This window comes from Tasmannia lanceolata, unplaced genomic scaffold (genome assembly GCF_043159265.1).
Source record: "Tasmannia lanceolata isolate RefF3 unplaced genomic scaffold, GAP_Taslan_0.1 ptg000037l, whole genome shotgun sequence".
NCBI lineage: Eukaryota > Viridiplantae > Streptophyta > Magnoliopsida > Canellales > Winteraceae > Tasmannia > Tasmannia lanceolata.
In genome coordinates this window covers 12,232,400-12,461,416 of record NW_027518714.1, presented here as the reverse complement: position 1 = coordinate 12,461,416, position 229,017 = coordinate 12,232,400, and the positions used below count along the sequence as shown (strand labels likewise).

At 38.9% G+C, this 229,017-nt stretch overlaps 13 protein-coding genes and 1 long non-coding RNA gene across 31 annotated transcripts; 7 read left to right on the top strand and 7 right to left on the bottom strand.

Annotated features, from left to right (window-relative positions):
- Window positions 1–8,948: 8,948 nt before the first annotated feature.
- On the bottom strand, window positions 8,949–14,321 carry LOC143861903 (protein neprosin-like). Its single transcript, XM_077372867.1, has 7 exons — window positions 13,511–14,321; window positions 13,327–13,413; window positions 12,902–13,162; window positions 12,101–12,271; window positions 11,820–11,873; window positions 10,220–10,366; window positions 8,949–9,534 (listed from the first exon to the last, which is right to left on the bottom strand). The coding sequence occupies exons 1-7, from the start codon at window positions 13,730–13,732 to the stop codon at window positions 9,157–9,159; spliced, it is 1,320 nt and encodes a 439-aa protein (XP_077228982.1). The 5' UTR covers window positions 13,733–14,321; the 3' UTR covers window positions 8,949–9,156.
- A 15,085-nt stretch (window positions 14,322–29,406) lies between these two features.
- Window positions 29,407–34,692, top strand: LOC143860879 (uncharacterized). 2 transcript variants are annotated; one of them, XM_077371723.1, is made up of 4 exons: window positions 29,407–29,583; window positions 32,013–32,132; window positions 32,512–33,069; window positions 33,676–34,692. In XM_077371723.1, the coding sequence occupies exons 2-3, from the start codon at window positions 32,023–32,025 to the stop codon at window positions 32,840–32,842; spliced, it is 441 nt and encodes a 146-aa protein (XP_077227838.1). In that variant the 5' UTR covers window positions 29,407–29,583; window positions 32,013–32,022; the 3' UTR covers window positions 32,843–33,069; window positions 33,676–34,692. The 2 variants fall into 2 exon arrangements, with proteins under 2 accessions (XP_077227838.1, XP_077227837.1); XM_077371722.1 differs by having other exon boundaries at window positions 33,681–34,687.
- Window positions 34,693–40,309: 5,617 nt separating this feature from the next.
- Window positions 40,310–42,584, top strand: LOC143861233 (uncharacterized). The gene is made up of 2 exons (XM_077372165.1): window positions 40,310–40,597; window positions 42,531–42,584. The coding sequence occupies exons 1-2, from the start codon at window positions 40,310–40,312 to the stop codon at window positions 42,582–42,584; spliced, it is 342 nt and encodes a 113-aa protein (XP_077228280.1).
- A 17,496-nt stretch (window positions 42,585–60,080) lies between these two features.
- On the bottom strand, window positions 60,081–64,266 carry LOC143862214 (beta-amylase 1, chloroplastic-like). 2 transcript variants are annotated; one of them, XM_077373221.1, is made up of 5 exons: window positions 64,114–64,266; window positions 63,440–64,035; window positions 61,900–62,110; window positions 61,707–61,817; window positions 60,081–61,095 (listed from the first exon to the last, which is right to left on the bottom strand). In XM_077373221.1, the coding sequence occupies exons 2-5, from the start codon at window positions 63,817–63,819 to the stop codon at window positions 60,319–60,321; spliced, it is 1,479 nt and encodes a 492-aa protein (XP_077229336.1). In that variant the 5' UTR covers window positions 63,820–64,035; window positions 64,114–64,266; the 3' UTR covers window positions 60,081–60,318. The 2 variants fall into 2 exon arrangements, with proteins under 2 accessions (XP_077229336.1, XP_077229335.1); XM_077373220.1 differs by having other exon boundaries at window positions 63,440–64,198.
- A 9,754-nt stretch (window positions 64,267–74,020) lies between these two features.
- Window positions 74,021–79,578, bottom strand: LOC143861867 (uncharacterized). Of its 6 annotated transcripts, XR_013240042.1 has the most exons (9): window positions 78,926–79,505; window positions 78,725–78,784; window positions 78,388–78,469; window positions 78,010–78,260; window positions 77,830–77,891; window positions 77,461–77,711; window positions 75,910–75,968; window positions 74,669–74,768; window positions 74,021–74,248 (listed from the first exon to the last, which is right to left on the bottom strand). It is a non-coding gene; the product is annotated as an uncharacterized LOC143861867 (long non-coding RNA). The 6 variants fall into 6 exon arrangements; XR_013240041.1 differs by having other exon boundaries at window positions 78,010–78,784; window positions 78,926–79,121; window positions 79,457–79,578; XR_013240040.1 differs by having other exon boundaries at window positions 78,010–78,489.
- Window positions 79,579–86,538: 6,960 nt separating this feature from the next.
- LOC143860614 (transducin family protein / WD-40 repeat family protein) lies at window positions 86,539–99,080 on the top strand. Of its 2 annotated transcripts, none has more exons than XM_077371350.1 (4): window positions 86,539–87,395; window positions 93,175–93,276; window positions 97,412–98,050; window positions 98,413–99,080. In XM_077371350.1, the coding sequence occupies exons 1-4, from the start codon at window positions 86,751–86,753 to the stop codon at window positions 98,575–98,577; spliced, it is 1,551 nt and encodes a 516-aa protein (XP_077227465.1). In that variant the 5' UTR covers window positions 86,539–86,750; the 3' UTR covers window positions 98,578–99,080. The 2 variants fall into 2 exon arrangements, with proteins under 2 accessions (XP_077227465.1, XP_077227463.1); XM_077371348.1 differs by having other exon boundaries at window positions 98,410–99,080.
- A 2,490-nt stretch (window positions 99,081–101,570) lies between these two features.
- Window positions 101,571–102,745, bottom strand: UNE15 (Late embryogenesis abundant protein (LEA) family protein). Its single transcript, XM_077372910.1, has 3 exons — window positions 102,620–102,745; window positions 102,371–102,505; window positions 101,571–102,061 (listed from the first exon to the last, which is right to left on the bottom strand). The coding sequence occupies exons 1-3, from the start codon at window positions 102,671–102,673 to the stop codon at window positions 101,972–101,974; spliced, it is 279 nt and encodes a 92-aa protein (XP_077229025.1). The 5' UTR covers window positions 102,674–102,745; the 3' UTR covers window positions 101,571–101,971.
- Window positions 102,746–141,905: 39,160 nt separating this feature from the next.
- LOC143861688 (uncharacterized) lies at window positions 141,906–143,288 on the bottom strand. The gene is made up of 3 exons (XM_077372563.1): window positions 143,080–143,288; window positions 142,829–142,958; window positions 141,906–142,468 (listed from the first exon to the last, which is right to left on the bottom strand). The coding sequence occupies exons 1-3, from the start codon at window positions 143,216–143,218 to the stop codon at window positions 142,030–142,032; spliced, it is 708 nt and encodes a 235-aa protein (XP_077228678.1). The 5' UTR covers window positions 143,219–143,288; the 3' UTR covers window positions 141,906–142,029.
- A 6,564-nt stretch (window positions 143,289–149,852) lies between these two features.
- Window positions 149,853–166,475, bottom strand: LOC143860239 (nucleolar-like protein). Its single transcript, XM_077370802.1, has 15 exons — window positions 166,121–166,475; window positions 163,941–164,075; window positions 159,496–159,631; window positions 157,709–157,791; window positions 157,204–157,263; window positions 156,542–156,754; window positions 155,650–155,778; window positions 154,835–155,485; window positions 154,450–154,642; window positions 154,114–154,307; window positions 152,620–152,730; window positions 152,237–152,376; window positions 151,853–152,131; window positions 150,732–151,071; window positions 149,853–150,104 (listed from the first exon to the last, which is right to left on the bottom strand). The coding sequence occupies exons 1-14, from the start codon at window positions 166,349–166,351 to the stop codon at window positions 150,807–150,809; spliced, it is 2,820 nt and encodes a 939-aa protein (XP_077226917.1). The 5' UTR covers window positions 166,352–166,475; the 3' UTR covers window positions 149,853–150,104; window positions 150,732–150,806.
- A 1,326-nt stretch (window positions 166,476–167,801) lies between these two features.
- On the top strand, window positions 167,802–169,168 carry LOC143861232 (uncharacterized). Its single transcript, XM_077372164.1, has 3 exons — window positions 167,802–168,329; window positions 168,402–168,627; window positions 168,711–169,168. The coding sequence occupies exons 1-3, from the start codon at window positions 167,802–167,804 to the stop codon at window positions 169,166–169,168; spliced, it is 1,212 nt and encodes a 403-aa protein (XP_077228279.1).
- Window positions 169,169–173,351: 4,183 nt separating this feature from the next.
- Window positions 173,352–174,837, top strand: LOC143861094 (AWPM-19-like family protein). Its single transcript, XM_077371989.1, has 3 exons — window positions 173,352–173,574; window positions 173,749–173,926; window positions 174,477–174,837. The coding sequence occupies exons 1-3, from the start codon at window positions 173,445–173,447 to the stop codon at window positions 174,721–174,723; spliced, it is 555 nt and encodes a 184-aa protein (XP_077228104.1). The 5' UTR covers window positions 173,352–173,444; the 3' UTR covers window positions 174,724–174,837.
- A 14,678-nt stretch (window positions 174,838–189,515) lies between these two features.
- Window positions 189,516–208,050, top strand: ABCC5 (multidrug resistance-associated protein 5). The gene is made up of 11 exons (XM_077370461.1): window positions 189,516–192,307; window positions 193,163–193,483; window positions 193,567–193,653; window positions 200,677–201,357; window positions 201,757–201,921; window positions 203,307–203,601; window positions 203,768–203,982; window positions 205,636–205,941; window positions 206,036–206,099; window positions 206,560–206,799; window positions 207,497–208,050. The coding sequence occupies exons 1-11, from the start codon at window positions 190,256–190,258 to the stop codon at window positions 207,610–207,612; spliced, it is 4,542 nt and encodes a 1,513-aa protein (XP_077226576.1). The 5' UTR covers window positions 189,516–190,255; the 3' UTR covers window positions 207,613–208,050.
- Window positions 208,051–212,741: 4,691 nt separating this feature from the next.
- LOC143860398 (Transducin/WD40 repeat-like superfamily protein) lies at window positions 212,742–219,902 on the top strand. Of its 9 annotated transcripts, none has more exons than XR_013239702.1 (10): window positions 212,742–213,471; window positions 215,177–215,389; window positions 215,516–215,716; window positions 216,549–216,656; window positions 216,839–216,976; window positions 217,071–217,322; window positions 217,511–217,831; window positions 217,933–218,107; window positions 218,378–218,439; window positions 219,604–219,902. XR_013239702.1 is itself a non-coding variant. In XM_077371001.1 (9 exons), exons 1-8 carry the CDS (start codon window positions 212,866–212,868, stop codon window positions 218,098–218,100), a joined length of 2,007 nt encoding a protein of 668 aa, XP_077227116.1. In that variant the 5' UTR covers window positions 212,742–212,865; the 3' UTR covers window positions 218,101–218,107; window positions 219,604–219,902. The 9 variants fall into 9 exon arrangements, 3 of the variants coding, with proteins under 3 accessions (XP_077227116.1, XP_077227117.1, XP_077227114.1); XR_013239703.1 differs by having other exon boundaries at window positions 219,601–219,902; XR_013239700.1 differs by lacking the exon at window positions 218,378–218,439 and adding an exon at window positions 218,279–218,354.
- A 2,463-nt stretch (window positions 219,903–222,365) lies between these two features.
- LOC143861119 (putative folate-biopterin transporter 9, chloroplastic) lies at window positions 222,366–226,215 on the bottom strand. 2 transcript variants are annotated; one of them, XM_077372033.1, is made up of 2 exons: window positions 225,477–226,215; window positions 222,366–223,754 (listed from the first exon to the last, which is right to left on the bottom strand). In XM_077372033.1, the coding sequence occupies exons 1-2, from the start codon at window positions 225,991–225,993 to the stop codon at window positions 222,616–222,618; spliced, it is 1,656 nt and encodes a 551-aa protein (XP_077228148.1). In that variant the 5' UTR covers window positions 225,994–226,215; the 3' UTR covers window positions 222,366–222,615. The 2 variants fall into 2 exon arrangements, with proteins under 2 accessions (XP_077228148.1, XP_077228150.1); XM_077372035.1 differs by having other exon boundaries at window positions 222,366–223,743; window positions 225,477–225,675.
- Window positions 226,216–229,017: the final 2,802 nt, after the last annotated feature.

Genomic DNA, 229,017 nt, shown 5'->3' with positions numbered 1-229,017 from the left:
ATTGATTTATGTTCACCTCTAGATCAACAATCATCTTCTTAAGATGGGAACTTTGTGGAGTTTGTAGATGTACGAGGTTGAATCTTCTTGTCAACAGAGACATGCAACGAATGCAGTTTGTTCATGTCAAAACAGTTCTTCCATCTACCAAGTACATTATGCGGCTATGGTAATCTTCAAAAGGGTATTGCTTAAATGATTTCCATGATGTTTTAATTAACCGTTAAGTGGAGCCTTAGTTGTTATTGGTATTAAAATTAGCGAGTAGCTCAACACATGTATAATCCGCTTGATTTTGGGATTGACACTTAATTAGGTAAATCTATTGATTTTGATTAAACTCACCATGATGGTCACCCCAATTATATGTATGAGCAGATGTAAGGAATTATATGGTATCCATCTCCCTTTATACAGAAAAAAATAAGGTTTAGATAAAAACCTTACCCTCTTTCACCATTTGGAGAAACTAATTTATCTTTGAAAAAATTCATGGTTGCTAGGAATGGCCTAAGATATATTGTTGCGATTTAGGAATCGAAATAAAAAAAAATGTCCACAACAAGAACATCGGTTTCTTCAAATATCATCTAATAAACCCCCCTCAAAAAATCAAATGCTAGTCTTCTATATCCATTAAAAACAACTACTTTCAAAAGATATTTTCATGAAGAGAATAGATCTGAGATATTGTTTTCGGGACAAAACGGATTTGGTTTGCAGCTTTGGTGTGGCTTTTTTGCTCGATGGATCGCTACTATTTCTCTGTCGAGGTGCTTCTGTTTGATCCTTCGTGATTTGCAGCTTTATTCGCCCCTATTTTATTCGTTTTTGTCGTAGTGCTGCTTTAGAGGGAGGAGTTCATTTTTTTTGGTGACCGTTATCTTTTGTTATGCTTTTCATTATGTATTCACCACCGGCTTGAGGAGTTTTACCAAGCTGTGTGCATGAGCTTATTCTACTTTTGTTGTATGGTCTCCTTTTGTTGTACCTTTTTAGTTGTTGTTGTAGTCTCCTTTGTAGCAAGCTGAAGTTTTATAGTACATACACTCGAGCTTGAGGGGGAGTGTTGAATAAAATGTATTAGGGTAGTTTAGTCATTTCTTGTAAACTTAGGGGTATTGTAGTCATTCTACACATGATGCCCTGTTTGGGCTATATATATACATCATTTACATGAGGATCTCCCTAGTGGAGACTCTCCATCCTTCACTCCTCTTCTTTTTCTCTTTCTAACCCTAATCTCATTTCTGACACCATGTATTGATGGAATGAATAATGATTTGAAGTTTTCTCTCTCTCTCTCTCTCTCTCTCTCTTGTGGATGTGATGCATTTTCTGAAGTGTGATGCTTCGTATCAGATCAACTTCTACCTCTAAACAGTTATCTTTCTTTTTTTCCCCTTTTATCTTTTTCTCTCGTCTCCCTCACATCCCCTCTCGGTTGTGATTATAAGCGACACCCCCTATCCTGGTTACTTCTTACCTCATTTTCTTCGTCTCTCGTTCTTTTTATGTTTTTCTTTCTAATCTCATTTCACGATTATAAGTGACACCCCCCTTATCCTTCTAACTTCGTACCTCATTTTCTCCATCTATCCTCTTTCTTTTCATGTCTTTTTCATTCTTGTCTTATTTCTCTTTTCCATTCTTTTCACCATTTCCTTTTCACCCTTCCATGTTGGGTTCATAAACCGTTCCCCTTCTCTACTCCTGTCACCCATCTTTCTTGATCTGGATTATCTACTCTCTCTCTCTCGCGGCTGTCATGGATTCACATCAAAATGGAAGGGGTTGAAAATTTAAGAAAGCGAAGCACATCTAAAATTGTTTATGCTTGAAAAGTAAGTACCGAAAATGTCAAAATCTAATTTGGAAAACAAATGAAGATTATTGTACTTACAATGGAATTTAAATCGACTAGTGTGAGAGTGATGCAGAGGGTTATCTTGAAGTGGAATTGAGCATATTTGGCTGCAAGTGTTTTGAGAGGACCACACTCTTGTGGTTGAGGTGGCTGATATAATCAAATCTTGAACTATAAATCTGGTGATGATCCACGAGTAGCCAGGATATGAAATCTCTTTCCACAGGAAAGGAAAAGATCTGATTCAACTTTTAGATCATGGTTGTGACACCTTTCAAGGACACAACTGCTCTCAACTCACCCCTAATTAGTTCAACATATTTTTTTGGTCCATGGGGCCCTAATGTTTAGAAACTCAAAGCTAATTTTGAATTGATGGTTTAAGGGAATATCATGAATCAATACTGAGCGATAGATTAATAGGACTGGCTTGTTAAGACACTTGACCAATGCTTGACGATTTCGTGATTAAATAGGAGTCGGTCGTTTCATCTTTACTAGAATGCCCGTTGTAAAAGTTAAGAGAGGGAAAACAAGAAGGGAAGAAGAAGACAAGTAGAAGGAAAAGAAGAGAAGAAGTTGGGAGGAGAGAGTTTTCATGTGTTAAAAGAAACCCTACTCACGAATTCTATTTTTGTTGTGAGTGGGCCACGAGAATGGGTTTCACTCACATAATTTTTTTTTTCGAGAAAGATAGTCTCACTGACATATAGTCATATAGACAAGTATACTTAAGTGACTTACTTGTATTAGTACAACACTCCATTTAAACAGAAAAGGCATAAAACCATTAAACTAACAAACATGTGGGCCCTACTCAAACAGAAATACTACTCAACATATCTGCACCACCACCCTCCAGTTATAGCACATATATCGTATATGCCTAACTTGAATTGGTTCTTCTCGAGTTTAGCTATATTGAGAGCTTTGGTAAACATATCAGCAAGTTGACCAGAGGATCTTACGAATGGAGTATAGATGATCTTGGAAGCAACCTTCTCTATGATACAATGGAATTCTATTTCATTGTGTTTTCTCCTTTCATGAAAAACTGTGGTGTTGGCCGTGTGCAATGTGGCTTGGTTATCACAAATTAACTACATAAGTTCTTTGACGGGATATCCCAATTCACCCATTAAGTACTTGCGCCGTATTAATTCACATGTGGTAAACTCCATTTCCTTGTATTTGGCTTTGACAATTGTATCTCACAACAACACTTTGCTCCTTCATGGTGCTCCCTCTTGATATATTTTAGGATATGAGTTGCCATTTTCATATGAGGGACTTGAGGAGCTTGTATGAATCAACAAACACTACCAACGACAGAAGATATGCTGGGCCTCGTAATAGTGGGTTATGAGTTTTTACCAACTAGTTGTTTATAACTAGTTTGCTGTTGACAATCAACTAGTCGACAATCAAAAAGTTCACCTTGATCATCTAGTTTGTTGTTGGGAGCCTTGGTGAGTCAACTGGTTTGTTGTTTCTCACAAGATCTAGGACATACTTTGAGATTAATTTACTCTAACTTTAGACCGTGCAACTTCAATACCTAGTGTCCCAAATGAAGAAGTTTTCCTTTAAAAAAATGTTGAAATTGTCAATTCCAAACGTATCACTCCATGTGAAAACAATGTCATCGTCATCAACAATAAGGATGATGCGGTCATCTTTAAGATGTCGAAAAAACGCAGAAAGGTCAGCTTCATTTGACACAGCCCATACGAAATAACAACCTAATGAAACTTGTAGCTTTGAGAAGTCTACAAACTTTATCAGCTTTAATATCCCTCTTGGTTTGATCTTTATGACAGCTATTAGTGCATATAATGTGACCACTCAAAACCATGCAAGGCGTAGTTCAAGACCTGTTGTTTAGTCAACTTCATTTTATATGCGGCTGACAAGCAACACACAGTCTGCCATGTGCTATCATGTTTGTAGTGATCCAGATCATTATCTGGGGGCCTCTACTTGGATGGACCATTAACTAAAATCTACACTAGTTGAGCAATCAAATAATTAGACTTGTGCCGGTTACTGATTGGATGGTTAGGCCATTCAACTGATGTATCTTTAGTTAGTATCCTTTTACAGGATCTGCTGGATGGATGTTCCACGTCACTGCATAAGGTTTCTTTGGTAAATCAATGGACCAATATCTGGAAAAAAAGCTCTTGCGGGATTGAAGGTTTTATTGTCGATGACTTGCCACTTTAAGAGGGTAGATGGGAATAGGTTTATTATTGTTCTTCCCTTATGCTACATTTAAATTAAACAGTTTTGGAGGCATTTTTTTTCAAGAGTAACAGACTTTTCCCAATTCTTCTGTGAGTTAGCATGAAAATTTCTTTCACTACTTTGCTGTCTATCCTCCCTTCAATTACATGCTCACCTATATCTTGTAATAAACTTCATGAAAGTCTTCTGTGGGTTGATACGGAAATTTTCCTTTACTACTGTTGTGTGTTTCTATCCTCTCCCTTCAATACCATGCTCTCCTACATCTTGAACTCTTTATCTTGGCACTCAAAACAAGGTTGGTTTGTTTTGAATTTATGTTGAGATGGAGAGGCAATTGTCAAGGTTGTCTCACAATTGCACAGCCAAAACCCGCTGCTCTAAAGAATTCGTTGTGTTCGATTTGGAGCGATTATCAGTGTAACTTGGGATGAATCAAAATGAAACCGAAAGAAAGCATGAAATACTTCCACTCTGTTGCCTTTTTAGCCCCCCTCTTTAGCTTTTTGGGGAGCCTGTGCTTTACTCTCTGAAGATGATGTTTTCTGTGATCCCTCACCCAATTTCACCCAGCATAGATATAACATATGTCTTTCAATCTTAATGCTTATAGCCAAATTTCAATTCATTTGATGAAAAATCTGATATATGCCACTGATATTAGGGCTAGTTGGGGACTGCATAGTCATTTGATATCTGCCAGCAGCAAATATTGTGTGTTGGGTATGTTACTCCCCTTTGCTTTTCAGCATAATGTTCTTCTCCACTTGTTTTGTGGCAGCCAACATGCAATTCAGTGGGGCCAACAATAGACACTCCAAATTTTCAGAGCTAATCTCCAGAAACTAGGCCTAGACTTCGTGCCGTATTAATGTTTTGAATCCGTTGGTATTAAAACCCATTCCTCTAACAGGGATCTCTAGTCTCAAACTAGGCTCTAAGATGGTCTTCATGTAGTGGAGATATGGTGGCCCAAGAGTAGTTTTCCCTGCATGAGAATGACAAGTATTCTGTCTAGTAATATCTTTCCCCTTCTCTCAGTAAAGTTGTGGGTAACTCATGAACTTTCCTTAACTACACTTTCCACCACTAGTGGGTCTTTCAATCTGTGAAATATACGTGTCACATAAATCAACGCTTCCAAAGGCATCTGATCGCCTGTACAAGGGAAAAGTGGGGCCTACTAAGTTTCTTTTAGTTAGAAATTATATGGTGTAATGCCTTACAACAATAAGGCCTTTGTACGGTGCAGGTACTACGCTTGGTATTTGATCCAGCAGTAGCTTCTCAAAAAGTGACTATTTTTTTTTAGTATTCGGGATCAAGATCACGTAAATGAGGGAAAAGTGAGGCATTCAGTGTATTTTAGGAAGGAGCATTAGCATAAGAGTGACTTTCTTTTTAGCATTTACCATGTTAGGAAAGACGAGATAAAAAGTAAAAAAAAAAGAGTAAGGTAAATGAAAATAAAACTGCTCTAAAGTTGCCATCTACTTCCAATGGATTTCATTATGTGCTTATATAACTAAGTTATCTACTAAGTTAAAATAAAACCGATCTCCACCTACATTAAATTTTGTAAAATACTTGTGTGGGGTATATTTTCGATTTTATTCTCTTAATTGGTGGTTCTAATTTTGTCATTTTCATGCACCTATAATTTCACTCTTAAGAAGTGATTTATGTTTAATCAGTCACATAAAAGGTTTTTGCGTAGTTTATCGGTAACAGGTTATAGGGTTATAAAGGTTTTTGGGTAGTGATTAGGTTCTTACTGATAGATACAGATTAGGTAAAATGATAGTTCAACACATCAGAGGATTAAGTACAACCAAGTGAGAGAATTGATAAGTATACTCCAAAGTATAGTGTTAATGCTGAGTTTTTAAGTGTTTGGCTGATTCATTTTTTCATGGATTTTTTTTAAGTTGAATATTTTCCCTATTTCTTAGGAAAATTGCAACCCCACTGGACCCTATTCTTCACATAAATTACAATATCCCAACCATAGTCTGCAAAACTTTGTTTTAAACGGCGTTTTGCCGTATTGTAGGTTCGCTGTTAATTACTGTTTAAAACTTTTTACGACAGAAAACATTTTAAACGCGTTTTAAGCACCTTTTACACATTATGCTCTATGCTCTTTTTTTATGATAAATTACATTGGCCAAGTGGTGAGGGCAGTGCGGATGGGAGAAGGAGAGAGTTGAGAGGGCACGAATGAGCGAAGGGCGAGAAACGGCTTAAAAACAAGGAAAAAGTCGATCATGTTTGGGGTTGAGTCTTTTGTTTCCTTGTTTTTCAGGCTTTTCTTACCCTCTCATTGCTCAATCCCTCTCAACCTCCTGAGGGAAAAAAAAAAAATTAATTCATTGCTTCGCTGTTCTACTTGTGGCTATGGATGAGAAGCTGCTTCAATTAAAATCAATTAATGAAGGCAGGTGAATATCCCAAGCTCTCATCATAATCTATACGGTTTTTGGTCACAATCAGCTACTGACCAACATATTTATTGGATAAAAGATTTCAATTATCCCCGTCTTTTCTAAGATTGCCACATATAAGTCCGCCCTATTGCCCCTTGGTCCCACCCTCATAGGATGATTCTAGACCTTTAATCAAGCATGATAAATAATATGTCCTTTAATAGCTCACAAGATCAACGGTTCGGATCAAAAAGCACATACCCTATGTATCGATTTCTTTTAAGATAATACGATTCTTGGCCAACCCTGACTGGTGAGGTATGTTCCCAGATGCTTGTGTCCGGAGATTGCCATGCATTGCCTCGGACCACAACCCTTGTCCTGGAATCAAACGAATCTTTGAGGAGACTCCCTTCAGATTTGAAAGGCCTGGTTTAAACAAAGCATTTACAGCCAAAAACACGCATGTGAGCATAGTTGAGGCCTTGAGGGAGGCTGCCCGGTGAGGAATTTGAACGGGGTAAGGAGTGCTATCGCGCGTGGCTGGAAAGGGCTAAAAAGAAATATTGAGTAATTGCAAATTGCTTAGAGTGATCCATTCATAAGATAGTAGGGGCCCACCTCTTGAATTATATCTTTGTAGGGTGAGTCACAAATTTAATGTGGTCCCATGTTCTGAACATTCATTTCTCAAGTGACAAGATATTGATGGCTCATCTCCCAACTTCCCCACCCATTTACTTCCTTCACATCAGTTGGGCCCTTTTTAAAAATTTTCCATTCTCTCTGACTCTCTCAATTCTCTTATGTCTATGTGAAACGTTACATTCAATTAATTAGTGCACAGAGAGCAAAGCAATGCAGATCTAGAAATTCATACAACGTCTTGAATGCTTCTCTTTGAATGGATTTTGGGCAAAAATATTTTTTTTTTATTGTTTTAAACAAACACATGCCTACTTTCCAAGAACAAGGCTCTTGACTTTTCTATTTAAATTCTTATTTCTATTCTTCCAAGTTTCTTAGCTTCTTCCATCCAAAAATGGGCAGAAATCACAAGCAAATGTTGAAAACCATGTGTCCTTTTCTCTTCTTTATTTTGAAGGAACATAGAAAATGAAAGTTTTTGAATACTTTGAAAAAAGGGCTAGATAGATTATTGGATTAAAATAATGATTAAGATGTCTATTAAGATTAGGTAAAATATGAAGGATTGGAAAAATGGAGAACTTTCATGGAATTTTTAAAGTATTAAGTTTCTTAGGATTAAGGAACCTTATATTAGAGGTGAGAAATCCTTCACATGCAAAGATTATTTGTAAGTGAAATTTCCACCTCCATTTTAAGCATTTCCTTTGCCTTTTCATGAAAATGACACTATTTTCAAGAAAAAGACAAGTGGGTGGAAATGCTGTCATTTTTAAGAAAACAAATGAAATTGATAAATCACAAGCCGTATTGATATTTGTCGCCCCCTAAGCTATAAACAGCCGATCAGAAAAGTGTTAGATAAAGTGAGTGTCATTATCAAAACAAGAGTGACATTTTTTTTACCTTTATTTTATTTTTCTCGTTTTTCTTAAACCGGAGTTCATTACTAAGGCCCTGTTTGGATTGCAAGAAAAACATTTCTGATGTAGAGAAAATCAATATGATTATGTTTTACTTAGTGGGATATCAACACAAATTGTTGGTCCCTCTAAATAAAAATTGAAGAGAGTTGGTTCAAGTTCTGTTTTTTCATGTGTAAAAAAAGGAGGAAATTTTAGAAATATTTTCCCTTTCCAGACATTTCTAGAAAAATTCTATCCAAACAAACCCTTAGGCCATGTTTGGCTGACATGAAAATTTTTTTCCATGAAATTTTAGTTTATCAAGTTGTGAGAGAAGGGGAGGAATGGTGTGAGAAGGGGAGAGAGAGTATAAAGTGCATGAGTGAGGTGGGGCTGAGAAATGGCTGAAAAACAAGAAATAGAAAAACTCTAATCAAATATAATCTATTTAGGGAAATCATATCACCACTGCAATGATTTGATATATCCGCTGGAGTTTCTTGTCTTTTTAGTATTTAAAGGGCTATCAAAAGGTTATTACAGTTCCCAAAAAGCTCTCACATGCCTTTTAAATACTAAGAGACAACAAACTTGAGCGGAATTATAAAAAATTGCAGTGCTGATATCATTTCCCTTTATTTATTCCCTACTTTTTAGCCATTTCTTACCCTCTCCTCGGTCATAAGACGATCTCAAGTCTCATCTTCCACCCTCCCTAGCCCTCTCTCACCACTTGATAAACTAATATTCCATAGAAAAAGCTTTCAAGGCTACCAAACATTGCCTTAAATGCCACAACCTATCTTGAAATTAGCTGAAATTCTAGCTTCATACTTCCATAGAAGACCAGCTCAATGAAAGAATAAAATGGTGTAAACTACAAACCACAATACCTCTCTTAAGGCCAACAAAACATTGAGGAACTGACATTTGATATTACAACAGTACAATAAATATTTGCTATGATGCACACTGGAAGATGACATATTTCATATAAAGAATTGTAATTAGAAACTAAGAGGGCTTAATCACCAAAATAAGATCCACCCCTTGATCTTCATCTTCACCGACACTCAGGATTATTCCCGGGCCCACCATAGTAGAAGTAGGTCCCCCACTCATTGTTGTAGGAGTTCTTGATGTTGTAACAATTGGTGTTCTCTGCCAATGTGGAGATGGACTCTACAGAGCTAAGGCTGTTGTCTGAGTCCACGATCTCTAGGTTGCGAAAATAACTTGATTGGCCGAACCCCGCCTCGGCAAAGTGGCCTGAGCCCATCTGGGTCGATGTGTGCTCGCCATTAGACCGCGTGTTAACTACCTCGCCGCCCCATTCTACCATGCTAGCATGGTCTCCTAGGTGTGTGAAAATTTCCGTGGGCCAGTAACCGATAAGTGTGTTGTCCCCAAAGCCCAGCCACCAATTGCCTAGCTTGGGATCCTGAGTAATCTTGAAAATTAGAGCTGAAATAACTTATCACCACTTACTAATCCAACCACACATTCATACACGGTAAAACTACAGTATAACATATAAACTTAAAATATGTCAAAAACAAAAATTTATGTCATAAAATGGCACCGAAAAGTAAAATTATTTTTAAATAGAATTTATCTGTTAAGGTTACATTTTAAATTGAAATTATAAAAATAAAAGAGTTATGAAAATTGAGAAAAAAAGTTAATATTTTTGAGAGGCAACTGATAGACCTTTGCATTACAAATTAATCTTGTCTTTTCTTTTGTTAATAGGTTGTTGGGCACTTTTTTGGGAATTCTAATAAATAGAACAGCTTTTTTGGGAAAAGACAAGGTGAATTCGTCCCATTATCAAAACATGGTAGTGCCAACGATGTTTTCATAATTGCACGGTCCTAGCATTGCACTACAATTTTTGAGTACAATGATAAGTTTTGGGCTCGAGAATGGTTATTTTATTACTTCAAATTTTTTGAAGAGAATTACTTAACCTCATATGGTAATTTTTTTTCAGAAAATACTGAGATTTTTCCTATTTTAAATGGTGGGCAAGTTGGGATTGAATATAATGAAAACAACACACTAGCGGAATTATAATCAGCTATACACAATTCCAAAAAATAATACCATGTTTAGTTGTATTTTACCTTCCAAATGAGTAAGGTAATGTCAAATTGGTTTCCAGAGAAGGAGGAAACTGGAGAGATAGCAGCTCCAATGGCTATCCTGTTATGCGTCTGTACAAATCCGGCACAAAGAAGGTTGTAGCAACCCGTTGCTTCATAAGCATCGCTCTGTAACATAATCACCAACTAATTATTATTATGTGAAACAACCAATATTTACTCCAAAAGCTTAAGCTGTTGGAGATGGCATCAGTTAATCTTTTATACTTTAACATTGTTGTTGTTGTTGTTGTTGTTGTAGGTCATGTTTGGCAACCATAAGGCCACGTTTTGGATACCACAAGATTAAGATTTGGATTTAGTTCATATTTTGAACTGGATCAGATCCTTTAGATTTCCAAATCAGCTACGGCAGTGAAAAAAATTCCGACGAGACATTATTTGGAAATCAATATTTGTGGCAACTTCCTTCACCGTCGCTGCTCCTAGACGTTGCTCCGAAAGCAACCATCCATCTCTCTCTCTCTCTCTCTCTCTCTCTCTCTCCCTCAAAACATGATCATGAAGATGATTGATGTAGTTTGTATCCAAAACTCAAATCCAAATCAAAATACAAATGCATGAGGTATCCAAACGGGCCCTAAAAGTTTTTCCATGGAATGTTGGTTTATCAAGTGGTGGGAGAGAAGGAAGGAGGGTGGGAGACAGAGAATTGAGAGGGCATGAGTTAGGAGAGGAAAGATAAAACTCTATTTTTAATTAATAGAGTTTTTCTTTTCCCAAATTTTCCGCCACTTCGCAGCATCTCTCATGCCCTCGCAATTCTCTCCTTTCCCACTCTCCCTGCCCCTCTCTCAACACTTTGAATGCTAATATTCCACGAAAAAAAATTTCACGGTTGCTGTACGGTGGGATGTATAAAAAATAGAAAACCGCTGGGAAGAGGAAAACCATTTTCCTTAAAAAAAAACAAGGGCTTAGAATGGTTTCAATTTGAATCCAATAATCATTTTTGGACTCACAATCGGTTCTAAAAATCCCAAACAAACAGGCCTTGATTGCTAGTTAGGATTGTATGGTTCTTGTGATTTTTGGGCTTTTCAAGATCCACTAGAAGAAGTACCAGGTGGACAATCTGCATCAACCAAAGGTGGAGTCCAAAGTACTAGTATAATGAGGTCTCACCCTGCTCTAGCATTCCTCTTACTCCAAGCATTCTCTTTGGTTTGGTAGATTGAGATGTGTTTGGCTAATAATCCATGGGTCTGGTGCCGTCTATTAAGTGGGACCAACATGGATTTAGACTTAAGAGCAGGCCAAAAAACAGACTAATTAGATGGGGTTATAGTTTGATCAAAATCATCAGATCGGTGTGATTTTCAGATCATGGCCAATCTCCAATGATGTAGTACATGAGATGGACGGTCCTTGATCATTGTGCCCACCAACCAAGTGTACGGTGGCGATGGAAGCTAGACCTTGCCAAATCACACACTCTTAAACCACTGTACCCTTAACCAAGTTGACCCAAAAAAAAGAGAGCTAGTAGGGAGAAACACATGCAATTTAAGTGAAAATTATATATAGAGATATGAGAGGAATTTCTAGGAAGAGATCTGACCGTCCAATACGTGAATAACCTCGGCCTGCTGTCTCCGTAAAGCTCAGGGCTGACCTGACTACAAAAATCCAAGCTTCAGAAAATATTTTATTCTGCTCAATGCATTTCTTCCCTCTTCCTAAAAACATCTTCGTTTGCACCACTTTTTGTTCGTGTCTTACTGAAAATGAAGCCAGTTTCAGTTAAAGACAAACAAAAGGGGGGCGAAATACTAGGAAAGGGGGTATCATTTCCTTCATTTTTTCACGTCTTTTTTTTAATATATAGTAGTGGAAGAATACCTGCCAACCAGCTTCTATACTGTTGAGATCAGAACCGTCGAATGACCCAGAAAGGATCCAAATCTGAGATAGGCTAAACTCGTTCACCACTTGAATGGAAGGGTCCCACACGTTTATTGTAGCCTTGGCTCCATACACTTCTTGCGATGCTCCTGTGTATGCGATTGCATGCTACACAATTTAAAATAAAATAAAAATTAACAGCAATGTATCAAACAATTCGGTATATCACTATATATACACCAGAATTGAGTGTATAATCTAACATGTCTACTCCCAATAGATGCACATCCCATTGATCCCAGAGATCTTCCTGATTGTTTGATCAATACCTCACTTGTAGAGGGTCCATAGAGGATATTGACAAGGGCCCACAAAAAGTTTCATTAATTAGACGGTTAGGATCATTTCAATAACCTAGATCCATGAGCAGGTGCACAGATTGAAAGGTAGGGTGGGGATGGTGTCTGTATACTGCAACTCTGTGTATTCATTTAAAGTATTGGGTAAAATAATTTTTTTTTTCTTTGGTTAATATTGACTAACATGAACATAAAAAAAATGTCTATACTTGTTTTCATTAGACTTTTTTCTATGGAAGTCTGCTGAGTTTTAAGTCAATCTACTCTAAAATTCTAAATCTCACTTCCCATCAGACCCCACAGATTCTAGGCAAGTATAGAAGATTCCAAAAACCAATTACAACTCAACCGAGCTTTTAAAAAGAAAAGCAAATTCATGGGCTCTTTCCCCCATTTTTAAAAGAAAAAATAGCTAATTCAAGAAGAATAAGAAGAATACCTCATGGCCATTGCCACTGACTACATCTGGTGCTTCACTAGACCTAGCAAGAGGGAGACTACGCTGCTTCTTTCCATAATGATACAAAGATTTGGCTCTCAAAACATCATTCAAAGAGCTTCTCCTCACTGGAATGGTGCCTTTTGGGCAGCCCCCGCTTTGATGCCATGTTTGCCATGCACCTCTTAATCCTTGATCAGTTTTGTTGTAATTTCTTAGCTCCTGAGTTTTACCCAACCGAGGCCTCCTTGGTGGTACTCTCTGATATATAGCACACAAAAAATAAGAGTGTGAATAAGAAAAAAGAGAAGCTTATAAATAAGTACGTAAAAAGTGCTGTAAGAAAAAAGTAGTGAAAACGCTTAAATATATGGTTTTTATATGGAAAAAGTGGTGAAAAGAAGGCAAAACTCAGGTTATTTTACCTGGATCTTATGATGCTTCAACAAAGGGTGATCTAGAGCCGGTTGTCTGTGCCTAGGAACACAATCTATGATATCCCCATCTGGGCTCTGCTCAAATCAATCAAAAGAGCTAATAGCATGAAAAAAACACAACAAAAAGAAACACAAAATGAACTTCTTTGTCTCTTATTTTCTTTCATTCTACCTCTATGGTCTTTACACCAGGCTTGTTGATGTTGTCCAAATGGCTCTGGATTCTGGCTAACCTCAAGCTCCCCACTTGCCTTTGATTCGTGTAATTCAACGCTGTAGATCTATCGAAGAAGATCGCAAGGACAAGAAGAAGAACACTTAGAAGAAAAGGAGACATAGAACAACCTAAAGAACAAGCACCTAACTTTCCTTTCCTTCTCCTTCCCATTTCCATCTCTTTCAGTGCCAAAGAAAAACTAAAGCTGTTAGATCTCCATTACTAGTAAGAAACAACACAAATGATTCAGAGCCCTCTTAATAGTTTAACATACAAGAGGAAAGAAAACGATGGATAAAGGACCCCTCTTTTACTGCACATATGGTGGGTACAAGTTAATTAACATGCGCACCCCTCCACCATTTTCACCACCACCCCACCGAAAGAAAGCTTCTTCAAAGCATTATAAAAACTCGACCTACCCATCTTTCAACTCCTTAATTACACCTTGAATTTGCATCTGCCACCTCACAATTTGCCATAAATACAATTAAATTTGCAGACTTTGGAACGGATACTTGTATTTTTCTATACTGTAATTCATTTATTTCTTGGGTTCGGATGATGGAAAGCTAGGAAAGACGAGCTTTTGATTTTTTTTCTTCTTCTTTATATTGTTGCAGAGGCTTCTATTCTTGTTTTAAATGTCTAACTCCCTTGTTCTGTGCTGTGAAATACTCTTCTCCCCGTATAAATGCAATAAAAAAACAAATTGGAGAATAAAAAATGAGAAAAAAACAATAAATTTTGATAATTTAAATGTAAGTTTCCATTCTCGATTCTCGAATTGGTCTTTACTCATGAAAGAGATATTAACAATTAGTGGCAACCAACACCTGAAACTCAGAAGTTGACCAGAGATGAAGGCAAATGACCAAAATGCCCTCAAATAATTTAAAGTAGCGTGGGTAAATGAAGCAGCAATAAAACGCGTCCGATTGTCTGTCTTTGTTAATCATGGAAAAGGAAGTTGGTATTTATGATTCACAACCCCTTCTTTTGGTAATACCACGCCTTCTCTTAATTTTCAGTTTTCAGTTTTATGATTATTTGTTACAATTCCCAATGAAATGTTATAAATTCATCAATAAGGAGAGGGGTGTATGGTGGTAAAAGGAGGGAGTTGAAATATGTATTATCATTGATTGCAACCAATCAGAGTAGGTGGTCTGAATTGAAGACTATTGAACTGACTCTCTCATTACCGGGATTTTCTAAGGACCATTGCTTAAGGTATTTCTCGGGCGGGCTGTTGCATGAGAGAGCAGACACATTGGCTCACTTTTCCACAGATTTTGTCATATTCATGAGGTGGCTGCTCTCGCATGCAACAAGCCGCTCGTGAAATGCCTTCAGCGATGGTCGCTAGCAAATCCCCTATCTATCATATCATTTCAAACTCATTCAAATTGTCATTTGAAAGGAGGAAAAAAATTACGGCTGCAACTCGAGCCGGGTTTTGCCCGACCCGAAAATAGCCTGGGTTGGGTTCAGGTTTCCTGAGTTTCGGGTCGAGCTGGGTTGAGCATTCAAAAGCCCGCATGAATCTCTGGTCGAGCCGGGTTTGAAGGGGCCCGACCCGGCCCGACCCGACCCGAGTTACATAAGTTATAGTATGTACATTTTTTGCTATTGTTAGTTAAAAGTTAAAAGTGAAAACCCACGCACCCACTGTTATTGTATGTGAGTGTAATTTCTGCTTCTATGAGTTGAGTTGATTCAAGTGTTTGATTCAGCATTGTTTGATTGTAATTACAACATTCTTTGATTACAGCATTGTTTGATTCAAGTGTAATTTCTACTTCTATGAGTTGAGTTGCCTTGCCAAACAAGAATTTTCCTTAAAAAATTGCGTCAAAGTGAAAAAACCCGACCCGAGATTTATCATGGGTAGGGCCGGGTTTGGGAATCGTGGGTTTTCCAAAAAAAAATCCAACCCGACCCGCCCGACCCGAGTTGTAGCCCTAGAAAAAATGTAGTAATATCTTCTGTTGAGGAATGCTAAAGTGAAGAGCGCCCTTGCCAAAAAAAACACATCAGCTACAAGGGTGCCCCATTGGACCAACTCACCAAAGTACATTTACTACTGGAAGTGATATATTTGCCATTACTTACTTGGGAGAGCATTCTCTAATTTATTTATTACTACTCTTTTACACTTAGAGGGGATGTCCAGGTAAAAACGGTGGGCAAATATATATTTCCTTTTCTTCTTCTTCTTCTGTTTTGTGTGGAGGGGAGCTAGGGTTAGATCATCCCCTGTATAGAATAAATGAGATTACAATCTTGCACTTTGTGAAGATGGTCCAATATATTGTAGCTGGTTTTTGAAAGTGTGTCCTTCAGTTTAGCATGCCTGGCTTTAGTTTGATCTATATCTCTTAATTTCATCCTTCTTTCTAGTATTATTTTCTTCACTAAATTGGTACCCTGCTTGAATAGTAAATCATACCTGATGTGCCAGCTTAAGCTGTGAGCTAATGTTCTTTACGATGTGAGCAAGGATAACAAGCCTATACTCAACTCAACTAAGCCTTTGTGCCAAACTAGTTGAGGTCGACTAATGAATCCTTTAGAAAATTTTCATGAAGATAACAAGCCTATCCAAACATAAAATAAAACTCGGCGTTTCATCCATACAGAGAACAACCCAATGGAATGGGTATACTATATAAGCAGGCTGCCTAATATATCCCCAGGGTTTATTCAAGATAAAATTATCCATGTAGATATTCAATCCTAGGAATAGCTGATCCAAGAATTTCTATCCGGGTCATCAAGTACATATGTCAAGGGTGCATTGGATCAAGCTGATCCAAAAATGTTATTGGCAGCCCTCCTCTTTTTCTTTTCTTTTTTTTGTTTTAAAACACTTAAAAACGTGTCGGGTGCGTCGGGGTGCGCACCCCAAGCGCACCCGACACACACCTGACCGTCAAAATTTTTTTTAAAAAAAGGGTTTTTGAATCGGGTGCGCACCCGACACGCACCCGGGACGCACCCGAGCGCACCCCTGTCGGATATGCACCTGATATGGGTACGCGGGCCATTTTGAAGCACCCGTGCTTCATAGGCTACAACTACTCCAAAAAGAACATTAGCTTAATAAAGTGATAGATGAGTGCCATTATCAAAACAAGGAATGGGGCTTTGTGTCCCATTATCTGTTTTCGACTCACAATCGGTTCTCAAAATCCAAAACAACAGGGCTAAAAACGATTCTACCAAAAAATAAACATTTGAGGTTATAATATCAAGAACACGTCAATAAAACGCGTTCCTTTGCTAAGGGTAATTTCGTCAACATGATAATTCGTCTACTGTCAAGGATTAGCTTAAAAGGCAAGGGGAGTTTGGCGTGAATCGCGACGTCTCTTGAACCGAAAAGTCACTCATACGCACGAGTTTACGAAAGTACCCTTAAAGATGATGAAAATATCATCCTAACGAAGAAAGGGCGTTATTGTCATAAGAGAGACTGCGGATTCTTAAAGTCAGGGAAAAGGAGGGTGTGATTAGAGTTTAAGCGTCCCCTTCTCCTGTTGTCACCTCGTTGGTCATGGGGTGTTGTTCTTGTTAAGAACTTGACGACTAAGGGAAGTTTAGGTCGTGTTTGCCAACCATGAAAAATTATTCCATGGAATACTCATGGGCCAATTGTATGAGAAAAGTGGGAAAGGAGGGAGAGGGATAAAAATCAGCCTACTGAAATAAAATTACCTATTTAAAGTTGGGTTTTTGATTTTTAGGAGATTTTACTAGGTTTTTTTTTGTTTTTGTGCTCCCATAACTCCCCCTCTTAGGTCTCTCCTGTCCCACCCATCGCTCACAAGTCACAACTACCCTCACAAATGTTTCATGGAATATTTTTCATGATCGCTAAACATGGCCTTAGGGTATTCATTGACTGTGAATTTGAAATCTACTCTTACAACGTTTTAAATATCTAATATATTTAACCCAATTAATTTATTTTTGCTTTATTTTGGAGATAATTAATGGCCACACATGGGCATGCCATGATTAGAGGTGCAACTCAGGTCGGGTTGGGTCGGGTTGAGGCCAACCCAACCCAACCTCCAACCCCCAACCCAACCCGACTTTCAACCCGGGATGGCTAACCCAACGCAATCCAATTTGATCTTTCCCTAACCCGAACCCAACCCGAATTCCCAAGTTGGGTCGGGTTTAGACATTTCAGATGAGATATTTAGTAAGGGAAATGGCACCGAAGTTCAAAACAAAAGGAAAAAAAACAGTAAAACACTACTAGAACACATGCTCATATTAAATAACTGCAAATGATGCGAGGAAAACATGACAATTACAAGGATATGCAGGTGTTTAGTCCAGAAACAAGAAGGTTGAGATCATCCAATCAATCGAGTTTTGCATGCTTCAATCTTGCGGTTGAGATCTCTTCTAGGTTAGGGATTTTACTTTAGTGACTTTAGCCCTTTACGTTTTATTTTTGATAAGTGTCTATTATTATATTTACAAATGATGGAAAGAAACAATAAAATGTCACAAGCTACAAAGTACAAAAAGTAAAAAACGTGTATTACTCTTTGTCGGGTTACGGGTTGGGTCGGGTTGCTTGATACCCAACCCGAATTTTGGTCGGGTTGCCAAATCCCAACCCAGACCCGAACCCAACTCGAATTTGGTCAACCCAACCCGCCCAAAAATCGGGTTCAACCCGACCCAAGTTGCACCCATAGCCATGATAATCTCTCTCTCTCTCTCTCTCTCTCTCTCTCTCTCTCAAGGTCCTGTTCGTTTCAAATTGTGACAACCAATGGTGGGGGCCCCAACCGATAAAATCAATAATCGGTTAGGGCCCTCACCATCTGTTGTCACAACCTGAAACGAACAGGGCATAGATTATAAGTGATTCCATAATCTATTTTATAAGAATTTTATAAGTTGCTGGATACAGGTGTAAGCTCTCTCTCTCTATCTCTCTCTCTAGATTATAAGTGATTCTAAAAACTATATTATAAGAATTTTATAAGTTGCTGGACATAGATGTAAGCTTTCTCCCTCTCTCTCTCCCTCGAGATCATAAGTGATTCCACAAGCTATTTTATAAGAATTTTGTAAGTTGCTGGACATAGAAGTAATCTCTCTCTCTCTCTCCAAGTGATTCCATATGCTATCATTAGTGATATCTGACATTGACATTATCATACCTTAATTTACATGTCTATTTGACTGATCTAACTAGGCCTTTAATAATCAGTTCAAGAATTCAAAACTTTCTTAAATCAAATCAATATGTAGGCTTAAGATTCTTAAGGATCCTTAAATCTTTCTTAACCAAGGATGATTATACAAACCCCCAGGATTCTTAAATCTTAATTACACGAGGAAGTCTACATATTGATTAATTTGATTTAAGAAAGGTTTAAATTCTTGAGCTGATTATTAAAAGCCCAGTTACATAAGTCAACAAGACATCGTAAGTGATGATCGATAATGTCAATGTCAGACACCGCTAATTAATTTCCCTTGTAGGCTATTCCCCCCCCCCCCCCCCCCTTGACGGCTGGCTAACGTTAAACGTTAGACGTATGTTTTAGATTTTGAGAAATCAATTTTGAGTCCAAAACTGATTCTTGGGCACACATTTTGACTGAATACATTATCATGCAAAACTCACTCTTCGTCGCACCAAAATCTTTCATTTAATTCAAATTACATATTAAGTTGTCTTCAAATTGATTTCTTACATGTTGATCGTGGCAATCAATATGTCATCAACATACAATAGAAAATGCTTTTCTAAAGTATACACAATCACCATACTTGCTTCTTAATGTCTCATGTATCGTTGCTTTATATCATAAATGTATCAAAAAATTGTACTATTGTCATGGACCTCATGGTAACCATATTAACCTGTGTAATGACTTTTAAGCTTGCAAACACCTCTTTTCTTACATTAGACAATGAATTCTTTTGGATATTTGATGCATGCAAGTTTGCTACCCTAATCCCTCATATGTGGAAGTCGGAGCAAATCCAACTCTAAGTTAAAAGTCAACAAGAGCAAAGAGAAACACACAAATACGAGTATCTCTAATAGCAAGAGAAGACACTTTCGAAGTTTGTAAACAGTATATTTAACTTCTGTTAAAGAATCCAATTTAATAGGTTAGAGCCTTGGCACAATGAGTTACGGAAGCAGCCTCTCTGCAAAGAATGGGTAAAGCTGCGTACATCTAGCTCTCCCAAGACCCTGCAATGGCGGGAGCCTTGTGCACTGGGCCGGCCTTTCTTTCTTTCCTTTTTTAAAGAATCCAATTTAGAAGTATATTTAATTTTCCCTACTTTACATTCATCACATTCACCATTGTCATTGACGTAAACTAAACTCCCCTCTCACTTGAACAACATTTGTGGAACTACTCCCTATAGGGTGTCATATGGAAAGATGCACCAGAGTCAAGAATCTAATGATTCAACATAAGAATCCAATGATTCAACATACTCCATCCTTTTTTCTAATAGGCAATGCATCACAATCTTCAAAAGATTTAGTACTATTACCTTCTATTGAATTTACTTGGAAAATGGTAGAATCCAATTTAGGCCTTTGATTAATCTAAAATTATTCTTTACATAGCTTGACTTATAGCAATCATAACACTAGTTTTTCTCACTCTCGACTTAGATATACTCTTTGCCTTTCTCATTAAATTCCCTCACAAAAGAAAAGTTTTTCTGCTAGTAATGGGATTCAATACTTACAAAATCATATTATATCTCAAGTACAATAAAATCTAAGGAGATTCTAATGGATCAAGCACATTGTTGATTAATGGATCAAACGGTGTGTCTTCACTACTTGACATGATCTTGATGGATCAAGCGCCGAAGGTTATCCAATAAAGTGGGGGTGAACGAAATTGGGCTGGACTTTTGGCTGTTAAGAAAAAACCCTTGCCACCATCTTTATGAAAAGTATATCATAAAGATGTCTTTAAGCAATTGTTGATTTTTGCGCGCCTCAATCTTGTGAATGAGATCTCTATTCGATCTCAAAGCTTGATCCGCTGGGTTGTCATTTGATGACCATCAGATCAATGGTCCCAATCCACATATGCATTTATGAAAGTGGTATATTCGGCTCCTTTTCTTCCCCAGGTCAACCCTCTAGTGCACCTATGACTCCTCTTTTTACACTGCACCTATGACTCCTCTTTTTACACTACAGGGAGGTGACCCCGAGGAAGAAGAGGGAGCAAATATCTCATTTCCATTGAGTTGGGAGAGGGGCATAGGGTGCGTGGGAGGAAAGACTTGAGAGGGCACGTATATGTAGAGAGTGAGAAGTGGCTAATAAGCAAGGAAAAATTCAATCATTTTTTGTTTCTTTGTTTTTAAGACCTTTTTTTACCCTCTCCTCACTCAGTCCCTCTAGTGTCTACCCCTTTCCCATCCTCTCTCACCATTTTGGGAATTGTAGCCAAACATGCCCTAAATGATCTGTCTTTTATACATACATATTATGGGGTAAATGATGTAATTACAAAGTAGTTATTATAGGATTATACATTTTAAATTAAATTATTGGGTGTTAGTTACTTATTTCGTGGCATGTAAGTGGGTAAATGATGATTTGTATTTAAAGAGTTGTCTCTCAATGAAAATGGAGAGAATTTGCAACCAAAATATAAACTTATGTTTCATAAGAGTTAACTTATGTTTAAGAAGAGTTGAGGTTCCACTCAAATTGAATTGTTAGGAGGTCCACTGGCCTCGCAACCCCTTCCCCCTTCTTTTTGTCTTTTCTTTGTTAATTAATGTAAGCTCTCTCTCTCTCTCTCTCTCTCTAGATTATAAGGGGCCTTCTGGATACGTTGATTTTAGAATCCAAGTTTTAGTTTGAAAATGGTGTAAAATTTTGGATTTTACAATCCATTATCCTAGATTTTAAGGTTATAGAAATCTCTCCCCCATCTTGACATTTTTAAAACCTGGAAACAGAGGACAATCTCCTACTCTCTCGTTGACGGAGAAAAGAGCAAGAAATCAGAAAACAACGGATGGTCTCCTCTCTCTTGTCTCCTAAAACTTCACCCAAACCAGTGTGTTAGAAACTCTTTCTTTGATCGTCAGCATCTTTGATTTTCATATTTTGCTGATGAATTCTAGCATATATGTCAGTTAATCAAGAACAAAAATTAGGTATAATAAATTTTGAATCAAAACCATAAAAAATTCATAAAATTTCTAACATATGAATCATATAATTTCTTTAATATATAAGCATGTTATTCTTTTAAGTTTAATTGTTATATTTTTATGAGAAGCAGTTAAAATTGATTGATTTATCATCAATGAGAACGCTGATAATTGTTTCCATATGAATCTTTGCTGCATTTTATTTTATTTCCCATAACAAAATTTATTTGGGTTCTGAAATGTTTGTGTTTTCTATTACCAAGGTTAAAATGGCAGGGAAGTCTAACAAATAAAGAAACAAAGGAAAAGTGTTGAATGGTACAAATTCTTCTGGACATGTCAATTCATGTGAATCAAACCCTGTTGATTCTTCTTTACCCTTGGAAGATAGTGGTGGCGCTGTTACGAGGCGTAGATGCATATTCGAAATTCGATTACCGTCTGCAGCATCCGAATCCGTTTAAAGCGGATATTATCTGAATCCGTTTCAAGTGGATATTATCCGAATCCGTCTAGGAGGTATCCGGCTCTTAGAGGATGCGAATCTGGTTAAAGGTACATCCGATCCGTTTAACATCCGAATCCGAAGGTACATCCGTTTATTCCGAATATCCGCATCCGTGTCAGTATATCCGAATTCGTGTCCGTATCCGGATATCCGGATCCATATAAGTAGGGTACATGTAGTTGAAGATCCAAACCGTTAATCTTGGCCATTGAGGGTTTCACACTTTCACCCAAATGAATGGCTTAGATCATTTCCCTCATTTAGGATTGTATGAAAGTTAAAACCCTCATTTCCCTCATCCGTATATCCAAACCGTTATATGGTGTAAGCCATTATAGTCCCGTATTTTTCAAAAAGTACTGTACGGACCACATCATAAGATGATCCAAACCGTCCATGCGATGGAACACAACATAAATAGATTGTTACCCAAAAATCATTTCCATAGGATGATCATAGCCCTTCAATCTATAGAGGTTTCCATAATATGCATTCATGTATAGATTAGAGGGTTGGGATCATGCTATGGAAATGATTTTTTGGGCAAAACCTATATACTTCGTGGCCCCTCACATGGACGGTTTGGAATTTTGGATCATCGGCCTGTACGGTACTTTTTGAAAAAAATAAGGGACTATAACACCATATAATTTCTTAAAATCCTATTGTTTATTGTGGAGTGTGGACAGCCCCATTTACATAGTGTAAAATACAAAAGAGGAGTCGTAGATACACACTGAATGGGGGGCTGCATGAAGTAAAAGTGGGGGGTAATTGGGTAAATATCACTACCCTATATAATATACACTAGTGGGACAACCCGTGCGATGCACGGGGTGAAAGTAATTCCTCATCCAAAAGAAATTGATTAAAAAATTAAAGTTGACTGAAGAAAAGAATTGCATGTGATACCAGAGAAATTATATGTAGGCCGACCGTCAAAATCATAAGGGCAGAGTGTCAAAACTTTGCCCCTTGATTTTTTATCTAAGTGGGAAGTCAAAAAAGGGGGTTTGACCAGATAAAAATCAAAGGGCAGAGTTTTGACACTCTGCCCTTGTGATTTTCACGGTCGGCCACCATATAAATTCTCGTGATACCAAACGGTGAAAATCTTAAGTCGTTAGCAGGCTTAGGCTTGGTGACTCGTGCCAAAGTCCTATAAAGCAACAACAACAACAATTAGGAATGGAAGAAAAGTAGAGGAAGTGAGAACCCATTACTGAAAGAAAGACTGTTGAAAATGAAAAACTTCAGGGTCGAACAAAGAGAGAATAAATATTAGAAAGGAGATATAAGTAAGAGGTAGTTCAAGAAATTAGAGCTCACCTTCTTTAGCCACACATTTTAGCAGCTCTAATATACTGTGATTCAAAAATGATTATGGATTTAATTATTTGAAACCCATTTCATCACCATAGTAGCTTTAAAATCAATAACAAACGTGAGGCATCTTTCAAACAACAAAGAAAGCCACATTGTCAATCCAAGCCATAAATAATTACATCGTAAGAAAAATTGAGAAAGAGTCAAGTCATTACACTTGCTTAGGAGCATAAACTGCTTGGCATGTAAAGAATAAGATCCGTCTTTATAAGCTTCTTCTGCCAGTAATAGTTTCCAAAATGTGCCAAAAAACAGAATTAATTGAGAATGTTGCAAATAAAAGCATGCAAATGATTAATCAAAGAGAATGAAAATATGTGTGGGTTCATAAAATAAGAGGTAGCTCAAGAAATTAGAGCTCACATTGAGCACCACATTTTTTGCGACTATGTTAACTGACCAACTTCTCCAAAAGCTTAAGCTGTTGGAGAAAGGCGTTGTAGATCTTGGCTCAGATACCATGTTAATTAACCAACTTCTCCAAAAGCTTAAGCTGTTGGAAAACAGCGTTGTTTATCTTTTATACTTGAACAGACTCTAAAATCAACAACAACAACGAGGCATTTCTTTAAAAAAAAAAAAAAACATGGGACAGTATTTTCAGCAACATAGCAGTAAAAGAAGATGCCTTGATTAATTGATATTTTCTATTCAATTTCAATTATAAATAATTGGGTCATATAAGAACAGTTGAGAGAGTCATTATGCTTGTCTGGAAGCATCAAATGATTGGCATGTAAAGACTAAGATCCCTTAGGCCCTGTTTGGATTGCAAAAATTTTGTGGAAAAGTTTGAAAAGGAGAAATATTTCTAAAATTTCCTACTTTTTACGCGCAATAAAAGATGAATTAAACAAGTTTTATTTAATTTCTAATGAGTTGGACTTTCAATTTATGATAATATCACTCTAAATTAACCATAATCATATCATTTTCCTAAGAAAAAAATTGTCATAAATGTTTTTCTTGCAATCCAAACATGGCCTTAGTATACGCAAAAAAAAAGAATTAATTGAGAATAATGCAAAAAATTAAGTAAACGCTTCTTCCGCCGATACTAGTTTCTAAAATCTAAAAAAAAACAATTAATTAAAAATACTGCAAAAATTAAGTATACGCTTCTTCGGCAGATAAAATCTGATTAGAGAAAATGAAGCAGGCTAGTCTCCATGACAAAAAATCTGCAGTTGGGTATCGAAATAAATCCTTATACTATATATAAAGCGTGAATCAAGGGTTAAAGTCATCCTCACTTTTTCCTTATTTTCGTTCATGTCCCACAGCCCAGCACGATACCTTTTGCATTGACATTTCTGATTTTCTTTAGGGATATTCTCGGCATTCATGTTGGGCAATAAATACCCTCGCACAAGCATCCAAAATGCCACCTCAAACTCAATCCTTAACTTTTTCTTTTACCATTAACCCCTTTGCTAATATCTGACATCTATCTCTATGAGAAATTATTTTAGGGTAAAATCGTAATCTACATACAAAAAGTACCGAAACAAGGTACCTGTCTATGACAATTACAAGCAAAAAACTACCAAGAAGAGGTAAAGACATGACAATGACGAAAGAACTACTTTTTATTATTCATGCATGACACTTGCAAAATATTGACGGATTCCGGGCACCTGAAGAGGAACAACAATTATGGAAACCTCTATCGATTGGAGGGCTAGGATCAGCCTGTATCGTTGGAGGGCTAGAATCAACCTATGGAAATGATTTTATGGGCACAACCGATTGATATTGTGTTCCATCACATGGACGGTTTGGATCAACCTATAACCCTCTATAGATCGGAGGGTTCCGATCAACCTATGAAAATTATTTTTGGGGCACAACCTATGTAGGCAGTGGCCCATCTAATGGACGGTTTGGATCATCCTATGGTACGGGCCATACCGTACATTTGTCTCCGCCATGCTCAATTTTGCAGGGGTATATTTGTCATCCCGGTCACTTACTTTGCCCCTGGAGAACATCCAAAAGTTATCGCTTTTGTTCCCAACTTTTGCTTAAATTCTTTCTACATCCCATTGTATTTTAGGAAAAGTTTCCTGTGTATCCAATTTCTGATGGCTACTTTTGTCAATTCCAATGCCAAGGACCCTTACATGTCCATCCAAAGACTCCAAACGAAACCCTGTTATCTGCCCGTTTGGCATTCGCTGGATTCCCTTCCTGAAAACTCCATTGCTCTCAACCGCCTCCTTCTCACTGCCTCTCCTCTCAAAGTCTCCTCACATGCTTTTGTTTTTGCTTCTCTTCTATGTCCTGCTCTGGGTATCATTTTCTCTTTGAACATAAATATATTTTATTTTTATTTTTCATTCATTGATGAAGGAGACTGGTAAGAACTATATATGAATTCCGAACCGGGCTATTCTCCCTCCGACAAACGAACCAAAGATGAGTTTTCTTGCTTCTTTTTGTTTTCCATTTTTTCCTTTAAATTGATGGATTTTAATTAGGGATCATGAGTTTTATTTTGGTTTTTAAGATGACCAAATTTTAGAGGATTTCTTCAAACAGGGATTATTAATTCTTTTTTTTGTAGGAGGATTTTGATTGTGCGTTTTTCTCTTCTAAAAGAGGATTTTGATTTTTCGGTTCTTTTTGGCTTTTTTCTATCACAAATTTTGGTTCTGGATGTTCTTTTCTTCAGTTTCCCCAAATAAGGCATTTTATTTAAATAGATCTCTGGAGTCTTTCATCAATTTCTTCGCTATGCCCTGCCAGTTGTTACTAAGCAAAACCTAAAAAAGCATACTGCAACCCTTCATCTCCTTCCCAAACCCATTTCAAGGTCATGTGAGTTAGTGTTTTATGAAATCCCTCATCGGATTCCTGTCAGTGTTTTATGAAATCCCTCATTGAAATGTAAACACTTGGACAACGATGATTTCAGGTTATACACCGAATCCATAGGTTGATTTTTCACGAAAGCTCATTGTTGAGGCTTTTGGATTATTGGAGATTTTTTGGAAATGAAAAATATTTATAAAAGTTATGACTTCTTTGTATGCACAGAAAAGAAAACTCGAACCGATCCTAATTTTTAATTAGAAAGAGTTTCAATGTATGATGATTTCTTCTAGATCAACTATAATCATATCATTTTCCTAAAAATTGTGGGAAGAAAAAAGTTCTCAAAAAAAAAAATCATGTCGACAATGTCTTTCTTGTAATCCAAACAGGGCCAAAATTCTCTAAGATTGACCAATTGCTGAACATTATGCATGTGTACTGATATGCTTGGCCGAACCGATCATATCCGTGAGACAATGGATTTAATGCTATGTTTTCTTCTCTTATGAAATTCAATATTAATACGTCTCACATCAAAATTAGTTGAAAGTTTCGATATGGAAACTAAGTGTTTGAACAAAATTTATCATTTTATAGAGTGCTTAAATGATATGTTTATCCTTTTTCTTTGATTATACCTTATGCTTACGTAGTAGCATCTAGGAATTAACTTACTGGAAACAATTTTCAATAAGCAAAGGGCGTGTTCGCAGCCATAATTTAAATGGTTTCTGCCCATTTTGTAGGTGCTCGAATGCAACGCAATAAAATCCAAAAAAGATAGTTTTGCAATTTGCAAACTAGACCCGCCAAGCCCATTTCTCCGAACTCTATGTTTAACATGTATAGGATGACATTCAAGCCATTTTTTTCCAAAAAAGGAAGAGCATCTAAGGCATGACTAGGAGTCGCTTACTTACTTCGATTATCATAGATCCATTTCTACCCGATTCTATAGGAGAGGATGAAAAGTGTTGCCCTACACACCCAAAATCTTTTTTGCAAAGGTGATTCTTCAAAAAATGGGTGGGGAAAAGACCCCAATACCCTTCTGACATGATGACAGTAATGTCAATCACTATCTTAAAGTTAGATTAATGCATTTGATCTTAGCTGTCATTGTTTTCGTTCGTTTTAATATTTATTTGAACCTAAAAAAGTGTTGGGTTCGTTTTAATCTTTGTCATCTACAATAAGCAGATACTGTTAAATCCTTGACAAATGAAAGTATTTTTATGTACTTAAGATTCCGGCGGCGTACTCAGAATTCGGCTTACTCAATATGTTTGGAACACATATTTGAACCTAATAAATCTGACAATGTACTTGATATTTCGGCGTCGTTCTCGATATTCCATCGGCTTACTCGATACGTTTGGAACACATGTTTGAACCCGGAATATCCGACAGCGTACTTGATATTCCGACGGCGTACTCGATATTCCGGCAGTGTTCTCGATATTCCAGCGGCGTACTCAATACATTTGGAACACATGTTTGAACTCAGAAAATTTGACAGTGTACTTGATATTCCGACGGCGTACTCTAAAATCCGGTGGCGTTCTCAGCCAAAAGAGACGTGAGAAATAATGAAATATTCAATAACGTAGCCGTTCTGAGCCAAAAGAAATGTGAGAAATAATAAAATATTCAATAACGTCGTCGTTGCATAAACTTGTATTTTTTGTGACTAATTACTCTGTCTATTTCTTCTACATGAGCAGCTATTTTTGTTCTTAAATTATTTCATCACCTAAACTTAACTTACATTGTACTCTTTCTTATTTTTTGAATGCACATATTTTAGATGTAGGCTTTAATAGCACTACCTTATGTTTGTTTTGTTTGTTCTCACAATAAGCTTTATTTCACTTATCCGGAAAAGATCAAAGAGGAATGCTAGCGTCAAGCAGAAGCTTCTCCCAAAGGCGTTTTAAGTGCAGTTTTCTCGATGAGTTTATTTCATCAATAATATTGCAGAAATCAGAAGCTTTGACGACAGACAAAGATGCTTCATGAGTAGAAAAAACTCACAATAATAGAAATGGGTGATTCTCAGACCAATTTCAAACCAACATAAAGATTCTATAATAAATCTTCAATTCTCCTTGAAAAAATGGAATCCTATTAGGGCCCGTTTGGATGCCGAGAAGATTTTGATTTGGATTTCTCACATTTACAGCCCTTTTTGCATTGTAATTTGAATTTCTCACATTTCTAATTCAGCATCTGATAGTGAAAAAAATCAGATTTCTTTGCAGTGGAAATATATTGTTTTTTAAAAAACACATTGTCCAATAAAATTCAGTGGGTTGTCTTAATCAACTCTTTTTTCGCTGAACACCTCAAGCAGTGAATATATTGTTTTTTAAAAAACACATTGTCCAATAAAATTCTGACTATTTTGAAGCGGCTCACAACTAATTGATGTACCATTCCTCAAACTTGATATATTTATACGAATATGAAATCACCGCTGCAATCTTTTGATATTCCGCGAAAGCTTCTTGTCTTTTAGTATTTACTATTTAAATGGCTGTCAAAAGGTTACTACCGTTCCCAAAAAGCTCTAACAAGCCCTTTAAATACTAAATGACAATCTAAATGGCTCCCACGTGCAACGGCTTGCACATGTATTTTTACTTGTAGAGGAAAAAGAAAAGATGATGTTCATGGAAACAGCCGAGCAGCCGAGCATAGGCATGTATCTCTTAATTTTTCGACAAAGAGAGAATCCCAGTATCATCGTCCAACGTACACCCCCAAAATTTAATATCGTTGCTTTTCCGAATGCTGACGTGGCTGCCATACAAAGAGGTGTATGATAACGTTTTGAAGGTTTTGTGCCACGTATGATGTGGAAGCTGACTTGGCAAAAAGAAGGACGGTCTACATCAGCAAAAACGGTTAGAAGCCCATATCTTTAATATATAATATATAATATAATAGATAATAGATAGATATCCAAATGAAATGAAACCTGAAACCCTAAAATCGATTCATCTAATGGCTCTCCACACGAACCCTAATCAGCGGCGCCTCTCTCCAACCGACCGCACCAAACCGGCAAACCCTAATCGGTGGTCTTCCCCAATCCATATCACCGACGTTTCTCGCCTCTCGCTCGGTACTCTCTCCTTCTCTCTCTCTCTCTCTAACATGTTTTTCTTCTTCTTCCATTTTTTTTATTTTTCAGAATAGGGTGGTTTAGGGTTTTCATAAAAAAGAGAGACTAGAGGTGTCAATGGACCGACAATCTGATGTATTCAAAGGATCTTAATGTTAATGGATGTATTAGAGAATAAAATCCGATTTGGGGTTTTGGGTTTTAATTTTATCACTATTTAACTTTTGATTCTACAGATTTGGATTTTAGGGTTATCGTCTTTTGATTTTACCCATTTTACATATTTGAGGTTTAGGGTTTTCGGTTTTGATTTTTTAAATATTTTTGTGTTTTGGGCTTTGATTTTACTGAGCTAAGCCTTTTATTAAGGCTTTGATGTTACTAATTTACAGATTACGGTTTTGAGTTAGGGCTTTTTTATTTACCAAATTCGAATTCGGATATGAATTATTCAAATTCGGATGTAAAATTTTCGAATTCGGATATGAATTCGGACATTCGGTAATTGGTCGTTTAGATTAGATTTTACTAGTATATAGATCCATGTGCGTGTGTAGTTCCTAAGGGATACAATTTTGTCCTAATCAACCGACTTCATCCAGAAAAATTTCTTTTTTTAGGACATGAAGTTGATAGCGAATCTCGAATCAACTTGTTGGTTTCATGGTATATCTCAGTACAGAGGATGATGCTAGACATACGGGAAGCTGTAACGATCCATTGAACAGAGAAATTGAAGGATTCAAACTGAACCTGAATGTCCAATAGATGAAGCTCACCATTATACTCGTGGCATGAGACTCATGTGTGACAATGTGGCTCTCTGTTCTGCTGACAGTGTTAATGGATCTCATGCTTGATATTTGATGTAAATAGTGTCTCTGGCAATTGGCTATGATTCAGAATGGGTTATGCCCTTTTTTTCTTTTCAACTGTTAATTTCGACTTATAAGCTGTTCTGGTTAATAGCATCAGCTTATATATCTCATATGCATTTATATATACTCGAGCTATATGCCAAGTCGGTTTATTACCAGGATGGACCAAAAACAGTAAGTTGATATGTTTGAGTTCTTCACCGGTCATAGTGCTTTACTTCCAATGCCCTATCTTGGGCTGTTCTGTTTCTTTTAGGCTTTGTTCGTTTATGATTATGACAACTGATTGTGAGCCCAAAACCAATTATTGTACTGAAAATTATATTTAGCTTTAGGGCAGCCCAGTGCACGAGGCTCCCGCGATTGCGGGGTCTGGGGAGGGCAAGATGTACGCAGCCTTACCCCTGCTTTGCAGAGAGGCTGTTTCCGTGACTCTAACCTGTGACCACCAGGTCACAATGGAGCAAACCTTACCGTTGCACCAAGGCCCGCCCTCGCAAAACTAATTATTGGACTCAGAGCTAAATATATATAAAATTATATTTCGCTTTGAGTAAAATAATTGGTTTTGGGCTCACAATCGGTTGGCATAATCTTAAACGAACATGGCATTAGTTGCTTGCAGATGCTTTTTTGTTATAGAAGGGCTCATCTGTGTTTGTTATCCAAATGGAAGTTCACTCCTTCCCATTTGGCAAACTATGGGACCATACAAATACATGGGACACTCGGTATCATTTTTTGTAGGTTCCCTTGCTCCCACCCGGGCATGGATCCAGGAATTTACACTGGAGTGTGGGGGGGGGGGGGGTGTGGCAAGAGGGGCAACACACTATATGTCCCTGTGCCCTTGCTCCCACCAATGTATGGAGGTGAACGACACTCTGAGAGAACAAGCATGTGCAAACATCCTTTTCCTGTTTATGTTTTTTTTTGAATAGGTGAAGAGTTTATTAGAAAGCTCGACCAAGATGATCGTAGCAAAACAAGAAGATACAAAGAAATTACAAAAAAGAAAAGCAGAACAATACTAACGGAGAGCAAACCCAAAAATGAAAAAAGGAAAAACTGTTTATATTCTGTTTATATAAGAGTGATTGGGGTTCTGTTTATGTTAAGCATGTTCCTGTTTATGTTAAGCATTTAAGAATGATTTGGTTTCTCTTATATGAACTGGCATCAGTTATTTGGATGCCTTGCCTAATTAGAACAAATTCTAGAGCAGAAAAGGATTTTATCAACTGAAAAAACAATGGAGGGCTCGTCCATTGTGTTCAACCATGTCCGTAGATCTGCTAATAGTGAGGCAGACTCTTTGGCTAGATCTGGGGTTGAAAGAATGGAGTTGGAGTTTTTTTATTTTTTGCCTCCTCGTGGTCTTTGTAATGTTTTTTCTTTCTTCTTTCTCTGTAATCTTCGCGTGACTTTCTCGGTCTTCCCCTTATTTCTAATACATTTGACTTACCATTTCAAAAAAAATCAACTGAAAAAACTGTTTATATTCTCTTGACATCGAAACTTAAATTTGTCCACGGTGTTCTCAATTTTCAGGTATCTTGCCATGGTTCTATATCGTGCAGGAGACATGGCGGGAGCTATAACACAGCAGCATAAAGAGCTTATTATAAATGAGCGCTGCCTTGGTTTGGATCACCCCGATACTGCTCACAGGTAGAAACTCGTTCCTGATTTTTTCTCTCACATCATTCATCATGAACAAGTTTTAAAATTTCGGTTTCACAGAGCCGAAACAGGAATTTCGGCTTCGGTGAAAAAAAAAATAAAAAAATTTCATCATTATGCCGAAATTTCAGCCAATTCTTTTTTGAAAAAACGTTAATTTTTAAAAAAAAATTAAAATTATATTTTCCCTAAATTTCAGAAATTCTGAAATTTTGGCCTAAATTCTGGAGTTTGGCTGAAATTTCGGAGTTAATGTACTTTCGGTGTCGGTCCCAACCGAAATCCGAAATTTCAAACGGAATTTAAAACCATGATTGTGAACTCGTACATTTACTTCATGGCTTACTCTCTGATTGTGCTCTTGCAGCTATGGAAATATGGCTCTTTTCTACCATGGCCTAAACCAAACAGGACTTGCACTACGGCATATGTCACGGAAATTGCTCCTGCTGAGTTTATCTTGTGGGCCAGATGGCCCAGATCATCCTGATGTTGCTGCAACTTATATAAATGTAGCAATGATGTATCAGGATATAGGAAGGAGGAATATTGCTCTGCGTTATTTACAAGAAGCCTTGAAAAAGAATGAGCGGCTTCTTGGTGTGGAGCACATTCAAACTGCAGTATGCTACCATGCTCTGGCCATTGCCTTCAACCGTATGGGCGCATACAAGCTTTCTCTCCAGGCATGTATCTAGTTCTTGGATAAATCTGTTTATTTTATTTTATTTTTGAATGATATCTTGGAAAAATCTATTATAGGTTTACCCACGGATTTGTGTTTAATGGGGTGATGCCTAAAACTTGTGTTTGGCAGCATGAAAAGAAAACATATGATATACTAGTCAAGCAACTCGTGGAGGAGGATTCAACGACGCTTGACTCTCAGAACTGGATAAAGACATTCAAAATGCGTGATATTCAGGTAAATGCTTGTCACATTAGTCGTGGTTTTTAAATAAGAGTTTTTCCACTTGTTTTATTGGGTTAGCATCTTTTTTTTTATAATGTTTAATGGCTTAGTTTCCAGCCAATTGACCAGAGCAGCGTCTGAGCTTTTAGTGGCCTTATCCATACACACAGAAATTACCTTATTTAGAGTGTTTGCATGTATTACCTTTGAGAAAATATACCTTGTTTTGGTCTAACGAAAAACTGGAGTATGAATAAAAAAATGAAAACCTAGAGTATGCTATTTTCTGGTGTGTGTTCCAGTTCATGCTCCAATCCTTTTGCTCAGAATCATTTTTTCCAATTTTGTTCAAGAATCCCCTCTTTGCTTGGTATATTTGTATTGGATATTTTTCTAACACAACAGAACACATTGTGTGGAGTGTAATATAAGTCATAAGTGATTCAGTTCCACTTTAGGTTTGTTTTTGTGTTGTTGAGCACTGCTGCGAGTACCACTTTGGTCCTGTGCATCAGTTTCACTCTTGCCTTCCTCTTCATTTATTTTAATAATTGCGAGAAATTTCAACAAGCAGGATCTTGTAATAAAGATGGACTTCTGACATGAATTTTGTTTTAGGGCAGGTAAATGCGCAGAAGCTGAAAGGTGAAGCAGTGAGTGCAGCTTCTGCCCAGAAGGCCATTGACATGAAGAGCTAAGCTTTAAGGGCCTCTTTGTATATCCACCAAAACTGGTCCTTAGTTGCAAATGGGACATTGATGCCTCTTTTGGAAGCCATTAATTATTTCATTGCTAAAAGACTAATACTATTATAATCTTTTGGTCCTTAGTTGAAAAATTAATTTCTGCAATTTCGGTTGGAATCTTAAAATTTTGGCTGAAGTCTTGTAAATTTACGTGGAAATCTTGTAAATAACCCGAAATTTTGGAATTTTTGACAATTTCACCGATGTCTTTGAAAACATGAATCAATGTACTTTCGTTGTTGGTTTGGACCGAAACCGAATTTCATTTCCCGAGCAGCAGCCAAAGTCAGAAAGAAAGCGGCCACAATGGGCCTCCTTGTATGTACACATGGTATCCCTGTCCAAGCTTTGCCACCACCACTCACTCTTCTTCTTAACATCATCAACTCTGGGGTGACCCCAGGCTCTCCAACCAATATGCAAGCAATTGAACCAGAGAAAGAGGGTGACAGCCCCGCCGCAAATGGTGCAGAAAATTTTAAGGAAGATGGACTTGTTGGGACCCAAGATCATGCTCCTGTTGGCTTGTGCACTGGGTTAGGTTCCTTGGATTCGAAAAAAGCCAAACTACTGGGTTAGGTTCCTTGTATTCGAAAAAAAACGAAACTAAAACCAAAGATTACAGATTGAATGATATGGCAATAAATCGACCCAGAAAACAACTTTGACTGAGATTTTGTTGCTGGGGAGATGGGTTTTGCTGCATTTTGAAGGAGGAACTGCATTGACAGTTTAGCTTTTCCTTAATATCTTTACTTGTAATCTGAGAACAATAAGCTAAAATGCTGACTATTTAGGTGTTCTTATGGGGGCCATGAAGATGAGATAGACTCCAAAGAGGTTGCATTTTTTTAATTAGGGTTGCCCTCTTTTCTTTGTTTATGTCAAAGCTGTTTATGTAACTGTAGTTAGGTCTGCAAACGGTTTGGTCCGGTTCGGTTTTGGGAGTTTTTTTTAACCGAACCAATCACATCGGTTTGGAGAAAATCCAAACCGTAACCAAACTGATCGAGGGTATAACTGAACCAAACCAAACCGATTTTGACCGGTTCGGTTCGGTTCACGGTTTATCCGGAACAAATCCAAATCAAGTAGTTAAATCCATTTATCTATAAAAAAAAGAAAAAGGCTTAAATATATGTTGACCTGTGGTTAAGGAAATGCGACTCAGCGAATCAGCGATAGCTAATAAAATCATATGATGGGCCCTAGCAAAATGGATGATCTAGATCACAGAATAGTTATTCAATCCAAGTGGAATGCTTAAGAAGGATGCGACCTCATGGTATCAAAATGTGACAAGGCCACTACGGCATAGTGGATCCCACCACTAATTGATCCAGACCATCCATTTCACAGGCCTTCCTTTGGATCCCTCTTAGCTCAAAATCTGACCCCAATTCAATCTAAAATCAAATCATATGTAATTTTTTTCGATGAACACGGACGGTCAGAACTACATACAAGCAACGAGAGAAATAACAAACATTATTGGATGTTATAATTGTGTAATCATTTTAACTAACTCTTGCCCCTAAGATTTAAATCATTAACTAGTTTTAATTAGAGACTGATATCGGTATAATGACACTCCTCTCTTCATTTTACTGAAAAGCTATTATAATTCCCAAAAGAACTATCGACCACTAATTTTGATGGGGTCCGGACTCAGCACTGATGGAATCCGGACTCAGCACTGATGGGTCCGAACTCAGCATCCAATTGGCTGCTGGCACGTGGCCCTCACAAGGACCGTTGGAAGGCCAACACCTGTCCCTACTAGGTATGACACCTGGACCAATTAGGGACTTCCACCTGCCCTCCTTAGGTATGAGACCTGGTCCATACAGAGGCCACCACCTGTCTTGGACAGGTGGCTCAGAACTACCACCTGTCCTAGACAGGTGGCTCAGAATCACTATAAATAGCCTTCACTTGTACTAAGGTGAGGGTCCTGAAATCTGAGAATCAAAACTCTAAGCTTTTGCTCTGACATTGCTCTGCACTCCTGCTCATACTGACTTGAGTGTCGAAGCGCCCGTCCGGAGTACCACTCCGGGTTGGTCCTCTGACCCTTTTCTTTCTTGTCTGTACCCTTGTGCAGCGCAGGACTCCACCGGCCCTTCAGTCGTGACTTGTTAGCTCGGACCATCCAGCCCTACCATAACCTGTTACCAATTTTAGACCTAACAGATTTGGCGCCATCCGTGGGACGGCCGCAACAAAAAGCTGTTCGACATCTTATTTCAAGAAACAATGGTAGGACAGACGGCAAGCGAGCGCCTCCGACTTCTCGGGCTACCCGGGCTACGGCCCCCCGTGAAGGACGAAGTGAGCGACTGGCCTCGCAGGTAGAGGTCGGGGCGGCCGTGGAGCGAACTTCGCCTCGCTCGGACCGCTCAGACCCTACCCCGACCCCAAGGGAGATGCGGGTTCTTTTTCAGGAAATGACTGCTGTGGTTGCGCAGTTCAAGAATGCGGCCCCCGCACTCCAGCAACCCCCAGTCGAAGTTTCTCGACCCGTCCAGAGGGGAGAGAGCTCTCGCAGAGAACGCACGCCTCCACCCCGGGACCAGACTCGTCACTCCACAAGAAGAGACCATCGCTCGCGGGACAGGAACGTGCGCCCTGAGCCTCGTCAGCATCACCGGTCACGATCTCCCTCCGTGCAGAAGCGTGGCAGCAAGAGAGACCCCATGCACGGAGAGGGATCGCGGCACCGGCGAAGGAGTCCGCTCAGCCAGTCCGGTTCTGCAATGAGCCCATCAGCCATAAGGAGCAGACCTGCCCGTCAGGCCGAACAGAGGGATGATCCAATGTTACTGAGGATCCAGAAGATCGACAATAGAATCGAAGAGCTGGCCAGAGATCATGGCCGCCCTGCTTCGAGGATCTTCAGTAGCAATCCTCCTTTCACAGACAGAGTACTCGGTGCGGCAGTCCCCGTGGGCTTCAAGATGCCGCAGATCCCGCAATACGATGGGACCACCGACCCCGTGGATCATCTGCAGACTTTCAGAACCACAATGCTTCTCCACGGGGCGTCGGACAGATTCCTTTGCAGGGCACTCCCCACCACATTAACTGGAGCCGCGAGAGACTGGTACTCGCGGCTGAAGCCCAAGTCTGTGGACAATTTCGACGACTTCGGGGATGACCTGGCCCGATATTTCATGAGCAGCAGAAGACCTCGAAAGACAACAGCTTCACTGATGGCCCTGAGACAGGAAGACGGTGAGGCCTTGAAAGCATTCGTTGGCCGGTTCAACAGGGAGGCCCTGCAGGTACCCAACCTGGATCCCTCCGCGGCAACGAATGCCCTTCTGGCCGGAGCCCGGTCAACTGATTTCAGACGAGCAGTTGCCCGGCGCAATCCGCAGTCCCTGGCAGATCTGATGACCGGGGCGGAAGAGTACATCTCCGTCGAGGAAACTCTCGCCGCCCTGGATTCCGTCAGCAAGAGAAGACCCGAGGAGAAGAACCCTGCCAAGCAACGTAGGGATGACAGATCTCAGAGGAAGGAGAGCAGCCCGCCCCGGAAGGAGAGGAGCTCCCCCCCGCTCCGGAAGGAGAGGAGCCCCCCGCCGAGGGAGCGCTACACCCCGATCACCGCATCCAGGGCCCAAATCTTGGCAGCCATTCGGAAGGAGGACTTTATCCGATGGCCGAAGAAGCAGACATCAGAGGCGGGCACGCAAGATATGTCCAGGTATTGCCGGTTTCATAAGAGTCACGGCCATGACACCAATGCATGCATTCATCTGAAGGAGGAGATCGAGCAGCTGATAAGCAGAGGGTACCTCGGAAGGTACTTAAAAAATAATGACAACAGAAGGGAGCGCCAGGACAACCCGAGGCCCAGAGATAGAAGCCCCCGAGACGCCCAACCTCTGGGCGACCGCATCCAAGCTCCTGCCCCGGCCATCCCCCCTCCTCAGGTACCTCAACCTCAACCTCAACCTCATGGTGTTATTGGTACCATTTCAGGAGGGCCGACCGCGGGAGGGACCTCTTCATCGGCCCGCAGGACTTATGCCCGGCAGGTCAACGCCGTCCATGCCTGCAGCAAGAAGGCCAAGCCGGAAAACGAGATATCCTTTTCAGAAGCAGATCTTGACGGTCTGATCCTCCCGCATGATGATGCCCTGGTCGTCACCATGCTAGTGGCGAACTGGGAAATGAAGAAGATCTTGGTCGACAACGGGAGCTCCGCAGACATCCTCTACTACCACGCCTTCGAGCAGATGCTGATCGGAACTGACCGTCTGAAGCCGGCCAACTCTGATCTGTTCGGGTTCTCAGGAGAAGTTGTCAAGGTTGAAGGGCAGATTGAGCTTCCAGTTCTTATCGGGGAGCCGCCCTGCCAGTCCTTCGCCATGGTGACCTTCCTGGTGGTGAAGGCCAAGTCGGCCTATAATGCCATTCTAGGACGCCCTGGCCAGAACCTCCTCCGAGCTATTCCCTCCGCTTATCATCAGAAGATGAAGTTCATTTCGCCAGGAGGCGTAGGTGAAGTCAGAGGGGATCAGCCCCAATCAAGACGGTGCTATGCGGCGGCACTGAGAGGGAAGAACGCATCTGAGTCTTTGCCAATCGAGCTGTATGATCTGAGAGATGAAGCGCAGATCACAGTCAACGTGCCGGCCGAGGACCTCATTTCTATCCAATTGAGCAACGATGACGAACAGAGGGTTGTCCAGATCGGCTCTGCCCTGCCAGAGGCCGCGCAGCAGGATCTTGCTCAGTTCCTCAGAGCCAATGCAGATGTCTTTGCCTGGACTCCTTCAGACATGCCCGGCATCGACCCGTCAATTAGCACCCATGAGCTCGGTGTCGATCAGACCTGCAAGCCCGTGAAGCAAAAGCGGAGGCACTTTGCACCAGAAAGGCGGAGAGCCATCAGAGAAGAGGTGGAGAGGCTTTTGAAGGCCGATTTCGTCCGCGAGATCCAGTACCCGGACTGGCTCGCGAATGTGGTGATGGTAAAAAAGTCCAATGGGAAGTGGAGGACCTGTATAGACTTCACAGACCTGAATAAGGCCTGCTCAAAGGACAGCTACCCACTCCCAAAAATAGATCAGGTCATTGACGCTACTGCAGGTCACGAGCTGCTCAGTTTCATGGATGCTTTCTCAGGATACAATCAGATCAGAATGTACGAGTCAGACATCCCGAAGACATCGTTTGTGACTGACCAGGGGACCTATTGCTATCGGGTGATGCCTTTCGGACTGAAGAATGCAGGAGCCACTTACCAGCGGCTCGTCAACAAGCTGTTCAGAAATCAGATCGGCCGGAACATGGAGGTCTACGTTGATGATATGCTAGTGAAGAGCAGAAGTGCTTCCGACCACGTCACGGACCTCAAAGAGGCCTTCCAAGTCTTGAGGGAACACAACATGAAGCTTAATCCGACTAAGTGTACGTTTGGCGTCGGGGCAGGCAAATTCCTGGGCTTCATGGTAAGTCAGAGAGGAATAGAGGCAAATCCAGAGAAGATCAAGGCAGTAATGGAGCTGAGTCCTCCCAATACTATCAGAGAAGTGCAGCGGCTGACCGGGCTGGTGGCAGCCCTGGGGCGGTTTATTTCCAAGTCCGCTGAAAGATGCCTCCCGTTCTTCAACGCGGTCATTGGTATAAAAACCGCGCCTTGGACTCCGGAATGTCAAGCAGCGTTCGAGGAGCTGAAGCAGTACTTATCCTCTCCCCCTTTGTTGTCCATGCCAGAGCCAGGAGAAGAGCTGATTCTGTATCTCTCAGCGGGACCCTTGGCAGTTGCAGTAGTGCTGATCAGAGAAGAGTCTAACCAGCAAAAGCCGATCTACTATGTCAGCAAGGTCCTCCACGATGCAGAGACCAGATATCAGCGAGTAGAGAAGCTCGTATACGCCCTCATTATGGCGGCCAGGAAGCTAAGGCCGTACTTCCAGGCGCACACGATCAGGGTCTTGACAGGACAGCCCCTCAGACAGATCCTCCACCGGCCAGACACTTCAGGCCGACTTGTCAAGTGGGCCGTGGAGCTCAGCGAGTTTGATATCAAGTATCTGCCAAGGCCGGCAATCAAAGCTCAGATTCTCGCAGACTTCATAGCTGAGTGTACAGTTCCAGATCCAGACCCCGGGTTGGTAGCAGTTCCTTCTCCAGAAGCAGAGCTGGCTGTATTCGAGCCGCGAATCGAGTGCAGAGCAGCCCCGCCCCACGGGACTGAGTCCGTCAGCGCGCATCCGGATTTGGAAGAGCCGCTCTGGGAAGTGTATGTGGACGGGTCATCGAACAAGACAGGGTGTGGTGCAGGACTAGTTCTCACTGGACCAGAGGACTTCGTCCTGAATTATGCCCTGAGGTTTGGTTTCCGTGCGTCCAACAATGAAGCAGAATATGAAGCGCTCATAGCCGGAATGAATCTCGCTGTGCAGACCCGTGCTCAGAGGTTGAAGGCGTACTGCGATTCACAGCTGGTCGTCTGTCAGATCCAGGGGGTATATGAAGCCCGTGAAGAACGAATGATCAAGTACTTGGGAAGGGTTCGCAGTCTGGCTGATAAGTTCAAGAGCTTTGAGGTCGTCAGAGTCCCCCGAACAGAGAATGTAAAGGCGGATGTGCTATCGAAGCTTGCAGCATCAGGTTACACCGCTCTCAGAGAAATTCGCATGGAATTTCTGAAGAGGTCCAGTATCGATGGCCAGTCCGCCGTAGTGATGCAGATCGACGATGAGCCGTGCTGGATGGATGAGATCATCAGGTATCTACGCAGCGGAGAGCTCCCGGGAGAGAAAAAGGAGGCACGTAAGGTCATGCAGCGGGCAGCAAGGTTTTCACTGGATGGCGAGACTCTGTACAAGAGGTCGTATACCCTCCCGTATCTAAAGTGTCTCCGCCCCAGTGATGCCTTGTTAGCCCTGCAGGAAACCCATGAAGGAATCTGCGGAGAGCACCTCGGGGGCAAGGCCCTCGCCATTAAAGTCCTCCTGAGAGGTCTGTACTGGCCTACATTGAGGAAGGACGCTCTGAGCCTTGTGAAAAAGTGTGAGAAGTGCCAGAAGTTCTCTCCGGCCGTCCACCAGCCTCCCGTTCCGATGGCCCCGATCATCAGTCCTCTTCCCTTTGCAGTCTGGGGAATGGATATTCTGGGCCCCTTCCCGCCGGCCTCTGGAGGCCGTGAGTTCGTCATTGTCACCATCGATTATTTCATCAAGTGGGTAGAAGCCGAGCCTCTGGCCAAGATCACAGAGCAGAATGTACAGAACTTCTTCTGGAAATCAGTAGTGTGCAGGTTCGGAATCCCCCGGGTCCTCATAACGGACAATGGCAAGCAGTTCGACTCAAGGAACTTCCGAAAGTTTTGTTCAGACCTGCAGATAGAGCAGAGGTTCACATCTGTGGCACATCCTCAGACGAATGGGCAGACAGAGGTGACGAACAGGACCCTATTGCAGGGGATAAAGAAGAGACTGGATGGCAAGGCCGGGCGTTGGGCTGACGAACTGTATCATGTGCTCTGGGCGTATCGGACCACTCTGCGCACTGCTACAGGCGAGTCGCCCTTCAATCTCTCCTTCGGAACAGAAGCAGTGATCCCGGTTGACATCGGCGTCCCCTCCCCAAGGATCGTCCATTTCAATGAGCAGCTCAACGGGGATGGACTCCGTGCCAACCTTGACTTGCTTGAAGAAGTTCGTGAGGAATCTCAGATCAGGGCTGCGGCCTATAACCAGAAAGTATCTAGATATCATGACGTCAAGATCCGACCAAGAGAATTCCGTGCCGGCCACCTAGTCCTGAGGAAGGCCTCCGTCTCCCAACCAAGAAGAGTAGGCAAGCTCTCTCCGACCTGGGAAGGGCCGTACCGAGTCAAAGAAGTCGTCCGCCCAGGAAGCTATCGATTAGAGTCCCTTGACGAACAGATGCTACCGCACGCCTGGAATTCTAGAAATCTTCGGATCTACTATCAGTAATTTTGTTTGCCTTCGTAGACTTGTAAAGAACTGCTGTAATTATTCAAGTTCCGAAATGAATAAAATAAGCTTCCCAAACAAGTGTCCCTCTTTGAGTCACTTATATAAACGCCAACATACAGCACTGGACCACTCCGGCTCATCCTAGTGGCTTGGAGATCAGTTCCAGCCGAGGACGCCCGCAGTGGAAACCACCTTCAAAGATTCTAAGTGTTTGCATATCGAGCTCCCAACTCGGTGCTCGCAGACTTAGGACGAGCAGTAGTGGTGCACTCCGGCTCATCCTAGTGGCTTGGAGATCAGTTCCAGCCGAGGACGCCCGCAGTGGAAACCACCTTCAAAGATTCTAAGTGTTTGCATATCGAGCTCCCAACTCGGTGCTCGCAGACTTAGGACGAGCGGTAGTGGTGCACTCCGGCTCATCCTAGTGGCTTGGAGATCAGTTCCAGCCGAGGACGCCCGCAGTGGAAACCACCTTCAAATATTCTAAGTGTTTGCATATCGAGCTCCCACCTCGGTGCTCGCAGACTTAGGACGAGCAGTAGTGGTGCACTCCGGCTCATCCTAGTGGCTTGGAGATCAGTTCCAGCCGAGGACGCCCGCAGTGGAAACCACCTTCAAAGATTCTAAGTGTTTGCATACTTAGCTCCCAGCTCGGTGGTGCACTCCGGCTCATCCTAGTGGCTTGGAGATCAGTTCCAGCCGAGGACGCCCGTAGTGGAAACCACCTAAGTGTTTGCATACTTAGCTCCCAGCTCGGTGCTTGCAGGCCTTCTCGGTCTTAGCTCCCAGCTCGGTGCTTGCAGACCTTCTCGGTCATTGAAGTGGGGTTGAAGTGGTTCACTCCGGCTCGTTGTAAATGGCTCACAGACCTTCTCGGTCAACGACAGACAACCACTCCGGCTCGACAGAAAGAGAAGGAAGCAGCACAGAAATTATGCGTACAAAAAACAAGAGGGCCGTACAGACAGTTTAACAAAAGTGTATTTGTATTCATCGTATTCATATTACAAAATTGCTCTCTTCGCCGAGCTGGCTTACAAAGAATGGGCCTTACGAACCGTGCAAAGAAACATGCCACCAAAAAGAAAGATAGGAGCAAGAGGGCTGTTACTCAGGCCTCCTCGTCGGCCACTCCCTCGGTGACAACCTCTGTAGGAGTGAGGGTTGCAAGCTCGCCGACCTCAGTAGAGGAGACTGCGGCCACAGTCACCTCCGCATCAATCTCAACAGGCCGGGAGGAGTCCGGTTCGTCTTCCTCTTCATCATCCTCCCCCTCCGGAGGTGCATACGGAACGGTCAGTCCGTCCAGGGAAACGCCGGGGTGAAGCCTCTTCACTTGCTCGGAGCAGAGAAGGAAACCCGCCCTATAGGCCTGGAGGCCCAAGTCGAAGTGCTGAGCCTCCTTCCTCTCCTCCGTCTCCTTCACGGCCTTCTCCACGGCCGCCTTCTCCTTCTTTCCGGCCCTCTCCGTCGAAATTAGGAGATCCTGCACGGCCTGGTTCTTAACCCTCTGCAGTTCGTCCTGTAAGCTGTTGAGTTCGGCTTCTTTGATCTGGACGGCTTCGGTAAGCTCGCTGTTCTCTTTCTGGAGCTGGGCCTTCTCGGACTCGATCTTTGTGATCGTCTCAGAGAAGAGATATCGTTTCTTGGCCATGTCCCTCGAGTAGACTTGGAGTTGATAGAGGGCGGAGCTGATTGCCGCTTCGCAGGTCTCCGGCACCTCTTTCTCGACTTCTAACCGGTCGCGTGGAAGGACGCCCTTGTACATCAACTCTGTGGCCACCCGGGTATCCCCCAGACCGGTGTCCGTTTTCTGCACGGCCCAGTTCGGGCGGAAGACGTTGTCGCCTCCAACCGTCGTGGTGGCAGCAATGCCCAGAATTGCCCCGCCATGTTGCGGCCCTGTCATCCCTCCAGACCTGGAGCTCTGACCCGTGGTATCTGCCCGGCTCGATAGGGCAAGCTTATGCGTCGCCCGGCTGCTTTTCAGAGGCTTAGCCAGTGCGACCATCGGCGGAGTCGACTCCGGCGCCTTCCTCTTCTTGCCCTTGGCTTGGGGCTGCTCCTGCGCTGAGGACGCTTGGGAGGTCTGCTTGATTTTGTCCAACAGGGACATCTGCTTCACCATTTCTGAGAGAGAGAACAGAAGGCAGTCAGAACTATGAAAAATTGAAGAGCAGTTCAAACAAAAAAATAATAATAAAATGCTGGCCTAAAAAGTCTACGTACGTGCCGGCGTCGCACGGCTGACCCCGAGCGCTACCAGCTCGGCCTCCTCTTCGAATTCTGAGCAGTGTATTTGACCTCGCTTGAGCTCTTCTTTGATCAGAGCGAAGGTCATGTGGTCATAGTCCTCAAGGGTTGGTTTCTTACTAAGGAGAAGAGTGTCCGGCGTTCTCCATTGTAATGAGAACGGCCAGTGGGAGCCCGGCTCGGTGTCCTTTACGTAGAAAAACCTGTTCTTCCATGTGTGAATGGAAGTAGGTATCCTAGTGATCATTCTCACTTCGGGCCTCTGGCTGATGTAGATCCAGCCGCCGTCCTTATGCCTCTTCAGGTGCGCACACATCCTGAAGACAGGCACGGTGGGGTTCCTACGGAGCCGGACTCCTAGAAGGTACAAGAAGTCGACCAGCGTTCTCCAAGAGTTTGGGACGACCTGTGTAACCGTCAGCCCGTAATAATTCAGTACGTCAACAAAAAAGGGGTGGAATGGGAGCCTAAGTCCGGCCCGTAAGGCCTCTTCATATAGGCAGAGGTCTGCACTATCGTTGCTGGCCCGGTCCCCTTCAACGGCCGCCCTCAAAAGGTACCGACTAGGAATACAGTATTTGTCCCTGACGGTCTGAAGTTTGCCCGGCCACAAATGGTTCACCTCGTACAGGGCCCCGATGTTATACTGTGGGTTGGCTTCCATCCGTGCCTCCGCTATCACCTCGACAGGCATGCGCGGCGAGCGAGGAACTACCGTTTCAACGTCTTCTTCATCGTCGCTGGTTTCTACCCGGTCCGGTCCGTCCCCACGGACCGGGATTGTGTCTAAGTCCACAATCACTTCCTCACCGCTCTCCTCGTCTAGTACGATTACTATCTCTTCGTCCTCAACACCGGCCTCCATAGGTGAGGCCGGCATCGCCCTCTCTGACGCCCCGGACCCCGTAGTGGTACTGGTCGAACCAGACTCCTTTGAGCTAGAGTCCGAGTCCGAACTAGTGCTAGACATTAAAAGGGAAGAAAAGAAAAGCTAAAAAGATTACCGAACTGCAGTGTTGGACGAAGATCCCCGGGCTCACTGATCCGAAGCGGGCAGAAAGCTTGAATAGCCGAGCAGAAGAGGAGGAGAGTAAAAGATGAAAAGTAAATAATGAAGAGTAAACTTCGGTATATATAGAGAGGCTGAGAAGAGCGGGAAAAATCCCGCCCTTTTCCCGCCAGCCGGAGTGCGCCACGTCACCTGCCGCATTAAATGCGCCGTTCGCATTAAATGCGCCGTCCGCATTAAATACGAGGCACAGGTTCCAAAGCGCTAGAAGACAAGAGACCTGCCCGGCTGGCCGTCCACAGCCTTAGCCGGACAGGATATGGCGCATTCGCTAGACGACAAAGCGCTAGAAGGCAAAAGACCTGCCCGGCTAGCCGGACAGGATATGGCGCAATCGCTAGACGACAAAAGCGCTAGAAGGCAAGAGACCTGCCCGGCTGGCCGTCCACAGCCTTAGCCGGACAGGATATGGCGCAATCGCTAGACGACAAAAGACCTGCCCGGCTGGCCGTCCACAGCCTTAGCCGGACAGGATATGGCGCATTCGCTAGACGACAAAAGCGCTAGAAGGCAAGAGACCTGCCCGGCTGGCCGTCCACAGCCTTAGCCGGACAGGATATGGCGCATTCGCTAGACGACAAAAGTGCTAGACGACAAAAGACCTGCCCGGCTGGCCGTCCACAGCCTTAGCCGGACAGGATATGGCGCAATCGCTAGACGACAATGCGCTAGACGACAAGAGACCTGCCCGGCTGGCCGTCCACAGCCTTAGCCGGACAGGATATGGCGCATTCGCTAGACGACAAAAGCGCTAGAAGGCAAGAGACCTGCCCGGCTGGCCGTCCACAGCCTTAGCCGAACAGGATATGGCGCAATCGCTAGACGACAACGCGCTAGACGACAAAAGACCTGCCCGGCTGGCCGTCCACAGCCTTAGCCGGACAGGATATGGCGCAATCGCTAGACGACAACGCGCTAGACGACAAAAGACCTGCCCGGCTGGCCGTCCACAGCCTTAGCCGGACAGGATATGGCGCAATCGCTAGACGACAACGCGCTAGACGACAAGAGACCTGCCCGGCTGGCCGTCCACAGCCTTAGCCGGACAGGATATGGCGCAATCGCTAGACGACAAAGCGCTAGAAGACAAAAGACCTGCCCGGCTAGCCGTCCACAGCCTTAGCCGGACAAGATATGGCGCAATCGCTAGACGACAACGCGCTCGAAGACAAAAGACCTGCCCGGCTGGCCGTCCACAGCCTTAGCCGGACAGGATCGCGCGAACCGCATGAACCAATTACGCCCGGCTATGACGCCCAGGAAGCCTGGCCGGCCAGACTTCTGGTCCAAAATTTGGCCGTACTGGATAACCGAAAGCCTTCTGCCCGGCCGTGCTCCTTCAGGCCAAACTTCAAGGCCAGGCCAGGGCGCCCGGAGGCTCCTGTCCGGCCACGATTCCTCCTAGCTGAATCCGAGTCCGGCCTGAGCTGCTCAGAGGCCTTAAGGCCGGTCAGACGCTGTCTTTACCTTCTCTTTGCTTCTTCTAGCCACTCTCATGGCTCGAAGAACCAGGGGGCAACTGATGGGTCCGGACTCAGCACTGATGGAATCCGGACTCAGCACTGATGGGTCCGAACTCAGCATCCAATTGGCTGCTGGCACGTGGCCCTCACAAGGACCGTTGGAAGGCCAACACCTGTCCCTACTAGGTATGACACCTGGACCAATCAGGGACTTCCACATGCCCTCCTTAGGTATGAGACCTGGTCCATACAGAGGCCACCACCTGTCTTGGACAGGTGGCTCAGAACTACCACCTGTCCTAGACAGGTGGCTCAGAATCACTATAAATAGCCTTCACTTGTACTAAGGTGAGGGTCCTGAAATCTGAGAATCAAAACTCTAAGCTTTTGCTCTGACATTGCTCTGCACTCCTGCTCATACTGACTTGAGTGTCGAAGCGCCCGTCCGGAGTACCACTCCGGGTTGGTCCTCTGACCCTTTTCTTTCTTGTCTGTACCCTTGTGCAGCGCAGGACTCCACCGGCCCTTCAGTCGTGACTTGTTAGCTCGGACCATCCAGCCCTACCATAACCTGTTACCAATTTTAGACCTAACAAATTTAAAATGTGTTTAATTAAAATGAGGCCTGTCATTTATGAAAATAAGGAGTGTGAATTTTAAAACCCTCTTATTTTCAGCCATGTTCAAGGTATCATCGGCGTTCACATATGAAGTTGATTCGGAATGAAGGCCGGTAAATCGCAAGTTGATTGGCTTTGGCAGCATTCAAGGCCGCCGGTAAATCTCAAGCAGATTCGGCGAAAAGTTTATTTTTAGGTAAATGTCAATTTCAGATGTCATACATGCTCCTCAAAACATCCTTAAATCAAGTATTTGTAATGTATTAGAGGTTTTGGTTGGGGTTTTTGTTCTTTTGCGGTGGCGTGACATACGGGACTCACTTTCGAATTCATTTCTTTCTTTTCAAGTTGTTAAGGTTAAATGTTTTGGTATTCTTAATTTTTTGATGTGTTTGACTACTACATATTAGGGCTGCAACTCGGGTCGGGTTTTGGAGAACCCAACCCTACCCGAGAAATATCTCGGGTCGGGTCGGGTCGGGTTTTTTTCCGGAAAACCCACGATTCCCAAACCCGGCCCTACCCATGATAAATCTCGGGTCGGTTCGGGTCGGGTCGGGTTTTTTCACGTTGACGCAAATTTTTAAGGAAAATTCTTGTTTGGCAAGGCAACTCAACTCATAGAAGCAGAAATTACACTCACATTACACTTGAATCAAACAATGATGTAATTACACTCACATCACACTTGAATCAAACCATGATGTAATCAAACAATGTTGTAATTACAATCAAACAATGCTGAATCAAACACTTGAATCAACTCAACTCATAGAAGCAGAAATTACACTCACATACAGTAACAGTGGGTGCGTGGGTTTTCACTTTTAACTTTGGGATAATTACATTTACACCCCCTCTAGTTTCTGACACATCCACTTCTACCCCTATAGTTTAAAACGTGACAAATACACCCCTGTAGTTTCAATTTGTTTAAGGTTTGCCCCCTCAGCTGAAGGTTCGTCCATAGATTGAAGGGTTAGGATGATCCGATGGAGCTGATTTTTTGGGCACACCATATCTATGTCAAGACCCATCAAATGAACGCTTTGGATCATCCAAATAATGTGGGCCCCTACCCGATTCCAAACACTACCAAAAAATCATCCAAATAATGTGGGCCCACATTGTTTGGATGATCCAAAGCGTTCATTTGATGGGTCCTGACATGGATAGGGTGTGCCAAAAAAATCAGCTCCATCGGATCATCCTAAACCTTCAATCTATTGACGAACCTTCAGCTGAGGGGGCCTACCTTAAACAAATTGAAACTACAAGGGTGTATTTGTCACGTTTTAAACTATAGGGGTGGAAGTCGATGTGTCAGAAACTAGAGGGGGTGTAAATGTAATTATCCCTTTAACTTTTAACTAACAATAGAAAAAAATGTACATACTATAACTTATGTAACTCGGGTCGGGTCGGGTCGGGCCCCTTCAAACCCGGCTCGACCCGAGATTCATGCGGGCTTTTGAATGCTGAACCCAGCTCGACCCGAAACCCATGAAACCTGAACCCGACCCAAGCTATTTTCGGGTCGGGTCGATGCGGGTCGGGTAAAACCCGGCTCGAGTTGCAGCCCTACTACATATGTCTATACCTAATTTTTTTTATTAATGCACAAAATAGTTACAAAATATTCACCAATTTGAGATGCACATGAATATGGGTAAAAATGGCTTTGCTTTCTACAAAATATTCACCAAGATGATGGGAGGAGAGATGACGTGGGGAACAAAGAGTTCACATGTTTCTGTTTCATGAAAGCATAAGCAATGGCTTTCTCTTAGTGGAGACTGCCTAATAATTAAATGTCTTTAATTTTTTACCTAAGTTTTGATATTGGAATGGCACAATCTTCACGATTCATTCACACCTACAAAGGGTAGAAAATGGTATGGACATATAAAAGGAGAAAATGCTTGACCACACCTTGCTTTAGATATAGATATGATTAGGCTCACCATTAAAAAGCATACCTTATTTGAGCTTAGAAGCTTAAAAGATGATGCAACTGTGATTTTGGTAAAATTTGAATAAAAAAAATATATACATCCATTATGTCAATTTCGAAGCCAACCCGAACTCGAACTTGAACTCGAGCCCAGCCCGAAACTTTAAACTACCAACCCTAACGACCCGACCCAACCTTACTCTCAACCCGATGACCGGACCCGAATATTAATCCCCCAAATACGAACCTGACCTGATTTCCCAATAGGGTCAACTGTCAAGGGTCGGTAGGGGATATCTTGCTAGTAAGCACGAAGTGGTGATTACAAAACAAGGAAAAATGATTGGTTTTTGGGATTTTTCAACTAAAGAAACTTTCATTTTTGGGATTTATTAAATTTTGTTCGGGTTTCAGGTTGGGTCGGGTTGCCCGATACCCAGACCCGAATTCTCTTCGGGTTCATAATTGTCAGCCCGAACCCAGCCCAAATTTTGAGAAGTCCGACCTAACCCGTCGAAAATTCTAGTTGAGCTCGTCGGGTTTGAGTTGAACCCCACCCGAGCTGCACTCCTCTCGCACATGAGAAGTGCTTCCCTAGGGGGCAACCTCACTAAAATGTGACGCTGCTGCTACAGCAGAGTGAGTCCAAGCTTTGATTGATCTGAACCGTCCCTTCTGTAGGTGGGACCCATTATGCCACTTCGTCAAATCCATAAATCGACCCCCAAATATCTTACATCGACCACCTATGTGTCTTTCTCTCTCCTCTGGGTTAGAGAGAGAAAGAGGAGAGAGATAGACACATAGGGGTCGATTTAATACGGGGGCCAATTTGTTAAGGAAACGAATACTTGCTCAACCTTGTTTCAATAATCATCGTCTCCTTATTTTAAACTTCAGCTGAATTGCTGTTACAACTTACAAGGATGAATCTAAAATACAGACAAGCATGTGAATATCAAAACCTGGGCACGCTGGACTGCTTTTCACAATGTAGAAAGCTGATGGATACAAGGGTTAGGATGATCGTATGGAGAAGATTTTTTGGGCACACCCTATCTATGCCAGAGGCCCATCAAATGAATGGTTTAGATCCCTCAAACAACATGTTTCCCATTGTACTTTTGCGCTGCACGTGCATGCTTGGCCGTCTACCAAATAATTTCTCAACACATGGGTGCATTAGAGAAACGGTCTGACTTTTTTAGAGTGCATTGAATTGCACATTCCATCAATAACAATGATGTCCCTCTATCATCCACCAAGCGAGATGAGCTAAAAAATTATACAGGGAGAGAGAATTGCAAGGCAATTTGGCGGAAGAACATGCAGGTTTTGCAAATGATGGGACCAATAAGCAGTGCAATTGGTCACACATGCGCCATGTGAGCAGTGGGCTATAGAGCGCTGTGGTGTTTTTTTTTTTTGGCACACTTTGCACTCCGCACGTACGCGTCGTTGCAATCAGTCACGTACCAACAATTAAATGATGATCGAGTGTGATCCGAGCCATAGATTGGCAATCAATCACGATCTAACGGCCAAGTTAATGACCATTACGAGATGGAACATGATTTTAAATAGGGGTGCAACTCGGGTCGGGTTTTCCAAAACCCTACGCTACCCGAGAATTAACTCAATTCGGGTCGGGTCTAATTTTTTACAGGAACACCCGCTGATTGCACATCAAACAATCAGCGGGTGGGGACGAAGATGGTCTTAAGGAAAACGACGAGTAACACAGCTTGAAGCAAAATCACTCTCTATACCACCACTTCTTCAACAACAAAACCGGCCATGTCCAAAAGATTCTCTCTCGTCAGATTGACCGACCCTAAAAACATTCTCTCTCGATAAATATGGACCCTTGACAATTCATTTTCTTTCTTTTTTTTTCTTTTTTTCTTTTTGATGACGAAGGGTGTCCCCACCCCCTTCGGGGGTAAGACTATTCCCTACGGATGCGCGCAGGCGCCCGTAGACCACACCCATCGGGTAAGGCAGGGTGGGATTCGAACACTCGTCCAAACCCGTTACTTTAGCCCGAAGAGCCACGCTCATTTTCTAACCCCTCTATCTAAATGGTAGCACATAATGGAGGGTTAGGATCGTTTGACGTGAAAGAGTTCTAGTTCGTTGCTCATCTGTTGCGTGGCCCAACAAGTGAATGGTTTGGACGCTTTGGATCATTACCTATAAGTGGCCCCCACTTGACTATTATTTGCACTGTCCTTGTGAATCATGCATGGGCCTTATTGTTTAATTGTGAGCTTTGGTCTTACATTGCAGTGATAAATATATTATCACAGTTTTTTCGTGGGGTGATGATATTTTCACCCCCCACCCCCCAATTACTTGCACACCTCCCTTATACCTTATAACGTGATTTGACATAAAGTTTCCCACTTTTCACGTCAAATCAGGTTAAAAGGGAAGGGGTGCGCGAGTGCATTTTTAAGAAAACAAATCAAGAGTATTATAACGTGATTCGGATAGCCCATTGAGTTGGCTGGGTCCATTGAAAATGACACCCGTACTATTATGGCATAGTAACGTGCAAGTCTTATATTTTACTTTCTTTTCATTGATTTTTGTAGCCGTCAACACGCATACTAGTCAAAGGAATTCTTAAAAAATAGAGCGTGGTAATATCAACTCCCCAAAGAAGTATATTCCCTCGTTTATCATTTTCCGGGTATGTGTTAAGAATCTTAAGATTGGGAAGTAAGGCATCAAAGGTCTTGAGTGCTCAGCCAAACTTTCATGAGTCATGACTATATGTTGGAAAACAAAATATTTAGATTATGGATCTGATCTATGGTTTATTCGAACCCAAAAAAAATCTGCAATTTGAAATGAAAAAACTCTTTCTGTTTGGAAATCAGAAATAAAATATAACTTATCTGTTTGGTTGAAAACCCTTTGGAAATCGGATTGAAAAGTATAAGGCTGAGTCGTGCCACTGATCACTCTCCTTAAGAATCGTATCAGCCCCTTCCGGTGCAATCGGGATTTGCAAACCGACGCTCCAAGATAAAACAGCCGAAATTAGCCCCAGTCCACGTGCACTCGCTGACTGATCCACCCAGAATCACCAATGGAACTATGCTCAGAATGAACGGAACGAATGAGGAAGAAAAACAGAACAGAAAGTGCAAAAACGTCTGTGTAATTTTCTGTCTTCAAAACAATCTGTTTCGTCCCCTTTTATAGACCAGAAAGTGTCTGTTGGGGAGAGCCACCATTAAAACACACCCTTAAAGGCCAGAAATGTTTTTTCTCCCAACAGTCAATTTTGTGACCGTTGAGATTTTAAACGGTTCTTTACAATTAAGGTAGAGTGTCCATATCAAAACCAAAGGGTAAAAATTAAAACGGTTTTTTGCAATAAAATAACCTTTTCATTTAAAACCAAACTCGGACCTCGGGCCACAGCCCGGCCTGGCGAGGCGAGGCGCGCTCACGTGTGTGTTTTTTTACACATGGGCTTGTGTTCTTTTAAAAGCCCAAGACCCAACAAATTCTAAAGCCCAGCCTTTCTCCAACTCTCCATCTTATATGGATGAGAAAAATTCTCTCAAGCTCCTATGTGGGACTATTTGTTTTGCCTTGGTTTAGAGAGCACAATGTTCACACACACATCAAGGTCTTGGGTTCAAGTCCCATTCATGCAATTGATTCTAGTTTTCAAAGAAAGAGGGGGAGAACTTTAATTTGAATCTTCCCTCCAAATTTTAAACACAAAACAAAAGCATCTTTGACTTTTCTACTTAAGTTATTTGAAATTGCCAACACTATACCTACTCGAAGATAAGAGATGGACCCCATGAATTTTTCATCACTTCATTGTTTGTGCATGCTTGGAGAGGAGATCCCAACGTGTTACGTTTCCATGGAAGACCCCTTGAAATTGGGCAATGGGACCGATATTTGTGTTGGAATATATTAGCAATGCAATCTCAATGTGAGATGACATGGCATTGTCTTCTTCCTACTGTTAGCTAATCGTACAAAGCCTGCATTATAAAAACCCTAAATTCAACATGAAATGATCGGAATATTACGGGTCACTATTTTGTGAACCCAGACCCCACCCATATGGCCTGGGTGGATCCAGGTGTCACCCATTTTTTTATTCCCACACTATAGGATGATCCAAACTGTCCATGTGACGGGCCATAATGCAAATAGGTCGTCCCTAAAAAATCATTTCTATCGGATGATCCTAGCCATCTGATCTATGGAGGAATTGCCCGTACCGTATGGGTTGGGTGAAACCCGGCCCGGCCCACCCGTTTGCCAAGCCTACTAATAGTCTGGAATTTTTCTGTAAAAAGAAAACTGTGGGGGCCATCACATAGGATGTTCTAAGCGGTCCATTTGTTGCGCCACGAGCCCCAAAAATCATTTCCATAGGATGATCTATAGACGCTATAGAGGGACTGCTCATTAAGAAACCGTCTTTAGATAGGAGGGTTTGGCTCATCTCATGCAAATGATTTTTTGGGGCATAACTTATTTACGTTCTGGCGCGACAAATGGACAGTTATGCCCCAAAAAATCATTTCCATGAGTACTGTACGGCCAACACCATATGATGGTCCAAACCGTCCATTCGTCGCAAAGCTTGGAAACCAAAAAATATTTCATACACTCCCCACTTTTTTGGTACATGACAAAATATAATTGAAACCAACCCTATTCAATTTTTATTTAAAGGGACCTTCAACTTATGATAATATCCATCGTGTAAGCCCATATAGTGGAGTATTTTTCAAGAAGTACTGTATGGCTTACAACATAGGATGATCAAAACCCTCCATTTGATGGGTCTCAGCGTAAATAGGTTGTTCCCAAAAAACACATTTCCATATGATGATCCTAGCCTACAGTCTATAGAGAATGGCATATTTAGGAAACATATATAGATTGGAGGGTTGGGATCATCCTGTGGAAATGGATTTTGGCACACAACCTACGTACATTGTGGCCCATCAAATGGGTGGTTTCTATCATCATGCAATGTAAGACATACAATACTTTTTTAAAAACACTCGACTATAAGGGCTTACACCATATAAAAACTCTCAAAATCACATCATTTCCTTCTAAATCATGGGGAAAAGAAATCCCCCCAAGAAAAATTTACCGTCAAAATGTTTTTTCTTGCAATCCAATAAATATTTATAAAAAATCAACCCTGTTTAATTTTTATTTGGAGGGACCTTCAATTTATGATAACATCATTCTAATTTAACCATAATCATATCGATTTCCTCTAAATTGTGGAAAGAAAGCATTTGCCTAAGAATTTTTTTTTCCATAGGAAATGCTTTTCTTCCAATCCAATAAAGATTTCTCTTGGGTACAAGTTTTTAGGATCTAAAATTTAAACCAGCCACTAACCACCGTATGCATCTAACTTTAGTACACAACATGGAAAAAAATTCCCCTAGGAAATTTTTCCATCAAAAATGTTTTTCTTGCAATCGAATAAAGATTTATCAGGAATCAACCCTATTTGATTTTTATCTAGAGGAACCTTCAGTTTATGATGACATCTGTCTAATTTAACTATAATCATATCATTTCCCTTTAAATCATGAAAATAATTTTTTTTCAAGATTTTTTTTCATCAGAAATGTCTTTCTTCCAATCCAATAATGATTTTTCTTAGGTAAACGGTTTTGGGACCTAAAATTAAAACCAACCACCAGCCATCATATGCATCTGAGTAAACAGCTAACAAAAAATTCTCTAAATATGGAACTAATTTATGACTAATATGTTGAAGGCCCGTGACTGATAACTCTTGTTCACCACTTAATTATTCGTTCAATCCAGACTTTGCTAGATTCAAATATTTCCGGAAGCGTCAAGTTATACGAAGCTCATTTCACTTCTATGTCGATGGCATGAAATTTGCTTGTGACCTTCAAAAGCAAGAATCATATTGCCATTAGCGCAGAAATAATAACTCCATAGCCACCTCATCTATGATATCAAGGATGTCCAATAATTATTTGTTGCTTACCTAAAATTTAGTTTAATTCAACTAATGGGGGACTTAAAAGTGTTAGGGGCCTTTAAATTTTTCTACATATTTTAACTAAAACCTTTTTGTTTTTTTCTAGAGGAGGTCATTATTTTTCACAATTGCACATTGCGAAAGGTAATATAAAGGAATATGTAATATGAGAATAGAGTTCCTAAGGTGTCTCCTCATATAGCTTATATGAGGTGGCGCTTAAAAACATAAGGGGCCTACTTTGTTTGGATGATCCAAAGCATTCATTTGATAGGCCCTCACATAGATAGGGTGTGCCCAAAAAATAAACTTCATAGGATCATCCTAACCCTTCCATTTGTGGAGGTTGAAATGGATGCGTATAAACCTCCATAAATTTGCCCATTTTTAACCTCCATAAATGGAAGGGTTAGGATGATCCTATGGACCTGATTTTTTGTAGGCACCATATTCATCTAAGGGCCTTTCAAATGAGTGGTTTGGATCACCCAAAAAATGTGAGCCCCTTATATTTTGTGAGCGCCACCTCATATAAGCTATATGAGGTGACACCTTAGGAACTCTATTCTCATGTAATATATACACTTAATTATTTGAATGGGGGTTGTAACATTAACCCATTGATTAATCTTTCTCTATTTTACTTAGTAAGTTTTGAACTTTTAGTTTTAAACTTTAAGAAATGATTCAAATGGATCTGGATTTAAAACTAGAAAGGAAATTATTACAAGTTGGTTTCGTTTTCTATTATAGGTACCCTAAACTCCTATTAGACGATTTTAATTTTTAATTTCTCCTATGTTAGTGCGTCATCGCACGTGTATTTGCACATGCGGTTTTCCTAGTGAGTTAAAAAACACGATTCTAATTCTTGAAGCACTCTAAAGAATACGAATCGATTCTGGCTCCTAGAATGTGAATTATGAGGATGGTTAATGAACGCAACCTTACCTTTGACATCAAATCAAGGAGATCACTTGTAGGTTGGGGTGCATGGGACTTTTACCCCTGACATCAAATCAAGTGGATCATTTGTAGGGCGGTGCACAAGGGACTTTTTGAAGCACAATTACAATAATTGTGCTCAAGAACCATAAACCCTCTTATACTTCCATGTTCCACATGTTGAGCCACTCTTTTATGACGCTCGTATGGGATCCGATGATTTGGAGGCTTCCTTCCAAAGCTTGAAGGTGTCCGTTTTCAGGTTCTGTGGGAAGTTCAGAATCAGGGATTTCCAGGTTTCCCGTGAACCCAACTTCCTGTGAAAGCTGCATTGCCAAACGTCCCGAGCTTCTCAAGTGTGGCTTCCTACTCTTTGGAAGCAGCTTATTTTCCCCAGGAAGTACAACCAAACAGACCCAAGTTTCAAAATGTAGCCAAAAATTACTACTGCATTTTTCAAGCTCTTATTTTTAGTTTTAGAAGTGCTTGTGCATTTAAGAAAGGGTTATTGTAATTATAACTATGGGATCAGATTAGATGTTAATGAAATGTTGAGGTTAAAAGTGAGTTCCAGTGTTAAACAGAGTGTAATATTGCGTTTTTAGAGTTCATTCTGTTTCTTATTTGTCATCTTTGATACTATTGTTGCTATTTCTCAAATATCATGGCTTAATTTTTTGAATCTAGCCTACAAATTTGTATTACTTGATACTATTGTTGCTATTTCATTGCTTCATTTTCAATCTTTGATACCATTGTTGCTATTTTCTTAAATTTTATTGCTTCTTTTTCCAATCTAGTCTACAAATTTGTACAACTTGGCCTCATAGACTAAAGCCCGTTGTATAGCCATCTCCAGGGAAGTCTCTAACACATTCCTACAAACATATGACTATGATAGGATTAACTTTGTCATATCTGAATATGATAGGATTAACTTTCTCCTCTTCTGATGGGAACAAAGCCCCTGGCCCTGATGGTTTCAATGGCGATTTCTTTAAAGCTTTCTGGTACCTGGTAAAAGATGACATCACTGAAGCTATTCTGTCTTTCTTTTCCAAGGGTAAAATGCTCCCTCAACTTAACTGCACTTTCATTGCCCTTATCCCAAAGACCCCCGATGCAGCCTCTCCAGAAAAATATCGTCCCATAGCCCTCTGCAATTTCCTATACAAAACTATCACAAAGCTAATGGCAAGTAGACTCAAACCAATCATGGACTCCCTGATAAGTCCTTTCCAGTCAGCTTTCATCCAAGGTAGATCTATACAAGATAATAACCTTCTCTCCCATGACCTTTGTCATAATTTTCATAGGAAAACCTCCACCAAGGCTATGTGTATCAAAATGGATCTCAAAAAGGCTTTTGATAGTGTGAATCACTCCTCCTTGATTTCATTTCTTCAAAAAACTCGTTTCCCCCAGATGTGGTGCAACTGGATACACCAATGCATTTCAACTCCCTCTTTCTCAATCCTCATCAATGGTTCCCCGCAAGGCTTCTTTATATCCTCAAATGGCCTTAGACAAGGGGATCCTCTTTCCCCTCTCCTCTTCTGTTTCGTAATGGAAATGCTAACCTGTCTCCTTCAAGTTTACCTTTGCTCTGGTCAGATTTCATCTCCGTTTTCTCGAAAAAATTTCACTATTTCCCACCTCCTTTTTGCTGATGATGTAATGTTGTTCGTGGACCCAACCTCCTCCTGTGCTGAAGGTGTAATCAATTGCCTAAATCTTTTCAAGCAATGTTCTGGCCTTGAATTTAACCCCGGGAAAAGTGAAATTTTCTTTTCAGGAATGTCGAATGGGGTCAAAAGAGCAGTCTACAACATTCTCCGTATGGAAGAGGGTCACCTCCCAATCAAATATCTGGGATTACCTCTCATTACATCCAGATTAACAGCCTCTGACTGCCAACCCATCATCGATAAGATGAGGAACCGCCTCTCTGTGTGGACCATTAGAAACCTCTCAAGATCAGGAAGAGCTGAACTTATCAGAACAGTTCTCAGCTCTTACCAGATCTACTGGTCTGCTGCCTTTCATATCCCTGCAATTGTCCTGGACAACATTGAAAAAATTCTGCGGAACTTTCTCTGGTCTGGTAATAACTCTGAGAAAAAATACCACAACATTGCTTGGGAAAGCTTATGCAAACCTAAAAGAGAAGGAGGCCTTGGGATCAGGAGACTTCCAGAGTTGAACAAAGCGGCTCAACTCAAGCAACTGTGGCATATTCTTGACAACAAAAATGTTCCTTGGGTCAAATGGTTTTCTCTCAAATACATTAGGAACAGAAGTATCTGGACCCTCCCCATGCCGGCAAAACCATCTTGGGCAGCCAGATACATCATCAATGCCAGAAATTTGGCTTCCTCACTTGTATGCTACATTGTTTGCCCGAATTCAAAACTGAACTTTTGGACCGACCCATGGCATCCTGCTGGGCCCATTTCCAATCAAATATCCTTTGAACCCCTCCTCAACCTCATCCCGATCTCTGCATCAATCAATCGCATTTTTGAAGAAGGCTGGTGGAACCTCATCCAAACCCAACCATATCTCCAGGAACTAAAAAAAATATCAGACACGGCTCTCATCTCTTCCAGCCAAGTTACAAAAGTCATTTGGAAACCTGAATCTAATGGTCACTTCTCCATTCGAAGCGCTTGGAATTCTATAAGATCTACAGGCCAGAAAGTTCCTTGGGTTTCCTCCGGAGACATAACCTGTCCTCTTTGCACTGCGGAACCAGAATCGACAAACCACCTTTTTTCAATTGCAGCTATAGTGCCTGGATTTGGAGACAAATTTTAGGGCGAGTCTCTGATCGTAAGAAGCAAAAGAAATCCCTAAATGAGGAAGAAGCATGGATAAGAGGTAAATTTAAATTGAAGGGTCAGTCATACACTTTTATTCGCTTATTGTTCACTGCTTCTATCCATCATTTATGGCTAGAAAGGAACAACAGAGTTCATGAAGGTCGAAATCTGCACAAGCATTTCACTTTGAAAAAAAATTTCAGAGCTGCGAGAGAAAAATCCCTCTTCCTAAAGCTAGACGACAATCCCTCCGAGATCTCCAGGAAAATTTCTCAGCTCTGGAAGCTTCCTCTGTTCCATAAGCAACTGTCACTTAATATTTGCTCCTGGAAGCCCCCGCAGCCTGGATGGATTAAACTCAACTCCGATGCATCTCTTGCAAATGAAGAAGGTAGCTTTGGAGGCTTACTAAGAAGTAGCGACGGCAAATCTCTCAACCTGTTTTCTCTTAGCTACCCAGCAGCTCCCATTCACGATCTTGAGATTGAAGCAATTCATATGGGGCTCAATCTTGCAGTGAGGGCGAATTACAAATGCCTATGGATAGAATCTGATTCCCTTCTTGCTGTCAATGTCATCCAAAAAACAGCTCCATGTCCATGGACAAAACTTATATCTCTTGAAAAGATAGACTCGATGCTATCAAACCTGCAAGCGTGGAGCATCTCCCATTAATGGAGAGAAGGGAATAGAGCAGCTGATTATCTATCCAAAAGCAACTGTCCTATGAAAGGATTCCCAATCTCTCATTCTGTATTTCCTGATGAATTCCAAAATTTTTTGTTAGAGGACTCCTCGGGAGCCATTTATATCCGTTTGTAATTTTTCTTTTTTCTTTTCATTATATCTGGTGGGGGTCTGCCTAACCCCAAATTACCGATCAATAAAAGAAAAAAAAACTTCCACAGCACCACAACTGAATGCAGAAACGACTTCTATCTATTTAGGAATAGCAAAAGAGAATTTATATGATGCCCGACCGTCAAAATAGCAACGGTTAGGTGACCTAGCCCTTGATTTTATCTGGTCAAAACACCTTTTTTTGAGTTTCAAAAATCAAGGGCCAGGTGATTTGCCACATAGCCCTTGTAAATTACTCGGTCGGCCACCTAAGAAACGTAATATAAATAAAAATATTTAAAAGAAAGAAGCATAAAAGATCTAAGAAAAACAAAAGATAAAGAGCCATTAGGAAGAGGAGAGATTTTCAGGATCCTAACAGCTGCTACATGAAATTTGAAATCATAGCCGTAGCGCCAAAAACCCAGTTATAAAAATTAAAACCCTTGGCGCCATATACCCAGTTATAAAAACCCTCCGGGTTAGGCCAGGGCTTCTACTATTATTATTATTCACTGGTAGTCTGGTACAACATATACAAAGAAAACCCTCCTCCTCCTTCATCCATACAAGAGAACAGCCTCTTGCACCAAAGGCCGAGTCGACTCGGCCGCCTGATCCACCTCCTCCCAACGTGGACTCGCCTTCCTCCCTTGTCCCATCTTCTTCACAAACCCCACAAACCTCCTCCAATTATCCGCCTGAAATAAATCCGGTCCCATCCTCAAATACGTAAACGCGCACATCTCCCTCTCCTCTCCCACCTCCATCGCTGCCTTCACAATCTGCTCATGAGCCGAGTCATCGTACCTCGGCAACGCATTCTCTCCAGCGAGCGCCACATCAGCTTTTCCCGTCGCAATCGCCACCTGCCGGACGAGCTTCTCCGGCAAACACTGCGCCTCCTGTGGCTGCTCATAATCCCTCATTTCTATACACGTGAAATTGAATATTGCACCGTGTGATGCTAACATGCGCGCGATGGGTAGATAACCGTCTCGGAACCGGGTGTTGTAGTACCCTGCGGTGAGCTCTGGGGGGTGGGACCGGGTTCCGTAGTGCCAATGGATTCCTGCTACTTTTACTGAGATTTTGACTCCCGAGTCGCGGAAGATCGACTCGGCCGAGGTGAGGACTCGTTCCCCGTGGTCTAATAGCATTTGGGAGTACCATGTGAGGAAGAACTCGCCGTAGGGACTGTCCCAACCGCCTTCACGGCGGAAGAATGGGGTTTCCTCTGGCCAGTTGTTGTAGTGGCCGGCGTCGGTGGGCCCCCCGTTTCCCCACTCCCGTTTTCCGGCGGATTCGGCGGCAGCTTTCAGGCTACTTAGCATGTACTGTGTTCATCGTCAAACACCCACGCATAAGCACGAGAGTTAGCCTATAGTCCCCAGTATTTAAAAAAAAAAAGTATGGCACGCCATCGGATGATCCAAACCGTCTATTTGGTGTGCCACGACGGTGTACCCAAAAATCATTACTATAGGATGATTCCATCCTTCCGATCTATAGAGGTAACCTCGAAGGATAGGATCATCCTATGGAAATGATATTTCAGGCTTTACCATCAAATGGACGGTTTGGATCATCCTACAGTAGCCATACAGAACATTTTGATAAAACTAATGGACTATAATAAAGGGGCTACATGTAACAGCCGAGTTTTAGTATGGTGTGGGCCTTATGTTTCAAAAAGTACTATAAGGACCACACTATAGGATGATCCATGTGATGGGGAATAACGTAAATGGGTTGTGCCCAAAAAATCATTTCTACAGGATGATCCCAACCCTTCGATCTATAGAGGATTTGCATATTATGGAAACCTCTCTATAGATTGGAGGGTAGGATCGGAAATGAATTTTGGGGAACAACCGTTTAAAGGGTGCCAATATCAAAACTTGGGGGCTCGGAATACACAGAAAGAACTTGGTGTACGTAAGCATACCTTGTCGTAGCATTGGAAAGCTCCGATTCCGGGGAATTTCCATGTGCCGTTGAGCTCCGGGTAAGAAGGATATCTGAGCTCACCGGCCGGACCCATTCCTACTTGGATTTCCTGAAAATGATTACACGTATAAGAAAGACATACACTGAGATTTAATGTATACGAGCTAAGAATTTCTAGATCATTTTTTTACCACGATGGTTTCGCCCAAGAGGTGTTTGAAATTATCCCTGAAAGCCCGCATGAAATCGGAGTAGCATTGAACCGGGGTTCGACCCTTGAGCACAGGGAGCGTGTCGCAGCCGAGCGAGAGGTATTCGTAGTTTCTCCTTCCCCACTGGTCTGTATATGCCAGGTCTGAGTCCCTGTCAATCTCTTCTACCACCCATTTTGGTAGAGGAATCCTGCAAGCACATAAAGCGCATGTTAGAAAACACAAGTGAGGATAGCTAGCATGCGCAGCTAGGCAAAAAGTCCTCGTTTCCGATAAAAGCTTAGTAAGGGTACTTCCGTCATGCTACCATTAAAGAAAATGAGAAAATGGGAGATTATTTTTTCACCCCCTTTAGGATAATACGCCCCACTTTTAATGGGATATGACGTAAAAAAGAGTTGAAGTCTGCCAACAATTCCGTTAAAAGAGGGGCGCATAATCCTAATATCATCTCCCTAAAAGAAAAAAACTAAAACGGGTAAATCCCCTCCTGTAACGGATTCTGTGAGAATGGTTGGATTTATCATTTCCAAATAATTATCGTACAGGGGGGTGCGAATTTATCATCGCCCAAAAAAAAAAAAAAAAAGCCGAAAAGAATGTTTGGAAAAACGAAGCTTTTAACTTTTTTTTATATGGTAAAAGCCCATGTAGTCCATTTAATGGTTTAGATCCGTAAAGTACTTTTTGAAATTTGAAAAATACTGGACCATATGGGCTTTCCGTAGAAAATGGCATGAAAAGACATAATTGCCATTTCTCTAAGGCTCTGTTTGGTTTGATGAGATTTTAGTGGAAGTAGTAGTCAACAAGGAGGTGACAAGGTGGGATACGTGTAGACTTGTCTGAGAAGATTAGAGGGGATTTTGGTAGTGTGTTTGGTTACATGTCAAAGCATGTAGGAGAATGGAGGGGTGTCATTAACAAAATAAATAGTAGAAGAGAGAGAAAGAGGAGAGAGAAAAAAAATCATGATTACACATGGCATTTCATATTCTACTCTCCCCTCTAAAATTTACCAAAAACAAGGTTTGGCATTGAAAAAGCAAGGGAGGGGACAATCCCGCCACATAGGCGTCACCTAAGCCAAAAGCTAATAATTATGTCTCTTCCATATCTAGAAGTCCAATGGGATTTGAGCTAAAAAATGACAACCAAACAACATTTGGTATTTCATATTCTTAGAAATGCTCAGCCGTCTTCCCTACTTTTTGCAACCAAACAGAGCCTAAGCTAAAAACTACCGAAACACCCCAAAACTGCCTCTTCGTTGGAACCGTAGATTCCAACCTGAGACCCAAATAATATATTTGTAATAAAAGTCGGGGAGTGATAAATCGACTCCCCATGTGTCTGTCTCTCTCCTCTTTCTCTCTCTAACCCAGAAGAGAGAGAAAGACACATGGGGAGTCGATTTAGCATTCTGGGGGTAGATTTATCACTGCCCTAAATGTCGCAGAGAAATATTAATTTTTTGAAAAAAAGCGCAGGTTAAAAGGGCAGAAGCTATCATACGCACGTGCAAGAATCACCAACGTTTCCACCACACCGATGAAACGACATAACGGCCTGTACCTTGAGGCCGTGTTTCCTACACATGTCCAACAGCTCCGCGTACCCACGCCAATTGTATTCCCCAGCCGATTCTCCCTCCACCAAACCCCACCACACATCCATCATCACCCCTTCCACCCCAGCGCTTTTTAGCGCCATCAAGCTCGCGTTCATCGCCTTCTTCCTATTCACCCCGTGCCCCATCGTCACGCTATCCAACGGCATCATCACATAAACCGGCACCCCCTTCCCCTTAACCTGCGCACCCCCCTCAATATACTCTTTCACCCCCACCTCCTCCTCTTCCACCACCGCCACGTCAGCAACGAACGCCTGGCACGCCATAGACAGATCCGGCCGATTTACGCCGATCACCGGCGACGGAGTCCGGCAGGGGCTCACCGGCGGTGAGATTCCGTCGAGATCCGGTCCTTGTTTCCCAATCCGGCACCGGAGATTCGATTGTGGGGATTTCCATACCCCGGCGGCGTTTACGACTCCGGTCGGCTCGCCGGAGGTGGAATTAGAATCCGGGATCGGAGTTCCGCAGATAGATCCGATCTGGTAAGATATATTTAAAGCCATAGAAAAATGAAAAAAAAAGTCAACACGGAAAGGGGAAAAAAATTAAAAAATTACAAAGAGGAGTGCGGGCTTTTCTTCTTTCTTGTTGTTGTTTCAGAGATGCCCGTTTTGGTTCTCCTGATCGATTCGAGATGAGGAAGGATAGGATGAAATGAGCTTTTGATTTATAGGATGAAATAACGTTAATGATATTGGCACTACCTTATTGTGATAATTGCACGAACTCATCTTGTCATTTACTGCTTAAACAGGGGTCAAATATTATTACAGTTCCCCAAAAGCTCTGAAAAGGCTATTTAAAAAGAAAAGAGAAGGTCACTTTGTGCAATTATAAAAAAAATAAAAATGCAGGGCCATTATCTGCAGCCAAAAAAAAATGGATAAAGAGTTTTTGTAGAGTTTTACGCTTTCGACGCGTGTCTTGAACATACGTGGCGGGATAAGAACGTTTGAAATTCTAGCGGCTACGATCTCTATCAACGGAAGGACGGTTGGATTTAACAGATCGTGAATCTAGCAGGTTCCGCGTGTTTTTTTGGTTGTTTGCGTAGACGAGTGGCGTCCATGCATTGGAACGTGAACAGATGATTTTTTGCCCATTTGACGATATGATCCGTGATTGAGTGGCGTATGTGTGCGGCTCAGGTTGCACCACGTGTCTGGACGCTGATTACGGAAGCAACATCGGCGTATATTCCTGAAGATTTGAATATTACGTGCTTCTGCCTAATCCCTGCCCTACACGTGTATGAACAATATTTTTTTTCATAGAATGATCCTAACCTCGGTAAAAGATTCCATAAATGATTTTTGGAAATCTCCATTTTCAGATCGGTTATGATCATCCTATGGAAATGATTTTTGGGGCACAACCTATTTATGTTGTGCCCAAACAGATGAACGGTTTGGATCATCGAAAAAAGTAGGTAAAAAGTAGGCCGTACCTACTTTTTTCAGACTTCAGGTGTTTTCACGGCCACCCATCATATAAATTCTCTTAAACACGTTTAAAACTTTAAAAGCAGTTCTAACTTTACCCATTTATATTTTTTAAATGACAATTTTTAATACATTTTTTTGTGTTTCTGTTTTCTTAATTCGTTTCTTTGAACCTGTACCTTTCTTTTTCATTTCTTTTCCTCGCCGAATCACATTTTGCTAATTATGCTCCTGACCATAGTTAGCGAAACTCATTAAAGAGCACTTTTTTCCAAAATAAAAGAAAACACATTCTATTGGTTTGCCGTTTAAAACTTTTACAACGAAAAAAATTCCTTTTAATTCTAGGAAAACCTTTTAAACAAAGGGGTTTAAATGCATTTTTGGTGTTTCCCTTTTTTTGACAACTTTTTTTTTAACCACTACCGTATTAAACTCGAATTATTCATGTCCTGTTTTGTTTGCCCTATCACATTTTGCTAACTATGCTCCTAACCATGGTTTAAAATTTCGGTTTCGGTAAGCGTTTCGGACGCCACCGTAAACTGAAATTTGGTAATTTGGTTCGAAATTCCAGAATTCCGGATAAAATTTTGTAACACTTTTTTAAAAAAAATAATGGCATTTAATCGAAAATTTGGTCCAAATTTTGGTAAATGGCGAAAAATGAAGTTTCGGAAAATTTCGATTTCGGTCCCTACCGAAATCCAAAATTTCGGATTTCGGTCGAAATTTAAAACCATGCTCCTGACCATAGTTTAGCAAAATGTGGTGGGGAAGCAAAATGAGAGAGGAAAATTTTCATGTGTTGGTTAAAAAAACCTAGTAAAAAAGGACAAATAAACAAAAATATGAAAAAAATACATTTATAATTTTATCATCTACAAAATATAGCTAGGTAAAAATTGTAAAATTGGCAAAAAACCAGTTTTGAAATGAGTTTGAAACGTTTTCTTAAAGAATGAGTTGTTTTTTTCCTTAAAAAAAAGAGTTTGTTTTTTTGGCTATAAAAGTAGTTTAAAATGATGTTTTGCCAACTATATTTGTGACGCATCAACCTTGTAATTAACTAGGACAGTGTTGAGTTCCTATTGTTGAAAATACGTTGATCTCTGTAACTGGTCTTACTATGATTGGATAATTCTAAGCCGTTGATCAATAATTTGGTAAAATTAAGGGGTGCTAGGAAAAAGAAAAGAAGATGGTCTATCCTGATTCCTGAATGACACGTGCGCAAGAAGTCAATGACACTGAAAATGGACAAGTAAGAAATCTTAATCCGGACTCTAAAAACAATTTGAAGATGGCCATTTTGTCTTTATATGTGCAAAAGGGAGATCCGTTTTGGAAGTTTTTTCCAATAAAATTTGGGGAGTGATAAGATAAATCGACTCCCCAAATTGATAAATCGACTCCCCATGTGTCTTCCTCTCTCCTCTTGATTAGAGAGAGAAAGAGGAGAGAGATAGATACATGGGGAGTCGATTTATCACTGCCCTAAAATTTATCTACTCTTTAACAATTGAAAAATAATGACACTTGATCTCTGGGTTAATCAATGGTTACGATTTTCCAATCATAGTTGGATTCGTGGCGATGGAACGAACTAATGGTGGCCTATAGATGAAGAGAATTAATCGTGATGAAGTGACACACGATGGTCTGCAATGTTGATAGCGAATCTCGAATCAACTTGTTGGTCTCATGGTATATCTCAGTACAGAGGATGATGCTAGACATACGGGAAGCTGTAACGATCCATTGAACAGAGAAATTGAAGGATTCAAACTGAACCTGAATGTCCAATAGATGAAGCTCACCATTATACTCGTGGCATGAGACTCATGTGTGACAATGTGGCTCTCTGTTCTACTGACAGTGTTAATGGATCTCATGCTTGATATTTAATGTAAATAGTGTCTCTGGCAATTGGCTATGATTCAGAATGGGTTATGCCCTGTTTTTCTTTTCAACTGTTAATTTCGACTTATAAGCTGTTCTGGTTAATAGCATCAGCTTATATATCTCATATGCATTTATATATACTCGAGCTATATGCCAAGTCGGTTTATTACCAGGATGGACCAAAAACAGTAAGTTGATATGTTTGAGTTCTTCACCGGTCATAGTGCTTTACTTCCAATGCCCTATCTTGGGCTGTTCTGTTTCTTTTAGGCTTTGTTCGTTTATGATTATGACAACTGATTGTGAGCCCAAAACCAATTATTGTACTGAAAATTATATTTAGCTTTAGGGCAGCCCAGTGCACGAGGCTCCCGCGATTACGGGGTCTGGGGAGGGCAAGATGTACGCAGCCTTACCCCTGCTTTGCAGAGAGGCAGTTTCTATGACTCTAACCTGTGACCACCAGGTCATAATGGAGCAAACCTTACCGTTGCACCAAGGCCCGCCCTTGTAAAACTAATTATTGGACTCAGAGCTAAATATATATAAAATTATATTTCGCTTTGAGTAAAATAATTGTAACACACGATTCGCTATCAACTTCATGTCCTAATGGTGACCCCTGACGGCTTGTTAGATAAAGAGAAAAATGTCACATTCATGGGTACAAGTCAAGGTGGCAAATGAGTGATACTTCTTGGCCAACATGGCCGACAGGCCAAGCACGGTTTGACCACAGCCCGGGCCGTGTCGTGCCGGCCCGGGACAACGGACTTATAGGCTCACTTTTTAATTGGTTGTGTCAATTCGTGCCGGTGCCACCTTCAGGTACAAGTTGCCATCCTTAACTTGGAACGCATGAGAGTGGGAGATCCAAACCTAGGATAGAAGAAAAAGTAGTTTGCCCGTTTAATACTCCGGGAAAAACATTTTAAAACTATAAAGTTTTTTGGGCCAAGTTTCTAACTTTACCCTAATATATTTTTTAGGGAAAATTCTCAAAAAAAATATGATTTTTATCTGAAATTCTCGAAAAAGGGTTAAGTTGGCTAATTTTTCAAAAATGGGTGAAACGCATCCCAATGAGTGTTTTTGGACAAAAATGCCCCTGTGTTGGTTTTCCCTCCAAAAAAGTAAGCAACAAATCCCAATGCATTTCATCTAACATTTTGACCTTTTTACCTTCTTCTTCCCCATGCCAAAATCAAACTCCATTGTCTTTGTAAAAGACCCAAACGAAATTCCATTGGAGGGAGGTGAAACTCCCCTCTCCTAAAATGTAGATTTTATTGGATCTTTTATTTTTCTTTAGCTATCCAACCGAAGCTTCTCAAGTAGGTCCATTGTGATACATTTGCATGGATTTAACATGTTCATTATAATGCTATGGTGTATTGTCATCATCTTGTTTATTTGTCAGGGATTTGTTATGGTTTATTAGGCATTTGTTATAGTCATCATCCTCTTTACAATGCTATGGTGTATTGTTTAGATGGCCTAATACTTTGATGTATGGTGTACTGTCACTCGGATGTTATGGTGGTTCATAGTTTAGATGGCCTAATACTTGTGAGAATGATTGTATTTGTAGGGTTTTAAACACTCAGAAGCACTAATTATACTTAGGAACCACTAATTATACTTAGGAACCACTAATTATATCTAGGAACCACTATTTACCATTATGTAGTGGTTCCAAGGTATAAATAGTGGTTCCAAAGTAGAAATATTGCTTCACACAATCTAATAGTACTTCATTGGGTGTCAATGTTGCAATGAATTTATGAACAATGGGTTAAATAGTTTTCTAAACACTCGGATGTTATGATGGTTCATAGTTTAGATGGCCTAATACTTGTGAGAATGACTGTATTTATAGGGTTTTAAACACTAAAAAACACTCATTATACCTAGGAACCACTAATTATACTTAGGAACCACTAATTATACCTAGGAACCACTATTTACCATGATGTAGTGGTTCCAAGGTATAAATAGTGGTTCCAAGGTATACATAGTGGTTCCGTAGTAGAAATATTGCTTCACACAATCTAATAGTGCTTCATTGGGTGTCAATGTTGCAATCAATTTATGAACAATGGGTTAAATAGTTTTCTAAACACTCGGATGTTATTGTGGTTCATAGTTTAGATGGCCTAATACTTGTGAGAATGACTGTATTTATAGGGTTTTAAACACTAAAAAACACTCATTATACCTAGAAACCACTAATTATACTTAGGAACCACTAATTATACCTAGGAACCACTATTTACCATGATGTAGTGGTTCCAAGGTATAAATAGTGGTTCCAAGGTATACATAGTGGTTCCACAGTAGAAATATTGCTTCACACAATCTAATAGTGCTTCATTGGGTATCAATGTTGCAATGAATTTATGAACAATAGGTTAAATAGTTTTCTAAACACTCGGATGTTATTGTGGTTCATAGTTTAGATGGCCTAATACTTGTGAGAATGACTGTATTTATAGGATTTTAAACACTCAAAAACACTCATTATACCTAGGAACCACTAATTATACTTAGGAACCACTAATTATACCTAGGAACCACTATTTACCATGATGTAGTGGTTCGAAGGTATAAATAGTGGTTCCAAGGTATACATAGTGGTTCCATAGTAGAAATATTGCTTCACACAATCTAATAGTGCTTCATTGGGTGTCAATGTTGCAATCAATTTATGAATAATGGGTTAAATAGTTTTCTAAACACTCGGATGTTATTGTGGTTCATAGTTTAGATGGCCTAATACTTGTGAGAATGACTGTATTTATATGGTTTTAAACACTCAGAAGTACTTATTATACCTAGGAACCACTAATTATACATAGGAACCACTAATTATACCTAGGAACCACTATTTATCATTATGTAGTGGTTCCAAGCTATAAATAGTGGTTCCAAGGTATAAATAGTGGTTTCATAGTAGAAATATTGCTTCGCACAATCTAATAGTACTTCATTGGGTGTCAATGTTGCAATGAATTTATGAACAATGGGTTAAATAGTTTTCTAAACACTTGGATGTTATGGTGGTTCATAGTTTAGATTGCCTAATAATTGTGAGAATGACTGTATTTATAGGGTTTTAAACACTCAGAAGCACTCATTATACCGATGAACCACTAATTATACCTAGGAACCACTATTTACCATTATGTAGTGGTTCTAGAGTAGAAATATTGCTTCACACAATCTAATAGCACGTCATTGGGTGTCAATGTTGCAATGATTTTATGAACACTTGTATGACGGAATGGTGGAAAGGTCGACCTGTAATTGGTCTTCCTACCTGTTTGGTCAAATGCTGAAAAGGTCGACCTATCAAAGCAAATTTCCATCTGTTTGTACATATGCTATAAAGGTCGATCTATTACGGCAAATTCACACCTGTTTGCGAAGAATGTAAAAAGGTCGACCTTCAGGTGTGACCCGTACAATACTATTTGCATTGTATTTCATTATATCACCCTGTGGAAATGATTTTTTAGGCACAACCTATTTGCATTGTGGCATATCTAATGGACGGTTTGGATCATCCTATGGTGTGACCCGTACAATATTTTTGGAAAAATGTTGGAGTATATGGGTTTACGCCATATAAAAACTCTTTCTCATGAAGAAACAATATAGGTCTTCCTTACCACTAAGTCAAAAGCCAAAAGTATTTATGTAATTGAACACAATTTGTAGAAGGGCGGTGAAAAACTCACCTTGTATTTTTCAAAATGGACTATACAGCCCACACCATAGGATGATCCAAACCACCCAATTGATGGGCCACAACATAAATAGGTTATGCCCCAAAAATTATTTCCATAGATGATCCCAACCGTCCAATCTATAGAAGTTTCCATAATCTAAGTCCCTCTTTAGATCGGATGGTTAGAATCATCCTATGGAAATGATTTTTGGGGCACAACCTATTTATGTTGTGGCCCATCAATTGGGCGGTTTGGATCATCCTATGGTATGGGCTGTATAGTCTATTTTGAAAAATATGGGTTGAATTCATCCTAGAAGGAAGCTGTACAATGAAGTTTTATCGAAGGCAAGACTTTCAACACTTAGCATGGGAAAGAAGAATCTAAAAAAGTTGAATAGGGTTTGGGAAATGCCATTGGAATCCGTTTCTCAAAAAGGTGGAGGGAAAAGCAACTCGAGGGCCTTCTTATCTTTAAACATGCATTGAGATGTGTTTCACCCCTTTTTGAGAGTTTAGTCAACTCAATCCTTTTTTGAGATTTTCAGTTAAAAATCACTTTTTTTTTTAGAATTTTCCCTATTTTTTAAATGACAATTTTTAAAACATTTTTTTTGTGTTTCCATTTTATTAATTCGTTTCTTTGAACCAATACCTTTCTGTCCCATTTTTTTTTCTCTTCCGCGGAATCACATTTTGCTAACTATGCCGCTGACCATAGTTTAGCAAAATGTGGTGGGACAACAAAACGAGAGGGGAAAATTTTCAGGTTTGATGATGTATTGGTTACAAAAAAACTTAGTAAAAGTGGCGAAATAAACAAAAATATGAAAAAACTACGTATATAATTTTGTCATTTACAAAATACCACGAGAGTAGAATTGGAAAGTTGGCAAAAAACCAAAAAGAAAAAAACAAACCATGTTTAAAATGAGTTTTACACGTTTTCCTTAAAAAAATGAGTTTAGTTTCCTTAAAAAATAAGTTTTTTGGCAATAAAAGTTGTTTAGCACAGAGTTTTGCTAACTATGCTTGTGACGCATCAACCTTGTAATTAACTAGGACAGTGTTGAGTTCCTATTGTTAAAAATACATTTATCTTTGTAACTAGTCTTACTATGATTGGATAATTCTAAGCCGTTGATCAACAGTTTGATAAAATTAAGGGCTGCTAGGAAAATGGAAATCTATTAGGTTTAAAAAGAAGAAGAAGATGGTCTATCCTGACTCACATGTGCACAAGAAGACAATGACACTGAAAATGGACAAGGACAAAACAATTTGAAAATGGCCAAAGCAGCAGTCAATTTCCCTTTTGTCTTTATACGTGCAATAGGGAGATCCGTTTGGAAGTTTTTTTCCAATGAAGTCTAATTGCCATAAAAATGTAGGAGACTATCAAGATTTTTCTGGCAAAATCGTGTAGAATATTAAAACTGATGAATGAGATTTATCATTTTTATCATAGTCCAAGACTGATTTAGAGAGTATATGTGAAAGCTATGTACCTCCAAGTGTGTCTTCCGGCCAACACACATTTGCTTTTCTTACTAGACTATGGTATAGGGCCTCCTCTGAGAATTTACACACTAATTGTAATGATCTTAATCAAATAAATATTGAAGTAGTGTTATTCGTTAATAAAATTGATTGATTGAATGTGTGTATGGTTTACACACTAATTTCTCAATAATTTTAATGCCATCACACTTTATCACCAATGGATGATCCTCATCAGGTTCAATCTTGGGTTTGACAATTATCTCCGATTTACGAATATTATTCTTTGGTTATAGATCGATCAATGTCATGTGATTTGTGGTGCCTGATTATAGAAGGACAAGAAATAAAAATAATTAAGTTCCAGGTTCAGAGAATTTAAGAAAGCATAGCTTCAAACGATATGAAAAACAAAGACATGGGTTCTACACTTCTACATACATAAATCTTATTTAAGCTGAATGTAACATACAAAACCTTTTCATTAGCCGAGCAAGAGAAACTTATTGGACAAAAAATAAAGCTAGGTACAAAAACAGCTAGAAACATCTCACAAAACAGCAACTACAAAACAGGGAATACTAAAAGAGGCACAGGGCGAGAGAATTCCAGCCCAGACCCAAGAGAGAGAAAACAACAACAGCAACACAGTCTAGTGGCACGGGCCTTCAGTTGTGCGAGGACTTAATTGTGTGTGTGAGGCACATAAAAAGAACTAACATGTTTTGACTTTGATAAATTTAGAGAATATTTCACTAAACTTCGATACAATACAATTAGCCTTAATGAGTGATTATATAGAACACTCAAAAGGGTTAAACATAGAAAGAGATAAACATAACAATGCAAGAGATAATTCTAGAAAACCTACCTACTAAGATTAGCCTAATTGCTAATTTATGCTAGCTACCTATTCTAGCTAGGTTACTCCATACAACCCACTTGCCTAATCTAGCCCAATAATGATCCAATGGTGTGAATTCAACACAATCTGACTATGAGATCCCACATATTCTAACATGCCCCCTCAAATGTATGTGGATTGGAAATCAACATACGTTTGATTACAATGAAATCCCCCAATAAGAAAATAAAACTATGGACATGATCTCACATATTCTAACAGTCTTTGCATTGAAACTATGGACATGAAGAGAGAAATGTCTGCCTTACGGAGACGACCAATTAATCAGCTTAGAATTAGACTTCTAAGGACGTGGTGGTGGCCCATAAAAACTTCTTTCAAGGAATGGGTCAGACCCAATCATTTCTCAAGAAACACCAGAGTGAGGGGGATCCGTAGTTTTGCGAAAGGGCTAATTCTATGGGTGGGCTTGGTGAGATGGAAGCATTAGGAAAGAGAACAGATCCCATCATCATGCAGATGTGTGTGTGTGTTAAGGGAGGGAGGTCTTCAGGTAGTAGTGGCTGGCTATGGATGTTTCATGTACTAGTAAAAGTGCACGTGCGTTGCACGTGGGACAAAGGTATTTTACGACAGATAAGTGGAAAAAAACATTTTTATTTTACACCATAAAGCTTTCCATCTCCCCCTGCTAGTAGGCATGCAAACACTGAAGAAGATTACAGCATTCAGCAGATGTGGCTGCAACTACCCGAGAACTCAATAATGGGCTATAAAACATTGTACTCCCAAAAAAAAGGAAAAAAAAAAAGAAAAAGAAAAAAAAATTTATCAAAGTGCAAATCAATCTTGTTCTCAAGATTATGCTTCTACTCTTGCAAGAACGGACTAACAGGGTTAGCTACCTAGCCAACCTTCATAATTAAATGCCGTCTACATATGCATCATTCAAAGCAACGAGTTTTATCAGCTGTAGCAAAGAAAGAGACTTCATAGGAGCCAAATATGAAGAAATAAGTTCCAATTGCAAGGTCCATGATTGCCTTTTCTTTCCATTTAGAAAGTCTTGACTCAAGCTTTATGGATTTGGGGATGAGAATGATTGCAGCATTTGCTCCAAATGTTTTCTTTTATGGATTTGGCTTTCAGAACAGAAGGGAGGATGGGAATGATTGCAGCATCTGCTCCAAATGTTTTCACATCTTCAGCCGTAAACTTTTATTTCATTGTGTCATACAACAATCTTTCACCTTGAAAAGCCATAATCGATATTAGAGAATTAATAAAGAGAGCATACAATTATTAGCTCATATATGTGATTCCAAGAGAAACTTTTAAGCATCAATAATTTTTGTCTCCAATCATATAGTAGGTACCATATTGGGACACCAGAACTGATTACAAGCACTATCACTACAACAGAGGACTGAAATGAAACAGTTTCTATGAATATTGTCCCAGATTTTTTCAGAAGATTGCAAATTTTTTAAATATCATTTTTAATGATTAAAATAAATGAAAAATAATTGTTCCATTTGAAAAAAGCCCGGGAAATGTCTAGATTTTTTCAATCTCATAAACAGCTATTAATTCTGAAAGCAAGTGGGTTGAACATCTGTAGAAACAAATTAGAGAAAAACAAAAAACAAAGAAAATGAGATAAAAATTACCTCACTATAAATATGTCCTAAATCAGAAGAACTTCGATGAGAAGGAAGACCAAGAGTAGCTCCCTCATTGATAAAGAAAAAAACAAGTCCTGAACAGCCTCTGAAATTTCATGGTTTGATGTCAATTACATTTCTCCATGAAACTCAATGAAGAAGAAATGAAACAACATGGAAATCCTGAACCAAAAAATTCAAGTAGAAACCCAAAAAAACAACATAGCTCAAAGAACACCCTTTCTTGCCTCCATAGGTAGATAAAACCCTAAATAGAATCTTTGATGTAGATGGAAAAGTAATCTAGAAAATCCAAAATAAATAAAAAATTATTCAAAAAAAAAAAAAAAAACCCAACATAGAAAATGGAAGGAAATGAACTGGGCCAGAGGTTTTCTTAAAAATTTCGTGTGATGCAGTACCAAAATGGGACACATATTCAATTTCCGGAGGAAACAAAGTCAGGGAAGAAAAAACACATGGCGAGAGTAGTAGAGATAGTGGGCTCTTTGCAAGATCTTCAGGGGAACGAAATGTTAAAAAATGCCCATGGGAATTTGGAAATAATAGGAAGATTTACGAGGAGATACGAGTGGAAATACACAAGGGTAAAGCACCTGATGATTTTTCATCATTTAGGCTTTAAGAATGGTATATATTAGTTCTATAACATAATCCGAAATTAATAGATCTTGAATTCTTGAGTTATATTTTGTAGGGTTTTCCAATCTATGGAAAAAATATTGGAAATTTATATAAAAATTAGTGCAATTATAAGATCTCAAACTTCTTACCATCCAAAAGAAAATAGTAAATAAATAGGACTCGCGAGAGGAAGAAAAAACAGACAAATTGAACTAAAAATAAATAAATAATAGGAGTCTTGAAACAAACTTTGAAACCCAACAAAAAAAATAGATAAAAGTTTTAGACAAAATGGCCAAAAACAACACTTTTAAACAAAAGAAAAGAAAGCGAGTTGTAGGTCCGGAAGCCCTCTTCCTGTGGCGATTTCTCTATGGTCAGTGCTTGGGATGCCACAGAAAAGGTCCCAAACTCACTCACGCACTCACAATTGCAATTATCCAATATTCAAAATCGTCAACCAATCAATGTTCAACTTTATAAATAAAACTACATGTACATTTTCAAATCTATGAACACAATTTGGGTATGAAGTCAACAGAACCACATCACTATTTGCACAACTATAAGAAATTGGAAAAGAAAAGGCCCAAAGAAGATACCTTTTTATAGATTGGATTGAAGGAAATCCGTTTACGACGAAAGATAAAGATTGCCCATCCTACAAATCAGCACCAACAGTGAGGCAATTTGTGAATTTTTATTTTTTTGAATGGCAGCAATTTGTGAATCTAAAAAATGCATATAAGTAATGTAATATAATTAAATACATGCAAATTTGAAAAGATATCTAAAATGTGTCTTTAAATACCATGTTTAATTGACAACAAATAAATTGGGATCAATGTTATTAAATACCAAATCAGGTTTTTTTAATGGCTTAAAAGAATTGATACCAATCTGGTTTTTTTGAATGGTTCAAGAGAATTAATGTTGACAAATACCAAATCAGGTTAACATGGTTTGAGTTCTAAAAGAAAACTCAAATTCAATTTTGTTTACTTTTACGGTATAGCGATGAAAGAGAGGGAAAAATGAACTATTGTGGGAACTAATGGAACTATAAGAGCAGAAATACTTTTTCTCCTTTATTTTTAAAAGCTAACTGAAAAGACAACAAAAAATACGGTAGAATTTGGTGCTAAATCATCAGAATAAAATATGTTGTGAGAACAAACAAAACAAACCCAAGGCAGTATTATTAAAGCATAAATCTAAAACATGAGCATTCAAAAAAGTGGAAGAGAAAGTAAAATGCAAGCTAGTAAGGATATTTAAATGTAAATCAATTTAAAATATTGTACCAATGGCCACTACCTATAAATGCATCAATCCATGTTTATAAGAAGTAGATGACATGATTATAGAGATTTATCATGTAATTTCAATCAAAATCTAAAAATGTATGAAATTAAATTGAACTTGGATCCAAAGATTAATAGCTTTACAATTTATATCATATTAGTTCTGGAACATAATCCGGAATCAATAGATCTTGAATTCTTGAGTTATATCTTGAGTAGTAACAAGTAACAAATTTTGGAGACCTTTGCCAGATTGGTTAGAAGCTTTTTCCTTTTCTTTTTTCGAATGATCTGGCTACAAGCTTATATACTTCTTTTAGAATACCACAATTGTCTTTGCCGTATCTTTATCTAATAAAACTGGTAGGGGTCCCCGCCAAACCCCAGCTTACTCATATAAAAAAAAAACAATTGTCTTCGCATTTTATCCATTTCTAATAATGTATTGCTATTTAAAAATATCACATAGCCCACGATAAATACCAAGGTTGAAAGCTATGGTCTTAATCAATGCTCACTTCCATTTTAACTCATTTGGGAGTCTAATTGAAACCTGTTTTTTCTATATATTCCAGTGCATGCCACTTGAAGGTACCAACAAAACAATAGTGGAAACATCAGATCTGTCTCTATTTAACCCATTTAGTTGTAAACTCGCTTTTCTATATTTCAGAGCATGACAATTAAAGGTAGCATTCCTCCTCCAGCATTCGAAAGCTACGTAGCCTAACGTGTCAAAACTTCATAACATATTCAGAACCATGTAAATAAAATAATAAGCAAATTCATAAGAAAGATAATGGGAAACTTCAACCCAATAGAAAAGATCAACCTACAAAACTCACATACACTTGATTAACATGTGGTATAGGAACAACAAACCAAGGTTGCCAGAGTGGGAATCGAAACGGGAATCGAAAGCGGGAATCGAAGGCTCCCAGGGAAGAATCCTACTCAAGGTTGCCAGAGCGGGAATCGAAACGGGAATCAAAGGCTCCCAGGGAAGAATCCTGCTTCCTTGCAACAAACTCTCCCACATCCAAATCCCCAATTGATCTAGAAAGGCATAATCTGCCAAATCAGCAACGAGGTGGGCTCGCCTGTGAATGACACAAGAGTTGAAGACTATCCTTATAGGAACATTAAAACATATGAGAATGGTTTCTTTGCCATTAAATAATATTTCAGCTATTCATGAGTGAAGTTTCTCCAGTATACCTCACTAAGCCCCACAAACATTAGGTCTTGAATTTGCCAGATCAGCAACGAAGTGGGCTCGGCTGTGAATGACACAAGAGTTGAAGACTATCCTTAGAGGAACATTAAAACATATGAGAATGGTTTCTTTGCCATTAAATAATATTTCAGCTATTCATGAATGAAGTTTCTCCGGTATACCTCACTAAGCCCCACAAACATCAGGTCTTGAATTTGCCAGATCAGCAATGAAGTGGGCTCGCCTGTGAATGACACAAGAGTCGAAGACTATCCTTATAGGAACATTAAAACATATGAGAATGGTTTCTTTGCCATTAAATAATATTTCAGCTATTCATGAATGAAAGTTTCTCCAGTATACCTCACTAAGCCCACAAACATTAGGTCTTGAAGCCTGGCAACTTGCCTTTCTGCTGAAATACTACATCAGTCTTCACAAAAACAACAACTAATGTCTGAGGAAGGGCTTGAAGACGCTCCTCTACCATAAATCCCAAACCGTATAATACTAATGCTAATGACATATAGGGAAAAGGTAATGAAAAATTATTAACTTACATTGGCTCTGAAAAGCATGAGAGTTTGAACAACCTCCCAATGACCATACTGGCTGGTTTGCATCAAAGCTGTATGTTTAAAACTGAGGAACGCAGAGTGAAACTTGATATAATTCAAAGTCATAAAAAAAATTCTCAGTTATAACTTCAAGACAGGTATATTCAAATTAAGCATCAATGTGGGTACTGAACAATGGAAATTAAGAATTAAACCACTATTCTCCAAAGTGAACATTCAAAGAAAATGCTGTCAATTCTTATTAATTCATAATGACACAACTAACAGGAAAGAAAAAAACAGAATCTGATGTTTTAAAGGTAAAACTGAGACTGATTACCTGCCCTCTATAATTCCTGAGATTAATTTCAACGCCAGACTCGAGCAAGAGAGAGGCTATCTAAACATAAATAACAGAATAACCATTAACCAATAAAATAGCTTTAAGAAAGCTAATAAGAAACATGAATTCAAAAATTAGCCGAGTTTAATTGATTCAAAAGGGGAAAGAAATTGGTATGAATGAATTGACATGGATTACCTCATGGTGACCTTGAGCTGCAGAGTAATGGAGTAGGGAATTACTAACGCCAAATGTCAAATACTTGGCCAGGTGAGGATTATATTATAAAGCTTTGGCTTCCTGAAGATCCCCATCTCTTGCGGCGGATACCAGGCGCTCCCCAGATGCAGAGCATCCAAAGAATTGCCCATAATGCTTAGAAATCCCATGATCTCTATATTGTGCAAAAAGGGGGGAAATAAAAGATGAAATAAATGAAAATCCTAGTTTCTAAACTGCAGAAATTCCTTACTCATCACCCAAATAACAACAACCCAGATCACCTCTCCTACATACATCCAAATGAATTTACCCATCTTGCTCAGAAATCTCATGATCTTCATAATTTATAAGAAAATTAAAAGAGAAAAGAGAAAGGAGAACCCAATTTATCTCCCCTCACAATTACTTATTTTCAGCCAAAAGAAGAACAACCCTCATCAAAATCTCCCAATATACAACCAGAGTTCAAAAGGGAGAGAAGAAAAAAAAACCTAGTTTCAATTTTACCTCCACCGCGGAATGGTGCGGACCTGCAATCCAGCACAAACTGACACAAAACCCTTCAGGTACGGAGGGCCAGCCTTTATGTTCCTGATCTTATGGACTCATCTTGGGGGGTGGGGGCCAGCCTTTATACGGCGGGAGTGCAGGACACAAAATATATAATTGATTAAGGAGTTTATATATGATGCCCGCTACTTCACAGTCGGGCACATACATAATTTCTCCGGATTAAGATCATGCAATCTTGTGGGTCCCACTACAATTTTTTAACCCCACACACTGCACGGCCGCACCGTACACCTATGAAAAAAAAGTTAAAAAATCTTATTTATAAGAGTGATTTGTAGGCAATTTGACCTAAAACTATTTCGCAGCTCACTGTTGTATGATAGAACAGCCACATAGGCTCACTTTGCAGATTCTGTCTTATTCATTTAATTCATCTTAGGTGTCTGATTCAGCGTTCTCTATGCAAAGGTGACCCGCAAAATGACTTTCCGAAAAATTGCCTAGCCAATCACTATATAGAGGAATGATAGATGCAAGAGCCCTCTTTACGCAAGGGCTAAAGAAGGGCCCTTGAATAGATTCACATCATTAACCCTTGAAGAGATCCACATCATTAAGTGCAAGCGATGTGCATCTTTTCAAGGGCCCTTCCCCGGCCCCTTGCATAGAGAGGGCCCTTGCATCTATCATTCCTCCACTATACAAGGATATATATCCAACAACAACACTTCATTTGTGTGATCAATGGTCTGATGCCGTGGATCAAGGCCAATGGGGGAGGATTGCTTTATTAGGGCACAACCTCATTGTAATACAGCAAGGCACTCTTACTTGGGCATAGTGGGGGCACCTTTGAATGATCCGAACCGTCGATTTGATAAGTAATTCAAGTGGTTGTAATTTTATAAAATAAATGAGCACAAAAAAGGGAAATGATATCCACACTTCCTGTCTTGATAATGGCACTCCTCTCTTTATTAACCACCTCTTTTTTATTGGCTCGGAAAACATCATGAGAATTGTAACAACTTTCAAAGACAAATGAGTAACGGCATGTTCTGCTACAGTGTATTTTTTTTCCATGATGAATCTATGTCTCCCAGTGGAGATGAGGGTGAAGACGCTAAAATTCAGGAAACAAAATTCAAGAAACTTGTGTCTCTGCTGATGAGACGTGGCTAAACATATAGAAACAATAAACTATACTCAAAATAAGGTCGACCTTTTCTCGATTTTTAGCAACTTCTCATCCACAGAAGATTCTAGTTTCCTAAATTTTGTTTCATAATTTTTAGCGATTTCATCCTCATCCCCACTTGGAGATGCCCGGTTTATCATGAAAAAAAAATTCTCAGCGCCGGACATGGCCCAAGTGTAAAGCTAGGATTGGGGTGCCATGATTGAAACAAGGCCGAGAATTATAACCACCTTAAAAAAAACAAAAAATAGTACAGTAAAGATAGAGGTGCCATGATTGAAACAAGAGTGTAGATATATGAGAGAGAGAGAGAGACGACTTATCGAAATGATGAAAAATAATTTTGATTATAGATTTTATTTGATGAAAATAAAATCTAAGAAATTGGGTGGCCTGTAGCTCAATGGTTGAGGTTTTGTATCTGAATCTTGAGGTCGCAAGTTTGATCCCAGCTCATCTAAGGAGGTTCTAATGGTTTTTGTCACTTTGTTTAGGTCCGATTGGACATGATTTTAGACCTTAAGATATGAATCCAAATTAGGTTCCAACTATTGTGCTCACGTAGATAGTGTGACCACAATCATGGCACTATTTTGTGCTCACACTAATAAGGCTGATAAATATAACCACCCAAAAAAAAGAATTTTTGTTTCCATGAATATTTTTTCCATGAAATCCAATGGTGGCATCAATCCCATACCAACTTCTCATCCCATACCATCAACCAAACCCCCTTAGATTTTGTAACGACCCGATTTCCGTCGTGTCGCTACGAGCAAAAGAAAGTAAAAATCATGGAAATATTTTTTTTTTTTTTTTATACAAGCATCAACGACGATCCCGATAGAATCTTATTACAACTTAAAAATGATACATGACGTAAGACGTCAAAATGCAAGGACTCCAGGAACGAACTCTCTGATCACACAGTCCCTTATCCCATGGTTCCTTCATTTGCAAATGCTCCGCCATCTAATGCCTCAACCCCTGTGGTGGAGGAATCAACGTCAAAGCAGGGTCATCCAAAGACCGAGCAAAGTAAAAGAGACAATAATAACAGTGCATACAATAAAATCCACATTTCAATAATGTCTAGAATAAAGATTACAATGCCCATGGCAATATAAATCAAAGGAGTGACAATAATTTCAATGTATGCTATGTATGCATGTATGCAACAATTTTATAAAATGAGACAGCACATTCCCCAGGTACATCCGGCTTTTCCCCCATTTATTTTTCTGTCAGTTCTTTTCTGACTTTTTCATTTTCTTTTATTTTTTTCTGCCGGTGTCCTTGCCGCACGGCTAACCACTACCCCTGTCTGAAGGTAGTGACGTTATGGACTTGGATTACGGTCTCGCATTTGCCGAGCCGGGGATACTATCCCTCGGGGATACTTTCCCTTTTTGGTTGGTTTGCCAACGAAAGGCAGTACACGCTTCTCGCGTTGGCCTTTGGACCTTAGGTCCCAGGATGATTCCACCACACCCTTAAGTTCCCCTTCACTTTCCCCCATGTATGCAACATGTATGCAATTACTTACCTTTGCCTTTCTTCCTGCATTCATTTCAATTCATTTGATTCCAGCATTCATTTCAATTCATTTGATTCCAGCATTCATTTCAATTCATTTGATTCCAGCATTCATTTCAATTCATTTGATTCCAGGCAAGCGAGTATAAATTCACTAAGCAGGTATTTATCAGGCAATTTATAAGCAGAGCTACATTGCATAGACAATTATATTGAACACCATTACAAGACAAGGTCTAGCTGTCACCTGCTTACATTGCATAGACAATTATATTGAACACCATTACAAGACAAGGTCTAGTTGTCACCTGCTTACATTGCATAGACAATTATATTGAACACCATTACAAGACAAGGTCTAGTTGTCACCTGCCTTTTCTTATAGTCGCAGTAGGACGAGATGGCTCCTGTAGGCAAATAAGTGAAATAGGTCAACTTATTTTAGTCTAGGTCCTTTTAATATCACACAGACAACACTTGTCCTTTCTGTGTCCATTTATGTCCTAAAATAAGGTTCCCTGTGTTCACTATTCATGTGGGCCCCACATGCTACTATTCATGTGGGCCCCATCATGTCACTATTTATGTGGGCCCCGCATGTCACTATTTATGTGGGCCCCATCATGTCACTATTTATGTGGGCCCCATCATGTCACTATTTATGTGGGCCCCATCATGTCACTATTCATTTCACCATAAGTTGATAAAGTTTACTTTACGGTTACTATGCTAGTATTTCACCGTTAAGTATATAGGTGGTAGAACCAACCATTACTTTATCCATATAGGTGGTAAAACCAACCATTACTTCAAATAAAATATAGGTAGGTGGTAGAACCAACCATGAAAGAGATCATTAAATAATTTAGGTGGTAGAACCAACCATTGAAAGAGATCATTAAATAATTTAGGTGGTAGAACCAACCATGAAAGAGAGACTATTATAAAAGACTTACTTGGTAGTGGATTTTCTTTTTCCTTCTTCTCTCTCTCTCTTCCTCTTTCTCTTTCTTCTCTTCTCTTCCTCTCTCTCTCTCTCTTCTCTTCTCTTCTCTTCTCTTCTCCTTTTCTTCTCCTCCTCCTCCTCTATTTATAGACATTTTTTTGCATAGTACTTTTTGCATAGTAAAGACTATTTACTATTTTAAATTATTATTTCTGTCGGTCAATAGTATTTTTGCATAGTACTTTTGCATAGTAAAAACTATTTACTATTTTAAATTATTATTTTCGTCGGTTAACAGTATTTTGCATAGTTAATAATATTTTTTTATTATTAATTTTGTCGGTCAATAGTATTTTTGCATTTTTTTATTATTATTTTCGTCGGTGCGATGATATTTTCGTTTCCACTAGGGATGGGTCCCGCTGGTGGTAGGACCCGCTGGTCGTGGGGCCCGCTCGTGTGGGACCCGCTGATGTGGGACCCACTGGTGTTGGATCCGCTTATGTGGGGCCTGCTTGTATGGGGCCCGCTGATGTGGGACCCGCTTATGAATAGTACTCGGTGGGTCCTACTGTGAATAATACTTTTAAATAGTGTATCTCAATAGTGAACTTGCATAGTATTTCTGCATAGTAATCTCGCATAGTGACTATTGTGAATAGTAATTGTGAATAGTGACTATTGGAAATTTTTAACATATATATATATCTATTCCGTTTTTGTTGACATCTGGGGCGGTGGCTTAGTGGTAGGAAGCCGTTCAATCTTAGCTTAGACTTGGGTTCGAATCGTGTACGCCCCATTATGCCAGATGTCCTCATGCCCGATTAACTTGGGGAAAATGAGTAATGGCCGATGATTACCCACCTATGAGGCCATTTTTATATTTATATATATATATATTTTACCGGTTCTTACAGATTTTTTCCATGAAACTGTTTATAGGTGTGCATCAATCCCATACCATCAACCAAATCCCCTTAGATTTTTAAGAATATGTAAGACCCTAATTTTTTTGATTTGGGAGTCAAAAATTGATTGTTAGACTCAAATTTACATTTAGGCCATGTTTGGCAGCCATGAAATTTTTTTCCATGGAATATTAGTTTATCTAGTTGTGGGAGAGGGACAAGGGGAGAGAGTAAGACTATAGGAGAGAGTGGGAGTGACTAAAAAACAGGGAAAATAATAACTTTGCTCAAAAATTGCAGTCATTCCCTCATAATTAGGGGTGTAAATGGATATTCGAAAATTCGATTACCGTCTGCATCTGAATCCATTTAAAGCGAATATTATCCGAATTCATTTCAAGCAGATAATATCCGAATCCGTTTATGAGATATCTGGCTCTTAACGGATTCGAATTTGGTAAATGGTATATCCAATCCGTTTAACATTCGAATCCAAGAAGTACATCATTTTTATTTATTATTATTATTATTAATAATATTTATTTTTAGTAATGACACACTATCTTTTGTTTCTAAAAGAAAAGTGAATTTTCTTTGTAGATAGAGGTCTGGTTTTACGGTTTAAAAAATTCATTCGAAGAGTAAGAAGGAGAAGAAAAATAAAGTGTTGCAATAAAATGTTCAAATTTACCGAATAAACGGATACGGATAATATCCGAATTCGAACAATATCCGCCAGAATCGAATTCGATAATAGATATTAAATATCCATCAAATTCGACTCTGAATCCGAATTCAGATAGTCTATACTGTAATCGAAGTCGGATATAGCCATATCCACTTCGAATCCGATCCGTTTACACCCCTACTCATAATTCTCTCCCTCTCCGACTCTTTTTACCCCCGCTCATCACTTGGCAAACTACTATTCCTGGAAAAATTAATTTCAAGGTTGCCAACACATGGACTAAACCTAAATTTGAGTTTGGACTCAATCGGTATTTCAGGATTGCCAAACATGGACTAAGCGTAAAATTGAGTCCGATCAATCGGCATTTTATTTCCAATGTTGCCAAACGTGGCCTAAATGTAAATTTTAGTCAAACAATCAGTTTTGGAGTCACAACAGGCTCTCAAGATCCAAAACAAACAGGCCGAAGGTAAATAATAAGAAGATGGTGGTTGTTTGGCTCGTTTCTAGCAAACAATGGGTGTGCCCTGCCCTGCATGTGTCACGTTTGTGTGATCGGATCTTGGGTCGTCCAACGGCAACCATAAGCCCGGCCAAATGACTTTGAGAACGCCACTGAGTAGATGCTCTAAATACTCCAAGCAAGCCTCTCCTAGCGTTTCACTCAAAAAAGTTAAACCGTTGATTTTTTTGGCGATGATATTATCCCCCCCCCCCCCCCCCCCCCCATTATGCATGCGCTACCCCCTGAAAAGGTGATTTGACGTGAACAGTATGCAACTTTAACGCTTTTTGACATCAAATCACCTTATAAGGGAGCGCATGCGTAATGCTAGGGTTGAAAATATCATCTCCCTTCTTTTTTTTAGTTCTTTATCCTACGCCTGGGATTCCCTTTTCTTTTCTTGTCTTTTTTTTTTTTTTTTGCGCCGGGGTGGGGGGCGGCGCGGGTAAGCTGGGATCGAACCCTATAGGGGATCAACTTGGGTCGGGTTCGACCAAAAAATAGTGTCCGATCAGGTTGGGTATCTTCCTTGTCGGGTTTGGGTTCGGGTTGATGGCTTGGATAACCTGACCCGAGTGAAACCCGTCATTCATTTTTTTTTTAAGGGGTTCAAGTTGAGTAAATGGTTCCTCGGGTTGGGTTCGGGTTGGTCTCAACCTGATCCGAGTTGCACCCCTAAGGCCCTAACCCTCGACCTCAATGTGGAAGGCCAAAAGTCCGTACCATTGAGCTAGAGGCCCAATCCCACTCATGGGATTTCATTTCGAAGCTGGACAAGATCAACTGTCTTGATTTTGGGGACATATAGGATCCAAAGCAAAATTTATCAGATAGACGGCTCAGATCATTCAAAGGTGGACCTGCTTGGGCCGTCGATCCTCGCCCACATTACCCATATATAAGCTGGCCCACCATATACAGCCCGATCTGCATAAGCGTGTGTCAAAACCAACCCCCGTTTTGTCGAGAATAACCGTTATCATGGTTGCGTCCCATGCGTCGAACAACACCAGAAAAAAAGAGAATTAGCGATGATAAATTCGCACGCACTGTAGGATAATTCACACCCGTTTAACGTGATTTGGTGTCTAAAAGCGTTAAAGCCTGCCCCATTCCGTCCTTTTTAACGCTTTTTAATGCAAATTCAAGTTATAGTGGTGCGAATTATCATACGAGGGGTGCGAATTTATCATCATCTATTACTTTTAGGTGAAATGACTAAAATACCGTCTAAGATTCGCAGCGTGTAAGCCCTTAAACTTGCCGTTTTCCGTCAAAACACAAACTTATTACTCAAGAAGTCTAGAACCCTAAAAAGACCAAACCTCATATATTCAGAATCATTTCTCCTTGTTTAATTTCTAATTGTTATTAGTTCTTTGATTCCGCCTTAAAATCCATCAAAACCCTCTTTCTTCTTTTAGATAATATGGAAGAATCCGAGTATTTTTAGCTCGAATCGACCTTCAAAAAACCTAGGGCTTTTCCAAATTCCAAATCCATGGACAATTCTATGATGCTCGGTCCAAAAGGCCTGATTAAAAGGTGCGAATTCGTAAGAATTTTAATTCAATCTCTTTATTCTCTTGGCTACAAGAATTCCGCCTCACTATTAGAATCAGAATCCGGAATTTCATTCATATCAAACGAATCCACATTGCTTAAATCCCAAATCCTCGATTCGAAATATGAAGATTGTATCCATACACTTAACCTAATTGAGGATTTAGTTGAAGAAACTCGAAATTCAGCGTCTTTTCTCGTATTTCAACAGCTTTTCTTTGAGCTATTGAGTTCAGGGGATGATTTTTCGGCCTTAAATGTTCTTCGAAAGCGAATTTCTCCATTGGGAATGAGCAAAGAGAAGGTTCAGAAGCTCGCGTGTGGTATTGTTTCTATGAGGGAGATTGGATTGGGTGGGAAGAATGATGTTAGTATTGATGAATTGCGAAGAAATTTGGTAATTGAGTTGGAAGGGTTACTTCCTCCACCAATTACAGTGCCGCCGAGAAGGTTGGAATATTTGGTTGAGATGGCACTCACCTTTCAGTTGGATTCTTGTCTTTACCACAACTCGCCCGATGAAATTTCACTCTATGAGGATCATTGCTGCGGCCGTAATCAGATCCCGACTGAGACCGCGCAGGTGCATTTCCTTTCATTTTGTCTGATTTGCTTCTGTATCTTGAAACCATGTTTATAGAAAAAGTATAATCTTCTGCTTACCTTAGTCTTTTATTATATGCTACCCTATGCTTTTGTTGTATCTAGGGTAATTTTATACACACACTCTTGTTTTGATATGATACTTCTAGCTTTAGTAAACGCTTCTCTGATTGCCGCTTAGAGTTTTTTGGGAATTGTGAGAGCCTTTAACAGCTATTTAGACTGAGAAGCGGATATTTGTGCTGGTTTGCATCAATAATATCATGAATTTTGTAGTTTTTCTTTTGTATTTAGTGGATGTTTTTCAATTTGGGTAGCTGACTATCATATTGAATTACTAGCTTGAAGTCCACAGTAAAAATATAATCTTGGGAGAAAAAAATGATCGGTGATGGAGCATTGCTGTGAAATCACGCTGTGCACTACTGTTGTATCCCATTTATGTGCAGAAGTTTCTTTGGCAAAAGATCTAAAGATTTTGAAAATCGAACTACTTGGTAGCCATTAAAAAAAAAACCCTGCTTGGTTATTGTTTTACACATTATATCTTTCCTAAGTACACTGCAACTAGCACCAACATTGGTTTAATATCTTTTTTTTTGTTTTGCATCCAAGGTTTTAAATTTCGGTTTTGGTGTCGGTTTCGGTCACCACCACGTTTCGGTTTCGGCCGAAATCTTGTAAAAATATCCGCATTTTTAAACACTTATGATATGGATTATCGTGGGGCCCGAATTCATTAATGTCATTGTTGTAATTCTTATTTTTCAACCCCTAATTACGGATTTTGTGGGTTAGTCAACCAAACCCTAACAAATTCTTTCTTCTTCTTCTTCTTCTTTGGTGTTCATATATATATATTAAGTTTCTCTGTTGATGAATCAAGATATGAGAGTATGAGATTGTGTATACTCGTCGGATGTGTCCGGGATGGAAATTAATGTCAGAATCATGATGGGAGCAAATCAACATACAAAGTGAAGTAAGGTTTTTAGCCAATGTTTTAAATTTAGGTTACGGTCACCAAGAAAATGGAGAATTTCGATTGAAATCCAATAAAATCACAGAAACGTATGGAAATATATGTAAATGATAGAATTTTAAGATGCTTTAGGAAATGCCAGAATAAGCACAAATACAAACTTAAAAGCCACCATATAATTTTTTAATAACATTGAACACGTAATGACATGCGCTATCACGCATGTCCAATAATTCAATACATAACACATTTCACATGTAATTCTTATAAATATTTATACATAATATATACACCTCATTTTACACACATTATATAAATATAATTATGTAACACATGGTGGTATAATATACAAGTAATGCACTTACGATTTCAGTTCCTAAATGCTTTTCAGTTTCGGTATCGTTTCTGTGGGATGGAAATGGAAAGATTTTGATCGTTTTATGTAGGGGTGGCCAACCGGTTCGGTTCTCGGTTCTCGGTTCCTTTTTTTCGGTTCTCGGTTCTCGGTTCCTTTTTTTCGGTTCTCGGTTCTCGGTTCCATGAACCGTAAGAACCGAACCGAACCGTAGTACACAGTAGGACCGAACCGAACCGGACCGAACATAATCGGTTCGGTCCGGTCCGGTTCTTCGGTTCTAATGGCTAATTATTAATTATTAATTATAATTTATAAAAACTTTTAATTAAAGTTATAATATAAGTTACTTTCTTATTATAATAATAGTATTAACTATTACTTATTAATATTATAAGTAATTTATATTATTAAGTATATGTATAATAGAAATATAAAAATATTATATATATATATATATATATATATATATATATATATATATATATATATATATATTCAAAGTTCGGTTCTTCGGTTCCGGAACCGAACCGAGAACATTAGACCCGGAACCGAACCGAATAAGTTCGGTTCTTCATCAGTGGAACCGAACCGGACCAAAAATATTTTTTTAGAGTTCGGTTCCGATTCGGTTCTTCGGTTCCGGTTCGGTTCTTCGGTTCTGGTTCGGTTCTGGCCACCCCTAGTTTTATGTGGGTTTCAACATTTTGATTATGTGGGTTTCAGTCGAAATTTAAAACCATGTTTTTAGCTAGTATGTGTTTTCCAAACTGTATGTGTTGTGTTTTGGCCGCAAATTCCTTTTATTATAGGCTTACATTGTTTTTTGGATTATAATGGAGAGTTGATATGCTTGCGCAGCCGTATATAGTTGGCAACTTTCCTTAGCTTACAATAGAAACGTAATATACAGCTACTTGATAACGCTTGGCAATTATAACAAGTTTCCTAATAGAATAGAAAAGCATGGAAAGTTGCCAACTATATCCAGCTGCACAAGCATATAGCAACTTTCCTACTCACGAGTAGGGGTGTCAACGGATCCACTTCGGGTTGGATCCACCTATGTCACAGTCACGATCCATTTAAATTCCTTATCGGTCGGGTCGGAGTCGGATTGTTCTTCGGATCCTACTTTCCACATCATGATCACGATCCATTTTAATTCGGACCGTTCATCGGAGTGTCCTATTAAGTCCCACTAAGCTAAGTAAACAATTAATTTTTTTAAAAAGTGATAGAATGGCAGTCCACTATTAGTGTGTCTCTATGCATTTTCTTCAACTAAATTAAAAATTTATCTATGTGTATAATAATGCTTGTAAACAATAAAACTAATGTATAACTATTATCAAAGAATATGATGCATAAAGAACAAAACCCCTCTCTCTTTTCCTTCGTGAAAGTATGAAAAGAAATGACTGAAATGAGTGAAATCGCATTGCCATCCGATTAATTAATGCTCTGTTTGGTTGCCTTTTTTTGAGGATAATAGCAGGGAATGTAATTCTATTGATTTGCTGAACGGTGTTTGGTAGGGAATTTAACTAAATTGGGAAGTTTGACCACCGGAGATGTCAGGCCCTTGTCGGGTGACGTGGCACCCTGAAAACTCCCTCGATAAATTTCTCCAAATCGAAGAAAAAAGGGAGAAATTCTCGGGCAAATCATATCTTTTAATTTTTATTACAACTGAGAAAATCGCTGGCAAATCTTTGCCAAATCTGGGTTTAACCAAACAACGTCGGTTAGATTTGCTCTCAATCTCCCCGTTGACTTCTTCTTCTCTAGATCTCCTAGCCATCCACAATCAACCAAACAGAGCATAAGTAATAAGAGAGGTTTTGACCCAAATACCCTTCATAGAGTGGTTAGCATTAACAAAATTTGGAGGGTATTTTTGTAAACCATTTCGGATCGTGACTATCCAATGGGGATCTGTGGCGTGGCCATACACAATCCAAAATTTTTCGGATCTCAGATTTGATGATCCGAAATATGCCCATGGATCCTCTTCATATGTTTAGATCCCGTTCATTAATGTTCGGATTCGGACGATCCATCGAACCTTCTGGATCCATTGACACCCCTATTCACGAGCATGGCAAGTTTCCTAATAGATGTTCAAATCAAAGGTAAAAGGCATAATAGAGCTGATGAAAATGTATTTAGTAAGATTCTTCTCTCCATTTCTCTCAAATGGGGGTCGTAAGCCAACGCCCGTACGAAGAGCCTCCTCCTTCAAAGTCTTGATTGGAGATCTTACAGCAAAATGGGTCGTAAGCTACCAAGGATTTGTGCAAAACCCTGAGAAGAAAGCCAAACCCAAGTACACATTGGAAAAGTGTAGAAAATAACAAGCAAATAGAAAAGAAACAGAGACAGGAGGAGATGGGGGGAAAAGATCACCAATTTTGCTGTAAAATCTCCAATCAAAACTTTGAAGGAGGCTCTTCGTTTTTGAGAGAGATGGAGAGAAGAATCTTACTAAATGCATTTTCACCAGTTCTACTATGCCTTTTACCTTTTGATTTGAACATCTATTTGGAAACTTGCCATGCTCGTGAGTAGGAAAGTTGCTACGCTCGTGCAGCTATATATAGTTGGCAACTTTCCATGCTTTTCTATTCTATTAGGAAACTTGTTATAATTGTCGAGTAGCTATATATTACTTTTCTATTGTAAGCTAAGGAAAGTTGCCAACTATATACAGCTGTATGAGCATAGCAACTTTCCTACTCACGAGCATGACAAGTTTCCTAATAACATCTCATTTAAAGAGGGGCTGTTTTACACAGAAGACTAAGATGCCTTTGTCAGCACCTTACTGAATTAATTGACCTTTCTTTAGGGTTAAATGCTGTCGACACATGACTTCTTTTATGGGTAGGTGCCCTGTTTAAGTATAAAAGATTAAATAACGCTTTTCGTTTGACATGGTATGAGAGCAATTGCGTGGTCCAAAACTCCTTTAAATTAAAAATCCACATGTAATGGTCAACCCAAAAGAGGGGACACATGTGCAACGTGTAGGCCAACCAAAGAGGAGGGCCACACGTAAGAGGGCAAGTTAAAGTATTAAAGATTAAAGAAGACCTCTCCAACAGCTTAAGCCTTTTGAGTAATTGGTCATTTCACTTTCGCATGCCACGCTAATATAATTCTTTCCGATAACTCTAATCCCATTCCAATCCTATTCTGTTTGGGTTACCGGAAACAGGAATCTGATTATTCATCCCATTCCAATCCTATTCCGTTTCCCCTTGTAAAGGGAATATTAATTCTAATTCTAGTGTTTTGTTGAACATTGGAATTGCAGTTTTTTTTTTCAACACTCCAAACTGTAACCCTAATTCATTACCTTCCAGCAAAAATCTCTTTCTCACCAAATTTCTCATATCCAAATTTAGGTTTTTCGGATAGATTTTTGTGGAGAGATTGAGAGAAATTTTGAGGGAGAGATACCTTCCAATGAAAATTTCTCTCACAAAGTTTTCTCATCCGAATTTAGGTTTTGGGGAGAGATTTTTGTGAGAGATTGAGAGAAATTTTTGGGAAGTGATACCTTCCAACGAAAATTTCTCACAAAAATTCTCATATCCGAATATAGGTTTTGCGGAGGGATTATTGTTAGAGATTGAGAGAAATTTTTGGGGAGAGATTTTTGTGAGAAATTGAGAGAGATTTTTGGGGGGTGGATTGAGAGAGATTTGGAGAGATTTTTGGGAGAGAGATCGATGACATTTTGAGAGTGAGGGAGAAATTTTCGTGTGAGAGAGAGAGAGAGAGAGAGAGAGAGAGAGAGAGAGAGAGAGAGAGAGAGAGAGAGAGAGAGAGAGAGAGAGAGAGAGAGAGAGAGAGAGATTTTCGTGTAGGCCAAACCTAAAAAGAGGGGCCACACGTGAAGGGGAGTGTTAAAGGATAAAAGATTATATAACACCATCTCCATCAGCTTAAGCTTTTGGAGTTACTGGTTGTTTCACACTCTTAATCCCCTTCTTCTAGTTTCTTTTTGGTATTTTTATACGCAAACTCGGGGTTCCGATTCATGGATCTCCTTAGTTTGCATTGTGATCCCATACCTGAATTAACAAAGTACAGAAGTTCAGTATGGGCAGGTTTTCTCAATAAATTACCTTATGTTCTTTCGTTAATAAAGATGAAGTGTCTTTCTTGTTATAGAGTTGCTTGAGGTTACTTCTGTGTATGTTAGTATTCTGAAGACACAATAAATCTAAGTGGCTAAGAACCCCTTGGCTGTCGAGGACCTATAAGACCAAAAAAGTCCACTTACACTGGTCTAAAACGCATGCAAATATATATAAATTCTCGTGTTGCTTACAACTCCCACATGATTTAGTTGTTTTTCTTTGAATTTTTACATTCAACCACCAGCCTAATGTTTCCCTTCTTCTATTGTAGATATTATATCATCATAAGAATGAAGTTTGGTTTGTACAATTCTCAAATAATGGCGAGTACCTGGCTTCATCTTCAAGTGATTGCACAGCTATCATATGGATGGTATGTTACATATCCCATGTCTTATTTTCATCCCTGATTTTTTTTAATGGCAGAAAAAGATGCCGACAAAGAGGACAGAAAGTACTTAAAACCCAAGTATAGTAGAACTGTAGAACTAAGGAAGCTCCATGTGAAAAAACATGCCTTCTTATGTCTTGTTATTTGCTTACATAGATAGGTTACACTTCATTTTTTATGTTAATTATACATATTAGTTCTTTAAAAGAGGGGATTAAGTGACTGACCTACAACCTGCACAACTTGAACTGTAACACTAATTCTCTATACTGAAAATTCCTATTTGCGAAGATGGCGGAGACGGCTAAGGGACCCTCCAGTCCTTGGAGGGCCCTAGACTCCTAGATCATTTTTAATTCTGCGACAACAAAATCAAGGCAACCTTGGATGTGGTGGCTTTGAAGCCATTGCTTGCTGCTTCCTGGCTAGCGGGAAGCGCCCTATTAGTAAGGGGCGCACTCTTCAGCTATCAATGAAATTGAAAGAAACACAGAAAACACTGTGTTCTGTTCTTTAGATGTTCGAGCATGCCTTCTGCTCCGCTCACGGAGAAGTAGATTGGCTTGCTCGGAGTGGACTGGAGAGAGATGCTCTTTCAGTTTTTTATCATCTCCCTATTGCTTTTTTAGAATCTGGTCATTGACCATCTCAGACGGGTTGTTCCTTCACTTTTCTCTTTAATAAAGCTTTTTTTTGAACATTTAAACATTGAAAAAGTATTCCTTTCTCGAGACTTGAATCCGGTCTCTTCAATGAGAGCCGAGTATACTAATCAACTAGACTACAAGTGGGACTTCAACCTGGTTCTCTTTAATAAAGCTTCACCATTCCAAAAAAAAAGAGGTGTGATAGATGGATAGAAGGCCATGATTGAGGAGATGATTGCTCTTTATAAAATGATTTATGGGAGATTAATTAGTAGAGCATGTTTTGGAGTTGGAAGTGATTCGGTTCGATAGCAAAGATGAATTCAATAAAGTTTGACAAAATTTGAAAATTTGAATGGTTGGTGACTATATCAAATGGGTGCTAAATATGCCTTTTTACATAGCAAGCTAAAGGGGAAGTTTACAGCAACGATGGTTTGGAAGTACTGACAGAAAGAACAATGTATGTAGCTTAAAAAGGGTGACTTAGGGATTGAAACAAGCACAAAGAGCCTGTTTTGGTAGGTTAAGCTAGACCATGAAGAAGAAACAGTACGAAAGAAGTGGCTTAGACAACTTGTTCCTTATTCAGAGAACTAGTACATGTATAATGCTTGTTTTAGTTTATGTGGGTGATATTATTATAGTTTGAGGGGAGGATGATGAAATCAAATGGTTGAAAAAAATAAAAAGAAGGTGACTATTTTGATATGAAAGACCTTGGACATCTTAAACACTTCCTATGGGTGGAAATTGGAAAAAAAATGTGACAATTTTTTTTTTTTGAATGGTAAAAAGATATTCTTCCAAAAGTGATGATCTTATCTCAAAGAAAATATGCCTTAGATCTATTAGCCAACTCTGATGTTGAAGCCAATCACCTACACCAGCTGTTTGTATTTTTTTATATTAAGAACTTAAGTTGACAGCAAGTTCAATAGGAAAACACTTTTAATATGTTGAAGCAAGGCAGATTCCATACCGTAACTTGACATTCACTCATCCAGTGATTAATTTTGTTGTAAACCAGTTATGTTAGTTCTTACATCAGTCTACAGAAGAGCATTGCAAGCAGCTCAGAGAATCAGATATTTGATGAGTACACTATCATGGATCGTTTTATTCCTATTCTTATTCCTATTCGAAGGAATGCAAAGCTGACTATACAGGCACAAAGTTATGATGACTTTGTTGGTGATCTTGACACAAGGAGTTTTGTATCTGGATATTGCATCATGATGAATGGGTGACGTGTTTTCATGTAGCATAAAAAAGCAAAGAACGGTGGCATGTTCAATTGAGGAAATATAGTGAGAGCCATGGCCGTACCAGCGTCCAGAATTGTATTGGTTTTGACATTTGATGCAAGAATGGTTATTAAGCCTATCGCCTGTACATGAAAGGATGTTTTGTTTTCATGGAGCATCAAAAATCAAAGAACGGTGGCATGTTCAATTGAGGAAATAGAGAGTCATGCGTACCACACGATACCGCCAGTGCAGAATTGTCTTGAATTTGACATTTGATGCAAGAATTTGATATCAAGCCTGTCACTTGCACACTCTATTGAGACAATGAAAGCGCCATTAAACTGCCTGCCATGAATCCATTTTTCCACGTGAGAGAGATCACATTGAAAATTTCCTCAAATTTACCCAGAGGATGTGGAAGATGGGGAATTTGATCCCTTATATGTTCCAAGTCAAAGTCAAATCGCAGATGTATTTACCTAGATATTTGCTAAGCAGAAAGTCATTTTCTACTACAAAGAAAAAAAATCAAATAAAAACTTGGCACATGTACTAGTGTTGAAACTTACACCAAGTGCAACCCATTACCTGGTTCCCAGATTTTCAAATTTTCCCTATTAAAAAAACTCACTACTTTTACTTTGTTGCCCCTCTCTCTCCTTAAAATTGAGGAGGGATGATTATGATGATCATCAGCTAATCCCTTGGTATTTGGCTCCCATTATTGACTGATCAGAAATCCCGTGCTTTGCTTCTCCCACTTCTGTATATTGAAGCCTATTTTCTTCTTATGTGACAAGATTATATTAAAAATTACTCAACTTCCAGAAACCCTCTCTTTTATTAGAAGAATCCCTTGTCTACCAACCTCTGCCTCATCTTTTACTCGAAGCAGCAATTCTTCAACAACCTTCCTTCCAACTGTGCTATTCAAACTAGTTTGAGTAACTTCTTTCTTTGGAAATGGTACATTCGGGGAAAAGCTAGTAATTGTTTTTTGTAATATTCTTTATTTGTATCATAAATTGGGGAACATCTATCCTGCACTGAGTACATTCCTTCTGTAGATTCTTAGCTACAATAGGGCACTACTGTTGGCCTCAACTATAAGTAGAATGCATATTTTTGCAGGAAAAAGTACTCTGCTTCATGAATACAGGAAGAACCATACTAGGATCTCAGTTCTTCTGAACCAATGTGACATCTGTAGCTCTATCATGATTGATCCACATATCTCGACACAAGAACGTGAATCTTTTCTGTTATAAGCTGGAATATTACTTCTTGCATGCATTTCTTAAAATCCCTAAATGACCAAAAGATTGATTAAGTAGGTGGCTTTGAAAGATGAAAATGGGTTGAAGCCAAGGGCACTATGCAAAGGCCTCAACTCCTAACTGACTGTTGGAACTTAAAACTGACAGAAAATTATGTGTTGTAAGGTTGTGCAAATTGTATATTAGAGGGGAAAGAAAGATTTATAAATTAGATCAATGTCAAAAGAGTAGTAAAATCTGAAAATGAAAAGACAGATGTATGAATTGAATAATCCATGCTAGTTTAAAGTTTGGAGTCTCAGTAAACAGAGTTGGCTGTGATTTCCAAATCTCGTTAAGAAGCCAACATCCAAATAAACAGAGTTGGCCGTTTGGATACGCAGATTTTAGAATCTTGGATTTCCTCAAAATCCTGGATGGGAGACAAGAGAAGGAGACGTTCCGTTTCGCTTCTCTTTAGAATCTTGGATTTTAAGTAAGAAAGCCAGCTTTTAGAAATCTCTTCCCTATCCTGGGATTTCTAAAACCTGGAAACATAGGATGATCTCCTACTCTCTTGCTGACGGAAAGAAGGGCGAGAAATCAGAAAACGACAGCCGGTCTCCTTCTCTCGTCTCCCATCTATGATTTTGAGGAAATCTAAGATTCTAAAATCCGCGAATTCAAACGGCCCCTTAGTGCTCTTTCATCCCCAGAAGTGTTCTTTTGTGGATTTCTTTACGAGTCAATCTTGCTTGTCATCCTCGGGTTATCATTTATGAATTCCTCCGATGTGACCGCCACTTATCTTGAATATTGTTAGTCCCTGCCTTTATGCTAAAATTCAATTTAAGAATAAATATGGTATAGAAGGTGTTCATAGTCTCTCATATGCTAAATGAGGCAACGCAATGGCTTTTAAAGTCTCCAATTTCTTATTGTAATTGCCGAATGTTTCTTTTAGGTGTCTGAAGAAGGCTGTGTGTCATTGAAGCACACACTAAGCAGCCATCGGAGTCCTGTTTCCTTTGTTGCTTGGAGCCCTGACGACACAATGCTCCTCACATGTGGTAATGGAGAAGTCCTCAAGCTATGGGATGTGGAGAGTGGCACATGCAAGCACACATTTGGCGGTGAGCAGAGCCCTGTTGTGAGCTCGTGCGCATGGTTCCCCGACTCAAAGCGCCTGGTCTGCGGTAGTGGTGAACCTGATAGATGCATTTACATGTGGGACCTTAAAGGGAAGGAGCTGGATGCTTGGAGGGGAGTTAGGATACCCAAGGTCTCTGACCTATCTGTGACACCCGATGGAGAACGTCTGATCTGCATCTGTTCCGATAAAGATATCCGAATATTCAACTTGAGAACGAAGACTGAATGGGTCATCTCGGAGGATCACTCCATCACATCTCTCTCTGTGTCCAGGGATGGTAAGTTTCTAATCGTCAACCTCAACAGTCAAGAGATCCATATGTGGGATGTCACTGGGACATGGGATGCACCATTGAAGTACACGGGCCACAAGCAAGGGAAGTATGTGATTCGATCCTGCTTTGGTGGGTTGAATTGTGCGTTCATAGCCAGCGGGAGTGAGAATTCACAGGTAAGCTTTTGCACATTTGTGGGTTATGTGTACCTTTAGAGTTGGTATTGACAATGGTTTTAAATTTCTTTCGATTTCAGATATTTGTTGGGACCGAAACCGAAAATTCGCAAAAGCCCAAATTTTGTGAAATCTCAAATTTTGGCCCTAGTTCTGAAATTTCGTTCGAAAAACTGAATTTGTTTAAAAAATATTATTAGTCCAAAATTTCAGTAATTTTGGCCGAAAATTGGGAATTAATAAAATAATACTTTTTTATTATCGGATTTCAGCCGAAATTTAGGATTTCAGGCGAAACAGCGAAACCGAAATTTAAATCCATGGTATTATTGACTGTTTTTATCATGCCTTTGTTGTAGCAGATCTACATCTGGCACAGAAAAAGCTGCAAGCTTCTTGAGGTTTTGCGGGGACATTCGATGACTGTGAACTGCGTAAGCTGGAACCCAACAAAGCCACAAATGTTGGCGTCGGCAAGTGATGATCACACCATTCGGATATGGGGACCGAGTGGGGAGCTAGCCTAAACAGTTCAGTACATGAACAGAGAACAATTGTACATTAACAGCCCATGTGTATTCACTATGACAGGGGGGGATGGTCAGAGCTTTGCCTCAGCCTCTGTTGCATCCTCGGTTATTCTTTGGTTTAGATTATAGTGGGATTGAAACTGTATCAAGTAGACGGGATCTCTGCTGGGCATCTGACCGGAGCTCACCATGTGGTCTTCTATTGACGCACCAGATCAACAGCCCTGATCACCGGCAGTCCCCCAAATTTAGAGACAAGACCGGGCCTCTGTAGCAGGACTATTGTAAATATCGTGGCCTTTTCTTCTCTTGTATTTTTATTTCACGGCTCTTGGTGTACATGTTTTTTGGATTCTTAAATAATATTGGCATCATCTGCTAGGCATGATCTTGGGTCATCAGAGGTGAGCTCAGGTGAGTCGGAGCATATCTATGCATTGATATTGCACGAGAAAATCTATGATGTTGTAATAATATATAAAATAGGTTTTTGATAAGGAGATGAGATCTAAAGTTACATGTTTTAATATTGTACTACTACTTTTCTTTTAAGCTTCTCTTATTCGTTGTCATTTACTTGCTGTGAATTGAATATGCCAACCGGAAAAGTCTAAAACACAGAGAGGAGAGCTAAAACCAGTAACGCATTTATAGATGAGTAGTAGCTTGTTTAATGTTTAGTTCTGTAATCCAAATGTGCTTTCTGGCAGTGTCCAATCAAAAGTTTGAAAATGATTGTAACCCCAGAGATGAAAGGGAGCGAACTTGGACTTCTGAAATGATAGCAAATGGTGCCATTTATTAGTTACTACACAAATGCTGAATTAAACCAATATTCTCCCCAAAGAGATCAAAGTAGATTCTAGTAAGAAATATTTGTGTTGGGTTTTTTTATCTTGTTTCACATGTTTGGCGGGGTTCATCCTTAATAGTTTTCTAGTTAGAGTAGGACAAGGGTAGGTAAAGGGGTTCTCTACTCCGTTTGGTTGCCAATAAATTTTTTGTCCTAGGAAGTATTAGTAAAATTTTAGTCCCATCCCATGTTTGGTTGCCTTTTAGCACTAGAATTCTTTTAATCCCACTCTTGTAATGATTGCTTGTGTGGTGAATTTTTTTAATCCCACTCTTGTAATGATTGCTTGTGTGGTGAATTTTTTTAATCCCACTCTTGTAATGACTGTCTTTTCATCCCATCCCAAAAGAATCCCAGGAACCAAAAATAACCTTGAGAAGAATTTTTTTTCTTCCCAACAGTTCAAGCAACAAAACTAAATTTTTTTTTCCTACCATAGTCCGGTCAACCAAACATGAGATTTTTATTTTACCGGAATACTCTAGGACTTTTTTTTTTCCACCAATCTCCTTGGATTTTTTTTCTCCCACATAAATCACAGGAACAAAAGAAAACCCGAGTTTGGATGCCAATTTTGAAGACAAGAAACTTCTCCAAGACCCACAGCTCATTCCAAAAAATGCATTTGGTTACTCCTTTAAAGTGGCTTCTTGTATTATTCTTAGTTAATATTTTGCTAGGATACGCGGATTTTAAGATGTGGGATTTCTTCAAAATTGTAGCTAAGAGACGAGAATAAGCAGATCAGCCGTCGTTTTTGACTCGTTTTTTACTTCTCGCCCATCTTTCCGACAGCAAAAGAGTAGCAGATCCTCTCATTTTTCCAGGCTTTAGATATCTCAAGATGTAGGAGAGATTTCTAAAACCCGGTTTTCTTACTTAAAATCCAAGCAATGCTACTAGGACAGCGGCAGCAGCTTGATCATGAACGATGGCTGGTCTGCTTCTTCTCGTCTCTTAGCTACAATTTTGAAGAAATCCCGAATCTTAAAATCCGCGTATCCAAACAGCCCCTTAATGTTAACTAGGAATAATACAAGAAGCCACTTTAAAGGAGTAACCAAATGCATTTTTTGGAATGAGCTGTGGGTCTTGGAGAAGTTTCTTGTCTTCGTTAAATTTTTTTAATTTAATGTCGGAAGTGTGCTGTCATAGATGATTCCATAGCAGCACCCTATGCCAGTCATTTATCTTATTCTAACACAGGGTGAATGTTTGTGAGTGTCATCATTCTCATCTGTTTTGCTTCCTACAAATCAAACTAATATGACTTTTTGGCCATGCCATGTCTGGCAACCATGAATTTGTTTTTTCCTTGGAATGTTAGTTTAATAAAGTGATGAAAGAGGAGTGGGGACGGTGGGAGAAGGAGAGACTTGAGAGGGCATGAGTGATGAGGATGAGAATTGGCTAAAAAAGAGGGAAATTGGTATTTTGGGTGGAGTTTTTATCCCTGTTTTCAGCCTTTTCTTACCCTCTCTCCTCACTCGATCCCTCTCAGGTCTGTCCTCCTCCCACCTTCCCTCACCATTGGGTAAGCTAATATTCTATGGAAAATAATCTATGGATCCCAAATATGGCCTCTACGTTCCATTTTCAATCAATCTCAATTTGATGATGCATGGAAGAGTTTCCTATACGTGGTGTTTGACGGTATAAAAAAAACACAAACTCTTGTTTGGATTGCAAGAAAAACATTTATGATAGGAATTTTTTTTTCTTGCCTAATTTTTTCCTTCTTTCCACAATTTAGAAGGAAATGATATGATTATTGTTAATTTAGAGGGATATTATCATAAAATTGAGGGTCCCTCTAAGTGAAAATTGAATAGGTTTGGTTCAAGCCAGTTATCTTTTTTAATGTGTGAAAGAAGTAAGAAAACATAGAAATATTCTTCGTTTCCAAACTTTTCCAAAAAATTCCTGCAATCCAAACAGGGTACGTTCACAGCTGGGCCATTTAAAAATTGGGTTTTGAAAGGTGGGTGTTCATATCCACTTGACTGTCACAATAGGATGTCCATTCCCTGATTTTGCTTGGGGAGCTGGGATTCAACATGACCAAGGATTTTCTTACCTGAGCCATGAAGGTTGATTGATGACTTCATGTCATGAATGTAAACTGAAAAGATACAGAGAGAAGCAATTCAATAGCTTTTGTCATTTCATAATTCATTAGCTTTATTACATCACATAAACAAGAGCTCTCATAGAGAAAACTCTTAAGACCCAACAAGAGACACTGAACCAAACCTTCAAAGAAAAGTAGAAAGAAAATATTACACCTCTCAAACCATCTCTCATCATTTGGTACCCTCTACAAACACTCCAAACTCTAAGAACATAACCCACCAACAAAACACATGAAAAAAAATCAGCTAGATAGAGAGAATGTGATAAAGACCCAACATCTATCTCAATCTTCTCTCCAAATTTCTTGTCTAAAACTAATAAGCAAAACATTCTAGAAGGAACATAAAAAGCCCATCCAAAAAGAGTGTGATGAGAGGTCTTTCATTTCTATCTTATTGCCCTTGTTCATTTCCTAGTGTTTTGGTCACCCACTCCTAGAGTGTTCTTCACACTGTCCACAGCTCCTTGTGCCATGTTCATCATCTGCTCCCCCGTCTACAAGACAAAAAAAAAACCATCAGAAAATAAATCAACATTTGAGAGAGAATATGAAGATAGTGACCCCACCAAGCATTCAATCTAGATCGTCCATCACGTGGGCTCTTTAATCACAATGACACCCCCCCTGTCTTCATCTTTTCTTCATGAAAAGACAGACAAAAAAGGGTGGAAATGCAGCCATTTTTTAAGGTAAAGACAAACAAAGGGCGTGGGAATATCATTTCCCATCACACAAAAAAATATCATTTATGAAGGGCACTCTGGTAAATAAAGAGGATATTAGGGGTGTGATTATAAGAAGACCTGCTGGAAAAATCCTGCAGTTTCATCCTTTTTCTGTTGGGCATTATCCTGGGTAGATTGGGCAGCATCGGCCACTTTGTCCGCCGCTGCATTCGCTGTGCCTTTCGCCGATTCAATCCATTCGTCCGTTTTTTCCTACAAACCCAGAAATCCACGTCAAAGAAAAATCGATCCAAATTTCAAGCTGCCCGGAATTATTACGGGCAGGGGCATAAGAAAAAAAACTCTGCCTTTCCCTAATTCTCTCACCTGGGCATGACCCCGGGCTTTCCCTCCCTTGTAGAGTTGCTGAGAATTCGACATAGTTTTCAGTAAAATTACGAAAGAGCTATTTGTCTGTTTTCTAATTCTGTGAGTTTTGGAGCAGGTGTGGGCTTGTTTATATAGTTTTCATAGGGTGGAGAGTGGATGACACGTGGCATTCGGATTTGAGGTGTGAGAAGACACGTGGCTACTGGTGGAAGTATAGCGAGAAATATTGCTTTTGACCTGGGCTTTGTATGGCAACTGAATTTAGATTCAAAGGATGGGATCCTTTTTATTAGCATCTTAAAAACCTATAGTCAAAATGTCAGGTGTTAGATGGGCCAGGCCAGATTAGTCTGATAAAAAATTAGCCTATTTGACTATCATGTAAATTTATTGTTGAATATGGGCCGTCGATCTAGTATAGCTTTTAGCAGTCTACTTTCTAATTCTCAAAATTCCTGTATCGAAAGGTTAGGATTACCTGAACAATGTGAAATGTTCACATGAAGAAGATTATGAGAAATCATGGGGTGCATGTTCACATCATTTGGGCTCACTGGTGTATATGTGTGTGTAGAGAAATTATATGGCGGACGACTGTGCACGTGCAGCCCAAAAAATGGTAGGGCATGGATTATTTGGGTGATCCAAACCATTCATTTGTTGGCCTTGATGACGATTGGGTGTGTCCAGAAAATTTTCTCCATAGGATGACCCTAACCCTTCGATTTGTCGAAGGGTAAGGATCATGCTATGGAGAAGAATTTTTGGGCACACCATATACGTGCCAAGACCTGACAAATGAATGGTTTTGATCACCTAAATAATGTGGGACCCACTTTTTTTTTTTAAGCTACGCACGTCCACCATATAAATGGAACCACATTGGTTGATTATTGAATGAAAAATATCAAAATATTTTTACAATGAGACAATCCAAATCTTATAGCAGAGCTATGATCTCCCAATGTGAAATGTTGGTATTTCAAACCATAGAAGTGATTTAAAGCAAATAACGAGAGGTTTAAAAAAATGAAAATGAAGAAGCAAAAAGCTCAAAGAAAAGTAAAGAGAAAATAGGTGAAAAGCGTAATTGGAAAGCATATATTGTCGCGATTGAGTTGGAGATTAGAAACAAAGGATTGATATTAGTTAGAGTTGCCAGTAGCAAGAGGACTTAGCGACTGATTAGAATTACAGGTTTCAGGGATTTATCGCGATATTTTCATAAAATGTTCACGATGAAAAAGAAAATAGGAAAACATAGTGGTAGTTCTTTTTTAATCTCAAGAAAATTTTAGAATTTTCTCATTTCATAGAAAATCATAAAATATCAAAATATTTTCATAAATATTATAAATCTCAATTAGGATTTTCTCATTTCATAAAAAATCATAAAATATCACAATATTTTCATAAATAGTATAGATATTTGTTACTATGGTGTGCAACAAATTCTACAAATGCTTCCACATTATTTTGTACCTACTACTTTTCATGATTCTAAGAGAGATGATGGAAATCTGCCTTCCATCTTCTTGTGGGCTATACCTTCTATTATTTTGGTAAAATGATATTTGAACCCCTCTCTTTTCTTTGCTTTTCTAGTTAGTTGTTAAAAGGCTGGTACAATTCCCAAATAGCTATCAGCATTGAACAGCTGATCAGCAAAATAGTGTTCAATAAACTGGAGAGTGACCTTATCAAAACAAGGGAGTGAGGCCATCATTTTCCCTTTTTTTTTCATCTCAAACCTCTAATAATCTTAGGCCATATTTGGATACCCACAAGATTGAGATTTGGATTTCTCACATTTGCAGTTGAGATTTGGAACTGGATCGAATCCTTTGATTTCCAAATCAGATACAATAGTGAAAAAAAATCTAATTTTCAAATATTTTCTGCTAGACATTATTTGGAAATCCATATTTGTGGCTATTACCTTCACCCTCGCTACTCCTTGACCTTGGTGCAGCAACAGCAAGACATCCCTCCCTCCCTCCCTCCCTCTCACAGCATGAGTATGAGGATGATTGATGTATTTTGTATCCAAAACTCAAATCCAAATCCAAACACAAAAACATGAGGTATCCAAACGTGGCCTTAGTGTAAATTACACTTGTTTTTTTTTAAAGATGATGTAATTGAGGGTGTTTTTGGTTGTGGTGTTCCACGTGAAAGCAAAATAGTCCCACATCGGAAAAAGTGTAACGATGTGGATGGGCTTATAAAGGAATGTGTTGCCTCCCCCTTAACAGCTAGCTTTTAAGGGCAAGTTCTTCCCGGGTCCCAACAGTGGTATCAGATCCAGCCTGATACGGGACAGGTTTAAAGGGCCTTGCCTAACGCGTTCCGTCAGCTCTGGAGCTTTTGGCATATTGGTAAAGTACCTAACAAAGAGACTAGAACCAGTAATCAGCATTCAATGCAGCAATCCAGGACAAGAAACCTGAGAAAGAGAGCAAGGCATAAAACCATACAAACCCCAAGCTGATGGCCTGATGTTGATGTATTTTCGAAAGGGATTTTTGCAAAATAAGTCCTCTTCTTTGCTTTATTTGCAAAGAGAGTCTTCTAGTTTCACAATTTGCAAATAGAATGAGTTTTGCAAATCAGGCCATGCAATCCATTTGTGATTAAAATACCCAACGTAGACTGTTTATGACTCATTAAACAACCAAAATACCCTTATAAGTGAACAGACCATAATTACCTTGTAAAAAAACAAAATACTCGTGATGCCAATGATACATTTTAATCAAGGGTGTGGGAATATCATTTCTAGATATACTAGCATTCTTGGCCCCTGCTATGCAAGGGTGTAAAAGAATAAGCCCACGCCATGAAAACATGAGGTGTAAAATGGTGTGCCCCACCCTATAAAAATGGCCTCGAGTAGAGATCGTGGGACCTACCCCAACAGAACATGAGGCAAAATTGTGGACCTGGTTTGAGTTGGGTTAGTGGGACTCACTCTATCAAAACAGGGTATGAGTTGGGTTGGCAGGACTCACCCTATCAAAACAATATTACTGATCATCGCCTGTATTTTGGTCTTTTTACAAGGTAATTTCGTTTTTCACATATACATAAATTATTGTCTTTTTACGAGTTAAAAAAATCTACAGTGGCCATTTTGGTCACAAATTGGTGGCATGACTTGATTTGCAAAATTCACTCAGACGTGATGACTCTATTTGATGCAAGCAATACCCAAAGTGCGTAATATTGATGCAAGTAACCTAGCAGGAATTTATCGAAACTAGAAAACTTATTAGAAAATTGAACAATTACACAAGCAATTTGGTAACATTCCACAATTTAATTAGGGCGACGATATTTTCACCCTCTTGCAGTACGCATTCGCCTCCCTTTTAACGTGATTTGACGTCAAAAAGCGTTAAAGTTGCCCACTGTTAACGTTAGAGAGAGAGGGGGGGGGGGGGGGGGGATGAAAACCTTTAATTATATAAAATTTAAAATTCAAAAAAATTATAACTAATCATTAGAAAACTCATCAAAATTACATATTTATATATTTAAGATATTTTTAAATGGCTAATGCTAATTACCGTTCTAAGATCAATTTAAAACTTTTTGAAATTTAAATAAAGAGCCGACCCCAACTAGTTTGGGACAAAGGCTTAGTTGAGTTGAGTTGAGTTGAGTTGAAATTTAAATAAAGCCTAATTTCTCCGTTAGAGAAACTAGAAATAAATAAATAAATAAAAATCCTTATTGTTGTCTTAAAAATACTAATTATACATTTTTGGGCCATCGAAACTTACTTAAACTACATCTGAAAAAAAATAGAAATCACCGAAAGTCTATAAATTATAAAGGAAACATCAAATTTATCCCTTAAGTTGTAGGTTATCTTTGGTGCTACCCTTAAATGATGTACTCTAGAAATTGGCCCAACCTATGACATGAGAGTTTTGTAAAAGAAGTATCCTATTTTGCCTTTTTTGCAAAAGCAATCTTCTAGTTTGACAATTTACAAATAGAGTCACCATGCTTGAGTGAATTTTGCAAATCCTGTCTTGCCATCAATTTGTGACCTAATTACCCATGATAGATTTTTTTACTCCTAAAATGATCAAAATACTCTTGTATGTGTGAAAAGACAAAAATTACCTCAAGTAAAAACCTTGATTTAATTTGGGAAATGATCAAAGTTCTCCTTTTTAGCTATTTCCTCCTTTTGATTGGTTTTGGGACCCATCCCATCAAAACAAAGAGGTAAAATTTTAGGCCCCATCTAATGCATGAGTTGAGTGGAGTTGGTGGGACCCACACTACTCTTGGACTTTGGTGGAGATGGTGGGCTCACTCATAGGTGTAAAATGGTGGGTCCCACCATAATGCATTGGTTTAGGTAGAGATGGTGGGCCCTACCATATCAAAACATGAACGGTAAAATGGTAGCACCTGCCCAAAGTCGAAATTTATTACAAAATGATGGGCCTTAAGTGGAAATTTATTACAAAATGATGGGCTTTACTTTATCCAAACATGTATTGTAAAATGATGGGCTCCAGTTCCACCCACGCTAGTTGAAACTTGAAAGTGCATTTTATTGTGTCACAGCTCTGACTATACTGTAGCATGCTGCCATGAAATAGAGTCAACTTGAACTTCATAGGTATATAGGCATTTGTAGAATGCAAAAAAGATAAAGATGCTCTGATATAGTGAAAATTTTACATTACTTTCATGATTTGTGTGGAAAGAAGTAGATGCTCCACTGCAAGAGCTTCTAAACAAGGTTCTGGTAACCAGCACTATAATATTCACAAGAAAGTGAACATGGAACCAATAGTTATGTATTTCTTTTTATAAAATTGCATCATAACAATTTGTTGAGATATGGTTACATTGGTGAGTTCTGATATTTACTTGATTACTAGAGCAATAATGATATTGAATTTTTAACACATCTTGCATGCTCACTGTCAGATTGGTACTACTTCTTCAACGGCTGTGGACCCTTTACCTGCATTGGGTAAGATAGCCAAGGTAATGTGAATAAAGTGACAAGACTTGTGAACAATTGCATTATAAATATACACGAGAACATTTTACGTTTTCTATCATTGCTTTGCCTCCCATTCGAAGTTTTGATATCAACTCTAATATTTGAATTGGATCCGTAAATACATATTGCGACACTAGTTATTTCATGGATTATTGACAGGGTTATGGCATGTGGTTCCATATTGATGCTGCATATGCATGTGGTTCCATATTGATGCTGCATATGCTGGCAGTGCTTTCTGTTAGTATTTTAAATACTAAAAATGAAAGAAACATTTGCTTTTGAAAAAGATTCTTTTTTGTTTTGAATTTCCCACCCAAAATTTGAAATTTTCAAATTGATTCTATTCTCTTGTACTTTCCCACCAATATCATTTAAACTTTTGAAGGTAGCTCTCTTACCTCTTAAAAGTTTAGTCCAAGATGGGAAGTTGAGAAAAATTCTCCCATCCATATAAGAGGGAGTGTTGAGCAAAGGCTTGGGCCTTTCAAGGGCATTCAATTTGTTTGCCTTTGGTGTTTTACAAAGAACAAGATCAAATAAATAAAAAACACACACACACGCGCGCCGAGCCGAGCCGAGCCGTGCCGTGTCGGGTCGGGTCGGGGCGGGGCGGAGTGCGAGTGTGTGTGTGTTTTTAAATGACGTTTTTAAAAAATGTGTCTCTTCTGTTTTAAAGAGGTGTCTTCAACAGACACGTTTTCTCTATAAAAAGAGATTGTTTCCAACGTCTTGAAATACAGTTCTTACATCTGTTTTAGAATCTCTCTTTAAACAGATAGACAAGCCTTTCATCTCTGCTAATTCGTTTTTCCATCTCTATTGAGTCGTTTGCAAAAACAGAACAGTTTCCTTTCTGTTATTTTTGTTTTCTTTTCTCTGTTCTGTTTTATTTGTTGGGCATTCGGAGTGTTCGCTGTTTGGTTCGGATCTATCTGATTGTGCACTTCAGATAGATAGCGACGGTGCGTCGGGCTGTTGTATCCTGGGGGTGATTGCGTTCGGATCTGTTGCACAGGAGAGTTTTCCGCAGAGGCGCAAAATCACCTTAAAGAGAGCGACCTAGTCCGTGCCTCAACTCGCCGCATCGAAAAGGTTATACTAATCATCTATTCTTTCTGTTTTTTCACAGAAATCAGTAAACAGGTACGCCATATTATTTATATTAAGAGGAAAATCTCATAACAATTTTAAGGTGATTTTCATTTCTGTTTTCCTCTTTCTAAAATATGGCATCCCATGACGAGATTATATCGGATTCCTCAAATCCGAATAAGCCTTTTCGATTTAGTGGTGCTAATTTTAAGAGATGGAAGAAGAAAATATTTTTCTATTTATCCACCAAGAAAGTAGCCCATGTTTTGGAAGACCCAAAGCCTTGGCGATTAGAACTTGAACCAGTTAGATCTACTTTGAAAAAGAACTGGACAGATTCTGATTTCCTATGCCAAAACTTTATTCTCAATTGCCTATCCGACGAATTATACGATTTTTATAGTGACTGTAAGGATTCCATGACACTTTGGGAAGCCTTACAGAAGAAGTATGATACGGAAGAGGCTGGGTCTAAAAAATATGCGGTTAGCAAGTATTTTAGATATTACATGGTGGATGAGAAGACGGTGATTTCTCAAACCCACGAGTTGCAAAAACTTGTTCACGACATTCTTGCGGAAGGAATGACTATTAGTGAACAATTTCAAGTTGCAGCCGTGATTGACAAATTACCTCCTTCTTGGAAAGAATTCAGAAATTCCCTTCTTCATAAAACTAAGGAATTATCTATGGAAGGTATTCTTGTTCGTCTTCGGATCGAAGAAGAAAACCGTAACCAAGATAAGAAAGAAGGGAATACTGAAATTGTAACTAATGTGAATGCCATTTCTGAAGTTAAGAACCAAAATCAGAAACCGCAAGTGAATCTGAAGCCCAAAAAGAAGTTGAAGAAAAAGCAACAGAACCAAAACCGAGGTACCTTCAAGCGTCCGAACCAAAACACAACTTCTGGAAAGCATGACTATTCCAAAATTGTGTGCTATATTTGTGGGCTCAAGGGTCATATTGCACGGATGTGTCGACGTAAGAAGACTGCACCAATCCCTCAAGCCAACGTGATAGAAGAGCCACTTGTGGCTATGATCACTGAAGTGAATATCGTTGGAGGATCTGAAGGGTGGTGGGTCGACACTGGTGCGTCCCGTCATGTGTGTTTTGACAGGAAGTGGTTCAAGACGTATGCTCATGCAGATAATGAGAAGAAGGTGCTTCTAGGGGACTCGCATACAATAAAGGTACTCGGTGTTGGGGACGTTGAACTTTGCTTCACTTCAGGGCGGAAAGTGATACTGAAGGATGTTCTTCATACTCCAGACATGAGGAAGAACTTAGTTTCTGGTTTTCTTCTTAACAAGGCTGGTTTTAAACAAACCATAGAGTCTGACCAGTATGCTGTAACCAAGTTTGGATCCTTTGTTGGTAAAGGATATGCATGTGATGGAATGTTCAAACTGAATGTTGAAATAATGAATGAAAGTGATTCTTCTGTTTACATGCTTTCTTTTGTTAATTCATGGCATGCTAGGTTGTGTCATATAAATAGGAAATATGTACATAACATGAGTGTATTAGGTATGATTCCTAAAGTAGTCTTAGAAGAATTTAACAAATGTGAAATATGTAGTAAGGCTAAAATTTCTAGAAAGCCTTTCAAAAGTGTTGAAAGGAATTCAGAATTTTTAGACTTAATTCATAGTGACATTTGTGAGTTAGACGGTATCTTGACCCGTAGTGGTAAAAGATACTTTATAACCTTTATAGATGATTTTTCTAAGTATACAATCATTTATTTAATTAGACATAAGAGTGAAGCCTTAAAAATGTTTAAGGAATACCTATTAGAAGTAGAGAACCAATTCAATAGGAAGATTAAGAGACTAAGAAGTGATAGAGGAGGTGAATATGAATCATTAGAATTCACTGACTTTGTTAAGTCATTAGGAATTATACATGAAACAACCGCTCCTTACTCTCCCGCTTCAAATGGGGTTGCAGAAAGGAAAAATAGAACACTAGTGGAACTTACGAATGCTTTACTCCTAAGTTCAGGAGCCCCTTCTAACTTATGGGGAGAAGCAATTCTAACTTCCTGCTATGTTCTTAATAGAATTCCTAATTACAAAACTAAAGTCTCACCTTTTGAATTTTGGAAAAATAGGAAACCCAATGTGAGTTACTTTAGAGTTTGGGGATGTTTAGCTTATGTAAGACTTTCTAATATTAAGAGACCCAAAATAGGAAGTAGAGCCATAGAGTGTGCCTTTATGGGTTACTCTCTTACAAGCAAAACATATAGGTTTTTAGACCTAAATAACAGTGTAATAATAGAGTCAGTGGATGCTGAATTCTTTGAAGATAAATTTCCTTTTAAATCTAGACATAGTGGGGGTACCGTGACTATTGGAGATAGTGGGGGCACCGAGCCTAGGATTGAGGTAAACCCTGAAGTAGAAATTGAACCTATGAGAAGTAAAAGATCCAAAATAGCCAAGGATTTTGGCTCTGATTTCTATGTCTTTAGTTTGGAGGGAGATCCTTCTTCTTTAGAGGAAGCTTTGTCCTCGTCAGATGCTGACTTTTGGAGAGAAGCTGTCAATGATGAGATGGAGTCTCTGATGTCAAACCAGACTTGGAAATTAGTAGATTTACCACCAGGATTTAAGACCATAGGGTGTAAATGGATTCTTAGAAGAAAATTGAAACCAGATGGAACCATAGACAAATATAAAGCTAGGCTTGTTGCTAAAGGCTTTAGGCAAAAAGAAAATATAGATTTCTTTGATACATACTCTCCGGTTACTAGGATTACATCCATTAGAGTTTTGATTGCAGTGGCTGCAATCCATAATCTGGTAATTCATCAAATGGATGTAAAGACTGCTTTCTTAAATGGTAATCTAGAAGATGAGATATATATGGACCAACCTAGTGGTTTCATATCTCCAGGTCAAGAAAATAAAGTATGTAAGTTGGTGAAGTCACTGTATGGACTTAAACAAGCACCAAAACAGTGGCATGAAAAATTTGATAATATCATTATATCAAATGGTTTTAAAATCAATGAAAGTGATAAGTGTATATATTATAAGTATATTAATACTTATTGTATTATTATTTGCTTGTATGTTGATGATCTTTTAATTTTTGGTTCTAACTTGGAAATAGTTAAACAAACCAAAAATCTATTAAAACAAAACTTTGATATGAAAGATCTAGGAGAAGCAAATGTAATTTTAGGGATTAAAATTACAAGATCTGATAGTGGTATATCTTTAGACCAGTCCCATTATATAGAAAAGATACTTAAAAAGTATAAGTACTTTGATTGTAATCCAGTATGTACTCCTTTTGATCCTAGTATTAGATTGTATTCTAATGAAGGTGATAGTGTTAATCAAAAAGAGTATGCTAGTATTATTGGTAGTTTAAGGTATGCTACAGACTGTACCAGACCTGATATAGCATATGCGGTAGGCATATTATGTAGATATACTAGTAATCCAAGTATAGAACATTGGAATGCTATATCACGAGTCATGAGATACCTCAAACGAACCATTAATAATGGGATTCACTACCATAGGTTTCCTGCTGTTCTAGAGGGTTTCAGTGATGCCGATTGGAATACTTTGTCAGAAGATTCCAAGGCTACCACTGGGTATGTATTTACTATTAGTAGTAGTGCAGTTTCTTGGAGATCCAAGAAACAGACTATTATTGCTCAGTCCACTATGGAATCTGAGCTGATTGCACTAACCTCTGCATGTGAAGAGACTAGTTGGTTGAGAAATATTTTATCTGATATACCTATTTGGGAAAGACCTGTTCCCGCTATTTTGATTCACTGTGACAGCACAGCTGCTATTGGAAGAGTACATAATAAGTACTATAATGGAAAGTCGCGACAGATACGCCGGAAACATAGTACTGTGAGAGAATTGATTTCTAATGGATCAATCACCATTGACTTTGTGAGATCTGGTGATAATTTGGCAGATCCCTTAACTAAGGCCTTGTCAAGGGAGAAAATCTGCAATACATCGAGGGGGATGGGACTAAATGTGGACCCCGATCCGAGATAGGCGGCGAGGGAACGGGTCCTCACACCATCCTCTGGATCATCCACGTGTGAAGGAGAGCTCTACCAAGGAACTCTCAAAACGGATGCCACCCTCATAGCATAGCACGAGTGGCGATATAAAAGAAAGAGATATGTCTCGATCCGAAACCGAGGTTCGAAACCGAGATATACCTGAAATAAACTCAGAGTCGCCATCCATGGATATGCCATGGAACCCTAAAATCAAATCCTCTGTACAATGGATAACCAGAAATATATATGGGTTCGTGCCTGGTTACGAATGGGGAAGGTCTGAGAGCACCCCCGATTCGTCCGAGTGCAAGCACTTGGTCTCTTATGCCATTTATTATTAACTCCAAAGAAGTTTGGGTAAAAATCATCTGAAATGGGAACAATCCTCAGGAATCGTCTACCTAAGCATGCATTTCCTGAGGATAAAGATAATAAACACATATAAAATAAAATGAAAGATGTGCCACCTAAGCATAGCTAGGTTATGAATGACAAACCTAATGGGTGTCTAAGTTCTGATGTGCAAACACATGCAAGCTACAGCAAAAGGTATAGGATCAGTACGAGAAAGTAAGAAAACACATCAAAACATATAATAACAACATAACAAATCCTAAGACTCTAAATTATTAGCCCGAGTCCTCGGATGGTCTGGTATTCATCCAAAGAAGCCTACGTATCCCCGCCTCCACGAGAATCAAGGCAACGTAGTTCTTCGCGCCTATTCTAAGCTATGATGCCTAAGACACCTAGCCTTCTATCCTAGACTCGATCTAAAAGACCGGACCAATTATTAAAGTTTATTGTATGATTATTTAAATTCCAGTGAATTGTGAATTTTAGGACACCCTATATGCCCTAACTAAATGCAGATTAGCCCTAGGCTAATGCAGGTAATTCCTACAACCTATGTGTAACTAGGCTGTATTTCCTAAGGAAAACCAAAGGTGGACTACCGTATCCTACTCTAGTCATCACTCGGCGATGTGGATCGCCGACTGACCGGACGGAGGCGCTCCTATAACTCTAGGACAGACCCCTAACTCTAAAACAAGCACAAACAAACAAACAACATATCAAAAGACACAACCTAACTCTAAAACTCTCTATCTAGGAGAAACTCCTAACTCTAGAGGAAGATCTTTTGAAAATGAAGGTTTTAAAGGTTACTTATTCGAAAAGATTTAAAATGCTATCTACAAAAGTTTGGCTGGACTTGGGATGTGGATCCCAAGCTGCGCTACGTACCTCGGAAGAGGATCAAGCCAACGTAGTTCGAAACGAACTCTCCTAACTAATACTTCTAAAACACTCAACACTTTAAGCTTTTTTAAGATTTTTCGAATGTTTTTGAGTTTTAAAAATATTTAATGTTTTGGGATTTTTAAATGCTTTAATATGTTTTTGGATTTTAATTGTTTTCACCCTTTGAGTCAAAGACTTAAGGGAAACACAAAGCAAAACCCTAGGGCTAAACCTTAGGGCAAATAGGGGAAACCCCTAAACAAATAACACTATCAAAAGCAAAGGTAAACGAATCAAAGATTCTCTAATAACACTCCTAAAAGGACAAATGAGTCAAAGACTCTCTAATAAAATCACCCAAAGGACGAATGAGTCAAAGACTCTCTGAAAGAAACGGAAACATGATTCAAAGACGCTCTAAGAGAGAAAACACGAGGGAAAGACTCCACTGACAACAACTAAAGGATATACGAGTCAAAGACTCTCTAAAAGATGGAAACACGAGCCAAAGACTCCAAAAACACCGACTAAAGAATATACGAGTCAAAGACTCTCTAAGAGATAGAATCACGAGTCAAAGACTCCAAAAACACCGACTAAAGGATAAATGAGTCAAAGACTCTCTAAAAGAGAAAGATTGAGTCAGAACTCTTTAATAACAACACCTGAAAGACAAATGAATCAAAGACTCTCCTACAACACTACTGAAAAGACAAATGAATCAAAGACTCTCTAATAACGCCACCTAAAAGGCGAATGAGTCAAAGACTCTCTAATAACACTATCTAAAGGATGAATGAGTCAAAGACTCTCTAATCAAGGCTGACTCCTATGCGAATGGACTATCGACTAAGGAGAAGCTTACAAGCAAAAAGGAATAAGAGACCTTGTGCATATTTGGCAAAGGTAAAAAACATCCAGCTGGGCCGGACAGCTACCTAGCCCTCAGGGTGCAACAAATGTGCAACCCAATACCCATAAGGGTAGGGGTATGAAGCCAAGCCGAGTAGGGTGTTCTTCCAAAATCAAACGGCGCACAAAGAGGAGGTTTAGCAAGAGAAATGAGACCGGGCGGGTCTAAAAGGAAATAAGAGACTCTGTGCATATTTGACAGAGGTAAAAACATCCAGCCGGGCCGGACAGCTACCTAGCCCTCAGGGTGCAACAAATGTGCAACCCAATACCCATAAGGGTAGGGGTATGAAGCCAAGCCGAGTAGGGTGTTCTTCCAAAATCAAAAAGCACACAAAGAGGATTAACGAGGGAATGAGACCGGACGGGTCTCCCAAACACACAAAGATTGGCTCTAAGCAATCTTATCATTGCCCTTGCAAAGGGGGAAGCAAGGCTAAGACAACTAATTGACCAAATTGGTCTCTAATTAACAAAAGAACGAACTGAGGTGCAATCTCAGAGAGGATTCTACAAATGAGACTTGCCTCCAAAGGAGGATTGCCTAACGAGACAGAGTATGTCTCCTAGTACAGGTTATAGCATCTAAAGAAATTTAACAGAAATCTAAAAGACTGTGCTAGTCTAATCAAAGAGAGAGGAAAATTCTACCAGATAATCGCAAATTCCAATCAATTATTATAAAAACAAATCAAATATCAGCAAAATATGATCTACAACTAAAGAGTGCACAATCTGTAATAATAGCAATCATACAACGATAAACAACATTAATTAGTCCAGACCAGCCGCTGGATAGCCTAATAAAGCAAGAAACAACATTAAACACTTCTATGCCCAACCACAAGTACCACTGCCCCGATATGGGGGTGAAATCAGATGATGCTAAAGTAATCATCTGATATCACAAATGCACAGGATAATATTTCTAAGCCCGCCTTGAGATCAGACAGTACTCATGTCGATAATATCGAATAGAGTAGTCATCTGATCTCCTTCTTTCCTAAAACAATTTATTTAAATAAAAGACAAGTTTATGATCCTCAAGAGAGTCTCACCTGAGCAGTCCATTTATTATCGTCCTCAAAACCTAACTCAAAGATTAGTACAAGAGAAGAATATATATAAAAAAGAAATCAAAAGATTATGATAATTCTAATTTATACAAATTGTAGTGCGTAACAGGGGGCATATCTGAAAGGTTGAGTAGGCCTACTAAACAAGAGAGGGGAGCGCTACTTAGATTGAGCGAGTCCCCTAAAGATGGGCTTGGGCTAGCGCCTTCATCGCCCTTTGCCATAATAGGGAAACACATTCAACGACCAAGAAAAGTATCCCATAGACTTGGCAAGTCTCTAAAAATTCGAATGCAGAACCCGCATTCCTAACTTTTAGAATGCAAAAGGTGATCATCACTAGCTTCACGTGCTCTGCAACAGGGATGAGGCTAGACATTTAAAATATTTGATCAAAAAGATCACAAGTTGAGCAAAACAAAATGATGTTCGTATAGGACTCAAAATTTAAAGGACAACCGTCTATTCTGCCCCTATGTTAAAAAATCAGAAATTACAACCTTAATCTCTCAGATCAAGACATCATGAAGTGATCCAAAATTAACTAACTCATATGGAATGAAGCCAAATACCAGGGTGATGAATTAGGGTACTCCAAACCACTCATTTGCTGGCTATACAATGACACAAGCTAAAAAAAAAAGAAAAAATTTTCTTATAAGATGATCCCAATTATTCGATCTGCTGATTATTTCAATATGATCATGACCATGGAATTTGCAAATAACCAAAATGGGATCAGATATATGGTTGAAAATATATGTATAGAGATTAACACAAAACCAAATAGGGACTAGCATATAAAATAAAAAAAAACAGAATGAGAAGCAATGCTACAACCTTATCCTACTTTTACAAGCAGCCCCCATATATGATAGTCAACACATACATGCACACATAGAGACACACACATGCGCCCACATTCCAGTGGGAAAGATTAGACAATAAAGTCAAAAATCTTGCACATACCCTGATTTAAATCATTGAATCTGTAAATCATATCGAGCAGGATATTTATCCATAAATATAAGAAATCTCTCATGTAAACAATGTGCTGAAACTATCATACAAGGCTCTGCTGTCTTAAAAGAAAAAACACTAGGAGGCTATATATATCATGCAATTATCTAAATGGTATTTAAACTACTACAATCAAGTTGTCGAATATCCAGGAAACTATAAACTCAGCTCTACTAAAAAGATAATCTCTAACCCCAAAACATTCCAAATTCCAAGGTATAAGCAGATTTAGCATTTGATCATATACCAAGATCTTGCTTAAAAACAAATGCTGCACTAGCAAATGTTGGTATCCATGAAACATAAATCAGCAAAACAGGGGATCAATTCATTGGATGAGAAATTCATAACCAGACAAGACAACTATCAATCACAGAGAAAGAATAGGAGTGAGATCTGCTACCTGTATTAAATGAGAGTAATTGTATCCACTGAGTTTCTGAGTTTCTTCTGCGGCTTTGGGTATTGGCGTCACTTTCCGATGAAACACCGCTGATGATGACCGAGATACAAGAATGCCGGACACCGATTATTGAAGGAATGGTTATCCAAGAATGGATAGAATGGGGGATGGGTTAAGCAATGGTGGCTGACAAAGTAGGGTTTGAATGGGGAAATGAAAGGGGCTTTGGGGGCTTTTGAGGAGTGGAAGTGAAAAGTGGCTGAGATGGGGGAAAATAATGGAGGAGGTGTTGGAATTGATGGCAAAGAGGAGAGGCAATGATCGACAAGATGCCCGGATTGTGTAGATGTGGCCCGGAAAGACAGAGATGGTGATCGGATGCAAGGGCAAACCTTTCTCTTCTATGAATCCTTTGCAGTGAGAGGTGATGGGAGCTATGAAAGAAGTGGTAGGGATAATGGCTGATGGGGGTTTTAGGGTAATGGGAATATGGTTTGGAAGTAGAGGGTGATGAAATGGGTTTCAACAGGGGTGGAGATGGGTTTGGGGATTTGGAGAAGACGATAGTGGTGGGGGTGGAAATCGGGGTTGGAACCGATTGGAGGTGGAGAAGATGAAGGTTGGGTGGAGAAATAGAAGCAGAAAATGGGCGGAGGAAAAGGGGATTGGCCGGTGAGTGGAGCTCAAGCTCCCTCTGCAATTTCTCCTCTCTTTCCGTTGATTTCATCTAGGGTTTTTCTCTCTGCAGATATGAGGGTTAGAACTTGTAGAGGTTGAAGATGGAAGTGGTGGTAGTGAATGGCGGTTCAAGGTGCGGCCGGGTTTAATGAAGGTTGGCCGGCCGGAGTTTATGCCGGAGAAGAACGGCCAAAATCCCTCCCTTTCTCTCTCTGCTTTCTCAGCTTTCTCTCCTTTTTTCCCTCTCCCTCCTCCTCGAAAAATTAAGAACAACCCTCAAAAACCTCAGATCCAGATCTGAGATTTTCTCTCAAAATCTCAGATCTAGATCTGAGATCCTCTTCCCTGTTTTTTTCTCTTCTCCTTCTCCGAATTTCAACCAAAATCAACGAAAACGAATTCTCACCCTTTTTACAAAAATTGATATATTTGCCTTCTTTTTTTCCATGGACAGCCACCTTTAAGATGATTCACTCCCCTTTTTAGATTTGAACTGCACTTCTATCACGGCATTGTTCACTACCCAAACTAGCTCAAATTTTGACGAAATTTTAAGGGGAACCTGGTGGGACCCTAAGCTACTGCAGGGTTCAATTTGGGACCCCAGCTCACTGGTTTGACGAGGTTTTGCACAATCGGCACGAACTTGGGTCCGGTCAAAATGGGGTGTCTACAGATGCCCCTCTTTGGCAGAGCGTGTGTAACACGCGAATGGCAAAGCTGAACAGACGACACATTTTGACTGACCCGAAAGCAAAGCAAATTTTTGGGTTTTCAGTTTTAAAATGATATTCACAAAGATAAAACTCTACCAACAATAGGGAGATAGCTTCTCACCGACTCTTAACTCGGCAACTAAGACATCTCAAAGAGATAGTCTCTCCCTAATACTCATGACTCAACTATCTAAACTAGTTAACAAAAAACGAACGAACGATTACAAAAACACAAACACTCTTTTTTTTTTTTTCAGGCTAAGCCAAAGTAAACATAACAATTACTCCAAGAGCACCAACCAAACAAACCAAATAATCACTTTAATCACTCAAAGAGCTTTCATTTTTTTTAATTTAGAAACCACGTTGCAATTTGTTTAAGGACAAGCACAAACTTAAACACTCAAAGAGTTTTTCCTTTTTAGAAACCTGCAAAAATAGGCCAAAGACCAATGTATTGAAACTCGTCCAAAACAAGTTCAAAACTAAACATTCAAAGAGTTTTTTTTTTTCAGGCTAAGCCAAAGTAAATATAACAATTACTCCAAGAACACCAACCAAACAAACAAAATAATTACTTTAATCACTCAAAGAGCTTTCATTTTTTATTTATTTAGAAACCACGTTGCAATTTGTCTAAGACAAGCACAAACTTAAACACTCAAAGAGTTTTTCCTTTTTAGAAACCTGCAAAAATAGGCCAAAGACCAATGTATTGAAACTCGTCCAAAACAAGTTCAAAACTAAACATTCAAAGAGTTTTTTTTTTTCAGGCTAAGCCAAAGTAAATATAACAATTACTCCAAGAGCACCAACCAAACAAACAAAATAATCACTTTAATCACTCAAAGAGCTTTCATTTTTTTTTATTTAGAAACCACGTTGCAATTTGTCTAAGACAGGCACAAACTTAAACACTCAAAGAGTTTTTCCTTTTTAGAAACCTGCAAAAATAGGCCAAAGACCAATGTATTGAAACTCGTCCAAAACAAGTTCAAAACTAAACATTCAAAGAGTTTTTTTTTTTTTTTATTTTGTTATAAACCTTTTGAAACTTGTCTAAAACAAGTACAAATTCCAAACACTCAAAGAGTAAAAAATTTTATCATGCCGATCAGTCTAAGACTTGACCAATTATTAGGGTACTCGAATATTTGAGCTAAACTCAAACTTCTAATACCGAGGCGAAACTAAGTCTCAAGCCTGGCGATAGATATACAGATCATTGCTGAAAATAAATCTGTTTAACTATCCGAGTAACTCTGACTCCTCTCTTTCAAGGTAGCGAATCACTCCGGATCACGCGGTTCTGTTAAACAGTTCCACATAAACCCAAATTCGTATGTCCTGCTAAACAGTCCCATACAAACCTCTTCGCAGATACACATGACTCCTAACACGTTAGGAAGCTGCACATTGCGGAACGATGATTAGGTAAGCCACTACTTGACATTACAATACTAATCATCAGGGTACTAAATACCCGGGAGAAGAAAGAAAAGACCAATCCGTGTAACACAGGATCAGAAATATTTTTCCTACTAAAACCTTTCAAAAAAAAAGACCAAACCGTGTAACACAGGTTCGGTAATTTATAACTCTATTAAAATCTTTCAAAAAGACCAAATCGTGTAACGCAAGTTCGGTAATTTCAAACTCTGTTAAAATCTTTCAAAAAGACCAAACCGCGTAACGCAAGTTCAGTAATTTCAAACTCTGTTAAAATCTTTCAAAAAGACCAAACCGCGTAACGCAAGTTCGGTAATTTCCAATTCTGTTAAAATCTTTCAAAACAACCAAACCGTGTAACACAGGTTCGGTAATTTCAAACTCTGTTAAAATCTTTCAAAAAAAGACCAAACAGCGTAACGCAAGTTCGGTAATTTCAACTCTGTTAAAATCTTTCAAAAAAAGACCAAACCGAGTAACGCAAGTTCGGTAATTTCAAACTCTGTTAAAATCTTTCAAAAAGACCAAATTGCGTAACGCAAGGTCGGTAATTTATCTTGTCGATCAGTCTCAAACTTACTCGACCATTTAAAAGGATATTCGAATATTCGAGCTAAACTCAAACTTCTAATACCCGAGGCGAGACTAAGTCTCAAGCCCAGCGATAGTTATACAGATCATTGCTGAAAATAAATTTGTTTAACTATCCGAGTAATTCTGACTCCTCTCTTTCAAGGTAGCGAATCACTCCGGATCACGCGGTTCTGCTAAACAGTTCCACGTAAACCCAAATTTGTATGTCCTGCTAAACAGTCCCATACAAACCTCTTCACAGATACGCATGACTCCTAACACGTTAGGAAGCTGCACATTGTGGAACGATAATTAGGTAAGTCACTACTTGACATTACAATACTAATCATCAGGGTACTAAATACCCGGGAGAAGGAATAAAAGACCAATCCGTGTAACACAGGATCATCGATTTTTCCCCAATTAAAACCTTTCAAAAAGACCAAACCGTGTAACACAGGTTCGGTAATTTTCAACTCTGTTAAAAAAAACTTCAAAAAGACCCAACCATGTAACACTGGTTCGGTACCTTCTATCTCTACAAAAACACTCAAAGAGTTTTTTTTTTTTTTTTTTTGATGAAAGAAAATATCAAACTGTATAACACAGAATATAGTAATTTCTTCCTTTATTTAAAACTTTCTAAAACCATGGAAGAAAAACCAAACCGTGGAACACGGAACCATCAATTTCTATCCTTATTAAAAACCTTCAAAAGGAAAGAAGAATTTACCATCTTTGATTGGTTTCAATAATGGGCCAGTCATCTCTTACCGAGAATAACTACGAGCGCATGATCTTTGCTGAAAGCAAAACTCAAGTAGATTTGTGAGATTTTTAGGTGCTGACTCTCTTTAACAGGTGAGAAGCATTCTGAAGAGGTTTGAAGGATGCAGGAGTAGATTCTATACTCCGCTGGGAATTGAGGTTTCTGAAACTGACTCCAAAAGAAACAACTTGATCAAGGAATTCAACTCAAAGAGTATGTTCAAGCTTCTCTGGTTTCTATTTGCTAAGAATAGATATCCCAGTTATCATTGTGTAATATCTTTTATGACGCAAGTCATAAAAGATGCCCCTAGTATGATGTGCTTCCATGACAAAGTCTTAAAAAAAACAGAACCAAGGTAAGTAGGAAAAATTTGAGTTTGCATGGGTTCTTTCTTTGGTATAGTGGTAAGACCATCTCCACAAAGGCTGAACGCAAGAATTCTTCATTTTGCTCAGTGCTTGAGGCTTTGATGTTTCAGGCAGGTCTGAATAAAAAATCTCTTGCCCTTCTTTGATTCTTAAACCAGGATCTACTCTAGATTTTTCTTTATATTTCAGAAGGTGTATACCCATTCTCTCCAATGCCAAACACTTTTGATTCTAAAAGAAAACAATGATAAACAAGGAATAGACTCCTAAGGACTCTTTCAAAGAAGACTTACAATATTCAAGGGACTTGACTAAATTTTGATTCACCCTTAGATAAAATGTGTTATTTTGTTATAGTAAGGTTAGCCACTCTTAGAGTACTCTAAAAAACCATGTCAAGATGACCTAATTTCCTCCATCGAGATCTCCGTCATGGTTATACCCCTTTTGGATTGCTCGGTTTTAATGCCCCTAGTTTTAAAAAAAAGTGCCCAAAGTAAGTCTTGTTGACACTACTCGGATTCCAAGATTCATGCCCTGTGTAGAGGTTGCTTCTCAGTCTCCTTGATATCTTTTTTCGGAAGAAGTCAAAATTAATGTCTTCCAAGTTTTCAGTCTAAAGGACCACTTATCTCAACTTTTGCTTTCCAAGCTTTCAGTTTAAAAGACTACTTATCTCAACTTTTGCTTGTACTCAAACTTGGGAATTCTACGTAACTGAGGAACTCCTTCTGCTTCTATTCAACTCAACTTTTCATGGGAAGTATTTGCCTCTGACTAGATTGTCTCTTCAAGTTTCCAATCTAGTATACCACTACCCTGACTTTCTGATAAGTCAATCCCTTTGTTTGTTGACTTAGCAAGAAAAACAACTTTCACCTTTCTCTAGGTCGCCCTTTCGGGTTTTCAACCTAGTGGATCTACAGACTCTCATTCTTTTCTTTCTGTTTTTCTTTCCATTCGTCTTGAACCTTTGCTTGTTTCACCAGAAGGACTTTCTAGGTGGGCTCGGGTTCAAAAGGGTTGAATACCTAAGGTTCTAAGGATTTGGACAGAATCTGGTCTAGCCAGACTACCTACGTACCCCAAAAATGGAGGATCAGGTCCGCGTAGTTCGCTTAAGGATTTTTCAAAGAATGGTTTAGCATTTAGCTTCAAAATTTTAAAAAGGGATTTTATCCCAAGGTTTGACCGAACCTGAATTAATCAAGTTGCCTACGTACCCCTGAAGAAATGGGGATCAGGTCCGACGTAGTTCGGGTGCATAATGCCCCGGGTTTATAATGTGTTTGAAAAGAAGTTGTTTTAATTTTGCTTTTGGCCCAAAGGGTTTACAAATGGATTTTAAAACATTAGGATTTTGGCTATAAAAGCTCAAACGATCAAGGATGTCCTCCTGATGTATTTGATGTACAAGCTCGTTTGTTTAAGGTTCAAAACCTTTGAAATTTTTTTTTTCGAGGAGTCTGGCGGTTTTCTGGCAAAACTTCAACCACTGTGCTCCACTCCCTCTGAAAATCTTCTCTCAATATTTCATCAACTCCACAGGATGTCTGACGTTCAACTCTTTAGAATTTTACTCTTCAACTGGATGTCTAAAGCAGATGAAGTCTTGCATTGCTCAACGACAGGGCATTCCCCTGGTTTATCCTTATAGGATCAAGCAAGACTACCTCAAACCCCTATAAACAGGTTTATCAATTCTTTGCGCTCCTCGGGAGATAAAATTTTGCCACTCCATCTTTCCCGAGTTTCGGATTTCGATACCACTATCAATGGCTTTGATTTCTTCTTTAAGTGGCTTTGCTCGACGCTCTTCCTCTCGTTTGACCATCTTTCAGATCTCGAGGTGAATTTCGTCTGCATTCTCATCCGAGAAGGGGGTCTTTAGTTATTTAAACATTAAATCTAAGAGTGAATCATAGAGTACCAAAGATACGAAATCAACCACTTTATAGAATTGAAGATTGTAAGTTCATTGATGATTTTTGACACACCTCAATGGGCTTTTCATCAGTTCTGATAGAAAATAGAACGCTGACTCTATATAAGAAAGACTGACAGATATGACACTTCTTTCTTTCTTTCTTTCTTTTTAACATCTACATAACTGAACTTTTTCAACTTAGAGAAAAGAAAGTTGATGTACACTCAATGAAAGGCAAATCTAAAGACACAGGACACTTCTTCAAAGGTAGTGAACTGACACTAAAAGTTTATAGGTGATACACCTTTCCTCATGAGAATGATAACTATAAAGTTCGATCTTGGAGTAGGAATCCCAGAAAAGGCAATTCCACAAGGTCTAGGTTAAATGGGGCAATCAAAGGCTTATATGGACAATGTGGGTAAAACAATAGACTGTCTGGATCAAATGAGTTTAGATATGGTCAGTCTTTTGAAAGAATGGTCTTTCGCTAAACATAGACTCTTGACTTAGAAGCACACACACTAGATCAATAGTCATGGGATAAAGATTCTGAACAAATAGAGAAAAGAATAATCTTGAAACACACCAAAAGGTATTTTATTCTGAAAATCCAAGAAATACTGTCTATGAAGGTTAAAGAAAAATAGACAGTGATAATATGACCTACATCAACAGGGTTTCAATGAATTCTCAATCCACACATTTAAGTCTCATTTGAGTACAAATGTTCTTCTTTTGGGTATGAAAGAGTCAGGAACGATAAACATCCCTAATCTAAATAAGTTTCGATCTCATCAATGATCATGCACTCAAAGAATACAGGTAAGATTAAACTTTTGCATCAATGATTTTGAAATGATCCAAGGGTAAAAAATATATGATTGGTAAACACGGATCAAATGAAAATCAACGGCTCAGATAATAGATCATGGCCATAAGAATGACAAAAGTAGGGTCAAAGACCAGATCTAAAATCTAAATGATGGATATCAACAACTGTTCAATATGATCAAAAATGATAGATCATGGTCATAAGGACAGCAAACGAGCTATCGGCCAGATCTCAAGACAAAACAGGTAAGGATCTAATCCTACTGAGCCATGTATATATGGGAATCAAGACAAAGTAGACTGACTCCAAAGGATAGCAATCATGCTCAACATGTGTTGCAAAAAAAAATTCGGCAGCACAACGGCTATACAAGGAAGTCAAGGTAAGGCAAACTCATGGTTTTCCTAATTCTAAGAAATAGCGGTTATGCTCAAAATGTTCTGGACCAAATCCGGCAGCATAACGACGCTAAACAAGGAAGTAAGGTAGGGTAAACTCATGGCTTTCCTAATTCTAAGAGATAGCAGTCATGCTCAAAATATTCTAAATAAAATCCGACAGCATAACGGCTATACAAAGGATTCCCACAGCTCAACCAAAGGTATGTGAACAATGGTTACCAGAAAAAGTTATACAAGGGATCCTCATAGCTTAACCAAAGGTATATGAACAATGGTTACCAGAAAAAGGTAATCAACTGATGGACTAACCAATGGTGAGAATATACAACAACGGGTCAAACCCTATAATCTACAGATCAAGGACTAAACCTAGCCAAGGTAATGGCGGTCAAAAGTCACTGACTAGATCTAGATCTGAATAACAAATGGATATAACAAACTGAAAGGAATAAGGAATCTCGACTAAGAGGAGAACCTTAATATATATAATCAGTATATATAGGTATATACACATACACACAAATCCTAACCAGGGGCACCAGCCCTAATTCTAATCTAGCGGAGTCGAGAAAATCTCGACTCAAGACAGACTGGTGAGTGTGCTAGGACCGTGTTGTAGCCATATAAAATGAGCTACCCTAGTCTATAAATGGGGCAAAGCTCCTAACTCTAGGCTCCACATGTGTGAGCAACACATGTTCGACCCTATATGAATGCAATACAGATGTATATAAACACAGGTACTTCCTAGTTGGGTTTCACTAGGTCAATAAGTATATACATAATATATAAAACAAAGTAGGGCTCCGGACTCAATCTACAGGGTACTATGCGTATGAAACATACTTAATATGTATAACTCAAGTGCACCGAGTGTTATACATAGTATGCTTCATTGCTCGTCGGCTGCTGTAAACACAAGTGCACCGAGTGTTTACGGCTGCAGCGCTGGCGCATAGCTTGGAAATAAATTCAACAGTACCATCAGGGTGAAGACATCCTAGTCAGGTACGCATCGAATCTATCCCGTGGAGCCAAGAAGGAAAAACAAAAATTAAAAAAAAAATAACAAATATGATAATGCATGAAGTGTAGTGTGTGAATCCCTTGTTTTAATTATGCACCTATCTGGTGCCCCTGGATTCTAACGATAGAGTTCCCATTTAAAATGATTTTAACTCAAATTTCTCCAAAGTTAGTAAAAATGGCATTTCTACAGAGTTAGGCAATGTTTCAAAAACTCCCCAGCAGAGTCGCCAGCCTGTGGACCCCGATCCGAGATAGGCGGCGAGGGAACGGGTCCTCACACCATCCTCTGGATCATCCACGTGTGAAGGAGAGCTCTACCAAGGAACTCTCAAAACGGATGCCACCCTCATAGCATAGCACGAGTGGCGATATAAAAGAAAGAGATATGTCTCGATCCAAAACCGAGGTTCGAAACCGAGACATACCTGAAATAAACTCAGAGTCGCCATCCATGGATATGCCATGGAACCCTAAAATCAAATCCTCTGTACAATGGATAACCAGAAATATATATGGGTTCGTGCCTGGTTACGAATGGGGAAGGTCTGAGAGCACCCCCGATTCGTCCGAGTGCAAGCACTTGGTCTCTTATGCCATTTATTATTAACTCCAAAGAAGTTTGGGTAAAAATCATCTGAAATGGGAACAATCCTCAGGAATCGTCTACCTAAGCATGCATTTCCTGAGGATAAAGATAATAAACACATATAAAATAAAATGAAAGATGTGCCACCTAAGCATAGCTAGGTTATGAATGACAAACCTAATGGGTGTCTAAGTTCTGATGTGCAAACATATGCAAGCTACAGTAAAAGGTATAGGATCAGTACGAGAAAGTAAGAAAACACATCAAAACATATAATAACAACATAACAAATCCTAAGACTCTAAATTATTAGCCCGAGTCCTCGGATGGTCTGGTATTCATCCAAAGAAGCCTACGTATCCCCGCCTCCACGAGAATCAAGGCAACGTAGTTCTTCGCCCCTATTCTAAGCTATGATGCCTAAGACACCTAGCCTTCTATCCTAGACTCGATCTAAAAGACCGGACCAATTATTAAAGTTTATTGTATGATTATTTAAATTCCAGTAAATTGTGAATTTTAGGACACCCTATATGCCCTAACTAAATGCAGATTAGCCCTAGGCTAATGCAGGTAATTCCTACAACCTATGTGTAACTAGGCTGTATTTCCTAAGGAAAACCAAAGGTGGACTACCGTATCCTACTCTAGTCATCACTCGGCGATGTGGATCGCCGACTGACCGGACGGAGGCGCTCCTATAACTCTAGGACAGACCCCTAACTCTAAAACAAGCACAAACAAACAAACAACATATCAAAAGACACAACCTAACTCTAAAACTCTCTATCTAGGAGAAACTCCTAACTCTAGAGGAAGATCTTTTGAAAATGAAGGTTTTAAAGGTTACTTATTCGAAAAGATTTAAAATGCTATCTACAAAAGTTTGGCTGGACTTGGGATGTGGATCCCAAGCTGCGCTACGTACCTCGGAAGAGGATCAAGCCAACGTAGTTCGAAACGAACTCTCCTAACTAATACTTCTAAAACACTCAACACTTTAAGCTTTTTTAAGATTTTTCGAATGTTTTTGAGTTTTAAAAATATTTAATGTTTTGGGATTTTTAAATGCTTTAATATGTTTTTGGATTTTAATTGTTTTCACCCTTTGAGTCAAAGACTTAAGGGAAACACAAAGCAAAACCCTAGGGCTAAACCTTAGGGCAAATAGGGGAAACCCCTAAACAAATAACACTATCAAAAGCAAAGGTAAACGAATCAAAGATTCTCTAATAACACTCCTAAAAGGACAAATGAGTCAAAGACTCTCTAATAAAATCACCCAAAGGACGAATGAGTCAAAGACTCTCTGAAAGAAACGGAAACATGATTCAAAGACGCTCTAAGAGAGAAAACACGAGGGAAAGACTCCACTGACAACAACTAAAGGATATACGAGTCAAAGACTCTCTAAAAGATGGAAACACGAGCCAAAGACTCCAAAAACACCGACTAAAGAATATACGAGTCAAAGACTCTCTAAGAGATAGAATCACGAGTCAAAGACTCCAAAAACACCGACTAAAGGATAAATGAGTCAAAGACTCTCTAAAAGAGAAAGATTGAGTCAGAACTCTTTAATAACAACACCTGAAAGACAAATGAATCAAAGACTCTCCTACAACACTACTGAAAAGACAAATGAATCAAAGACTCTCTAATAACGCCACCTAAAAGGCGAATGAGTCAAAGACTCTCTAATAACACTATCTAAAGGATGAATGAGTCAAAGACTCTCTAATCAAGGCTGACTCCTGTGCGAATGGACTATCGACTAAGGAGAAGCTTACAAGCAAAAAGGAATAAGAGATCTTGTGCATATTTGGCAAAGGTAAAAAACATCCAGCTGGGCCGGACAGCTACCTAGCCCTCAGGGTGCAACAAATGTGCAACCCAATACCCATAAGGGTAGGGGTATGAAGCCAAGCCGAGTAGGGTGTTCTTCCAAAACCAAACGGCGCACAAAGAGGAGGTTTAGCAAGAGAAATGAGACCGGGCGGGTCTAAAAGGAAATAAGAGACTCTGTGCATATTTGACAGAGGTAAAAACATCCAGCCGGGCCGGACAGCTACCTAGCCCTCAGGGTGCAACAAATGTGCAACCCAATACCCATAAGGGTAGGGGTATGAAGCCAAGCCGAGTAGGGTGTTCTTCCAAAATCAAAAAGCACACAAAGAGGATTAACGAGGGAATGAGACCGGACGGGTCTCCCAAACACACAAAGATTGGCTCTAAGCAATCTTATCATTGCCCTTGCAAAGGGGGAAGCAAGGCTAAGACAACTAATTGACCAAATTGGTCTCTAATTAACAAAAGAACGAACTGAGGTGCAATCTCAGAGAGGATTCTACAAATGAGGCTTGCCTCCAAAGGAGGATTGCCTAACGAGACAGAGTATGTCTCCTAGTACAGGTTATAGCATCTAAAGAAATTTAACAGAAATCTAAAAGACTGTGCTAGTCTAATCAAAGAGAGAGGAAAATTCTACCAGATAATCGCAAATTCTAATCAATTATTATAAAAACAAATCAAATATCAGCAAAATATGATCTACAACTAAAGAGTGCACAATCTGTAATAATAGCAATCATACAACGATAAACAACATTAATTAGTCCAGACCAGCCGCTGGATAGCCTAATAAAGCAAGAAACAACATTAAACACTTCTATGCCCAACCACAAGTACCACTGCCCCGATATGGGGGTGAAATCAGATGATGCTAAAGTAATCATCTGATATCACAAATGCACAGGATAATATTTCTAAGCCCGCCTTGAGATCAGACAGTACTCATGTCGATAATATCGAATAGAGTAGTCATCTGATCTCCTTCTTTCCTAAAACAATTTATTTAAATAAAAGACAAGTTTATGATCCTCAAGAGAGTCTCACCTGAGCAGTCCATTTATTATCGTCCTCAAAACCTAACTCAAAGATTAGTACAAGAGAAGAATATATATAAAAAAGAAATCAAAAGATTATGATAATTCTAATTTATACAAATTGTAGTGCGTAACAGGGGGCATATCTGAAAGGTTGAGTAGGCCTACTAAACAAGAGAGGGGAGCGCTACTTAGATTGAGCGAGTCCCCTAAAGATGGGCTTGGGCTAGCGCCTTCATCGCCCTTTGCCATAATAGGGAAACACATTCAACGACCAAGAAAAGTATCCCATAGACTTGGCAAGTCTCTAAAAATTCGAATGCAGAACCCGCATTCCTAACTTTTAGAATGCAAAAGGTGATCATCACTAGCTTCACGTGCTCTGCAACAGGGATGAGGCTAGACATTTAAAATATTTGATCAAAAAGATCACAAGTTGAGCAAAACAAAATGATGTTTCGTATAGGACTCAAAATTTAAAGGACAACCGTCTATTCTGCCCCTATGTTAAAAAATCAGAAATTACAACCTTAATCTCTCAGATCAAGACATCATGAAGTGATCCAAAATTAACTAACTCATATGGAATGAAGCCAAATACCAGGGTGATGAATTAGGGTACTCCAAACCACTCATTTGCTGGCTATACAATGACACAAGCTAAAAAAAAAAGAAAAAATTTTCTTATAAGATGATCCCAATTATTCGATCTGCTGATTATTTCAATATGATCATGACCATGGAATTTGCAAATAACCAAAATGGGATCAGATATATGGTTGAAAATATATGTATAGAGATTAACACAAAACCAAATAGGGACTAGCATATAAAAAAAAAAAAAAAAAAAACAGAATGAGAAGCAATGCTACAACCTTATCCTACTTTTACAAGCAGCCCCCATATATGATAGTCAACACATACATGCACACATAGAGACACACACATGCGCCCACATTCCAGTGGGAAAGATTAGACAATAAAGTCAAAAATCTTGCACATACCCTGATTTAAATCATTGAATCTGTAAATCATATCGAGCAGGATATTTATCCATAAATATAAGAAATCTCTCATGTAAACAATGTGCTGAAACTATCATACAAGGCTCTGCTGTCTTAAAAGAAAAAACACTAGGAGGCTATATATATCATGCAATTATCTAAATGGTATTTAAACTACTACAATCAAGTTGTCGAATATCCAGGAAACTATAAACTCAGCTCTACTAAAAAGATAATCTCTAACCCCAAAACATTCCAAATTCCAAGGTATAAGCAGATTTAGCATTTGATCATATACCAAGATCTTGCTTAAAAACAAATGCTGCACTAGCAAATGTTGGTATCCATGAAACATAAATCAGCAAAACAGGGGATCAATTCATTGGATGAGAAATTCATAACCAGACAAGACAACTATCAATCACAGAGAAAGAATAGGAGTGAGATCTGCTACCTGTATTAAATGAGAGTAATTGTATCCACTGAGTTTCTGAGTTTCTTCTGCGGCTTTGGGTATTGGCGTCACTTTCCGATGAAACACCGCTGATGATGACCGAGATACAAGAATGCCGGACACCGATTATTGAAGGAATGGTTATCCAAGAATGGATAGAATGGGGGATGGGTTAAGCAATGGTGGCTGACAAAGTAGGGTTTGAATGGGGAAATGAAAGGGGTTTTGGGGGCTTTTGAGGAGTGGAAGTGAAAAGTGGCTGAGATGGGGGAAAATAATGGAGGAGGTGTTGGAATTGATGGCAAAGAGGAGAGGCAATGATCGACAAGATGCCCGGATTGTGTAGATGTGGCCCGGAAAGACAGAGATGGTGATCGGATGCAAGGGCAAACCTTTCTCTTCTATGAATCCTTTGCAGTGAGAGGTGATGGGAGCTATGAAAGAAGTGGTAGGGATAATGGCTGATGGGGGTTTTAGGGTAATGGGAATATGGTTTGGAAGTAGAGGGTGATGAAATGGGTTTCAACAGGGGTGGAGATGGGTTTGGGGATTTGGAGAAGACGATAGTGGTGGGGGTGGAAATCGGGGTTGGAACCGATTGGAGGTGGAGAAGATGAAGGTTGGGTGGAGAAATAGAAGCAGAAAATGGGCGGAGGAAAAGGGGATTGGCCGGTGAGTGGAGCTCAAGCTCCCTCTGCAATTTCTCCTCTCTTTCCGTTGATTTCATCTAGGGTTTTTCTCTCTGCAGATATGAGGGTTAGAACTTGTAGAGGTTGAAGATGGAAGTGGTGGTAGTGAATGGCGGTTCAAGGTGCGGCCGAGTTTAATGAAGGTTGGCCGGCCGGAGTTTATGCCGGAGAAGAACGGCCAAAATCCCTCCCTTTCTCTCTCTGCTTTCTCAGCTTTCTCTCCTTTTTTCCCTCTCCCTCCTCCTCGAAAAATTAAGAACAACCCTCAAAAACCTCAGATCCAGATCTGAGATTTTCTCTCAAAATCTCAGATCTAGATCTGAGATCCTCTTCCCTGTTTTTTTCTCTTCTCCTTCTCCGAATTTCAACCAAAATCAACGAAAACGAATTCTCACCCTTTTTACAAAAATTGATATATTTGCCTTCTTTTTTTCCATGGACAGCCACCTTTAAGATGATTCACTCCCCTTTTTAGATTTGAACTGCACTTCTATCACGGCATTGTTCACTACCCAAACTAGCTCAAATTTTGACGAAATTTTAAGGGGAACCTGGTGGGACCCTAAGCTACTCCAGGGTTCAATTTGGGACCCCAGCTCACTGGTTTGACGAGGTTTTGCACAATCGGCACGAACTTGGGTCCGGTCAAAATGGGGTGCTACACTAAAGCCCATTTGTAAATAGTTACCTATGATGGACACCCAACCTAGGGACTGGAGATCCCAAGAACTAGGTTTTCAATGGGAAAAACGAGTCGTAGTGTAACTTCTGGACGATCATGCTATTTTCAAGTTTATCTCAAAGTCCATCCCTATGGTGTAACTCAAGCATGATATCCTGAAGCGTTTGGAAGGTTGAGTTATTACTCTTAATGAGATCTATAGCTCGTATGAGTGGGATGTATAGGCTACAGGAGCATCCTTGATAGACTCACCTACATGTTAGCGCAGAAGTGGGCCGCTTCCAAAAGAGACGAGAGCTTATTCTCTTATGCTTACATGGAAACTGGGATGTAGCACATGGCCGTAATGTGCGAGCTTTTTGGAACCAATTGAACACTTTAGTATCATGTGTGTGGTGCACGTCTCTCTGTACCCAAGGATTGTAGTTCAAGACATAGTCACTATCAATTCCTTACAGTTAGAATGCACTTACACTAAGTAAAGGTTCAAGACATAGTCACCTTTATTATACGTGATACTCTGCTGATTGCCCAGTATTAAGTTTTACTAATATTTTTTCTATTAAAATAAGTGGGGGATTGTTAGTATTTTAAATACTAAAAATGAAAGAAACATTTGCTTTTGAAAAAGATTCTTTTTTGTTTTGAATTTCCCACCCAAAATTTGAAATTTTCAAATTGATTCTATTCTCTTGTACTTTCCCACCAATATCATTTAAACTTTTGAAGGTAGCTCTCTTACCTCTTAAAAGTTTAGTCCAAGATGGGAAGTTGAGAAAAATTCTCCCATCCATATAAGAGGGAGTGTTGAGCAAAGGCTTGGGCCTTTCAAGGGCATTCAATTTGTTTGCCTTTGGTGTTTTACAAAGAACAAGATCAAATAAATAAAAAACACATACACGCGCGCGCGCGCGCGCCGAGCCGAGCCGTGCCGTGCCGTGTCGGGTCGGGGCGGGGTGCGGGTGTGTGTGTGTGTGTGTGTGTGTCTATGTTGGGTTGGGTTGGGTTTTCTAAACGGATTTTTTATTTATAAATCCAACGGTCATGTCTCTTTAGTTTTAACTTAATCCAACCGTTACAACCCTCTTAAGTAACGGCAATTTTTTAAATGACGTTTTTAAAAAAGGTGTCTCTTCTGTTTTAAAGAGGTGTCTTCAACAGACACGTTTTCTCTATAAAAAGAGATTGTTTCCAACGTCTTGAAATACAGTTCTTACATCTGTTTTAGAATCTCTCTTTAAACAGATAGACAAGCCTTTCATCTCTGCTGATTCGTTTTTCCATCTCTACTGAGTCGTTTGCAAAAACAGAACAGTTTCCTTTCTGTTATTTTTGTTTTCTTTTCTCTGTTTTGTTTTATTTGTTGGGCATTCGGAGTGTTCGCTGTTTGGTTCGGATCTATCTGATTGTGCACTTCAGATAGATAGCGACGGTGCGTCGGGCTGTTGTATCCTGGGGGTGATTGCGTTCGGATCTGTTGCACAGGAAGGTTTTCCGCAGAGGCGCAAAATCACCTTAAAGAGAGCGACCTAGTCCGTGCCTCAACTCGCCGCATCGAAAAGGTTATACTAATCATCTATTCTTTCTGTTTTTTCACAGAAATCAGTAAACAAGTACGCCATATTATTTATATTAAGAGGAAAATCTCATAACACTTTCATCTGCCCAGAATTCCACCACTATACTGATGGATTGGAAGAAGCAGATTCATTTAATATGAATGCACATAAATGGTTCCTTACAAAATTTGACTGTTCAATGCTTTGGGTTAAGGTATGGAATGTCTATACTTGATATAGACATGCTCTCTCTCACTTGATGAAAGAAAGACAAGTTTTCTAGCAGCTAGCCTCTTCATACATTAGTATTAATCTCTTCTGCCACCTGTGCAAATTAATGGTTTTCATTATCTGGTAACTAAATTGGGTTTGATTAATGTGAATGCATTATTTTTACTCCTCCTAATTCTATATTGCGAGTACATAAAACAGCAGCTCTCCATGTCATTTGCTCTTTTGTTTTCAACAGGAACGAACTAATTTGATATGATCCCTTTCAACGAATCCGAAGTATCTAAAAAATAAGGTAATTTTGCCCCCTTTAACTCGTGTTACTATTTTGTTTTACTTGCATCTGATGGAGGAAAGTGGTGGCTAGATGTCCTGTCCAGCTTCTTCGATGATTTAATTCAGAAGATAAGAAGAAAGATAGAGGGCTGGAAAGGTAAACTACTTTCCCAAGCTGGGAGATTAGTTCTCATCAATCATGTCCTGTCCAGCACTCCTATTCACACATTATCAGCAATGTGTCCTCCCAAAGAGGTCCTAAAGAGAATAGAGAACTTGTTGTCAAGTTTTTGGTGGGGCAGCAGTGATCAAGGAGCCAAAATGCACTGGGTATCATGGAGTCGTATATCCAAGCCCAAAATTGAAAGCGGCCTAGCTACTAAATCCCTTTCGGAACTAAGCTCAGTATTCAGATTAAAGTCTCTTCACCACCTTCACTCTAACAACTCGTAATGGAGCTCCCTTATCAAATCGATATACTGCAGAAAACATCGCTTGAATTTAATTCAACCAACTCGTGGTTGTTCAAAATGTGGAAAGAAATCTTATCTGTTCGAGCTACTTGGATTCAAAATTCGAGATGGATTGTTGGAAATGGATCCATCTCTTTTTGGACTGATCTCTGGATGGGTAGCACCCCATTATTCTTCTTGGCTGAAAATAGAGAAGACATAAACATCACTGATACTATCAAAGACATGCTTCTTCCATCAGGGGGCTGGAACATGAAGATCATTGAACCACACCTCTCGACAGTCTGGATTGAGGTGTTGTTCAACACCAGGCTCCAATTGAATGAATCTCCAGATATTTTGATTTGGTGTCCCACCCCATCAGGCACCTTTAGTACCAATTCAGCATGGATCGTCAACAGGACTAGAAATAGTAATGTGAACTGGGCCGCACCAACCTGGGGATCTATTCCTCCAAAAATCAGTTGTTTCCTCTAGAAAGTTTTCCAGGATGCCATTGCCACAGATGAAAGAATAAAAAGCAAGCACATTCAGGCGCCATCCAAATGTGTTTGTTGCTCGATCCATAAAGAGGAAACCATGAACCACCTATTCATAGAAGGAGAGTTAGCTCGATCTATTTGGTCAGAGTTTGCCAACCTTTGGAACTTCAATCTGATCCAATTTCAGTCTATCAAGACTAGAATTATATGTTGGTGGAAAGCAGGAACTAAAAGAAAAACTCAAGCAGCCCATCTATTCAGCCTCACAACGCCCATCATAGCTTGGGAAATTTGGAAAGAGCGGTGTAGCAGACGAATGGAAGGAAAATCTAATTCCACCAATAGAATCATCAGCACCATTTCAGAGGGTATCAGAAACCTGGATTGTAGCCATTCTCCTCTCAAGGAACCAAACTTGTTAAAGGTTTTTTCTCTGTCCCAGCTTGGCATTACTCCTTGCCGTCAAAGGATTCAAAAGGATTGCTGGATTCTATGGAAGAGACCCCCTAAAGGAACTCTTAAGCTCAACATAGATGGAGCTTCGAAGGGGAACCCTGGAGAAGCAGGTGGAGGAGGAGTTATTCGAAATGAAAAATCAACGGTTATCTTAGCTTTCTCTCTTTACTACGAGAAAGGCACTAACATGGTTGCGGAAACTCGTGTGCTCTTGGACGGGCTCCACTGTTGCAAGGCCTTTAGTATGAGCAAGATGATCGTGGAATCAGATAGCAAAGTTTCGATCGATCTCATCGACGGGATAGGGCAAATCCCTTGGGCAATCCAATATCTCTGGAAGGAGATTCAACCACTTCTTTGCATTTTGTCTCCCACTTGCAATCACCAATTCAAAGAGGGAAACTCAGTTGCAGATGCCCTTGCAAACTTCGGCTGCTCATCAAGATCCAATTTGTTCTATCCCTCCTGGGCCTCCATGCCTCGCCTGGCAAGAGGGGCAGCAAGATGTGATGCACTTGGCCTTCCCAACATCAGAAGCAAGATCAACTAAGGGCACTCTCCCTTATAAGCATTGATTGTTGTCTTTTTCCTATGGCTTTAGCATGCTATTTTGTCGAGTTAGAGGCTTCCCCTCCTCCTTACTCTCTTTCTAGGGCTACGGCTTCCTGTATTGATGGCTAGGAGGTTTTCCCTCCTCTTGTATGGTCCCAACTTTTTATATATAAATTTGCCGATCCGCCCCGGGGTCGTTATCTTTCCGGGTTAAAAAAAAAAAATTTTAAAAAGAAAAAAAAAGTGGTGGCTAGATGTTTAGTAACATATGTTGTTTATCCCATCATAATAAGCACACTAAAGAGAATCAGTAATGAGCCTCTTTTATTGAAGAGTAATGGGTATAGACGTACTCAATGCACAAGTCATGATTACCCAGAGCACTTTTCAATTATCTTTTTTCATGGAAACAATGTGTTCTGGAAATTTAAGGCACATATTGCCTAAGATAATACTTAATATACATATAAAATTTTATCTATCATATTTATCGGCAGCATTTCTGTCCCAATATTGCTATACTAAACGAAACTTTCAAACATTCAGAATTGATTTTTTTTTTCTTTGAGTAGTGAGCTTCAGATGCAATTCTTTAATGAATCGCAGATATTTGAAAAGCTTATGATGATGAACGAGATTAATGCTAAGTTGCTAACTATTGCTCTAAGTTGCTTCTGGTTCATAAACACATTATAGTTTTTTTTCTATTTATGAACGACATGTTATACGTTGGAAAGAAGTTTTTTATCTATTTATGAACTACAAGTTATAAGTTGGAAATACATCTTTCACTCAACTGTAAGAGTTGCCATTTTTTATTCCAATATCAATGTCCAGGTATTCATTAATTTTATTAAATGTTGACCTTTTAGGCTTCAGAAGCAAATGCAGTTGTCGATTACAAAGATTGGCAAATTCCTCTTGGACGTCGGTTCAGGTGCAGTTACTGGTGAACATAATCATGTTGCCCATAAAAAAAAAGTGTTGAACATAATCATGTTGAAACATATATGCCATGCTCTTATGAAGCCATTTCTCCTATATTGTGATAAAATACCCCTTGCAGATCTGCATTGTTGTTATGGAAACCTTATTTTTGGAAAACTAGACCCTCTAGAAATCCAATATATATGTAGCAAATAGCAACTTAATATGAAGAATTGTTTCTCGTAGACAAAGTTCTGTGTTTCTAGTTAAATATCATATTTCCTACAATGCCTTCTTGAATCCTGTATATTGACAAATGATAGGGAGAATTGAATCCTTCTCTGAAGAAAGGTTCCCATTTTTTGTTAAGTATCATATTTCCTCTTCAAACGTAACATTGGAACAATGGGGAAACAATGAAATAAAAAATCTGCCTATGAATGAGTTGTTTCCCTATAGTAAACAATGAAAGAAAAATTCATCATTTCAAAAAACAATGCAAGAAAAATCTGCATATGAATTCAATAAATATACTAATTTATGGATTTAAGTTCTAAAGACCAAATCCTTAAAATCTTCAGTGCCCTTAGGTGCTGACGTGACCAGATTTGATTCAACAGACAACACGTAGGTTATTTCCCAACAGAGTTGTCCCTTTAATTTCACAGTTTTTTTTTGGGGGGAATTGTGAAAATTTTATTAAAATGGGGTATAGGCCCAATGACCAAAGTGTAACAGAAAATATAATTAACTAAGCTGTAATGTAATGGATACAAAGCTGGAAAAGCACAACCAGCGCAAACTCCTTAAGGAGGCATATGATCGAGTTTCAAAATTCCCTCTGTCAACACCCGATCAGGCCAGAGCATTCACCTCCGAATAAGCCGATCGCCAGACATGCAGAACCTCAGCATCGTAGTCCTCTAATCGCTCTTGGATCTCCTCAATGGGATCGGCAAACCTCCATAGAAAGTGATCCCATTTCACTACATTGAGGGAATTTCTCTCAACGATACTATAATCTATATGACGTAAGTCTACAAGTCTAATCCCATGAAGCAGAGCCCAAATCTCCACCTCATTAGAGCCCTTTTCACCTATAGCTCCTAGAGAATCACAGAACTTCACTAGCCTCATTCTCAGGAAACCCCCAATGCTTGCCGGGCCAGTGTTGCCAACACTCGAACTGTCGATATCATCTTTAGCCTTCCAGGAGGAGGAGGAGGACCTCGAGCCTGGTTTGAGTGTAGAATGGAAGAAAAGGAAATGTAACCAGGTAAAAATGCTTGAATCAACTCTCATTCATACATGCATGAAATCCTAATCTGTGATTTCAGTCCGATCATGTTTCCAGCAGTTTTTATCATCTAATGTTCAAATATTGCCAAAACATTTATGCAGTGTCTCTGAACAAAGAATTTATTAGAAGTTAGTATAAGAAGGCAAATTGTTGAGATTGGTGAGCAGTGGCATCTAGGTGAAGATGTAAATTGAAACTCCAGAGTAAGAAAAACTCGTAGCACGTAATGCTGTATATCAAAGTCTCTTAGTAAGTAATTGACACTGTCTCTGATCATTCAAAAAATAAATAAATTTGGCACTGTATCTGTCACTGCAGTGCTCAGATAAACCTATTTCTTTTACTGAGTGCAACATTTTCCCTTTCTAATGGGCAATTTTATTACTGATTCTGAAATTGCATTTTATTTACACCATTTCAGAGTCAAAGATCGGCACGCGCGCGCGCGCACACACACACACACACACAATCTAAATCTAATCCACATTTGAATTGCAGATCATTAAAGCTATGGATGGTCTTGAGATTATATGGATTGGAAAACCTGCAAAGCCACATACGAAATCATATCAAGTTGGCCAAACAATTTGAGGAACTTGTTTCTGCTGATCCTAGGTTTGAGGTAATAATATTATCCACCCCTGTTTTACTTTATTAATTTAGCGCAAGGCCTCAAGAGTGTAACTGGATTTTCTGTTCCTCTTTGGGGCCATTCCTTATACATTAGAACATGAAGCTTAAGCAGTTTTTCCTATTTTACTATTCTTTTGGTGACTATATTCCCCTCATTGTCATAATGTTAAACTTTTGCATCTCTGTAGAACTGAGTCGTTATTAATGGTCACTTGTTTCGTGGTTGGAAATATTATTTATACTGTTTATTTGACAATGGTTTATATATGTAATCTATGTATCAATTACTTGTTTTAGACATGCTGATTGAGCACTGAGCTGTCATGTTTTTACAATTGAAAATATCCATGTTATCACCACCAATGCTATTAATTCATACTGTATATAATATGGAAGTGATGTTGTATCTAGGAGCATTGGCTAAAGGGTGATTATGTAAAGCTAGCGAAAAATATTAACTTTTACCTACATTTATACAAATTCATAACATTACAGTCGTTCAAAATTCCATGAGAAAAAAAGAAGCATACACAGTGGACTTTGTTGTTAGAGTGTAGATGATGATGCGTTTTTGCGATTCTGTATCCTTATTCCTTAGTGTCAGAGTAAATTATTCTTCATCTAATTGGTTGTAGTAGAGAATCTGAAAAATAATCTAGAGGGCTCAATAAAAGCAGTACTCTCGCACCAGTTCTGATCTTGGGTGCTATTCTCTTGTAAAATCAGACCTTAGAATTGAAATCAAGGACGGACGTATAGGGACTAAGAGGAATATAGCTTACAGTAAGGTATTGAATATGCAGGAATCATTACATGGTCGCTACAGAGTTGTAAAATTGTGGAGTCAGTACATGGTCACTCCAGAGTTGGAAAAATGCCTTTCTCTGGAAGGATTGCAAATGGGTCATGCAAAAATCTGGCTTTTCTATGATCAATGTACAATATTTGCTCCCTTGCTTTGATATAAGGTTTTTTGCTATGAGATTTTATTCAAGTATTCTCATCCCTCTGCTTTCTGTGACGAGCAGGTAGTTGTACCTCGGACATTTTCACTAGTTTGTTTTCACTTGCTTCCTTCACCAGACGATCAAGATAATGGCTATACACTGAATTCTAACTTATTGGAGGCTGTAAACTCAAGTGGAAAAGCCTTCATGACACATACAGTAAGTCCAACCATTACAGGCCATGTTCATTTTGATTTTGTGGAATTGATTGAGTCGAAATCCAGTTTAATTTTGAACCCAATAATCAGTTTTGCAGTCAAAATCAATTATCAAAATGCGCCTAAACCAATCATAATTTTGTGTTGTTCTTACGTGAGATACTTGTTCATCTGTTTTTTTCTGTTTTGATCATGATTGATTTATGGTATGAAATTTGTGGGTAAAATAGTTGGGAAAGTTATTTTTGAGTATTTTACGCAGGTATTATCTGGGAAGTTCATTCTGCGTCTTGTGGTAGGAGCACCTTTGACAGAGGAGAGGCACATTAAGGCAACATGGAAGGTGTTGCAGGATCAGGCCACCATCCTCTTAGGGGGGTCCTAGGCCCATTAAGTAATCTATTGTTTTAATATCTTCTGTTGGGTAAAATCCATCTATTTCTTATGTAATAAATGAGCTTATATTTCTCTCTGAATAACAAGGAATAAATTTCTGTTGGACAAAAAGAGATGGAATAGTCATTTGATCATGATCCTTGTAGAATAGAATAGACACCATGCTGGATTATTTATCTTCCATAAAATGATGAAGAAATCTAAAATTCTTCCAAGAAACAATTACACTAGTTTAAATTTTAAATGGTGGGTATGAAACCATGATTTAGGCGTGCGGAATCTAAAGGATGCCTTGTTCATCATCAATTGTCTAAATTCATCTCATGCGGGTGGGACCGGCTTCTCTGATTGGTGGAAACAGTGGGACCCCAAATAGGGAAGCAAGATGACACACACGGACCGGCACCCTTGTCCTTAAAATATGAAATGCATAAAGAAACAAGCTTCTTTGACTGGTCAAGGAAAAAAAATTTTACTTAAGGTTAAGAGTAAGACGTGGACGAAATAAAATTCTATAACAGAGAGCGTGTAGTAGATTCACATAACATAATACTAATTTATAATGGGGCCCATATGTAATCCAATGGCTGAGATCATCTAATGTATGCAGTAATTGCAATCTGGCCCATCCTCAATGGCTAGAGAGAGAGAGAGAGAGAGAGAGAGATTTTGGTTCTCCAGTTGTACAAGACCAAATCATCTTAAAACTTTTTTGTATTTCATAATGATTAATAACATCCTAACAAAGAAAAAGAAGAGAGAGAGAGAGAGAGAGAGAGAGACAGAGAGAATTTTGCTTGTATTGCATTGAGAGAGAGAGAGAGAGAGAGAGAGAGAGAGAGAGAGAGAGAGAGAGAATTTTGCTTGTATTGCATTGAGAGAGAGAGAGAGAGAGAATTTTGCTTGTATTGCATTGTGGGTCTACAGTTTAAACTCATTTATAAGGATAGAAAGGGAGACAGCATCACATTTAGCAGTACTACTCATACTAGGAAAAGTTTGGATTCTTATCCATGAACACAAGAAATTGGGACAACTTCACTACTCCCATTCCTTACATGAGAGCAGTTCATATGAAATATGAAGGATAAAAAGAAGAGACTGGATTCTGATCTGCAGCTTTGCTGCTTGAACAAATGTTCTCAAAACCGGCATGGACATCGTCCAAATTCCACAGCCCACCCCATAGACCTTCCTCTGGCAAGGATTCATCGTCCTGATACATAGAAGCTAAGCATTGCTCCTCACAATTAGGGCTCATGAACACCATCTCCGGCCTGTATTCATACTCTTCGAGTTGTGATAACATCCTTTTCATTTCAAGTTGCTGCTGTTGCTGTTGTTGAATTTGCTTCTTCTGTTGCTGTAGTTGTTGGCGTCTTAAGACCCGATTTTTTGGCTTTTCAGGTTTCAATGAGGATTTTCCATTTTTCATGAAATGGGTTCTCCAATAGTTCTTGATTTCATTATCCGTTCTCCCAGGAAGGCTTCGCGCAATTGTCGACCATCTGTGATTGTATTTCCTTGAATGATTAGTAATTTTGTATTTCAAAATGTGGATAAATCAAAACACGACCAAAGCAAATCTTAGTCAACTCGGTGCGATGCACACGGCCTATGCACTCGGTTAACGCGGCCGAGTACTTGGTTGACGAGGTCAAGTATTCTGGAGAGTCTAAGAAGTTTTAATTGACTTTGTAGGGCAAAATACTGACTTGGACAAGAACGCGGCCAAATTAAAAAGGAGTGAACTCGGGTGAGTCAACAATGACACGAGGGAGTTTTGAACCTATGAGTAATTAATATAAGCAACCAAACAACATTAAAGAATATTGGTAGACAGTGTAAGACTGATGCAATTTTCTTACCTATTTCCCCACCTAGCATGGAGTTCTATAATGATGTTCTCTTCATGAGGAGTTATTTGCTCTCTCTTGAGGTCTGGCCTCAAGTAATTTACCCACCTTAACCTGGAACTCTTTCCATTCCTTTTCAACCCTGAATCCAAAATCAAGAACAACAATACCGAACTTTTCTTGAGGAGACAAAATCTAAAATCAACAGCAACAAAACCAAAATTCACCAAGGGGAAAAAATTTTAGGCGTAAAAATCAATCACCTGTAAGCTTGGCCACAGAGTTCCATCTCCCTTCTCCATGCAAGCCAACATATTCAATGAGCAGTTTATCTTCTTCAGTAGTCCAAGGTCCCTTCCTCCATCCTTCCTCTGCATTTTCCCAACCCAAGAGTCCAGCCATATCTCTCCCAAAACTTAAACTAGTTCTAATCTCATAAGCTGTCTCCCAATTTATGTGACAAACGTGTAAACTGTGTGGACATATATATACATACTCAAAAGCTCAATCTATCAAATCCATGTCACTATCAAATCACCCACCCCTATTCCATTTCGTTGTAAAGCAGGGTCTGTTTCCAGAATGCCATGATTATGTCACCAGATTTTCAAAATTCTAGGTACCTTTTTTGCTGTACTTTCTAATTGTTATTAGGACTTCTCATTCCTTCCATTGTGTATTGTACTAGGGTATGAGCTCAATGCATACATACATGAATACCTATACTTAAAATATTGATCAATGGCGTATCACAACCATTGGATCTTCTGGCACATGTTATTCTCCAACTCCATAATATCTCTAGGATCGAATTCGGAATTACCCAATTGACCCTATACCAACTGAGAACCTAGCTCCAAATAAAAGAAATCACTCTGCAGTAATTGAAAATGTATGAAGGAGAGAAATTTAACCTGGCTCCAAATAATTAAACCTGATATTCATTTAATTCATCTCAGGTGGTTGTTCTCTCTTGGAAAAGTGAGCCGCGAAATGGCTTTCCACCAAATTGTCTAGCAAATCCTTAACATACATACATATGTGTATTTATGTATGTGTGTATGTATGTATAGTTGTACTTTGAATTGTCCGTGTGTATATATGTATGTATGTATGTATAGTTGTACTTTGAATTGTCCGCGTGTATGTATGTATATATGTATAGTTGTACTTTGAATTGTCCATAAACTTGCAAGTTAAGGGCAATTTAGGAAGCATAAGATATGCCTAGGCACTAAGGAACATCTTCATAGAAAAGCTCAACAAATGAAGTGTGCAAACGTGTGCTGATTATGGCCTAGATAGAGTCCAGATTGGTAGTCATTAAACTATTATTGCCACCCTGTCAGTACCGCCACGTATACACACGGCCTATGAAAAAGCATACTTTTTTTAAGACACATCACTAATCATAAGATAAAAGAAATTATTTCACCTAATATAGCAAGCATAACTTGTGGGTGGTTGATCCATGTTTTGTTGAAAGCGGTCCTAACCAATAGGAACCCACCATCTGTTGACATACTTAGGCCCTAATCCTATGCTTACCATATTAATCTAATCATTAAACATTTTTTTTATTAGATAGGGGCAGATTGTGGGATACCATTTTGGGTAATGGAGAATTAAAATACTGCTCGAGTGACGATCTTGGCGTGTCACGCGGGGACACGTGGTCGATCACCTCTATTTGCGTTGTATTATCGAATGTTTTAGACGTAAGGGTGAAGGTACGGATGGTTAATACAATTTAGAGCACATCATCTAACTCAAAAGATTTTCAGAGCAATGTGTATGGGGTGCAACTTAGGTCGGACTCAACCCGAACCTGACAGGCTCAAACTGATTTTGGATCAGGTTATGTTTTTTTATCAAGATTTTTGAAATCATGATGACAGTTGAGCCTGTTGGGTTCGGGTTAGATGGGTTGGGTTCGGGATGGGAGATAAACGCAGGTTGGGCTGGGGTCGACCCTCCCTCGACCTAAGGCTCGGATTGGTCCTAGATAGAATTGAGGTAATGCCACCTCGAGTCGGGCTATGGTTAGACTCAACCCGACCCAACCCGGCCCGAGTTACACCCCTAATTAGTGTGTGTGTGTGTGAGAGAGAGAGAGAGAGAGAGAGAGAAACATTTCACGGTTTTTCATCTTTCTATTGAGGAATGCTAAACTCACAGGAGCTTGCCAAAAAAAAGGGTACAAGGGCTTTCCCATTGGTCAATTTCCATTTATGAAAGTTATTATTGTAATTTTATGTGCCATCATACATGAAAATTGACAAATGGGAGAGCCCTTGTACCCTTTTTTTGCAAGGGCTCGTGTGAGTCTAGCACTTCCCTTCTATTCTTAGAAGATTAATCTAATCTTAAAAAGATTGTTCTATACTTTTATTAGATTCTAGGATACCACTTTGGGTAATGGGGAATTAAAATATTTCTCGAGTGACGATCTTGGCGTGTCATGCATGGACACGTGGTCAATGAGATCAATTTGCATTGTATTATTGAATGTTTTAGTGGTAGACACGAAGGTACGGATGGTTAATACAACTTAGAACACATCATCTAACTCAAAAAAGAAATTTTTAAGAGCAAATGTGTGGGTGAGAGAGAGAGAGAGAGAGAGAGAGAGAGAGAGAGAGGAGAGAGGGAGAGAAGAAGAAGAAGATCTTTTACGGGTTTTCATGATTTCTTCTCCTTTCCACTGAAAGATTAAGATAAGGAAGTAAGAGTTAATAAAGGATTATTTAGTATCTCCTTTTGATTAGTCCCATCTCATGCCAACAAGGTTCTAGAAGGTCTCTTGAATCTAGAACTCAATGAGAGAATTCCACTATTTTCCTAGGAAGCCAATGAGAGGCCAACACGTGAAGTTTGTTAATGACAATGAAATCAAGTTGTTTATTGAGAAATTTTCACCTTTAGTTTTGGGTGTGAGAAAGTTCAACAAGTCTGATCTTGATCGGACGGTGGTAATTTATCAGGCGGTGGATGGTGGGCTCCATGGTTTATTAGTTTAAGATATACGATCTCGGTTTGAGACAGATGTGTTGTCGAGATGAGAAGGCCGGTGCGATTAGTCTTCCGAAAGATTAGACTATTTATTTGCAAATATCTCTAAGTCTCTCGATTGTGTTTTGGTCAAAATCTGCCCAGAAGTCTGTTGGGTCTTATATTTAAGATTTGCTTACCACCCGATCAAAGTGTGAGGTGCAAAATGGTGGGATCCACCCCATCAGAAAATGATGTGTGAAATGGTGGGTCCCACCCCATAAAAATGAGGTATAGAAATGGTGGGTCCCACCTTATGCATGGTTTGGGTGGAGATAGGGGTCCTACCCATCAAAAGATGAAATGTAAAACATAGGATCCACCCCATACAAAATGAATTGTAAAATGGTGGGCCTACCCTATACATCGTTCATTTGTTTGTGTGGAGATTGTGGCCCCACCCGCTCAAAACTAGAGGTGTAACATGGTGGGCCCCACCCATTGCTATGCATGAGGTCTAAAACCATGTTTGATGAGAAAAAAATTCAGTTTTCGACTCCCAATCGGTTCTCAAAATCCAAAACAAACAGGGCCTAAGAAATAGGAAGGAAAAATTGCCAATGGGGAATACCAAAATACAAGAATTGTGAACAGGGGACACGATTTTGAAAAATTGTTAAAGAGGGTTAATAACGCCCTTTTGGAGACTTGATAACCCCCATTTCGTCCCTCTCTAACAATTTTTTCAAAAGTGTGCCCCCCTACGCAATTCTCCTATTTTGAAGTCCCCCATTGGCAATTTTTCCAAATAGGTAAGGGCCTGTTCAGTTGCGCGCAGGAAACGGAAAGGAAAAGAAACTGCTAAGAAAGCAGTAAGAGTGCGCGTTCAGTTGCCAGGAAACGGAAAAGAAACAGTAAAGAAACAACAGGAACGTGCATTCAGTTGCTAGGGAAACGGAAAAGAAACATCACAGAAGTGGTGGAAATATCATTTTTTATGAGAAATTATACGGAGTTAATTTGTATTTTCAGGTAAAAATATGGGCAAGCAAACATTAATAATTAAGAAATCAAGGTACTTATTGGGAACAAAAAGGCCATGGTCATCCAACTTCTCAAATTCTAGTGGGCTTGAACTTTTGTTGTTTGAAGCTTCGGATGTCTCACAACTTCACAAGGTGATGGTGGCAAATACATGTGAGCAGTTGCATGCTCACTGTGTTTTCTTCAAATAGAGCATTGAAGAAACCAGTAGCGACAATCCTTGTTGAGCCGCTTTACCCTGCATTGTAGAAAAGTTCATTCCCATTAAAGGGAAATAGTAGCCACACTTCTCTTGAATATAAAAAATGAATAAGACGAAAAAAAAAAAAAAAAAAAAACCCATCACGAGCCAGTTTAAAGAGTAGCATATTATCGAAACAAGGAATGGCATTGTCACACTCCCTTGTTTCAATAATGTGTCTTTATGTTAAACTTTTCTACTTAGCTATTAAAGGGTAGAGGAACTCTAAGCTGAAGGGTGTCATAGCTGCTGATTTCTGCAAGGGCAGGCTTTAGTTTAGCATTCCTGCCAAGGCTATTACAATTCCCAAAACCTATCTATAGCCAACCAAAAAATAAAAAGTTCAATTAAGTGGATGCTGATAATATTTCCTTCAAAGGCTAAATTGCCACTCTGTGTGGACTTTTCAACCACTTGTTTGCAAGCCTCACATTGAGCGTTTTCATTTTTTTCTTCTCATGTATGAAATCATTGACTCCTTGTTATGTGGCCTATATTATCTTCAAAAAAACTCGTAACACAAAATTTTATGCATAATTGCAAGAGCTTATTGCCCGCTAAAACTGCTTCCCAACTACTGCAAAGCTTGTCTTCTATACATGTCAGAGTTTCTTACACAAAATCACAAGAAATTAGATGTAAGGACTTTCGGAAATAATTTTCAAAAAGTTGACTTTGGCTAAATCATAACTCTTGATGATCTAATTAATTGGTTCATTAAACACTAACATGAGCTATTGATTTTATTGATTTACCCCCATTGCAAGCAGGGCAAAGTCATTCAAAAGTAACCGAAGTGGGGCAAGCTTCACAGTACAAGCCCAATCAGAGCTCCTTTATAATCTCCCCTCTTAAAATAGTGCATCTACAGAAGTTCAACAGGACGCATATAAAAGATCTTGTATTAATTTGGCTTCCACAAATTAACCACAACTGTAAGTACACTGTTCATCAAAGAACAGAAAACCAACACCAACACTTTATAACCCATTCAATAATAGCCCATCAATTTGTACAAAATCCCACCCTTGGTTAATAGATATATACTTCCATAATTACAGGGTTAACATCAGAATTCTGCAGTTCCAATACAAAACAGACTCACTGTGTTGTAATTAAATTTCCTTGACTGCTGAACTCAAAATTGTGGCAACTGACTTGAGAAGAACCCATCCCCCTCCAAATAAGATCCTAAAAATTTAGATCCAAGCCATCAGAACATTCACCAACATTCACCATCAAAATTGAAAACAATCAAATATAACATTCACCCTAGATAGTGTTCGATCTGAAAATCAAATGCAATAAACAAACATAAGGTACAAAAATCAGAAGATTCAAAAATCTGATCCAAACAAAAGGAAACAAGAAATTGGTGTCCCTACAAAAAAACCAGGAAAAATCAGATATGAAAAACCATATACTTTTGGGGTAAAAAATTCTGAAAACTACGAAGGATAACCTAAAATCACGTCAAAAATTCTGAAAAAAGACATCAACCCAAAATGCCAGTTCAAAGAGGGTTTATAGCCAAAAAATGAGGGTTTACAGCAAAAAATATGGCAACCAAAGCTCTGCAAGACACAGAGATCAGCCAAAATCTGCAAAAGAAACGCTGGTTCATTTGACATAATCACGGATCTTATTCAAAATCCACGGAGAGATCATCCCAAAAAAGCTGGTTCGAGGGTTTACAACAAAAAAATGAGGGTTTAAATGGCAAAATAAATAAAATATACCACACATTGAAGGAAAATGCGAGGGTTTAGAATAAAAAACAGATTGAAGCAAAAGAGACAAAAAAAGGGTTTCAAAGTAGGAAAAAACCTACATAAAGGAAACAAATGAAATAGACGAACAGGAAAAATAGGGTTCCGAAGCTAACCAGTTGATTTGGGGCAGATAGATCCAAGCCAAAAAACCTAGATCTAAGCATAAGAAAATAGAGATCCAAGCCACAAAAAAAATAAAGATCCAAGCCCCAATCCAAGCATAAGATCCTAGATCCAAGAAGAAATCCAAAAAAACAATGGAAAAGAGGGGAAAAGGAGAAATCGACGAGCCTTACCTGATGAGAGAGGAGCGGCAAGAGTGGATATCGTAGCCGATGGGAGGAGTTGATCTAGCGAGGAAGGAGATGACGACGAGGGTTTCACTGTTTCTCTTTTAGACGTGAAGCCTGATCTCATATGATAAAAATGAAGACGTGATTTTGGGGAAAATGAAGACGTGATTTACGGAAAATAACTCAAATCCGAGTCTTTTTGACGGATTTTGAGACGCGGAAACGGTGTTGACACGCAGGATTTCACGGATTCCACATATGATCAAAATTTTCCATGCGCTTTCCTTATCCCGACAACAAAACGGCCTTTTAAGCGGGTTTCCATGGAAAAGGCACCCATTTTCCGTTTCTTTTCCATTTTCAACGCGCAACTGAACAGGCCCTAAATGTTTCAAACAATGGGACTCAGTTCATAATGACCAAAATACCCTCCTTTCAGGTTTAAATTTTCAATTATGTGTCCACTTGTTTGAAGTTACATGCACCCAAGATTCAGTTAGACTGGAAACAAAAATATCCATAGGGATAATTGACCGTACTGATTTCTAATTTTTCCCACAGGTGGTATAGAATTCAGTATGGCTACAAACCCATAGGACATAACTACATTGTAAGATTGTTAAATAATCACTTCTTATTTTGTTGGCAAACCTTTTTTAGGTAAAATCTTAAACTCAGATGATTGAACATCAAAATCCTCAAACCAAAGACCCACTACTAATATGAGAATTCAACAAAATAAAACAGAAGAATAAACAAAACATTCAGGCAGCCCGTAATATTACAGAAGATAGCACTCTTTTGACACACTATCCTTCAACAGGAGAGCCTTCAACTCCTGTGGTTTTTTGATAAAATAACAAGGGGAACACTGTCGTCTCGTGCCGTGCCGTGCCGCGCCTTTGATTTCTCATTCAGGGCAGAGGCTGCTGCTCTTTAAGGTGATACTGAAATTTTTTAAAAAAATCACAATAAAACTGAATAAGCAAAATAAGAGATATAAAATGTACCATATCAAAAAAAAAAAAAAGAGATATAAAATGTAATGCGAATATCATCAAGAGAGTAATAATGTACCTAAGCCCCTGTTTGGATTGCATGATTTTTTTGGAGAAAATTTGGAAAAGAAAAAATATTCGAAATTTACTGTTTTTTCCATTGTTTGATTACACATTAAAAAAGTAAATTGAACCGACGCAGTTCAAGATTTATCTACAGGGAACTTTAATTTATAATGGTATCCCTCTTAATAAGCCATAACCATATCATTTCCCTCTAAATTATGGACAAAAAAAAAAAAAAAAAAAATTTCTACAAGAAATATTTTTCCGGCAATCCAAACAGGGCCTGAGATTGCTGGTTTAAGTTGAATCCAGCAATAGGGTTTAAGTTGAAACCAGTGGTAGAAATGGAAGAAAACTAACACTAAAAAACTGGCGAAAAGAAAATGAAGGCCATGGGATGAAACAGAGCAGCCGTTATTGTGTCAAGAATGATACTTGAACAGTAGAATGCAAGGTTCACGAGACCATGGGAAAACATACAGAGAGGCTAGGGCATACTGAGAGACATACCTTTAAGTTTGAAAAGGCAGTCAAGATGAACAGAGTGAATTGGTGTATCCCAAATGAAAGATAAAATGGTCAGCCTCATTTCCTTCTCTTTCGACCTTTTCCCAACTGCCCTGATTTGAAAGCATGCTCTTGTTCTTGGAGGAAGGCTCTCGCCTTCCCATAATTTTCTGCTCTTTCTTCTTCCAGTAACAACCTTTCCTTCTCCTTCACCTCATGTAAGAAATAGTTATCTTTGCGAAGTTCACGAGCAGCACCTTTAGCTTCCTGTTTCAACAGTTTCTTCAACTTTTTCCTCTCAGCCCTTTCACGATTTGGATCATAATCTCTACCCTTCACAAAGCTGTACAAAGATGCATTCATTAGAAGCCAACAGGCAACTGTAGCTTGCACTATATACTGGAAAACAATCTACAAACTTTTTAAGTATGGGGAAACATTGGCACAAAGAAATGAGCCAAGGTAAAGATAGAGAGACCATAAACAGAGTATTAAATAACCATTTCAATAATATGCAGCAACAACGCAAACGAATTGAAAATAATGTCGCATTTTCTTTACATTGATTGCCAAACAAAAACAGATAGAAAAACAAAAAATCAGACCAAAGAAAAGCATGCAAAGACTGGACAAAATTATAAAAGCCTAGATAAATTATAAACCTAAAAGGTACAGCTAAAATGTAAAGGTAAACATGGTAAAATAAATTAGAGAAGACTTAAATGAACAAAATTTAATTAAAAATCATCAAAATGGACTAGATCAAAGGAATTTTGATTTTGTTTTACTAAAATAAAAACTGGTGACTTTTCATTACTCCCATCATACTTATATGGGGAATTTTCATTTTGTTTTACTTTCTATTTTGCCAAGGCTTTCAGTATATTTTTCTGAAGGAAAACCAAGAATTAAAAAAAAAAAAACGAGAATTTAACCTTTTGGGAAAGAAACCTAAGAAGAAAGTTTGTGTGGTGTGGCCACAAGTAATAACTTACATAAATTGTTTAAATCACAACTATTGAGAGCTGTAGGGAATTTTAGCAGTTATTTTTCCTATGAAAGTAGAAAATCGTAAGATTCCAACCAGCTAAGACAAAGAATAGAGTTCAAGAAAGAATAAATACTTCTCCTCAAATTTTGGATTTAACAATTTGATTGGCACTGGCTTTTGCTTTCGCATTTCGAGCGGTTGCCGCAGCTTCTGATGTTCATCAGCTTTCTTCTTTATCAGCTCAGCAACATCTTTCATATTGCCTCTTAACAAATCTGGCATGTTTTCTTGTTTTAAAACTTTATGCAGTAAAACAGAAATTGGCAAGAATATCTCAGGGAAGGAGCTTAATCCTTCATATATGTTAACAAATCCTCTCAGTGTTTCAATCACGGATACAAGAACACTGGCCCTGTAGTTCCAATGGACAACAGCCATTAAGATCATTGAACTGCAAAAGGATGGGAATGAGAAGACATAGAAAATGTAACATATGCAACTGGTAGCCAAGACATACCTAAAACTATCGGAGCTGAAGAAAGGTGACTCTACCGGCATGCCCATTACCATGAGGAAATCTAGAGGATGAATATCTGAGACATGGGTACTTATGCGGAGCCAGGGTTTGAGCACTTTGATCTCTGTGAAATAATACCACTGTTTTGCAAAAAGGATTAAAAATAATAAATTAATACATGTCTTAACAAAACTAAAACAAACAGCACCTCTACACAGGAACAATTGGTAAGTTTTTTTTTCGAATGGTTGGAACAATTGGTAAGTTACATAATCAGTTCATTTGATGTGTAATTAAACCATCCATAGTTCACCCCATAAAAAGAAGAAGAAGATACATAAATAATTCACGGGCTGTGGTAATTCTTAATATATAAAACCTACTTGTATGTGGGAAGGATGATCCAATCCTTGTTCTGTCTCTGAAGCTGCAATTAACAGTGTTTGCAGAAATATAATAGCCTCGGGGCAGAACTTCTGAGATTGTTTAGATACCTACAAAGGCAAATTATATAAAAAATAATTTCAATTTAATAACCTCTAATTTATGAGTGGGTTACGCAATAGGTTAGAAATAATGAGGAAATGGAAACAATATAAAGTGCATTGTAACGCCATCTTAAACAATTTATTGTTTTATGGGCAAAAGCAAAGGCAGAAATCTTGGAAGAGAGAAGGGGATCAAGGGGTTTTATGCAAAGTATGGTCATGTAGAGTGGGATATTGTCAATTATCTCCTTATGAGAATGGCATTCGGCCATGTAGAGTGGGATTTTTCAATTATCTCCTTATGAGAATGGCATTCGGTCATGTAGAGTGGGATTTTGTAAATTACATCTTTATGAGAATGGCATTCGGGCTGAAATGGAGGGCTTGGATGAAAGCAAAGAATATCTAACCCGAATTTCTCTACCATCATAAATGGTGGCCGCAAAGGTTTTTTACTAGTTTCAATGGGTCTAAGGCTAGGGGACCCTCCTTCCCTTTCCTTTTCACCATTGCCGGCAAAGGCACATGACTACAATAATACATAAGTTTTTTAGCTGAAGATTCAAGAGGCAGTATATAAACATTTTGATACCCTTTCTTTCCCGTCATCTTTTTTATTTCAGTATATTTTTTCTCAATTTGTGTACTTCAAATTAGAACTTTAAAGCGTAAGCTTATAATCCTGATCAGACTCCGACGCACTCAACAAATATCATGTTAGTCATTCTCATCTATCACTAAAAAGAACTCTCGTTGGTTTACAATTCAATAATACAAACTTAAAGGTTTATTGATATATATTTAGTACATTTTTAACATAACCCAGTGTTATGATGGATTCCACTTTTTAACTTTATATCGATGTACCATTGTATATTACTACATTTAACCTGCCACTGTCTATAGTACAAAAATGTATGTCGTGTTGTAAGGACAGCCACAGCATGGGGAATGCAAATATTTCTTCGCCAGCTCTAGGCTTCTAGCCTATAAGATTGTAATTTCCAGCTTAAATCACCACACAAATAAATTGTAATGAGAATGTAATTTCATAATATGCATACAAGAAAATAAATACAGGGCAAATATAAATTTACACAATTTGATAATTAAAACAAAAAAGATCAAAGGTGTGAAATATCCAACATATTAACTAGGAACAATGAAGATAACAAAGAATGAAAATTATGAAAAAATAATTATAAAGTATGATGTATGAGTTGCACAGCAGGTATTTTGGATGTGCGATTTCTGAATGCGTGGAAAAAAAGACCAGTGGAAAGTGCATGAAATACCAGCTTCACATTATTTAAAGCTATATCATCTATTCTTACATTAGCCATCACTCAAGGAAAGAAAAATGGTAGGATTTCTTAACAGTACACTTACAGAGAGTACCATGGAACATAAGAAAGATCCAATAGCAATATCATGGCATGACACTATAGGGCAACGCATCAGATACTCGCACATCAACAAGATCGCTGGTGTCATCACAACGTGACGAAAGTCGGAGCATGGAAATATCATGGACCATAACCTCAACAGCATTAATGTCTTCAAAGATGGCCAGCTGCTCTTCTCTACATGTATAATACAAACAGATACATCCATTACCAGTACGAAATAATCATCCCCTCGAAGAGTAAATGAAAAAAACACAACTCACTTCATTAAAATATAAGTTGGAATTTAAAATAACTTTAGAAATCTAATCCCCAAGACCTGGATTCTTGATGTCCTCACAGAATTGAGTTCGTATTCGAACTAATCGTTCCCGAGCACAAATCGCTGCAAAATACGGTGTGTCTATGGTCATCTCCATCAATGGTTTGACCAGTAAATTCATTAACCTAAAGTTCAGTGGCTTTTTATTTGCTAAGACAGCAAAATACTGCAAAAGGACACCATAAAAGACCTGCAAAGAAGCAAAATTAGTATCTTGGATGCTGGTAAATGAGAACACAAGTCAATTCCATAGTGTTCACACTCATAAATCATAGCTCGTGATGAGAATATCAAAATATGAGGAGAACTTCTACCCAAAAAAAAAAAAAAAAAAGGACTTTCACCAAGGACGAGTCTCCCAGTTACCCATAAGAAATCATACTTGCATTTTCTTCCGGTTTTCTGCCGCAAGTCTAATTGCATTGCATGCCCGAATTCGATTGATTGCCTCAGCTACTTCAGAATCTGACCGATTGTCAAGCAACGAGCGTAGTTCCACCAGGCTATTTGGAGCTTCAATTACGAAAGGAAGGGTCTCTGGTTGGATTGAAGAACGTTCTCCAGAAGCATTTTGTCTATCTGGAGAATCAGTTTTCTGACTTTTTTGTTTCTTTGCATTATTATCATTCACCTTTCCCAGGACTTTTTCCTCCATTCCATTTTCATTTTCCAGACCAGTACCGAGATTGTCTTCATCACTCTGCTCCCAGTCCTTTGCGGAAAGTTCGTCTCCAGATACCCCATCATCTTCATCACTCTCTTCTTCCGGATCACTATCATCATCGCCACTTTCTGAATCCTCAGAAGATGTGCTGTTATCATTTTCAAGATGGTCCACATTATTTCCTTCAAGAATTTCATCAACCCAACCTTTTTTATTTGGTAGTTGTTCATCAACAGAGAACGAATCTCCAAGATCATCACCAGAAACAGATTTTAACTTCTTTGGTGATAATTTATTATAATCTTCAGGACCATCATTGCCTTCATCACTGAAGTCATCGGTCGCAAGCATCCTTTTCCGTCGTTCCTCCTGATACATGATTAATTAGAAAGGTGAAAAACCAAAGAGTATATAAAGTGTAATAATAGGCACTTGACTCTACCATTCAATAAATATATGTGTGTGTGTGTACACTTGATTCTTGCAAAAGAATATATAAAAAAATTTAAAAGCTTCAGAAAACCGTCACACACCTCCAATTGTTCGAGTCGTTCTCTCTCTTCCTGAGCAATCTCTTCGGGAGTCTTTGTCCTGTCTGATGGACGAGCACGCATCTCCAGCACCATCTCTTTAACAAGACAGTCATAAGCATCAGGGCGTTCCTGAAGGAAAAAACAGATTGTCAGCGCAACAAAATGACTGATATTATTTTCATTAAAGACGAAGCCATAATCAGCTTTTCATAGAAGCCAAATTCTCAGTGCATAAGTATAAAGAATAGCAATTAGAAAAATAAAATTCCTAGAGATAGATTTTGTTCTGTGAGAATGATAGTAAAGAATGGGCGCTGCCGTGCTAAATTATACCATATAACAAGCACAATCATATATCTAGCACGTATAGACGATAGTGGCTCATCGTAGGTGCCTACTGTACTGTTTATTATTAAAGCAGGTAAGAAACCCATGTGTAGAGAGAACCATAGCAAGACAAAATTTGCTTCCATGTTTATATGACGTGAGTAGCCGACCCCAACTAGTTTGGGACAAAGGCTTAGTTGACTTGAGTTTATATGACGTGAGGCACTGAAAATTATCACATGAAGTTGAAGACCTCCGACACTCCACAAATTTTAACATTATGCTGAATAATAAGTATAGAATAAGTTTGAAACCGGTGTAAACTGCAACATCGACAGAGGACAAAAGGGAAAAAAAATAAGCACTGAGGAAATTTGGTGCTGCTCCTAGATTCATATGCAGATACTAGATGATTCTCACAGTATAGGACATAATTTGCAACAGATTTATATGAACGCCAAAGGAAAGGACAGGAAAAAAATGTAACTAATACTTAATGGACTGTATCAAATAGATTTTAGAAGTGGAGATAGTAATAAACACACAAATCAACATTACATCATACCTGCCTAGAAGATTCTATGCTTGCAGCACCAGACAATCCTTCGATCCTAGGTTTGTCTTTTGTGTTGCTCTTGTTCAAAAGGGCCTTCAAAGCATTCATCTTGCTTGGTTGAGTCACAGATAAAAATACCTCAGATTGTGCCAGGGATGTGAAATCTTTATCTAATTGTTCCATCAAATGGTCATCCTCTTCTTTATCCTTAGCTTTCTGAGCCTGGAACATAACAAAAGCAATGAAATGAATTACACACTGTCCGCATACAAATCAAGTGAAGGACAGATCTAAAGTCCCATACCCACAAGTTGAGAACTCTGTTCTGCTTGTATGAAAAACAAATGGTATTGTTCTGTTGAGAACTCTGCTCTGCGTATATCTCCTAAGAGAATACTTAGGACATGTACTGATTCACTTTTATTGGTAAGTAACAAACATTATTGCTTCTTGAAATTGATGCTAGTTTATTCAAATAGACTTTTCTGGACAAGGTTCATAATTTTTATGGAACAAAAACTTCAGAAAACAAGAGTAGAATAGTTACAATTTCCAAGAATCCAGGACTTTAAGCATGCTAGACCAAAGTTAAGCACGGTAACCAAAGAAACAGAAATTAAACATAAGTTAAAGTGAGAAAAAAAAAATCAGGATCAGATTGTGCTGTCTACCTTGTAAAATTTGCTCTTTGAAATAATCTCCTCCATCACTTCTTTCTTGGTTTTGTGCTTCTGCAAGACAAAATCATGACAGGATTAGATATCGTAATCATTAGCTCAGAGCCTCAGATACCATTGGAAAAAGAGGTATGTTAGTACACAGCACAAAATTGAGAAGAAGGGATCACAACATTTACATCATTTCCCATCATTAGGTATTGTAATCACATTTATGACTTACGAGGCAAGAATGGTGTAGTAATTCCTCTATTGGTTATGTTTTCTTCTTTTACTTCATTTTTTCCACTTTCATGTTCCTTCTGTGTTCTTTTTGTATCAATTGTATTCTCATTTAATATATAGCGATGTTAAACCTTCTTCAACTAGATCAGTTTATCTTTGTGCTCAATCCATGTGTGTTGTTAGAATAGGTATCTATGTCAAATTTTTGCTAGGTTTTTTAAAGCAATACTGATGTCTATCAAAAATATTATGAAAGTAATGGAACAGATCTCACAGTTTCCTCTCCTTCCAACGAGCCAGGTTCCAATTGATCAGACACAGAAAGAGCTTTAAGTGGTTTGAAGCTGGCTGAATTTCCTGAACAAATAAGAAGACAAAATCACTATTAATGCAAGTAACAAAATCCAGAAACTAAACAAGTCGTGAAAAAATAAGTGTTAGAAAACTTGGACTCGGGCAAGAACTTGGCCAAAGTCAACTCAAGCAAGTCAATGATTGGTGCAGGTCAATTTTTTATTATCTCGGGTGAGTCAAATGAAATTTCAATTGACCAGGTAGGGCCACACTCATATTCAGACAAGTTATGGAGTAGTCAGATCGAGCAAGTCAATAATTGAGCTGGTGAGTTTCTAAACAGTGGTAATTGATAAAAAGGTGTCAAGTGAAATTAAGAAATGCATGCGTATGCAAGAGAACAAACATAATTCTAAAAAAGTACGCATCTTAGATATCTATTGTAGTATTGTATGAAATGGGACATTCACTAATTAGTAACAAACTAGCAACTGTAGCAGCATCAACCTTGGGCATTAATTGAATATAACCTTTGCATCTTATCTACAATTAGGCACATCTTATCTACAATTGGGCACCAAAAGAGTACACATTTCATGGTCAAATGATTCCAACACAATACCACACAGAGACCAAAACTTATAAATTAGGAGGAAAGAGAGTGCGAACAAAATCAGCAAAGAGTCAAAGTGTATGCATTTAGTCTTGATGTATCATGTCCTATAATATGTTCTAAAAGACAATTAAATTTACTATGAAAAACATAACATAATAGGTAAGCATTGCATTCACTGTCCAATCTCAATGTAATAATACTTATAGATAAGTCTCTTATAATTACATGTTTTTATTACATTTTTTATTTTTTGCATTTGCACTTTCAGTGTTATTAATGAGTTCAAAGGAGGGCCTTTTTATTCTTTTCCAGATCATGAATGATGTTATACTGAAGAGTGACTTTTGGATATCTAGCAACTAAATAAGCACAACTATAGTATCATTATAACAATTTACTGGTTCCTTTTGAGTTTTAACTTAAAAGTGTTTTTATCCTTCATTACTAACCCTGTCCGCATTGCTTGCATTTTGCTTTGTTAAAATCAAACCCTTGGAATATTATAAATGTATCATTCAATCAAACAAGTTTTTAGTTATAGGTTGTTGGTAGTATAGAAGTCGTTTCTGTGTGTGTAAATTATCCTCATAGAAAATACTTAAATTTTTGTAGATGGAGCCAAATGTTCATATTTCATTGATAAAGTTTTGACTTATCTCAAAAGCAAAAAATATGCTTTTCTTTTAATCGCTAGCACAAAATATGCTTTTGTTGGGAAGATTACATTTGTTAGTTGACTACCATCGGAGAGGTTCCTTTCTTTAATATACCTGACACATAAACTTATACTGGCTAATCAAAAGTAACCATTTCTATTTAGTAGGTAGAAATCAGTTCCTGTCGTTTGCTATAATTTATTGGCCTTAGAAACTTTATAATTTATTGGCCTAAGAATAATAAAGTTGAGAATCAAGAAACAAAATAACACATTGTCATGATTTGGGGTAAGCACATTATAAATCTCGGTAAATATGTGTCCCAAGTCACAACACCAGTAGCATGGTATTGGTAATATGTGTGACATTAAACCCAATAACTACGGAAAGGAATTAGGATTCAACAATTTATGCCCATTTAATCAGAATACTGGCCACCTATCTACTCAAGGAAATCCAATCACAAATTCAGCATTACAAGAATTGGATACTTACTCTCAGTCTCAGTTGCATCAACATCATCATTTGGTGAGAGTTCATCATCAAAATCATCCATTTTTGAGAGAGATGCAAAGTCATCTTCCTCTTCTCCATCAGACAAATTATATTTGTTTTTCCTGTTCAATTTTAACTAAAAACAAATATAAAATCATAAATCGAACAAAAAAACTCTCAAGATGCAAATGCATTCAAACTCAACTTCATATCTTGGAAAAATTAATTCCCCAATGGATGTCAAATAAACAGGCTTGAGAAGTGAACATTGAAATCTCACAAGTTTATTATTAAGCAATGTACCTACATAGAGCATCTCCTTCCTACAAGCTACACAAAAATGAGTTTATATAGTTATTCAGATAAAGAGATATTGAAAGGTGATACTTTGGTATTGCCCAAGTGCTGCAGATTATGGTTCTACAGTTATTTTCTACAAACGCTTTTTATATATTTTTAACAAATTTATTACAGCAAACCAGAAAAAAAGTGTCATAGAAAGAGGACAGGAATTCCATAGAAGCTACGAATAAGAAAAACATAAAAAAATGTTTCCCGTTTGTAACTTCTAACTAGACCTCAAAACCTTGAAAAACACAGTTAAAATTAATGATATATATAGAGAGAAAAGTGTTCCTGCGCAGCTATCTGAGCAGCTGCTTCAAAAAGTCATGTGGTCCCACATTTTTGGGGTGATCCAAAGCATTCATTTGGAAGGCCCTTCCATGAATAGGGTGTGTACCAAAAATGAGCCCTTTAGGATCATCCTAACCCTGCCATTTGTGGAGGGAAAAAATGGTCAGAAACAGTGTCTGTCCATTTTCCCCTCCACCTTTGATTGGGTTAGAAGTGAAAATAATACATGTCTTCAACATGGTAGCCCATCAATGCATTGAAGAAGCTGACAGCTAAATGGTTAAGAACTTATAGGAAACAAGTAAAAGTCCAAGTATTATTAATGGGCGAGCAGTTGCCTAAGTGAATTCAATCATATTGAGGGCAGTGTTTCCCATCGACTTCATTGGTTCCACTGAAGGAGAGATTTAATCTGTACTCCTGTTGAATTTAGAGGAGATACTTCGGGCTCTGAGAGAATATAAACTCTATAACAGTGTGTGAAGACCTATGATTTTGAGATACACAATGCACACATGTTAACCCTGTGTCGACAAGTGTTGACACGGACACTGCTGTCGACAAATACAGCGAATGGTGATGGAACCATGTGTATTTCTTTCTTTTTAGCAATCCCGTTCTTCTCCCCTTCTTTTTTTTCTTCTTTTTCTTCGTCCTCTAATGGACTTCTATATTTTTTCGTTCTGTTTTTTTTTTTTTTTGAACGGTATCAAGAATTTATTAAAATAAAGAATGGGCGTCAACCTGAAAAATACAAAGCACTAGAAAGATAAACAAAGGAAAAGAAAAATACAACGAGAGAACCAAGTCTACGTGGCAAAAAAATCAAACCATGCCAAGGATTACCTATCTACTCCTTCCCTTGCCAAACTATTGGCCAAACTATTAGACAATCTCCTTACATGATTGAAGGTGATAGAGGAACCCTCAATATTATCCATAATCTCATCAAAAAACTGAGCGAACCTCCAAGGAGGAACTGAAGAACCTCTTAGCCATCGAATTGTATTGAGAGTCTCCTTCTCTTTTTCTTTTTTTTTAATGATCGCCAATTTTATTAAAATAAAGACCGAGATGGTCGATTTACATAATAAGTGCCGATATAGCTACATAATAATTAGGGCAGAAGAGCATCATAAAGGGCTAGAGCCTCCCTAAAAACACCCAGCCTAGCCATCTTATCTGCTTCCTTGTTAGCCGATCGACGAACATGATGAAAAGAAATGGCCAAAGATCTGGTGCAATCACCTTCTATGATCATCTTATTTTTTCGTTTTTTCTGTCTTTTTTAACTTTTCTTTCTTTCTTCTTCTCTAATCATCTGGGAGTGTAGATTCTCTTTGTCACTGGTTTAGCTGGCACATAGAAATCTTTCAGTAAAATTATTTTGTAATTGACTTAACTAATATAAATACAATGGGAAACAAGTAGTGGGACAAAGAAACAAGCCGTGGGGCAAAATTTCAATCCCACTTTCTCCATTTTCTTGAATGAGGTCATGCTCTTCTCTTCTTCTATCACCATGACTTGGCACACAAGCTATCATCTTCAGTTTTCCTTAGCTTCAATTTCTTAATCTCAACTAAATCTACGGTAAGATTTCCAACTCCAACCCCACGAACATTCCAAACCCTAAATTTTCTGTTTCATTCTTCTCATTACTTCCTATGCAACTTTGGGTATTATTCTGGAAAATTCTGGAAATTTTGATTAAAACTGGATCGTTAGATCAGATTCATCCATTCATGGATATATCTTAAACTTTCAAGTGAACATATTAAATCCAACTGGTTTAAAATACTTCATATTTAAAACCCTGGTAAAATCGAATCTAGTTTATTGATCAATTCATTCTTATGATCAGTTAGTCATTTAGATTCAATTCTAGTTTTCTTCCCTTTGGTCCTGCATCACAAGCCTCCCTTGGCTCTGGGAGTCCAAGGGGCATAGGACCAAGACTCAACGTCATCTACGTGCTCTAGAAACACCCACCTAATTTTGATCTCATAGAAAAAAGATGAATCTCGGGATCATACTGACAAAACTTCAGCGGATGAAGAAATTACCCACAGATTCCGCTGTGCAACAGCATCACATGCTACAATAAAGGCAAATTTTGCTATGAAGGTGATCCACCACAACCAGCAAATCCAAGGATGCAGTCCAACAGAATGCAAGACTCCAGGAGCAAGAATATTCCACACCTTCTTGTAAGTTGAAAGAGGCTAAGCTCCCAAAATAGTTGTCCAACTTCATTAAATATGATCAAACTGATGTTCCGTGAATTCAGTCCAAATCTAGCGATCGCTACCACTCTGTCAAGTATAAATTGACTCAAACTTGATCTCGTGAAGTTCATTACTGGGTCAATCTCTACACCAAATAAATTCCTATAAAATCTGGCATTGCACACAATCATGGTGTTCTCTCTATGAAAGGATTTCCACCCTTGCTTCCCAAGATGAGGCCACTCTAAATAGAGTATGTAAATCCTTCAGGAGATTTCTACCGCACCATGGATTGAGCCAAAAGTGGATCCCATCACCCGAATTTACACGAAGTTTGCAGCAACTCTAAACTGAGTCGAAGCCACGCATAATTTCTCTCCAGATTGTAAAACCGGTGACGCATTAAGAGTCGTTGGACGCTCAGCCACCTCACGCCACAAGTGAGAATTGTACTCTCCTACAGACAACGTCCTTTCTAGCCTGGTTGGGCTTGTAATGCGAGAAAATGGAGGGAAAGGAGTCATACCTATTTTTTGAATTAATGATTGGGACTCACATGATTGAATTGATCTAGCAGTTTGAGATACGTCTGGCCCCACTGTGGCTCTTCTTTACTAGCCATTGCATAAAGATGTGGTCCCCACCAATTTTGGATCGAAAGACCGGCCCACATGATAATCAAATTGGCTAGGTTCTTTGACCCCACGATCATCGCCAACCTCCTGCCTGAAACTGGAGCTATCGCTTGCAAGTTCTATTTTTTCTTGGGTCATCAGTTGCATTCCTAACATCTTACCACTCGAACACTGATTGAATATCATTTCTCATATACTTTCATTCTCCCCAAGGATCTGAGAAATGCCCACTCTAGCAACAGAATTAGGGCTTGAGTGATTTCCGAACTCAGACTCTCTTTTACTTTGTGTTCATTCTCAAGGATTTCTCCAAAAAATGAACCGAAGGCTTTGATCGTTGAAACATCCCTCATGCAGTGGAATACCAGAAAATCATACCAAAATCGACTTGGACCCAGTTACTAGGGCTGGGTTCCATGGAGCTTACATCTCCAACCTATCCCCCATCACCCGACCACCCTTGGAAGAGATGTTTTTGGCCAGGTTTCTCGAGGCAAGTATAAACAAGATTCAAACATGCTTGGACTTCAAATAAGAAATAAACAAATAAAAAGTTTCCTCACGCTCACCGGGAATAGAAGATTCAAACATTCTTGGACTTTCTAATTACAACATTGGACATCAAATAAGAATATCATGCCTTTAACATGAGCATCAGGATGGACTACAGAAACAATTGCATTTCAAAGCATTCTTGGACTCAAGTAAGAAACCATCTTTTTTAACCCAAGCATCAGGTTGCTCGAGCAAAAAGCACTTGTTGCACACGCCACCACTAACAGCATATCACCACAAGGTGGAAAAGTTTCTTTCATTACCGTTCAAAAGAAAATGGGGATGTTAACATAAATGATGCAAAAAGTATACTGTCGCATGCACATGGAGCAAGATTGAAATATGAGTGTCATCAGCAAAAAAGAAAAGAAAAAAACAATTATAGCAATACCTGCCGCTCACGCTGGAAGCGTAGGATGGCCTTATCAAACTCTTCAAGTGCGTCATTTTGTTCCCCTATCCGCTTATCCAAGAATACAGAAGATTTGCCACTTTGTTCATACTCCTTCAATAGAGTCTTTTTCCTCTGTTTAAAACAAGTTTAGCTTCAGCTAAAAACCACGTAAGATTTATCCAAGAATACAGAAGATTTGCCACTTTGTTCATACTCCTTCAATAGCGTCTTATTCCTCTGTTTAAAACAAGTTTAGCTTCAGCTAAAAAACACATAGGAATCACAACCTCCAATATGATTACTATATCTTTCTTTCTTTCTTTTTTTTCCTTTTTCTGAATTGTGTGATTAAAATAATACACTCAGAAGACATGCCGGACCCCGAAATAAAAAAATATAAATAAGAATCCAACAGGCAATAAAACTAATGTGTTGGGTATATTAGGAAAGAGTATTGAAACACGGTGGCAATTGACAACAAGAAATGACCGACGCATCACTGCATCACTACAATATCAGACATTAGCCAGTCTCGAGTTTCAACATGGAAAATTCACAGAAAACTGCCATATGACATTAATGAACCTACCTACCAAAATTCAGACATAGCTTGCAGAATGAGATTCAGAAATTAGGAAAAAAAAATCAAAAATAGTAAAACATCAGCCTGTTTCTGTCAGTAACATCCTATGGATTGCATAACTGTTTGATAAATGACAAGAAACTGGCTATAAAAGCTGAAAAAGGTTTTTAAAAAAAAGGGTATCTGGTTACCGTAGTTCCTTCATTTAAAAAAAGAAAAAAAAAAGGGACATGAATAGTATAGCCCATGATGGACAGTAGACATCGAAACAAAGCAAAAGCAGTCATCTTGCGGTTCAAATGTGGTGAACAGATGGCCCTGTCTCAAGGTCACATGTTCTTGAAATGGGGGCATCAATGTACCATCATCCTTAACCATATCTTATAAAGGAAAACAAAAGATCATAGCATAACAAACTAGGTGCCATTTTAAAAAAAAAAACAAACAAACAAACTAGGCATCTAAAACCAACTTTGGATACACAGATCATAACGTAACAAACTAGGTATCTAAAACCAACTTTGGATGCACGCATGCAAAAGATATATGATAACCATGTATAGTAAACACTCACAACCTTGTCAGAAAAGATAACTGTGGAATCCTTTGGGGTTTCCTTCAACCATTTAGTTTGTGATATTCATGGATCATTCGAGGCCTTTCCATCTCATATTCGTTTATTAGCTATGTAATTAAAATGGGTAAATTTTCCAGGTATAGGCATGAGTGAAAAGAATGACAAAACGCTAGTTGCTATTCAATTCATTCGAGGAGAGTGAGATATAGGGAGGGACTAGCAGAAATATAGGATTGAAACTGCACAATGCAACCTTAAAATTAAGTAATATAGTCGCCTTCTTTCTTTTTCTCTATCGCATATATGAAATGTTTTCCCCGAGTTTTTCTTACACAAATGACTGTAAATATATAAGACAACACAAACACAGACGTTCGCCGGACTAAAAAATGACAAAGCTAGAAACAAAAATAAATAAATAAAAATAAAATTTCTAAAAAGCTGATTTCTCAAAAAAACAAGAAATGGGTCATATTTAAGAACTAAAACAAGCGCTCCAACGAATAGAATGATATCAATATACAAACAAGTAGAAATTGAATCCAGAACATCTAACTAACAGATATTAAGAGAAACAACCACAAAAGAAACCCTCGAAAAGAGATTTTCATGCGAAGAAGCATAAATAAAACAGTCAAAAGCATTCAAATGCGTACAACCGAGTTCGAAAGGGGGCCAACACCAACAACAAGAAATTGAATCCAGAACAGCTAAATAACAGAATTTAAGACTAACAAGTACAAAATAAACCCTAGAAAAGGAATTTTCATGCGAAGAAGCAGAGATAAAACAATTAAAAGCGTTCAAATGAGTACAAACGAGATCGAAAGCGGGAAGCAACACGAACAACCAGAAATTGAATCCAGAACAACTAAATAACAGAATTTAAGATAAACAACTATAAAAGAAACCCTAGAAAATGGGATTTTTCATGAGAAAAGGCACAAATAAAAAGCGCTCAAATGAGTACAAACGAGATCAAAAGAGGGAGCAATACAGAAGGAGAGCAATACGCGCCTTCTCAATGGCGAGAGATCGAGCTGAACCGACACGACGCTCTTCGCCTTTCCGTTTCTTCCCAAGAATGTCAAATTTCCTGCGAGACCAAATGGTTTCAAAGGGATTTTCTTTTGCAGGCTTTGATTTCATGGCCATGGTGTTGGGACCTGATAGTAGCTTCTTCGTACCCTGCTTCTTCTTCTTCTTTCCTCCAGATGGGCTTTTGGATACGCTTTTCTTCTTCGCCATGAGAGCTGGTGACGAAGATCGAGACGGGGGAGAAGAAGAAAAGGGGAACTAGGGTTTTGGTTTGAGAGCAGGGTTTTTGTCAAAGGTTTATTACGGAGGGTTAGGATCATCCTACGGAGATATATTATGGGAGCTGGGCTATTAACCTTGAGGCCAGACAAATGAACGGTTAGGATCGTCCTATGAAGTGGGCCCATAGTACCTTTTGAAAAATCCTAGATTTCATTCACATACAAGTATACAACACAAAATCTGGCCTTTTTTGGGGGTTGGAATTTATTAAATTAATCACTAGCATTCTTGGCCAGTGCTATTCATGGGGTAAAATAGTGCCCCCACTCATGAAAACATTAATGCTCTGTTCTCTTACGCTGGTTTCTGCAGAAACTAGCCGGAAACCAGCCTTATATTCCTGGGAAACTAAGAATTAGCGTGTTCTATTGACTTTCCTCGGAAACTTTTTTTCAGATGTGGAAAATAAAAATAATTATGTGGAAAATGGGTTCCCTCGACTTTTCTTCTCCTGAGTTTCCGATATAAACTATCGGAAACCCTAGCTTTCCCTACCCTTTCCGCGAGAAGAAGAAGAAACGGCCGGATCGTCGCCTCCATCGTCTCTCCACATCTTCCATTTTCAGCCATTCTCTCTCTCTCTCTCTCTCTCTCTCTCTCTCTCTCTCTCTCTCTCTCTCTCTCTCTCTCTCTCTCTCTCTCTCTCTCTCTCTCTCTGCAACCACCACAAACCCACGACCATCATGCACCTCAGCCCCTTCTCCACCAAATCGAAAGGCACATAAAAAGGGTTTGATCTGTGAAGCCTATTACTCTGAATCTGTGATTCTCGTTTTGGCCATCCAACTGTCATTCTCCTCATCTTTTTCTTGTTCTTCTTCTTCACAACCCAAAACCCAAATCCGACCAAACCCTACTTTTTCCAAACCCTTAGCCCATCTGGCCATCTCCTTCAATCCAACCCTTCGATTGCTTCAAATGTAAATCTCTTCTTCTTTTCTTTCATTTCTTATCAACAGAGCATAAAACTTGCGATTATGATTTTTTTATCGATTTATTTTGATTATGATCCATTTTTCTTTGTATTTTGCAGTGCGTTGCTCATCCGTAGAAGCTAAATACCTTGTTTTGATTTGCTCTCAGGTTTTTCTCCCCCCTCCTGTATTTGTATGTTATACATTTTTTCTGGTGGATTTAGATAATGGTTTTTTTTTATTGTTGTGATTTAGGGTTTTTTTTTTTTTTTATTGTTTTAGGGCTTTGACCTCTCTTCTTTTATTAGTTCTGGCTTTTTTTTTTGTTCTGGATCTGATGTGTGTGATCACTACATTGATGAGTTTTTTTGGTTTTGATACTGTCATTCTACACTTACTGTTCATGTTTTAATTGTTATTGTTAACTCATGATTTGTTTTTGAGTACTATCCACTTGTTGTTAGATGGACGATAGGAGACTTAGAACCGAGAATGGTCGCCCCACAAAGAGGGCAAAGTTGATTGTAAGTGCTGTTGCGACAATAGTGAGCGCAGCAACCACTGCACTCGTATTCTTCCAACAGTATTACGACGAATACCTACGAAGAGCTCCATACGAAAACAACTACTTCACAGATCGGGAATTTATTATGCGTGCCGTGACGTCAGACGAACATTGCAAGCACTTACTTAGGATGAACGTCATGTGCTTTGGACGATTTGTTCGACTGCTTAAAAGCACCGGCGAACTTAAAGATACAATACATTGTAACATTGACGAGCAGGTTGCAATGTTCTTACATATTGTATCTCACAATCAACGGAACCGGTCAATTAGAGCCTTCACACAACGATCTGGTTCCACGGTTTCTCGTTATTTCAACAAGGTCTTGAAAACTATTCTAAGCTTGAAATCCGAGTTTATAAAACCTCCGACGAGTGAGATACCAGAAGTCATTCACACTAATCCAAGATTCTGGCCTTATTTCAAGGTAACCTCAAATACTAAGATTCTGGCCTTATTTCAAGAGACCGACTGATATATTTTAACCTTTCTATGCTAGGATTGCATTGGTGCAATAGACGGAACTCATATTCCTGCTAAAATGAGAGCCGAATATAAGCCTCGGTTTATTAATCGAAAAGGTTATCCTTCTCAAAATGTGTTGGCAGTTTGTGACTTCGATTTAAAGTTCAATTACATTTTGGCTGGGTGGGAAGGATCGGCATCCGACTCAAGGATATTAGGAAATGCAACATCACGACCTAATGGGCTTCCTTGCCTTCCAGGTATCCTTTACCTTTCGTTCTACTTATTATGTCGGTTATGAATAGACAATGGCGATACTGAGACAATACTTTCTTCGTTGTAGGGAAGTTTTATCTCGGCGATTGTGGCTATCATTTACTTCGTAGTTTTATAACACCGCACCGAGGCATAGCGTATCATTTAAATGAAATCAGGGGTCGAAGACCACGAACGCCAGAGGAACTCTTTAATCACAGACATCCATCGCTCCGGAATGTAGTGGAACGTGCATTCGGCGTCCTCAAGAAGCGCTTTAGAATTTTAAACGAGGAACCGATGTACTCATACGAAAAACAGATTGATATTGTTCTAGCTTGTTGTTGTGTCCACAATTTCATTCGGAGGGAGATGGCAGATGATGATCTTCTTGATGACGTAGATCTAGAGTTACGAGCAGTGGTCCCGCCTGAGGAAGAAGAGCCTGTCCCATATGTTCCACTTAGTAGGGCCGATGATGCACGAGAAGGGACTAGGATTAGAAATGAATTGACCACGAATATGTGGAATGACTTTCAACGTTGATTTATGTATCGCCTTTTTTTTTTGTTATGGCTTGTTTGTAGCTTGTTTTTAAAAAACAATAAACTTGTATTCTATGGTCTCATGAGTTTTATGTATGGTCTCATGAGTTTCTAGTTATTGTATGGTCTCATGAGTTTTATGTATGGTCTCATGAGTTTCTTGTTATGCATGGTCTCATGAGTTTCTTGTTATTGTATGGTCTCATGAGTTTCTCGTTATTGTATGGTCTCATGAGTTTTATGTATGGTCTCATGAGTTTCTTGTTATTGTATGGTCTCATGAGTTTCTCGTTATTGTATGGTCTCATGAGTTTCTCGTTATTGTTTCAATTCATATAGGATGGCTGCAAGTCGCGTGGGTAGGAACCATTACTGGAATACTGAGATGGATAAGGTGTTGGTGGATGCGTTATTGGAACAAGTATCGGAAGGGCACAAGATACCCAATGGCTTTAAAGATGTCGCATACACGGCGGCAAGCAGAGCAATGAATAGTCGATATGGGAAAGATATGACAAAAGAGCATATCAAAAATTGAGTCAAGACCCTAAAAAAGAAATTTGTGGCCGTCAACACTATAATAAAGACAAGCGGATTTGGCTGGGATGACGTCAATAAGAAGATCGAAGTGACGGAAGATGTCTACAATGCTTAGGTCGCTGTGAGTACAAAGTGACATCTTTGTTGCATTTGTTAATTACTCTGGCTCGTAATATTTATAACTATTTTTCTGAATTTCTTGTAGGTTCACCCTGAACATAAGAAATATTTTACAGAGAAACATGTGTTAATAGATGATTTTCGTCACATTTTTGGCGAAGACTATGCCACGGGTGGGTGGAGTAGGGATGACGTTGCCCCTAGTCAGGAGGTACAGAGTTCAGCTTCGCATATAGATGACTTGGGGATTGGTGATACCCCTGAGACTAAACAATTCCAGAGTCTCCTATGGTGGGTGAGAGCAGTAGGGGACCTGGGCCTAGAACTTCATCTCCGGTTAGAGATTTTGCAAGAAGCGATGAAGGTCAGAGGGGGACGAAGCGTAGTGCAGCAAAATATATGAATTTGATGGAAGGGTTTACTTCAACTTTGGAGAAGGTTGCAGATGCAATCAAGGATCTATCGAAGGAACCTTTTGACAATGATGAGCTTCATGATGCCGTGTTTGGGTTAGAAGGATTCGAGAAGGACATCTTGGAGAGGGCTTATGAGTACCTCAACCGTAACCCTACGGAGGTTCGTGCTTTTATGAAGTACACAGTAGAAAGGAGGGAGCGCTACATGTGGAGGAAGATGGAAAACCTTGAATTCTGAGTGATTGTGGATGTGGATGTGGATGTGGACGTACATGAACATGTGGTTGTTGGATGTTCTGGATGTGGACTTCATTTAGACATGATCTTTTTTTTTGGTTGGCTTGTCTGTTTTTTTTTGGTGAACATGTTTATGTACTATTTTTGTTAGTTGGCTTGGACTTAAAGATGTAAGGACTTGGCTTGGTCTTTTAGTTATGTGATATTACGGTCTGCTTCTTCTTGGCAACTCTATATTTGTGACAATTTTTTGTCAAGTCTATGTTGGTTGCCTGATTTATATCTTGGCAGCTCTATATTTGTGACAATATGATTGCCATTGTTATTGTTCAACTTCTGTTTGTCATGGTTTTCTTATTTTGATTGACTTCAGAGGGTTAGACCCACTTATTTTAGACTAGATTATATGTTGGCATCATTCTACATATCAGTTTGTCACAGTTTCTATTTAACAGGTTTCTATTGAGTTTTTCTGCAACGAAACGCATATTTCTGTAGTTTCTGTGAGGTTTCTGTCAGGTTTCTGTGCAACGAAACGCTCATCTGACAGGTTTTTGTCAGGTTTCTTTTCCTTCACTTTCCTTTCTACCACATCAGTTTACTTCCCTTAACTTCTCTTTCCTTTCCTTTCCCGACGAGAGAACTGAGCATAAGGCTCTGTTTCTTTCAACGTATAAATGGACGTAAAATTTGTTTTATGTTGAAATTTGTTTTATGTTCAACATAAAACAAACTTTACGTCTATTTTTACGTCAAAAGAAATAGAGCCTATGTGTAAAAAATATGCCTCAGGATACTAAATATGAGGTGTACATTGTGGGCTCCACCTTATGCATGGGTTAGGGGGAGCATGGTTTTTAATTTCGACCGAAATCCGACCGAAATTCGGAAATAAAGTCCCGTTTCGGAAAATAGTGATTTTGGTGTCGGTCTCGGTCCGAAATTTTGGATTTCGGTCGAAATTTCGGACCGAGACCGACACCGAAATCACTATTTTCCGAAACGGTACTTTATTTCCAAATTTCGGTCGAAATTTTGTTTTTGCCCAAATTTCACCCAAAAAAACCTTTTTTAAAAAATTATTTTAATATTTTACCAAAATATCGGTAATTTTGGCCAAAATTTAATATTAGATAAAATATTCTTTTCGTTTTTGTACCTGAATTTCAAAATTTCAGGGGTTTGAAACCGGTACCGAAACCAAAATTTTAAACCATGAGGGGTAGATGGTTTGGCCAAACTATAAAGACGGTTGGCCCAAACTACAAAAAAAAAAAAAATGAAGTGTAAGATGGTTGGCCCACGATGTAAAAGGATGGCCCCAACATGCATAGCATGTGATGTAAAATGGTTGGTCCCACCCAATCAAAACAGAAGGTTTAAAATGGTGGGCCCCACCCTATGCATGGTTTTGGTTAACCATTGTCATCTTTTGATTTATTTATTTTACTTTTTAATAATTTATTAATTACTATATAACAACCATTCTCTGCCCCCCTTTCAAATTCCTAGCTCCACATATGAATATTGTAATTGATGACTTTGTATTTAGTAATAATGATGGCCCAATAAAATGAGAGGCCCAATTGATTCATACTTAATATGGTTGGACTCTTGCCCCATTCTCTCCCAAAACAGTCGGCCAGAAACATAGTAATGAGAAAGCCCATTTAATGAGCCTTGCCGAACACGCCCTAATTATGTAGCAACAAAGAGAACTAACTCTATTTGGAATTTTCAATTAATTAGACACAAGCAACTGCCAACTTTACAATTTTAGAGGTTCAAAACTGTATGCTTCCTCTTTCTAAGATAGGAAAAACACTAATATAACTGATGAGTCCGAGTTACACATGATTGTAACCATGGTTTGAAATTTTGGTTTCGGAATAAATTTCGGACCTAGCCGAAATCCTGAAATTTCGGCCAAAATTTTCAGCTGGAATTTGGGAAAGGAATAAAAAATTAATATTTTTTCAAATTATGCCAAAATTGACAAAATTTTAACCGAAATTTTGTACGTTTCGCCAATTTCAGTTTCGGAACGTTTAGGTTTCGGTCTTAACCGAAATCCGAAATTTCAGATTTTAGACGAAATTTAAAACCATGATTTGTAACTAGGAGTGTCAATGGATCCACTTTAGATCAGATCCACCTATGTATTGGTCACGATCCGTTTGATGCCTTATTGGTCTTATCTTTTTTGGATTCCACTTTACGAAATTGGGTCATGATTCATTTCGAACCGTAACATTCATCAAAGCATCTAAGTCACAATCCCAGATAATTTCAGAACTTGAGATATGGATCCAATGAACACAATTCGGATCCTTTGTGCCCACATCCTGCCCGATCCATCCAAAAGTTCGGGATTATTAACACCCACATGACCACATTTGTATGTAATATCAAGACCATCGATCTTGTAGAAAATCAACCATTGATCATGCAGAACATCAAGAGAGTGACCCACATTATCTTGGTCCCATCCGAAACAGACATAGAACGATCATACAAATATCAACGGCTTAGATTTTCTAAGCTGATCCCTAATCTAAGCTTAATGAATTGTGGGCCTTTGATTTTCACATCGAAAGAGTTTCCAACAGCACTTGAGCATATATGTAACAAAGTTTAATGTTCCATTTGTTCAAATTAACACGTTCCACTACGCTACATATTTTTGCGACAAACCAAGAGGCTTAACAAAGCTCCGAAATAGCTTATTGTAGACTTTGGCGGTGGGTTCCCAGTGCCACGCAAGTGGCAGAAACGTAGGTATTGACGCGTGCACTACTAGGTGTAAAGAGGAGAGTTACACGTTTCAAGTTCCAAGCCCTTCTCTTGCCATATATGCATCCCTTTCTCAACACTATCTAGAAAGGGAGAATAGGGCAAAGGAGAAAACCACCCTAATTGTGTTGCTTAGATTGCGGGTGTTTGGTGTAGTTAAAGTTAGTAGTGATGGCTCAAACGGTAGGTAGGAACGTAGCAGCTCCGCTGTTGTTCTTGAACTTGGCTATGTATGTTATGGTTGTGTGTCTTGCTAGTTGGAATCTCAACAAGTATATCAATGGCCAAACCAACCAACCTGGTATGAAACCACTTCAAAATCTCTCTCTCTCTCTCTCTCTCTCTCTCTCTCTCTCTCTCTCTCTCTCTCTGTTTTGGGTTGTATTTGTTTATTGACTTGTATTTAAGGGTGATTTAAGTGGTGTTTTTTAAAGCTATATTACTATTTTGATCATTTGTTTCTTTCTTTTTTCAGGTGTAGCAGGGAATGGAGCAACCCCTTATTTCCTTACATTTGCCCTTTTGGCCGGAGTGGTGGGGTTGGCTTCAAAATTGGCAGGAGCTAACCATATCAGGGTGTGGAGGAACGATAGTCTAGCAGCAGCGGCTTCCTCTTCTTTGATAGCTTGGGCTGTTACAGCCTTGGCCGCTGGGTAATACCATCACCTTTCTTTGAGACCTTTCTTTAAGTACTTCATCAAGTTCATTGGAAGAAATGTGATGCTTCCTCTAAGGTGCAAAGAATCAAAGTATCAAACCACTTCTCTAGGCATGATAAAGGGATTTCACACTTGATCAAAGGGCCCACGTACAAGTGGTAGTACAACGTTAGAGTTGCTATTTCAAGTAGGATAGCATTGCCACGTGTCACACATGCAAGGTCTCAAAAAAATGCCTTGCAGTGTGAAGCTAAAGGATAACAATTTTGGAACCCACATAGGGATTAATGTCTTAGGGATCATTAGATTTGTGTTACACTGATGGTTACATTAGACTACAAGATTACTCTTTTACTACTGGACGCACCTCGATCGGACGATCATAATCCCTTGATTATCAAGAGTAACTCGTCAAAGTGTTACTCTATTATTTAAACCCACCTCATTGATTTTCAGAAGCTGCATTTTAATGAATTTTCTCCTTGGGAGGGTTCTAATATGTTGAATTATTTTGGTTTAATAATTGTTGGCATGTTGGGTTTAGGTTGGCTTGCAAGGAAATACACATAGGAGGATACAGAGGATGGAGACTCAGGTTTCTGGAAGCACTGATGATCATATTGGCCTTCACCCAGTTGGTGTATCTCTTGTTGCTCCATGCTGGTATGTTTAGTAGCAAATATGGGCCGGGGTACAGAGACACTACATGTGGAGAAGGAGCTGGAGGTGCTACAGACCCGGCTCTGAAGGGTGGCGCTGGTACTGGCCTAGGGGGGACTAGGGTCGTCTAATCTATAAACATCTAGATATGGGTTGTGGATAATCCTTCTCTGTACTTCAATTGTACTTTGTTTTGTTGTATGTATTGTTCCCACTTGTAATGACACTTTTTTTTTTTTTAATCAGTTGGCCCTTTTCTTACCATGGTAGTAGTGTTAGAAATATTTTGCCTAATGGCTAAAAGTTAAAACAAGGGGAATATTTCTGAAATTACAAAAGAATGGCGGCATAATTTGGACGGAGCCATTCAGAAAAAATATGTTAGGTCGTGTTGGAAAAATGTGGGATTACTAGCTCCTGTTGGCCGATTCGAAGTAGTTTTCCTTATACATACAAATTTGGCTTCGTTTCCTTTTTATGTCATTTTTCTTTCAATTCGATCTATTTTTTCTTATACAGGCAAAAAATTTCATCAAATCAAATCAGTTTTTATTATTACACGACTGGATTAAGAGAGCTATGATTTCGTTTTTTTTTAAAGTTTGGTTTGAAGTTTGAACATATTTTTTCATTATTCGTTGATGAGAAAAGTTTAGGAACTTTTGAGTTTAAAAGAGTCTTTTGTGCACACGGACGGGTAGCGGAAGACCCTTGTTTGGTGGCGCTCTGTTTAGCCATTGGCACATCAAACACACGGCAGGTGGGGAGTCGTGGTTCCAGGGGCGGAGGCACATATAGCATGAGGGGGGCCATGCCGCCCCCCCCCCCCCCCACAAAGTGTTGGCTCCGCCCCTGCATGGTTCGGAAGATAAATGGCTCTATTCTCTTGCGTATGTAAGAGTTCAAAAGAGTCTTTTGATTCTTTGAACTATACATCCATAAAGAGTTGAAAATGCTAGCAATATGTAATTTTGGAAATAAAACATAATATCAGGGTAATTTTGGAAATAAAACATAATTTCAGGGTAAATTCCCCTTGAAAGAATTAATCCCTTGATATTACATTTTTATCATGCAAATAGGACGTTAGGGATTATATGTTGGGAAGAATGGGGTGACTTATGAAAAAATACAAAATGGCATATTATGTTGCAATTTTAATACAAAACAACCCTTGTTGGTATTTTACAAAGTTCTTTTCTTTACAAAAAAGAAGCCAGAAGCTATGGGTTTGCTCACTTCCTTCACAAAAGCGAATAGTCCCGTAGTGGAAAGTGAAGAAAAGCTTCATGTGTTTATATAGCTTTTCATTTCCTTAGCTTTGTGAATGAGAAAAGGAGAAAGGGAGCCTACGCGCATGAGCCACCAAGTGGACCCGGTGGGCTTCCGGCTATACCACACACGCGCCGGGGAGGAAAGGTTTTTCCATCCCCTACATTTTTAATTTTGGGTTCTGTCCGTTTAAGCCGGCTTACTGGAACTTCATTAACTGGGTAAATAACGGCACAGTTCCTGAGTAAGCCGGCGTACCTAAGCGTTGTGACTGTAGGGTAAGTGTCTCTTCGCATCTATAACGCTTTTTAACGGTTCTTTTCTCTTAACGGGCGTCTTTACTCTATTAAAGGATGTGTTGAACGGACATGTTTGGCTTTATAAAAGATGTTCTCTGTGTTTTTTCTACACAACAACAGAACCAAAAACTATTGTTTTATTCTTGCTTTTCTACTTTATTGTAAACATTGTTTTCTTTCTTCCTCAGTTTATTTTTCGTATTTTGTTGGGCTACTGGAGTGTTCGTGTGGTACGAATCTCTGAGATCGTGCAGTTCTTGGAGATCGACGGTGTGTCGGGCTGTTGTATCCTGGGGTGATTGCGGCCAGTAATCTACTGCATCAGAATTAGTTTCCGCATAGGCGCAAATTCACCTTAAAGAGAGCGACATAGCCCGTGCCTCATCTCGCCGCATCAGAAAAGATTTTACTAACGCTGTTTGTTTGTTGTTTCTATTCTACAATAAAATCTGGTAAGCCGTATTATTCCCTAAATTCTCAACAGATTACATGTGAGTCTGGTGTCACATGATAAAAAAACGAAATGCCCGTGTCTTCTCTAATTCTCCTTTTTCCCGTCTCGATCCACTATAAATGCAACTTGAAAGCTGAGGAAGGACGAGTTTCTTCTTCTGTAATTTTTTCTATTTTTCATCTCCATTATCGTTGAGCATCGCTCTAACTTGGAAAAGGAAAAAGAATAAAAGGATGCTCTAACTTGGAAGAGAAAGAAGAAGAATAAAAGGAAGAGAAAGATTGCTCCAACTTGAAAGAGCAAGAAGGAGAAGAGGAAGAGGAAGTAGAAAGTAAAAGAACAATAATAGCCTTGGAGAAAAAGGAACATGCAAAAAAATAGAAGGCGCTGATAAAATAGAAAAGAAGAGGACAGAGAAGGGAAAAAAGAATTTCTAAAACAACATGGGGCCAAATTGACAAAAATCAACACAAAATGGGGTCAAATCGGCAAAAATTGGGTTGAATCACGTCGACAGTAAAAGACAGGGTCAATTCGAAAAAGTTGGGGTTAACAATAACTTTTACCGAGTCGAACTCAACTTCTATATTTTTCCTTTCGATTTTTCATTTTCCTCTTCTTTTTCATTTTTTTCAAGCACACGCCGACCTCAATTTTTACGAGTCGACCCCAAATATTACTGAGCCCCAAGATCCCTTTTAAACTATCCTTGAGCATCTGTGATTGCTTGGAAAAACAAGTTTTTGCCCAAAATAACATTTGGAATGACGGGTAATAGTCCTACATAGTGACTACATCGCCCTTAAAGGCTCAAATCCCTGGAATCATGGTCTATAAAAAGGCCCAACTACTAAAGAAAGTGCAGTGAATATATTGCCTTGAGATTTGTGCTTGGAAGTTTCGAGAGCAAGAGTAGGGATGCCCTGTGGGCCTTCCAGCTCCTTTGCATACACCACAAGAATTTATGTGCAATCAAGACTGTTGGTCTTGTAGAACATCATGAGGCGACCTAGAAAATTCTGGTCCCATGCTAAAGGAACATTGCATATGTATAGATATTACACATCAGATGTCTTGAGGCTTGGAGTTGATGTTTTATAAGATCAACAACCATATTGGTTTCACATGCATGTCTCTTGCGCCTCTTGCAGGACCGCAAAATTTTAGCCCGCAGAAAATGTGACCGCCGACAATCCGTCGGTAAAAAATATGCCAACGGTTAATGCTGCTTTGGCCGTGAATCGACATTCCATATGTAAGATAAATATCTAATTAACACAATTAGTTTAGCTTTTTTTGGGAAATGATACCCCCCGCGCGGCCGTGAATCGACATTCCATATGTAAGATAATTATCTAATTAACACAATTAGTTTAGTTTTTTTTTGGGAAATGATACCCTCCCCCCTAAACGGATAAAATATGCCCCTTTTAATTGTTTATGTGAGAATGGTTCCCTGCTTGATGATAAATTCATCCCCTTTAACTTTTTTCTTTGCCTTTAAAACTTAACGAATAACGTTAAAGGGGGGATTTTATCCATTAGAGTGTGGGGGGATATCATTCCCCCTTTTTTAGATTAGTAAGGCCCCTGTTTGGATTGCAGGAAAGGAAAAAATAACTCGTGGAAAAAAATTTCCTTGGAAAATTGTTTCATTTCCACAATTTAAACGGGAATGAAATGTTATGGCTTATTTAGAAGGATATTATTATAAATTGCAGGTCCATCTAAATAAAAATTGAACTGCAGTAATTCAAATTACTTTTTTTTTTTATCTATCAAATGATGGAAAATTTAAGAAATTCTGAAAAAAAACTTTTCCAAGCATTTCCATGAAATTCATGCAATCCAAACAGGGCCTAAGTCCCCTTTTTTTTCTTTTGTAGAATCCTAAAAGAGGTTTGATGGATCGGAGTCTAGAAGCATCTAGTCAAGGTGTTCTCAAGGTATTTTAGTCATAATTGTGATATGATCACACAGGCGTATCACAACTAATGGTGTCAATTTTGGCTCGGGCAAGCTCGCTCGAGCTCGGCTCGAATCCTTAACGAGCCGAGCCCGAGCTAGGCCAGGCTCGGCTCATTAAGGCTCGTTAAGGATTTTATATATATATATATATATATATATATATATATATATATATATATATATACACACACACTAAAAGGGTTGTCGAGGGAGTGAAAGGGGGAGGCAAAATATGTCACTTTTTTTTAACCCCATTTGTTACTTGGACCACCCCCCGTGGTGTAAAAAGAGTAGCTAAATTACGCTAGACAGGGCTGTCCAGGGAAGATGAGGGGTGTGAATATATCATTGCCTTAATATATTCCGAGCTCGGTAAGGCTCGCGAGCCGCTCGAGAGCCTGACCGAGCTCGAGCCTGGTTCGAGCCCGAGCCAAGCTCGGCTTGGCTCGTTTACACCCCTAATCACAACCATGGTTTTAAATTTCAACCGAAATCCGAAATTTCGGATTTGGAGACCGACACCGAAACCACCCAAAACCGAAATAGTCACTTATTTCGGCCGAAATTTAGGAATTTCGGTTTTTCTGAAATTTGACCCAAAAAATTTGTTTTTGTTTTAATTAATTTAATATTTCACCGAAATTTAATAATGAATAAAATATTTGTTTCGATTTTTGTACCAAATTTCGACCGAAATTTCAAGGTTGAAACCGAAATTTTAAACCTTGATCACAACTCACAAGTCACAAGTGGTGCTCAATGAGTGTCTTTATAGCATTTTTGGAAGATAAACTATACAAAAGTTCACTTTTATGATCAATGATAAAAGATAAATTTTGTGATCTTCCATGGGGCATAAGAATGTATGCATGTAAGGACAAAGACCGTTGATCTTGTCGAACATCCCATCTTGAACGAATATCACATGCAATAGGATAAAGGACCACAACGATCAACTATGCAGCTTTTCTTGGGAGAACCCTAATGTTTGATTAGGCTTGATGGATCAATGGCGTCGAATCATCAGAGATGAGACTTGAAAGTGCTCTAAACAAGACCAAAGTGGGGCCCAATAAGAGTCTTATAGGAAGGAGCATTAAAGTGAGTTTCATTTTAGCATTTTCCTTTTTTAAATTCCATGGAATTTTGGATGGTTACCAAACATGAGGCATGGAATTCCACGACATATGCTATGTCCTTTGTGGATTAAAGGCTAAAGCAGTGGATGCTTCTTCCATGTTGGCCAATCTACAGATAAAAAAGATCAATATGAATATCAAATCTGTTTCAATTCATATTCTCAAATGAGTATAGATTCTTACTGGTACACTGTAATTGCTGAGTATTGATTCTTTTCGGTGGCATATTCAAATTCCTGCTACAATATATCTTGACTGAAGCTAAAAGCTGGAAGAACTCTCATGAGTAATCACTTCACGAAAGTGAATAGATTTAAAGTGCTTCTTCAATCAGTGTGAGGAATGATCTGTGTATATGCTGTACTTGTTAACATGGTGGATGTATAAACCATTTTCACCATCCAATCTGTTTACCTTCCCTACATACAATTTGGAATTGATCCGTTTTTGGATTAGTCATTTTCATGTCCTTCTATTGATCATAGCCATTCGATTGTTTTTCTTTGTTTTTTTGCTGATTATTGTCCATTACCACCCACTTGAATTCTGGAAATGATTCTTCAACATTGCACAGTGAAAATCATTCGGTTGTGATTAATGGTAGAATATTCATAGTTTATTCACAATAGAGTTGGATTACATGTGGGCGAAAAGGCAAGCATAAGAACTAAGAATCTTATCAATATATAATATGATATGCTAGGGGAGATCCATGGAAATATTCTGAAAGAAGAATTATTCTAGGTTGAAAGTTGAATCTATTTCCGTAATATGATTTCCACACTCTTATTCTTTGATATGGCTGCTGATATTGGCACTACCGTGTTTTGATAATTGCACTAACTAATCTTCTCTTTTATTGTTTAAAAGGGAATGACCAAAAAATGGACATTTTCTTTGAAATATCGTGTCAGAGGACGGTGTTTTCAAAATGACAAAATAAGGGTAAAACGTACGGACATTTGCCACCTGGGACCGAAACACGCTTAGGCGCGTATCTCACTTTCACGTTTTTTTCTAAATAGGAATAGTTGTGGTTCGGAGGAGCTAAGTAGTGGTTCAAACATTCTAAATAGGTCTAACAGTGGTTCAGAAGGTCTCAATAGTGGTTCAAACATTCTAAATATGTCTAATAGTGATTCAGAGGGTCTCAATAGTGGTTCATACATCCTAAATAAGTCTAATAGTGGTTTAGAGGGTCTTAGTAGTGGTTCAAACATTCTAAATAATGGTTCAAACATTCTAAGTAGTGGTTAAGATTGTTTAAATAGTTCTAATTAGTAGTTCAGACATTTTAAATAGGTCTAATAGTTGTTCAGAGGGTCTAGTTGTAGTTCATAGTGTATCAATAGTGGTTCAAATTTAATGACGTTTTAAATAATAAGCGTCGAAAAATATTAACCTTTAATGACGTTTCAATAATGTCGCTAATAATAAATAAGTGATTTTTAAGGCGGGTGAAGGTTTTTGTGCGGTAACATCCACACACCGACGTTTCTTCGATGAACGTCGGTGCATATATGTTATTAACCACGGTTTAATGGAATGACGCTACAAAAACGTCGGTAAATGTAACTTTTCTTGTAGTGAAACATCTTATATAGTTGGTAAGACTGTCTAAATAGTTCTAATTAGAGGTTCAGACATTCCAAACATGTCTAATAGTTGTTCAGAGGATCTATTAGTGGCTCATATTGTATAAATAGTGGTTCAAACATTCTAAATAACGGTTAAGACTATCCTTATATATCCTATTCTTAGTGGTTGAGAGGGCATAATAGTGGTTCTTTCGTGGATATTATCCTTATATAACTTATTCTTATCCTAGCAGGGTTTACGAAAATGGTAAAAAGAGCGGCTTCTTTTATCTTGCATGTTGATGGGTGCTTAAAAGATTCAGCATCATTCGAATATGTTAGCGGGAAGATGATGTCTTTAATTGTGAATCGCACCGACCACTTAGGATCTCATGAAAGCTTAGTTCGTAGAAGAGCTTTTCTACTACGTCGGAGAGAAAGAAACGTGATTCGACCTGAGAACGTTTCTCCCAAGGGCTTCGGCGTCTCTCGAATGGTCTGAGGAGCCCTCGCCGCTTTCCCCCTTTCCCTTTGAGATTTTAGGAGCCGTGGTAAAAGATTGGGATGGTGGATCTTAGTGTTTTGGGAGGAGGGTTTAGTCCTTATAACACGCAGGTCGACCTGGCTTTTAAAGGTCGTCGCCGCATCGTGTTTTTTTTAGTTCTCACTGTCGACCGCAAGTCGACTGCCACCGCTTCTGATGGCTTAGTTAAGAAACAGAGGTATACAGGTCAACCGCAATCGCTTCTGATGGCTCATTTAAGATTCTGAGGTAGAGAGGTAGACCGCGCGGTCGACTCCCAGTGATTTTTTGTGTGAGCCGCTTTTCAAGCTCTATAATTGGAAATGCATTTACATCCAACTTCCACTAATAAAAAAACCCCTTAAAGTAAAGACACGGGTGATGTATATGGAGGGTATCCCCACCCTTTAGAAAGTAACAAAGACACTAAAATATCAACTACCTCTTCTGACAGTAAAATAGATGGAATCCAATCCAATGAATCCAACTTAGACCTATTTAGACCCTGTAAACCATTAATTAGAACCACTATTCTCTTACATCAATCACACCAATTTAGACCATCTAAACTACTATTAGACCTATTTAGAATCTTTGAACTACTATTGAGAACCTCTGAACCACTTTACACCCTAAGCACTCTTGGAGTTATTTAGAATAATGCCCGTACTTTTTATCCTTCTTCTTTGGTCATTTCGAAAACACCCTCTCTGACACGATATTCCGGGGAAAAAGTCCATTTTTTTTGTTAAAAAGCTGTCAACAGTTCCCAAAAAACTCTCAAGGCCAAGTAAAATAGAAAAAACAAGCTGGGCTCGTGCAGTTATCAAAACACTGTAATGCCATGATCAGTAACCTTTTTTGATAATTGCACTCCTATTTTTGCTTTGTTTTAAGACTTTTCTGATAGGCTTTTCTAGGCCTACGATTGCCAAAAAAATGCCCATAACAGAAGTATAAAGAGAACGTTCATTATAAACAAGGAATGGCAATGATATATGATACTCACGGGAGTGATATCAGCATTCCCCCCAGATTTTTTGTACCATTATTTGTAGCGTTTTCATCCGTCCATTTTACACCCAACAATAGTAATGGTTAGGATCTTCCAGTGGAAAAGATTTCTGGGATATGGGCATCTACATGACGACCGAAAAATGAATGTTTTGGATAATTGAAGATATGATCTCTCTGCTATTGTGTTATTCAATTATTCTTATTCTCTGAATTTTAGAAAGGGCCAAACAGAATCTGTTAAAGAGACTGCTTAGCTTAGAGAAATCAGTGCAAAAAGCTGCTCAAATTTCGGGGCTATTTTTATAGTTGAGAAGCACCAGGATGAAAATTTCATAAGTTGATTCTAACCCTCCCATCTGAATCTTAGAGGGTTGATCCTAACCCTCAATAGATCGGACGGTTAGGATCAACCTATGGAAATGATTTTTGGGGCACAACCTAATTAGGTTGTGGCCCATCTAATGGACGGTTTGGATCATCGTATGGTACGGGCCATACCATACTTTTAATAAAGTGAGTAGTGCCCTCATCAAAATACAATAGTGCTGATAACATTTCCCTTGAAAAATAAGGCTGGATACTAATTGTGTTATTCGATGATTCTTATTCTGTGAATTTCAGAAAGGGCCAAACAGAATCTGTTAAAGAGACTGCTTAGCTTTGAGAAATCAGTGCAAAAAGCTGCTCAAATTTCGGGGCTATATTTATAGTTGAGAAGCACCAGGATGAAATTTTCATAAGTTGATTCTAACCCTCCGATCTGAATCTTAGAGGGTTGATCCTAACCCTCAATAGATCAGACGGTTAGGATCAACCTATGGAAATGATTTTTGGGGCACAACCTAATTAGGTTGTGGCCCATCTAATGGACGGTTTGGATCATCGTATGGTGCGGGCCATACCATACTTTTAATAAAGTGAGTAGTGCCCTCATCAAAATACAGTAGTGCTGATAACATTTCCCTTGAAAAATAAGGCTGGATACTAATTGTGTTATTCAATGATTCTTATTCTGTGAATTTCAGAAAGGGCCAAACAGAATCTGTTAAAGAGACTGCTTAGCTTAGAGAAATCAGTGCAAAAAGCTGCTCAAATTTCGGGGCTATATTTATAGTTGAGAAGCACCGGGATGAAATTTTCATAAGTTGATTCTAACCCTCCGATCTGAATCTTAGAGGGTTGATCCTAACCCTCAATAGATCGGACGGTTAGGATCAACCTATGGAAATGATTTTTGGGGCACAACCTAATTAGGCTGTGGCCCATCTAATGGACGGTTTGGATCATCGTATGGTGCGGGCCATACCATACTTTTAATAAAGTGAGTAGTGCCCTCATCAAAATACAATAGTGCTGATAACATTTCCCTTGAAAAATAAGGCTGGATACTAATTGTGTTATTCAATGATTCTTATTCTGTGAATTTCAGAAAGGGCCAAACAGAATCTGTTAAAGAGACTGCTTAGCTTAGAGAAATCAGTGCAAAAAGCTGATCAAATTTCGGGGCTATATTTATAAGTTGAGAAACATCCGGATGAAATTTCAAAATGCAATATAGGCAGCATTACAATTTACAAGGGAAGTGATATATTTGCCCCCCTTATCCTCCCCAGGCCACCCCTGCCTAGTGTATTTATGACCACTCTTTTTACACTACAGATAGGTGGCACAGGGAAGGAAAGATACATATATTCACAAAAGAATAATACCCCTTGAGTGATAAACTCTTGATGCGATTCCCTTCACCATAAGCTTCCAAAAGTAGGTCTTTGTGGAGCCACATATTAACTACTTGTCTGACCACCTCACCCTATGTGCACTTGTCCTTGATCTACTTGAAATGGAGGTCCCCCTTCAAGCATAGATTGCATCATTGCCAACACATGCAGGAAATATTGCTGACTTTTTCCTCTTAATTACTTGAAATAGTGGTCCCTTTTGAGGCTAAATTGATTACATTACCCATATGGTCGAGGAAATTACTTGAAAGTTTCCCTTATAAAAAAGTAGTAGAATGCATGTTTATCCCCATGCATGAACCTATCAAACTAGGGAATTCAGCCGTAAGCCATTTCGAGGCCCACTTCTGCAACCACCAGTCTGAGTCTAGTCCATTGCAGTTGGTCCCACGACTCCCACCATAATTAAATGATCCCAGAACGTTGATCTAATAAGGCATTTTTTAGAAGCTCACCAAAAGAAATTAGATCGGGGTTTTCATGTGCACTATCTTCATGTAGGTCGATCAACCATATCAACGGTCTTGATCACGGATGAACCCTGTGTGGGACCCCCAAGGTTGACCATTAAGATCATATCTTAATGATAATCATTTGAGTAATGAAATCATACATTTAAAGCTTATGATTAATATCATATCTTATGATAATCATTTGGATAATGAACTCGTAAATTTTAAGCTTATGATTAATATCATATCGTAATGATAATCATTTGTGTGATGAACTCGTACATTTAAAGCTTGTTTTTTATGCTAAAGGTAATGATATATTGTGTGAGTCATAGTTCATCCAGGCTCGCAAATAATCATCTCCATCTCTTTTCAAGCATATCGAGTCATTTTCAGAGAGAACCAAAACAAAACGGGGGTGGAGGAAGTTCCAACAATTTGGTCGACTGGTGGGTGACGTGGGGGCGTATAGCGGATTCAAGGGGAAAAGAAATATGAGCAGCAGATGGCTCAATTGAAGAGCAGCAGATGGCTCTAGAGCAACAGATGGCTCTTTTGTATATCCCAAAGGCAACAATTCAACGACAGCTCAATTTTATTTCCAAAATAAGATAATGATAAGCGATTACATGAGTGCCAATTTATAGGCTTTTTGAAAATACTAATCCTAATCCAACGTCAGTTAATTTCCTACTCTAAAGAAACTTCCTAAAACAATAAAACTTTTAAACTCAATCATATTCCTAAAAAATCCTCTTACTGAATCCATGTAAATCTAAAACTCTAAACCATCCTTCTTTTGGACGTCTCGATAAAAATTTTTTTGCTAAAAATAATTAAAACAAAATCTAATTAATAACAAACTAAAATATGACTCTTGTAGCAATCAACGTGGACTGTTAATTAAAACAAAATCTAATTAATAACAAACTAACATATGACTCTTTTAAAGTGTAGCAATCAATGTGGATTGTTGATTTCATGATCGTGCCAAATGCACATGCATCAGACTCCCTTTCTTGAAAAGAACTCGACCACGAGTTCATATCAAGGTTGCTAGATGTGGTTCTCGCTCCGACTTCGAACTGTAGTCATTTCCAGCGAATTAAATATTTTCACCGGGCAATTATTTTGACATGCTTCGATAGGCGGTTGGATTTGATTCGATCAAAAAGCTCGCCCTCGATAAAATCTTTGAACTTTAATGGCGAAAGCAAAAAGTAGCTTTCACTTCGATCGGCATCAATCAATTTGCGTTCATCAACGTGATGTGGATCTTCAACAATTTCTTCTTCTTCCTCGGGGGAATCCTCAAGAAGGGGTTTGTTTGGCGTCTGTGGATCTTCCGTGACAATTGGAGAAACTGATCCGCTCAAACTATTTTCCTCAATACTCCGGTCTAATCCATCAGTTCCCGCCATGATTTGCTCGGTGAGTGCATTGATCTGAGCTTGCAGTCGTTCACCGCGAACCCGTTCTCGTTCTTCCATATCACTTATAATTTTAAATAACTTGGTGATTATATCCGCTTGTGATAGAGACATGGTGACCACTAATATTTTTTTGACCAGAGATTACAAGAAGATAGGATTCTTGTTTTTCTGAGCTTTGATACCAAATGACGCAGGGGCGTATATTGATTCAAGGGGTAAAGAAATATGAGCAACAGATGGCTCTTCTTGTGCGTTCTCCAAAAGCAACAGACGGCAACAAAAGGCAACCAATTTTTCAATCAATAAAGCTATCAAATTATTTATAAAGTTGCCTATTTATAGGCTTTCATTGGAAGTTTCCTGATGCCCTCTAAAACTGAAATTTTCTTCGAGTTCGTACTTCCAATTCAAAAGGAACTCATAAATTTGCTCTAAATCAAAATCCTAAAAAATATCCAACTCCTAAAAATTCTCTCAACTTAATCTATGTAAAAGTAAAACTCTAAACCATCATTCTTTTGGACTTCCCGAAAGAAAAAAAATTTGATAAAAATAATTAAAACAAAATCTAATTGATAACAAATTAAAATATGACTCTTTTAAAGTGTAGCAATCAACGTGGACCGTTGATTTCATGACCGTGCTATTTATGTTCCATAAAGTTGCATTTGCAATCTTGACTCTATGAGTAGTATAGAATCAACTCCGACCTGGCCCACCTGATGGACTGTAAGGATTATCAAATAGCAGGTGGAGATGTGATGGAATTTATCGCTATGTCATGTGTCAGACCAAATGAATGGTTCTGATCACTCCTAACAAGTGCCACGATGTGATTGATGAAGGGTAAGGTTCAGAAAGTGGTGCTAGCACTCATCTATTTATTGGGTCCCATTGTAAGCTAAGGTCCAAAAATCGCATTGTTCATGTGGTTTGTACTATCAGACGTGGTGCCGAACATTATTCTCCCTTGGTGTCATCCTATGCATCAAATGATCTTTGATCGTCCCTAACTAAACATGCAACCCAACAAAAAGCAACGACCCTCAAAGGACACATGAAAGACCACAACATAAACGTGGGAGCAGCTGACACACTCCCACCTCTAAAAGCTTATAGAAAGACCCAAATATCTGGCCTTGTACACAACATGGCATACATCGAGCTTCCCATTGCCGAATTGTAGGGAATTCTGTTCATTTCTTCCTTCTCTTCAGATGTCTTAGGAGAGTGAGATTGAGAGTATTGCTAGCATTTCTCTACTTTTATTTGTGGGGAATGCTGCTGTGAATTGCGTGACCACTGTGTATCAAGACTCCCCCGTCCCCACAATCTCTATAATAAGTTCCTAACAATGATCAAGATTATCGTATGGTAACCAACCATTTGGATTATCTAAAGACCGAAGATCAAATGATCTTGGCTGTCAATTCGATGCCACGGATTATGATTGTTGGTTCATGTCAAATTGAATGGACCTGATAAAAATGAGAGGTGTTGGTCATCTGATCTGCCGTCCTTTACATACATCGTTTAATTAAATAAATCCGGGTCCCATCGGTTCTTGGATGATACGGATCAAGGGGCCCATCAAAACCACGTGCGGCGGATATGCGAAACGGACCCATCCCCCCCTTTGTGGTACTTTCTTTATCAAAATGTGGGTTCCATTGTGGTTGAGCCACCATCCGAAAATCGCAACAATCCTACGATATTAATTGTTCGATCGACATCGTTCAAATCTATGATAAAAATAATAAAAAATGGTCAGTCGTCCTCTTTGACTCTTTGAGAATGATTAAAAATATAAAATAATTAAAATGTAGTGATGTTTGATTTTAAGATCTTGGTCAAAAATAAAATCTAGTGATGTTTACCATGGTCGGCTTATCTTGGAGCGCACTCAATGGACGGTCTAGATCATCCGGCCCGTGAGGCAGTTGAGTCAAATGTTTGGTGGAGATGGGTGATGGACTATCAGCATCCATCTCAATGTCACTACACGACATCTCTAATTTACTATTGGAATCCCCTCATCAAATATGTAATGTGATAAAATATAGGATATTAGAGGTGCATCCACGTAGAGAGAGAGAGAGAGAGAGAGAGAGAGAGATTACATCACATTTCCCGGTGCTGGGAAATAGAAAGCTCAAGCTTTCTATAAAGTACACATGTGGGATAATGGCATTTGAAATAACACATTAACACTATCCCAAAACACCAACACTCACTCACTCCCCCCTCTCTCTCTCTCTCTCTCTCTCTCTCTAGCACACACAAAACACTTCCCATTGTGTCACCATCCACCACCACCCACACCCACTAGAAAATCCCAAAAGCCTAAATATAAAGAAACTTCCCTAAGATATATAAAATCTTATAAACACATATCTTGTCCATAACGTTCTCATCTCCCATCTCTCTCATGCCTACCGTCATCAATTTAAAAATAAAATTTTCTCTCTTATTTTAATAGGGAAATGATATTTTGCCCCTTCTCAGCTTTAGTTATATACCTCTTTCCTAAGAAAGACTGCATTTTCATCCTTCTTTTATTTTTTATATTAAAAATAAGGAAATGATATCAGCACAACCATGTTTTAATTATTGGACAAACTCCGCTTGTCTTTTCTATTCCAATCGGCTTTTGAAAGCTTTTTGGGAACTGTAACAATCTTTGACAGCCCTTTAAATAATAAAAGACAATATCGGTCACTGCAATTATTAAAACATGGTCGTGCTGATATCAACGCTACTGATATTGCACCACCATGTTTTGCTAATTGCACTAACTTGCTTTGTCTTTTACTATTTAACCAGCTGTCAATCTCTACCACAATTTCCAAAGATACTCTCAGAAGCAAATTTAGAAAGAAAAGACAAGGCGAATTAGTGCAAATATCAAAACATGGTAGTGCCAATATCAGAAACCTAAAAATAAAGTCATTTTCAAGACAAACAAATGGGACTGGTTCATTCTGTAAATATTCTCTCATTCTCCAGTCCAACCTTTTATATATAGAGATCCATCTGTTCACTGCTCATTAAACAATACTATCCCTGAAAACACAAAGAAATTCCCTATCTTGGACTTCTGATTTTTGTTCCATTAAAAACCCCAAAAGCCGACCTGCATTTAATTCACCTCCCCATGCAGCAAAAGACCATTTGAGTTTCTAACCCACACGATACAAAAACCCACACACTGAGAAAAGAAAGAGTTTGTATGTGACAGCAAAGCATACGAATAAACCAAAAAACCCCATTTTTCCTTGTTTTCTTTCTCTGCCAAAAACATACTCAAAAAACTTTCTCAGTAGTGCAGAATCGCCTCGGCAATCTGCACCGGCTCACATACCATTGCATAGAATTCTCAGGTCAGAAAAATAAATAGCCATAAATCTCTGATTTCTCTTCACAACTTTTCATTTTCCCTTTCTGAACTTCTTAGAGATAAAAGGGAGAAAAACCCATAAATCTCTGATTTCTCTTCACAACTTTCCATCTTGTCTCTTTCTGAAACGTTTAGAGATAAGAGGGAGAAAAACCCATAAATCTTCTGGGTTTTTTCTCTTTTTTTACAAATCTATTTGTTTTCTAGTGCAATGTGTTATTGTGGTGGCAATTCCATAGCTTTATTTTGCAACCTGTCGTCATTTTAGTACTTTTCTCAGAAAACCCACAACAGATGGTGAAATGCTCATCAGAGAATTCAATCTTTTGAGCTCATCTTTGCCTGAATCGAATCACAAAGCCCTTAGTTTTAATTTTCATCAGCTGAATACTAATGGGTTTTTTCTTCCTAATTCTCAATACCCTTTTGAGCGACTTTAATGCCCTTCCTTTGTTAGAACGTATTGCAATTTCAATCCATTTGGGTCTCTTTGTTCTGTTCTTCTTTTTCATCTCAGCGAGGAGAATATTTACTTGTGTTTGGAGGGTTTCTATTTTCAAAGAGAGCCAACAAAATTCAGCTCAAGAACTCGGGGGCAACGATAGCCGTCGATCAATCGAGGTCGGTAAGGGTTACAAGATTGCAATTTTATGTTGCTTCTATGTCCTGCTTTTGCAAGTACTGGTTGTAGGTTTTGAAGCTTTTGGTTTATGGAGAGAGGAACATGTTGAGAGTTGGTCTTGGTCTGTTCTTTACTTGCCATTGATACAATGCTTAGCTTGGTTTGTTATGAGCCTTTTCGCCATTCACTGTAAATTCAAGGCATGTGAGAAATTCCCTTTGTTGTTGAGAATATGGTGGTTGGTGTCTTTTATTCTATGTATTTGCACCATTTATACTGATGCTAGAGAGCTTTTATATGGGTCCGGTAGCTTGAATTCTCATGCCCTAGCAAATTTTGGTTCCACCCCAGCTCTTGGTTTTCTTTGTTTTGTTGCAATTCGCGGCATTACGGGTATAGAAGTAATTAGGAATCCTGATCTTCAAGAGCCATTGCTCGAAGAAGAAGCGGGTTGTCTTAAGGTGACCCCTTACAGTGAGGCAGGCCTTTTTAGTCTGGTCACACTTTCTTGGCTGAACCCTTTGTTGTCGATCGGTGCAAAGAGACCACTTGAGCTCAAGGATGTGCCGCTTTTAGCACCCAAAGATCGGTCGAAGACTTGTTATAAGATTTTGAACTCGAATTGGGAGAAGCTAAGGGCTGAGAACCCTTCGAAGCAGCCCTCGTTGGCTCTGGCGATTTTCAGGTCGTTTTGGAAGGAAGCAGCGTGGAATGCGATCTTTGCTGGATTGAATACTCTTGTTTCTTATGTAGGTCCTTATATGATCAGCTATTTTGTCGACTATTTGGGTGGGATCATAGCTTTTCCTCATGAGGGTTATGTTTTGGCATTGATCTTTTTTTCTGCTAAGCTAGTAGAGACCATAACTACTCGGCAGTGGTACTTGGGTGTTGACATCTTGGGCATGCATGTGAGGTCGGCTTTAACGGCCATGGTGTATCGAAAAGGGCTTAGGCTTTCAAGCACATCGAGGCAGAGTCATACCAGTGGTGAGATTGTAAATTACATGGCGGTTGACGTACAAAGAGTAGGTGATTATTCGTGGTATCTTCATGACATTTGGATGCTTCCTCTTCAAATCATTCTTGCACTGGCAATTCTATACAAGAATGTTGGCATTGCATCAATCGCGACATTGATCGCCACAGTTGTCTCTATTGTTGTTACCGTTCCTCTCGCAAAGATGCAAGAGGAATACCAGGATCATTTAATGACGGCCAAGGACGACCGCATGAGGAAGACCTCTGAATGTTTGAGGAACATGAGAATTCTCAAGTTGCAGGCTTGGGAGGATCGATACCGAATTCAACTGGAGGATATGAGGAATGTGGAGTTCAAATGGCTCCGAAAGGCGCTTTACTCACAGGCATTTATCACTTTCTTCTTCTGGGGCTCCCCTATATTCGTTTCAGTTGTCACTTTCGCCACTTGTATTCTATTAGGTGGTCAGCTCACGGCCGGAAGTGTTCTTTCTGCATTGGCCACTTTTCGGATCCTCCAAGAGCCACTTAGGAATTTCCCTGACCTTGTCTCGAATATGGCTCAGACAAGGGTGTCCCTTGACCGAATATCAGGATTTTTGCAGGAGGAAGAGTTGCAGGAAGATGCTACCATCGTTCTCCCTCGAGGCTTCACCAACATGGCCGTAGAAATTAAAGACGGTGAGTTTTGCTGGGACCCTTCTTCTCCCCGACCGACGCTTTCAGGAATACAGATGAAAGTGGAAAGAGGGATGCGGGTCGCTGTCTGTGGCATGGTTGGCGCTGGCAAATCGAGCTTCCTTTCTTGCATCCTTGGCGAGATACCCAAAATATCCGGTGAAGTAGGTCGTCTTTAATTCAACAATTCATATCAATCCTTTGTTGATAATTCCCTTCATGCAAATTTCCACGTTCCTTTTTTACTTGATTATACACACACACACACACACACACACACACACATACAGAGAGAGAGAGAGAGAGAGAGAGAGAGAGAGAGAGAGAGAGAGAGAGAGAGAGAGAGAGAGGAAATGGTTTGTGAGCAGTTGCTTAGATAAGCTTATCTGAGCAGAGCTCACAAACATAGGGGGGGCACATTGTTTGGATGATCACAACATTCATTTGATAGGCCCTCATATAGATAGGGTGAGCCCAAAAAATCAGCTCCATAGGATCATCCCAACCCTACGATTTGTGGAGTTAAAAATGGACGTGTATAAACCTTCACAAATTTGTCCATATTTTGCCTCCACAGTTTGAAAGGTTAGGATGATCCCATGGAGCTGATTTTTGGGCACACCCTATCTATATGAGGGCCTATCAAATCAATGCTTTGGATCATCCAAATAATGTGCCCCCTCCCCATGTTTGTGAGCTCTGCTCAGATAAGCTTATCTGAGCAGCTGCTCACACACACACACACACACACACACACATATAGTAAACCATTGGCTACTCGCCAACTACCAGTTACTTCAATCCTCTAAACTTCCGATCCGCACTCCCCATCGGTATCAGAGCCACATGCTCAACCCTCCACTTTTTGGTGGTGGGTATGTGTCTAAGAGTTTTGTTTTAGCCAAAAATTTTCATCAATAAAAATTTGAGTCAAAGGATTTCCTATTACATATATTTCTTCCATTCAATATATATTTCTTGCATGTTTGATTATTGTCATACTTCCTGGCTATTTTCAGGTCAGAATAAGTGGTTCCGCTGCTTATGTCTCCCAGTCGGCTTGGATACAGTCTGGAAACATAGAGGAAAATATTCTTTTTGGAAGCCCAATGGATAAGGCAAGGTACAAGAGCGTTATCCATGCTTGCTCTCTGAAAAAGGATTTTGAACTGTTCTCACATGGAGATCAGACCATCATTGGCGATAGAGGCATTAATCTCAGTGGTGGTCAGAAGCAAAGGGTGCAGCTTGCCAGAGCTCTCTATCAGGACGCAGACATTTATTTACTGGATGATCCCTTCAGCGCAGTTGATGCACATACAGGATCAGAGTTATTTAAGGTGAGCGACCGTTGCAATTTTGAAAGGATATCAAGTCATTTCTTGAATAATTCTTGTTTTAAACACGTGTTGTGATGCCATAGGAGTACATATTGACGGCACTTGCTACTAAGACTGTGATCTTTGTCACCCATCAAGTTGAGTTTTTGCCAACTGCTGATCTAATACTGGTAAGGAATTTGCTTATCTTTGCTTCTACACCCTAACTTTTCTCGAAATACTTATCATAATAAAAAATTTGATAAATATTTGAATATATTTTCCTCCGCATTTTTTTAATAGGCATCTGCTTGATACGTGCAGTTCACGTATTGATCTTCTGCTGAAACCATACCCTCTTCAATTCAAATAGATTTTCCTTTTTTTTTTCTTTCTGGAATTTAAAATAATTCCTGTATTTATTCTTTAGAAATGTGTATCACTTGAGTCCTCTATGTTTTTTTTGGGTACTGTATGCAATACTAGCAGAAAAGCTGTTATGCTTGAGCTGTATTCTGTTGGTTCTTCTCTGCGATTAAAGAAACTAAATACCAGGGAATTTCTAGCATTTTAAGGATTAAAGAGTATCATGCTAATTTGTTGAATAGAGCACTAATGTCAGAGTGACAAAAGACTCGAGACTGCTGATATGGATGTTATTGATCTATGGTCATCATCTATCAAGAGCTTCGTTAGTTTTGTACTCGCTTTCCCTACCCTCCATCTCTTTTGCGTGTGCAGATTAGGTAAACAATTGTATGTATGTGGCCTGTTATGTTTTTATCTATTACTTTTATTTATTGTACAATATTGTGATTGTATAAATTACTTCAGTTTGTTAAAATTGTTTCATTTTCTTTAAGACTTTCACAATAAGGAGGTTTTCATTTTCTTTAAAACTTTCACAATAAGGAGGTCTTAGCAGATCTGAATTGTTAGTCCCGCATTAATGAGCATAGACTATGGATATCTGGTTGAGTGTCATCAGTGCACATCTAGGTTCATCCTATATTGGAAAACAATTTATTTCATATCTATCTACTGTGAGAAACATACGTTGGGGCTTGCGTTTTTGGCTGGTTATAGATCTTTTTTTAATAAATAAAAACACTGTTATACATCCGAAGCTTGAAACAGCCAAGGAACCAAGGATGGAAGGGGACTGCATGAAAGAGAGAAAAATAGCAAAGGGAAGTAGGAAAGTAGAGGGGAAAGTGTTGGAGGTGAAGGAAATAGAGAAAATATGGGCTGCTTGAAACAGCCAAGGAACTGATTTGTTATGAAAACCGTGAAGTTTTGGAGGGAAGGAAAGAAGGAAGAAGGAAAGAATGAAGGGAGGAAGAGGAGAAGAAAGAAAAGGAGGTAAGAAGAGAACCATCATTGAGGGTGACTCTTTGAATGTAATTCGGTGGTTGAGAGGGTCACTTGTACCGCCCTGGTGCTTTGCTAGCTTCTTTGATGGAATCCAGGACCGGATTGGTGGATCCTCTTTGACCTTCAATCATGTCAGAAGATCGGCTAATAGTTCTTCCAATAAATTAGCTAGAGAGGGTGTTGGGAGGCTTGGGATTACGTTTTTTGATTTTCTCCCCTCATGACTATTAGCTTCTTTCTCGTTTGTGATGTAATCTTGTTATTTTTTTTCCATTGTACTCTTCTTTGGACCATCTCGGTCTGTTTTTAATGCAATTTCCATCATTCAAAAAATAAATAAATAAGAGAAGTAAGAATAGGAGATGAGGAGAGAAATTGGTTGGATAGTATGTGACTTATAGAGTGCGATGAGAAGGAAAGAACGTGGGAGAGGGGAGATAGGAAGGGGAAGAAGAAGTGGGAAGGGAAGAATTTCCGGAATTCTGGTGCAAAATTGGTTGGATAGTCTTCTTTGAGAATGTTAGCCAATTATATTAAAAGAGAAGACCGAGATGGTCAAAATACAAAATAGAAGGGAAAATACAACATCTTCCCTCAACTACAACTCAACTCAACTCAACTAAGCCTTTGTCCCAAACTAGTTGGGATCGGCTATGAATCCTTTAGAAAATTTTCATGAATAAGGTGAAAGGATATACCTAGCTCAAATTGACTAAATCTAATCCTGACACTAGTTGGGTTCGTCTACACGGATCATTTTCATCCATTCTATCCTATCCAAGGTCATGGTCTCTGTTATGTTCCTAGCCCTCAAGTCTTTCCTTACTGTTTCTACCCAAGTTGTTTTCGGTCTGCCCCTACCTCTTTTTACTCCATCAACTTGGCACGAGTCACTTCTTCTCACTAGAGCATCCAAAGGCCTACATTGGATATGCCCAAACCATCTTAAGTGGTGTTCTCTCATCTTCTCCTCAATTGGTGCCATCCCCACTTTTTTACGGATGTCTTCATTTTTAATTTGATCTAACCTTGTGTGGCCGCACATCCATCTAAGCATTCACATCTCCGCTACACTCATCTTATGCACATGCTGCTTCTTGGTTGCCCAACATTCTGAGCCGTACAACATGGCTGGCCTCACAACTGTCTTATAAAACTTTCCCTTCAATTTTTGTAGATTAGGGAAAATACATCTTCCCTAATCTACAAAAATTGGTTGGATAGTCTGTGATTTCCAGAGTGCCATGATGAAATGTTGTTCTCAATAAGAATTGGAGAAACCCTTTTAGGTTGCCTTCTCCATGTGTTGAAGCGGTAGAAGAGAGAATTCATGCTTGAAGTTTTCATGACTAAAGCCATGAAACAGTAATACTGACATTTTCATCCACAAAATATGTAGAGCTGGGAAACATTGATTGGGTAATGGACCAATATTTGATGAAGATGAATAGAACATAAAAGAAATCTTTGGTGAATTGTCTTTGATGTAAATAAAGAAGCAGTTTTAGCTTTGTTGTTAGAGATGTTTTCTGAATCGATAATTATTGAAGATACTATATTCAATGTCAATGAAAGCTAAACTTTTGATAAGGGTTTGAAGGATTTCGTTTTGGAGAATCCGACAACGATGAAGATTGTTTGACTGTTGGGATTTCTTTGCCATCTTTTGTTTGGATTCATGAACAAAATGTTTCCATGATCTTGAATAGATAATCTGTGTAAACTGAACCAAAACTCTATTTAAAGCATCTCAGCGAAAAGGATCTCCACAATATTCATGTTGAAAAGAAGACGAAAGCTCCCAGAATTTAAACTCGTGGTTGAGTTGCCTCCACTCAGGAGTGAGTGATGCGCGGCAAAATCTAGATTGAGCCAACTCCATACATCATGACCAAGGTTTAAAATTTCGGTTTCGGTAATTTCGATCGAAATTTGGTACAAAACACGAAACGAATATTTTATTTAATATTAAATTTCTGCCGAAATTTCGGTAAAATATTAAATTAATATTAAAAAAACAGTATTTTTGGGTCAAATTTCGGAAAAACTGAAATTTAGACCGAAATTGCGGCCGAAATAAATGACCGTTTCGGTTTTGGTCAATTTCGGTGTCGGTCTCCACCGAAATTCGAAATTTCGGATTTCGGTTGAAATTTAAAACCATGATCATGACCTTGCAAAACTTTGTGCTTGAGTGCTGTCATTTTGAAGATTTCTTCAGGACATATAACTCCTATTTCTATCTCATAAAAATATATATATATATAACTGCTATTTCTACCTATCTTGCAATCTTCAATTGTCGTATCCCTCAAAGAGTTAACAAACTCTAACGATGGGTTAATGATGAAAAATTGGTGGAAACTAGAGTTTTGATTGTATTAGTTTTAGTCCTTAGTCTTTAGAAAGGGGTTTGAGTTCTTAGTTTAGGAAGGGGTTTGTAAATAATAGAATTCATAAATAATAAATTGAAAACACACAATTGTATAAAGAAGAAGCCAGATTGATAACTTAATATGCTTATGGGTATTTTCACTTGCGCACTCATTCCTAATAAATCTAATATGATTGGAGTAGGAAAACAAATTCTAGATGTGGCAGCTAAAAGATGTAGTTTTTCTATGAAAATCACTAATTCAAATGAGGATTACAATAGGACACAACTATGTTACAAATGAAAGGCAATCTTTTCAAAATTGATGCATATATAAGCACAAGAAAAGATCGTGAGTGCAGAATTAAGTAATAAAGTATCTATTGGTAAATTCTAATTGAACTAGACTAACTTGGAGATTTATACTTCAATGAATGAGCAAAAACAAAAGTACAAAACTATTACAAAATTAAATAGTGTGGAAGGGATAGAATGTTTCAATGCAATTAATTTAACGATAGTTCAAATGAAGTGATTCTTTAGTTTCAAGAATGCAAATTATCAATTGATAATATTTATTCAAATTCGAAAACATATGGAAGCCTAGGCTGCTAATAGAAAACAGACGATGAAGGATTTAGGGCTTCTTCTTTTTTTGGTAGGTAAGTTGGGGTCGAACCTGCGACCTCAAGGTTGAGATACAAAGCCTCAACCAATGAGCTACAGACCCAACCCTCGATTTAGGGCTTCCTTGCTCGTCGAATTCGCTGTATGGGTCGTTGATGGTGGAGTTGTTGCATATGGATGGGAAAGGTAGGCCATGGAGTCCTTAAGTGAAGATTGCTAGGATTTCGAAAATGTGACGCCAATGCCTCTATGTAAGAGAGATGGTGTGAATGATGTGCTTGGGTAAATTGTTTTTGCATTGAGAATGAGTTCCTATTTGAAAGTTTTTTTTTTTTTAAATTTTTTTCCAAAGTTTCTCATTCTCTCATATTTGTAGAAAAGACCCAGAGAGACAGCTGTTAAACTTTGCGTTGGGTCGTGAGAATACAAGGATATTTGATAAACTTTTTGTGAGGATTTTTGGGGTGTTAAACTTGTCAGTTTTGGGGAAGATTTTGGGAGGTGGGTTGAAATAGGAAATTTTTAAGTTTTTAAATAGAGAACATTCTGGGTCATTTTCTGATTGTTTAATTCTATTTGGGGTACATGTAGGTGTTTATATATAGGATTATTAGGCTATAATGGTTGACTACGATTCGATTGTAATGAAGGGTTGAGATCAAAAATTGGTTTTAAGTTTCTTCATAGAGTTTATTTTCTATGATAAGGGATTTTGTGCAATTCTGGTGACATGTTTTGAGAATTGAAGAATTGAGAGCTCTTGCTCCATAATTGTGCTGGTGGATCTTCTGTCTTTCTTGTTTTCTCTTGATTTCAAAAGTAGCACTCTAAATCTGCATTACTGTCTATTATCTATTGTTGAAGTGTGCAGTATTTTATGTCATGGATAAAGCCTGGAATTAGTTATGTCTTGTACCTATTGATACCCAAGTAGACCTGCATATGAAAAAAGAGCTGTTCCATTTCAGAGTTTAGTATTTGAGTTTCCATGTTACCTACTTGGATTAATAGGAGAATTTAGTGTGCCAGAGTCTATACTTTTGGTTAAATTGATTACTGAAAGATAGTCAAATGTTAAGGTAACGTGACAAAATTTTCACTTTGAGAAACTTGCATTTTAGAGGATTCAAATTTTCTTTGTTTGGTTGCAGGTATTTATCTTGTAGAATAGTGGTGTGTAGTCAACAGGGAGGGGATCAGCATTGAATTTACCTGGAACTTACCTCGTGGAATAGTGGTGAGCAGTGTTTAGTTGTCGACCTCGTAGAGTAGTGGTAGGGAGTGTCATTACCAATAGAGAGAGAGAGAGAGAGAGAGAGAGAGAGAGAGAGAGAGAGAGAGAGAGAGAGAGAGAGAGAGTCATTCTCACGCAATCCAAGCAAAATACCACCTTTTTTGTGGTTTTTGGTTGGGTTTTATGGGGAGGAGACAAGGGTGACACATCAGCACAGAGCAGACAAGCGATGAATGATTAACCAGAAGACATCCCTGGTAGTCTTAGGGATTTCAATGCTATATTGGCAACCAAGCAAGCGGTGGGTTTTGTTGACCTGGCACCCAAATTCCAAGCAAAACCCGTAAACCATTTTGTCTTTGTGCAATCAAACAGACCCTTAGAATTAGGTGAATATGAGATACCAGGAAGTGCTACAACATTGTCCAAGGTTACAGTTGATAGTGTTTATTTTCTCTTTCACTTGATAGTAATCCTTTTCTTTTCGCTGTAAATGGATGTGTTAATAGGAAGGCAACCCACGGTACATGGGTCAAAATGCTCTTAATTAAGTGAACTGGGTATGTTTGGACTTTGGACATATTTCTATTTATATATGGAATTTAGATGTAATTTTGGGCACCCTCGACTCTTGAGTGCTAGGTCCCATGATATTACGTTAAGAAAAATGACAGCATTTTGAAGGGATCAGACATGTGGAATCTAGATTCTGTTGCATGCAATGTTTATGTTAAGTCTCAATTAGCAGCCTTTTTACTCAGGATTTAATAGTAATTGGCATCAAATCTTTAGATTAACATATTCTCTTAGTAAATGTTGTTATTTCCAATATCAGGTAAGTATTTTGTAGAATAGGATGAAATTAATTTGTGTGACAGAATCTATGAGTCGGTGCTATACTTAGAACCTTCATTTCGCCAGTGATCAATCTGTCTTAAGGGTTCTTTGGTCCACTGTGTATGAATTTTTTAATAACAAATTGTGTGCCAAAAATGTTTATCTTCTGGAATTTGGATAAAGGGGGACATATAGAGTTCTAATTTCTAAATGACAACCTCTTCCACATCCATTGAACATCTCTGACTATTCAACCAGAATTTGGGAACTTTGTGTCCATGCTTATTAGATATATCATCAGTACAATCTATTACAGTCAGATTATCTATTATCACCAGTTTCTAGTCTGAATGCCATTGACTCGCTTTACTATATAATCATTTTACAGTTATTAATTCTACTTTTGCATCTTCAAAGTTTTCCCAAAGAGACTATCAGCCACATATTAGAGCTTTTCCGTAAGAAAATGTAGACCACAGTTGTGTGTTTAGTGGAGACAATTTCCTCCTTAAAATATTAGCTAATGCGAAACTACATTAGAATAAACTGAAAATTATTCCCAGGTGGCTTTGTAATGGTGATCCTCAATTTCATACATTGAGAATCTTGAGGTTAAATCCTTACAAAGGCTAATATCATCTCTTGGTTATTACCTCTTCATCCAATTTTATGCATAGGGGCTGATATGTAGTGGATTTTTCACTGGCCAAATGTCATCCCAATGTTACAGGCTAACTTGAGTGCATCTTTTATGCCCCTTCTATGCAGGTCCTTAAAGAGGGTCATATAATACAGGCTGGAAAATATGAAGATCTTTTGCAAGCTGGAACTGATTTCAATGCTTTGGTTTCAGCTCACCACGAAGCAATTGAAGCTATGGACATTCATGAATGTACATCTGAACATTTGGTTGACCCGTCTGTTATACTTAGTAAAAGAATTGAATCAGCACCCAGCAATATTGATAGTCTGGTGAAAGAAAGGCCCAATAATGAATCGGCATCCGATAGCAAAGCTATTAAGGAGAAAAAGAAAGCAAAGCGTGCAAGGAAAAAACAACTTGTTCAAGAAGAGGAACGGGAAAGAGGAAGAGTTAGTTTGAAGGTGTACTTATCATATATGGCTGCCGCATATAAGGGCTTATTGATACCATTGATTATCCTTGCGCAGACAGCATTTCAGGTGCTCCAGATATCCAGCAATTGGTGGATGGCATGGGCAAATCCGCAAACCAAAGGAGGCGCGCCAAAGACAAGTAGTATGATTCTTCTCGTTGTTTATATGGCCCTTGCTTTTGGAAGCTCATGCTTTGTATTTGTTAGAGCTGTTCTTGTAGCCACCTTTGGTTTAGCCGCTGCACAGAAGTTGTTCATTAAGATGCTTAGAACTGTTTTTCGCGCGCCAATGTCTTTCTTTGATTCTACTCCAGCTGGACGGATCTTGAATCGTGTAAGTTCTTAGCTATTATTTGAGAATATACTTTGAGTCAAGGATTTAAATTTCGGTTTCGGACATAGCCGAACCAAAATTTCGGCCTAAATTCGGTAAAAAAAAAGCAAATTCAATCAATGTACTGAAATTTCGGCCAAAATCACTGGTAATCTTGGCCGAAATTTTGGAAAAAAAAAAAAAAACTTAAAAAATCACATTTTCCTAAAATTTCGGCTGAAATTTGGGACTCTGGCCGAAATTTCAAATTTTGGTATTTTGGTTTTGATCCCAACTGAAATCTGAAATTTCGGTATTTCGGCTGAGATTTAGAACCATGCTTTGAGTCTACCTCGAAATAAACCATTCATCTTTTTTTACCATATTATTTATTACCATCAATTATTTATGAATTATCAGGTGTCTATAGATCAAAGTGTTGTGGATCTTGATATTCCTTTCAGACTCGGTGGGTTTGCATCTACAACTATACAACTTCTCGGTATAGTCGGTGTAATGACAAAGGTTACCTGGCAAGTCTTGCTTCTAGTCATTCCAATGACCATTGCTTGCTTGTGGATGCAGGTAATCAATTCTTTTGTGCCCCTTTCTTTTTCGATTTAACCTGAATGAAATGCCAGTAATAAACCTACAGCACATTGCACAAGTTTGATGCATCTATACATTTTGATGTTTTGCAGTTTGAAGAGATAGGAAAACCATGATAAAATAGGATCATTATCGGCTACTGATGTACGCATGACCATTTTTGATAATGGAGCGAACTCTCCTTGTAAAGTAGAATTTGGTTTCACTCTACTTGGAAAAATTACCGAACTAGTTCCTGAAAGCATCTCATAGAATAACAAGGAAACTTTAGGTTTTTCTAACTTATTTTCTTTAGATCATGCTAAATAATTGTCTTCAACCCCTGTACTCCGACAAGGAGTGCCGTTATAATACAAACTTTTCTTTTCTTTTTTTATTACTTTTCTTTTCTATTTTGTTGCGAGAAATTTTATGGTGGCTGAGTGTCAAGTCCAGTGTGGGTGGTATGTCAAAAGTACCACCCTTGATATTTGATCCAAAAGCAGCCTCTTAAAAAGTGGGCTTCCGTTGGATCAAATATGGAGGGTGGTACTGCGGGCACGGGACTTGACGCTCGGGCACCATATAAAAACTCTTTTGTTGCAATGAAGAAAAAATATCTTGGATGCCTAGGTTGAGGTTTAAGAAGAAATATTGGCTTGGGTCAGGATATAGACCCTGCTATACTTGAAATTCAGCCTTTCAAAGAAAGTTATTTGCTATGGTGTTAATTATGTGTGAAGAATATAGGACAATAGATGCAGGATGTGTTCAGAACTCCAAATAGAGATCCGAGACACTTCTATGACAAGTTCTGGACATTACATGTCTCCCCTAAACCGATTTACTAACATGCTTTTATTAATATACATATATTCTTTTCTGTTAAGGTGAAACCATGGTTGCACGATGTTTATAATGCACATCATTAGTTTGCTACCTAAAGAACAACTGACTAATGTATGAAGTGACTCATGGCGCATATAGTTATTAGAGAAGTGTTTAACAAAATCCATGAATTGAAGTAACTGCCAATCCTAGGCTCCTAGCTATGGGAAAATAGCCAAAGGTATTAGAGGAGTCTGCTGGGTTATTGAAAATACAAAGTTTCCAGTTAGGGGAAGTTTCATACCAAAAATGTTCCTCTTTGGTTATTTCTGATATGGTTTAATGGCAAGCCAAATACATTATGTTTTGTTAGATTCATACTAAATGTATGACATCCTTCCATTAGAAAAATTGTCATTTAAAAGTTTGCAAAACACTATATTTAATGTGGATTGTGTGAATATTGCAAACAATGAGTATCTATTCCACTAAATATGCTCTTAATTACCAAACTACCATTAAAAAAAATGGAATTTTTTTGGCTTACTATGCAGAAATACTACATGGCTTCATCAAGGGAGCTGGTTCGCATTGTTAGCATCCAGAAATCTCCAATCATCCATCTCTTTGGAGAGTCAATTGCTGGAGCAGCTACAATTAGAGGGTTTGGGCAAGAAAAACGGTTCATGAAGAGGAACTTATATCTGCTAGATTGCTTTGCTCGTCCATTTTTTTGCAGCCTCGCAGCCATTGAGTGGCTTTGCTTACGAATGGAGTTGTTATCAACTTTTGTATTTGCTTTCTGCATGGGTCTGCTTGTGAGCTTCCCACATGGAACTATCGATCCAAGTGTGTATTCTTGTGTATCTTTTTCTCCATTTGATATCTGTCCTTGTTCAAATAAGCCCTTAAAAAAATTGCACAAAGATTTGAAAAGAAAGAAAACTATAATTTTCAGATTAGAATGTCTGATGGCTAAGTAAATTTTTTAATTGTTGCTGATTCTGTTGTACAGGTATGGCAGGTCTTGCTGTGACCTATGGCCTTAATTTGAATGCACGCCTATCACGGTGGATATTGAGTTTCTGTAAACTTGAAAATAAAATTATTTCTATTGAGCGCATTCATCAGTATTGCCAGATCCCTGGCGAAGCTCCTCCTATTATTGAGAACTGTCGCCCCCCATCCTCATGGCCAGAGAATGGAAGAATTGAAATTATTGATCTGAAGGTATGCCATCCATTTCTTCTCCACTTTATGTGTCAATCATTAATTCTAGGATAAAGCGCAGTACATGACTTTGAATGTTCCTATATCTTTTAGTCAGCTTGAATTTGAGTTCTTGTTAGTCGGGAGCACTGTTCCGTATATGGACTCTTCTTGGAAAATAAATTCATTATTCCAATAGTTTTCTCATGCCTTTTGGCCTTTTAATGCTAGTGCCATCATTGAAAACAACATCATTAGTCAAATAGTGATCCAGTGGTTGTCATTAATGATTATAATAAATTTGATGTCTAAGCCCTAAATATGGCCTTCAACTTTTGGGATCTATGATTGAAGCCTATATTTAGGTGAAAATCAGTTCTTCTAAGCACGAAAAATGTAGATGACTTTTGAACTTTGTGGATCTTTCACGATTCAATAGACTTTTCCAACTCACAAGATCTTGTATATTCTAGCTAAAATAAAAACTCTTAAAATTGTAGATCTCTTTTGTGGTTTCTGTTTGAGTTTTTAGAGTTTTAAGAGGCTTCATTTAGCCTTGAATGTTACTCGCTTGCAATAGCCTAAGACATGCTTGAGTTACGTGCCACAATCAGGTCTTTCAATGTTGAGTTAATTCATGCAGTGGTTGCACACTAACATCCTAGCATGGGCATATGGCTCCTGTGTGTCACATACCACCAATTCATGTCGCACTCAAGACTACATATCTCATGCCTAATTTTCCTCCTTCCCTGACACATGCCACCAATTCACATTGCTGTTAAGACGACATATCTCATGCCTAATTTCCTCCTTCCAGGAGGGACCCCTAGTCCATGCCAAACTTCATTGAAAACTCTCCAATCATGGGCACTTATCCAGGCTTTGGTGCTCCTCTCAGCAGTGAAATGTCTCCGGAAGTGCTTTGCAATTTCTTTTTCCGTCCTTTTTTCAGTCTCCATATCTATACAGCATTCTATGTACAGAGACAAGAGTAATCTTTCCAAGGGAGATTACAGGCGAGGGCGGACTATATTAATTGTTTCAATCTGAGACCGAGAGACAAGGGTAATCTCTCTAAAAAGGGCCTTTCTAAACGACCCGATGCACTGATAAAGTATCTGTTTTGCACCAATTTCAGCATGAATTGTTTTTATTCCTTTTTCCCTGATCCCTGATCCCTTCTCATTGAAACTCCAGAACCCACAGACGGACTGCTTGGTCCTTTGAGGTTTATGAGAAAATTATAGTTTGCCTATGTGATTATCCCATGAGGCTTTTAATATCTTCTTTCAAGGCTCTCATGCCCTAAATATTAGCATATAGGTAACTTTATTTATCAGCTTAGTCTGAATCTCCCTGAGTTTTATTTGCTGTGTTTAACTTTCTGCCATTCAACAACCTGAATTTTCCATGAGCTCTTGTGCATGGCTTTACTTCTTTCTTTACGTACAGTCTTTAAGAGTATTTCGTAACTGATAAGTCCTAATGGATGACTATTTAATCTGTAAATTACCAAGGCAACGAGTATATGGTTGTTTCATTGGTTTCTACAAGACAACCCCCAGTTTCTTCTTCTGCAATCTACTTAATAGGAGACATAGTTTTGTTTTTTCCTCATTTACATTTACTACTCCAATGGCCAATGACAAAAATTTTTTTTTCTTCCGGAAGGTTCGTTACAAGGAGAGCCTTCCAATGGTGCTTCATGGTATAACCTGCACGTTTCCTGGCGGGAAGAAGATAGGTATAGTTGGCCGAACCGGCAGTGGTAAATCTACTCTGATCCAGGCTTTGTTTCGATTGATCGAACCCGTAGATGGGAAAATCATAATAGACAGTATTGATATCTCGACGATTGGCCTTCATGACCTACGTTCCCGTCTCAGTATCATCCCACAGGATCCGACCTTGTTCGAAGGAACCATCAGAGGCAATCTCGACCCCCTTGAAGAGCACTCCGATTATGAAGTCTGGCAGGTAAAACTCGTCCACATACTACTGAATTTTGTCAAGACACCACCCTTTAACATTAAATACATTCAAATTTGAACCTCTATCGGTTTTCTCTTAGGCGCTAGATAAGTGTCAGCTTGGAGAGACAATCCGGCAAAAGGAGCAAAAGCTTGACACCCCAGGTATGTTAATTGCGCATTATGTCACAAATATCTCCAGCATTTTCAAAATATAGCGATTTTTTGGCCACATTTTGGTAAAACAACAAAATCCAGAAAAAATCCAGATAATTTAAAAAAATATAGCGATATTTTCATTTACTGCGATGCCGTCACGATAATATCATGATATTTTTTATTTTTTCTTTAATCTACATATTTTCAAATTATTTTATATCATGATATTTTTTTTTCTTTAATCTAAATATTTTCAAAAAAAACTATCCCTATAATTTTTCTCGGTATAAATCCTGAAAAAATGAAAAACAATTAATATATCCTGGGAGTTTCCCTTGCCGAGGAATTTAATTTTATATTTTGAGCATGCATATGCATAAAACCTTAGATATGCATGCACTCATTTGCATAGATAAAGTTGGAGTTTGTCCATGACTAAAATTAGCCGACATTTGCACAATTGCAGTGTTGGAGAATGGCGATAACTGGAGTGTTGGGCAGCGGCAACTTGTTTCGCTTGGCCGAGCCTTGCTGAAGCAGGCACGGATTTTGGTACTTGATGAGGCAACGGCCTCAGTGGATACAGCCACTGATAATCTTATTCAGAAGATCATCCGAACAGAATTTAGGGATTGCACCGTCTGTACTATTGCTCACCGTATCCCCACCGTAATTGACAGCAATCTTGTTCTGGTTCTCAGTGATGGTATGTGCAGTAATTTCCTGGATCTTGATAAAAAACAAAGCATGGTCCATTTTGCTTCCAAGTGCTCTTGTTTTTTGGTTCAGTTATTAAAGACCCCTTACATTTTCTTGGCAAACGTCCGAAAACTCAATCGAGTACTTGTAAAACTTGTGGGGTTTGACTTGCCCGAATCAGGGCTGGGTCAAGTTATGGGGATGGCTAGGTTTCTTTTTTTTTTTTTTTTTTTGATGACTTGGTTTCTTTACAACAGAAAAAAAAAACTCCTAAAACTCGAAAAGTTCATTATGTACTTGACCCAATTTTGACTCATTTGAGTCGATTCAGATTTTAGTCCTTATTCATCGGTTAGATTTTGAGTTGACAAATCTTGTTCTAAACTAATCAAGGCTCCTTCGTTATTATTCAACTGCAATTATGTTTATCCAGGTGTCGCTGAAGGGTTATTTTGCTTGTAGAAGTTTGGGTGTATATTGAATATTATAATCATCATTTTTAGGGGTGCAACTTGGGCCCGGTTAGGTTGAGCTTTTGTTAAAAAAAACAAATGTAATCAACCCGAACACGACTCGATTTTATGGTAAAAGCTCAACCCGAATTCTCAAAAATCGACCCGAGTTGCTCCCACATGATTTTTTTTTTTTGGTCAATTCCAATTCCTCATGCACCAATGGCTCACATTCTGTGTTTATTTTTGCAGGTAGAGTAGCAGAGTTTGACAGTCCATCGCGACTGTTAGAGGATAAGCATTCTATGTTTATGAAGCTAGTGTCCGAGTATACCACAAGATCGAACAATAACGCATCAGATGTTTGAATTTCAATTCACACCCGTTCGAGAAAAGCAATGTAGTTACAGAAACCACGCTACGCAGGCTTTCATGCTAACTCCTTCCAATGGATGAGCCAACTTCCACATTAAGGCAGTTGGGGAACGACGGGAGGAGGTGTGAACTCTGTTATCTAACTACTGTGTTATCTAACTAGCGCAGGAGAGGTAAATGAAAGTTTTTTAGTGTTTATGGGTGTTAGCTTAATTTCTTTTTTGTAAGTACTCCAATTCAGTGGAAGGGGGGAAGAAAGCGGCATATTGTCGGGCCAAAACTGAATCTGCAAGGATAAATATGAAATAATGGCGGTGCAAGAGATGGGCCTGAGCGGCCATTTTCTGTTCTACACGGAATAAATTAGCTTTTAAAATCTTTGTTACATCCACAGACATCTTCTTGAAGTTCTTCGCAGTGATTTCTTCTGAGTTTGTTTGTCACCAACCTTGCCTTATACCTTTCAACGAATTCTATTCATTATTTCTTTGGGTGACTTCGTCATTTTTATCTTTTACCCCCCTTTAATGTTTTTCGTTAGGATGGGGGGGGGGGGGGGTGAATTTATCCTCAAGCAGTGAACCATTCTCACAGAAACCGTTACAGGAGGGAAAATGGCATTAGTTTAGTTTCTTAGTAAAGTACTTTTTTGGTGGCAACGAGATGTTGGGTCCCTTTGGTTGCACCTTATATAGAAGTTGATTAGATGAAGAAATGGAAAATAGCTTCTTTACTTGTATCTTGATTTAAGAGGGAAGTCAAAACAGTAAAAAAAGGGCTTGCATTTAGAAACTCTGTGACCCACAAGCCACAAGCACTGTCACATGGATAGCCAATGACAACCAAATAACACTACGAAAAGGAAAACCTGTCCTTTTACTTTGATTTTACCCTAAAACAACCCCATTTTTTTGTGCAACCAAAGGGACCCTTGTGATTTTCCAGTCAGGCTCCATTCCTTTTCACGTAAAATTGGACGTAAAATTTGTTTTATGTTGTAAAATGAACATAAAACAAATTTTACGTCGAAAGTAACAGAGTCAATTAGGCTATGGAATGTCTACAAGAGTGGGCTTCGCAAGTGCCTGTGGAAAAAATATAGAAGAATGAGTAATATGGGACCATTACAAAATCATACTGGGTATGTTTGGATGCACCTCGATGAATAGTAAAACCATTACAAAATCATACTGGGTACGTTTGGATGCACCTCGATGAATAGTAAAAGGAGTAGTCTTTGGTTGCCATTTTGCCAAATGCACGCCGATGTAAACCAGTTTGACTTTCCTCTCAAATCGAGAAAAAAGAAAGTAAGAAAAAAAGAGAATATTTGTACCGTTCCTTTACCTCTATACAAGGGACACAGGAGATTTTATACGGTGCCCAATCGAGCATGTACACTAGCAGGGTATCTGCTGTTGGATCAAATATCAAGGGCAGATGCCCCGCCAGCCTTGGTGCCCGATCGGGCACCATATAATTTATCCGGACCCAGTAAGAAAAAAGAGTGGAGAGTCTTTATTACATGCAAGGGTTACATCACTTCCCACAGATTTTACAACCAAATACCCTATAGTTTCACTCCTTTCAACTACCAGTTCACTTTAGAAGGGATTCCACCCTGACAGAGCTAAGGTGCAATTTGGGTTGGGTCAGGTCGAGCTTTTGCTAAATAATAAATTAGAATCAAGCCGTACCGGACAAGATTTTACAGTAAAAGCTCAACCAAAATTCCCAAAAATCGACAAGTCACCCTCGGAGAAATATCAGCAAGACACCTACAAATTGTGGTTATACTCTGGATGGCCCACAACAATCTCCCCTTCAAATCAAATCAGTGGGCCTGCAGAAGAGATGGATCGATGGGTCCCATTGGATGATTTTGGATTAACGCAATCTTCTAAGTCCTTGAATCCTAATTGCTTTTTTTAACATGTCTGGGAATCCATAATATGAGAGATTGATTATATAATGAATACCCTGATATTTGATCCAATAGCAGCTTCTCAAAAAGTGAGGTGATGTTAGATCAAATATCAAGGTTGCTACCACCATTACATGTTCGTGCGCCCACTCATCAAATAATTTCTCCCATAACATAATATGGATCCCTAATTTACATTGAAATATGAATTCATAAATGGTCCCTTGGATTAAATTTAATCTATTTTATCCATTTTAATCGGATCAGATCATATCCTAAGAATCCATAGGGCCAATAGGTTACTAGGGTTGTCAGTGGATGCACTTGGATCGGAGCCACCTATGTCTTAGTCACGATCCATTGAAATCCCTTATTGGATTCGGAGTGTTCTTTTAATCGTACTTCTCGTGTCTAGGTCACGGTCTATTTCAAATCAGACCATTTGTCATGAGTATCCTTTTCTTTTCTTTTTTTTTGGTAACGAAGGGTGTCCCCACCCCCTTTCGGGGGTAGGACCATTTGTCATGAGTATCCTAGTAGGTCCTATTTACCTTGTACAGACTTTAGAGAGATGAATGACAAATACTGAATTCAGGAATCGTTCAAAAAAATACATATGACTTTTCTTCACTAAAATACCCTTGAAATAATACTTACAATTATAAAATATGGGATAATATTTTAATAAAATGGTATAATAAAATTGGTTTTAGTACTGAACCCGTTAGTTGTTTGGATCCGATCAGAAATAATTTTGGAACAAGAACTCGAAATCTGTCCATCAATCTTGCTAATGTCTTTAGATCCTGCATGTTTATGTTCGGATTTGGATGGTCCATCGGACCCATTGCACTGTCACCTCATATAGATTAAGTGCATGTTGAGTTTGGGTACTGATATTTGCGCTATCATATTTTGATAATGAGACACAAAATTTGTGGCTGCTCTCACATGCAACATACAATCCACGAAATGCTTTCTGTGATGGTCCTTAGGAAATCCCGTTAAATAGTTAGAGATAAGGTCAGTTTGTTTCATTATCAAAACATGGAAGTGGGAATGCATCAGTGTGAAGCTTTTAAGGAAGGCTACTGATATTGGCATTACCATAACTAGTAAAAATGCACGTGCTATCCATTTAAAATTGTAATGACCAAATCACAGGTTGATCTAAATCGTCCATGTGATGGAACACCACATCAATAGATTGTGCCCGTAAAATCATTTACATAGGCTGATCCTAGCCCTCCAATCTATAGAGGTCTCCATGATTGTTGTTCCTCTTAAGGTGCCCAGAATTCGTCTATATTTTTACAGGCGTCCTGCATTCGTAATATCAACATTTATGTATTTTGACCCGCACATAGTGAATATGGAAAAGTGGATTTTTCGTCATTTTTAGGGGTGCAACTTGGGTGTCAACCCGACCCAATTCGGGTTGGGTTGGGTCGGGCTGACCCGATTTGATATGGTACCAATTGTTGACCACCTCAACTCAAGCCGGGTTGTTTTGGATTTTGAGAAACAATAGTGAGTCTCCAATAATCAGTTATTAACTCACAATCGCTTCTTAAAATCCAAACCAAACAGGGACTAACAATTAACAAAGGGAAATATTATCCGCGCTACTATATTTTGATGATCACACTCCTCACTTTATTCAAGTACGGTATGGCCCGCACCATAGGATTATCCGAACCGTCCATTGTGGACTGTGGAGACTATTGCAATGTTGAAAAAGAAAAACACACATATACAGAACTTCTTCAGATGGAACCCTAATTCGGGTTTCGGGTCGGGTCGGGTTGCCCGACAGCCAAACCCGACCCAACCCGATTCCAATTGGGGTTGATTTTTCCCAACCCAACCCAACCCGATTTGCAAAAAAGCTTAACTTGACCCAACCCAAATTCGGGTTGAACCCGTCCTGCGTGGGAACATCCAAGTAACAACGACGGTTTGAAATTATATATAGTGCTAATGTTCTCACTACCATATTTTATAATGACACTACTCACCGTATTTTGATGATCGCACTCCTCACTCTATTAAAATGTATGGTATGGCCTGTACACTGTGTCAGTACTTTTCGTATGTAGATTACGATTTTACCCTGAAATAATTTCTCATAGAGATAGATGTTATATATTAGCAAAGGGGTTAATGGTAAAAGAGTAATGCTGATGTGTAAATCCCAGACAAAAAGAAATGAAATTTCTTTTGGATGGGCCACTTTCTACATAGGTTGATCCGAACCCTCCGATCTATAGAGGGTTATAGGTTGATCTAAACCGTCCATGTGATGGAACACAACATCAATTAGTTGTGCCCGTAAAACCGTTTCCATAGGTTGATCCTAGCCCTCCAATCGATAGGTGTTTCCATAATTGTTGTTCCTCTTTAGGTGCCCGGAATCCATCAATATTTTGCAAGTGTCCTGCATGAGTAATATAAAGTAGTTCTTTCGTCATTGTCATATGTCTTTACCTCTTCTTGGTAGTTTTTTGCAATAATTGTGATAGACAGGTACCGGTACTTTTCGTATGTAAATTACGATTTTACCCTCAAATAATTTCTCATAGAGACAGATGTTAGATATTAGCAAAGGGGTTAATGGTAAAAGAGTAATGGTAAAAGAGTAACGGTGACGTGTGGATAAAAAAGGTGGGTGACAAAAAATAATGGCAAATGACACAAATGCCCTTATATGTGTGATACAATTAGAATTACTGCAGTGGGACACAAGCGGAAATAACGGCAAATGGTGGAAGAACTTAACTCATCATTTTGCCTTTATATATAGTAGTTAGATTTGATAATTGAACTAACCCACTTGTCTTTTATTTTTTAGAAAGCTGTCAAGGGTTAATACAGTTCCCAACCTAGAAGCCAATTTAAAAAGAAAAGACAAACCTAGTTCGTGTAATTATCAAAAATGTTAGTTTCAATATCAGTAGACTTTAGGAACTATAGTTTTTGTCAAAGAGGAGAGTTCCATTTTAATCATTTCCATAGGATGATCTCAACCCTCCGATCTATGGATGAACTGGGGAGGGCTAGGATCATACTATGGAAATGATTTTTGGGGTGTCTAATCTTATGGACGGTTTGGATCATCCTACGGTGTTGCCGTACGGTACATTTTAAAAAATATTGGACTCTAAGGCCTTTCATCATATAAAAATAAAAATCTATGAGAGTTATCAATTCTCAAAAAAGGCAAAAAAGAAAAAGCGCGGAAACCCAAAGCTAAAAACCAAGCATTGTTCGTGGAAGAAGAAGCGTAGAGGGTGCTGGTTAAGAAAGAAGAAGAAGAAACAAAATGGAAGAAGAAGAATACGAGGGGATAAGGGCACAATTCCCTCTCTCTTTCGGCAAGAAATCAAAGGCCCCAACCTCTCTCGAATCCATACACAACACCACTCGGCGCACTCTAGACTCATCATCCTCATCTCTTGACCCTAAACAACAACTCCCTTCTCTCTCCTCCTCTTCCAAAGCCTGGTTAAACGACCTCCGAAACCCTAACCCTCGCCGTCCAAATCCTAAACCTAACCCTAACTCTATTCACGAAGGCGAGGCTCTGGATCTTAGAATTACGGACTCGAACAATGGAAACGTAGGTTTGGAACATGAGAAACCTCCTCGAAACCGCGTTTTGATCGGATCGAACGATCCGGATCTTGGAGGATCCGAAAATCTCGATTCGGAGGAGGATGGAGATGATGGCCTGATGATCGGACCTCCTCGGCCGCCTCCGGATTCCGTTGATTCGGATGGAGATGATGGCGTCATGATCGGACCTCCTCGGCCGCATTTGGATTCTGTTGATTCGGATTCGGATTCGGATGGGGATTCTGATGTTGAATTGGAGAATTCGTACCGGATTCCGCTCGGTAATGAGATCCTTCTGAAAGGGCATACGAAGGTATAGCAGGCTTGATGAATTCTGTTTATAATTCTGCACAATCTTGTTTATTTTTTTGTGTTCTTTTCTAATTAGTTTATTTTCTTTATCAATTCAGTTTTGATGTTTTGATTCTATAGTTTGACGTTTTTAAGGTTGAAGGTTGATAGAACTAAATTTGATGACATCAATGGAAAAAAGATTTTAATATTGTCGTTTTATAGGAAGAATTAATAGTGTTTGAGCAGAAGGATAATTGAATTCCAAAAGGAGAAAGGAAAAGAGGATCGAATAGACTGTGTCGATCTATGGCTTGGAGATTGTTGCTATAGGGTGGCTTCAATCTCATGAAAGTTTCTTTGAAGATGTGTATGGGTAAATTAGGAAGAATATAGGAACTTCATATGATCTCTTTCCATAGATGTTTTAATCCCTATAAAGCGCGGTAAACTAAACTAGCAAATTTGGAGGGTGAGACATAAATTGTCATTCCAAAGAAATCAAACTTTATGGTCCTGAAAATGTCATACTTTCTGCTACATGATTAACAATATGGTCCTGAAAAAATTGACAAATCTTTCTAGCTTATGTGCACACATGGTTCAAAATGGAATGGGGATCCAATTGTTGGGGTAAAAGCTGTACCTGAGATGCACCATCTACCAAAGTGATACCTTTTTCTGAGTGGCTACCAATAGATTGGCAGTTTCTGTAGTTGATTCCATATGCAGCCAATGTTTCATCAAATTATAATAGCATAATTTGCTACCCATTACTAACTTAATTTAGGCCTTACTGTTCTTTTGTGGCACTAAGCCTGCTTCTTTTATTTTATGTAATTGGGCTTGAGCCCGTATACACCTAAGTTTAGTAGGGGACTCCACAATTGTCTTATCCTGGGTGCTACACTGTGAATCACCGGAACATTGGAGATTAGCGGGATTATTTTGGAGATATGAGGCTTTTTTTAAACGTATTTTGGAGATATTGGACTTGTGCTGGAGAGAATCCGTCATTCCATCATAGGTATAGATCTGCGAATGAGATGTCAGATTTGTTGACTAATAAATGGGTGGAGTGATCAATTAGTAATAGACAATATAATTCTGATTCAATAAGGGATTTGTAAAAGAAGGGTGCCTTTTGGGGTCATCGTCGGCGACATGTGGCAGCAAGTTTGAAGGATAAAAAAAATGGGTTTACCTTGATCATGATCCAATCTGTCTGACATAAAGGCAGGGACAAGCTTTATGATGCATCGTTGGTAACTTGTGGCAGCAAGGTCGAAGGACATAAGATGGGTATAGTTTTTTCATTCTACTTGATTTTGTTTTAATTCCTTGTAATGCGACATCATTGCAGGGACGTCTCATGACCTCATCCCATGCTGATTACATGAGTGTAAAATTTTAATTATGGTTTGGATAAAACTCAGGGTTGTTATTTCGCTCAAAAAAAAAAAAAAAAAAAATAGAGAGAATTTAATTGTATGTATTTTACCAATAAACAGGAAGCTCTTTTTTTGTGGATTCATCTAAATTATATTGCTTGCAGACTTCTGGTTAACTTAAGGAGTTGTGATACTTTTATTATACAAGAAATATCTTTCAGTGACTCTTCAAACTGTTAAATTTCTCTTTATTTTGAACTACAACTTTATTTTTATGAGCCTGTGACCTATATGTTTTCCTCTTGAGATTGAATTTTCTAGCGATGCTCTTGGCAGGTTGTCTCTGCTCTTGCAATTGATCCTTCAGGATCTAGGGTTCTCTCTGGTAGCTATGACTACACTGTTCGTATGTATGATTTTCAAGGAATGAACTCTCGATTGGCATCATTTAGACAGCTGGAACCATCTGAAGGGCACCAAGTTCGTAGTTTAAGTTGGAGTCCCACAGCAGACCGGTTTTTGTGTGTAACCGGTTCAGCACAGGCTAAGGTTCTTCTATGCTCTTTATTTTTTTGTTTTATGTATCTCCACCCATGGGATATCATTTGATGCTTACAAGTTCCATTTTTTTTAATTTACATATACCTCACTACTCTGTATTTTTCTTCGTTTCAGATTTATGACCGTGATGGACTTACATTGGGTGAGTTTATTAAGGGGGACATGTATATTCGTGACCTAAAGAATACCAAGGGGCATATCTCTGGATTGACTTGTGGGCAGTGGCACCCAAAGGAGAAAGAGACAATCTTAACCTCTTCAGAAGATGGGTCACTGCGTATATGGGATGTGAATGACTTCAAAAGTCAAAAACAGGTCTGTCTGTTTTTATGCATATACCATAGGCTAACTGAAGATATGCAAATTTGGACTAACCACATGCATTATATTGGGTTTCCAATTAAAAATCTGCTATCTCTACCTGGACTGAAAACAGAAAATCACTTTTTTTTTTTTAAATTTTTTTGTTGGATTTCGATGAGGACCGAAACGCATTCCGAAAGCGAAATTTAAAACCTTGCGTACGGCTTGCCTCGAAAAAAAGGATTCGTGGATTCATCTAATTTTAGTTCTTTTATGTGATAATTTGGTCATAGATTGGGAATTTTTGTAGATTAAGTATAAGATTTTATTTTAAAAACTTACTATTAGGATAGTTAAAACTCAAAACATGTGTTAATTTCAAATTTGCTATAATATTTTAAAAAGATAGATTTAAAGGATAGAGAAGTGCCGCAGTGAATCCTAAACAATCCGACATGGATACTTAATCGGTTACTTTTTGGATAGAGATCTGGCATGTTATCTTCTATAACATTATTCCTCACAATTGCTCCGATGGCTAAGTTGATGTGCAATCACTGTTTATAGCTATTGTAATATGTTTGATGCTATATCTGCTTATTAAACTGCCTTTCAATCCCATTTAGCAGCTCTCCGACACTAGTTTCTATGTGTTTATGGCATTATCTTCCATGCTGGTTGCTTTAATAACAATGTAAAATAACATTTGGCTGCAATTTATGGGGTTAGTAGTTTACAAGATTGTGTAACTGGAAACTGAAGTATCATACCCCAAATGTGCTTTGTTTGCAAGAGTGGAGATTTTCAAGCTAAATAGGGCAATCTCTTCATTTTTCATGTTTAGGTCATCAAGCCCAAACTTGCAAGGCCAGGAAGGGTCCCTATTACAACATGTGTTTGGAATCATGATGGCAAGTGCATAGCTGGTGGTGTGGGAGATGGTTCAATACAGGTAACTATCCCTGATGCATTAATTTTGTCTGGTACTTGATCAATTATAAGCGCTCCAGAAACTTGGCCCAGTTAGTTTGAAGATTGAACTAAATGTTCAACTTGCAATAATCACATGCATAAAATTTGAGATCTGTGCCTTCTGATTTTCTTTTCATTCACAGGATTACTTCACTTGTACAGGTATGGAACCTCAAGCCTGGATGGGGAAGCAGACCAGATGTTCATGTTGAGAAAGCACATGAAGATGATATTACCGGACTTAAGTTTTCAACTGATGGACAAATTCTTCTGTCACGAAGCACTGATGGCACACTAAAGGTACTATCTTTGTTTCTTCAGGACATCTCCCTTTTTTCATATATTCATGCTATATTTATTACTTTATTATCATCACTATTGAATTTGTACTTAGGTTTGGGATTTGCGACAAATGAAAAAGGTTCTTCAAGTATTTGAAGAACTTCCAAATAATTATGCTCAGACAAATGTCTCACTGAGTCCAGATGAGCAACTCATCTTTACCGGAACTTCAGTTGAACGAGAAGGCACAACGGGAGGTTTACTGTGCTTCTATGACCGGAAAAAACTCGAGCTTGTGTCAAAAGTGGGAATTTCCCCGACATGCAGCGTCGTGCGTTGTGCTTGGCATCCAAAGCTTAATCAGGTTTAGTTTTTACTAGTTTTGAGTCCATTTGTGATATTCTTCATTACTTACTGAAAGTGTTTTTTCAGTTTCACTCTTGACCTGATATTATATACAGGCTTAGCTTTCTCATATTCCTTTTCCATTTCTTAATGAAATTATGTGTGAAGAGGCAGTTTTGTACTAATATTGTCACATCATTTCTGAAGGTCTTTGCAACAGTTGGCGACAAGAAACAAGGAGGGACTCACATACTCTATGATCCATCCCTTAGTGAGAGAGGAGCTCTTGTTTGTGTTGCACGTGCGCCTAGGAAAAAGTCCATTGATGATTTTGAGCCAAAGCCTGTGGTTCACAACCCTCATGCGCTTCCCTTATTTAGAGACCAGCCAAGCCGTAAAAGGCAGCGCGAAAAAGCATTGAAGGACCCCTTGAAATCACACAAACCTGAACTACCTATGACAGGTCCCGGCTTTGGGGGAAGAGTTGGTTCTACTAAAGGGAGCTTATTGACCCAGTACCTCCTCAAGGTATGCAAACACTTGGAATTTAAATTGGTAAATCAATGCTTTTTCCCTTGAATCTGAAAACAAAAGGGTTGCAAATGCTTACCTACTCATTGTAATTGCAGCAAGGGGGTATGATCAAGGAGACATGGATGGATGAAGACCCAAGAGAAGCTATTCTGAAATATGCTGACGTCGCAGCAAAAGACCCTAAGTACATTGCACCTGCATATGCAGAAACTCAACCAGAACCGGTTTTTGCGAAGTCAGACTCTGAGGAGGAAGAAAAATGATGATAATGTATTCTCTTGCTTCATTTTCTTTTTTTTTTTTTGAGAAAAAAGCCACTTTTTATTTTATTTTTTATTGAAGTTTTTGTTAAAATTCTGTTGCTGGACTGGACTTCTATTGATATTGGATCTGTTCTGATCTTTTTTGCTTCTATGTTGGCTTTCTTTGTTTTGGTTACAGGGTCATTTATTTTGATGCAGCACACTATCGATCCATCATGTATTGATTTGGAACTGAACTTCAGCATTTGTACCAAGTTACTAACTTTCCCTTGTGCAGGACATGAATTTTTTGGGGAATTAATCTACGTATATACCTCCAATGTCATAATGATAATATGGGTAAATTTGTGAAGTTTCTCTGGTTTATTGTAATGTCAAATATCTTTGCACGTGTTCTATTAAATATTGAAAATGCCGTCAGGTCTTGAACATGTCTGTCACTCCTAATTGCTCACTGCTAGAATCAGGGTGGATAAAAGTTTAACCACTCAATTGGAACATTTGGTTGACATCTTAAGAAATGAGGCTGTCTCCTTGGCCAAGATATCTTATACTCTCACTCAAGGGGCTGCTCCTTGCTAGTGCCAGGTGACATTGTGGAATGGGTTGCTAAAACTTTCCATATTAACTGGGGTGCAGTTTTCGTCTCTAGGGTGGTTAGACCGAGGTGCCCCCTGTGTCTATTCAGTGATTGTTGCTAACCTTCTCTTTTTTGGCATGAAGATTTTTCATGGGTGCCAGCTTAGGTTTTGTTCTGTATGGGCTCTTATATTTGGCACTAACAGCAGCTATTTTTGTTCATAACCCCCTTTTTTGATTTAGTTATAGTGACATACAAATATCTGGACAGCTGTCCCTACTGTATTTTGAATAAAATCCAGCTGTGCTAGAAGTGACATCTGGTATGGCTTCTATAGGGCTACTTTGTCCCTTTTAGCATGTTAAAGGTTTGAAGTTTCCTATTGGATTCTCTTTTCTTTCAAATGGAGAGGGAGACTTTGGGATGTTAACAATCAGGTTGGGTGAAGACACAACAAAGAGTGGATGCATTGGGCTTGTAATGCTAGTGTGCAGTGGTTATAAACATGGAATGTTGTTAGCAGCTTCTTTGTCTACATTCCTGATTCTGAGCCCACTTCTCAGAGTAATCCCTGTGACAGGCATCAGTTGATTTGCGTTAGAAAAGTAACTACTTTGCAAGATGATTTAACTTTTGAGTCTCAAGTGTTCTCCATGTGGGGGCAAGTCTCATTTATTGTATGGCTTAGTTCATTCTATTTCCATGTTTAATTACCATATCCGTGTTCTCCAGCGTCTTCATGTTGCTTTTGTTCTATTTCACCCATGATTGCCAAAATATTAAAAAAAAAATCCTAATGATAATAGAACTCACCCTTCGGGCAGACCAGGTGCACATTTTCTGCATTTTTTGTATGTCGTCCAGACGCTTCTCTTTTTCTTGGCATGCTTACAATTTTGTTCATTTTATCTTGTTTCCAGCAGATTGCTTGGCAACTATGGGGATGGAATGTGGAAGGCAGATTGCAAGATACAGTAGCTTTCTTCGAGTTGGATTCCTTCGAATTCTTGTGAAGCACTCCCTTGCTGTATGTAAACCGTTTGGGGACTCTGAATGCCAAAGTTAGTATGTAATGGTGCGGTCTGAGCTTTGTAGAACTTGCGCATGACTCGGTTATACTGACTGTTGTACGCATGAGATCAGTCTCTTCATGATCTTTTATTAGTAAAATCCATTAAAAACTTGAAAATATTTTGATTCTATTTAAGATATTTTTCTTCTATGCGTGCTTGATATAACTTCCCTACTTTTTGTGGGTTTGTGAAGTTGTCAACTATTGATGAAAGAACCTGACCTTGGTTTGTTGGTGTGTTTTTGTTTTAGGAGATTTTATAGGAAATGAACCGACTCGAAAAGGTAAAATGGGTCCCACTTTTTTAGATGTTCTAAATCATTCAATACAATGGGCCCACCTGATTGGTTGATCTAAACCATTCATTCGATCCCCCAACAACACCCTCGAGCAGAGAGAGAGAGACCACCACCACCACCCACAAAGCTGTGCCCCATTAATATTGATAGCAGCACAGAAAGCTCAAAAGACTGACATTTTCATAAACTTTTGCAGATTGAAAGGTTAGGATCGTGCAATGGAAGAGATTTTGAGGGCACATCCTATCTACGGTGGGACTGTCTAATGAATGGTTTAGATCATCCAAACCGGTGCCGCCATTCTACCATTTTGAGCCATTGTATTTCCTGGGGAACAATCCCCACATATACTATAAAATCTCTTCATTGAGTGGGTCGAGTGATCTGATGAGTTTTTGTCTTAGTTTAAACTTAGGGGGCAGTCTGCATATATTTTTTTGGGGGATTTGCTAGCGTCCATAGCAAAAGGCATTTTGTGGATGGCCTGTTGCATGTGATGTGAGAGCAGCCACACAGGATCACTTTCCAGCAGATTTTGTCTTCATTCACGAGTGGCTGTTTTACCCCCACTAAGTGCATTGCCCGGAAATCAGCCCTTCACTGAATGGCTGAGATTACGTTGGGTGTAAAATTTTAGTTCTGGTTCGGGTAAAAAATCAACAGGGAGTGAGTAAAATTAGAAGGCTTAAGGTGTGAGGTCGATCGTAATAATATGCTGAAACTGCATCGGGTTACTTGCAATACGATCTTGGATTTCTTCAGTCATATCAACAAATCTTTAAGGAAAGAAGTACCTTTGGTTCAACCATTATCCCATTTGACAATTAGGTGGTCAATATCGTTGGGTCAATCAAGCGGGTCTCTCCCATCCGCGGATTGGTGCGTGGCATCATCATGCCTCGTACTCGATGGACTTTGCATTAGGCCCCAAGGCCTTATGTTCGATGTACTCGTGATGCAGGCTGATCATGAGTGTGGGTATCTAGAAGCGCATGTCAAGATCTGAGCCAAGTAGTCTGTTGAACAGCTTAGAGTTTGTGTGCACATTCGAAGCATCAAGGGGTGTTGGCGTGTAGGGCCTTTAAAGCCTTGCACGATTGAAGGCTTGCCCTAGCATTTGTGCATGTTGGGGCGCCGCACGGGTTATTCCGTTGCTCAAATATTTGGCCCGTGACAGTTGGTATCAAACTCTACTTCTCCATTACATTACAGGTATAGGAAAAAGTAGCTTAAAAATACAACTCAACTAAGCTTTGTCCCAAACTAGTTGGGTCAGCTAATGAATCCTTTAGAAGGTGAAAGGATTTACCCGGCTCAAATTGACTAAGTCTAATCCTGACACTAGTTGGGTTCGTCTACATGGATCATTTCTTCCATTCTTTCCTATCTAATGTCAAGTTCTTTGTTATGTTCCTACACCTTAAGGGGCCGTTTGGATACGCGGATTTTAAAATCTGGGATTTCTTCAAAATTGTAGCTAAGAGACGAGAGGAAGCGGACCGACCGTCGTTTTTTACTTCCCTCCCTTCTTTCCGACAGCAAGAGAGTAGCAGATCCTCCCATATTTCCAGGTTTTAGAAATATCAGGATGCAGGAGAGATTTTTAAAACCTGAATTTCTCACTAAAAATCCAAGAAACGCTGTCAGGACAGCATACAACAGCTTGATCATGAACCCTCTTTTACACTGTTTTCAAACTAAAAACCTGGATTCTAAAATCCGCGTACCCAAACGGCCCCTAAGTCTTTCCTCACTGTTTCTACCCAAGTTGTTTATAGGAAGAAGCAGATTAAAAATAGATGGGGAAAAACTGGAGAGCTCCCATTGAATTATTTGCCAAGCAAGTTACACTTCTAACAAGTGGTGGAGAGTAAACGAGTTACCCAAAACATAATTTGTTGGGACGGCTACACTGTTATCTTTATTAATTTCCTTCCCATCCACTATTTGGTAATATCAATCACTGATTATCCAGTTAATGAGAACAAGCTTAGGATGTAGTGGTCGTTTGGTTGCATTTTTTAATCTATAAACCGACTCCCTTAAGCAGCTCATTGCTTCCCTCCCCTGTTTTTTGTTTTGTTTTTTATATATAAACGTTACTCTAAATATTTCTGTTTCTCTTTAGAGGAATGCTAAACTGAACGCTAACTCAGTTACAAAACCCTTATCCCTTGAGCATTTCTTGGATGCAACTGGCCAGCAATTTGAAAAATTCTACTCCTCAAGACACAGGAAAAAAGGATTGTCATTAGTAGATTTGTATCATTCTACTTTGGTCTAACTCATTGGATATGAAGGTGCACAAGCAATGCAATGCAACAAATTGAATCTTACAAAGAACCAAGACACAATTCCAATTAGTAGTCAGTAAATCAATCCTGATGTCCTGCTTCTAAAACACAAAATTTATATCAAAATCAGGAGATAAAAGTGTCTACCTTGCAGTAAATTAGGTGGCGCAGCGTCAACGGGTGGAACTTGGACAGCCTTTTGGCCTCTCCTTCCTCCTTTCATTCATCTCTTTTCACTCTTCACATGGAATTCGAGCCAAAATACAGAATTCAGCTTTCTTTTCCTGTCTGTTGCGGTTTTACACACACGCCTTCATACCCACTAGGCAGAACTGCCACCCTTCTACTTCTTTTATTCCTCTTCCATTTCTTCCCCACTGTTTGTGAAATGGGTATCTTAAATAACCATCCCAAAGGCATCAATGCAGCGAAAAACTGAAACAGAATTCCCACAGGCAAGTTCGAGTAATCCACGGAGGATATCCCAAACAGATAACACAAGCCAACACCAAAAAATCCACTAAATATTGACGATAGGCACAGAGCCGAAGCCATGAAAGCAATAAGTGATCCTTCACACCCTGGGGGACATAAATTTGCGAACAACACTGAGAAGGGCAGGATCTTAAACTGAGCAAGAGCCTCAGCTAAAGGCGACAAACACAAGACATAAGCCTCATTTGAAATTCCCAGTTTTAGGTTGATCTGTTTTACTAGGAACAGGTCGAACAGAATAGAGAAAGCATACATGATCTGCAACCCGCATATCAATTGCCTTATCGGCAGTCTTTTCATGTATCGATTGTAGAATACTGTTGCGGATAAAACCATCATTTGCCCAATCACTTTAGACATCCCAATGGTTGAAGGGTCAATCTTTAGGCACTGTGTTTGGTAGCAGAAAGTCGTTCCCGAAAGCATTGGGACAACAGCGATGGAAGCGACAACCCAAGAAAGAGGATGGAAAATGCTCTCTTCGCTAAGAGCGGTGATCAGATCAGAGAACTGCTTGCTTAAATTTGCCGATATGGATTTTTGTATGGGATGATGACCTGATGATTGTTGTGAATCTAGTGAATTTTCTCTTGTTGTTAAGGAGGCCGCAAGTTGAAACGAAAGTAGGAAAGAGAATATAAGAAACATGATTTTGGGTTGTTGAGTTTTCTGTAAGACTAATCCTCCAGATAAGTTGCCTATGATTCCACCTGCTGCTAGAGCCATGAATGCATAGGATTGAAGCTCACCCACTTTGTGTTTTTTATTAAGTTCTGCAACGAGGGCATCACTAGCGACTTCTGTGATGGATGCTCCAAGGTTGCTGAACAAAATGCATGCCATTTGAATTGGAAAAGTTTCAAATGCAACAGGGATCAGTGCCAGTGTCCCCCATGACAAAACCTGCACAAAGACTGCAGATTTGATCCATATTAGCCTAAGTTAGTTTGAGAGTTGATCTTATTATGTTGTAGAATTTTAGAAACCCAAAATCGGTAAGATCCCAGATTTCCTCTGTTATGTTCAAGTAGAAGTCACTTTTAGTTCCATATACCTCTTACGATTGCAACAGATGAATGTTTTAATGGGATAACAAAAAAACTAAAAAAAATGGTTGGGTTGATCACAAAAAAATTAATAACTACGGAACGCCAATCAACAATAATAATTAATTTAATTGGATTCACATTATGATAATTGCAGAGTATCAAATAAATCTGATTAATCAATACAAAGTTTGTCTTCAGTGTCATGATTAATCAAGTTACATTCACGAGTGTTGATAATAAAATAGATATCCAAATTATGCATTAACTATCAAATGTGAGCATCCAATATACAAACAATGAGTTCTTTACACAGATAAGGAGGTCCGCTAATAGTGTTGCGGATAATTTTGGTTCGTCAAGGTGTGGGGAAGCTGGGTTTGGAGATGTTTGATTTCCTCCCTTCGTGAGAGTTTCATTTGTATTTCTTTTCCTTTTTGTTTTTTCTCGTATCTTGGGGTCGACCATCTCGGTCTTCTCCTTTTTTCTTATTAATGAAATTGCAATGATTTAAGAAAAAAATGAATTTTTTACACAAATTATACGTGTAGAATTAAAAAACATATTCCAATCAAGAATTTCAAATCAGTATTCATTAACACAAATCCACAAAATCTGAAAATTTCGAGTTAGATAAACCAAAAAAGGCAACCTTCTGCGTATAGCATACAAATTTAAACCCAAGAATACAAAGCTACAAAAAAATTGCGAATTTGAAGTTACTTTGAGAAGGAACATCAAATTTCCAAATGAATATGAAACCCCCATCATACACTTTTTTTGTAGGTAAGCTGGGTTTGGTGAAACCCAAAAGTTACTTTGAGAAGGAACATCAATTTTCCAATTGAATATGAAACCCCCATCATACACTTTTTTTGTAGGTAAGCTGGGTCTGGTGAAACCCAAAGATTGAAACTAGAAAAACAAGAATCAATTTGCACTAGATAAAGGTGCGACGGGGTCGGTTTCGGTGGAGGAATGCCTATTTCAAAAAAAAAATTGCACTAGATAAAATGCAATCCACAATATGTATAAAAATGAACATATATTTCAACAATAACCCTAACCCATAAAGGATTATACAAACCTATAATCTAGCAGACACTTTGAATTTATTGTTGACACACGTGTCGTGCGATGAATTTATTGTTGGTACACTTGTCGTGACACACCTGTCCACACGCGTCGACACTCCTTTCGACAGTTGTGAATGTACTGCTTTATGTGCCAGGCTTAGTATACGCGAGGCTTAATGTACACGTGTCGACACATTTTTGTACTGTGTCAAGTGTGACATCTGTTTTATTATTGAATATTGTGTTTACCTCTTTTATCATTAACTCTTCTTTTAATACAAACTCTTCTTTTTAGATCATCTTTAACTAATATTTTCTGTTATATCCTCTCTCCTGAAACCTTAAACTGTAAACAAACTCTTATTCCAATATTATATTCATTGTATCCTATTGGTTTTTCGGTGTTTCCGTTTCTAAATTTTGGAGGTCCACAAATCATAGTACAAACAAATCTTTTAGAAACCAAGAAAAAGAAAAGAAGTGGAAAAGAAATAAAAAAGAAAAACCAAAGTACCTCCAAAGGATATGTAAGGCAGTCTATGGGCATCACCAAAGTAAAGAGCATCAGAGAGGATACCATAAAGAGGCTTAGCCACCATGGGCAGGTTGGCAGAGTACTGAACAAGTTGCAGGGTTGAGGGGTGCAGGTTAAGAGCCTGCACGAAGTAAAAGTTGAGGGCCAACCACGGAGAACATCTAAATCCTTGGACCCAATACCCAAAACCACATAAAATCAACATCTGTCTGTCACCCACATGGGGAAAATGGCTGTTAGTTATGGTCATGCTGTTTTCATTGTTCTTGAGAAAGAGACTAGATGAGGGTTTAGGGTCTTGACTTGGGTTTATGAGTGGTTTTATGAGATGGGCATTGTGTTTCAGAGATTTGTTGCTTCTTGGAGACGACATTTTTGGGTTTTGCTGGGAATTGGAGATGGTACTATAGAGAATAGAGGGTGGTGGTTTCGATTTTGGGGTTATTGGGATAAAGGGGATTTTGGGTTTTGGAGGGGGTTTTGTTAGGGTAATCATCAATTAAGTTTTGATTAGAGAAGATTAGGGAGTGGGAGAGAAGAAAAGGGAGAAGGTTTTGCAGGTCAAATGAGAGAGAGAGAGAGAGAGAGAGAGAGAGAGAGAGAGAGTTGCTTGTTGAAGAATTGAACTTAAAGCCAATGAGAGGGAATTCCAGAGATACAGAGATCACTCGAGAAGAACTTGTTTGGTTGGATTCTGTTGAAAGGGAAAGAAAAAGTATTATTATTACTATTTGTCCGATTATACTTGAGAGAGACGAGTCTAGAAAAAAGGGAAATGAGTATTTGTCGTCTTGTTTGTATACATATGGGAGCTGCAATTTTGCAGAAACCTTCCCAATATGCGTTGGATCATCTAGAAAGGTCTTTAGCATATATGGCTCTAATGCTTTTGAAGGTAACTTTTCAATGACACGGTAGAGTGCCCGTTCAAGTGCAGCAGCTCTCCTTTAACGGAAAAAAGATTAAAAAAAAGGGATACTGCAAATCCGTGATGGTTCAAAAACCCACTAAAATGGGAAAGAAATGACCCTAGGAGAGAATGGTCGGAGGTCGAAATGTTAGCAGGCTTCCAATTCCGAAACCGACTCCTCTTTTCGAGAATGGTGGGAGGTCAAAATGTTTGGAGATCGGAAGGCGAAATGGAAAATGGTCCGATTCGTATTTTTCGTATAGAAATCTCCGATCAACGATAGAACAAGATCCATTTTATATCATATCTAACGGATTCCTTGGTTCAGACCGAAGAAGTAATGTTACTCGATCATTATCAAACTGGCTGCAATCTTTTTCTGTCCATGAGGATCCCAACAGAATGACTGTGCAGCTGCTGCTGCTACTACTATAATTTTAGATGGAGGAAAAAATGTAGGTGTCTGCAGGTTAAACCATCTCCGAAACCTACTCCTTCTCTTAATGGTATTTGCCCCAATAAAAGTTTTAGAAATGACCCTGGTGGTTGGTTTTGATCCCCATGCAAATATTCTAATTTTAGATAGCGAGATAAATGCCGTTGGTGCCAACGGTCTGAAATCCCCTCAAAATGGGTTGCCCGTGGGAGTCCCGGTTTTGAGGATAAGGGTGAAGTGGATAGTCGATGGCCTGATTCAGGTAAAATCTGTTCTTTTGAGGGTAATGGGAGCCCAACCTTCTCCATTTTAGGCAGGGAAGTGCTTACTCGTATTGACACCCTTAAAGCCTGTCTTATAGGGAAAATGAAAGACAGTTCTAGGTCTCTGATGGACCTTTGGATTTGGCGCAAAAAACCTGGGATTCTCCATCCCTTTCCTGCCTTTGTTCCCTGACGAAAGACAAGGTCCTCTTTATATTTGATTCTAAATCCCTGGTGTTAAAGATCCTGGCCATGGGACCCGAAGCCTTGGTAATCGCTTAGCTTCTCTCTCATCATGGAATAGGGACTTCAATCAAGGAGAGGAAGCCCTTTGGGTTAAATTTTATGGTATCCCTTTACATGTATGGGTTGTCCCAATAGTGGAAGCTTTAGGGAACCTTTTTGGTAAAGTTCTGGAAACTAAAATGAAAGGAAATTACCAGCACTGTATGAGTTTTGTCTCTGCCAAAATTCTGGCCCCCTGGTGGCTCTTCCATGGGTCTTACGTTAGAATTAGAGTTCTTGATAAGGTTTATTCCATTGGAATCGATGTCCAGAGACAACAAATTATTAAGAATGGTGTCTCAGAATTCCCCAATGCTCTGGGCCATGCCAACTTGGGTATTTCACTGCCGTTTGGGGATCCCTCGCCGATTGGGGATCTCTCGCCTGTTGATGGCAGGCCTCTCGCTTTGTTGTGTTCAAATTTCAAATTCAAAGTTGGAGCTGACAATGACCCTGAGAAAGTAATGATGGGGCCTACATTTATGAGCATTGGACAGAGGAGTAAGACCTTTGACCCTGTTGCCCCTAGGAAAAAGTTTCATGGTTGGATTTTCCCGTAAAAGTTTCTCATAATGGGGCCCCTTTCTCCTTTCAGGATGGGATCCTCGAACCCTCCCCCTTTTCAAAGATTGGGAAATCTTTCCCCAGGCACAAAGGAGATTTTTTGAGCGCAAATTCCAAGTTGATGGGTATTCTTAAAAATTAGGAAAATGATTGGCTTCCGAGCTGAAGGGGGATTTGAAGGTTTGAAGGCGGTGACCAAAGGGCACGAGTCTCATCGAAGCTCAATGATGTATCTATTGAAGGTGGCATTGGCTTTGATTCCGGGACCTAGGAAGAGCGGGATGCTCAAGATCCTAAAATCTTTTGCCAAAAGAGGGAGGATCTGATTTGTTCCTTTATTGAATTAAAAGTCGAAGAACGGTTTGCTTACATGTTGTAAATAGCAGTAATGAACAATAATCGCTAAAGTTCTTTGGAATCTGGGGAATGCTTCGATGGAATTGATAAATAGGTAACTTTTAAGGTTTTCTTTCGGAAGTAGAGATGGATGATCAAGGGTTCCAAGAATCATCTTCCTGCCCAGGAGGTTGAAGGCGGAACCTTTTCATAGAAATCATGGTGCTGCATTCGATTCTTGATAAGATTAGAGGAATGGTTTATGTCGACGAGTTAGCAGTAGCCAATGTTTTCCTCGTTAGATCTGGAAGCCGGCCAAAGGATAGGAGGCATCGAAGTAATGTATGGCATGTTTCTAGGGAGATGGCTATTTCAATACTGGAAGAAGAAATAGAATCTCTGGGAAAGCCTGGCAAGGCTTTTCCGTCCTCATTTCTCCAAAGCTTCCTGGATGAGCTTAGGAAATGTTTGTACTAATTTTTGGGATAAACTAGAGGTAAGATGGTGCGACATGTTTTTTGTAGTGGTGATGATGTTGCAGACATGGATCTTCAATGTAATTTATCCAGGACGTAGGTTTTGGGGGCTGCTTGCATGATTGAAGGAAAATATTACGGATACGAGAAATATTTCAAAAGTGATCTAGTTAAGACCTTCTGGTTATGTTAGAAGCGGACGACTGCACAGAGAAATAGGAATGGCTATTTAATTGGGTGGAAAGTGTGG

Excerpts from the sequence above, each read along its gene's own strand:
- LOC143861688 (XM_077372563.1), bottom strand. The coding sequence starts at position 143,218 with ATGGCTGGACTCTTGGGTTGGGAAAATGCAGAGGAAGGATGGAGGAAG. Across the intron at positions 142,959-143,079 it reads CTCTGTGGCCAAGCTTACAG|GGTTGAAAAGGAATGGAAAG; the intron begins GTGATTGATTTT and ends TTTTGGATTCAG. Across the intron at positions 142,469-142,828 it reads CATGCTAGGTGGGGAAATAG|ATGGTCGACAATTGCGCGAA; the intron begins GTAAGAAAATTG and ends ATACAATCACAG.
- LOC143860614 (XM_077371348.1), top strand. The coding sequence starts at position 86,751 with ATGGACAATTCTATGATGCTCGGTCCAAAAGGCCTGATTAAAAGGTGC. Across the intron at positions 87,396-93,174 it reads TCCCGACTGAGACCGCGCAG|ATATTATATCATCATAAGAA; the intron begins GTGCATTTCCTT and ends CTTCTATTGTAG. Across the intron at positions 93,277-97,411 it reads GCACAGCTATCATATGGATG|GTGTCTGAAGAAGGCTGTGT; the intron begins GTATGTTACATA and ends TGTTTCTTTTAG.
- LOC143862214 (XM_077373220.1), bottom strand. The coding sequence starts at position 64,059 with ATGGCTTTAAATATATCTTACCAGATCGGATCTATCTGCGGAACTCCG. Across the intron at positions 62,111-63,439 it reads AACGTTGGTGATTCTTGCAC|GATTCCTCTACCAAAATGGG; the intron begins GTGCGTATGATA and ends ATGTGCTTGCAG. Across the intron at positions 61,096-61,706 it reads CTTTCCAATGCTACGACAAG|TACATGCTAAGTAGCCTGAA; the intron begins GTATGCTTACGT and ends CGATGAACACAG.
- LOC143861233 (XM_077372165.1), top strand. The coding sequence starts at position 40,310 with ATGATCAAGTACTTGGGAAGGGTTCGCAGTCTGGCTGATAAGTTCAAG. Across the intron at positions 40,598-42,530 it reads AGAAAAAGGAGGCACGTAAG|GCCTTCTCGGTCTTAGCTCC; the intron begins GTCATGCAGCGG and ends CGGTGCTTGCAG.
- LOC143861094 (XM_077371989.1), top strand. The coding sequence starts at position 173,445 with ATGGCTCAAACGGTAGGTAGGAACGTAGCAGCTCCGCTGTTGTTCTTG. Across the intron at positions 173,575-173,748 it reads TGGCCAAACCAACCAACCTG|GTGTAGCAGGGAATGGAGCA; the intron begins GTATGAAACCAC and ends TTCTTTTTTCAG. Across the intron at positions 173,927-174,476 it reads GTTACAGCCTTGGCCGCTGG|GTTGGCTTGCAAGGAAATAC; the intron begins GTAATACCATCA and ends TGTTGGGTTTAG.
- LOC143860398 (XM_077371001.1), top strand. The coding sequence starts at position 212,866 with ATGGAAGAAGAAGAATACGAGGGGATAAGGGCACAATTCCCTCTCTCT. Across the intron at positions 213,472-215,176 it reads TTCTGAAAGGGCATACGAAG|GTTGTCTCTGCTCTTGCAAT; the intron begins GTATAGCAGGCT and ends TGCTCTTGGCAG. Across the intron at positions 215,717-216,548 it reads ACTTCAAAAGTCAAAAACAG|GTCATCAAGCCCAAACTTGC; the intron begins GTCTGTCTGTTT and ends TTTCATGTTTAG.
- LOC143860879 (XM_077371723.1), top strand. The coding sequence starts at position 32,023 with ATGGTTCTATATCGTGCAGGAGACATGGCGGGAGCTATAACACAGCAG. Across the intron at positions 32,133-32,511 it reads CACCCCGATACTGCTCACAG|CTATGGAAATATGGCTCTTT; the intron begins GTAGAAACTCGT and ends GTGCTCTTGCAG.
- LOC143861232 (XM_077372164.1), top strand. The coding sequence starts at position 167,802 with ATGGACGATAGGAGACTTAGAACCGAGAATGGTCGCCCCACAAAGAGG. Across the intron at positions 168,330-168,401 it reads GATTCTGGCCTTATTTCAAG|GATTGCATTGGTGCAATAGA; the intron begins GTAACCTCAAAT and ends TTTCTATGCTAG. Across the intron at positions 168,628-168,710 it reads TGGGCTTCCTTGCCTTCCAG|GGAAGTTTTATCTCGGCGAT; the intron begins GTATCCTTTACC and ends TCTTCGTTGTAG.
- UNE15 (XM_077372910.1), bottom strand. The coding sequence starts at position 102,673 with ATGTCGAATTCTCAGCAACTCTACAAGGGAGGGAAAGCCCGGGGTCAT. Across the intron at positions 102,506-102,619 it reads AAGCCCGGGGTCATGCCCAG|GAAAAAACGGACGAATGGAT; the intron begins GTGAGAGAATTA and ends CTGGGTTTGTAG. Across the intron at positions 102,062-102,370 it reads CTGCAGGATTTTTCCAGCAG|ACGGGGGAGCAGATGATGAA; the intron begins GTCTTCTTATAA and ends TTTGTCTTGTAG.
- LOC143861119 (XM_077372033.1), bottom strand. The coding sequence starts at position 225,993 with ATGATTACCCTAACAAAACCCCCTCCAAAACCCAAAATCCCCTTTATC. Across the intron at positions 223,755-225,476 it reads GCCTTACATATCCTTTGGAG|TCTTTGTGCAGGTTTTGTCA; the intron begins GTACTTTGGTTT and ends TCAAATCTGCAG.
- LOC143861903 (XM_077372867.1), bottom strand. The coding sequence starts at position 13,732 with ATGGAAATGGGAAGGAGAAGGAAAGGAAAGTTAGGTGCTTGTTCTTTA. Across the intron at positions 13,414-13,510 it reads CTGGTGTAAAGACCATAGAG|AGCCCAGATGGGGATATCAT; the intron begins GTAGAATGAAAG and ends TGATTTGAGCAG. Across the intron at positions 11,874-12,100 it reads GTATAGAAGCTGGTTGGCAG|GTCAGCCCTGAGCTTTACGG; the intron begins GTATTCTTCCAC and ends TTTTGTAGTCAG.
- ABCC5 (XM_077370461.1), top strand. The coding sequence starts at position 190,256 with ATGGGTTTTTTCTTCCTAATTCTCAATACCCTTTTGAGCGACTTTAAT. Across the intron at positions 201,358-201,756 it reads CTGGACGGATCTTGAATCGT|GTGTCTATAGATCAAAGTGT; the intron begins GTAAGTTCTTAG and ends ATGAATTATCAG. Across the intron at positions 203,602-203,767 it reads ACATGGAACTATCGATCCAA|GTATGGCAGGTCTTGCTGTG; the intron begins GTGTGTATTCTT and ends TCTGTTGTACAG.
- LOC143860239 (XM_077370802.1), bottom strand. The coding sequence starts at position 166,351 with ATGGCGAAGAAGAAAAGCGTATCCAAAAGCCCATCTGGAGGAAAGAAG. Across the intron at positions 164,076-166,120 it reads GATCTCTCGCCATTGAGAAG|AGGAAAAAGACTCTATTGAA; the intron begins GCGCGTATTGCT and ends TGTTTTAAACAG. Across the intron at positions 154,308-154,449 it reads TGAGGACATCAAGAATCCAG|AGAAGAGCAGCTGGCCATCT; the intron begins GTCTTGGGGATT and ends TTATACATGTAG.